The sequence below is a fragment of the Tenrec ecaudatus genome, chromosome 14, assembly GCF_050624435.1.
Source record: "Tenrec ecaudatus isolate mTenEca1 chromosome 14, mTenEca1.hap1, whole genome shotgun sequence".
Classification (NCBI taxonomy): Eukaryota; Metazoa; Chordata; class Mammalia; order Afrosoricida; family Tenrecidae; genus Tenrec; species Tenrec ecaudatus.
Window position 1 is genome coordinate 109435366 of NC_134543.1, and position 258820 is coordinate 109694185.

General features: G+C 42.9%; 4 protein-coding genes and 3 pseudogenes across 6 annotated transcripts; 4 read left to right on the forward strand and 3 right to left on the reverse strand.

Moving 5' to 3' along the window:
- The first annotated feature begins 14476 nt into the window (after nt 1–14476).
- On the forward strand, nt 14477–42532 carry SLC24A5 (solute carrier family 24 member 5). Its single transcript, XM_075532302.1, has 9 exons — nt 14477–14597; nt 15562–15741; nt 32540–32623; nt 32711–32814; nt 33175–33275; nt 34848–35131; nt 37561–37767; nt 41617–41718; nt 42210–42532. The coding sequence occupies exons 1-9, from the start codon at nt 14477–14479 to the stop codon at nt 42530–42532; spliced, it is 1506 nt and encodes a 501-aa protein (XP_075388417.1).
- On the reverse strand, nt 34139–77592 carry MYEF2 (myelin expression factor 2). Its single transcript, XM_075530772.1, has 16 exons — nt 77329–77592; nt 71612–71820; nt 70398–70450; nt 69162–69169; nt 68959–69052; nt 65436–65627; nt 64624–64777; nt 64048–64097; nt 63890–63953; nt 55594–55695; nt 53957–54007; nt 53600–53668; nt 53223–53321; nt 51083–51291; nt 50945–50996; nt 34139–43272 (listed from the first exon to the last, which is right to left on the reverse strand). The coding sequence occupies exons 1-16, from the start codon at nt 77472–77474 to the stop codon at nt 43109–43111; spliced, it is 1716 nt and encodes a 571-aa protein (XP_075386887.1). The 5' UTR covers nt 77475–77592; the 3' UTR covers nt 34139–43108.
- Nucleotides 55973–58431, forward strand: LOC142426102 (phosphatidylinositol 3,4,5-trisphosphate 5-phosphatase 1 pseudogene; annotated as a pseudogene).
- Nucleotides 77477–84172, reverse strand: LOC142426748 (uncharacterized; annotated as a pseudogene).
- Nucleotides 84173–109058: 24886 nt separating this feature from the next.
- On the forward strand, nt 109059–109304 carry CTXN2 (cortexin 2). The gene has a single exon (XM_075532048.1). It carries the CDS (start codon nt 109059–109061, stop codon nt 109302–109304), a length of 246 nt encoding a protein of 81 aa, XP_075388163.1.
- A 6440-nt stretch (nt 109305–115744) lies between these two features.
- Nucleotides 115745–116575, reverse strand: LOC142426863 (ELMO domain-containing protein 2 pseudogene; annotated as a pseudogene).
- A 15424-nt stretch (nt 116576–131999) lies between these two features.
- Nucleotides 132000–231629, forward strand: SLC12A1 (solute carrier family 12 member 1). 3 transcript variants are annotated; one of them, XM_075530687.1, is made up of 26 exons: nt 132000–132419; nt 143235–143369; nt 143516–143591; nt 150590–150685; nt 154080–154219; nt 156031–156141; nt 158704–158815; nt 160386–160513; nt 166124–166208; nt 170442–170593; nt 171657–171764; nt 171886–172009; nt 173984–174085; nt 175962–176117; nt 179713–179812; nt 180693–180804; nt 191092–191232; nt 193947–194053; nt 206140–206222; nt 216657–216800; nt 219541–219672; nt 219956–220067; nt 222091–222177; nt 228408–228543; nt 230028–230095; nt 231494–231629. In XM_075530687.1, exons 1-26 carry the CDS (start codon nt 132000–132002, stop codon nt 231627–231629), a joined length of 3303 nt encoding a protein of 1100 aa, XP_075386802.1. The 3 variants fall into 3 exon arrangements, with proteins under 3 accessions (XP_075386802.1, XP_075386800.1, XP_075386801.1); XM_075530685.1 differs by lacking the exon at nt 150590–150685 and adding an exon at nt 151231–151326; XM_075530686.1 differs by lacking the exon at nt 150590–150685 and adding an exon at nt 151839–151934.
- The last annotated feature ends 27191 nt before the right edge of the window (nt 231630–258820 follow it).

Here is a 258820-nt window from a genome sequence, read left to right on the forward strand (position 1 = left end):
TGATAGTTTATAAATAATTATTATATCTTATCTTACACTCCCCGGCGTCTCCCCTCACCCACCTCTCCATTGCCCCTCTCCCAGAGAGGAGGTTACACATAGATCTCCAAGATCGGTTGTCCCTTTCGACACCCCCTTCCATCCTGGTGTCACCACTCCCACTGCTGGTGTTGAGGGGTTTGTCCGTCCTAGATTCCCTGTGTTTCCAGATCCCAACTGCACCGCTGTACATCCTCTGGTATAACCAGGTCCACAAGGTAGAATTGGGGTCATGATAATTGGGAGGGGAGGAAGCGTTCAGGAACTAGAGGAAGGTTTTGAGTTTCATTGTTGCTACACTGAACCCTGAGTGACTCATCTCCTCCCCACTACCCCTCTGGAAGGGATGTCCAGCTGTCTACAGATGGGCATTGGGTCCCCATCACACACTCCCCCTCATTCACGGTGATATGATTTTCACCACACCCCGCCTTTGTTGTTTGAGACCTGGTCTCCTCTGCCCTTCACGATCACCTATGTTGGTGTGCTGCTTCCGTGTGGGCTTTGTTGTTTCTGGGCTAGATGGCCGCTTGTTTGCTTTCAAGCCTTTAAGCCCCCAGACGCTATATCTCTCAGTAGCCGGGCACCATCAGCCTTCTTCACCACACTTGCTTATGCACACTTTCGTCTTCAGCGATTATGTGAGGAAGGTGATCACACAATGATTGTTTTTGTTCCTTGGTGTCTGCTACATGGTCCATTCAGCACCTTGTATTTGCTTAGGCCGTGTGCTTCTTCTCTGTGGGCTGTTGCCTCTGAGCTAGATGGCCGCTTGTTTGCCTTCAAGCCTTTAAGACCCCAGACGCTATAGCTTTTTGATAGCTGGGCACCATCAGCTTTCTTCACCACATTTGCTTACACACACATCTGTCTTCAGTGATCATGTCGGGAAGGTGGGTATCATGCAATGACCATTTAGCGGGGCAAGGTGCTATTGTATTGGGGGAGTATGCATGAGGAGGCCCAATGTCCATCTGCTACCCTACTACTGAACCTATAAATATATGAACATAAGTCTATTGCCCCCATAATCATAAATATATTTAATATGTACATGTCTGTATTTAGGCTTCTCTGTATGCACTTTGCCTCCTACTCCTTTCCTCTATTTCCTTTCGCTTTCCTCCCGTCCCATTACCATGTTCAGCCTTCATTCTGGTTTCAGTAATTCCTCTCAGTTACCTTGCTCTTGGTCACTTAAAGCACCTGTGTACCTCGAAAGACTTTGCCAAGAGGGTGACAAAACAACCCACAGACTGGGAGAAGATTTTTAGTAATGACACATCAGTCAAAGGGCTCATTACTAAAATCTACAACACCATCGTGACCTGCAAAAAGAGGAGAACCGTTAACCCCCTAAGGAAGTGGGCAAAAGAATTGAGAAGAACTTTCACTAGAGAGGAGACCCATATGGCCAATAAACATATGAGAAAGTGCTCGAAGTCCCTTGCCATAAGAGAAATGCAAATCAAAACAACCATGAGATACCACCTAACACCCCTGAGGCTAGCCCAGATCAGTAAATCAGAGAGCAACAAGTGTTGGAGGGGCTGTGGTGAAGTAGGAACTCTCCTCCACTGCTGGTGGTCGTGCAGATTTGTACAACCACTGTGGAAAGCAATCTGGCAATACCTAAAGAAAATGGAAATTGATCAACCTTATGACCCAGCCATCCTTCTACTGGGCATATACCTGGTGGAAGCAGCAAATAAAACACGACCAGTCATATGCACTCCAATGTTTATTGCGGCACAATTCACAATAGCAAAGACTTGGAAACAGCCTAAGTTTCCATCGATAGACGAGTGGATTAGTAAACTTTGGCACATACACACAATGGAGTACTATGCAGCACTGAAAAGCACGGATGAGCACATGAAAGACGTTATTTCATGGGAAGAGCTGGAAGGAATTATGTTAAGCAAGGTAAGCCAGACCCAAAGGGACAGGTACACCATGAGTCCCCTGAGGTAAGTACAATCAGCATGACAGAAATAGAAGAATAAACATCCATCCCACAATAAACGGGGGGAAGCATAGATAGTTGGAGGGAGGGCAGGTCACACTTAGGGAGGTACATGAGAGCCCAGCATAAAGAAGGAGCAGTGGGGCAGGGAGAGGGAGAACCAGGAGGGAGAGAATCCGAGTGGATGGTATTGGGAGAACAGGGTACTAACCCACCCAGGGGAGAGTATCAGTTGTGTCCCCACAGATCTGGAACATGCATACGGACCCCACCATGACACACCAAACAAGGAGGGCAACGTAAAGTACAGAGGACTACACAAAGAGGCTGGACGACATGCTGGCCCAAACCAGAATTAGGCCGACCCCCACATTCGAAGGGAATACCACAGAAAACAAAAATAGATCATCTGGAGTGGGAAAGGAACTGACCCACCACACCACATCCAGAAGGAAGCTGAAACAAAGGAAGGAGAAAGGACGTAGTGGAGTACACCTGGGTCCACCAAGCCCAAGGTTGATAGACCAGCTCAAAGGGCCCATAGTACAGAGAGGACCATACAACTGGCCACACTGCGAGATGCAACATCCTGCAGCAACCCATGGCCCTATACGGGACAGCACCTGAGACACAGTGGGGGATGTGCGACTAAACTGACCCCACCACACTGACACAAACACTGGGGGCGTGCAATGGAGCAGCAGAGGAAGAAGAGCAAAGGGATCCCGTGGGAATATAAAGGATGGACTTTCAGGCCAGGACGTGGCACCTCACAAGCTACATCTAGAAAACACTCCTAAAGGCCAACGAACTGACCTTGAACTACTAGCAATTTTTATTTTAATATTTGCTATCTTTTTGTTTTGTCTTTTGTTTTTTTTCCTTTTCTTTTTTTTACCTTGTAAATTTTGTATGTTAGTGGCTTTTCTGCTTATCAGCGTGTCGATGTTGCTGCTGTCAAAGCCATGTTCTTATGTGCCACTTGGGTGCTGTCAAAGTCATCTGCATTTGTATGCACATATTACTATATCAGCAGGTCCACCTAGATAAGATAGGCTGGACAAACAATGAGAGAAGAAAACAACAGGACCAACGGTCCTGGAGGGACATGAGAGCGTGGGAGGTAGGGGAAGGGAGGAGGTGTCACCCAACACGGAGGACTGGTAGGGAGTGACCGAGATGTTAAGAAGGAATGTTATTGGATTTCATGATTGATAACTGAAAGGGAGAAAAGGAAATCTAAAGATTCCTGTAAGATGTATAAATACATCTGTTAGAGGTTTCCCAATACATGGTTTCTTTCTGTGGATCCTTTATAAAAAATCCTATCAGATTCCCCCTAGCAAAAAGCCTGATTTACAGTTATTAACTATCAAGAACAATAGGCTTTAGCAGTCTTTCATTCTGAATGGTGCAGGGACTATATCTGTCCCGGCCAACAACAGGTAATCAATAAATAATTACTGGATAATTAAAACAGAGCCACTCCTCATGAACAATTGGGGATGGAACCTAAATGACTGTCTATTACTTATGTCTCTCTTTCCTCGTGTGTAATGTAGGAAGGGTCAAAGGGAATCTCGCTTGGCGTTACTGTGAAAATTGAACACAACCACCACCATAAAGGTTTGGAATGGTGTGTGGCTCTTGTAATAAACTCAGAAAAGTCATTTTATTTCAGGGGAAGGGCCCCTGGATGTCTTTCATGATATTCTTATTTGAAAAGCCTCTCTGGGGTCTTGAGGAGCCCTGAGATACAGTGGATGGTGTGTTGGGATGTGAGCAACAAGCTGAGCAGTTCAAACTCATTAGTCTCTCCTTGGGGAAAAAAAAAAGGACAAGGCTATCTGCTCCCATAAAGACTTATCGTCTGGGAAATCCTAGGGGGGGAATTCCACGTTATCCTAGAAGGTTACCATGAGTCACAATCGACTAGTTGGCTGTGGGCTTGGTTTTGTTTTGGAAAGAAAGCCAGCACAGCTCTGGACACTTGGTTTGAACCTTTGATCTCCATGTTAGCCTTCCAGATCTATGCAGGCCTGACCTGGACTGGATGATCACCGGCTGGTGAGAGATGCCACCCCTATTCCAGCCCCATTCCTTTGACAACCCTTCGTCAGAGAAAGCCAAGTCTGCTCCGAAAGTGTTGGGTGAGTGTTCAAGGTTATCTTTTCATCTTATTCTTTCCAAAAGACTCCCAAGGCTTCTGGTCACCCGGGAGGTCTCCAGCGACATGCATGAGCGTCCACTTGCAGGACGGAGCAGCGATGGCACAGTCAGACTCAGGGGGGAAACCCAGAGGGCACCCCAAAAGCAACGCTGACTCCCTGTGTAGTGCTGTAGCTAACTCAGAAAACCTCAGGAGCAGATGGCTCCTTCAGAGCCACAAGACAAAGTACAGGTGTAAGTGGGGGCGGGGGGGAGCAAGCTGCACAATGGAGAGAGGGGCTGAATCTAAAATATGGTGTGAATGCAAACCTGCTGTCGTGGTAACTGTTCTTTCTACTCTACATGCCAAGCCACTCAGCGCTGCTGGAATAGAGGCATCCGGTGAGGAAGAGGCTAAGCTGTGGACAGCCCCCGGGGCACTGCAACCCAAGTCTGCATGGGACCTGAAGTATCTGAAGCCCTTTAATATAAACATAATGGAGATAATGTTTTTAAAACTAGTTTCCATTCTTTCTCCCCGCCCCTCCCCCTCCCTGGCCCTGTAGCTCCCCACCCATTGAATCAATGGTGTTCATTGACTTATGTCAAGGAGAAGCCCAGCAGAGCACAAAGGAGTCATTTGTCAAGTTTGAGTTTCAAATTCAATTTATTTTTCTATCCATAGAAGAAACCGTTTTGAAAGTCAAGAGAGGCCCAAACGTGTCTTCTAACATTCGAAGCTTACTGGTTTCCTATCAATAATATATATTTTGAAGGTCCAAGCATAGAAAGGTACCAAACCCCCAAGAAAGCTAGAGCCTGCCAGAGGTCGGGCTCTTCAGAAGCTGAACTGAACTGGAGTCTGGGGTCCAGGGTGTTTATGGAGGCTCAGCGCCTGTGAAGGAAGAGGGGGATGCAGGAGTGGAAAGGAGAGGCAGTTGAGCTGACGTACAGGTTGAACAAAAGCTTCGTCAGACTAGTAGGGAGCTCTGAAAGGGATGGGTCCACCAGAATTGTCTGTGGCCACTGAAATGGCTGAGCTGTTATATCTCTGCCTTCCTTAGCAACCGGGTGCGGTACTGGAGCATGTGGACATGTGTGTAAAGGTAGTCATCTTTCAATCGTCCATCTTTTGGGTCACCTCTCACCTCTCCTCCAGCTGAACGCCACACACAACAACAGAAATGTGACCAGCTCCATCTCCTATTGCTAAGGAAGTGTTTCAAAGTATATTCAATTATTTGCCTAGCCTAACCCAGCAGGCGGAAGAATTACAAAGTATTTGCTGATTTTCTTTAGGGCTAGATTCTCATAAGTTCCGTCTTGAAAAACTCGGTGAGTCTTGAGTTCCACATTCAGGGGAGAACTTCTAAGCACAGCAACTTTTGAAGAGTTCCTAATAAATGTCTTCCTGCCGATTATTTAGAGTAAAAGGGGCATCAATCTCCCCACAATGGGATGTCAGCCTTCACATAGCAGACTAAGGAAAAATGATGATACTACAGCAGGCCCTCGAGGGTGGTGGTTCTATTCAGTCATGAGAATAAAGCTCAACATTCTAGAATACTCAGAGGCATTCCACATCTTGTTCTCACTTGCCAGCCCCTCACAGCACACAGTAAAGGAGAACCGAAGGAGCAAATCAGACCAGACTGGAGACAAAGCTTTGCCTAGATCATCCATTACACTACCCAAGAAAGGCCTGGAAAGGTGCTTATAAAAAATCCAGCCCCCTAAAACCCTAGGAAGCAAAGTCCTGCTCTGACCCACATGGAGGCACTTTAAAGAGTCAAAACAGATTCAGCATGATTGTTTGGGGGGGGGGGGTGATCGGGTGGTAAAAATAGACTTGGTTGCCAACCAAACATGTTGAAGTTCAAGTCTACCCAGAGGCACCTTGGGAGAAAGACCAGTCAATCAATTTCCAAACAAGACAAGCATGGAAAATCTCATGACTTGAGGTCAACTCCACAGCAGCTGATAACTAAGGGTAGACTGAGGATAAGGAAGGGTTTTTATTAAACTCTGAGAATGAAGACAGGGTAAAGCTAGCACAAAAGAACTGGGAGTAACGAGCATCCAGAACATGGATCAAAGTCCAATTTTATTTCATAAATAAAGTTAATAAAAAACGACGTCCCTCACTGACCCATGGCCCTGCGGGGGACAGCACCAGAGACACAGTGTGGGAATTGCACCCGACCTGATCCCGTCACACCAAGGCAAACACTGGGGGAGTACAGTGGAACAGTAAGGAAATGGAGCGGCAAGGTCCCCAGGGAATGCTGAAGGTTGACTTTGGGGCCAGGGCGTGGTGCCCCAATAGACTGGACTGGGAAAAACTCCTAAAGGCCAATAAATGATCCTTGAATTAACTACAAGCTTTTCTTTCTTGTTGTGTTTTGTTTTGTTCTTTGTCAGTGGTTTGTTGTTGTTTGTTGTACATTGTTGTTTGGTTTTGCTCTGTCTTGTTTTTGTGCATGTTATCATCTCTGCAGGTCTGGCTAAATAAGATAGGCTGGATGAACAAGCTGGAGGAAAAACAATGGGACCGACAGTTCCGGGGGGATATGGAATAGGGGGAGGTGGGGGGTAAGGAAGTGGTGTTAACAAACCCAGGGACAAGGGAACAACAAGTGATCCAAATTGGTGGTGAGGTGGGTGTGACAGCCCTGGTAGGGCATGATCAAGTGTAATGTAACGACGAGGTATTGCTGAAACCCAGGTGGGGATGGAGCATGATAGTGGGACAGGAGGAAAGTCAAGGGAAATAGAGGAAAGAGCTAGGAGGCAAAGGGCATTTATAGAGGTCTAGACAAAGAATGTACATATACAAATATATATATATATGGATGGGGAAATAGATCTATGTGCCTATATTTATAGGCTTAGTATTAAGGTGGCAGAAGGACATTGGACCTCTACTCAAGTACTCCCTCAATGGAAGAACACTTTCTTCTATTAAATTGGCATTCTATGATGCTCACCCTCCCGACACAACCGCTGAAGACAAAGCAGGTGAATAAGCAAATGTGGTGAAGAAAGCTGATGGTGCGTGGCTATCAAAAGATATAGCATCTGGGGTCTTAAAGACTTGAAGATAAACAAGTGGCCATCTAGCTCAGAAGCAAGAAAGCCCACAGGGAAGAAGCACACCAGCCTGTGCTATCACGAGGTGTCGAAGGGATCAGGTATAAGGCATCATCAGAAAAAAAAATTGCCATAGTGAATGAAGGGGGAAGTGCAGAGTGGATCCCCAAAGCCCATTTGTCGGCCACTGGAGATCCCCTTGCAGAGGGGTCTAGGGGACGAGATGAGTCAGTCAGGGTGCAACGTAGCACCGATGAAGAATACAGCTTTCCTCCAGTTCCTAAATGCTTCCCCCCGCCCCCCGCCTCCCCACCATGATCTGAATTCTACCTTGCAAGTCTGGATAGAGCAGAGGATGTACACTGGTGCAGATAGGAGTTGGAGGCACAGGGAATCCAGGGCGGATGATACCTTCAGGACCAGGGGTGTGAGGGGTGATACTGGGAGGATGGAGGGAGAGGGGGTTGTAAAGAGGGAACCGATTACAAGGATCTACATGTGACCTCCTCCCTGGGGATGGACAACAGAAAATGGGGTGAAGGGAGACGTCAGACAGGGCAAGATATGACAAAATAATAATTTATAAATTATCAAGGATTCATGAGGGAGAGGGGAGCAGGGAGGGAGGGGGAAAAAGAGGACCTGATGCCAGGGCCTTAAGTGGAGAGCAAATGCTTTGAAAATGATGAGGGCAAAGAATGTACAGATGTGTTTTATACAATTGATGTATGTATATGTAAGGATTGTGATAAGAGTTGTATGAGCCCCTAATAAAATGTTTTTTAAAAAAACCTTCCTTATCTGTTCATTTCTCTCCAGTCAATGATCTGTCCAACACATTCAACTTCACTAAGATCTGAGCACTCTGCCAGGTTCTGGTACCAGAAGAAACACTTTCCCGGGGCTATGGTAGAGAGGGAATGGAGAAGACGATTTACATTCTAGACCTTTAGTCAGGTCGCCTCAGGAACGTGCAGTCATATTTCCATTTGCTGAACTTCACCAAGAATGGTGCAAAAGGAGATTTAACCCAAGTTTTAGCTAATTCTAAAATAATTTCCACTCTCCAATGTCACTTATTTTGAATACTATTTGGCCTAGAAAACTTGAATTCTACCAACTAATTTGAGTTTCCCTTTCATATTTAGAGAAATGGAATATGCCCTCCAGTGAAATGGGGGGTAAGGGGGGGGTGGGAAGAGGCCCAAAGAAGCTCATACTTAAGAAGATTGTGAAGGCCTTCTAAGGACTGAAAAGGTTTTAAATCACTTTCATTAAGTTGAACCCAGACAGCATGGAAGGAGGCCAATGTGAACTGGGCTGAAACTTGGGAGCGATCACTCTTGCTCTAGGCCAGTTCTTGACCCAGATTTTTGCTGATAAAATCAAGAAGGGTGAACGTGGAGGAGACTTGGCAGGATAAATGAACCATTGAGTTGAGCCGAATGCAGTCAAGTCCTGGCTGGGCCCAAGCTAGCAGCTCATTTGATGGCTGGCAACCAAAGAGAGAGAGAGAGAGAGAGAGAGAGAGAGAGAGAGAGAGAGAGAGAGAGAGAGAGAGAGAGAGAGAGAGAGAGAGAGAGAGAGAGAGAGAGAGAGCGTGCTCAGTAGAACTGAGCTAGAAGTTTCCTGTCACACTGGCTCTCAGAAGTCTTCCTCTACCAAACGGAAGCGGAGCCACTTGTGGACCAGCAGCATTTGAGACGCCCACCACACCCTAGCACAATGCATTTGTGATTGGTACTCATATTACCCCAACCCTTTCAGGTTGTTCTTAGTTTTGTGGTGAACACCTTATCAACGGCTGCTCCCATGGCTCAACTCTGCATCTCCAAATTGCAAACATCAATGACAAAATGCACGCATGTTTCTATATGTCAATTAGATTTCAGAGTAATAGCAGGGGAACACCCCTAACCATTCCCCCCCCCTTCCTTTCCTCAACCTTTAGAGAAACCAGGGCAGCCTAGGAAAATGCTAATTTCAGGGATGTGGTTGTCCAGGTAACAAAGGACTGTGAGTGGGCACGTCTCCCAGCTCTTGGTCCCTGGAGGATAGTCCAAAGCTCGTTGCCAGCAACAGAGTTCCCAGACTCCTAACAGAAGAGATTTCAGTATCTACTCCAACCCAAAGCTGGAGAAGCCAAAGCGGTGTTTGAGGCATCAGCAGGTGGATGAGGAAGTTAAAGAGCCTCAGGGTTAGAGGTGCCTTGGGGAAGTCCTTGGCACTAAGTCCAGGCAGATGACGTTTTGAATGGACAAAGATGCCATGTGGTTTTTTTTGTTTTGTTTTTAAACATTTTATTAGGGGCTCATACAACTCTTGTCACAATCCATACATATACATACATCAATTGCATAAAGCGTATCTGTGCATTCTTTGCCCTAATCATTTTCTTTTTTTTTCTTTTTTTACATTTTATTAGGGACTCATACAACTCTATCACAATCCATACATATATATACATCAATTGTATAAAGAACATCCGTACATTCTTTGCCCTAATCATTTTCAAAGCATTTGCTCTCCACTTAAGCCCTTTGCCTCGGGTCCTCTTTTTTTTTCCCCTCCCTCCCTGCTCCCCGCCTCCCTCATAAGCCCTTGATAATTTATAGATTGTTATTTTGTCATATCTTGTCCTATCCGGAGTCTCCCTTCCCCCCCTTCTCTGCCGTCCCTCTCCCAGGGAGGAGGTCACATGTGGATCCTTGTAATCAGTTCCCCCTTTCCATCCGCCGTGTGTTTTCACAGGGTCTTACAGACACTGCCAAGGGAGATTCATTGTGGAGTTCTCATTTATTCCCTTCGTTTGTAGATTCATTCAATATTTATTAGACACCACAAATAGATGAGGGAATTATAAAGACATAGTTTTGGTCCTCATCGAACTTAGATAGTCTAAGGCAGCGGTTCTCAACCCGCAGGTCATGACCCTTTTGAGGGTCAAATGACCCTTTGACAGGGGTCGCCTGATTCATAACAGTAGCAAAATGACAGTTATGAAGTAGCAAAAAAATAATTTTATGGTTGGGGGGGTCACCACTACATGAGGAACTGTATGAAAAAAAGGGTCACAGCATTAGGTAGGTTGAGAACCACTGGTCTAAGGCATTACCTTAGTAGTTAAGGCTATGCTTAACTGCTGTGGAATCAGACTGACTTTGTGCACAATCCAGTTCTGCCACCTGGGACTTAGATAACCTCCGATTTGGGACCGTTGACTCATCTAGCAAAGCAGGAATAGTAATAGCCACTCTAGGAGTCTTCAACCTTCTTAAAATCTACTTGATGCAAAGGGCTTAAGTGGAGAGCAAATGCTTTGGAAATGATTAAGGCAAAGAATGTACAGATGTGCTTTATATAATTGATGTATGTATATGAATGGATTGTGATAAGAGTTGTATGAGTCCTGAATAACATGTTTAAAAAAATCAGCTAGGACTTGTTTTTACTTTAGCATATCCATTCCTAAATCACCCCCACATATTTTTATTCAATTTGTTTGAACCAGCAGCTACTTTTATTGAGAAGCCAAGTGGGAACGACTTCACTGTCCTTTAGTGTTGGTGGGAGGATTGTACTAAAGAGTGCACATGAGCTGTTAGCTTTAATTCTCAAGCAGAGCAGGTCTGCAACTCAGCGCCACTCCAGGCTTATGCAAGAAACCTATTTACCTAATGTTGGTCAGTGAGCAGGAAAAGAAAAAATAATTTGTTTAAATGGCTGACTTCATGTATAAGCTCGGGGCATCGTTTGTACCAGAAAGTGTGGAAGCAATCAAACGATTATTAAAGCATGAAGCCAACCTGAAGAGATTCTGGCAGTGATGGAAGACCATCTGAGCTTCAAGAAGGGCCAGGACAGCAGCTCCTTGGAGCCCCACCAACATCTTTGAGTCTATCTGAACAGTGTTTTAAAATAGAATCAGTCATGTTTGGAGGATGATAGAGAACTAATTTTTTTTTTATCATGAGAACCTGTAAATACTAGGAAAGATTCAAGCATGTGTCTTGTCTTTTCTATATAAATTCTGTCATGTAGGAACCAAAGATAATAGAAATAATTTCTGTATGAACCAATTACTACCATTGCAACTAACACATAAAGATTCACTGAGAGCATTAGAGCGTCGCTCCGGAGCAGCCCCTTAGAAAGGACCTGAGCAGAGAACTTGGACATCTGTTCGCATCACAGAGAGAGAGGCAACCAGTGCGAGCGTCCCTGTGGGAACAAGGGTGCCGCCGCCACCACCACCTACAGTCCTGCCAAAGGGCTCACAATCTGAAGGCGACCCTGTCTCGACTCCAGCTGCTGATTCGCAAAAGTACAGGAAACAAGAACACGTAAACCTATACCGCAAGGATACGATCGACCAAATGAGGACTGTGGGAAGCAATATAGATCTGAAGGCACTGGTGATTTCAAACAAGCACGTTATGAGGGGTGGGGGAAGAATGGAGGAGAAACCTAGTGGGTTACAAGAGCCTTAGGAATAAGGTTTAGGCTCAGACCCCACTGCACTGTCTAGGGATGCACTCAATTAGGAACGGAGCCTAAATAATTCCACACTCACATAAGCAATCTGTATAGAAGTCAGAAAGGTGGCTACTTTCAGGGGGAGAGGAAGCATGGACATTGAGGTGAATAGTAGGGTGTAGAAATTGTCTGACAACATTCTAATTCTTGGCCTGGGGATGGTCACAAGGTACTTACCCTCTTAGAAGAATAACATCAGCAATAGTACAGTATCATAGTATGCTAAGCTATGCATCTATTTTGTGTGCCTTTCTGTGTTTTATTTTACAAATTGGTTTTGTTTATAAAATCCTTTGGAAAAAATAAAACCAAAGAATAAATTGTAAAGTAGATCAAATTAACCTTCTAAGTCCTAAACAAATCTGTTTAATTGCGTAGTTTGTTTAGGCTAATTACATCTATGTTTAAGGAATGTGTTATCAAGAATCAATCATCCAATGTTCTGGAGAACCTTGTATGTGACATAAAGCGCCCTGGTGACATAATGTCGTACGCATGGTATCATACACGCTGAGATGCCAACCAACAAGGTCAGTAGTTCAAACCTACCAGCTGCTCTTCAGAAGATGGGGTTGTCTAGTCCTGAAAAAGATTTCAAGGCTCAGAAACCCAGAGGAGCAGTTCTACCCTGTCCGACAGGGTCGCTAGGAATTGGCAGTGAGTTTATGGTGTTTGGGACAAAGGAAGGCACTCTTGTTCCCTGGAAATTGGATTTGTCTTCTTCATATCCTTGCTCCATTTCTTGAATTAGTAAACATCGTGCATAGGAATTATTCACTGTGGGTTTGAGATTTTATGACATTTCTGATCATTTGTATTTGAGATATTTAATTATGGGGTGGAGCTCATGTGCCCCTATCATTCAGCACAAAAGTGATCCCGGCTCTCGTCTTGGCTACTGTCGGCATTGGAGCCACAAGCCAGGGGTCCACGGCTCAGCCTCCTGTGGGTGTAGGCAGCTGAAAGTCAGCTTGTTGAGAATCAGCTCTTACTGGGCTACACTGTGGTGAATCATCACCCCAACCTCACAACCACACCACACATCTGAATATCCAGTTCCTAGAAATGACAACTTCAGCAATGTTTATAATGGGTAGCAATTCCCAGCAAACCAAGAGTGTTTGAGAATTTTTACCAACCCAGAATCACAAACACCCGGAAACAACTTACTCCTTCCCATCATAAAAAAACAAAAACAAACCCCAAACCAACAACTAATTTCTAAATGCAAGCACATCAAGTTTCTTGATCATTCTACAAACCAAAGAAAACCGAAGCGTTAAGAGAGAGCTATCCAATGCTTTGCAACCAAGATGCTTCGATTGTAATCAAGATGTGCTTGTCTAGTCACAGGCACTCGGTCTAAACAACAATAACAGTAATGGAAGAATAACAAGTAGAATAGACATCGAGCATTGACTCTGTGCCAGAGGCTGTTCTAAAGGAAACTCCATGTGGTCATTTGTGAATTGTCATTGCAAAGTTTACAGATCACGTAGAGGCATCACAGAGAAATGAAATAATGTGCCCAAGGGCACAAATCTAGTAACACTTCTAGGATTTGGACCCAGGAGCCTGGTTTCTCAGCGCCTATCTACTAAGTACCACTATGCTGCAGTGCCACCAGTTCTGGGCCTCTATCTACTAAGTACCACTATGCTGCAGTGCCACCAGTTCTGGGCCTCTATCTACTAAGTACCACTATGCTGCAGTGCCACCAGTTCTGGGCCTCTACCCAAGTCTAGTAAATCTGGAGTGGTGAATGTAGTTGTCGATAGGCAAGCATTCCCTGACTTATCAATTTTGCATTTTAGATAGCTCGCTCTGGCAGAGCACACAGCCCACCAATCATCCAATCGCGTCTTATCTGCTTCCTTAATAGATCTTGGAGCTGGTAGGCTCCATTCCCACAGCCACCTCTTGATTCAAGCCACAGTCATCCTCCAGATCACTGTGGTAATTGGTCATCCTACCTCTCCCTGTAACTGGTGAAGGAGGTAAGAAGCCACAAGGAATTGCACAAAGAAGCCAAGTAAGCCAAAGACGGACACACACACACACACACACACACACACACACACACAAAACCATTCTCTATTTAGTCAGTTGTGTCTTATAGAGACGCCAAGTGTCGCAAGGTCGACCAACACTCCCTAGTTTTCAAGCCTGCGATTTTCAAAAGAAATGGTGGGACCTTCTTTTTCCCTGCTTCTTCTTTCTTAAGGTGCCTCGGGATGGATTCGAACTGTCATCCCTTTGCTTAGTAGTTGGGCACCAGTAGTGTACTATGCCAGCCAGTGATCATGGAGTGAGGGCTAGGGAGAGGGGCGGAAGCAGTGTCAAACCGGGCCTCTTGCGGATCTAAAGACCGTCAGCAGCAGCACCAGTAAAGACATGAAATGCCAGCGCCTGTTTTCCCCACGGGGACCTGCCCTCCGGAGACTGTGCGCCCCAGAAACAGCTGACAGGGAGAATTGTTTGAACTCTTCCTGCCCCTTCCATGCCTCTGTGGCCTCCCGCAGTCTCCTGATGGAGTCTCCTGATCAGAAGAGCTTGGCGGGCTCCGGGCCACCCCCCACCCCCTCCTGTTCTGGCCTTGTTGAGATGTGCCCAAGGCAGGAGGAAGTTTTCACATGACCAAGTTAATCCTTCTGTCTCCGCTCCCCAAGCACACACTACTGCAAGAGCTCGGCCAACATGCTAACACTCAGGGGCCCAAGGTGGACAAGAAGAGCCCTGCTGCTCGCCACCCTTTGGGCTACTGCACACCTGCCAGCGCCAAGTGCCTCCCTGCCCCAGAGACACCCAAGGGCCACAGGTAGGCATTGTTCCTCTTGTCCCATGGGGCTGAAGAACTAAGAGAGGGAGTCAGCTTTGGGCTCTGCCTTATGCTTCCTGTGTTTGCTCCGCTCTGATTTTTGGCTTGGCCGGGTATCAACCCCTCTGGATCCCTTCAATAGATTCTCAAAGGTAGCCCCGGAAGCACTCATGTAGCACGAGAGCAGCCTGTTTTCGCTGCTGGAGAGCTCATGGAGTTGGGGCTGAAGGGAATGGGGGCGGGGAGAGGAGAGGGGAGATCTTTATTCTAGGAATTTCTTGTATGCCAGTGACCGATGCTTTGCAGATGGGTGAAGCCCATGGGCACGTACTTGGGGGAATGAAATTGTATGGGCATTAGAAACTTTACTCATCAGAGATGTGATTTCTGCTTGAGCTGGGAAGGGGCTTAGAATAACCTTCTCGAAGTAAGGCAGACAAAAAAGAAAAGGTGTCATTAAGCTGATTCCAGCTCAGGGTGACCCTATGTGTACCACAGTACAGCTGTCCTGCATTGGGTTTTCCAAACTGTGGCTTTTGAAAGCAGATTTCAGGCCTTGCTTCCCAGTGGCCTTGAGGTGGAGCTGAGCTGTACTGTACTTCACCGAGAACTGAACCGTGGCGTCATCCAGCGACTCCACAGTAGGCACAGAATTATTTCACGGGTTTTTCTTTAAAATATATATATATATATATATATATATATATATATATATATATATATATATATATATATATATATATATATATATATATCTCCACCATTATCATCTTATTTCACTAAAGCACCTGTTCCCTGTTCCAAAGATATTTAAAAAAATATAGCTACGTCCCATTGAGAAATGCTTTATAAATGTCCAGTGGGGTTCTTAAACATCCACCCCACATGTACAGCTTTCTAAGCCATATTTCTTCGTGGGCTTCAAGTCCGCATGCTACAAGCTCCATGTCCTTTTCCTTCCCAGGAAATGCTACCCAGTGCGTCACCGCTCCATCCTCGGAGTTTCCTGAGGGCTTTTTCACTAAACAGGAGCAAGTAGAGGGGGGCATCATCATCTACTTGCTAATCATCCTGTACATGCTCATGGCTGTGTCTCTGGTCTGCGATGAGTACTTCCTCCCTTCGCTGGAAATCATCAGTGAATGTAAGTAGCTGGGGATGAGCCCCTAACTCTTCTAGAATCATTGTATCACAAACTGCGAACCAGCGCAGGTGGTGACAGGCTGTGGCCTTCTGTGCTGTGGCCTCCTGTACCTCAAGGAACTGGCCACCATGTGGCTTCCTTCACTAGTTCGCCTTGCTGTTTCGTGGCAGGAGACATCCTGCTTGTTCGACTCTCCAGCTTGACTGCAGAGAGTGCTTTCCCAGGCTTTGAATGGATGTACTTGATGGTGTTAGGTGCCATTGAACTAGTTCTGACTCAGGGACAACAGAACAAAGCACCGCTAAGTCCTGGGCCATCCTCATGACAGATCTTATATTTGAAACCATTGTTGCAGCCACTGTGACAATCCATCTTGTTGAAAGTCTTCCTCTTTTTTATGCTGCCTCTTTATCAAGCATGATATCCTTCTCCAAGGACTGGTCTCTCCTGACAACATGCCCAAAGTTCATCAGACTAAGTCTGGCCTCGGAGGAGTATCTTCCAAGAGATTGGTTTGTTCCTTTGGCGGTCCATGGTACTTCCAGTATTCTTCTCAACACCATAATTCAAATGCATCGATTCTTCTTTGGCCATTATTGAATGTCTAGCCATCATATGGTATAGTGGTTACGTATTGGACTGTGTTCCCTGTAGTCGGCAGTTGGAAACCATCAGCAGATTGGAGAAAGACTGGGATTTCTACTCCCCTCAACAGTTACAATCTCAGAAACCAGCAGGGGTCACTATGAGTCAGCATTGGCTTCATGGCAGTGGGTTGAATTTTTGAGCTTTCACAGGCATGTCAGATGACTGAAGATAGATACCATGAGTTATGTCAGGAGCACTTCCGTCCTCAAAGTAACATCCTTGCTTTTCAACACTTACAACAAGAGGTCTCGGGCAGCAAAGTTACCCAAGTGATCTCTTGACTTGCTCCTTCCACGAACCTTCATTGTGCATCCAAGCAAGATGAACGTACTTGATGCACATCTAGTCCCCAGTGCTTACCATGTGCTACTTTAAAAAGTGTCATTTTTACTCCAAAGTCATTTTTTAAAGGGAAAAACAAATTAGAATTTTGTCTACTTTCCTGGTTGTTCCTTTTCGAGTATCCTCCCATGAAATGAGATGATATGTTTATGAACCAAACATTAGTTGTGATTGTTGTGGTGGTGGTGGTGATGGATAGGTGCTGTCATGTCAATTCTGACATAACAAAATACTGCTTATTCATGCATTACCTGAATGATCGCCTCTATGTTTGAGCCCATTGCTGGAGCTACCAAGTCCTTCCATTTATTTATTTTCAATGCCCTTCTACATATCAAGAACGAGGTCCTTCTCTAGGGACTGGTATCTCGCAATAATGCATCCTGAGCAGGTATGTGAAATGAAGTCTAGCCACCATCCCTTCTAAGGAGCATTCTGGCTGCACCACTCGAAACTCTAATTTGTCCATTCTGCCAGCAGCCCACACATGGCATAGCCAATCTTCTTCACCAGCACCGTAATGCAAAGGTATCAAGTTTTTCTGGGTCAGGTGGGTTGGAGGGTGGGCAGGAGGGAGGAATAAAAGAGGAGCTGAGACCAAGGGCTCAAGTAGAAAGAAAATGTTTTGAAAATGAGGATGGCGACATATGTACAAATGTGCTGGACACAATTGATGTATGGATTGTTATAAGAGCTGCAAAAGCCCCAATAAAATGATTATTAATAATAAAACATAAATTATAAAGAGCAGGAGTACCTTGGATCTCAATGTGGTAGCTTTGTTTTTGTAACAGGCCTTCTGCTGCAGGCTTGCTTCAGGCAGTAATGTCATTTGATGTCCCGACTGCTGCTTCCAGGGGCTTTCATTGAGAAAGAAAGACCTAGCAATCTACTTAAGAAAGAAAATTAGGGGGTATAGGGGGTGGTGGAAGCAGAACCACACATGGAAAATAAATAAGTCCTGCATCCTACCCCTCCAGTCCTACCCCTCCCCTTCCAGCCATGTCCACTGCCCAGAATCCTCGACCACAGGTCTTTTATTGGAGGTGGGGGACCTGCAGGTCCGATTTAGTGATGTTTTCAAACAGATTAGCACAGGAGCCAGTGTCCGCAGTCTGTCTCCTGCTTGTTTAATTGGTTGAGCAAGCTCATTTCAGAGCAAATAATAAGTTATGGTTAGGTTCCTAGTTCTTCTCAGAGTACTGCCCCAAACTGCATCCCTTGCTCTAGCACGCATACAGGAAAACAGCATGAAAATAAGAATAAAACGCACTGCCATCGAGTCAATGCCGACTCATGGCAACCCTATCGGATAGGGGAGAACTGCCCCTGTGAGTTTTTGAGACTCTTTGCGGGAGCAGAGAGCCCTGTTCTGTAGAGGGGCTGGTGGTTTCGAACAGTGGACCTTGAAATCATAGCCCAATGCTTAACCACTGAGCCTTCAGAAAATACACTCTTCCTTTTCCTGCTGTCCTGCTCCCCACTCTTGGTGAACTGCAAAGCAGCCATCGTTGCCTCTTGTTTACAGGAGGATGTCCTCAACACAACTCAATAATATATGTGTGTGACAGCATATGTCTATTGTAATTACTACTATTTAACTTAAGTAAATGCAAATGTTTTTTTACGTTTCATTGAGCATTTTAGATTAACATTAGCATTAGATCAGAGAAATGTGTTGTTGAAATAAACGGTGTCGTTTCCTGATGAAACTCGAGATCTCCTATTTGTAAAAAAAATAACTAGAAAATACGAAAGGAAAATTTAAATGACAATAAATGGGAAAAGACTGAAGTTGGCAAGGAATTCGTTTTACTTGGATCCTTAATCAGCTGTGGCAGCACACTTTGAAGCCCAGCCCATTGTATTTCCGCTCCCCTCTTATGCCTGTGAAAACTGGACAATGAATGACTAAGGAAGATGGGAGGAGAATCGGTGCCTTTGAATGATGGTGTCAGCAATGACTGTTGAATATATCCTGAACCACCAGAAGAATGAATGAATCTGTCTCGAAGAAACAAACAGAATGCTCCTCTGAAGAAAGGGTGTTGGGACTTCATCTTACGCCCTTCGGGCACGTTATGTAGCGTGACCATCCCTGCGGAAGGCCTCACGCTTAGGTCGGCATCCCGCCTCCAGCCCAGCCCTGGTGAGGAGCGTGCAGGCGCCACATCTGTGCTGTTGTCATTGGGTCAAGAGGAGTCGGAACCAACTCACCACTAACAACCACAACCACAACCACCACATGGGCATTTTTCAGAGATCCCACAGTTACCGTTGTAATGGATTTCCTTTCAATCTTTTGTGTCTCTCTGTATTAGTCTGGGTACTTTAGAGAAACAAATCCACAGAAACTCATGTATAAAAGGGCGTTTTATATAAAAATTAAGGGCACATCAAGAAAACACCCCAACCCAGTGCTGCCCAAGCCCACAAGTCCAACAATAACCCATTAACCCATAGGTCCAACACCAATCCACAAAGTCCTCCTCCATCTCACAAAATGCACACGTTGATGCCAAGTGCAGGAGGAAAGCCAAGTCAGTGAATTTGTAGGCATCTCAGCGCGGGCAGTGGTCTCCACACGGATGCTCCAACACCCAGGGCTGCATCGGGGTAGGTCCATGTGGCTTCTCCTTGGGGATGTCTTGTAGGAAGTGAGCCTTGCCAGCTGAAGCAGGGAACTGCTTAGGCAGCTGCACTCTGGTGCGACCATCAGAAAGCAAGAGACCAGAGAACTAGAAAGGCGAGGCTCACCAAGCCATTTATTCCTCTACCCTTCAATTAACTCCACATGTATTTATTGGCCAGGTTGACACAATAAACTAACTCACTCTTTCTCACACACAAACACTAATACACCCAAAGAGAGCCTGAGATCTCTTTATTCATATGAGATGTTTTACGTGTACATTTCCATGTTATGAAACACTCTTCAAAACCATAATTTGCAAGGCAGCATATCATCACTACATGTCATCTAAGCATGGAACACATAATAAAAAACAAAAAGCGTAGCAGTTGCCATTGAATCAGTTCTGACTTATGGTGATTCCACGTGTTTCTGTAGAGCTGGGTTCCACAGGTCTTCAAGGGCTAATTGTTAGAGGTCAATCTTCAGAGCTCTCTTCCAAAGTGCCTCTGGGTGGACTTGAACCTTGAACTTCTGGGTTAGCAGCTGAGCACTCCAGCTGTTCTTGTCACTCAGGGATTCCTGTCTCAGTGTCGCAGCTAGGTGCTGTGGGGTGGCTCCGGATCCACAAAGCCGTTTGGGTTCTCTAGAGAAAGAGACTGATCATGATTCTTGGAGCACAGAAGGCTGCAGTGTAATGAGTCCATATGGTGGAGAAAGGAACATCACACTCTGCTGTTGGTTTTACCTTTGGAAAGGAAACCAGGCTTCCTGGGGTAAAACAGGTGGGCATCCTGAGAAAGGGGTTAAAAGATGTGCTCAACTTGTGTCCGGTACCGAAGTCAGAGGTAATGGGATGAAGAATAAACCTATGGGAATCTGCCTTCTTCCCTCCAGCTTTGCTACTCTAGCCCCTTACGAGGATGAGCCCTCTGAGGGGGGGTGTGGAGAGAGGGAGAGAGAGAGAGAGAGAGAGAGAGAGAGAGAGAGAGAGAGAGAGAGAGAGAGAAAGGGGGGGAGAGAGAAAGTGAGAGGGAGAGAGTGAGGAGAGAGAAAGTGAGAGAGAGAAAGAGAGGAGAGAAAGTGAAAGAGGGAGAGAGAAAGTGAGAGAGAGAAAGTGAGAGAGAAAGTGAGAGGGAGAGAAAGTGAGAGAGAGAAAGTGAGAGGGAGGAGAGAGAGAGAAAGTGAAAGAGGGAGAAAGTGAGAGAGAGAAAGTGAGAGAGGGAGAGAGAGAAAGTGAGAGAGGGAGAGAGAGAAAGTGAGAGGGAGAGAGAGAAAGTGAGAGAGCGAGAGGGAGAAAGTGAGAGAGAGCGAGAACAGAGAGAGAGAAAGTGAGAGAGAGAGAGAGACTATCTAGATAGAAAATGACAGGACAGAGGGGATTGCAAATGACAACAGGAAGAAAGTGAAGCCTCTGTGTTCCCGGATCATTCATATCAGTCTGACTGAAGAATCTTGGTCTAAAATGTCCATGCTTGGATGCTTGGCTTGTAAAGTTAGTTATATTACCTTGTACTCATATTTGGCAATGTTTGCTAGCGGCTTTTTCACCGTTTTGTTAAATCATGGCGTTGATATTCTTCCTTGCTGAATGGTCGGTGACGGTGTCGAGAGGCAGAGAGGCGGACCGCGCTGGCCTCTGCCGCTGTGCCACCATGTAGGGAGGCAGCTGGGGATGCCCACCCTGCGTGGTCCCAGCGAGGTACCCCCACTTTGTAGGTCTGAGCCTGTGGGAAAATTGTTTGATTTCTCTATGCTTCAGCTACACCCACAGTGAAATAAGGATAATAGCAGTTTGCAGTTCTTAGAGCCATTGAGCCAACTGAGGAGATACAAATGAACTGCTTATATACACGTACCTAACACCCAGGAAGCATTCACTATTACATAAGGACACATTGAAAAAACAGAACCCTTTACTCTAGGAAGATGAAAGTTAAGGAGACAATGAGTAAAGTCAGTAGGTTTGGGGCAAATAACAAATATGGGACATATCTGCCTAGAGCCTGAAAACCAAATATAAGGCAAATAAAAGCAAGTACTGCTGCAAAAGGTTGGAGCTACATTTTGAAATCAATTTTTATCTAATTAAATAATCCAACTTTATACTTGAACTATTTCTGGAATGTTCGATTTAGAAACACAAAAGTTCAGCAGAAAGCCAGAGCAAAATCTCCTTTTCCTACATACCGAAGATCTCCAAGAGTTAGTGAACTGCTGCACTGAGCCGCTTCCTTTAAACTTTTCCAAGCTACCTACATAGAAAACTTCAAGAAGTACTTAGGATGAGTTGCTTGACACAGTCCCCAAAGTCCACAGCGACCTCCATATAAAAGTTTCTTTTATTTTTTTTCAATGTTATACTTGCACACGGTTCAGTTAGAAATTCCATTCCCTCTGCCACACTTGTATCTCTGCGTTATGTATTAAATAGAAATGATCTTAATAAATACAATATTCAAGTACAACACATTTGAATAAAATATTTACTTTTTTTAAGAAAAAAAATCATTTTCAGTCATTCTACATTGAACTAATATTTGCCCGTGTTCTACTTTGGGTTTCCGAAATAGACAAGTGGGAAGAAAAAAGTTTTCATTCCAGGTGGAATTGATTCTAAACTGATAAACTTAGAAGGGAGTCTAATAATCGGTGAGTATGACATTTGGACAGCCTACAGTTTCAAGGGATTGTTTGATTCGTAATCCTCATGAAATTTACAGAGACAAAAGCCTTTCCAAAGAACAAAGAAGCTAAGCGTCCGGCTTCCTCCCTGCCACTCTGCCACTTATCTTCCTCTTAAGAGCATTTTTATCCTGCTTTCTTTTCTCTGTGATAGGACTTGGGGTCCCGTTAGACTGCAGCTAATCAGTCCACAGCAGGGACACGGGCCTAACTAAGGGCTAAGTAGTCAGCTTTACCAGCAGCTTTGGCGTGAACAGGGCAGGGAGGCAGCAGAAAGTAGTCATGAAGATCAGCTATATTTTCACTTTACATTGCCCACATGGGGAGCTGAAAGAATCGCTTAGATGCCCCAGATTTCTAGGCTTCCATCCTACTTCTGCAATCGCTATATGACCTTGGGCCAATTACAGAGAACGTCCCAGGGAACACTGAGGATTGAAGACAAAGTATCTTATGTATACTCTATAGAATAGGCTAAGGGGAAGATGACATCCACTGTAACATGACAGCTACTAAATTGAAGGGGATACTTATTTTTCAGACGAATCGGGACTTTAAGAACATTATGGAAGGTTTCAGAATTCACTCCTTCGTTGCTCGGGCAACTGTCAAGTAATCAAATTGATTTTGTTTATCGTTGAAAACATCATGGAGTCTATACACACAGCGATCCGTAGTTGAGAGGCTATGGTGTTTATTCCCACGATGCTGACTCAACTCAAAACATATTTCTAGAAATATATTTGAAATGAATTCCAGGTCCGGTTGTGCAAAGCATGCATTTTGCAGGTCACACATCACCTTTCATTTTGAACCTTCCTCTATAACTGGAGCTAAGTCTGGTGACCTTTGATTCTTTCCAAATTTCTAATCCATTCACAAAGCATAAATGTTTGCCACCATTGAGGACTTTTAAAGAATTGTGTCAGAGGGCACCTAGTTGTATACAGCCCCTGACTGTAACCCGGACACCTGGCGTCATGGATATTATGTGCTGGCTGTTAACTGCAAGGTCAGCGATTGGAAACCACAAGAGGACACGTGGTGCTTGTTTTCAAACAAGGAGGCATCTAAGGGGGCTGGTCAACTAAGTCCCCATGGAAAGAGCACGCCAGCCTGTGTGATCCAAGGATTGTAAATGATAGAATCCAAATCTAGAGGAAAGAATAGGTCAGAGCTTAGATTGTGACAGCCAGTTTGCAGGAGGCTATAGATGATAGGGGAAGCCCCATATTCGTTTACAGGGTCCACACATGGATGAAGCCTCCGGTGGGCGCGCTCCGATCAAAGGTACGGGATGTGAACAGCCCTGTTATCAAACATAAAGTCAATTGTGACCAATGCAGTTAGGTCAAAATGTCCTCTCTGATCATTTAATCTTCCTTGGGACCCAATTTAAAGCTATTTCAGTTTAAAAAAACAAAAAAGGGAAGGGCAAATACACATGGATTAAGCCCCTGGTAAATCCCCTCTGCTCATGGAGCAGGGATGGGAATGGCCTTGGAAGGTGGACTGTACAAGACGCGTGTAGGCTAAGATCTACCACCCTCTCGTTTGATCTGCCTTGGGAATCACTTAAACGTGGTCATTTGTAACGTTCTCAACTTTCTTTTCGATTATTTGTCTTTCTTTTACTTTGTTATTCTTGTTAGTTACTTGTTTGTTCTTCACGCTTTTCTGTCTATGAAATCCAGGATAGGTAAATCAATAGAGACCGTCACTGGATGGATGATTCTTTGGAGGCATGGCCAAGAAGGTAGGGAGGAGTTGGGGGGGGGGGGCGACTAATGAGTACAAGAATGAAGACAATGCTCTAAAACTGAATGGGGTGATGAGGGCACAACTCCTCTTGACATGATTGGGCTCTTTCATTGTGTGACATGTGCATCATATGCCAATCAAAGAGTTGGAAAGATAAACAAATAAATGCACAATAAAAAACGGTCTCAGAAACTCACAGGAGCCATCTACCCTGTCCCACAGGGTCACTGTATGTCGACATCGACTCAATGGCAGCGAGTTTTTGAGATCTGATGGCTGTACCTGTATTAACTGTGTGTTGGAAATACATCAGACGGCAGCAGTGGTTAAAATACCATGGTGCATGTGTGAGGGACTCCGCTTGGTCTCCCCATCCCATTCTCTACGCTTTCAATAAAGTCTAGCTATTTTACATGATAAATTAAACGTATTTATTTTCATCATGAACAATGTGGAGTCTTAAGGCATACAATGGAAATTCTACAATTTGAGTCAGTTGGATAGCATTAGAATGGACTGTAGCAATTGTGTGGCCCAACCTCTTTGGGGGGTGAACGACCCTTTCACAGGGGTGGCCCGATGCACAGCAGTAGCCAAATGACAGTGATGAAGCAGCAGTGAAAGTAATTTTATGGTTGGGGGGGGGGGTCACCACAACATGAGTAACTGTATAAAAGGGTCATGACATAAGGAAGGTGAGAACCAGTGCTTTAAGGGGCTAGATGGCTGACATAAAATCACCTACCAAGTTACCGGTGGCACCAGTCCAGGTGCTGTCAAATAGTCTCACTGTATCCTCAGGAGGGCCGTTTCCCCAAATGATTATAAACTATGTAACATGACATCGCAAAGCAGAACATGTTTAAGAAGTGAGAGGAATTTGAATAATCAGCTCATTATCATGAAGTTGCATTTTGTAGGTCACATTTCGCCTACAGAGAGAACTCACCTTGAACATTGCTTCTCTATCCTGAAGGTCATGTGAGTCTTCCTTTTAGAGCAATGGTGAGGGAGGGAGGGGCGAGGAATAACTAGGGGAAAGAAACCTGAACAATTTATCTTCAATAATAAACTATAGCAGAGAGAAATACTTCGAAAAAGCCAGGGGAGACAAAGCTCATCTGTTCTAAAGTTCAAAGATATAAACCATTTTTACAAAAATATGCTCAGAACCTTAAGAAATAACTTAAAATATCATGGAAGTTTTACACAACCATCCCCATCATACCTGATTATAATCCCGGGAGTAGCAGCAAACTTCATCCCTACCTCCTTTTCAGAACGAGTGTTCCAAAGGAATGCTGGCCTCACCTTCCTCTTGAGAGCGAACCTTTCTAAAGAATCCTGAAGCTGGACCAGGTTTGGATGGTTATGTCAATGTCCTCCCCATCTTATCTAGCTGTAGTTTGATCGTAGAGGTGCAGCTGGTTAAGGGCTGGGCTGCTAATTGAAAGGTGGGACCCACCAGCCACCCCGCTGGATAAAGATGAGCCTGTCTGCTTCCACACAGGTGAGCAGCCTAGGAAGCCAGGTGAGCAGTTCTACTCTGGTCTGTGGATTGGCTATGCGTTGGAATCCCCTTGGTAACGGTGGGCTTGGGCATTTGGTTTGGGTTATGTTTGGGAAGAGGATTTGTGCTAATACCCGGGATCATTAAACTTATGAATTCTCTGAACTATGTAGGAAAACTTTCAAAATACTCCTCACTCTCAGTAACTATTTTTGCCCTACAGAGGAATCAAATTGGGGTGGTTATGTGGAAGTACCCAGGCAAGGGCAAAAATACCCCACCAAGTTCATAACTGGCCTAACTGGCCTCCTTGTATAGATGCAGAATTGGCCTGTGATCCTCATGGCCAGACGTTTGAAGACCAGCTGTGCTTTCTCCTCCTGGACACAGTTACAGTCTCAGAAACCCACAGGGGGTTGCTAAGAGTCAGTCTTCTTGACTCGGTAGCTGTGAGTCTGCTTTTTTTGGTTTGGTGGTGAAACAGAAATAAAACTTCACTTGAGATTCATAGTGTTTGAATTTACCCCCAAGAACTCCACATTTGAGATCTTTGTTATCCATGCAATGAGCCTGGTAGCCCAGCTCAGCTGCTAATGGAAAGCTTGGCAGTTCAAACCCACTCCACAGGAAATAAGACTCAGTGATCTACTCTCATCTAAGTTACAGCCTAGGAAAAATTTGGGGCAGTTCTGTGTCCCATAAAATCACTGAGTTGGAATTGACGTGGTAGCACACAACTATTCATGTGACTGAGTTACCTAGCCATCTGAGCTTGTTTCTTGGTCTGTGAGATGAGATCATCATCCATCTTGGTTTTAATTATTAAACTATGTATCTGAAGGTGACTTATATGTTACAAATATAATATATTGTTTATTCCTCAATAATTCATTCCAAAAAGGGAAAAAAAGTAACACTGGCCAACATACATCTTCAGGCCTCGAATATTAAATGTGTTTCTAGGTATATTTGACCTGCTGATTCTAGTTTTTGTGAGACAGAATATACGCTGTGGTAATGATTTCTCTTTTTTTGAAATCATTTTATTGGGGGCTCATACAATTCTTATCACAATCCATACATACATCCGTTGTGTCAAGAACACATGTACATTTGTTGCCATCGTCATTCTCAAAACATTTGCCTTCTACTTGAGCTCTTAATATCTGCTGCTCATTTTCCCCTCCCTCCCCACTTCCCCATGAACCCTTCATCATTCATAAATTATTATTTTGTCATATGTTACACTGTCTGACATCTCCCCCTGCCTTCTTCTCTGTAGTTTCCTGTAATCAGTTTCCTCTTTCTACCCCACATTCTCTCCACCCTCCAGGCATCACCACTCTCACTAGTCCTGAAGAGATCATCTGCCCTGGATTCCCAGTGTTTCCAGTTGCTATCTGTACCAGTGTACATCCTCTGGTCTAGTCAGATTTGTAAGGTAGAATTGGGATCATGATAAGGGGGGGGGGGGGAGGACGCATTTAAGAACTAGAGGAAAGTTGTATGTTTCATCGTTGCTACGCTGCACCCTGACTGGTTCATCTCCTCCCCACAACCCTTCAGTAATAAGAAGTTAGGTATTGAAAAAGTCCACCTCTTGCAAGACGACAGTCTGGCTCCTTCTCTCCTGCGCTCCTGCTGGGGGTTGTACCCTCCCCGCCCTGGCTCCTGTGATGGCCGCAGTATCCATAAAACCCAGGAAGGCTCCAGGAAACGGCTCCTAGGGTGGCGGATGCACTTGGTCCCAAATCCAAGGGTCAAGCAGGGGTAAGCAGATGCTGGGGTCAGAGCCACAGGCTCCACTCCTGGCTCCTACTGCCGATGAGCTCACACGTGCTGGCTTCTGGGGGACTTGTTTTACACACAGCAGGATGGCATTTGGGATTGCAAGGAATCCTGTTTACAATGAACCCAGGCAAATACCATCAGTACCTTCCCCCACCTTCAGAGCAAACTCATGCAGGGAAAGGTCCTTTGGTGAGAGTAACATGGTGCATCGAATTTCACTTCAATGTAACCCTCTACTCTGCACCCCTGGCCTGCATCTGATACATGCCCATCTGACCTTGGGACTTGGCAATGGCCTCCTACTGATCTTACTCAGCCTGGCTTTTCCCCAGGCCACTTGAGAAGCAGTTTTCTTTCTCCTCTCAGCTGTAGTATATAATTTCTTACACCCATTGTAAGCAATAAACTCACTCACTGCCATCAAGACAATGTTGACTTCTCGTGACCCCTCCTGGGTTTGAGACTGTAACTCTTTATGGGAGTAGGAAGCCCAGTCTTGAACTGCCAACCATTCGGATCGCAGTCCAACGCATAACCACCACACTATCAGAGCTCCTAAGATTGTTAAAAAGAAAACAACAGTATGACTAAATAAAGAGCGTGGTCTGATTCACACCCTCTGCTACAGTCCGAATTCCATCTCATCCCATTCCTGTTTGTTAGCAGAGAATGTCCTCCAAAATGAGGTCCCGGCCACAGGTGAATGAACCCCACCATGCTTATATATCACATAAGGGATCATGGCTGGAAGGGTCATATTAATCTAGTATAAGTCATGTGCCATAAACCACTCTTGTCTCTGCCTGCCCATAAAAAACCAGGACGCTGTAATGTGATGTCAGCTAGCCTGGGACAGAGGAAGTGCACGCTAGCTTTAAAGAGTTGCTGGCGTCCTAAATATTTAGGTCCAATGATCCATCGCAGGGTCCTTTGATCCAAAGGCAGATTTAAACGGTGCAATTACGCGAACTTGGAATTCCCCCCAAAATATCACCTCACCTTTAAAAGGATCTGAGTAGCAGGCAGTTCCAATGAGTTATCTTAAAAAGGGGCCGGAAATGAGTGACTGCACAATAAGTGGGGAGCCCTGGTGCCACTGTGGTTATACACTGGGCTACACTCCACAAGGCCAGCAGTTCTGAACCACCAGCTGCTCTTTTTTTGTGCGAAAAATGGGACTTCTACGACTCAGTCTTGGAAACGCACAGAGGCATTCCACGGGCTCTTCCAGGGTCGCTGAGTAGGCATGAATTGGATGGCGGTGAGTTTGCTTTGGTACAATAAAGAAGGGGCCCTGACAGCCATGCATTCGACCACGAACCACCAGGTCCGCTATTTGAGTCCTCAAGAGGGAGATGAGACTCACTGCTCCTCCGAAGACTTACAGCCTCGGAAACCTACAGGAGACACTAGTCCACTTTGTCCCGTCGGGTGGCTGCGAGTCCTAGTTATCAGACGGGTAGCTCGTTTGGTACGATAGATTCAAATGATCTGAAACTCAAGTTGGGTCCGTCAGAGTTCAGGTTCCTTTATTATAACGAAAATGTCCCAGTTTTCATCTAAGATGGCGCAATTTCCCCATCTGTGCACAAAACCTCTGGAAAGGTTGGCATTATTCCTATAAAGACGCTTGACGTCAACCTCACCTCTGAAACATTGAACATGGGTTATCTATTTACTTTTATATATTAAAATGTGTTCTGAAATGTTGACGGCATTACTTGAAGAAAAATTTAATCTTCAAAATATTTCGGAAATTTGCCATGAAGTCTTACATTTGTGACATTCAAAATTGCTCTCGCGCCTTCCGTTTCTGTGACTTTTTCATTTTATTTTCCATTTTTTCCCAAGCGGTGCCCTGTCTTTTCAGTATCCAACTTGTAATCTCTGTATATATTGCACGGCCTCCCACACTCAAAAGAAAAACTTGCTGCCATCTAAATCGATTCTAATTCATAGTGACCAGATAGGACCGGTTTGGAGTTCTCAAACCTTTAAATCTCATAAAGGCTGTAGGGTGACTGGTGGGCTCAAACCACTAACCTCCATGTATGACCAACTAGCAACCATGAGTCCACACACAGCTTTCCTCGAAGTCCCTTAGTATGCCTAATACTTTGTCAGATATTTTTTACATTTTTTTCTTACCCTATAATTTGTCTGAAGTCTTCTCATATTTAAAATATATTTCTAATATATCATCTAATAATATATATCAGCCCAATAGATACCTGAATATATATCTATCATGAGAGAAGTATAACTTAATAGCTGAAATTTAGTGGAACACACTGTAGCTCAAAAACTGTAGTGGATGTTGTCTATCTAGTGGGATTTTCTGAATCTGCCCTCCCTCCCCTCCAAGTAACCTCATGAATATTTTGGGTAGCTCCATCTAAAATGTTTATCCTTTCTCCCTTTTACATACATGTCCTTTGCTTTTTCCTTGTTACTTATCTCCAACATAATACTTAGTTTCCATATTTCTCCTTTGTCTGTTTCCCCAATCCCATACTGCCTTCCCAGCCCATAAAAGTGCCAAGCATTAAAGGAATAGATGAAAGACAGCCAGTTTAATCGGATCTATCACTTTAACAAATCACTTCCCAAAGCAGTGGCTTAAAAGTCACTTTGCTTTCTTCACAGCCTTGGGGATAACTGGCCCTGACTCTGTTCAGTCTGCTCAGTCTCTCCTGCGGTTACAGGCAGAGGACATGAGATGATTCAAAAGCTCTCTCACATCTGGTCCAACACTGGGAAGATTCCAAAATTGGAGGGGGAGGGAGGTTCCTCAGGCATCTCTATTTTAATATGGTCTTGGATGTTGGTTTTGAGAGCAGCAACTTTTTCCATGGCAGCTTTAGGGGTCAAAAGTAAACAGTCCAAGCCACAACCATGCAGGGACATTTTATCACATTTGATGTAACAACGTCAGACATCAGGATCACTACTGCCATACTCCCTTGGTCTAGCAGTCACAAAGGCTCACGTGGAAGAGCAAGGTTCTGGAATAGCAGCAAGCTTATTGTCGCGGCCATTTCAATAAAGTACTGTCACACCAAGAAAGGGAACAAGGTCAGAAGCTGTACCAGCAATAAGTAGACAATGTGGTGAATCTGAGAGCAGCCAGCAAGTCTTGGCTCCCATGAGCAAGATGTAAAAACAAGAAAATGAGTTATAGAGACTCAACCAAATGGACCAGAGTTCGAGGATCTGGGATGACAAATGCCAGGAAAATAAGAAATACCAACCAAAAACTGGTCTCAAGAGCCTAGGAAACCTAAATTCTAGTCAGACTTGGGTACTTAACTTTGAGATTATTATAAGGTAGGATCATTGAACCTCTAGTATACTATCTGTATCAACTAAATTTTAATCACTGGTAAATTCTGGTTAGAGGATTCTTTTTTATTTTTTTGGTTTAGTAATTTTATTTGGGGCTCGTACAACTCTTATCACAATCCACTCATACATCCATTTGTAAATTTGTTGCCATCATCATTCTCAAAACATTTGCTTTCTACTTGAGCCCTTGGTATCAGCTTATTTTCCCCTCTTCCCCACTCTCCTCTCCTTCATGAACCCTGGATAATTTGAAGTATTTTGTCATGTCTTACACTTCCCGATGGCTCCCTTCACTCACTTTCCTGTTGTCCATAACCCAGGGAGGAGGATATATGTAGATCCTTGTAATCGGTTCCCTCTTTCCACCCCACCCTCCCGGTATCGCCACTCTCAGCACTGGTCCTGAAGGGATCATCTGTCCTGGATTCCCTGTGTTTCCAGTTCCTAGCGGTACCCTGGTTAGATTCTGATGCAAACTTTCTTCCCAAAGCAACTCAAAAGTTGATTCTGATGGCTGTCACTTGTCCTTCCCACAGTAGGTCCCCTACCTCTAAAACTGAGTCCAAGGTCATGAGTCCTATGTTAAGCTTCAAGTTTGCGTGCTTCAAAGACTGAGGGGTACACACCATGTGGATAGTTTTATTTTCTCGTATTTCCTACTCACCACCACCATGTTTTAAATCAAAACTCTATAGTATGTCCCATTTGATTTGGCTTTTAGTTCATTAGGTAATTTCTGAATTTGTATTGACAATGTTGAAATTTCAAATGCTTTTTTAAACAAGTCAATTGCACCTATAAAATGTTTAAATAAAAACTACATGCTGAACAAGTAAGCCGGGAAGCTGGCTGGTACATGAGGTAGTCATTTCAACCAACAGGTGGCTACTGCATGGGATAAAATCAGCAAAGGTGTGATTCAGAGTTGTTCCCTCTCACTATGCGGATCCAACCAGTAGCCTCAGCAAATCAAACTGGACACAAAATGTAGCACTGGGGCAAGATTTGTTAACAACTTGCCATATAGAGAAAACAAAAACCTTCTTTACTGAAAACGAAGGAGATGAAGCTTATGAAGCTCCAAGGTATACAGCCTTTGGTAGATTACATCCAAACATAAAAAACCCTTACACCTGGACCAATAGCAACATCATGATGAACAAGGGCATGAAGTTGTCAGAAAAAGTGAATTTTACTTCGATCATCAGTACAGGAAAGAATGCAGTGTGTTGTGTTGCACGCATGTTGTTACAAAGCAAAGCTGTCTCTTTGAAGCCTACGGTGTGCCTAACCCAGGCCGCTGTTTTCAGCTGCGTCAGACGCATCCGAAAACAGGACAGTAAGGAGGGCAGAAGAACCGGTCCATTTGAATTATGGTGCTGGTGAAAATGGCCTGCCACAAGAATGAGCAAATGTCCCCAAGAACTACATCCAGGACGCCTTTCCCCGGTGCCGGTGAGATTTTCTCCCCATGTGGGAGAGGCCAGTCCTGGAGGCCATCGTGTGGTTGAGAGGACCGTGAACGGATGAGCAGCTGCAAGAAGAGGCGCCAACACGGTGAGGGCTGAGGAGGGCGCAGGCGCTAGGCAGGGTTTTCTTGTGTTGTACTCAGGGCCACCCTGACTCAAAACTCCCTCAACAGCACCTCCCAACACTGAAGACTAACAGCCATGGTTGCCCCTCCACCTGGGTTAGGATTCGCTAAATGCCTTGCAGTGATTAACTCTTTAGACTACTCAACAGTGTAAATGAAAAGAGACGATGTTACGAATATTCGCTTACAAGCCTTACTACTAGAAAGTCATTTCTGGATGCCAATCATCTCACCGCGGGGCTCATTCATGAGGAAACGGTTGCCTGGCACGGCCCACGTTTCTTGTCCTCGCGTCCCCTCGAGAGATGCATTCGGGAATTCAGAGACAGCAGCTTTGGTTAGTTTTAACCTGCAGGTTTCATGGTTCCGCTTAACATTCAAATGTTTCTGTGTGAAGCTGCTGCTTTGAGTAGTTACTGCATTGAGTTATAAAGACATGGCCTTCGTTGATCACTTTACCCGGCATGACCATCCTTCCGTCTGTCTGCAGCTCTCGGACTGTCTCCGGACGTCGCAGGGGCAACGTTCATGGCAGCAGGAAGTTCAGCTCCTGAGTTGGTCACTGCTTTCCTAGGTAAATGCTGTCCCTTCGAGTTTTTTCCTGACTTACTGAACCTTCACTCTCCTCAAGGCAACCCTAACAGCCACTATCCCGTCACAGGCGTGTTTGTCACGAAGGGAGATATTGGTATCAGCACCATTCTTGGCTCGGCCATGTATAATCTCCTTGGCATCTCCGCAGCCTGTGGCTTACTATCCCGCACGGTACGTACGAACATGTTATTCAACAAAATTGTGACGACAAATCATCCCAACTGTTTAATGGTCTGAAAGAAAAAGGCCAGGCACTAGTACGTGATCAATCAAATTTATTAATCAGTAGGAAGGCAATGTGTATTCAATTGTTCAATTGGAAGTTAGCCCACAGAGCCCTTGGCCTGATTTAGGAAAGTCAGTGGAGATCTAGACACACAACTCCTGTTTAAAGTCCCTTTACTTTTTCCTAAGCAATATATGGAAGATAACACTATTTAGCTATAAATATACAATTTAGGGAATACACTAAGCACGTACTTGAGAAAATAAGTTACATTGCAACGGACACTGACAATGACCATTTTACAGGTTTCGCCACTCTCGTGCTGGCCCCTATTCCGAGACTGTACGGCGTACGCCATCAGTGTGGCGGCAGTCCTGGGCATACTTGTTGACAACCGAGTTTACTGGTAAGCTTGAAGTGGTTGTTACTTCTACGGCAAACACACGTAGCGAGATGGTTTTCATTCCATTCTACAGCTCCGTGGTTTGCGTTTCAGAAATGTTATTCCCATGTCACTTCTTCGAGACCCTCTTTATCTCCCTTTCTGGTGGCTCTTGAGACTTCCTCTCCGGATACAAATTTGTGATTGTGTTTTCCTTTGGATTTTACAACTTTGTAGTCACTTGTTTCCTTTTAACCCTCCCCTCCTTACACCCTGGCGACCACCATGCTCCCTGCTCCCCACAGGTGCCTGTTGAAAAGTTGCCCCATGTCTGTTGCCAGTTAAAGGCCCAGCTGTGCGCTGTTTCTTTTTCCACTGGTCACTGCTTACTCTGCCTCAGTTAGAAGTGGCCTGTTCATAAACGATTGGTGAAAAGGTACAGAAAGAAAAGGGATTCTCTTTAAATTTCCCCACTGTTCTCGCTGATGTTCATTTAGCAGGAGGAGCTATACCCGCCTCGGCTCACAAACAGTGAGGTTTCAGTATCAAAGGAGGTTTACTGTCACTGTGCCCTCCCTGTGTCTAATGAGTGCAAGAAAAGGGACGAGGACCAGCCAGTGGGCGGACATGAACGTCTGCGAAGAAGCACCAGTATTCCCTTACTCGGTGTTTGTCCTGATGCCGCATGCTAGAGAAAGACGTGCACCGCTCGTCCCCTCTCTCTCAAGTGCGAAATACAATGGGATCGCGCTGCTCACGATCTGTTTTCAAGGAAATCCAGAGCTATCCTGGAGCAATTCCAAAATGAATCATCTTGAAATCTAGTCTGATCCCCTCCTAGCCCCCAAACATAAGGAACCACAACCGAGAGAGTGTTCAAGCGTCTGTCCTCCGTTAGGGAGACAGGGCTGCTGTCGGCAGCAGCAGGCTCACTGCTCCCACAGTGACTGAGTGCAGGTTCCCAACGTGATGGCACAAGGCCATCTAGATTCTTCACAGAGGAAAGCAGAGTATAGAGAAACAATTGTTGGTAACTAACATCTAATTTTATTTGAGAATAACCTTGACTTCTTTTAAATACAAGCCAAATATAGTTACAATAAAATCATATATATTAAAACTCTCTGGCAAACACAAAGCCAACATTCTGAATATGTTTACAAAATTTTTATACCAGAGAATTCGAACAGGATCGCGTGGATAGACACGATTAAAATGAATTCGCAGTATCTATATTCTGTTCATTGCACGCTTTTGGAAGTGTGTTCTGCCACAAACGGAGGTGGAAACTGCACGACTGTCCAGGAGTCCTGGGCAGGCCCTGAGCAACGCCTTGCTGTTCCATGGAAGGCCGCCGGAGCGAGAGCCAGCTGAGAAATGTGTCCAATTCACCTAATTTTTCTTTCACCTAAGCTTTCAATAAACATATATGCTTTAAAGTTTGGGAAATCAACAGAATGAAAAAATATCTAAAAATGGATCTTCTAGTCTCATGAGTGAGTTAGAAATTAGATATAGTCTAAGAAGTATTGGCTCTAAACTAAAATGACTCTCATTTTCATTTCGAAACGCGTACCTCTCTTCTCTAATTTGCAGGTATGAAGGAACTGCCCTGCTTCTGATCTACGGGTTGTATGTTTTGGTGCTCTCTTTGGACATTAACATCAGGCAGTACGTCACAGAGAAATGCAGCCCTTGCTGCACGTCCATTGCCACCGCTATGGAGGAAAGAGCTGACCAACAGCCACTGGTGGGATGGGAAGAGGAGGATCAACCCTTCATACGTCGACAATCAAGAACTGACAGTGGAATATTCCATGAAGATTCTGGCTACTCCCAACTCTCCATAGGTTTACATGGTCTTGTTCCGGTTTCTGAGGGTAATAACTCTGTCTTGCCTACTACTGCTCACTGGCAGATGATAACTGGAGAGATAATCTCATTCCGATTTAGCAAGTACTGACTGTTTGCTAGGTAAAAGGCACAGTGAAGATTCACAGATGAAAAGGGAGCCCTATGCCCTCAATGCACCCCAGTATTTAACAGGAAAATATTAAACAGCTAAGATATGAAAGTATGAGTAAAAGAGAAAGTATAACTGTGCTTCATAAATGGGGAAGAATGTACACAATTCATAAGGAGAGTCAGAAACAATTGCCATAGAGACCAAGCCCATCACCCGCAAGCTGATGCTGACTCACAGGGACCCTACGGGACAGAGCAGAATCGCCCATGGGGTTTCCAAGGCTCCTAAGTCTTTATGGAAGACAACTATGGTATTTTTCTCTAACAGAGGGGCTTCTGGGTTCCACCCTTTTGGTTGGCAGCCAAGCACTTAAACCATTCTGCCACCAACATTTAAACAAGAATTTGTAGAATATACATTTTGATTGATAATCTGATATTATGACAAAGTGTTTATTCTATGGATCGAAGCCAAGGGAATAACATGAGCAAACGGTGTGTTCATGTACTAGCTGAAGCACAATGTGTGCACAGACAAGGAGGATAAAGAGAGTCTTACAAGCTAGTGTAGAGTACAGAAATGAGTCGAACTGTACTTTAGGACTAGTTCCCTGAAATGAGACTTAGAGAAAAAAACAACAACAACGAGATAGGAGAAAAGGAAGCCTGTGAAAGGCTCCTAATGAACACAGCTGGCACAGTGAGTAGACGCCGACACGGACCGACGGTCGTGGAGAGAAAAGGCAAAGATGTGAGACACATGAGGGGACATTGCTGAGACCTGGCAACTGAAGGGCTGAATGGACCGGACCGGGGCAGGGAGCGGAGCTAGGTAACTACAAGTCAGGACTGACTGCGACGACGGGAGCCCACTAATGACTTCCAAGTCAGAGTGGAGGCTGTCTGGGAGGAATGGAGGCAGCTCCGTGTTACGCAGGATGTGTCAAACAGTAGTAAAGCATTCAGTGTGCAGTAGGAAATGAAATCTACCTATGAGTAGACGTGAACTTGAATGGTTACTTTTAATAAAGTAATTAAAAGAACTAATTTTAATTAAGTATATTAAATATGGAACTCAATCTAATTTACAATTCTAAAAAAAATCAAACATGACTTTTCCCCTGCTCACCAAAAAGGATAGTTTATTAAAGTCTTTTGGGTATAAAACTTATGCCTAAATTAGGTTTAATACCGAAAAGTTTAAAAGAACCAGCCCAAATTCTTGAATTACCAACAATACTATCTCTACTGTTTGGTAAGACTTGACAAGCTTTCATGTGAGTAATTTTACTAACCACAGTTGTAAGGCTATTATTATAGATGGGTACTTTACTGTATGAATGGCAAACCATTTAAAAGTCATGATTTCCACCTATATCAAAATATATTATCTCTAACACTGGATTCCTCTAACAAAATAAAGCAAATGGAATATATAATTATATACTCCAAATTTCAGTTATACTGTATTTCTAGTTTCTAAGCTGGTAACGTAAGGTCAGCAGATCAAAACTACCAGCCACTCTCTCGGGACAAAAATAAGGCTTGTTACTGGAGTGGCTATGAGTCAGAATTGACCCAATGGCAGCGAGTTTGCTTTGTTTGGACTTTCAGTTTCTAAGAAATACAGAGAATTAGGTTAATTAACCAAATAAAGTAATAACAGGCCAAAGCAATCACTTATGAGGGCTGGAGTGGACTATGTAAGAAAAAGGTCATGCTGCAACCGTGTTCATGCCCGTGGAGCAGAGCTTGAAAGACTGCCTGGCCATGCTGTGACACTGCGAACTGCAAAGCCAGAGGTTCAAGCCCACCTGCGGTCCCTCAGGAGACAGACCAGGCTGTTTCTGTAAAGACCGAGCAGCTCTGCCTGCCCGGTGGGACCCCGAGGAGGAGTCAGAAGAGACTCCCTGGTGGGGGGATTAAGCAACTATTATCTCAGGCAGGGCAGGCCAGAGGCATCCTTGTTCTTGGGTAGTGGAGGTATGGGTGGACTAGTCCGGTAGACTTCATTCTCCGAAGCAGAAAGGCAATGAACATATACCTTATTATAGAAAACTCAAAATTCTCTCTAACACATTCAAGGAATGAATGGCCCAAAACATTTGGATGGATTTAAGGTCTCAGAGTAAAAAATGCTGAGTATCACACATTTTGAGTTTTCTACTCTGAAATCTCAATTAGTTTCTGTTTGCCAGCAATATCAGTAATGAGGTATTCAAGTGTTTTAAATAGCCTTTTAAAAACTGATACAGCTAATTTATTTTAATATAGCTTTCTAAATAGGCACTATCAACTTAATTGGTCATTTGAGGAAACTCACAATTGTTTAATTTTTCAACAGATCCACCAAGTGTTTTCACTATGCCTGAAGCAGACTTAAAAAGAATTTTTTGGGTATTATCCCTTCCTATTATTACGCTACTTTTTCTAACTACTCCAGATTGCAGAAGAAAGTTCTGGAAAAACTATTTTGTGGTAACATTTTTTATGTCTGCACTATGGATATCTGCATTCACATACATCCTGGTCTGGATGGTCACAATAACTGGTAGGTGTCATAAATACAAAAGTATAATTTCAAAAGAAATCCATTTCCTATAAGAACAAATTGCATATGTTCCCTAAAAATAATAATCTAGATAAAGAGAAAATTTCTTGTTCTGCAATACTAAATCTAAGTGCTTTTTACAAAAAGTAATTACTAATATCACAGCAAGATCATTCAGGTTTTTGTGAGTTGTCTATTACATGTCAACTATAGTCTAACACACAGACCAGAGATATAAGAGATTTTATCAATGAAATTCAATTCACAGAATGTCTTGCTATTATGCTAACAATTAAATCACTTTAGATGCAATTCTAGATACTTAAATCTTAAAACACTGAAATCTACCCCATAATGAAAGATATTACATCAAAGAACCAGTGTTTTGGGAAAATGATGGGTACTGTTTAACTGGATCACATTTTAATTTGCTGTCTAATATTTTAATATTCACATTAGCATACTACAAAGAATGACAAGAGGCATAAAATAAGTTTTCTACTACCTCGTGATTAAGACTTACTTATAACTACCTGGTCATAACTGACTGTACCCCCAAGAATTTCCGACTCCAGAAGAAAATACTAAATATAAACATAAAACAAGATATTAGGGAATTCCTTCTAAAAGGTTACGCCAGATAGACTTGTGTCAGGGTCAGCAAATTACCACTACACATCCTAATCTGCAGTAGTGAGGTTGGTTTGGTTTGCCAAAATTTCCCACCTCCTACTTGTGTCCGTGATGTTCTACTGAATAGGGGTCTTAGGAGTCAGAATTGCATGACAACTGTGAGTTTGGTTTTGGAATAGACATACCCAGGCATTTACATGTTTCCTGGGGTATTTTCATGCCACATTGCTCAAGCCTACCACCTCGAAATGTACAACCCAGCCCTTTATAAAATGAATTAACAGTTTTGTTGATCGCTTTCATACATAAGACTTAGAATAATATGGTAGTAAAAACTACTTATTTTTAAGTGAGGTAATTTTTTTAAAGGTCCAATTAGCGTGGCTAGTATATTTCTAAAATCTTCTCAGCCAGAAATACATTTGACATTAGGAAAAGAGGAAGAAATGAATACCAAGAAAAAAATCATGGAAAAGCTCCAAGATGTAATTTATGTCTTACGTACTCTGAAAAGTTAACAAAAATTAACAACCAATTTTAATTTCAATATAAATATATAAGCATGCATAAATAAGCTACTTTCCTAATTAAGGTTTTTCAATAGTCATTTTAGGCCAAAAAAAAAAAGAGAGAGACTAAAGATTGACGTTTCTGGAATTGAAAGGAATCTTTCAAATAAATTTTTAAAAAATTCCTGGAGCAATTTTTCAATTACACTAAAAAAGCAATTATAGGAATTTTTTTATTCCCCAATTCTGTCTCCCAGCATGGAGGCAGTTCCAAACAACCTTGAACTGGCATCATTTTTTAAATCCGCATTCATAAATGGGGCCACATGTCAGAGAGATTCAAGAAGGGTCTTCATATTTACCATGCTTTCCAAAGAATATTAAATTGAGAATACTCCTCGTTAGAACTTTTAAAAAGTACACTGAATTCCAAAGTAAGTTAAAGATGGCATCAAGGTCATGATGCATGAAGGCAAGGAAGAAAGACCAAAGTGGACGTCAGAAAGAGCGTGAACAACTGCTCTTAGAAAATAGAGCAACTGGTTCTACAAAAGAAATGAGAAGAAATGGACACTTCCCAATGCTAAAAGCAATGGAAGAAATGATGAGGTGATATTAAAGGGCAGTCCAAGAAGACAAAGCATCAGGAGGAAATGGGCAATGACCGGAAACTTGAAAACCAGAAGCGAAGAACACACTCAGCATATCTCAAGCAGAAAGAAACGAAGAAAGTCTCGAGGTGCCATATTAAAGGAGCCTGTGGGCAAAACACGGAATGCAATGGGAAGAATTAAAAGAAGTTGGAAGGAATAAACAGTCACTGGAGCGCAAAGGAATGAAGTCAATGAGTAGCCATTTCAGGAAAGAGCACGTGTATGCCAAGGGCGCTGAAGGAAAAGTCCAAGCCGCACTAAAGGCACTGAAGAGAACAGCGCTTTGGAATTGACAGAAAACCAATTGAGATGTTTCAACAAGTGGGTGCAACGTGAAAGGCCTTCACTTGTGTATGTCAAGAAATAGGGAAGATAGCGACCTGGCTGTCTACAAATAACTGATGGGAAGAGATCCACATTGGTGCCCATTCCAAAGAAAGGTGATCTAACAATGTGGAAATTGTAAAATAATAAAATCAGTGTCACACATGTTAAAATATTGTGGGAAATCATTCCAAAATGCCTGCAGCAATACACTGACAGGGAAATGCCAGAAACCCAAGCCAGACCTAGAAGACAGATACCATTGCTGACACCACATGAATCTTGGCTGAGGGTAGAGAATTCCAGAGAGAGGTTTGTCTGTGCTAGACTGACTATGCAGTGGCCTTGGACTGAGCATATGAGAGTAACTTATGGGCAACATCGCAGAACATGATTGAAACTCGGGAAATGTGTACGTAAGAGTTGTACCCTTCACCATACTTATTCAATCTGTATGCTAAGCAAATAATACGGGAAGCTGAACTGTATGAAGAGCAGGGATGGTATCAGGGCTGGAGGGAGACTCACTGACAACCTGCAATATGCAGGTGACACAATCTTGCTTGCTGAAAGCAAAGTCGAAAAACACATTCTGATGAAGATCAGAGACTACATCTCTCAGTGTGGAATACACCCCAACAGTAATAAAACCTCACAACTGAACCAATAAGCACATCATGTTAAAGAGAAAGTAACATTATCAACTATTTCATTTTACTTAGAACCACACTCAATCCCCACAGAAGTGGCAGCGTAGAAATCAAATGACTTACTGCAGTGGGCACATAGGTAACAAAAGATCTTTTTAAAGTGTTCAACAGCAAAGGTGTCGCTTTAAGAACTAAGACACACCTAACACAAGCCCTGTGATTTGCAGTCCCGCATCTGAATGTGACAGCTGTACAACATCGAATCAGGAAGACAGATTCAGAACGAATGCCTTTGAACTGTGGGGTTGGCAAGGAACATTATGAATGTCAGAGACTCCCAGAAGGAAAAGTCAATATTGGGAGTACTTCAGGCGGAATATTCCTTAGAAGGTGAGACTTATCTTTTGTACTTTGAACATGTCATCAGTAAAGTCCCCTGGAAAGTATGATAGCATGCTTGGTCAGCGACGAAGAAGACACTCAACAAGATGGACTGGCGAGTGGCTCCGACGACAGGCTCCCTCACAGCAACAATGATGAGGGCAGACCAGGCAGCCGTGTTTCCTTCTGCGGTTCACAGGGTTGCTATGCGCAGAAACAGATGCAACGGCACAGCTCCTAACCCCACCACACCGGGTTAACAAACTTACAGAGAGCTACAGATCATTCATTTCTCATCACTTTAAGAAAAACACTTTCTAAAGCAAAATTGGTCCATCTCATCAGAATGTAAAACACAACAGTCCTATTAAGGTACCAGTGAACATCCATCCACAGCTGGTTTATCTACATCTTGTGGTGTCCCTTTGAGTCCATTCCAAATCATATGATAAATGTCAGCTGTTACATTTTTTAGTTATAGGTCATTAAAAATCTGTGTTACCCGGGTTGTACAACATTGTAAATTTACCACTCTCATTCATAAATTTGCTAGCTAAAAAACAAAGCAGTATACATTAGTTATGAACTATAAAGGTATCCATTTTCTTTTTTCTTGGGGAGGAAAAATCTTAAATCTATGCAAAGAATGGTTAGTGAGTAAGTAATATTAGTAATTTGAAATACACATGTTTATTACAGGGGAAACGCTAGAAATTCCAGATACAGTGATGGGCCTTACTTTATTAGCTGCAGGAACAAGCATTCCAGATACAATTGCAAGTGTGTTAGTAGCAAGAAAAGGTAAGTGGATCCCTTCAAGCTACAGGGGAAATTTATTTTTTAAAAAAACCCTCATTGAAATGGAATATGCAAAAATAACTTTAAATTTATTCCCTCGATAACACACTTTGTAAGTCAGAAAGACTCAAGAGGAAGGGTTTACTATTTAATTAAGGATTAATTCCACTAAAATTTGATGTCCAAATAACATTCATCTCCAAAGTACAATAAATTTAAATTAACCATGCTAAATTAAAATGAAAAGCAACAAGTAATCTATATACCGTATTGAAAAAAATTTAATAAATAAAAATAATTAGATAAATAAATGTTAAGACTTTAAATACTAACCAAAAAATAATTTTAAAGTACAAATTCATTAAGACTTTTGCACGAATACAGCAACTTTCCAAGCCAACCAACAAAATAATGTATCCAGTGTTTTTTCTTATGAAGTGAATGAATAAAATACAGTATCAGTATGCATACTTGAACCTGTTTTTCTCTCGCAGGTAAAGGAGATATGGCAATGTCTAACATCGTGGGATCCAATGTGTTTGATATGTTGTGCCTAGGTGCTCCGTGGTTTATCAAAACTGCAATTATAAACCCATCAGCCCCGGTAGAAGTTAACAGCAGAGGACTCACTTACACAGCTATCTTTCTGAACATTTCAATTCTTTTTCTTTTGTCAGCAGTTCACTTCAATGGTTGGAAATTAGACAAAACGTTGGGAATAGTTGGCCTACTATTATACTTGGGGCTCGCTACATTATCAGTTCTGTATGAACTTGGAATTATTGGAAGTAATAAAATAATAGGCTGTGGAGGTTGACAATATTCACACTATGTGGGGAATGTGAATAATGAGGACAGAGCAGAGAAAGGCAAAATAAAGTTTTAAGCCCAACAACAACAACAAAAACTTGCTGAATTTTAGGATCTAAACCTTACGGTGACTTTTTCTATCACCAAAGTAATGCAACTTAAAACCAACAAAAATTGCATCCTAGTTTGCATGAGCCCTTTCTTTTCAAGGACAACTGCATACACATAAAACAGAAGCTTTGAAAAATTCATCTGTGGTTAACCTTACAGTTGATTAAAGTTGGGGAAACCTGAACAAATTAATATCACTAGGTAGTACTGAAAATAACAAGAAAATGGCTTATTTGATTAAAAACAGTATAACCATTCATTTAAACTGAATGACCGGATGCTCCGTCTTTAAAAACCCAAACTTGAGATTAACAAAACTCACAGTATATTTTAACACTACACTGTAAAAAGCTGGTGGGACTTGTAAAAGTTCATTTTTTACAGCTTGTATAAGCATACAGTGTTACTAAAAAGTGACCTTGACTAGAAGATTCAGCCCCACACGTTTACCAATGTTCTACCCGTGGTTCCACTAGGCGCTACGATCCCGGCGAACATCGATCTCCCTGCCGCTGATTTTGATGCCATTCATGATTCTGCAGGCTTTCTCCGCCGATTCTGGGGAGTCAAATCTGACGGTCCCACAGCCTTTTGACTTCCCATTCTCCATTTTTATTTCTGCAAACATGACATGACCTGTAAATAAATTAGAGAATTCTTATCGGTTTAAACAGATTCCATTCATTTCTCTCTAAAGGTCTGAAATTCCTCATAAGTATTCAGTCATGTGGTAAAGTGACATTGCCATGAACCATTTTAAATACACATAATACAAACATTATTCTCATTTTATATTTTGAAGATAATGTAATTAACTTAAAGTAATGAGTATTAGAATATAATCAAAAAGTATAAATTTGCTTAGAATTTGATACTCATGTATTTTCATTTTTATGCCAAATCCTTAATTTCTGAAGTAAATTTTATTAGCAATAAGACAAGCTAGCAAAAAATACCAAGTCACCATGACAAAAAATCAATTTGCATATTTAAACAAAATTCAATGTATTTTCAGAATAAGCTCCTTCTATCCAGCTCCACAACCTCTCTTCCATCTCTATCTCCCACATCATTCCTTCAGTCCTACAAATAGCAGCAACACCTCACTCCCACTGACTTGATCTCAACTCTGTCGAGCGTTACTAAGGTTATACATCTCTCACAGACGCAGAGCGCCTCGTCTTTCTCTCACACAGGTGCTGTTGAGTTTGAACTGCCAACCTTGTGGTCAGTGGTTCTACCAGGCCTCAAAATGTCCACTTCTGATTTCCAGCGACTGTCAAAGTAATGTAAACTCAAAATCTTAGGGTGGTATCAAGTGTGTTGTGGAAAAACGTTAGACACAAAATTGTTCGTTTAAATCAATGAAGAGAAACACCGTGGTGATGTTAACACAAAAGAGAACCACAGAGGAGCTTTCCGAAGGAGGTGGAAAAGAATTGTTCTTCAGACAGCAACAGCACTGCCTACTCGAGAGAGGTGGTTCTCCACCTGCCTAACGCTGCGACCCTCTCATACAGCTCCTGATGTGCTGGCGGTGACCCCCAACCACGACGTTATTTTTGTTGCTACTTCCCATCATTTTGCTACTATTACGAATCAGATGACCCTTGTGAACAGGTCCTTCAACCCACCCCCAAAGGGGTCGCAACCCACAGGTAGAGAATTGCTTCTTTAGAGACTGATATTTAAAGTAAAGCAATGCCATTTATTAAAACAAAAGGCGGTCATAAAATCAATCACCTGGTTAGCAAACCAGTGACTGACTTTCAGGGAGGTGAGGCGCTCCAGGTCCGACAGCTTTTTACCTGCGCCTTAGAAGATGGAGGACCAGGGGTCCCGCATACTCGGAGAGCTCTTTCCAACAAAGCGAGTTTGGTGTCCAGGTAGCCGAGCAGTAGGAGTCTGAAGAGTGAAATACTCGCCCCCACCCAGCACCACACCCCCACCCTACGCATTTGTCCTGAGCAGGGGCCTAGGCAACCCAGGACCTGATTAGCGGGACAGTCCCGTCACTAGGGTGCTGCCATGGCGGCTACGACTAGCTATAGCCCCACTCCATGCCCAGACCGGGACCCCGAGCCCAGAGTCGCTTGCCTGCCCTGCCGAGACACGCACAGCGGTCGCGGGACCCCCTACAGCAGCTGCTCACTCGCAGGACCGCACTAGAAGCTTCCCTTTCCCACGGTTCCCCTCTCCACACGTGGCGGCGATCTGCGCTTGGGCACACATCCTTCCCTCCATTCATCCAAGGCCCCAGTAACTGACCTGCAGGCCAGCGGGGGCTGCCTGGGACCTCTCCACCAGCACTCCGTTTGCCCAGCCACCCACCCCCATCAGCTTAGCACCCACTCCACTCCCAGGGCGAGAGCCTGAGCTGAGCACTTCCCGCTGGCAAGTCACACCAGAGCCCATCCCGCTGCTACCCCGACACTGCTTCTGGAGGAGCCACTTCAGGCTGGCCTGCGCCACCGTGGAGATCTGTAGCCATGGCGAGGGTGTGCCCCTGCCTACTGGGAGCACAAGCGACAGGGTTCTGTCCTCCTGCGGGAGTGGCGTTGCCCTCCACGGTGAGCTACAGGGATTCCAGTAGCCAGCGGCTTTGAGCTCTAAGCCTGGGTGGAGGACAAACACCATTGCCCGCAGTTTCCCGCCAGAGCCGCCGCTGTCCAATTCCACCTTAGACCACATCGCTGCGGACCGTGCGCTGCTCACAGGGCTGGTGGATTAAGCAATAAACGTCCCCGCCTGCTAGGGAACCTAGGACGCGGCTTTTCAGTCCATGCCAGAGCCGACTGTGTGCTCCAGCGTCTCTCACGACCAACGGGACTGTGGGGTTCCCAGTGCCAGCTCCTAAGTCTGCCCCAGTCCTTCCCAGCCGGTATAGGAGGCTAGCGCTGCAGCCTGTGCCTCTCTCAGCACGCCTTGCGGCCCCAGCATTTTCCAGCCAGTGGAGGAGGCCCGTCCAAGGGGGACTGGCTCCTGCGTGTGCAGCCTCTGCCCACAGGCTCAACTCTACAGGCCTGCAGAGACCTGGGAGGGCTTGCTGAAATGAAGAGCATTTTTTCCCCACAAAGCCTGGCACCAGAGCCCAGATCAGCACCACGTGCCATGACAGCGAGGTCTCGCCCACCTCCGCCTTCTATTTGGCATCACTAGAACTTACAGGGAAAAGAAGGGGGAAAATTTTATATATATATACACATCTTTTATCTCAGGCTGGCTTTTCTCTCTTTTATTTTCTGTGCTTTCTTTTATTTCTTCCTTTTTGATTATTGATAGTACTTCTCTTCTGCCACTTTTCTATAGGTTTTCCTAATATTTTTCTTCTCTTTCCAATTCTACTATTATCACTTCTTTTCTCTCCTCTTTTATATCTTCAACTTCTTCCTTTCTCTCCATTTTTTCCCGCCCAAAATTCTTTTTAAAATTATTTTAAAATTTTTTAACCTTAAATTTATTTTTATTACTAAACAACAACAACACAAAGGCTGCTAAGGGTACCCGGACAAACCAGGTCAAAGCAGCCTGAAGGCACTCACTGAGGCTCCAGCCCCACTCCAGCTGCTGAAACATCTCACCACTGCTGGTCACTAAGCAGTCGGGGAACTCGGCCTACACAGCAGTCTGACCCACCCTTATAATAGGTCATAGGCAATCGCCTGAAAGAATCCTTAAGAATAACACAGATAAGGTTACCCTGGCCTCCCAGAAGCAGGGGGGCCTATGAAAGGATCAAGGAAAAATCAACAGATCGCATCACTCCCAACAAAAAAAATCCAGAGAGACGAACCATAGTAGCAGAGATAGCATCTCTCATACAAAAAACAGATACAGATCTGCCACGGAAAGAAATCTTCAGAAGTCTGCTGGCAGTAATGCAGGAGCTAAGGGAAGCAACTCAGGATAAGGATGCAATGATAGAGGAGATGAAATCCACAACAGCAGGGATGAAATCCACCTACCAAAGGGAACTGCAGGAGCTAACAAAGGAGGTACCAGAAACAACACACAAGGTCACAGAATTTATGATTAGGCTTGAGGAGGCAGAGAAACGTACCAATGATCTCAAGGACACTCAAACAGACCCAAGCAAGCAAGAAGAACAGTCAGACAGGAAAATTGAAGAAACAGACGGTAGTCTGAGATCAATGACCGATGGTATGAAGAGGAATAATATTCGAATAATCGGTCTACGGGAGCACAACACAACACACAAGTTGACAGCCAACATAACAAAGGATTTTCTGGAAGAAAACTTTTCCATGCTAACAATGGAGAACCACTCACACAGGAAGCAGAAAGTCCGCCAGCTAGACTAAATCCCAAGAAGAACACGCCAAGACATAATAGTAAAAATATGCAGCTTAGAGGAAAAAGAGAAAATTTACGAGCAGCAAGAGAAAGGAAGACAGTCACATACAAAGGAACACAGGCAAGAATATGCTCAAACTTATCAGCAGAAACCATGAAGAGAAGGAGAGAATGGAGCAACATCTTCCAAAGGTTGAAAGAAAAAAATGCCTCCCCTAGAATCCTATACCCTGCCAGGTTATCCATTAAGATAGATGGTGAGATAAGGGTCTTCCAGGACAAGGAAAGACTCAAAGAAGATGCTGCAAGTCACCTGACACTGCAGAAGATACTGGCTGACTCACTATGGCCAGAGGATCAACCTCCACCAAGAACAAACAGGAAACCACCATATAGCCCATCTCCATCTAGAAGCCAACACGCCAGCAGCAATTACCAGGACAACAGGGTCTCAGATGGAAAAGAGGACAAAATAGAAACTCTCCACTCAAACACAGCACACTGACATGAAGTGAGATAGGTAAAGACCCAAAACACACACAGGCTATGACAACTATGAATCCACAGATAGTGATAATAACTCTGAATTTCAATGGAATCAATTTGTACATTAAAAGAAAAAGGCTTGAGGACTGGCTCAGAAAACATAATCCATCAATCTGTTGCGTGCAAGAGACACATCTTAAGCGCACAGGCAAGAATATGCTAAGAATAAAGGGTTTGGCAGAAAGTTTACCAATCGAAATTGTAACTCCAAAAAGGTAGGGGTGGTATCTTCATCTCCGATAAAATGGACCTCAAGATCCAAATCATAAAAAGAGACAAAGAGGGACACTACATAATGCTGAAAGGTTCAGTAAACCAGGAAGCAACTTAGCATATTGAATATTTACACTTCTAATAAGGTTGTGGTAAATTTCATCAAACTATTAAAAAAATTAAAAAAGAAATCACGGAATCAACAATCATAGTAGGTGACTTTAACACAACACTATCAGAGAAAGACAGATCACTGAGAAAGAAGCTCAGCAAAAAGGCCAGAGAGCTAAACAATGTACTTAGGCAACAGGGCCTGATAGACATCTTTAGAGCTTTCCATCCAAAAGCAAAGGATTTCACATTCTTTTCAAATCCACATGGATCTTTTTCAAGAATAGACCACATGCTGGGACACAAGTCCAGTCTGAGTAAATTCAAACACATAGATATTATCCAGACATCTTTCTCAGACCACCATGCCACAAAGCTGGAGATTAATAAGAGGACGTCCAGAAAAGCTAGGGCAATCAATTGGAGGATGAACAATGATCTCCTGCGACAAGAATGGGTACAGGCCCAGATCAGAGAGGATTTAAGGAAGTTTCTAGAAACTAATGAGAACGAGCATACAACATATCAAAACTTATGGGACACTGCAAAGGCAGTTATCAGATGTAGCTTGCTATCATTGAATGCATACATGAAAAAAGAAGAAAGGCGTATGACAGATATGTTAACACAAAACCTCCAACAACTAGAACAGAGTCAACAGAACTATCCCTCCAAAAGCAAGAGAAAAGAAATTACTAAAAATCAGGACAGAGTTAAACCAGTGGGAAGACAAGAGAACAATGCAAAAGATAAATGCAGCTAAAAGCTGGTTCTACAAAAGAATTCACAAAATTGACAGTCCTCTGAAACAAACATGGCGGGTTTGTACTCCGTCCGAGCCTCAAAATAAAAACAAAAAGAAAAAAATTGACAGTCCTCTGGCAAAGCTTACCAAAGATAGAAAGGAGAAAATATCAATAACCAGGATGAGGGATGAATCAGGGGCAATAACAAGAGACCCCAATGAGATTAAAAGGATAATCACAAAGTACTATGAAGGTCTGCATTCTAATGACTTCAGAAACATGGAAGACATGGATAAATATTTGGGAAAAGTCTATCCCTAGATTATCTCAGACAGAGATCAAGAACCTCAACAAACCCATAGAAAAAGCATAGAGAGGGTCATCAAAAACCTAACAACAAAAAAGCCCCAGGGCCAGATGGTTTCACAGCAGAATTCTACCAAGCATTCAGGGAAGAGCTGACACCGACCAATCTTCCACAAAGTATTCCATAACACAGACGAGAACAGTAAACTCCCAAAATCATTTTACGAAGCCAGCATTACTTTGAGAGCCAAACAGGGCAAAGATTCCACACGTATAGAGAATTACAGACCAATATCTCAAATGAACATAGATGCAAAAATCCTTAACAAAATATTGGCCAATAGAATACAAAAGTATACAAAACATATCATCCACCACGACCAGGTAGGATTCATCCCAGGGATGCAGGGATGGTTTAACATCCGAAAATCCATCATATTATATATCACATCAAGAAGAAAAAGGATAAAAACCATATTTGACAACATCTAACACCCATTCCTAATCAAGACACGCATGAAGATAGGATTGGAAGGAAAGTTGCTCAAGCTTATACAAGCTATCTATGAAAGATCAATGGCCAACATCATAGTTAATGGAGAAAAGACAAGAACAATCCCACTGAAAAAGGGTACAAAACAAGGGTGCCCCCTGTCCCCACTTCTATTCAATATTGTTTTGGAGGTTCTGGCTAACAACATTAAATAGCGGAAGGACATCAAAGGGATCCAAATGGCAGAGGAGGAGGTGAAACTATCGCTCTTTGCAGATGACATGATCCTGTACATTGAAAACCCCAAAAGCTCCACAGCTGGAGTACTTACAGTGATAGAGGTTTACGGAAGAGTTAGCAGGATACAAAATAAATTAACAGAAGCCGGTAGGTTTTCTATACACCTCAGACAGGACCATGGAAGAGGGGATTAAGGAGGAAGTACCCTTCACAGTAGCTAAGAACAAACTGAAATACCTAGGAATATATTTAACAAAAAATACTAAAGACCTATACAAGGAAAACTATAAAACCCTACTACAGGAAACCAAAAGCTACCTCCACAAATGGAAGAACATCCCCTGCTCGTGACTGGAAGGCTCAACATAGTAAAGATGACAGTTCTACCTAAAGCACTTTACAAGTTCAATGCTATACAAATTCAAATACCATCAACCTTCTTCAAAGAATTGGAAAAACTGACCACCAATTTCTTATGGAGAGGGGAGAAACCCAGAATTAGTGGAGAACTACTCAAGAAGGACACAGTTGGAGAACTCGCCTTACCCGATTTTAATGCCTATTACATAGCTACAGTGGTTAAAACAGCGTGGCACAACGAAGACACGAAGACCAGTGGAAAAGAATAGAAAGCCCAAGAGTAAACTCATCAGCATATAGACAACTGATCTTCGACAAGGGTCCCAAAAACGTCAAGTGGGAAGCGGATGCCCTTTTTAACAAGTGGTGCTGGAAACAATGGATATCCACATGTAGAAAGATGAACAAGATGGATCACAGACCTAGAAGTTAAACCCCAAACCATCAGGACCTTCAAGGAGGGAATTGGGACTAACCTCAGAGCACTAGCCCAGGGAACTCATAGGCTCACTGCAATAGGGAAGGGTACACACACGGGTGATCTGGAAATCAACAAATGGGATTTAATAAGAATAAAGCACCTGTGCACCTCGAAAGACTTCACCAAGAGGGTGACAAGACAAGCCACAGACTGGGAGAGGTTTTTAGTTGTGACATCCTGCAGTCTGGATGCTAGCATCTCAGTGGATCACTGCGCTACAGTTAAAGAAAGGAATATACTAACCCAGAATACTACCATAAGAAAAACACTTTTTTAATGCAAATAACAATCACATTAGTAACTTTAAATATTGGGTAACACAAAAGGCCCTTTCTTTATCCACTGGATATCATCAAAAGCTCTATTTTAAACATGGTTACTTAGTAAAAAAATTTTTCCCAGTAAATGTCTAAATGGTGTTTTAAAATTTTTACACCAGTTTTCCCTCCATCATCAGTATCAACAAATCTACAAATCTATTTTCAATGGCACACTTACCACATTGACTGAATTTCTCTTTTAGCTTCTGCCAAGTCAAGTCAAAGGGAAGCTAGAAGAAAAAGTAGTATTAGTAACAGATATACACAAGGGAAAGAGAAGTGTAAGTATCATTTACATATATGTATATTTGCTTACATTTCTGACAAAGATCTGGTTGCCTTTGGAGCCTATTCTCTCTCTCATTCCGCTTCCCATTGGACCTGATAAAAATCCACGATCCATATCGATGCTCCTTTCCAGGACAGCTCCTATACCTGGTCCCATTCTGTCGAAGCTCGAACTCATCCGGTCCAGTCCCATACCTATTCCTCCGGTCATACTGTTCATGCCACCCATTCCACCACCTGGATTTTCAGAGGAGGGAGGAATTGAAAATTACTTCACTTTTGCGAAAGGAGAGGAAAAATGTAAAAGAAAACATACAGATATAAAACTATTTTCATACAATGAAATAATTTTCCAAGGAACAGAATTTAACTTGGTTTACACATGATTAGTTGAGAAATCTTATTTTCACCACTTACATGAAGAAACAATATAAATATATACTTCCAAATATCCTATTTTGATTCATATAATGCATCACAAAAATCATACATATCCTTACCAAGTACTTTACCTATTAATGCTACAGTAGTTTTTATCCTACCAAGCTTAGCAATTGCTAGGGGAAAAGGGAACAAATTCAAAGGATTACAATTCTAATACACCAAATGCTGTCATTATATTCTCCTGTCCCAAATTCCTGTCCCAGCTTATGTTTCACCATAATATTTTAACTTCTGTTTCCCATTCAATTTTTCTTCTTACGTCAATATTCAGCAACCATATAAAAACCCATCTTTTAGAGGCTTAATGTAACTTGCAGAGGAACAAGAAATGGAATCGTTCCCCTTTCGCACTAGAGGTCCTTGCTTACGCCACCTTCATTCTTCAGATTTGATCCTATCAGTCTGTCCCATTAATTATGAAAATCAATTTTATTTAAATTTCAAAACTCACCCTTTTTTTCTTGTACCTAAAACCTCCACATATAAAATGCTAAGATATAATGTTACCCTTCAAATGGCATTCTGTGAATAACAAATATGAAATCAGAGAAACAGAGGCTTAAACAACGAAGGTAAAAGACAACGGGAGGAAAGTTAGACTGAATAGGCCAAAGCTGTAAAGAGGAGGAGTAAAATAAACTGTGTGTAAAGCGTAAAATGCATTAGTGGAAAAGATGGAAGAAATCCAGCATCCCCGGGTTACAACTGTTCTTGACCCTTTCATCAGAAGGGCTTAAGAATAAGCACCTTTTCAACCATACAAACGAAACAAAACAAAGCCCACCACCACTGAGTCTACATCAACTCATCGTGACTCTGTAAGGCAGCATAGTCTGTCTGTTTCTGAGACTGCCCCTCTTCATGGGAGCAACAAGCCCCGCCTCTCTCCCGAGGGGTGCCTGGTGGCTTTAAACTGCTGCCTTGTCGACTGCAGTCCAATGTGCAACCACTTCAACCTTAGCAAGTCTCTAAAAGGGTAGATCTGGGACAATTCCCTGGGCCTATCAAAATACACGAGATGCTCAGAAATGAAACAAGTGAGTCACCAACAGAGACTAAGCAAGAAACAAAGCTGGTGGCAAAGGAAACTTTGCTTCTTGACACTTGATTAGATAAAAGCTCCAAAATGTTTAGTTGTGAAGGAGGCTCTTGGATTGGCTGTAATCGTTTGTAAATGTCAAAGAAGTAAACTTCCACTAGTTTAGAAAACTCAAAACAGTCAAACATAAAAGCTTGTTCAAGACCCACCACAGCTTCTTGAACTAATTATTGACCAGGCATAGTAGCATACAAGAACGCAGCATTGCTATACTACAAGAACTACTTTCGCAACGTCTTCTGCAAGCACTAAAACATTACGGAATAGATTCCAGTAAAATTTAAACCTACTTCTTGCACATCCTACTGGACCTGTGTTAGAAGCTCCTATTCTTGCTGAAAACCCTCCAATCAATGCTCTGCCTAAACAAGGATGGAAAGATAACACACTAGTTACGCAATCACACTGTCAGCATCTTCAGATACTGAGCTCTCAGAAGCACACGGTAACTAGCGATCATACAGCCTTCCAGGTGTGCTAGTGAAAAAGAAAGCGAGTACATGAAAATTGTTAAGCATGTTCTTCAGGTAAATCAAACATTACACATTTCTTTTTTCTTTTTTTAAAAAAAGAAGATTTGACTAATACAGACTGCAAAAAGAAAAAGAGAAGTATGTAGCCCTACCAAGTCTACCAAAGGAATCTCCAAATCCTCGATTTATTCCAAGATCACCACGGCCAAAATCTCTCTCCAGGCTACTAGTCATCGCACCTCGGTATAACTCTGAAAAGATTACACAGCAAATGAAGCTTTTTCAATACACAGCAATCCATTTAGGAATATATCTAAATTACATCGAAAAGACAGAAAAAGTCGCAACTACAAAAGTGCGTGTGATTTACGTAACTGACCTCACATACTACAGATTTCCACTCTCTCAGGACCCCTCCGCTCTTGGAAAACATCTAGAGGACCCATCCCTAAGTAGGTTTTGAGGGACTGTTTTAACAGTAGGGAATACTAAACGACACATGCATATCTCACCACATACAATTACTTACCTCCCATCCGGCCAACTCCGCCAAATCCTCCCATGCTATTCATTGCTTCCAAGCCACCAAACCCAATGCCTGTGGAATAAAGATCAGCTTTGAGGTCTGTCAGTTGTATCAGAAAGAAACGTTCTGTGCATGCGAAGTCTTACCACAGCATTTCATCCGTCCTGCATTGTGCAGGTACTTCTTACCACCTTCCGTATGCCCTTACGCACATACCAGGCTCAATGGCTACTAACAGCTTGAGGAAGTGAATCAATAGTAAACCTTGCCTTATGTTTTCCTTTCAAATTCTCCATATGATTTCTAGCTTATTCAAAAATCATGATGAATCCACACAAAAAAATAAATGCTTATACATACCTCCTCCAATTTTATTCATTCCTCCAAAACCTGGACCATCCATTCCCATACCTCAAATAAAATACACAGTATGTACTTTCAGTAAACTTCATTTTTATGACGAAATGCATAATGAAGTATAGCAAAATAGTTATTAAAAGATACGATTCGTCTGATCACAATGGAATTCTAGACAGGAAGCGAGGTGCAGGAGGGATGGTTTAAAATTCCATGCCTGGCAGCTTTCTAGCCCCAGTCTTCACAAAGGCCTCTGCATACTGATTAGACAAGAATGCAAAATTCACTGTAGGTCACGCCTACAGCACTCAGTCATGGAATATCTAGGATGAGGTCATCTTTTTCTTCATTTTTTTCCTCCCCAGAACAAACATAAATATCACGATAGACGATTTAGAGATCAAACCAGAAGGAGAGAACTCCACTAAACGCAGACGCTACCAGAGCAGTAATAAAAAGAATAAAACGGTCTGAATTTGGGGTGAGGGGTGAGGTCAGCAGACTAAGGGGAAAGGAAAACGCTCCAACTGTTGTGGATCAGAATTATTACCATAACCCGACTCTTAATTTTCAAAAACATAAGAATCTAATAGCATGCATTAGACCATCAATATAAAAAGGGGGTCTCAATAAAGTGTGATCTGGGACTCTTAAGGGTTCAATAGGTCAAAACGATTATCATAATACTACTAAGATATTAACTGTTTTTACTCTTTTGTTCAAGTGTCTAAGTGTAAGAAATGACAACATAATAATTTATAAATTACCAAGGGTTCATGAGGGAAGGGGAGTGGGGAAGGATGGAGGGGAGAAAATGAGCTGCTGATGCCAGCGGCTTAAGTGGAGAGCAAATGTTTTGAGAATGATGAGGACAAAGAATGTACAAATATGCTTTACACAATGGGTGGATGGATGGATTATGATAAGAGTCGTATGAGCCCACAATAAAATGATTTTTAAAATTTGATAATTCAACAAACTGAATGAAGTAGCTATTTTGTATTAAGTCAAACACTTAAAGAGATTTATAAAATGTCACTCCACTAAAATTTTTTTCTTAAAAGTTATATATATATATAAAAGAACACAAGCTTAAAATTATTTTAAATATGTAGTTTGAACTAACTCAATTTCAATTTTAAATACAGTAAATATTCACAAATATATACACAAACACAATAGCACTCAGAGATCCTCAACAATTTTTAAAGTAAAAATAAAAGAGTCTTGGGACAAAAATTTGAAAATTTAAAGTTTAAACTCTAAATTAATCCAGAACAAGCACCTAGTGGCAATCTGAAAAATCTTATCTTCCTGACTAAATAGATACATTTAAATTGCTTGTGATCCAAAGTGTTTCAACTGTTTCACAGTTGATATCCCAGCTGCACTGTGTTGAACATTCTCTCTAGCCTTAAAGACATTTCTAATTCCACAGTGAAAAACTATGCCTACAATACAGCATGACCTTTGCCTTCCTTCTTCCACTTCAGCTACGTATCTTTTCTCACATTGAGTAGCATCTTAAATCTGTAACTATAAAATCGAGTTCTTTACAAAGTACTACACACCAGTAAGCCTACGCCTCATTATCTCAAAATGTACCATGTAAAAGGAAGTAAGAATGTTAGCATACTCACCACTTGGACCCAAATTTCCCATGACACCCCCTATGTTCAACTGGCTGGCACTAATAGGCTGTCCTCCTGGACCAAGTCCCATTCCAATGCCTCCAAGACCCCCTGAAACACAAGTAACGCCAAAATTACCAAGCCGCATGTAGAACCAGCGACCTGACGCTACAATAACATCTATGCACTGCGAGGAGTATTTTTTACATTTTGCAAATTTTTATATAGGAGCACTGCTTTTCATTGTCTCTGAGAAAGCAGCAGTGAAGCCTCACCCTAATTCTAATACTACAAGAGCAAACTTTTACAAAGTAGCTACTCCTGATATCCCACTTACAGGAATAGTAAATAAGGTTAATAAAACACCGAGAATCACAACAAAAGCAATATGGACAAACCGTTAAAGCGCAGACAACTGGACAAGCCAAAAGGTTGGAGTTGGGACTCATCAGAGGACAGAAGACAGAAATGACCAACTCTTTCAAAAAGGGCAAGGTCTTAAAAACCCTCTGGAGCAGTTCAACTCCACAAATACGGAACTACCGTGAGTCAGAGTCAACAAAATGGCAACTGACAACATAAAGAGCATTCATCTTTCAGAATTTTGTACAAATTTACCAAACCAGGGGACCAGGGCTGTGCCCCCTCTGGGAGGAGAGGGAGCAGCTTCAGGGACTGAGAGTCGGATTTTGAGAACGCGAGGTCGTTCGAACCCTCCCTTCCCTGGAGTCTCTGCAGAGGCTGCTCCACCAGCAGCTTTCCCCTGGCCTTCGCCCACTCAGGTGCCAGGTGAGGCCAACGCCATCAACATGGTGGCCAAGCTCAGCCAGCTGACAAGCCTACTGTCTTCCGTTGAAGACAAGGTCAAGGCCCTGCTGCATGAAGGCCCGGAGACGCCCCATGGGCACTCACTCCTCCCTCCTGTCACCTTCAAGGTGAAGTGCGAGCCTTTGGGGATTCCTCAAGGTGGACATGGAGTCTGGGAAACTGATTGTTAAGAAGTCCAGGGATGGTTCCGATGACAAGTTCTACAGCCACAAGAAAATCCTGCAGCTCATCAAGTCTCAGAAGTTCCTCAACAAGTTGGTGACATGGTGGGAACAGAAGACGACTCTGCAGAAGAAGTAAGTCTTGGCCGGCTCTAAGAAGAGGGAGGGCCTCTGCCAGCTGCTCCCGCAGATGAGCAAGCACCCGGAACAGCCCAAGCCCGACATGATCACCATCTTCACGGGTAACACCCCGCCCCGCCCTCACCCAAGACCACGTCCTGGTTTCTCTCCAGGGGCAGGGCAAGACTCCGGATGCCTCGGCTGACGACACCCCCACGACATGTGTGTCCTCAGCACCCAGGAGGAGCCCCTGGGGGAGAAGGAGTGGCTGGAGATCCTCACGCACGCCCTCCAGGAGACCCCAGCACAACCTCTAGAATGACGGCCGCCCACTCGCTGCGGAGCATGTGCATCGTGGTGCTGGCCGAGCCGCAGCATGAGAACCGCATCAGCCACATCCGCACCGACAACGTCAAGATGGGCATCGCCAACACGCTGGGGAACAAGGGCGCCGTGGGGGTGTCCTTCATGTTCAATGGCACCTCCTTGGGGTTCATGAACAGCCACCTGACCTCGGGAAGTGTAAAGCTCGGGAGAAACCAGAACTACATGAACAGTCTGCGCTTCCTGGCCCTGGGAGACAAGAAGCGGGGCCCTTTCAACATCACTCACCGCTTCACCCACCTCTTCTGGCTCGGGGACCTCAACTGCCGCGGGCATCGGCCCATCTCCGAGGCAGACCTCACCATCCAGAAGATCGAGCAGCAGCAGTATGCGGACCTTCTGGCCCACCCCCAGCTGCGCTCGGAGCTCTGACCTACCGTTTTGAAAGACTGACAGGACAAACAGGCCTACACTAAGCAGAAAGCCACGGGAATCAAGTATAACTTGCCCTCGTGGGGTGACCGGGTCTTCTGGAAGTCCTACCCGCTGGTCCTTCGGCACGCCCAGAGGCATCATGACGAGTGACCACAGCCCGTCTTTGCCACGTTTGAGGCCGGGGTCACCTCCCAGTTGCTCTCAAAGAACGGTAGCGGGGCCGTGGACAGGCAAGGGCAGATCGAGGTTCTCAGATGCTCCGCCGCACTGAAGACCAAGTCCCAGACCAGATTCTACCTCGATTCCACTCTAGCTGTCTAGAGAGCTTTGTCGAGAGCCAGCAGGGGAAAACGACGAGGGGGGAGCCGGGGAGCTGCTGGTGAAGTTCGAGGAGGCCCTTCCAAAGCTGAAGCCCATCATCTCAGACCCCGAGTACCTGCTGGACCAGCACATCCCGATCAGCATCAAGTCCTCGGACAGTGACGAGTCCTACGGGGAGGCCTGCATTGCCCTGCGGTTAGAGGCCATGGAGACCCAGTTCCCCATCCACACGCCTCTCACCCACCATGGAGAGATGACAGGACACTTCCGGGGGAAGATTAAGCTGCAGACATCCCAGGGCAAGATGAGAAACTTTATGACTTTGTGAAGACGGAGAGGGAAGACCTCTGTGGGTCCAATACCATGAAGCAGCTGGAACCTACCCTCAGAGTCCCCCTGTGCAGTGGCGCCTGCACAACCGAGATTCTCAACCCCAACTACATGGGCCTGGGACCCCTGGGTCCCCCGACGGCCCAGCATGGCAAGCAGGCCCCGTCCCCCGACCATCAGCCCACCGCCTGGAGCTACGACCCACTGCCCAAGGATGCCTCCCTCAGGCCCTTCGACGCCACCCTCCCAGCCTCCCGTTTCCCCCAAGACGTTCTCACCCTCACCAGCGGCCCGGGGCCCCTGGCCCAGGACACAGGAGGCCTGGTGAGTCCTCAGCCTGGGCACCCCAAGGGCCGCGGGGTCTTGACCAGGGAGGGACACTCGTGCCTCTAAGGAGGGCAGCTGCCTGCAGGCCAGGAGGGGCATCCGGCTGCTCCCTGGAGCTGCTGGCAACCCCCACCCCCTCCTGCTTGACCCTGCAGGGCGAGCGTGGGAATCACAAAAGGGTCTGCCTTAGGGGGTGGCTCCTCCTCCTCTGCCCCCCACCCCAGATCTCTCAGGCGAGACCTCCTCACCCTTTAGCTACAGAAAGGGAGGCTGGTGGATGGGCGTGGGGGTCTTGCATTCCGCTCTTTCCTCTCCCTCATGTTCCGTCCTCTGAAACCCCATGGTCACTGCTGCTTCTGCCCCCGGGCACCCTCTTCCCGGGCTAACTCATAACTGTGAGCCCCGGAGGGACAGCTTTCCAAAGTCCTCCCTTCTGATTCCATCACGTCCAGCTCCTCAATGGCTTCCCAACCTCTCCCGGAAACACTGAGCAAGAGCCTTGCCGCTACAGCCAAGCCCCCTTGGGCCTGCCACCCCGCCTGATCTCTGCCCCTTGGCTCTGTGCAAGCCTGACGCCTCCTCTTTCTGGCCTGAGAGTCTGCTGCACTGGGCCGCCCAGCAGCCTTGGACCACCAGTGGCAGGCGTCCCGGCCCCAACAGCTCAGTGGGTTCCCAGGGACCCATCCGAGTTTGCCTCACGGCAGTTTGCAAGACAAGATATCCTCCAACCCTGATGGTACGGGTGACAATGTGTGTGTGTGTACTCCCATCACCACTTTCTACTTCCAAAACTTATGCTGTCACCTCAGACCAGTTCTGTACCCACTCAGCACTCCCCCCAGGTGGGTTTCCATCTTGGTTCTAGGCTTTCCTGCTGAGGGTAGAGTGCGGCATCTGTCTTCCCTGTGTGGTTCCGTTCACGTTCTCAGGACCATCGGGCCATGCAGTAGCACGCCTTCACTCCTCTGGCTGCCTAGGTAACGGCGGACTACACTGTGTTTGGGCATTCATCCATTCAGGGACGCTGGGGCTTTCAGCTTGGGGGGGGGAGAGAAAGGAAGGAAGGAAGCTGGAAACACAGGGAATCCAGGGCAGATACCCCCTCAGGACCAATAATGAAAGTAGCGATACCAGGAGGGGAAGAGGAAGGTGGGGTAGAAAAGGAAAACTGATCACAATTATCTACATATAACCCCCTCCCTGGGGGACGGACAACAGAAGAGTGGGTGAAGGAAAACATCAGACAGTGTAAGACATGACAAAATAATAATTTATAAATTATCCAGGGTTCATGAGGGAAGGAGAGTTTGGGAGGGGGGTAATGAGGAGCTGATATTAAGGGCACCAGTAGAAAGAAAACATTTTGAGAATGATGAGGGCAACGATTGTACAAATGTGCCTGACACAATGGATGGATGGATGGATTGTGATAAGAGCTGTATGAACCCCCAATAAAATGATTAAAAAAATTTTTTTTACCAAACCAAACTCACTGCCATCGAGACAATGTTGACTCCCTGCCACCCTGCAGAGACAGGGGACTGCCCTGTGAGCTCTGTACAAGTACAGCTTGGTAGATCCTGCTGAGTCAGCCGCTGTCCTTTAAACCAGGGAAACTACCTCGTGAAATGCTTACAAGACAACATCTGGGCATTTACTAACAGAGCCTCGTTAAAGGAGCTTGTAAAACTGATCTGCTATGTAAACTCCACTCAGTTCTCAAGAAAGTTTACAAAGTAGAGAAAGCTCACAGAAGATGTGTGTCAGGAGGGGAAAGGGCAATGCCAGAGTCTGTGAAGGCAAAGAAATGACGAGACAAGAAAATGCTAAGTAACAGTGCCTGATTTGTAGAACAGAGGAGAAAACACAACGAAGAACCACAGCACTGAAATAATAGCACCTGAGGGGGCTTCTAAAACTCATGGAAAAATGGGATTAAAATACAGTGGGATTTCCCACAAACTTTCTGAAGCGTCCTTGTTGAAATTAAAAGCAGATGCCACTTTACTCCTCAGTAATAGATTAATGTCAGACTTTTAACAGACATACTAAAATATAATAACAGGGGAAGTACCACAGAATAAATGCTTGTAAAAAGTAGAAGAACCAAACACAAAATGGCAAGAATTAAGCCAACCAACAAAAAGAAACCTCAACTTCAAAGGAAAAAATTGAGTTCAAAACAAAACTCTTATGTCAGTTATCATGTTGCTTAAAATTGAAACATATGCAAACACTAAGTAAAGTGTGAGGTCTACTTAATATTAGACAAAAGACTTAAAAGAATTTATTACTGGATATTCACAAAATGATAAAATGTGGCATTCACTAATATATCAATTATAAGTTTACTTAGATTCAAGATATTTAAAGTAAAATTTTTATAAAGACAGACAAATCAGGGATATTTTATCATGTAACTGTCGGATATTCATAATAAAGTAACTAGCAGGGCTATGAGATAATTCATACGATTAACACAGTTGACTTAAGGAACAGATACATACACGCCGCTGTACTCACCAGGCACATCTGGATTACGTGTCGAACTACGCCACTTAATAGGCCACAATACAAATTCAAATTGAAATATCAATCCTAACCAAAATAAAAGCAAGTCTCATAACAAAACATACAATATAATCAATTAGTATGGCCCTTCTAGTCATAATCATGCTTGTGGTGTGTTTTAAATTCCAGCCTCTGTGTTTGTGGCTGTAATCTGATTTTGGAGGCTACTTCTCTGCTATGCTAAGGGGAAGATTAAGAGGAGTGTATTGTTAAGTAGACGTACCCTTACTAGAAGGTATGAACCCAATCACTGCACTCTTTGTCTCCTTGGGGTAGGCCCTACTGAGAGACAAATACCCAAGAGCCATCTCAGAAGCAGAGAGAAAAATCCCCCGGCCGACTGTCAGCAGAGTGTCTTGGGAGTAACAGCGGGTGTAGCGGGTGTCAGATTAGGTACAGAAGGGCAGAGGGTGGAGGCATGTCTGACTCTGCCTCATGGTATTAGGGAGACCAGAGGTCATCCCATTTGGCCTCGTGCTCTTTTCACAAGACATAACAAGTCCATCTTCTAAAAGTCCCATGAGAGACCACACAGAATCCAATGCTTTGGAAAGGAAGAGAGTAAGGAGGATATGACGGACACAGAGCCAGTAGGCAGGAAGACGTCATGCCCTACCGAACTTCAAGACTCGCTGTAAATTCAGTAATTAAGACTGTGACATTACATGTCAGTTCACACAGGTACCGGGACTTGTAAAGGAGGAAGACTGTACTATTTCACAAATCAGGCTGACACTTTCTCACAGGCGAAGTAGAAAGAGACCTTCAACCTAAGTCAACTGAAAATGGATTAAAAACAAAAACCCTAAGCCCCAAAGAGAAACATGAACCAATTTATATTAAAAGTTAAAACTTCTGAACACCAAAAGGCATCTCAAACAAAGCTAACCACATGGACCAGACTGGGAGCACATAAACGAAAGCATGCTTGCATTTCAAATGTAAAAGAGCTTCAAAAAATTCATGGAAAAATTCCATGATCTTTTCACTCCTTTTCCCATGAGCCCTTTGAAACCAAGCTTCCTTATATGTAAAGAACTTTCGAGACCCACACGGTAAGCAGTCCGGAGGATGCAGAGGTTAAGCGTTCGGCTGCTCAGTGAACGGTCGGTGGTTTACACCTAGTCCCCAGGGAGAAGAATCTGGGCTTGCGCACCGATAGAGACAAAAGCCGGGGACTCTCACGGAGCACTCCTGCTTTGCCTAGGGCGTCCCACGAGCTGAAGTCCACCCAAGGGCAACAGGCTTGGATTATGATGAACCCTAGACGCATAAATTGTTTCCTCTAGGTAAGACATCTGGGAAGACGTGGCAGCAGTGGGGAGGAAGAATCTCAGCACTACCGATAAAATTTTATTTCTTAAAAATCAAATATCCCAAACAAATACAGTATATATATAATATCTGTGTGACTTATAATTATTTTCCAATCTATACAGTAAAACACTTTATTGTGAAACTTTAACAATAACCGAAGGTGCAATACAACAGTCCTAACAGATGGTAGTTAGCGAGCATGCTCATACCCTGGCAGACTATTCTAATTCCAAGAGTCCGCTGGCTAGGCTTTGTGCTGCAATCCGCAGGGCCAGCAGTCATTCTGCAGAAGAAAGACATGCTTTCTACCCATAAGCAGATAGTCTCGGAACCCCACAGGGGGGCTGCTATGAGTGAGTCAGCACAGACTCGGCGGCAGTGACTGGGGTTTGAATTCTAACTAACAGAACCTCCACGCCATCCGCAAGAAGCAAGGATCATGATTATCCCTATACTATAGGTGAAACATTGAAATATAAAACATAATAAACTAGTGCTTCTTAATTCTCTGCAGAGCAATTAGTACCTATCAATGGGCATAGTTTGAGGACTTGTAAATCTACCTCAGAATATCAATTTTTTATGCCCAGCAAAGCACAAGTGCTACTAGGCAAAAGTTAGCTATGCAAACCCAGCCAATGGCTGCTCAATCGGAATCACTAAATGCACTGAATATACTAAAGGTTTAGTAATGAAAATGCAATGTTCTCTCATGGTTATTAATGGAAAACATTACAACACATGAATATACATAACAGTGAAAGTTAAGCAAGTATGAAACTTCTATAAGACGGACTGTTATACAGCCAATAGGATATTTGGAAAGAATTTTCTAGGTATAAAGATTGCTTACATAGCAATGTTAAAAAATACACTATCTATATGTGACGACTAATAATGGAAAACACAAACATGGAGGGAAAGGCAGCAGAAGGAAGATACTCAAAGCGTCATTCATTTGGTTGGCCATCTGTGGGCGGAAATTTCAAGGGGATTTCCCTTCTCATATATGAACTTGCCATGATTTTTGGTAGTACTGCTTTTATGATTAGGAAAAACTACTGACAAGGAAAAAAACAGTGCATCACAGTGGCCCCACTGATGGGCTCACACATAAGAACAATCGTGAGCACGTCACCGGACAGGGCGGTGTCTCCTTCTGTCGTCCACGGGGTTGCTATGAGTCAGAGTGGACTCGAGGGCATTAGCCAGTCACATCAGTTCTCAGGCTCCCGAACAGTCATGCCAAACTACCTTCTTAACTTCAAACTAAGCCCTAACTGGGACAATTTAGAATGCAGAGTAAAAACAAATAGGTGGCTTGGCATACAGCAATGCTGAAAAAGAATCTCTCGCCCTCTCTCACTGCCACAGAGTCAGTGCTGACTCATAGTGACCACGTGTGGATTTCTGAGCCTGTAATTGTTTATGGGAGTAAAAAGCCCAGTCTTTCTCCCACGGAGCTGCTGATGGTTTCAAACTGCCAACCGTGTGGATCACAGCCCAATACATAACCACTACACTACCAGAGATCCTTGAAAAAGAATAATCTAATAATAGTTTTTACTTACGTGGTAACTGTGGTGTCTTACTATCAGATGAACGGTAGTCTTCATGAGGAACAGACTTGTCATCCTAATTGGAAATACATTTTTTGTTACTACACAGCAAAAAAAACTTGCAATGTAAAGAAGAGCAAACAGAGGGTTGAAGCAATACAAGAACTCACCATTTTCACATGCATGGGTCGATCAAACAAAAACTGACCATTGAACATCGCTGTTGGTTCAGTCAAGGAAAGCCAGTTAGGGCGACTGAAAAATTATACAAGAACACAAACTAGTTTTCTTTAAATCATTTTATTTAGTCACACTTTTAATGTTTTATCACCTTTAATATATTAGTTATTTGTGTTAACCTGTTAGACACTTAAAAGAAATTTTTCAATTTTTTGCTTTACAATTTTATAAATATTTTACTCCAACAATTAAAAAGAAAATTAGTGCTGCTTCCCTTAAAGCAACTGCATTAATCTACAATACACTACAGACGACACACACATACACACCACACACCACACACACACACAGTTGACACGGGTAGGAAAAATTAAGAAAAATTCCTACCAGGTCAGTATGTTGTAACTAATTCAGTTTTAAGAATGACTTTAGAGCTTGAACACAATACAGGTTCTGTATGTTAGAGACTGACGTCTAAGATATCTTTCTCAGTGAGGAAACCTCTCTCTCTATGGTAACACACGTCTTCAACCCACTAACGAAGGACAGACCCCCTATGAGGATACAGATTGCTTGAACTGCTTCGATTGCTTGTTCGAAAGTGACTGTGCCCATCCCTCTGCTCTTGCCGTCTTTGTCTTCTTTAATGTCTGCCCGCTTCACGGCTCCAGCGATGCTGAACACTTCCTTCAGCTTCTTCCAACCAACTCGAAAGTCCAGCTTAACAGGAAGGTTTCCAAGTTATAGACCCCTCTTATAAACCCCTCTTACTCAATTTTTAAGAATAAAAAGAATCTTTCCTGAACTCTTAAAACTACAAAGTAAATATAACTCTTGCTACACAACAGAGCAATAATGCATCAATACAAACACTAGTTTATATAAAATCAGCATAACTAGATCTGTGCTGACACGTTATCCTTTCTCTTCCTTGATTTCTATTTTCAAAACTGTCTCAATTGCGCAATCTTATCTTGTACCTCTGAACCTTTCACATCTACTTTTATTGAGAGAAGTTCAAAATGTTGAGGTTTCAAAAGATTAGAACAAATGACAAAATCTGTATTCATAAATAACAAAATTCGAAAGTTCACCTTTCACTGTGAACGAAATACATAAAATCATCTTAAGAGTTGCTTCAATAAGTTTGTAAAGTCCACAGTTCTCTATAAATAAAAATCCTGAATAGTTAATTACTCTCTCACCTTACTCAGACACTTAAATTGGGTGTGAGTTTACAATCGTTACTGTTTAACTTGCTTAAGTTAAAAATTAGCAAAATGTTCCATAAACCTATAAACCATTAGTCTAATGAAATAAACTAATGATAAGAGATAACAGTCCAATGACAAGATTTTAGACTAGAGTTTAAACTTACATTAGCAACAAAAATTGTGGAGCCAAGTCTACCAGCCTGCAAATTACTGATAATCTCAGGAGGAATGTTTGGGTTACTGAGAATGGATGGTGGCAAATTCAACAGCCCCGCTGCCATGTCAGGGCCATGTCCTCCTGGAAGCGCTCCTCCCGTTCGCTGCAGCGCTCTGCGCGCGCTTTCTCCGTCAGGGTCCTGTGACACACAGTGAATGACACATCAGTAAAGCCACCTCCCGGAAAGAACAATGTCCAATGCTACAGCAGCTATCCCAGCTGGCTCAAATTATTGACCCCCTGGAAGAGTGAGCTTTTTCCTTCATCCAGAAAACCATAAAAACCTGTGGATAAATCAAACATTTCAGTCTCTGGAGATGTTAGTTAAGGACCTCTTTCCAGCCACTAAAGTCACTTAAGAACTTGCAACTAGTTTAATTTTGCCCTGACATTGATATATAAGTATATGGCACAGAGATATAAGTAACTCAAAGAAGAAGAAAGTACTTACTGTGATTTTTTTTCTTTCAAAATGCAGTACAGGTGAATTCTCAGCACTAGAATGTTCCCAATGCAATGCAAAACTCATAGTAATTAAAAAGGTGTCGACACAGAAACAGACTGCTCTAACACCAGGGGTGCTGGGGTAAAGCGAAACTCTTCTAACATTAACCCATCGATTTCATTCCTGAGCAAAGTACACAAACATCCACCTTCTACCCTCTATCCTTCCTTCCTGCACTAGGATCATGATCAGAGATGGAAGGAAAAGACAAACGTAGACCCTATGTTCAAATGAAGGCGATTATTACACATTTCTTTAAAACCGCACATTAATTTCAGGAGAATAAGTAAACAAATGGGCAACTATAATGCATTTCTCACTCACCCCACTAAGTGAAATAAAAAATTTTAAAAAAGAAGAAATGTTAACTTTAAAACTGAACACGAAATTACTAGGCAAAGCATAAACATCAACCCTACTCTGTCAGCTTCAGTCTAGGGCTACTCATAGAACGCAGTCAGATGGCTTCTAATGTTTCTGAGAAATCAGAGAACGTAACGTGAGTGGAAACGTGAAAGTCCTCTGTCTTCAGTGCTAGTTCCTCACCATGAACAAAAAACAAGAGAAAGACAGGAGAAAAATGTTGGGACAAGTGCTGTGAACACTGAGGTTCCGACAAACGGCTCCGCTGTAAGGTTTCAAACATCCGCCACAATACAGAATCCAGGGCAGGGAATCCTACAGGGGGAGGAAAGCATAGTACGGGAGAGCCACTAATCTGAACTGTTTGTATTCCCCTGTAGGAAAACATCTTGCTATATTTTTATTTCTGTTATTTTGTATATACTGTGTACTTATTACATAAAGGGAGCCCTGGTGGCAGCGTGGGTCAAGCACTGGGCTGCTAACTGCAAGGTCAGCAGTTTGAAACTACCAGTCACTCCGTGGAAGAAAGACAGAGCGTGAAACTCCCAGAACCCCACAGGGTACTTCTACCCTGTCCTGTAGGGGCGCCGTGCCTGGGAATCACCCTGATGATACTGGTCTTCCCCCTCATGTCGGCCTCTCAGGCACTGAGTGCCGTCACTAGCACTGCTTGCCCTCAGTCAGGCCCACGGCTCAGGGAGCCCGCAGAGCAGAGAAGCATTCCCCGCACGGCTTGTGGAGGCAGCGTGTCACCGCCTCTTCCTCCCGCAGTGGCCTCAGAGCCCTAGTGAAGTGTTGGAACTACCGCACCGCCTGGGGTCCTTTGCTATTGCTAGTACAAGCGATACAACAATTATACAACTATTGCTAATTTCTACCTAATTAGCATTTTAATGTAATTATAAATAATTTTAGGAAACGTTAAAAAAGCTTCACACTTTCTTCTCACCATACTGCTGCAGTCCTAAGCACGGATCCCAGTCATGCAGCTGTAGATCGGGTATTCCCGGAAAGGGATGGCCTTTAGTGATGGCGGTCCACAGCTGATCACTGACTAAAGAATGCCTCATCCTTTAACATGGCTAAGCGCCGACTCATTTTTCTACTACAAAAAGAAGTTAAAAATGGTGACCTATTACCTATCAATTTGTATAGGCATAAGATAGAGCCTAGTAAAGATCACTGGTGGTGCAGTGGATTCGGCACGGGGCTGCTAAACACGAGGTTCGAATCTACCAGAAAGTCTCTCCATGGGAGAAAGATGACGCTGTCTGGTCTGGTCAAGATTTAGTCTTGGAAATGCTGTGCGACAGCTCTACCCCGTCCCACGGGTCATGATGAGCTGAGAGCCACTCAACAGTAGAGGGATATAATCTACTTGCTTTATGCCACCTAGTCCAGTATGACTCCCAGTGACCATAAGGACACAGTAGAACTGCCTCAGTGCCTCCTGGGCTGCAATCTCTACTGGAGCAGGCAGCAAGGCGCTGCTGGTGGACTCGGACCACCAGCATTTCAGTTAGAAGCCGAGCAGAGGCTCTAGCCTAAAACTCTCTGAGATACTGAGGAGCCACAATGTGCTCAAACTTAAACGGAGTACTCTTATCCCTTACTATCCAATTAATATCTAGCTAGAAAAAAATGTTAAAAGAAACCAAATCTATAAAACATGTCCTTGGAAAAGCAGAAAACATACTTAAACATAATTAAGTAAATTTTAAGTTCCCACATTACCGTATATACTCAAGTATAAGCCGACCCAAATATCAGCTGAGGCACCCAATTTTATCAGAGAAACTACATTTAAAATGTGCTGAAAAACTCAGCTAGCACACACTATATACGGTATAATTTCCCATCAGGGTGGGAATTATAATAAACAATTATAATAAACAGCAAACACTTCTTAAGTGCTTTTATATGTATATTAACTCTTTGAACCCTTCTAACACTACCGACACCTACGATTTATTATTATTCCCATTTTACTAATGAAGAAATTGAGCGCTTAAGTAACTCGCCTAGGTCACAAAAGTTCTCTGATGCCTTTACCATAAATTTTATTTAAGCTTTATAAAAATCATATTAGGTAAGTACTGTTGGTAGAACGAGTACATTCACAGAGATTTACAGACGAACCATTCTCAGTCACACAATTTAAACGTAAGGAAGCCAGGGCTCAAATCACTGCTACACAGAGTGAAATGCCAAGGCTGACAGTACTGCTGGACCGTCAACGATCAGCATCAGTGTCGGTGGAGACACTGTTAACAGAGATTTTAGCAAGAATGTGGGCAGGACGGGTCCACGATCAAACTATTCAGAAAGACAACAGTACAAAATAATGGAGCTGATGAAAATGACTACTATCCACAGTGATCAGGCTTTAGACAAATTACATCTAACTACAGATAGACTTTTTCATATCTCCTGACAATTCTAGACCACATAGATATACCGCTACAATCTCATACACAAGGACAATTTGCACTTTGGAAGTTATTTGAAGTTATACAACTACATTACCAAGAATGAAAATCCCAAGGAAATATGTACTGATAGAAATGTCTAAAATTATTCCAAATATAAGAAATCTTACCTCCTTAATATTCAGAGGTCTTCCACTGAGATCATATTTATTCATGGTTTCTAGTGCTTTCTTTACAAATTCTTCATCTTTGAATTCAACCACACTTAATGGGGAAAAAGTTAACAGGAAACACTTAAGTACTAAGATCTTCTTTTCCAAAACAGAAGTTTAAATTTAGCTAAGATACTTAAAAAAAAAAAAAAAGTTCTTACCCGCAACCCTATATCCAGGAAGATTTTTCAATATATGCAAAAGAAAAAAAGTCTTAGATCAGTAGATGAAGTTGATGTAGAGTCTAACAGTTAAGTCATTAAAAAGCAATCAATATTGGGATGATTTCAATGTCTTACACCTCCAGAACATAACAGGCAAGTGACCACACATTTTCTATACATCAAAAATATCAGATTAAAAATATTTCAGGTTTTAGCATTTAACAAGTTTGAAGTACATTTTTATGTTTAGATAACTTTGAGTCCAAATCAATTTAATGTCATTGCACAAATTCAATTGCAAGTAATCCAAGTAACTAAATGAAGGCACCAATATAACAAGTGACAAATATTTTCCAGAAATAAACTGTACACAGTTTTGATTATGAATTCTTCAATTCTACTAAAATCCAAACAAGATATAAATATTCATCTCACTTATAGCAAAGTTCTCTACGAGAAGAAACTGGAGCCACACAATTTAACAGCCTCCAGTTGTGAAAGCATGCGAAAAAAATCACCTATATTAAAGAAACTAGTTTGTAGAATTTAAAAAAACAATTACTTGTGATTATTGACTTTCAAAGTGCCATTTGAATGTGATAGCAAAGTTTTATGATTATTGTTATTATCATCCTTATTAAGCACTTAACAGGTTTTTGCTTTTATAATTATACATCATTGAAAGCTTTCCTGTTGCTAAAAAAACAAAGTCTGCTGTCAACCAATTCCTGCCCGCTTGATTTATTAATCATCAGTGTCATTCGTACCAGTTGGTCAGAGCACTGCCTCTTATGTAATCCTGCAGGATTCCAAGTTAAACTCTTCGGTAAGTTTCAAGCATATATTCTGGATTAACACCTTTAAGCTAGAGGCCTCTCATAGAACTTACTCTTACAGAATACTGCCAATGCAGGCACTTTAAAACAGCCTTAAAAACATGAAAGCACAACAAAAAAAATCTTATGTTACAATCTAGTGGCTAAGAAAGCAGCACTGCCTTACAGCATTAGAAAAGGAGAAAGCCCTTTATGGGCATTTAACAAAAGCCACCCCTTCCAGGCCGCTCGCTTGCTTGCCATACGTGTCAGACTTGCTAGTAGTAAGCCTCAATCTTGCATAATAAAGTAAAACAAAATGAAACTTAGGTTTCCAAAAACTGGTACAATATTATACAAAAAGTAAACTGCTGAGGAACTTTTAAACCTCTAGCAGATTACTGCCCACAGCACTTACCCTTGATTTTCCTTCCGCATCCTTAAAGAGCTCCACGTATGTAACCTCACCAACTACATAAGACATACAAAAGGAAAATACCAAGAAACAATACATTTAAACACCAGTATCTTGCTTTGCTGCACACCTGTGCACAACTCTACAGAAAAGCACCTATTATTAACCAACAATCAAAACCAGACAAGCATACCTCCCTGGCTATGTGAATTTAACTATTTTTCAGAAATGTACATCATCCACATTCTCTAAAAAAGCTAACCACTGTATTAACCTGTTTCGTACTACAGGTCGTGTTTTGGTGAACAAATGCACATATACATACACATGGCCCCTTAGCCTATCGTAATAAAGACGTCAACATTAGCACTCTGCGAGGAACTTGCGTCAGCCTGCACACCACAGCTGTTTTAAGGTGACTTCCTACCTGAATGTCTTCAATCATATTTGCCATCAATGAACTAAATTTACAAGCCATGCTTCACAGCAAGCCACACACTTTCTAAATAAAAGTCAATGAGTAAAACCAATCAAATAGTTGTCACCTTACAACAGATACACCAATACAAACATTTTTATTGATTAGAACAGCCTCAAAGCCAAGTACATGGTTTTCAGGAAATGTTGAAACTCAATTGTTCAAGAGATAACAAAGCTAGCTTTCACAAGTATTAAAGTTATTTTCCCCCAAAACCAACCATACATATTAGGTGAAAGTCTGCAGGTTATTCTGAAAACAAAACTGCAGCAGCAGTAAAGCAAAGTCAGGACTGCAAAGACAGCACCAGGAGAGTCATGGCAACGCAACAAAATGAACTCCACAGCCAGACTCCAGACTCCACCAAGGAGGAAAAATATCAGACCATATTAATCAGACTTTAACACGCTAAATGTATTGCAATAGTCCTTTTAAAAATCTATTAAAAACTTCAACAAGACAAGGCAATCTCTTTAGCAAAATTCTTGGTGGCATGCATAGACTGGCTCTCCACTGTCCCACTAAAATGGCAAAAAGAAAAATACTTCATTTATCCATAATATCTTGTAATGAAATTGTGTCAAGTGAAAGAAGAAGAAAAGATTCATTCATGTGCCAAAAAATAAACAAAAAAAATTTGTTTTGAGTCTGTGGCTCAGAGTAAAAAAAAAAATCCATTCAGCTTCCTACCCCTTCTACCAGAAGAATGTGAGCAGTGGGTTCTTCCAAAGACAGTTACCTTTTTCTCTCATTAGATCTTTAATAGCTTGCCATTTCATGTCGTACGGGATGTTGCTGATGAAAACTCTGTTCCGATTTGGACCCTTCTTTTCTCCAGTGCCCGCATTCTTGTCTTTTGAATATGGATGAAATCTATTTGCCTTCTTAGTTCCTGCAGACTTTTCCTTTAAATCAGATTTCTCTTCTTTTACTAATTCATCATTCTCCCTACAAATGAAAAGGAAAAACTCAGTTGTGTTGCTTAGAAGGGGGGTCCATGGTGAATATGCGCATGTATCACTTATGCACATAACACTCCACTAGCATTCAAGGTTGTTAGCTACCATCAGGTTGATCGGGTTGACACACATTCAACGCAGTGTGTGTCTTTTTGGAAGCTGATTTCTAGGCCTGGCTGCCAAGGAGCGTCTGGGTGGAATCAAACCTTTCAACTTACTTTTAAATGCACACACACAAAATCAAGCCCACCCTCATTGAGTCAATCCTGACTCAGTAAGACTCTGGGGGTCCCGGGGTTTGTCCTGTGGCGCAGCGTGGGGCTTGGAACCACTGACCTCACTTGGGGGTTAGCGGTCCACGGTCTACAACTGCCACCACAGCTGGAGACTTGGCCTCCTGGCTTTGAAATCGCCCCATACTATCTCAAGGCAAGGGTTTGGTTGTTATTACTTAACTTCCCTTATAACAATCCTTGTTTTTTCCAAGTTGCAAAAAGGTACAGCATAGAATGACTCAGTTTTTCTCACCATACCTTTTAATAAATATTTTTCGATCCTAAGGAGGAAAATAAAGTCACTTTATGCCTCTGGTAAACAGAAATCACTTTCAGTACAAAATTAATTTCGTGACTCTCTTTCAGAGTGCCTAAAAATCCAACTTACAGAATAATAACCTTGAAAGGGTTCATTTATCTCTTAGAAACTAAGTTAACTTTCTCAAAACTTAAATCTGCTCCTATCACTCCATTTAAAATATTAAAATAGGTTTATCTTCTTATTTATATTTATACATACATTCATGCAAGGCTCTCATATTCTATCTCCAATTTTGAATAATACAGAAAATATAGGAGGTTTCCTAAAGTTTTCATGCTGGACAATTTCTGTAAACTAGTATAGCATTTTTATTAACAGTATTACTTAGCCTGGGTGAGAGGGTGAGGTGGTACTTAAAATGCATCATAAATTAGAATTTTATGAATCTAATGAGAGTCAACTCCACAGCAGTGGGTATGAATTTTTAATTAAGTCCTAAGGAAAAAATTCAAATTTGTTCATAAGTTATCATCACAAATGTCATTATATGATGTTTTCACTAACCATTCATAAGATTAAGATACAGGTATATACTTAGCAAATAGTATATATAAAAATACAATTTACTCTCCAAATAAATTTTTACTAGGCTTTAACAGGTTTATTTTAAATCACTAATTACTCTAGTTAATTTAAAAATATGCTTAAAGATGTTCAAAAACATAAGCTACAACAAATCTATGTAGAAACCTAGTACACTCAGAATTCACTTTTAAAAACTTAAATTATCAACCAACTGAATTTACTACTTTCCAAGCCAAGCATTCTGGAATTCTATACGTTTCAGTGTCCTACGGCTTTTACTACTGCTACCTGTCCCCTCGCTTATTGAACTTTCTACACATTACTCTTCTAAACAGGTGATAGGAGAGCTCGTAGAACAAAACCCTTATCTGCTTTTTATTAGCAGCACCAAACATGGTGAAGGCCCATGACATATGTTCAATAATAAAAATGTTGAGTGACTGGTCAATTAAGAACCTATATCCATCTCAGCACAGATGGCCCGGCCATCTGCCAGCAACACTGCTGACGATCCAGATTGTTGGCCCAGCATACTCTGCAACCATTTCGGATCTTGACAAGGAGACGTTGAGCTCCAATTCCATGGTGTCCTCACACCGAGAGTAAGCACAAAGTACGACTGACATTCCCTTCGGTACTGTAGGTAACTGAAGAGAAGCTATGAAGCAGCCCTGGTGGTGTCGTTGTGTAAGTTGGGCTGCCACTATACGATTAGCAGTTCAAATCCACCAGCCACTCTATAGGAGCATGATGAGGTGATCTGCTCTTGGAAAGATTTACAGCCTTAGAAACCCTCTGCAGGGTCACTAAGAGCCAGGATCGACTCCATGGCGAAAGGTGGGGTTTAGAGGCAATCTGAAGTCTACAGAAAGAAGTGCGTAAGTTATACGTTACCCTACTATTTAATACAAGAGGCCTGAGCATCGGAGAGCTTGTAGCTACCAAGAAAGGCAAGTGCTTGCATGGTCAAGCCGGCCACTTCATCAGAAATGATAAAACCTAGAAGAGGTCATTGCACTACCCAACGAGAGCACGTACCTCTGACCAGAGTGGCAGTTTTGAAAATGGCAGCAATCAAGGGCACAAAGGCTTTTCCTCTGGCCTCGGGGTGGAGTACCTATAAGCCCAAACCTTTCTTTTTGCTCCCCCATGTAGGCTGCTGTCACATTCATATGCCTATTTCACAAGCACTCAGTGAATTCAGCCCCCTGATGCAGAACACTTAAATATTCAGGTTGGAAGACTCTAAACTAAACTCTCCTATTGTCTTCCTGGAAGAAATAAATTGTGAAAATGACATAACTCAGGTTCTAAGTCCTGGCAATGTTCTTTTCGTCTTGGCCTGGGAGGGGGTTACAAGACATTGGAGGCATCTTAAAAACACTGCATAAATTATCCCTGGAAAGCAGATCCTTTTAGTGATGATAAAGAAGCAGGGTCTGATTAAGAAACTACGCTACAATTACTCAAATTCTAAACTCTACTTTGTAATTACACTATAGAAGAGAAGCTTTATAAAATATGAAGCCTCTTAGGGTAATATACATACTTCCAAAACATTGGCCCACTACCTAGAATTCTCCAACCATTCGTGAGGGTGTTCGTTAAGAAGTTCCCCTCTTGTACTTACAGCCACTGTAATAATCACAAAATTTTATCTACTCTGAACTTATGGCTGAAGTATAATAAATCTCAGAGAGGGTGGGGGAAAATTCAACATCAAGTGAAAAAAGTTTTAATGTGATTTTTTAATGTACTATAGTGATATCCAAAATCAAGTCTAGTTCCATTCCTTTACTCCTAACGATAAAAATTACCACTCTACTAGTAAACACTTCGCCTTACTCCAATCCTTAATATTTTACACAAGTACTTAATAAAATCTTCATATACTCCAAGATGTTTGTTAATCAGAGATTAATAATGAAGAATAACAGTAATTCTTTTCTTCCTAGTCATCATTAAGGAGATCGATTACACTATTATTTTGACCTAAAGGAAATAAACAGATCTTAAACTTCCCATCTAAAAATGTCAACGTGCCATCTAAAGCCTGTTAGTTTCAAGACCTTCAAAGTTCACTTCTGTATTTCCTCAATATCTATTTACTGGGCCTTTTTGTTTGAACTTGGGATCTAAAGAAAAGTATGATACAGTGGTCTCTACTCTCAATGACTATGGTACTCAACAGACATTAATTAAATCTTAATGAAAAAAAAGCATTCTGTTCACTTCAAAGCTATGTTTTAATGTAATTTTTAGCCATTTTTATCAATTATAAGTGTTAGGTTGTTAACTACTGATTGGGTTACCCAACCCATTACTGTCCATTCAAACTTACAGTTGGGTTACGGGTAAAAAAATTAAGAATATATATAATTTCCCTTTTGGTACAGTGATTTTAAGTTGGGCTGTTAATGGCAAGTTCAGTGGTTCAAAACCATCAACCACTCCTCAGAAGGATGAGGCTTCCACTGTAAAGAGTTACAGTTCTAGAAACCCACAGGGGCAGTTCTACCCTCAACTATCAGGCACCTATGCGTCGGAATTGACTTGATGACAGTGTTATTAAGTTTGAGAGAACCATGCTGGGCCAACATGTTTCATGAATAGACAGGCCAAGAAATCTCTGATAAACATGTCTCTTTATTCAACTCTTGGAGAAAAATGACGGGAAAGAGGTAAAGTATAAGTAAATATGGAAAGAATCTGCATTTGTATTTATTCCTAACTCTTCTTCACCCTGTATTAGAATTGAAAATGACTTCCTCAAAAATGTCTTTTTTAAAGGGATTGACAGATTTTTTTCCCTGATTGAGGTTTAGATACTAGCTTCCCCTGTACTGATATTGCACAAGCCACATCCAAGTGTAATTTGATTTACTGTATGTAATTAATGTCTCTATCAAGAGAAGAGGGTGGCATGCCAGTGTTTAGCTACAAACTAAAAGCACCTATTTTTATCTGTGCACCACATTCATTTTTATGTATGAGGTTCGAATCTATGACAGCACCACCTTTTGGTTCTGTTCCAATTAATGAGATGCACTATCTTCCATTTGTGAACATAACTCATCTTTTATAACTGCATCACTACTCTGCCTAAATGCTGCCTGTCCTATGCACACTCACTAGCAAGCTGGAGTGACAAACAGGATGGGGAAGGGCGGCCCCATCTCACCTGTAATCAATTGCATGTAAATAAAGAACCTGGCCTAGGTCTCCTGAGTCGATTTCAAATACTTTTGTCACATGAGAAAGAAAAGTCAGAACACCGCCCCTTCCCTTTTCTATTTTCGGCTGGGCATACATTTGCTGCCTTGGACTCCGAAGGGTCACTATGCAGAAAGGATGTTTCCACTGAATTATGCACATACTTTCAACTTCTTCGGACTAAAAGGGGCTTGACTTCAGATCCCTCCACTTGAGAAAAACAAAGGGAAGCAATTTTCATAACGCTTCCTTCAAAATAGAAATGACTGTGCTTTCGAGTCAGCTAAATTCTGTAGGGGCCCTGTGAGAATGGCTGAAAAAAGTGATGGTTTGTGTGTGTGTGTATATGTGTGTGTGTATACACATACACACACATATAAACACACAAAATACATATATAGTCTATATATGTGATATATATCTGTGTGAGATATGTGTGTGAGATATATAGACATATATAGATATGTGTGAGATATAGATAGCTATCTATATAGATAGATAGATAGCTATCTATATCTATATATAGATAGATATCCCATCATCCCAAAAGCTTTTAAATAACCGCCTGCACAGCTGACAGATACTCGGTGGAGGTGAGGGCGGGGGCGCACATTACTGTCCTTTTCAAAAGCACCTCCAGCCCACTCAGCGGATGCAGCCCCCCACCACAACGGTCCACTTCCGAGTCGGTGAGGCCGGACCCCAGGCGAGGGCCGGCTTTGGAAAGCAGCGATTAAACCGGATCATCCGCGGCTCCGGGGGACTCGCGGCGCTGCGTTTAAGGACATGCCCGATGATGTCATGCTCAGAGCCTCCCTAGGGATGCACGCGAGCGGCTGGCCGTGCCCTGGGGGGACCGTTTTGTCCTGCAAATCCCGACGGCCGCCGAGTTGCGAAGTCGGGAAAGGGGTGGGGGGGGGACCCGCAACCCCCAACTCCGAGTCGGGGAGCGGCGCGGGCCCCCAGGCCCGGCAGCCGGCTGGAGGGGAGGGCCAGGCGGGGCCCGGCCCGGCTGCACCTGCTCCTCCCGCGCCAATGGCCCGGGGGCGGGCCGGGCCCCGAGGGCGCTGGTTCCCCCACCGCGCCGCCGCCCCCGAGCAGCCCCGCCCGCCCCCGCCCCCGCCCCCCGCGTCGCCCAGGTCCCCGGAGAAAAAGACAATACATTTGCACGCCATTGGAGCTGCTGCTGGGGGGCTGCTGCTGCGGCGGCGGCGGCTTCTCGGGCTCGCCCGGCGTCTCCGCGGGCTGCGGGCGCGGGCTGCCCTCGCCCGCCGGCGCGGCCACCTCGGGCTGCTCGGCGTCCGCCATCCTCACGCCGCGGTCCAGGTCGCCGCCGCCGCCGCCGTCGCCGCCGCCTGCGCTGAGGCGCTCCGAGCGCGACAATGGCGGCGGCCGGGGAAGCGGTAACGGACCGCGATTTGAAAAGGCCCCGAGCGCTCAGCCGCCCGGATCTCGCGAGAACGGCTCGGCACTGGGCGACGGGGCGGGCGGGGGGGAGCCGGGCGCGAGGGGGGAGGGGCTGGAGGGGGAGGGGAGGGGCATAGGAGGGAGGGGAGGGGGTGGTCCGCGCTGGCCCCGGGGCGCCTGGTCTTGTGCCGGCTGGAAGAGGCCCACCTGCCCTGGAAGAGGCCCACCTGCCCACTGGAGGGTCGCTGTCTGACCCCCGCCCCGCCCCCAGCCCGACTGCCGCTTGGCATCCCGAGGGTCTTCGCCTGCACAAGCCCATGCCAAGGGTAGGAACCTTGGGAGTTCGAGCCCCAGGCTGGAGCCATTGACTTTAGGGACGTGCACCACAGTGCATCCTTAAGAAATCCGCAGATCTCAAGATTCCCCTGAGTAACGGAGTGAATGATACAAATAAATCGCGCGTCGCTTGGAGTACACATGCCACGGCATCCTGTGGACCTTCAATAAATACTGATGATTGATTGCAATTCACCAGAGTGAATGGTTTTCAATTTCTTTGGCCCATTCTAAGAGTGAAGCTGTCCATAGAACAATCTATATAGACCACAAAAAAACTATTTAAAAAATTGAACTATTTAATTCTCTAGGTAGCAATCAATGGTGAAAATCTATGATTTCCCCTAAGAAAATTTCTAGTTTGGCTAATAATGGAAAATTTAGGTTTTATGTGTTTAATGTGATGATGGAAATTATGTACGAAGCAGTTAGACTCTCCGTCTAATTACTGTATGGAGTTTCAAAATATAAACAAAGCAAATCTTTTATCCTAAGTATGAAAAAGAAACCCACTACTGAGCTGCTCAATCTTGAGGGCTACGTTATTGCATATTGAATTACGTTTTTCAGACAGAGTTCAAAGATTTTCTTAAATGTTTCTTTTTACACAGAAGCACGCATGCTTGTTTTGTGTACATCACTGAAAAGTATTAGTGGCAGTTAATAATGGCGATTTGCTGTTTGAAATTAATAGTCAAGGACTAACCTTAAGGCGTTTCAACATGTGAATTACAACCCTCCACCATAAAATATCATATGATGAACCCTGTTCCTGAAGGGTCACACTATTTCCTCAAACACACAGACACACCAGAGCAAATTTAATCTTGTATAAGCTCAAATACTGCTGTTGGGGTACAGCCTATATCCTGTCTCCTGTTTATAACGGGCCCTTTGGTAGTTGCTAGGTAAATTGTTTCCCTTTAAGCCAGTCCTGGGAATAACAGAAAGAGCAATACATTTTGAGACAGAGAACGTAGGTTAGAATCCCAGTTCTGTCGCTTTCTGCTTCTCATTCCTGCCTTAGAGCTTATTTTGTGAGCACTGGGTGGGCAGAAGGCTACAATTTACAATAAGAGCCCTGAAGGATTTGTGTCCATACAGATCCGGGCTCCACTGAGTTCTTTCTGACTATTAAATGACAATATAAAATGCTCTGTCCTCGAGCAAACTGTGTTTGATGGCTCTGACACCCCCAGCCAGCCCAGGGATAGGTAATTTCACCCCCAGGGCTTTACCTGGGCAGGTGCCTAATGGAAATTGGGATTTCAAGGGTATATGGTCCTGAGTCATACCAGGATCATGGGGGTTCGAAGGATCCCAGACCAATCCTGTAAACATTTCTAATCTGCAGCAGAGTATGCTTATCCATCCATAGGCTTCTTGCTGCCAATCTCGATCGATCCTGTGACCATTTCCCCTCTTCTGTGAACCCTTTAGAAACCATTACTGCCTCATGCTGATGGTCGTCCTCCTCCAGAGGATTCATTTTTCTCTTTGCCTGGTCTTTGTTTTGTTTAAGACTTAAGAAAAGTGTCTCTATAAAACCTATCTGTATTTCATATCTAATTGTCCTCCTGAGAACACCCCTCTGATAAGCCATTTAACTTCTCAATCCCTCCACAAGAAATAAAGGATAGCAATCCCTACCTTGAAGGATTAAGGCGAGGATTAAATGAAAGCACTTTATGTAGGGCAAAGTACTATACAGGAAAGGGAATTAGTTGAATTCCCCACCTGTCCACGCTGGGCAGGGGTTTTAGTCAAAGCGAAGGGAGAAGGGAGTTCATGGTACTGAACTATTGAGGATTTGTGGTGCTAGAAGCCAAGGAGTTCTGGTGGTTAAGAAAACTGAGAGGGAAAGCTTTACTTTGTGTGATCCAGCACGGAGCGAGCAGGGCCTAAAGTCACCGAGACAAACTCTTGGAAAGGGGAACTTTTCAGTTTTAGATGTGTAAGGATTATGAATATGGAACATACTTCGGAGGAATAGTCATGAATATGCACTAGGACTGGGGAAACTGATTACAAGGATCTACATATAACCTCCTCTCTGGGGGAAGGTCAACAGAAACACAGGTGAAGGGAGACATCGGACCGTGCAAGATATGACAAAATAATAATTTGTAAATTATCAAGGGTTCATGAGGGAGGGGGGAAAGGAGGAGCTGATACCAAGGGCACAAGTAGAAAGCAAATGTTTTGAGAATGATGATGGCAACAAATGTACAAATATGCTTCACGCAATGGATGGATGGATGGATTGTGATAAGAGTTGTATGAGCCACCAATGAAATGATTTTTTAAAACCCTAGGAAAAAATGGTTTATGGCTTATCAGACATTTCAAATGATGTCCAGGTTGGTCTAGTAACGTCTTTCCAGGACTTTGGATTCCTTGACCAGATTATTTTCCTTCCGGGTAGCTGAAGTTTGCGACCGCCCTTTTCTGCACCTGTACCGCAAACCAGATCTAGCTAGAACCAATACTAGCTTGCCGTGTTAGCATCCTTTGCCGGAAGGAAAGATCTCAAGAGAGATGGGTTATCAGGACGGAACAAGCAAACAGAAATCCTCACTGCCATTGAGTCCATTCCGACTCCTAGCCGCCCTGTGGAACAGGGTAGAGTGCCCCTGTGGGGGTCCCAGACTGTAACTCTTTACAGGAGTACAAGGCTCCACCTCTCTCCGCCTGTTGGTCTCGAACTATGAACCTTGCGGAACTGAAGCCCAACTCATAACCACGATGCCACCAGGGTACCTATCAGAAAGGAAAGCACCTGTACTTTCCTTTAGTTGGGAGCGATATATTAGGATATAGTGCATGGATTTCCAAAAGGATAAATCAATTTTTGGTCTTGGTAGGAGTGTGCTCACAAGCCAGCGTGCTCCTGCGAGGCAACACTGGCAAGCTTTGTTTTACGGACTTTGAACAGGTTCCAGGAGAGGCCAGTTCCTGGAGGAGGACACCACGCCTGAAACAGTGAGCGGCAGCCCCAACGAGATGGACTGACATTGTGGCTGCGACAGTGGGGTTCAAATCGGAGAACAACAGTGAGAATGGCGCAGGACTGGGCAGGGTCTCTTTCTGTTCCGCACAGGTGGCTGTGAGTTGGAACCACATATATTTTCAAACAAAAGAGCCCTCGTGGAATAGTGGGTTATGCATTGGACATAAGACATTGGGCATAGACACAGGGTTAGCAGTTCAAACCCACCAGCGACTCTCTGGGCGGAAAACGATGAAGCTTTCTACCCCCATCAAGATTTCCAGCCTCGGATCCACAGGGCAGTTCTGCTCTGTTCTGTCCAGTCACTATCAATCAGAATCACCATAATGGCAGTGAGGTTTTGAAGATATTTCAAATTCTTCTGAAAACATCTCTTACTTATTAACAGTAGATTCATTGATACACTATGGAATTACTGAGTTACCTAGAACTAAGTAGGTTGGGTAGTAGTCTCCAGAAAATGTTTGCAAAACACTTCAACAATTCCGTGTTTGCATGTATTAAGAAGCCGTATGCTGAAAAGTAGAGTAGGAGGCAAATGAGGACTATGAAAATGAGTAATGTCCTGATGTTCCCACTATTTGATTGTAGTACTAGAGATAAACGCTAAGAATAACTAAAACTGTACTCACAAACACAGGGGATGGCCCCACGTATCAGAGTGTGCTCATTTGATATTTTAATCTTGCATTACAATATTACTTAGTTACTGAGATGCAGTGCTTCTTTAAATGTTGTGCCTGAGAAAATGCCTCACTACACACACCCTATTTCTAGTTCTGATAGACACATTTAAAAAACAAATTCACTGCCTGCAAGTAGATTCTGACGCATAGCCCCCCTCCAGCACAGAGTGCACTTGGCCCTGTGGGTTTCCAAGAAAGTAACTTCAAGGAAGTAGAAAGTCTCACCATTTTCCCAGATACGTAACAGAACAACGGCTCATTGCGCTGCGGGATCGAAAAGGACTTGATAGAAGTGACGGAACTTAACAGATAGGGAAAACGGGGGTCTTTGGGATGAGAAGAAACGGATGCCTCCTTTATCTCCACTGTCCTTAAACATTTCTTCCTTCTTTTGTCATTAATGTTGAATTTCTACACCAAAGCTACTGCTGTCACGTTGGTTCCAACTCAGAGTGACTCTGTAGAACAGACTAGAACTACCCCTGTGGGCTGGTTGTGGAGGTCGTCCATATTGGCGGGAGCAGAAAGCCCTTTCTTTCTCCCTGACAGCAGCTTGTGGGTTGGACCTGCTGATTGCGAGGAAACCATGACATCACCAGGGCTCGTTCAGATTGCAGGTCCATCTGGAAACAAAGTTAAACTTGTGATGAAGGTATCTAAATTCCACTCCTGTGTGAATCTGGGTACTTTAGAGAAACAAATCCACAGAAACTCCTGTATAAGAAAGAGTTTTATATAAAGGGTAAGTGCACATCAAGAAAACATCCCAACCCAGTGCTGCCCAAGCCCACAAGTCCAACATTTGTCCGTATGTCCGACACCAATCCATAAAGTCCTCCTCCATCTCACAAAACGCATGCAATGACGTCAACTGCAGGAGGAAAGCTGAATCAATGAATGTGTAAGTATCTTAGCTCTGGCAGGGGTCTCCACATGGCTGCTCCAGCACCCAGGGCTGCATCGGGGTAGGTCCATGCAGTTTCTCATCGGGGATGTCTTGTAGGAAGTGAGCCTTGCAAGCTGAAGCTGGGACCTGGCTAAGGCAGCTGCACCCTGGTCCGACCATGACAAAGCAAGAGACCCGAGAACTAGAAAGGCGAGGCTCACCGAGCCATTTATCCCTATGCCCTTCAATTAACCCCACATGTGTTTATCAGTCAGGTTAGCACAATGAACTAACATACCTGAGTTCCGAAAGTATCCTTCCTTCTTCTCTTTTTACTGTTTTTCCCCCTGTAAGTTCTTTTCCAGGTGCAGGGCACAGTCCATGGCCTTGAGCCCGCTCTTCCAGTTGTCAAGGTCTGGTTTCTTGATATCCTGGAGGAAGATCCGGCCCCCTCGCTGGTTCTGCAACTTCATCCGTTTCTCAGCTTGCTCTCTCTCCTCATGAGACTGGTGCAGAAAGTATTTGGCCAAGTTCTTCAGAGCCACGTCATCCCGGTTGAAGTAGTAAGCCATGGACAGGTAGACGGAGGCGACCTGGAGCTCCAGGTTGATCTGGCGGTTGATGGCGGCCTCTGAGTTCTGGGTGTAGTTATGGCGCACCTGCAAGGGAGACAAGGTCATGGCGATGGTGGAGGCCTGGGGTGTCAAGAGTGCGGCTGAGAGGTGCTGCTGGAGGGCAGGCTGGGCAGCCGGTTGACCGGTGGTGGGGGGAGGCTGGCGAGCATCCCTGGTTCAGTTCAAGCACTGTTGAAGCAGGAGACCACGGACGGCTCTGCGAAGAATGTCTCTGTTTGAAAATTTTTGAAAGTTCAATATCACAATGGAGTTTTCACTTTTTTGGGAGCCCATTAACAGGGTATTATTATTGTAAGCCATATTTTTCCCCTTTGAAGAAGAAAGACTTTTTTAATTCCCAATTATTTCTTTGCATCTCAATTTTCTATCCCCAGTCTAATTTTTAATGTAGACAACTAGTCTCATTCCTAAACTCATCCCACGCTCCTTAAAAGCTCATCAAACAATGAATTTCCAAGCTGTTGGTCTAGCTACCCCTGCACCCCATTCTACCTTTAATAATCTCCATGAATGATTAGACAGAAGGGCTACATCTGTCTAAAGCCAGGAAGAGTACTGTCTGATACTATTTTTAATTATTCTCAATTTAGTATCCAAACTCAAAATATATTCATTAAAATAAGTATATCATCAAAATAACTGTATCAATTGTTATTTTAATTTCTTTCCTCTTTTTCCTTTCTTTTGTTTAGTAGCACCATTCTCAACATTCCACATTTTGAAGACAGCATGGATTTCTCAGAGCAAGACGTTGCAAACCTCAATCCACATACTGGCCTACAGATTTGAAGTCATCCTACATAAACAAATGACGGCAATCCTAACACAGTCTTCCTTCCTCATCATATTTGCTGATTTATTCACGAAAAATGTGACAACTGTTACGTGCTTCCGTTGCTGGTGAAAGTGACCTCACTGGCTGTGGCCAGTAAGATGTAAGCAGAAGTGAGGAACTTGGTGGACATTCCCTGAAAGGGACTGACAGCTGGGACAGGGGTTCTCTGGTCTTCTCTCGCCTCCTCCCAGAGGCTGGCACTAGAAACCATTTTGGACCACGAAGTGACCTTGCTCTTGGAAGCGAAGTGCTGAGGATGGGGGATCGGCAGATAGGAGTGCTCATGACACTGTGAAGCCACAATGACACCCTGCAATCCTTGCCCGCAGATTGGCTTTCAAGAGGGAGAAATAAATGTAAATCCTCATTAAATTTCTGCTCTTGGCTGTTTTTCTCTTGGGCACAGTTGAAGTCAGATCTAGTGACCATGACTTTCCCATGGCAATGGCTTATTTGCTCCAATAGGTTCTCCTGGGCTTAGCCATACCAACACCACTCCTCAAAATGCTGTCTAAGGACGTCATTGACACTGGTTTCTGTGTGCTGCTTGGCTGGATGCTGCAGCACGCCACCCATATAATATCCATTCTCTCCTCTCTTACTGTCAGGACCGGAATTGTTTTTAGAGTAACAACGTGTAGCTACCACACTGGGACATAACGCTACCTAAGGAGTTGTAAGGAGAACTATGCTATTAATTTTGGAAAGATATTTTCTCTCGTAATAAGTTTTTCGATTTCCATCCTTCCTGTGAGACTCCAGCCATCCTTTGCTTTGTTTCTCATGACGCTCGAGGGTGAGGAATCTATCTCGAAACCATGAGGCAGGAGGCCTGAGTACACAAGCCACAAACTGAGGATGATAAAGCAGAAGACAGAAGACGGAAGCACCGATGACCTGATAGAGCCATTGGATAAACCCTGTCTGTATGGGCTCCATCTGAACTTCTTATTTGAAAACGAAACACTGCCTTTCCGCATTGCCATGAAGTTTCAGTTATATCAATCTCATGAAATTGAACTCAATCCAACAGGCTACTTGATTGTTTTAGTACAACCCTCCCCCCTTTAGTCACCATTTCCGATGGCTGCTCTCCAGTCTAGTCTAAAAGCAGTAGTGTGTTTCTACTGTTGTTGCTCATTTTCTTTTCAGTCAGTAGCACACAGGTGGATACACTGTTGTGTGTTCTGCTCCAGGCTGAAGTGATTTGGTGGTATTTTAGTTCAGTTCACAGACTAATTGTGTGAAGGCTGTATGGGTGTGTGTGTGTGTGTGTGTGTGTGTGTTTGTGACTTTTTAATGTAATTTAACCTCTTTCATTTTTTACTTGTATGCAGTCAGAAAAAGAAATAAAGGCCTGGGCTCCATCTAGGACTGTAGATATTTCTAGTAGGAAAGGATTTAATGACCAAAAGACTGAGAGATTTATGCAGTCATTCATAGTGCTGGAGGAGCAAAGGCCTAAGAACTAAAGTTTTAAAAACTAGCAAGAATGAGAAGCACAGGAAGTTGCCCCTAGTGATCGTTGTGGCACCAAGGTAAACCGCGAGACTTCCTTATTCCCAGAGGCTTCTGGGAAACTTCCCGTTTTTGACACCTGGGAGATCACCTGCAGCTACTGCTGAGATTAATGGTGCCTTCTCTCTTCTCTCCCAGATTTCACACCAATGCCTCTCATTGGTAGAATGTCAGCTGGAACATTGCTGGCAACCAAGTCAGAAATATCTCACAGAGATCTACAAGGGAGAGTTTAAAAGAATAAGGAGGATGCTGTTTTTAAGCCACTCTGCTTTGTGCGTACCCCCAAATTCAAAGGCCAGAATTAAGCACTATATTCACTCATTCATCGGTCCATTCATTCATTCATCGGTTCACTCGTTCATTCATTGTATCTGTTAGCTTTCAAAATGCCTATGCCCCTTAATGAAATTAAGTTGTGTTCAAAGGGTCATAATGTATGTGATTCTCTTGACTTCATGAATTTCAAATGTCAGGAGCTGTATCCTTTAAGTTCCTCAGGAGAATGCATGTCAGAATAGATGCTCCAATGGACCTAGTGTCACCGGGGAAACGTAAACTGGAATTCGTATCCATTTATTTCAACCAAGAATCCCACGTGTGGACGCTTTATATTTCTGGAAACACGTGCCAAAAAGCATTTTACAAAAGGCAGGTCTTATTCTTCCCAATCATTTGTTACTTTCAGCAGCATCTCAAGTCCTGAAGATGCCCACACAAGAACTACTGTGATTACAGAATACTATGTTAAAATCCCTAAGCACTAATCAGTGCCTAGAACACCAGATTTATTTATACTTTCTTCTTAGAAGATTCACTTTTAAAAGTACACTTTTAAACAATAGCTACTAACGCCAACCTATTTTAAATAGTATGTGTTGTTTACAAACTGCAGGGTCAGCAGTTTGAGCCCACTGGCTGCTCTGTGGGAGAAAAATGAGACTTCCTGCTTCCATTAAGGTTTATAGCCTCTGACATCTTCTCGAGGGTGACAGAGTTGGAATCTAATTGATCGCAATGATAAGGTTCCTTCTGCCTTCCCAGTTGGTTTCTAAGTCGCCTAAAGTGACTTTATACTTTACTAAATAAATATTCATTCAATTTAGCTTTACATCAAACATGAGAAGCATGCATTTTGTTTGACTTGCATAAATTCAGAAACCCAATAACAAGTTTTCACAACCTAATATCAAAAAGCTGAAAGCAAAGCCACCTCAGGCACTTAAAATGAGAACCAACAAAGCACACATTCTTGTAAAATAAATTCATATACTCAAAATCAGTCACTCATTTAAAAAAAATAGACACCAATTTTTATAGAAAACATCATGTACAAAGTAATTTTTAATTGGAAAGAATAGTGGGGACGAATGAGGAAAGTTTGAGTTATGGTAACAAGGGTAAGCATAGGAAAATTAAGAAGTTTAGATTCATGATCCATTTGGAAACGCATTTCCAAGATGTATCATGAGGGCAAACTAAGCCAAGGAGAAGAACCAGGGATCGAGAGGCATTCGGTACAGATAAGGCTTTCCTCCCTGCTTGTTGCATTCAGCTCTGTTAGTGGAGGTGATGTTCACTTGCTTTGGCTGGGGAATCAAAACAGAAATGTACTAGGAAAAAGTGTGTGTAAATCAATTGACTCCACTTACTACAGGCCTCTGTGTTCACCAATGACCCATGAGCTGGTTCACATGACAGAAACTGACATTCTAGCAGAAGGGGCTGTTTTTGTTTCCCTGTTTCTTTAACCCTAGAAAAATAATGTAAGTTAATTAATATATAGTGGTGGTTATTGCTCACATATTCAAGGCAATTGTGCCCAAGGTACCCAATCATACTCATTAGATCCAACAGTAACTATAGGAGAGGGCTTGAAGTACACTTTAAGTGAAACCACTTAAGGCTTAGGAGCAGTAAAATTAAAACGAGTTTAATTAAACTTCAGTTGAATGCATCATTTTGAACTGAAACGATTAGTGCATTTTTCTTTGAAGAAAAGTTTATCAGCAAAGCAAAACATCTCATTTTCAAATGGACCGTAATCAAAGCAAGTGTCATCAGGCTCAATTCACTTAGGAGTCCACTTGTAATTTCTTCACTGTTGACAAAATCCCAGAGTCATTTTTTAAAATCAAATCTAATCAGCCTGCTACTGTACGCTAATCCTAGTTCAGCACATTCAGCACTGGTTACTCTAGAGATCAGATGGCAAAATGACCTACAGGAAGAACTCTGAGGAAATAAAACAGAAACCTAATAGGGTAGGATTAGGATATGGGGCTTTAAACCAATCCGCACTTAGCTGAATAATTGAGAACGAGGAAAAGAACCATTTATTTAAAGTGGAAGTTTTTTTTTAATGAACTCCCTGGTTTACTTTCAAATTCCGGAGATGAATTTCCTGGGGTCTATGAATGCTTCCAGGGGTCAAGGGTGGCTTATCAACAATCTGTGATATGCAGACGATGCTTGCTGAAAGTAAGGAGAAGTTAAAGCACTTGCTGCTGAAGATCAAGGATTGCAGCCTTCCGTATGGATTACAACCCACGTTAACAAACCTCAACATTCTCACAACTGGACCAATAGGCAACATCATGATGTACCGAGAAAATATTGAAGTTGCTAAGGATTTTGTCTTATTTGAAACCACAATTAACGCTCATGAACACGGCAGTCGATGCATTGCATTAGGTAAATATATGGCACAAGACCTCTTTAAAGTGTTGAAAAGCCAGGATGGTACTTTGAGGACTAAGGTGTGCCTGACCCAAGCCATGGAATTTTCAATTGCCCCATATCCACGTGAAAGCTGAATATTGAATAAGGAAGAATGAAGAAGAATCAGTGCCTTTGAATTCTGGTGCTGCAGAAGAATATTGAAACACCACGGACCATCCAGAGAACAAACTAAAGATTTGCCTCTACTCCTTAGAGGCAGATAGCAAGAACTCATTAGCACACTTCGGACATGTTGTCAGGCATGATTAGTCCCTGGAGAAGAACATCATGCTCGGTAAAATAGAGGGGCAGCAAAAGAAAATTTTAAAAAGGAAGGCAGAGACCATATGGATTGGTACAGTGACTGCAACAGTGGGTTCAGGCACGTGAACTATTGTGAAGATGGGGCAGTACCGTGCTATGGTTCATTCTGTTGTGCTTACGGGTCAATATGGACTGGAACCGACTCAATAGCACAAACACCATCTACAACAACATTGCTTCTAGTTGTTAGAAAAAAGTATCCACATGTTTATAGGGAGAAGACATATGCAAGGGGGTAACCTTCCCCCCCAAAATGGTTTTTTTTCAAAGCTAAGTATGTAAATTTTTTTACAAAACAACTTTATTCCTTTCAAAGTACTCTCCATTACACTGAATACATTTGTCACATCTGCAATCCCATTCTTGGAAACATTTTGCAAACTCATCTGTTGGGATGGCTGACAACACCACCCTAGTTTTTTGCTTCACCTCTGTTATGTCATCAAATCGCTGACTTTCCATGTCCCTCTTCATTCACGGAAACAAAAAGAAGTCACATGGAGCTGCTCTCTTAAATCAGCCATCATAAAAAACAAGGTACAAGTAAAACTACTTTTATGAAAAAAATTCACTGTGACCAGAGAGATCCTTCCCAGGCCACGCCACTGGGTGAGCGTAACTCAGAGAAAGTTGCTTGGTGCTCGCCTAATGGGAATAATTGTGTACAATGAAAGGTCCCCTCAGTGGAGCTTTTTCTGTTTGTGGGGGATGTACCCCTCATATTTCAGAATTTCAAATTCAAGCGTATCCCCAAGAGAATAAACCATACTAATAAGGGAGAAATAAAAAAGCATGATTATCTAAAAATGAAACTCCAAAATAACAAGGGTTACATTTTTTTAAAAAAGGTCACTTTCAGGGATATGGAGTTCTCTATTATCATCAGAGGCCGACGAAGCTTGAACTATTTATACCAAAGTCATTTGAATCTGTCTTGCAAAGCCTTGCACTTGGGGACGGTAGTATGCAATGGATTGGGAAATAGTAACATTTGAAAAATTTTAAGAAAGCATAACTACACTAAAAGAAAGAATAATAAAGCTTTAGCCAAACAAGATGTGTATTTTCCTGAAAAGTGGAAGCTCATCTATTGGCCTAATAAATTTAAGAAATGAGAGCAAGAAATCAATAGGAACAAGAGTGGTGAGAGCCACCCAGAAAACCAAAGCTCTTTTGAAAAATCATCCTGAGTTAGCTGGTCAGAGGAATGTTTTGCTGTCAGCTCCTTGGACACGGTCATTCTCAAGTGTGTTTGTTTGTGTGGGGCTGCCATGCTTCCCAAATTCCAGTGCGGTAATTTAGGTAGTTTAGCCATCCCATGTGTTCCAGTCTAGAGCCACCTCATCATGTCATTGCGTCGCAGGGCTCTGTTGTTGCCGCCCGTGTGTGTCTTCCAAGAAAGATTTGAGGGTGTTGTGTTTTGATTTATTTTGTTTTTATAGCCCATAGTCTATTCAGCATTCTTCACCAACATCATCATTCAAAAGCATCGATTGTTCTTAAGCCTTTCCTATTGATTTTTCAGATTCCACATACACACGAGGCAACCGAAATATCATAGCTTGGACAAAGTGCACCTCAGGTATTCAAGTGCAATCTTCACTTTACAGTGGTCTGTGCACCAGATCTGCCCAACGCAATATGCCATGTGATTACTTGACTGCCCCTTACAATAATTACCATATATTTCAACGAGGTAGCTATGAACACAATAAAAATCCTAGTCATGTGTTCTTGTTGTTAGTAGATGTAACGGGGTCCATTCTAACTCATAGCGACCCTATGCACAACAGAAATCCCTGGGCCATTTTTCACAATCATTATATTTAAATCCAGCCATTGTGTCAATCCATTTCATTGAAATTCTTTCTCTTTTCAGCAACCCTTTTGTTTAACAAGCATGATGTCCTTTTCCAGGGACTGAACTCTCCTGATTCAGCGTCTGTGAGACAAAGTCTCACCATCCTTATTTCTAAGGAGCACACTGGCTGTACTTCTTCCAAGAACAATTTCATTGTTCTTCTGGTAGTACCTGTGTGATGGTTTAGGCTTTATATCAACTTGGAGTCTCCCATCATCTGGTCTAGCAGTGTGTAGTCAACTTCCTGATGGGATCTTCTGCAAAACTGCCAACCAGTTAACCTCATCATAGTGTTAATACAATGGAAGGAGGTTTCATCCGAGGCGTGGCCTGCTCCTGGGAGAGACTGACAGTATCCTGACAGTGTCTAGACTGACAGGAAGCAAGCTAACTTGGGACATGTATCTGGTTCTTCAACCTCCTGTTACGTCACTTGCTGATTCCAGGAGTCATCAGGGGAGTATGGACTTTGGTTTCCTTCACACATCTCTGATTCATTCTGCTTAGCCTCCGCTGGCCTATGGTCTCCCTGCTTCCTGTTCATCACCCCCTGCAGGTACAGGAGTCAGGAGGAGCCTTCATCTTACATCTGACCCATAGGCTTGAACTCAGCTGAACTTACTCACTTCTATAACTCTCTGAGCCGTTTCTTGACATAAATCTCTTTCTGTATAAATGCACATACAAGACTCATTGGTTTCGCTTCTCTAGAGAGCCCAGCCTAACACACCATAACACTTTCAATATTCTTCAACAGTACCATCAATGACTGCATCATTTCTTCTTCACTCTTCCTTATTCGTTGTCTAGTTTTCCCACACATATAAATTAAACACCATGGCTTCACTCAGGCATACTTTAGAACTCACGCTACACTTTGGCTCTTTAACAGGGAAGAGGTCTTGTGCAGCACATCTGCCCAATGTAAGAGATTGTTTTGTTTCCTGACTGTTGTTTCCATGAGTGTTGATTGTGGATGTAAGTGAAATGAAAATCTTGACAACTTCTGTCTTTTCTCTGCTTATCATGATGTTGTCTATCGGTCGTGTTGTGAGGATTTTTGTTTTCTTTACATTGAACTTCCGTCCACACTCAAGGTAACAGTCTTTCATCTTCATCAGTAAGGGCCACGAGTCCTCCTTGCTTTCAACAAGCAACGTTGCATCATCTGCACATCACAGGTTGTTAATGAGCTTGGTCATATAAAGGATAATATTTAGGATATAATTTTAAAAAGAAACTGTGAAATTAAGGATTTTTGTTTGTTTTTATAAGTTACTCTGGTTTAATATGAACTGAAAATCTCATTCACCAAGTTAATATTCTGATATATCTGCATATATACTAATTTAGATTTTTATCACCATGAAAAGAAAACATAATGAATACATCAAGCCATGTATTCATAATATATCGGTAATCAACATATGCTTTAGAAGAGCATTAATATATTTCAGATCTTTCAACAATATTTCAGTTAAATAAAAGCTGGTCAGTAGACATTGTCAAGGTACTTGAAGGACAAGTCTTCTAGGTTTTGCCAGTTTTAAAATTCCTTATCACTTCCTTGGCAATGTAACTCACTGTCACCTCATCCATGCCAACTGGTAACAATGCCACAGGTCGGAGTAGAACTGCCCCTGAGAGTTTCCAAGGCTATAAGCGTTCACAGGAGTAGAAAGCCCTGATTTGCTCCCACGGAGAGGTGGGTGGTTTCCAACTGCTGACCTTGCAGATGGCAGCCCCACGAGCAACCACTAATCCATCGGGGCTCCTATAATAAAGCATCTGTAGCATACTTATCTCCACGCTCTTACAGACATTTGTAGAATTTGCCCTGTATTTTTGCAGTGTGTTTCTTTAAGGTCAGAGAGCATATGTATGTCATTGATCTGCCGATCCCAGCACCCAGCACAGGGAGTGGAACATAATGGATTTTGAATCTATCGAAGGAGCCACGTTGCAGATTTTTCAGAGTGTCACCGCCTGTCACGGAGTGTGAGAAAGGTCAAGATCTTGCACATACTAACACTAAGGAGCCTAATTTGTAATCAAAGCTTTCCTTTGGCATCAACTCGAAAGCATTAACTGGAAGCCTTCTGTTAAATGATGCAGAGAATCCGTGAATTTAAAAAACTCAGAAAGCCATCAGAGCGACCTCCACACTCTAAGTCAATGTGCATGCGGACAATAACAGAGTACCATCCATACTAATTTATTATAAAGCAATGGCCCTGCCCAACCATCTAAGCTGAGTGAGAATTAAACAAACACCCCTAATTTTAAAATCAGTTTTCATCAACATTTACCATGGAGTCATTTTTAAAGCCGTAAGATGACAGGCTAAAATTGAAACTACAATGAGATATCATCTGCCTTCCATGAATAAATAGGTCAATGATCTTTTTAGGGGGCAGTGGGGCGGTGGAACACTGTGTATATTTACTAGGTGTCGGTAAATCAGAAAACACGTCTATTCTTGGTGGGAATGTAAAATGATAGCGCAACTGTGGAGAGCAGTTTGTTCTTCAAAATGTTAAACTTGGAACTACCAAACCCAGCAGTCCCACTCTACTACCTGAAATTAGTACACCAGTGTTCATCACCGCACATTGCACAATAGTCAAAGGTGGAAACCACTGATGTCTATTCACTGATGAATAGATATGACAATCAACAGAAAACTACTCAGTAATACAGAGAAAGGAATTCTTTTTTTTTTCTGTAAGATCATTTTATTTGGAGGCGCTTACAGCTCTTATAACAATCCATACATCAATTGTATCAAGCATCTTTGTACATATGTTGCCGTCATTATTTTCTATTTGAGTCCTTGGTATAAACTCCTCTTTTACCCTTCCTCCCCCACTTCCACTCTCGTGACCCCTTGATAAATTATAAATTCTTATTATTTTCATATCTTACACTGCTGTCTCCCTGCCCCTGAGGTTTCTTCCTGCTCCTCTCCCCACCTCTCCTCTACCCTCCTGGTATCACTACTCCCATTTCTGTTCCTGAGGTGTTTATCTGACCTGGATTCCATGTGTCCTGAGGTCTTATCTGAACTGTGTACATGCTCTGGCCTAAGCCACAGTAAAAGGCAGGACTGGGGTCATGATAGTGGGGAGTGAGAAAGCCTCAAGGAACCAGAGGAACATTGTGTGTTTCATGAGTGCTCTACTTCACCCTGATTGACCCATCCCTTCCACGTGACCCTTGTGTGAGGGATGTCCCATTGTCTAAAAATGGGTTTGGGGTCTCTGCCTTACCCCCTTATTCTCAACAATATGTTTGTTTGTGTGTGTGTGTGTGTGTGTATTTGTTTGTTTTGCAGAGGAAGGACTTCTTGATGCATGTCACAACATGAATGAACCTTCAGGACATTCAGAGAAACAAGTCAGATATACAAAGACAAATAATGTTACTATGTATGTGAAATAAGCAAATGTAGAGAAAGTATAAGTACTTAGTGGCTACCAGAGGTAGGCGGGAGGGAAACAGAGAGGGGCAAGCAAAGCACTACTAAAGAAGAGCAAGGCAGAAGGCCTCTCGCTTCCTCATCTCAACACCTCTTGCAGAGCTATGATAGAGAAAGCAGACTGGTGCTGGTCCAATGAGAGATACATAGAACAACTGAACAGAGAGGAAACTCGGAGAGAAATCCATCCACCTACAGAAACTAATGGTAACAAAGGATTGAGATACATCAAGTGAGAAAGAGATTGTCTCCTCAACAAATGACACTGGCAAAATTGGATTTTTATTTGGAGAAGAATGAAACTGGACATGCATAACTCCATTGATAAAGCCAAATTCAAGATTGATGTAAGATCTCAATGTAAACCCTAAAACTATAAAGATCATCGATGGGAAAAATAGGGAAAACATTGGGGGCCCTAATACATGGCATAAATATCAAACACAATGAAAAACACACTCACAGCAGAAGGTGTAGTGGGTGAATATGCCCAAAAGGTTCTGCCAAAAGAGTAAAGAGAAAACACACTGGCTGGAAACAAAAATGGCAATGACATATCAGACAAGACACGAGTGACACATCAGACAAGGACTATATAGAAAACTTCAACATTTCAACAAGAGAAAGATGAATAATCCAATTAAGAATGAGTTGACCATCAAGCAAAGTTACAAACACTGAGCAGATTTTCCCCCTGAGCTTTGCTGTTGGAGCAGTGGAAATCTTGAGCTTGGAGCCATTGACAACCCAGATGTCTCTGCCCCATATGACCCAGAAATGGCACTACGTGGTCTATACCCTACAGAAACACCAAATATAGCACGCGCGTGCGCGCATGTGTGTGTGAGACCACCTTGTCCATTGCAGCACCATTCACCGTTGCAAGATGGAAACAACCTACATGCCCAGCACTGGGAGAAGGGATCAATAAACTTGGGTCCCTACACTCAGTGGGATACCCTGTATGGCTGAAGAATAACGATGACACTCTGAAACAGCTCGTGAAGTGGATGGATCTGCAAAACACTCTACTGCGTAACGTTAGTCTAACACTAGAGGACAAATTTTGTATGAGACCACTGTTATAAAAATATTTTAAAATCAATTTTAAAATGTCACACTCAAAGAAACAGATTTTAATGTTTCCCAGGAATGGGGAGGGGAAACGAGGGCAGGGGAAGCAAAGGCTACAGGGTAGAGCAGTGTTAACTTGAGTGAATGGGAAGATAGCATACTGCACGAGGCAGATAGGGAAGAAGTAGGGGATAAGGAAAGGAGGTAAGCCATTGGGAAGTTTGATAAGTTATTGAATGCAAAAACGATGTCAACTCCCACCTAATTCACATGCAAAAAATTTTTTTCAAAAAAAAAATGTCTAGACCTAGATGGAAGGTATGTCAGAAAATATAGCTGGGCAGTGTAATCCTTTTGTTTAATTAAGCTTTTAGGATTATTTATATTCATATAGCGATGTGTATTTACGTCACGGCTTGGATGGGGCTCATCCTACCTTCAGCATTTGAAAGAGGTGTGGCACCACTTTGTGTGTCCAATGCAATCCATCATCTGCTTTCTTAACGGCTGCATGGGTTGTGGATCAACTCCTCACTCCCTGCCACAGCGTTGATTCCGACTCATCGCGGCCCTGCACGACAAGAGATGCCCCTGTGCTTTCTGAGTCTGCAGCTCTTCACGGGAGGTGACAGCTTTACCTGTTTCCCTTGGAGCAGTGGGTAGTTTCCAACTGCTGGACTTGCAGTTATCAGCCCAATGTGTAACTGACTAGGCCACTGGGGCCCCTCCCATGGATCAAAGCAAAATGAACTCCTTAAAAATGTCAGTCTTTTCTCCATATATCATGATGTTGTTTACTGGTCTTGTAAGGGGGTTTGTTTTCTTTACATTGAATTATAATCTATACAGTGTGAAAGCTGCAAGCCAGCGGTCTTCATCAGCACGTGCTTCAAGCCCTCCTTGCTTTCAGCAAGCAAGGTTGTATCATCTGCCTATCACAGATTATTAATAAACTTTCCCCCAAATATGATGCTATGTTCTTCATATGGTACAGCATATTGTATTATTGCTCAGTATATAGACTGAGTAAATGTAGTGAAAAGATACAACCGTAGCACATTCCTTTCTTGATTTTAAACCACCTGCTACTCCTTTTTTCTCTTTTAGCGATTGCGTTTTGGTCCATGTATAGGTTCCACATGAGCACATGATATTTGGAATTTCCATTCTTCCTAACATTTTCTATAGTTTGTTTTGATCCATACAGTCGAATGCCTTTGCGTAATCAACAAAGCACAAGTCAACATCTTTCTTAGATTTTCCCCTTGTCAGCAAGATCCATCGGACATGCGCATTGATATCCCCTGTGCCACGCCCTCTTCTGAATCCAGCTTGACTTTCTGATAGCTCTTGGGCAATGTCTTGCTGTAATTATTATTGCTGGATTATTTTTGGCAGAATGAAAACAAGTTCATCTGACTTTCAGTAATAGAGGGGAACGATCAGAGGATGTCATTCTGAGTAAAATGAGTCACAAAAGGGCAAATATGAAACTACTATTATAAAAAGCCACGAAAAGAGTTTCACTTCAAAAATCAACAGTCTCAAAAAAAAATCAACAGTCTCTGATGGTTGTCAGGGTTTGGAGGAGGAGGGAGGATAAATCGTTTACCAGAGATCTTAACTTTTTTGAAGAAAAGGACAATATGCAATTAAGAGGAGGTTAATACAATATGATCAAGCCAAGGAAGATATTGAGAGGAGTATAAGAGTTCAAAACAACAGAGCTAAATATTATTACATGCATGATCCTATAGTAACAGTAATAACAATAATCTATGAATGGATGCATAGACATGCAAACCAACCAGATGTGGGAAGGAAAAGGGGATTATACTCATGAGCGTAAGTGTGTGTGTGTGTGTGTGTGTGTGTGTGTGAAAGAGGATACTTTATATATGTACTGACATATTCCGCAAATATATCTAAGAATATAGGAAAATATTCAGGGAGTCAATTTCTTAGCCACTTACATAGTTAAAGTTTATTGTGCCAACCTGGCCGATAAACACATGTGGGGTTAATTGAAGGCGGAAAGATAAATGGCTTGGTGAGCCTCACCTTTCAAGTTCTCGGGTCTTTTGCCTTATGATGGTCGGACCAGGGTGCAGCTGCCTTAGCTGGTTCTCTGCGTCAGCCGGAAAGGCTCACTTCCTGCAAGACATCCCCAAGGAGAAGCCACATAGACCTACCCTGATGCAGCCCTGGGTGCTGGAGCAGCTGTGTGGAGACCCTTGCCAGCACTGAGATGCTCACATGTTCACTGACTCGGCTTTCCTCCTGCAGTCAGCATCATAGTATGTGTTTTGTGAGATGGAGGAGGACTTTGTGGATTTGATGTCGGACTTGTGGGTTAATGTTGGACTTGTGGGATTGGGCAGCACTGGGTTGGGATGTTGTCTTGATGTGCACTTATATAAAACCCTCTTTTATACATGAGTTTCTGTGGATTTGTTTCTCTAAAGTACCCAGACTAATACAGCCATAATCAAACACCTTGTAGGAATGAGTTCTGGGCTCATGGGCTCAGCATCATTGTCCATGGGAACATCAAAGTCAATTGGCACAACATGGTCCTCCAAGAAAACGTTGTCCATCCTGCTTGGGTGAGTAATGAATGGAGTCTTAAAAGCTTCTCAGTAGCCAACTGTTGGTCTCTCACCATCTCACAACTCTGAGACCAGAAGGCCTAGATGGTGCCTACTTCCCACTATCAACCACTCCAAAAGAGATCACATTAGAGGGTTCTGGATAGAATAAGATAAAAATAAGAAATAAAATATAAAGATATTAAAAATGACCAGGTTTACTATTTGGATAGAGAATGAATAAGACCCAAGAATATGGCATTCACCCCTTGGCTAAATTTTTAGCAAAGCAATACATAGGCTATAAGGAAACAACACTAAGAGCTACACGCTCCTTAGAGCAAGCAGCCATTCAAGATCGAAATGGGAGCATTTGTCCAAGGACAAAGATCAGAAGGTAAGAATGCTAGGGAAGAAAGAAGAAAATAAATGGGAAACAGAATAGAAGTGGGATGAGAAAGTCTACATTGTGGAAATTGCAAACAATTATATTAAACAAAATTTGAATAGATTGTTGAATGGAAAACTGACTTAATCCATAACCCTTCATCCAACTTATAATTTTAAAAAGTTTAAAATTAATAAATATAAAAGATAATTAAAAAGAACAAAATTGTTACATAATTTGATGAATGCAATCCATGTTTTGCAAGTGTAGATCTAGAAATGATGAAATAGTATGTGTTTGTATGCATTACCATACATTTTTAAAATAATCAAAACCATGACTGAAAATGTTACTGTAAAAACACACTTCCCTCCCCATTTTCTTTGATTACTAGATAGTTCACCTATATTATAGCATCTTTAATACTCTAAATACAAAAACAATAACTGTAATTTGACGGTGTTTTTTTTATGAACTCCAAGTTAAAACTTTCATCTTTTTAAAGACTTTTCTAAACTAATACATAAATAAATGGTTAACCACAAAGTTTATCTTCACCTCATTAGTGAACAATTACAAACGGTTCATTTACATGATGTGTTTTCAGTATTTTTTTTAACTTGATAAAAGGACTCAGATATACACCTACATTTTCTTCCACTTGTGGAACTGTTCCGTATTTAATAAGGTGGTGATTTAGGCGGAAGGACATCTACAGGTGTTGGCAACCTGTAGGACCTGGATATGGTACCAAAACATAAGTAGAATTAGAAGCTGGTAGCCGAATATGGAGATATGACCAGACTCTTAAGGAGGATGAGAGAAGAGGGTCTTGTCGTTTTCATTTGTATGGCTTCATTGGCAAAGCCATTTTGATTTGGAGTCTGTGTACTTAACACATTTCATAAAATGTAGCTCACAGGTACAAAGGCATTTTATCACTGGGATGTTAGTGTCTCCAGGCACGTGTTTGGGACCTATCCGTTGTCTATGCAAAGCTCTGGTGGTGCCGTGGTTGAAGTACTCGACTGCCAACCAGAAGGTCGGTTGTTCGAATCTGCCAGTCGCCCTGCAGGAGAATGATGCAATAGTCTGCTTTCGTAAAGAGTTCCATTCTTGAAAACCCTGCGGGGTGGTTGTAAGGTGTCTCCTTGAGTCCTTTAGTGTAGAATGCAGTGTACAGTAGAAGGTTGGGGTGTTGGATCTCTCAATGCAACATTCCAGTACCATGGATAGCGATCAGGCACCTCCTCTTTGGAAAAGGGGGGTGGGGCGGAGTGGGGCGGGGGAAGGTTGGGCCCAAAGGGGGTGGGGTGCAAAGTACAGGGAAAGAATTCCAAATGCGCATCCAGTCTCCCTTTCACTCTCTTTCCCTTTCCCCAGCACGCCTTTCCCTTACCGGATGGCAAGAAGCACCGAAGCTCTTTAGCTCGCTATCTCCCATTGAGATTGTTGTCGCCAGCACAGCCAAATGCCCGCGGCCTGCCTAAGGATGCAGCCAGGAGAGGAAAACTCGATTTTAGCCACAAATCAATCAAACCCTCGCTGCCTTAGGATGCCGAGATGGTGACGAACTCCGATTGCTAGCCTTCGGGGTGAGCAAGGAATGACATTGCTCGCATATCTAATTTCCCTTCTCCTGTTAGCAGAAGTACGGCATACGGAGAGCCTGTTGCTGCGGCGCTGCTTCTCTAACCCCTCGCAGTTCCCACGTCCCCTCTGCTACACGTACAGTGCCGGACACACACGCACACAAATATTTACACACTGCAACGCTGAGGAAGCCCCGGGCACATCCCCCTGCAAATGTACGCGCCCGCGCGCATACGCCCTTCGCGGGCGCCCCTGTCCCCTGTCTGTCACGAACACAGACACAGACAGTCACACACGTAGGCCAGGGACGCGCTAGCCACGGTGCTGCGACTCCACGCACGTCCCCAGGACACGTCTCTTGACACTGTTACTGAGCCGAACAGCGATCGCAGACACACCTGCCCACCCTTAGGTCCAACTCGCTGGATTTCATCTCCATGGCAACGAGCATGGAAGGTGAGACGTCGCTGCCTGCGAAGTAACTTTCTCCCTCCTTCCTTCCGCAGGAACTGACCGGGTTCCTTCCAGCAGATCCCCAGGAGAAGCAGTCCTCCTCTTCTTGGATTTCTGAAGCCAAGGGGCTAGCGGCCAGGGCATGGTGAGCCCTGCAGGTCTGGTTAGTTCCTGCCACAACTGCCGCCGCCGCCGCCGCCCCTGCTGCTGCTGCTCAGACAAAGATGTGGTCTGCATGGGGTGGGGGTGGGGGGGGTGAGCTTGCTGACGCTTCCCCATATTTAGTAGGAAGTTTCCATGCGTCTCCAGTTTAATATGCAGGAAAAGAAGCGGAGACAAACAGAGCAGAATGATATCCATGGTCTAGTCTCCGGTGAGACCTTTTGGGAAATAGCAGAGCAGGTTTCCCAGTGCTTTTGAAAGGACTGTCTCAGTCTCTGATGGGCCCTCCATAGATTCTCTTAAAAAGAGGCCCATTCTCTTAAATCGAAATTTGAAGCTTTCAAGGGTGGATTCTGCAGATCCCAAGGTTTGGATCTCTGGGAAGCCCTGAAATGTGTGCTTTTCATCTTGATGAAGACGTCTAGGTTTGTACTTACAGGTTTTCCTTTGATTTCAAGATATTCCATGCCTATGATTAACTAGCTGTGTACAGATGGGGCCTTGAGAACGCTTCTTTTCTCTCTTTAATTATAATAGGACTTCTTAACCTTGATAGTCGGCAGGGAGCATGTTTGTGGATATATGAGGAGCTTTATTTTCAAGCTTGGGTCTTCTTATATGTCTCATTTCATGAAATTATGAATGCCTTATCATGATTAGCATTTGAGATTATTGTATTGAATGACTTATACCGAAATACTGTTTACCCAGAACACCATATACCACTTTAATAGATGTTATTTCAGATATGCTGTTTGGAATACCACTATCAGATAAATAAACGAGAAGAAAAACCTGTTGATTAAAAGGATCAGCAGGTTCCTTTTAAAAAACAAGCTCATATTTTTTAATATCGGTGCCTGTAATTATACATTGTTGCATGCAAGTAAAATAATTATGCTTCTGGAAAAATTTTTGTATCTCCTGATCAATAAACACATTCCACAAAATAAATAAATATCATGCACAACATTCGTGCATATGAAATGGTACGTATCAGGTATAAAACAATTTTTTGCTTAGCAATTCACCATGGTACAATATGATTTGTATGACTAACCTCAGGAACATTTTTTTCCAGTTACTGGTTCACTGTGACAGAACTTGGTGGGATTTGGACCTTTTGTCAAGTGTAGGTATACCCTTGGTCTGATCCTATGACTCATCAGGATTTAGAATTGAAAGCAGAACAAAACATATCTTCGTTTCTTTTTTCTCGACTACTTCTTCCTTCTGTAGATGTGTATATTCAAGGCCTTGTAATTGCATGATTTACTGTGTCTTATCTGGATTTCCTGTTCTATTCTCCAGGATGTAGTAGCTGAATATTGTTTCCCTCCAGGATGGACCCGAATGCCTCTTGTGGGGAACCTGATGGTTTCATCCATCCCTTTCTATGATTAAAAAATGAAAATTTACATTTTATCCAAAATGCTGAGTGATTTGGGATACTCTACTAGCTATAAAGACATCAGTGTTGCAACAGAAGACTTCCATTTGTTGTTAATATTTTGATATCATTATATTCTATACCCACAGGCAGGAATAAAGCACACTTAGCAATATGTTCTTGAAACACCTGGTGTTGACATGAGACAAGCTAATCATTCCACAGAGCAAGGGAAATGGAAAGTTCAGAGCTGAAAATACAGTTACCTCAACAGTTTACATGGACAGCTCAACTTACTAAGAGCATCTATTTGCTGAACAAGTTGAATAATTGCCTAATATTTTATTTTGAATAGCTTACTGGTCTGTGATTATCAGACATTTTGTCAACCTTGAATACTACCTTTTCAGCAATTTCCCATGACCTGCTCTTTCAAAACAATTTTTTAGTATAAAGTGGAACTTTAAGATATATAGAAAAGCCCAAGTTCATCCTTCTGAGTAAGCACCTCAAATTTTGTTAGAAGTAAAAATGCATAGTTTTTAACTCCCAAGAGAGTTTAAATTTAGTTTTTGTCTTTAAAATTCTTTCAAATATTAAAATACTTTGTCTCACAATCTAATCTTATTCAAGTTTAATCTTTCAGCAAATAACACAATCCCCATCAAGTGACCTTTGCCACCTGTGACGCCATTTACTTGTGACCTCCCCACTCCTAAAATTACTTTCCTTTAGTTTCCCCTTGAACACCAGCCCAATGATTAGGAAAGCATTCCAAATGCTGAGTACAAGCGTCAAGGTTTCAGTTATCTCCATTGTAGAATGTGGCAATGTTTACAATGCCTGCTTCTTGAAGCCATAGCCTACATTGGTTCTGGTAAATGGCTTAATTCTATTTTACTCAAAACCCTTTATACAGCTCAACTAGCAAATCCCGTTTTCTTCTTGGAGAAGAAGAAATATTCATTGAGATCAGTTGCTAGATTTCTTCCATCTTCAATCTATCCAGGTAACTTCAGATTGGACTTTAATTGCTGGACCCCCAAAAAGTGCCCTCAGGATCAACAGAACAAGTCCTCTGGCTTCCTGCATTATGAAAACCAGTTGCCACTGAGTTGACTCTAGCTTATGGTCACCCGTGTGTGGCTCACACTATTACTGTGCTCCACGGGTTTCCAACGGGTCACTATTTGGAAGTAGATCACCAAAGCTTTCTTCCAGAGTGCCTCTAAGTGAACTTGAGTCTCCGACCTTCAGGTTAGAAGTAACCCTTGCTAACCATCTGCACTATTTGGTACTTCTTCCAGGAGGACAACACTTTAAAGACTTGAATATAGCTGTTACGTTACTTAGCCTTCCCTTTCTTAAAAATCTCAGGGATACTTTCCTTTTTTTAATAATTAATCTGCAGATATTTTTTGTGATACACGCTTTCTGTCCTGGGTACATGCTTCCACACAAATTTTATATGACACGAATGCCTTACAACTATGCTCCCCGATAGCAATTTTATGCTGGACAAAACCATTTGCATTGATTTATTTAAAACTGTTACATTGAGTGTGCACTCTGTGCCAGGCATGCACATGGCACATCCAGAGAGTTCAGAACTAAGCTGCCGACTTGCTTTCTGAATCTACCTTTAGCTTACATTTCCTTAATTTTTACCTCAAACCACTTTGCTGACATGGCTTAAAGCGTGGATTCAACTTTGGTGTCTGTGTGGAACCCTATCTTTCATCTTGCCCAACCCTCCCCCTCCTAAATGTCTTCCTCTCTCTCACACGCTCTACTCTCTTCCACGTATCTACTTCCCAGCCTCAGTCTACACTGATTTTCGTGTGGACTATTTCTTTTTCAAAATAATTCTTCCCCCAAATGTATGTCTACTTATGTCTTTTTCTCAGGAGACTTGGTGGTGTAACGGTTACGCATTGGGCTGTGATCTACAAGGTCAACCATTCAAAACCATCAGCCACTCTCTGGGAGAAAGACTAGGCTTTCTTCTTCCATAAATAGTGAATCTCTGAATCCCACAGGGGGGTCACTATGAGTTGACATCATCTCAATGTCAGTGCCTTTGGTTTTGTTGTTTGGTCTCATTACCAAGCCACTCAGCCTTTAAGACCACATTGAAGACCTGCCCTCATGGTTACAGAGTTAGATACCAATTAGAGTAATTCAGTGGATGATTAATCTAAATAGAATACAGTTATATAGCGTATCTCACCATATTCCTTACCATGGTAACATGAGGAACTTTGTCAAAGGCTTTGACAAACTCACTAAATTATGCTATGTTATTTCCCTGAATGGCGTTAGTAGTAAACCTACAAAAAGTAAAGTGCATTTGTCATATCTTTTAATTAAATTTTCATAGAATATAAATTTCTTAAGTGCTGAAAATATGTCTGTTTAATAATTATGAATTTGAAATTAACATAAATTCCATGTTACCAGGATATGATTTTCACAACTTCTGCATTTTGGGGAGGTGGGTTAAACTGAGACATTTGTCTATCAATTCCCATAATACTGGCAACAATCTCACAGTCACTAATACCACAAAGGTCTTGAAGATATCTGCAAGTTATAAATCATGTGAATCTGGACATTTTAATTCATTTAATATGGTTAACTATTATTCTTGTCCTTGTATGTTGCTGTTCTGTCATTTCTAAAGATCATTCTACATTGGTTATAAAGGCAGACATTAATTACACAGTTCTTCCATCTCATTGTCGTCTGATACCATGAAACTCTCTTGGACCAGCAGGAGATTAATCCATGTTATTGACAAAATTTTTATCTGAGTATATAACATATGAAGTATTCTCACTTCAAAGCTTTTGGTAATTCCTCGACCTTCATTGTTCATCCTCCAGATTTTTCACTGCTCCATCTTTGACATTATTCAGGTCTCGGTTCCAATGGTGTCTCTGTAGAAAGGCCTTGGCTGATCTTTTCTTCTAGAATGATGTCCATTAACCACTATTATTTTTTCTCTTAACCTATTTTCATTCTCTTATAGCATGTTGACTACCTGACCTAACATGGAGAGATGATGTAGATAAGGAATGAATAAATTTAAAATGAATGATTGTCTTCTCCGCTATAATGCAACTTTCAATATGGTAGATGCATTGTTTTCTAGTTTACTATGCCTCAGCACCTAGAACAATGCTTGACATATAGCAGATACTCAAGGAATTTTTTTCCAGTTTATAAGTTAATTAAATTGTTATTATCAGCTTCTTTATTGTATGCAAAAGGGCTTCAGAAAGCTCATGAGAAGATGGAATTTAAAGATAATGGAATTTTCCTCTAACTTTTGAAAGCTCCTTTGTATTACCTTGCATTTATACTGAACTCTTAGAATATATATATATAAGACTATATATATATATATACATATATATATATATATATAGTCTTAGAATATATATATGGTCTTAGAATATATATATATAGTCATTTCTCAGACTCTGCCCCATTTCTTATATTTTGTTCCAATAACAGAAAGTCAAAGAGTGCGTGTAAATTATGTTTAATGCCATCAAATAGCCTTTTGTCTTTTCCTCCAAGGTGAGAATAAAGGGAGGTGACGTCATTGATTTTCTTATACCAATCGCCTCTATGCATTCATTCATCGTTTATATCTCTTCCTGGTTCCAAAAAGCTTTTGCTGTATCTTAGGATGATCCTATTAGCAGTAACTGTAATGGTCAAACAATGAAGATGAAAGGAATTTATATGAGAAATCTTAAGCTAACAAATAACTTCAAATGAATGCCAATTTTACCTGTTTCCTGGTAGTCAAAGCTAGAATAAGGTGATGGCTACCTATCTTTCCGTAGGCATTAAAAGGAAACACATGATTCTAAGAAAAGTTGCCTTTCATTACTTTTGAGTCCTGTGAATGACTTGCGTCTTTCCAGAAATGGCGTATTAAGCAACTTAATAAGAAATGACAGAAATGCTAAAAGTCTTAATTGGTGTTTTTTAATGTATCTTCAAGGAAAAAATTTGAAATCAAACAAAATTTTTTCTTATTTAAATCATTTTGAATGTTTTGTGAATGCTAAATAATAAGATTTTTTTAAAGAGTTAGAGCTCTTTATTCATTAAAATGATATTTTCACAAATTTAATAATTCAATTAAAATATTTATTTCACACCTACAATGTGCTAGACACTGTAGTAACTACTTGAGAGGGAGTTATATCTCCAGAGGATGTAGTTGATTAATTTACAGATTCTTAGTCTAATAACAAAAAATTGTATGCTCTATGTTAGATAACACATTATTTTAATAGCAACAAATGAGGCAAGTGTTTCACTGCTATGTCAGAAAGGTACCTATTAAGGTTGGTGGTGATTAGTGAATTTTGATAAGAATAACAAAGTTTAGTGACTTGGTCACCGATCAAGAGCTGACAGACTTACCTGCATCAATGGCCAGTTGTGACCCTTTCTATGTCTGTGTCTACACCGGGCTTTGCCAATATCTAACTAAGTCAATTCAAATCATAGCAACACTCTATCATAAACTGTTTAGACTGTTTCTACAGGATGGTAAATAAATGAATGGAAAAACAAACAGATGATTAAGACAGCCCAGGTGTGTTAACTTTGTGAGGCCAAGAGCTCCTGATTGAGGTCTCTAGAAATCAGAGTTTCTTGTGCAATGTGTTTGTTAAAGAGTAAGCTTTGGGATCCACAGTTTGCAACAAAGAGAAATTCCAAATTATAAATCCAAAGATAAAATTCTCACACTTCCTACTTACTCCTTTTGAAAATTGAGATGTTTGTTCGTCCGTGTCCATACTTTTGACAACCACTTCCCAGGTAATAATTTTCCAAAGGTCATGGAATTATACCTGCCAGTTATAAATAATCAATAATGAATTAAGCACAGGTGGACAGAAGTTGAGCTGTGATGTGAATTCAGTGGTCACCCATGTAGAACTATCGATCTAGAAGAGTCTTTCGGAGTTACTCCTTTGGGTCAAGAATGATCACTTCTCTGATCCTCCTTGGACCAGTCAGTGGATGTGGCCAGCCCTGAAAAGGGCTGTGACCTTAGCTGATGCAGCTCTCTGCAACTGAGGCAATCTGAGGAAGAGCTGACAGCTGCAGAGGCTGCCTGATGACACCACAGTGCCCAACTATAAACTAGATGTCCTGCCCCTTTTATCCACATACCTCCTGAAAATGTAATGCACACATGTATTTGACAGAATCAGTCACATACATGAAACAGACGTGGTCCATCCTTTTAAAAACAATCCCACTTTTCAGTTTCTATATTTCTTAAAGAAATCAAGCAGGGAACATATGGATATTTTTAAAGGCCTTTAATTGAAAAAAGCAAAAGATTTGGAGATTTAATCAGAAAAAACAAACAAACATCTGGCTAAGTTCTAAAGTGTGGCTTTCGTAAGAAAGGTGGGATGGTAGGCAATCAGTGTTCAGCATGATAACTTTGAGCTACATGAGTGGCCCTTTCGAAGACAAATGAATTAGATTCTCTGTAACGTAGTAGGGGCTCTGGTGGCATTGTGGTGGATTATGAATTGGGCTGATAGCCACAAGGTCCAAAGTACGAAACCACAAGCCCCTCCTCAGGAGAAAGACAGGGCTTTCTACTTTCATTAAAAAGTACAGTCTCTGAAAACTCAAGGGCAGGCCTCCCTTCTCCAATAGGGTCACTATGAGTTAGCATCTACTCGACAGCACTGAGTTTGAGTGTAAACCACACTTCTTGCTATTGCTGCTGTTGGGTGGATTCAGGCTGTTACAACCCCCATGATGGAGTGGAACTGCCCCGGAGGGCTTCCTCGGACCACTTCTTTCTGGAAGCACATGGTCAGATCCTTCCCCTGCAGAGCCCCTGGGTGTTTGCAACGGCAGCCTTTAGGTTAGCAGCCGAGTGCTTAACCATTGTGTCACCAGGGCGCCTTCCACTTACTAAGACAGAAAAACAGAAACATCATTTGGTGCCAAGATTTTCACTAGTGGAGTGTGAAATAACATGTGTGGATCCCCTTTGTAGAAACAGAAAAACCAAATGATGGCCCTACTTCAGAATGTGTGGAATAGTCTAGCCACTTAAGATTTTGCAATGTGAGCCATTATACCCTAAAATCTTGATTGGTATTCGTTGGTAATTAGTTGGCGAGTCGTTTTGAAAGCTACAAAGCTTATTCTTATTCATTACCCCTTACTGTTTTTTTGTTTTTTAACCTATGACCCATGTTTCGCAGCTGTTATCTGAAAATTGAGACCAAAAATTAAAATCTCGCACATCAGTCATTTTCACAGGTATCATTCTTGAAAAGTCTCAGAAGAAAGAACATCTAACCATGCACTGGTAGTCTGCCGTTCTCATGTCTGGCATAGCAAGCTATTTGTTGAACCTCCCCTCAAGAAAGCAAGTATGGGTTAGCATCCCTTGGATTTCACCATATGGTAATTAGCCTATCAAGACATCAAAAAGAGAAGAAAACATTTTACTTCCATTGTTGATTTGGAATTTCAATTCAGTAGTTTCTTAAGAGTGGAAATCTGGTTGGAGAAAGAGACTTTGCATAGAAAGCAAGCAGTTTAATTTGCGTTTTATATTTATTTAGTTTGTTCCGATGTCCTAATAGGGGAATGGTTAATGACCCACAGCTACTTGTACTTGTTATGTTCTGTGCAAGCTACTCTGCTGGGCACTGCTCATAGTCATGTGATTTTGAAATCACAATGGCTCTTTATAAAGAATTGAAATTTAGCGCCAGGAACAATACTGGGGAAGAAATTACAAAGACATGCTTGCAAGAGCGAAGAGGGGAAAGGGCTGAAGATGCTCCATCTGGTTAAAAGGATCAGAATCTGTATCCGACAAAATACTAGCATTCCAATTTGACACCACGGACTGTATGTGGTCCGGGCAGCTCACACTCTATGCTTGTGTGGCGAAAATAGTGAAGCGCTAAACTACGGGCTGAAAGGTTGGTGATTTGCACCCACCCAGACATGGCTGGCAACCTGCTTTTGAAAGGTGTCAGTACTGCAAACCCCGTGTAACAAATCTATTCTGCACCCATGGGGTTGCCATAAGTTGTAATCGACTCCACAGCCATGAGCAACCTAGGTGCAAAAATGATGGGGGAAGTGGATGAGAATCCGGGTCCAAGACGTGGTGACTTCACCATCTAGCAATGGAGCAAGAGCTGCTTGAATACTCACTTGCATAGCCAACTGTACTTTTAGACAATATTGACATAGCATGGCGTTCACAAAAGCAATACTATAATTCATCTGGATTTAGAATGCATCTAGCCTATCAATGTTGATGGGATTCAGATTCAGATCGAAGGATGTTTTCAAACATACTTTGTAATTTAGCTCAATAGGATGCTAACCAATGCCAGATTGTATAAAAAATACTTGCCCAGACCCGAAGTTTGTAAAACTGAACTGAGCCCCATTTTTCTATCTAGGGGAGGCGGTCCCTCCGACAGGCATTCTGAGGCACCACCATGATGTGACCACGAATGATGAGCAGCATCTACTGCGGCAACGCCTCAGCTAAGATGAGCGTCAATGAAGTATCCGCTTTCTCATTGACTCTGGAGCAAAAGACTGGCTTTGCTTTTGTTGGGATTTTGTGTCTCTTCCTTGGCCTGCTTATTGTCAGATGCTTCAAGATCCTCTTAGATCCGTACAGCAGCATGCCTTCTTCCACCTGGGAGGACGAAGTTGAAGAGTTTGATAAAGGGACTTTCGAATATGCACTTGCATGAGAATCCCAGCTGCGTCGTTTGTCTGGCTATTCGCTTTCTGATTACCATGAGTGTGTGGGAGTAAAGTTCATTTTGTTTACTGAAGTCAATAAAAGTCTGTGTCTGCTCACCAGGCTGTGTAAAGGATAGCCCGTTGTTGACGTCCCTCACTTTTCCTCTGTCCCCACATCGAGGTTTCCAGTGACTAGGTATCCCTTCATCTAGATGTCCCATTTAAGGAAGCCTCGATTCCTTTCTTGCTAACTGTAATGGAAACTGCCTGCTTTCTCCCCTCCACAATGCCCAGGTACCCCAATTTTCAACTTGAGCACCTTTAAGCTTAATGGTGAAGTTCCAAGGATATGATTTGCTAATAGTCCACAGGTCAAAAATTGGGCACCCCGAAACACAGGAAGATACCCCCTCAACAGTCTGACACCCAGAGCTGAAAAGGTAGCCACAGACCCTAATGGGTCCTCAAATTTCACATAGCCGTGGCCCTTCTAGATCATCTCATTGAAAAATATCTTGCCATAAAACTTCCCAGTTGGGGAGTCCAAATTGTACCTAACTCAGCACGATCCTCCCCTGTCTTTTTATAAATAGTATTAAGAAGGGAGTTTTAAGTGTGACTTTTTAAAATAATCTACCGAAAATAAAAGTATAATCACACCTGCGCCACCAGCAGAACTGTATGCGCCAAGGTAAATTGCCTAATCTCTGGGAGATTCACCGAGAGGCCTAGTCTGAATATGTTTAACGTCCCTGTACATTTTAGTGCTCTATTCATTCTACAAACACAGATCAGGAGACACAGGTAGCTGAGATGAGTGAGGCCTTAGATATCTTCCACAATGCGTAAGGTTGTCCAAACTCATACAGGTGAATTCTAACATTGACTCAGCCAAAAACCTAGCTTTATTACTTAGAAAGTAAGACACCTTAGTGGATAGTAGGCTATGACTGGTCTGCTAACTGCAAGGTCAGAGGCTCAAAGCAACCAGTCACACGAAGGGAGCAAGATGAGGCTGTCTGTCTCCATCAGGTTTACAGTCTCAGAAATCCAAAGAGGCTGCTCCACTCAGCCTCATAGAGACACTGTGAGACAGCATCAACTCAATAGCAGTGACTTCATTTGGTTTTGTTCTGGTTTCGCTTTAACGTTGAACTAAGGAAACCACCAGCCACTCCTAGGGAGAAAGATGGGACTTTCTCTACCCAGAACAACTTACAGGGTCAATAACTCAGTGGCAGTGCTGCTCTGTGCCCTCTGACAGTCTATGAGTTGGCATTGACTCAATGGCAGTGGGTTTAGGTTTTGAGTAAGGATAGCTTATCCTCCACATTTTATTTAAAAAAATGCTAAAGAAATCTATTCTGTACATCTTCCAGAGATGTTGGGAGACCAAGTGATATATTAGGAACATGGAAGCAATTTTAAAATCATAAAACACTGTTTCAAAGACCTCATTATCATTATTTATTACCCTACTCAGAGATGATAATGGAGATTTTCACACTCGGAGTAGCTCCAAGACTTCATACACGTCCCTGTTAATGAGCTGAGCACTTGGAACATGTTTGAAATTAAAAGCAAAGGTTTGTTAGGAAAGAAAACAATTCATGATTTGTGAAACACAGGGTGAGTGCGCTCAACACCCTCCCCCACCCATTGGAGGCTGCATGGGACTTAAATGGTAAAATGTCAGTTGTACTAAAAAGAACGTGCCTGCCATTCTTCAAACCAAAAGAACTGAAGAAAAAAAGCTCAAACCTTGACCTGCAGCATTGAAGGGTTGTATGGGCAAAATAGTGAATGACGTAGGACGCGTTAAAAGACACAGAAGGGAATACAAGGAGTCACTGTACTAGCAGATGAGCAGATTTCCTGATGAAATTTTCATAGGCCAGCCCTTGCTACTTTTGAAGAATGAGCAGATGTACTATCATAATGCGACGATTTTTTTTTTCTTGGCACAACTTTCCTGGCCCTTTTCTTACAAATTCACTTTTCATCTTTCCCTCTAATAAGCCCCTTGTGGTTGTCCTGTGTTCTTGGCAAAAATATCTACCATGGTATCTTTGGGGATCTCAAACTACAGTTGCCACAATCTGCAGAGCTGACCCCTTCAGAAGCCATGGTTTTAATTGAATTTGTGTGTGTGTGTGTGTGTGTGTGTGTGTTTTCCCGAAAAGACTAAGAAAATATGGTACTGAGAGAACTTGTCAGCTGCTATGGTAGTTAGGTTTTGTGTCAGCTTGGCTAGCCCAGGATCCTCAGTAATTCAGCAGTTGAGGCCATCCCCATGACGTGATCTGACATAGTCAATTCCATGAAGTGATATGCCATGAGCAACCAAGTCCTTGTAGGAAAATTTTAGGGCAGAGTGCAACCCCTTATCAAGGTCACAGTCCATATGCTTCCTACTTCACCTACAAGTAGATGCTATGGGGACTCTTCCTCCTGCTAGTCCAGATCCTGCATCTCGTTCATTGTCCGTTGTTCCTTGGACTTGAGCTCACAGCTCACCATATTGCTTGCTATCAAACCTGCCAAGCTTGGATGCTTCTGCATCCACTAGCTGTGATCTCCCTCCTTTGTCTTCTTGTTTCCTGACTCATCAGCCCAGGCCGCCATTCGAGTTAGGAAAAGCCACTAGCTTAACACCTGACCTACACACTTGAACTAGACTGGATTTACCTTCTTCTATATCTCAGCACCACTTTAATAATATATATATAACTATCTATTTTTGCTTATTTAGACAATCCAGCTTAACACGGCAGCTATGCACTGATTACAGAGACATATTTGAGCATAGTTTGCTTGGAATAAACCAATGCATAAATGAGACAGAACTCTGTTAGCAATACTTTTTTTTCAACATTTAAAAAAATTTGCTCACTTAAGATTCTGAGCAAAATGGCATCACATTTCACACTATTGCTTTCACACAAAAAGCCAACCATCTTAGTCTATGACAAAAACCAGCTTCTTTAAGTTGCCAATAGATACTTTTCCACTCTGGAAGAGCTGCTTCTTAGTTTTAAAACCTTTTAATAGAAATATAGAATTACCTTATGATAATGTCATAGTTCTGTCACACGTTTAAAATTTTTTTCATCAAAAATTGAAGTAGGGAGAAAAAAGTTCAAACCATAACTTCTCTTAGATTTTAACAATCCCATTAATAATCATTTAAAATGTATTTGACCAGAGAGATTCAGAAACATGACAATAGAAATTAAGCTCCCCCTGGACTGGCTCACAGAGTATTGCATGGAACATTGATCATGAGAAAAAAGCTGCTGGTCCCCAGCCATAATTTCAAGAAAGACAGTGAGCATCGCCCACCAAGCCACACCTCTTCTGCCCCGTGCCATGATCACAGCTGAATCTTTTCTGCTCCAGCAATGAGCAGTCCGCGTTTCACACAAACGTTGACACTCCTTTAATCTTTCACCAGCCCTGTTTCACTGAGTGCTCTCAAAGGGGAGAGTACATGAACGCTTATGAACACCAGAAGAAGTATGAAGAATACATATCTTTCCACACAGAAAAGCATACACAAATCCAAGTAGGTCTTAAAGTCGAAAGAGAGAACATGAAACTGGGATGGGTGGGTTAGTTAGGGTAATCATGTCAACTAGGCCAATAGGAACATGTGGGCAGAGTTTAATCTGGTTGTAGCTTGATTCCAGGCCAATGAGACAAATGGCCCTGCAAGGCCTGGCCCTGTTTCTTTTGTTTATTGGACCAGCATGCCACTGCTTTAGCTAGTGTTCTGGCTCAACCTGTGTGCTACACTACCTGAGGGCCAAGCCAACCGTGGATTGTGTGGCCAGAGCTTGAGGCTCCTTTGAGACACTGCTGGGTGCGACATTGCCAGAGCTTGAGGCTGGTGCATCCTGTTAGCTTGCATTGCTTGAATTCATCATCCCTTGTCTGGGCCTGCTTCTCTCAGCTCCTGTGCTGACTGTTGCTGACCCACACTGCTGTCTGCTGCCTGCGGACAGACTCTGCCTGTTTTGCCTGAGGGAAGACTCCACTGTCTGCATCATTGACCTTTGAACAAAGCCCCTGGTGAGTTGAAGGACTTTCAGTATATTAACTGTTCCACAAAAGTGAGTTGAACTGGGCCCTCAGTACTGCTGTGTGAACTAATTAACTCTTATATTCCTTCTTGCTATGTAAATCTATCTATCTATCTATCTATCTATCTATCTATCTATCTATCTATCTATCTATCTATCTATCTAGTCATAAGTGTCCTGGATTTGCTTCTCTAGAGAACCCTGCCTAACACAGAAAGACATTCTGGAAAAAGAAAAAAATTGGGTTTCTCAACTGTAAATGGTGCCAGGAAGACACAGATAAATAAAATTATGTCATCACTTTTATATGGAAAAATAAGTTGCTTAAGGTTCACTGATACCCACCCCCTGGTTTCTTTCATTTCTTGAACAATTATCCTTCAGAACAAATCAGAACTATAACTCTTATCACAAAATTTCTAGACTATTTTTCTTGCCAGCAAACTCTCTCTGACCTACCACTCAAGAAAAAATTCATTTTAACACTGAGTCACTTTTTGATGCCAAAATAAGCACATAATATTCCTGATACTATAATGTCATAATATCTTATTACTAATTTGGCATTTTATTATTATTAAAAGGGTAAATTTTTAAATGTAATTTTTAAACTACATTAAAAATCCAACATATATATGAAGGCTATGAGAAGGCAGACACGATTATTATAATTGTCTTCTCATGAATGTCATTGTCATAAATCAGATGGCTCATTTCACATGCTAATTTACAATAGTGACATTTAGCTTGGCTTCTAAATGATCAAATTTTAGAATTTACTGGTGGCTTTTAAATCAATTCACTATAGAACTATCTACAGTTTTTAAATAAAAACCAGAACTATATCTAAAATCCACAAATGGAGATGGATTTAAAGAACATCTTACTGATGGATTGAACGAAAATGTAGGAAACAGATTAGCTTCTCTACCTTCAAATTCTTTCAGCTTTCTGCTATGTATAAATGTCTAAATCACACTTCCCCATTAGAATATCAGCCTACACAAGCCCTGATAACATTTGCTGTCCTTCGGAGATTTTAGGAGAATAAAGCTATACAAAATGCATCGTCGTCATCCTCAAGGTCCGACTTCAGAATCCTACAGTTAACTCCAGGGGTACCCAGGTAGCCTACACAGCATCATCTAGAACAGCGGTTGGCAAACTTTTGAGATGGAAGAGCCCATCCTGTCTCTCACAGCAATCTAAGAATTATTTGAGAGTCAAAACTACATTGTTACAAACAAATGAAATCACCATCATCTGAATAATATCCTTTAAATGTTTTATAAATGAAACGATGGTCATTTTATTATCATTTCAATTTTAGCTCAGAGTCACAATTCATACTGAAAGAGGCACAGATGGCTGGGGAGCTGCAGCTTGCTGACCCTGTTCTAGGAAGATCATGGGGTCAAAACAAAGAGAAGCAGGAATTCCCCTTAAATCAAATAAACCTACACTGTTTAACTAAGGTTGTTAAAGAAGCTTTACGTTTTCCTGTAAGTAAGCTTTCAGATCTACTGTATTGAGATAGAAACTGTTCTTTGAGTACACTCTGGATTTTCTTAGCAAATTCATCTCTCTTCAAAGATATGCATATGTGGAACAACTTCATAAAGGCCCTTACACCTTACACCAAGCAATAACTAAAGTTTTGTTTTTTGTTTTTTGCTAACACTGATGAAAAAACAAATACTTAAAGATGAGCCTTTAAACTTCAAAATAACACCGTGATATTTTAAAGCATGATAGTTAAATAAAAAGCCTAGGCATCATTACTGTCATTCCTCCATTATTTTTGTATTAATAATCAAGAATAGCCCCAACGAAGGACATTATTCTTAATCCTCTGACATATCCAAACTCTTGCTACTACTCATGATGAAGCAACACTAATATGTGTGACAGAGCCAAACATTAATCACAAAGATCTAGTCTTTTTTTAAAAAGATCTACTCTGGTTGTCAATGAACTTAGACATTAAAATAAGGTACAGAAAATACACCATTTCCAAACTCCAGAACAGTCACCTTAAAAGGGCCCTTAGAAGATGCCAACTTGTTAACTACATTTCGTAAAAACGAAAATTATTTTCACACATTTTAATCGCTTGATTAGAAAGAAAATACCTGATTCATACTCTTGACAAACGGGCTGGCTAAGTCCTAAGTTCCCAACTGTGGTTTACATGACGCTACCGAGGGGATCTGTGGAAGGGTGAATACCTTTGGGGAACAGCGAATAAGCAATTTACACATTTTGCATGAAATTATATAGAAGGTGTGTAACTGGTCAGATCATTTTTATTACACCATACAACTCCTATTGCGAATGCAAATGGTGGTCAAAGACTTATGGATGGTTTACACCTTCAAGGTAAGTGCTACCTTAGAGTCCAGTAAGAGTCTTTTAATCTTTTCATGAAACTTCTCTCGATAGTGGTTGAAATACATTATGCTTTCTGGCTTTTCTTCGAACCAAAACTTGTCAAATTCATAGACAAGATAACAGTAAAACTGATGGAAGTGGTCCATGGTTGGTCCACCGGCAGCAAAGGTATAGAGGTAAAACTTCAAAGCGTCACTCTTCAGCAAGCTATAAGCCATTTCCGTGAGATTGATTGCAACGATTGCGTAAGAATACCCTAATTTGGGATGATTTGAGTGGGAAAGAATCTGACGAGCTGCCGTGGGATAATTCTCACTAAAATACACAAGATTGATTAATCCAAGCATGCCCATGCCTCGGAAGTCTGTTTTGGGATCCTCACCTTGGAAACCAATGTCGGCCCATTGTTTGGAGATTCTAGCCCGCAGCTTTTTCTTGGGCATTAAAAGATTCCAAAGCTGGAGGAGCAGTTTTTCGTGTTTCACGTTATCTGGATCATATGGGTTTTGTCTTTCATTTTCAACGTCCACATAAAGCTGTTTATAACCAGATATCTGCAGTAAGCAAGCCTTCAGATAGACTTTAAAACCGACTTCCTTCTCTACGTTAATGTTCTTCTCCTTCATGATCGCTTCTACACACCTGTCTATTTCACTCTGCGTGACCCACGTCGCTTCCCGTAAGACCTTACTCTTCGAGTACCTTAAGGAATGCTCTATCCTGCAGGTCCTTTGGGCTCCGACATAGGTATCAACAATCCGTTGCAATTCACACTTGCCAGTCATCTGTCGTAAGAGCCATTTCATGCAGTATCATGGGGGAAATTTTCCTTAGAAGTCCCACAAAGAAAGAACCCTATTTTTAAAATACCCATCTCCTTCCGGCCTCAAACGTTCCCATAGACACATCATCTAGGGCCAGAGGGGTTGTCAAACTCGACACCCGAGCAGATCTGCGCAGGAAAGGGGCTGCATTTTATCTTGAATGTGGATCCACCTAGTCTGCGGCGCATCATCGCAGAAGAATCAGAAAGAGCACTCCCTGGTAACCATTGTCTCCGATTGTCTCCAGGCGCCCGAGTTCTTTACACTTCTGGTCATCGCTGCCTGGTGGCTCCCGCTGGATGGAGAAAGTGGATCCTACAAAGCCTCTCCAGCCCAGCACTCCGAAAGACCTTAAGCAGGCTCTGCAGGCCTCGCCCAATCTGCACCGAAAAACAAAACAAAAACCCAGTCAACTGACAAAGTGGAAGAAATAGGGGGGAGCTGATGATGTCTGGCTTTCCCTGCCTTAATCGCAAACCTTGTCCTCACAACCCTCAACGGAAACCTGTTCGCCATACTTTTTGATACTGTACACTGGTGTTTAATAGTAGGCGAAAAGAGTAGAAGATATAGTTAACATATAAAATATTTACCCCAAAGAGAAGCAGGTCTTTTTGATTGACTTAACATGTTTCATGGAATTTACAACATGCTAAATAAAGCCTTTTCTGTCACACCCTTTTCTTTATAAAACAGGAAAAACTTTTTATGGTTTTTCATAAGGCTGCTAAATGGTCAGGAATTTATCGTGTGGCTGAGAAACAATGTTTACGTTTTCAAAGCTCTTCAAGGTAAATTCCTTAGTTGTTTTTCCTTCCCCATGATCATAAAGATCGGTTTTGAATTCAGAGTGTTATGCTAATGAGAGGTCAAATCCCAGCCTTAGGAAAGGAGCGATCTAGAAGACAATGTGTGCAGCCAGCTCCTCTGGAGCCTGGAAGACAAACTCATGTGTGAGGAAGGCCTTCACATGTGTGAGATAAAGATGAAGTCCCGGTTACATGCTCCAGACTGAGAGTCAGCCCCGCAATACCCCCCATAATAGTGATACTTCAAGGCCTCTTACAAGCCCATGGGTGCTCTCTATGGCGCCTGAGGCTACCTATTTCCCAGAGCAAACAAGTTCTATTGTTCTTCCTGCTTACAGGTCCCTTGACCCCTTTCTGATGTCTGCCTCCAACACTGGTCTTGGGTTACTCCCCCAAAGAACTCAGGGACATCCAAGGGTTAAGACACTGCCCACCTTACTACTTATGTGATTGACAGGGTATTACAGGCCCCAAGACTACTTAAACCCTTCATAAAAAATGCATTTGCTCTCTTTCTCTTGATACTGACATCTGGAAAGGTGAGCCCCTGGCCCCATCTGTCTGTATCTTTATTTCCTCTAATTACACCGCTGGGGGTGGGGGTTGGGACCCCACACCTAGCCTTTTAGGTAGATTGCTCAAAGGATAAAATGAATTCCTGGACCAGTAATCAAAGAAACTTTTGTTATTTTAATAGCAAAAATACATATTTGTTTTATAGACTTTACCATTAAAGCTCCTAAGAATATCATTAATTTAATCATTAAGCATCAGCCAGATGGATAAAAAAAATGACCATGTCCAATACGTTTATCTTTATTAAATTCTTAAAATGTTGTTAGAGTTCTCTTATAGCATACCTCATTATTGGCAAAAATGAACCCTTATTATACACATATTTGTTCTCTGTGGACACAAAGAACAAAATTGTGTACTTTTAAATTCTAAAAAAGACCTATTTAATATCACCAATCTACCTAAAAATCTGAATATTATTTTAAATTTCTTTATCATAAAAAGCATTTCTTTTGAAATGCAATTTGTTTGAATATTCTGATTTCATCCCAATATTTGTCATTTCCCATATTTTCCCCAAATTAAATTTAGCTCTTTCAGTTTTCAATTCATCCTAAAAATCAGTTTCTGCTCCAATTCACTGATGGAGCTATAACTTTTGGTCTCTGTCGAGTGGTAGAAACCTTTCTCCAGACTATTTCTAATGCACATCATGGTGATTATGTTAGATCTCTCTTGGGATAGAGTTACACTTAGGTTCTTGGCTCCGCGTGAGAAAGAATTCACACCGAAGCCTGGTTCATGGTCCAAGTGAGTTTAATCAGAGTTAGAAGAAGTTCCAGGTTTTACGCGGCACCCATAGGATTCCTCCCGACCATGCAGCCTGGCAGAGACTGCTCAGCATCATGCAAAGATCTCTTTTCCTGGGACTCTTTGTTAGATCTCTCTCAAGTTCTCCTCCAAGTTCTTTCTCTTTCTCTCTCTCTGCGCTCCTGCCTTTTCAAGGATTCCAGGGGGAGGCGTGGTGAAAGACCCCAGGTCGGTCCCATTGGCTGAATTGCAATCACCTGGCCCAGGTGGGCTGATCCAGGTTTAACACCCATCCATGCCCACAGGCGGGAAATCTGGGCCTCTGAGCATGTGCAGTGCGCTGCCTTTTGTTCTCATGCTTGGCTCTCTGGGCATGCGTCAATGGACATCCCATCCCTGTGCTAGTCTGCCTAACAATTATTACCCCTTGGCTACTTAGGCTTCTTAGAAGTTCTATTACAGCTCAGAGAACTTGCTTACAGGTCTTTTCTTGGACAGGGCTTACTTGCTTTTCTGATAATGATAATAAGGCTGAATTTTTCCCTTTTTAAAAATTATCTTCTAAGGTCTTCATGTAATTGGAGGGATTCTTCAAGAGCTTCCCTGAAGGAACAGGTCTTTGAAACCCGGACATCTAGGGAGGCTTGACCCTGGAGCTCCACTTCCCTTTGGCTTAGAGTCAATGGCAAGAAGCATTCACTGGCATATATTTTAGTTGGCCCAGATATTTTGAAAGACAAATAACCAATTTCTTTCTCTTTTACTGCTCTTTTATTAAGTAGGCTGGCCTACTCCTTATCTCAACCTTTTATCTACAGAGTAAATACCAAGACTCCTTAGCAATATTGTAAATTAACTTGTCTATTCTTAGCGATTTCTTTCTCTGGAAGGCGTGTCCTGTGCCTCCTTTCCCCCCATTCTGGTTCTGCCAGGTTTGCTTTAAGACAAAATTATTCTTTTTTCTTAAGCAGTGCACATTCCATAGTATTCAACTTTAGTTACTTGGAAAGACTTTGTTTTTTCAGTTGCAGAGGTATAAAATAATCCATCAAAATGAACTCCGTTTCATTAAGGCCTTGAGATAATAGGATTATCTAATTCTGTAAGTGTTTATTTATCAGTAAACCAATCAGACTGATTTCCTAGAAGATGTATTGGACTCTAACTCAATAATACTTCCTGGAGGTAGGAATTATTACTTTTCCATAACTTCGTCCTTTTCTGTGTGCTTTGTAAGATCCTGTGAAGAAGCAACTTTTGCAATACTTTAAAGGCCTTATCACACCAATGAAATAGATCATTTGTTTACTTTTCAATGCGCTTTTCAAATGAACCAATTTGTAATATTTTTTCAGAGGGTCTAAAGAAAGTTTAATCACAAGACAATCACAAAAGGACCTTTTTTTTTTGCTTGGAGCTGAGGTTTAGAGTCACCTCATGATGCTGCTCAGGGGGGGGGGGGAGTGAATATCCCCAAACCAAATGCTCTGTCTAAAATTGAAATCCTTAAGACACAATCTCGTCTGCTTTCCTATGTGACTCATCATACAGTTTGTCCAAGAGGTGAAAACAACACACTCACTAGGTCTCGAGAACTAGGTCAAACAATCGACATACAGGGTTTCTGCCTGTGTTCTTTCTTATACTTTTCCATTTTATAATAATAAATAATAACACAAAACTGCACAACACCAAACAAGGCAACACATCTGCACACACTCACATATAACAATAAGTCTAACTTATTTTTATTAAAGTTATGAGAAATCTAAGATGCAGACTAAGAACCCAAACGTGGGACAAGTAGGTCCTATATTCTTTTTATAGTCTTAGTATTCTAGGCTTCTTATAAATAAGTAAGGTGATAAGAGATCATGTGACTTCAAAATCAATGACCATTTTTTCAAGGTTCTCCACTCATATTCTTGATAGCTTTTCTCTGGAAAGGTAATGCTATCAAATGAGAAGGACAGACAGACCTCTGTTAGGTTCCCTATCAGTCACTGGTATGGTTGTGTGCCATTCTTTCATATCCAGCTGTTTAGTGTTGACCAAAGCACTCTGCAGGACCACAGGGACTTGGCAGCTAGAAGAAGCTGCCTATCTGATAACTCAATCAGCTGGTTTATTGCTTTTGATTTCCTGTTTTGAGAGGTCTCTTGAGGTGGATGGGTCAGGAACTTTAACTACAATGATTGCAAAGGGAAGAAGAGTGTGCCCTTAGCCGATTGTTTTTAATTTAGGTCCCAGATGAGGTCGCAAACCATTGATGTTTTAATAGCATACACTGAGTTAATAAAATGTTCACGGATTATCCTAAACCTAGTCTGTAGTACCGGCAAGTGTAATCAACTCAAAACGAGAGGAAACAGTCACAACATAGCCTCCATGATGAAAATGAGCAAGAGGAGGTTTAAATGGAAACCATCAACAAAAGGATTAAACACGGAGTAGCAAGGGGACTAAATCATAACCAAGTGTCCCATGTGGGGAAACCTTAAGCTTTCTTATCAAGCATAGTTTTTCATATATATATATATATATATATATATATATATATATATATATATATATATATATATATATCTTAGAGGAATTCTCTAAGGTCTCTTCAAGTTCATTTACTATAAGCTTTTCTTGAAGAGCTTTTTATTACTTTGTGTTGAATGGCCTTCGTGGGAACTTTAAAAAAAACCATTATGTGGACATTTAATTTTTCCAACCTTGTGAGCCTCTATTTGTTTCTTTATTCATTAAATCCCTTCTTTTATTTTCAGATTAGAAGGAAATCCCTTGGCCTGACTCTGATAGAGACTAAAAATCAAAGAAACAAACCTAGGACCATCACGTTGATTCTGGATCGCAGGGACCCTATAAGACAGTGTAGAACCCGTCACTCAGGTTTCGGTCACAGGAAAGCTTCATGAGAACAGATAGCCTTTCCTTTGTCCCAAGAAGCTGCTGGTGGGTTTGAAATGCCAACGTTTCCGTTTGCTGAACCAACTACACAGCCAGGACTTGATTACATGGTCTAGTTGATATAAATCAGGGAATCCAGATTGGTAAGTTTTAAATTCTCCCTTGCCCAATTCTGACTCACAATGACCCTGTATGACAGACTAGAGCAGCTCCCTAGGGTTTCTGGGATTGCACACCTTCACAGAAGCAGGGCTGCCTCGTCTTTCCTGTGAAGTGGCTGGGAGTTCGAATCACCAACCTCTCAGTTAGCAGTCCAGCGCTCAGCCCACTGCATCATTAAGGGTCCCCAGTACACTGTTGAGAGAAGAAAAAGAGATGGGGAGGAATTCCAGTACAGGAAGCTCAGGCAGAGCAGGCAATCACTAAAGGAAACGGTCTTTGCATATTTCATTGTAAGACTTTATCTTCCGCACTCTCCCCTTGAAAATTTCTGTTCAGTTCTTTCACTTCATCATTTAATTTGCTTTAGGTATGCCACGTTCAAAACAACTTCAGACTCTTTCCTGACATCCATTTTGGTCTTTCCTATCGTTTTAATGATCTTTTGATATCTTCATGTATGTTGCTTTTGATGACATCTCATAATTCGTCTGGTCTTCAATTGTTACTGCCAAATCTGTTCCATGTGTACAATCTAATCCTGAGAGGGCTTCTAAATTCAGGTGAAATACACTCAAGATAATAATTTGTTTCTGGTGGTGGACTTGCTTTAATTTTCTTCCGTGTCAACATTAACGTTCATAGGAGCAATTGACGGTCTCTTCCACAGTTGACCCATGGCTTGGTTCTGTCTGATGATGTCTTTTTTCCATTGTCTCTTCCCACCTAGATCCCTGCGTATCCCATTCAGTGGCGTCCATGTGTATAGAGCTGCCATTTTTGTTATTGAAAAAGATACTTGGGATGAAAAAGTCATTGAGCTTGCTAAATTGTATCATGTGTTCTCCAGCACAGTTTCTATCATGTTTTACAAATATTAATCTCTCTTCTTTGTTTCCAACTTTCACATTCCAATCACCAATAATTATCAATGAACCTTGATTGCATGTTTTATCTTTCAAGTGCAGATGTTGCTAAAAATCTTCAATTTCCTCATCTTTGACATTTATGGGTAGTGCATAAATTTGAATGCTATTCGCTTTAACCGGTCTTCTTTTTTTTGGTAGATGTAACAATGTTGTGCCCTAGGATATTACTAGAATTGCTCATTTTGAATCGTTAATCCTATACCATTATTCCCAGCATAGTAGACCATATGACTGTCCGATTCAGAATGGCCAATACCAGTCAATTTCAACTCACTTATGCCTAGGATATCTATTTGTGTGTGTGTGTGTGTGCCATTTTGTTTTGACAACTTACAACATCGTGTAGAGTCATAATCTGTACACTCCACCTTCTGATGATGAGTGTATGTTTATAGCTCTTTTGTCTCACGTTGAGTCATGCCACACCAGCAAATGAAGATCCCCAAAGTTTTGCTCCGTCCACATCCTTAAACTCCACAGCACTCTCCTAGTCATAACTTGAGTACCTCCCAATATGCAGGGTGATTTTTCCAGTAAATACCATAAACTGTTCCACGACTATTCATAATAGACTATTGAATTTTTCTGGAGGTATATCTCCAATCCTCCTTCCTAGCCTGTCTTAGATTGGAAGCCTCATTGAAACCTGCCTACCACAGGGGAGCCTGCTGAAATGTGAAATACCAGTAGCACCGCTTCCAGTCTCACAGCAACGCGTAGGCCACCTCAGTGTAACACACTAAGAAGGCGAAATCAAGTAAACGTCCCTTGAAGGCGGCAGAAAGAGAAGTGATGGGTACCTGAGATGGTAAACCTTCATGTCATGTAATAAAGCTCCAACTATGACTTAAAAGAAGACAACTTTTACTGGCTGCTTGTCCTTTGGATGCCTCCTGGTATCAACACAAAAAGTGACCACACTTTGGTTGCAGCCAGAATGCCTGCTACCATCAAGCCCTTCTCATTGTCCCTAAGGCAGCGAATGCTATTTTTTTTCTGGCCAAGATGTAAGACACAATCGGTTTCAAGATAACAGATACACATGCATGTGATTTTTGCAAAATTTGTCTTGCAGACTGAAAAGACATGAAAATTCTAGAAAACAGAAGGCAGTTTGTGTACTTAAACATTTTAAGGTTGAGCTTTCCTAGATGTTTATGACTGTGAGGCGGGATCTGAGCACTTCTGGTCACTTTGCTGTTGTGTTAGGTGCTGCAACATTGGTTCCGACTCCTAGCGACCCTCTGCATAATATCATGAAACAGGTGTTCTTAGGTTTGAGCCCATTCTTGCAGCCACGGTGCCAATCCGTCTTCTCAAAGGTCTGCTCCGTTTTCACTCTCCCGTTACTCTGGTCACTTTAGGCCTTTAAAAAAAATAATAAACTTTGCGCACTTAAAAAATGCAATTAACCAAAATCAGTGGTCACAAATAAGCCCTGTCTGAAGATCCTGATCTTGGAAACTCTGATTCTAGTCCTGAGCGCTTCTGTTTCTAAAACTACAGAGATGTTTGCCTTAAATATATGAGCTGTCGTTCCTAAGTGAGGGAGTTAGCTTATTGTGCCAACCTGACCGATAAACACATGTGGGGTTAATTGAAGGGCGGAGGGATAAATGGCTCAGTGAGTCTCAACTTTCTAGTTCTCGGATCTCTTGCTTTGTGATGGTCAGACCAGAGTGCAGCTGCCTTAGCCAGTTCCCTGCTTCAGTTGGCAAGGCTCACTTCCTGCAAGACACCCCTGAGGAGAAGCCACATGGACCTACCCCGATGAAGCCCTGGGTGCTGGAGCAGCTGTGTGGAGACCCTTACCAGCACTGAGATGTTTACACATTCACTGACTCAGCTTTCCTCCTGCAGTCAGCATCATGGTGTGTGTTTTGTGAGATGGAGAAGGACTTTGTGGATTGTTGTTGGACATATGGGTTAATGTTGGACTTGTGGACTTAGGCAGCACTAGGTTGGGATGTTTTTTGATGCGCACTTAACCTTTATATAAAACTCTCTCTTACACATGAGTTTCTGTGGATTTGTTTCTCTAAACTACCCAGACAAATACACTAAGATTCTTCAGTGTCTTGAAATGTTCAGATTATAAACACCCAATTGGAGGTGTAGTAGAAAATCAAAAGCAAAAAAGAAATATTGAAAGACGACGTTAACAAATCTCAAAGGTTCTAAATGTGAAGAAAACTCTGGAAAGATAGCCGAGTTCGAATCAAGAGGGCTACCTCAAGAGAATCCTCAAAGGGCCCCAGGAGACATGTGTTTCCTCATGTACTTTCGCAGATGCAGTGATGCTTCGGACCCCAGTTCTGTGAGGCCAGCACCCTTCAAATCCCACCCCTGCCGCCGAAATTTCAAGAAAGAGAAAAAGATTGGATGCTGATTGAAATTAAAAGCAAAGAGTTTGATTACGGGAGGCTCTCAACAAAGGGTTTCACCTGTTAGAGGCCATGTAGGGCTTAAATATGAAAATATCAGGACCTAACACCGAGAGTCTTCTGATTGACTAGCTAAAGTGAGGTCTTCTGATAATCTGCTTTTAGTAATCATTAAGGACATATCCAGGTAAGTGTTTCGACGGTTGTGTAAGAAGGACATGCCCACATTCTTCCTGGAATCAAGCTGCGCCTCTCTGGGCTCGCCAAGCTCTATCCACGTATAGCCATGTTATTGGTTTCACGGTCACCAAGCATTAGGCCAGTGACATAAGGAAATTAAAACGAAGCCTGGATGTATGGCGAGGCTCAAAAAGGTCCTAGAGCTCCAGCTGTAGACTACCGACGTCCACAAACCCGATGCTTTACGTGTGGGCTCATCCATTATTCACCCGCTCCAGTCCTCACTCTATTTCTAAGGTCCTTCTCCACGACACAATTTTGGGCTCTTCCTAAATGGAAGACTCTAACCGTGTATAAAGGAACACAGAAACACTTATACCATTTGAGAACACGAAACTGACAACCATACCATAAAGGAAAGACTTATCTAAATATTTTATTGGGGGGATTTGGCACGAAAATGAGATGTTTTCCATAGGTTATGCGATGTGCTACTCTTGCAGTCTTTTGAACCTGGCAGCGCTAGCTCCATTTTATTGTTTCATCCATTCCACAGATGAGGAACTAAAGCTGATAGATACTGACTAACCAAGGTTAGGGGATGTGGCCTACGGAAGTCGACATTCTACATCAGGATCCCTGCTCACAGTCACCCAGCGGTGCTCCTCAGCGTCTTATCACCTGCATTCCTATGTAGCTATAAACATGGTTGTCTCATGACTGTGACACTCCAAAGCCAGTGTCTACGTGAGACTCCCTGATACCTCCCTCTTCTATTAGATTCAGAATGCATCTGGGTTGGCTGTGGATCTTTTGGACCCAATCCAAAATTCAAGGAGACTGTTGGTGCCCCAGTGAGTACAGGACTATAGCCAGCTAGTGATTTGGCCCAAGAACACTACTTTGAGCCAAGCTCAGCTGGGCTCAGTAACAATTGCATATGCCAAGATGCACCTCCTCAGTGACCTAAGTTTTACAGTGCACTCTAGGGTACACACCCCAATACCATATGCCCATTTTTCTCCCAGGGAAGATGCCCTCCAAGTACCTCAATTAAAAAAATCATTTTATTAGGGGCTCACACAACTCTTATTATAATCCATACATACATCAATTGGGTAAAGCACATTTGTATGTTCATTGTCCAAATTATTATTTTAGTATCTTTTTAAAAATCACTTTACTAGGGACTCATACAACTCGTATCACAATCCATACATATGTCAATTGTGTAAAGCACATTTGTACATTCATTGCCCTCATCATTCTCAAAACTTTTGCTCTCTACTTAAGCCCCTGCTATCAAGTCCTCATTTTTTCCCCTGCTTCCCACCCTCCTCATCAGCCCTTGATAATTTATAAATTATTATTTTGTCATATCTTACCCTGCACCAAGGTTAGGTGGTTACTTTTAAAAGAAGAAAGATGTGCAAAACCAAAAGATGAGAAAACTTGATGAGCCATGAGCCTGTTTGTTCTTCTTCTTCTTTTTTTAATTCGGTTTTTCCTGGAAATTCCATTTCCACAATCCTTCCCATAGAACTAACACTGCCACATATTACTTTCAGTCCCATGAAACTTTAGTGACTGAAGAGAAACTCTATTAACCCAAACGTATCATCCATTGCTTTCCTCTAGCGCCTACTGTGTACAATCAACTCTCTGGGGAGAGATTGGCATGGAGAGGCCCGCGTCTGTGTTCATCGGAGAAAGAGAAAACGATGGTTTCCGTATGGATACCACGTAAAAATGTGTGAAATACCTGTCTTTCTAGACGTTCGTTGTCACGATCGGATCAGGTCCAACTGCTCATCTCCCAAAACCCCTATCAGGAAATATAACAAGTGAGAGAGAGAGCAGCATCTCCTTGAAAGACAGCTTCTGTTTTCTTCCCACCTGTCTGAAGGCCTAAATCAGCTTTCCCTATCAAGCTTAGCTTTATTCTTCTGCCATCGAGTCCATTCTGACTCGGGTTGGCTTTATAGATGGTGTAATTCCATCCGTATCCCCAAACCATCTCCCATCTGCTGCAGCAGGTCTGAATCCTCTTAATAGAGAACAAAGGCTTTCATTTCTCAGGTAGGGATAAAAAGCTTAGCGTGAAAGCGTCTGGTTGATGTAGGACCAAGACTGAACCTAATTCACGCTGCAATCGTCAGGCAGTCAGAAAGGAAGGAGGGTATTGACTGGCCTCAGAAGTAGTCACTGTTTGGTGGAGAAAAAATGGTTAATGAATACATAAGACGGCTCCAGAAAAGGAAAGGAGAGATGGGCTGAAAGGGGGCCTGAAAAGAACGAGAGAATAGGGCTGGCCAAGAATATCTGTAAGGCACTTCAAAGCTCTGCCCCGGTCTGGTGAGTAAGATTAGTTTTGGGTCTCGGCCCCATCCTACTTGTCCCCTGATCTGAACAACCAGCCCTCCCTAGCTGAATCGAAAATGGACCCATTCCTATGCCTGTCTTCCACTGGGAATCACCCTTTAACAGTCAAGGGGCTTGTGCTGGCCGCCTGTAACAGCAGAGTGAGTGTAGGTAGAGCAAAGACACCAATCTAGTTGTCATCGAACCAGTTCCTGCGGTGATCCAATGTGCTGCGGAGTAAAAACCTGTACTCCACAGGGTTTTCCTGCTTTCAGGAACAGATTGCCAGGCCCCTTTCCCAAGGACTCTGGGTGGGTTTTCACCAATTGCTGGGTTGGTAGCCAAACACATATCCATTTGGATAACTAAGACAGCTGCCTCATTGAGAGCCTCTAACGGGTTGTACTTTCTACACCTCCGGGTCCCTATCGACAATCCTCTTATCTGTTCATCAACCTACTATTTCTCTACAACCTACAACCTCACATGATTCACTCCAGAATTGGGGATGCGATCAAATAAAAGTCACCACATTGTACTTTTTCTAAATAGTGAAAACAGGTGTTATGTACAAGCCAATGCTGGTCTACATCCCATACGCTCGTCTAATCCTTACGACACCAAGAACCATGGCGATCCAATACTAAGCACTTCACCATTCACCTAAAAGTTGGTGATTCAAATCTACTCAATGACTCCATGAGGCAGAGAGTTAATGACCCACTCCTGTAAAGGTTATAACCGAGAAAACCGTGTGGGGCGATTGTACTCTCCAACATGGGGTCGCTAAGCATTGGCGTGGACTGGAGAGTGCTCACTGACAATGTTCACAATATTGTACAACAAGGCAGGTACCACTGTCATGCACATCTGCATTTCACAGACGGAATTAAACCCCGGGAAGGGTGAGAAAACCATGGGAGTTCACAGCAGAGTTTCAAACCGGTTTAAACTGGTTCAATTCCAGGCCACCAAAGCAAAACCAGGATAGACTCAACTTTTTAAAATTTTGGCGAGGCAGAACAATAACGAGAGTGAGAAAAATCACCGGTCAAAACCCTAGGGTGAAATATTTGGAAGGATCCTCCTAACTCCTGTGTGGAGCGTGATTCAGGCAGTTGGATGATTGATCTCCAGGCCATTCACAGAGGTGCGGTTGCTGCCATCTTGGAGGTAAGGCGCTCTCGTTTCTGGCTGTCGATCAAGAGTGTGGTTGCTATGTAAGGCACACTCCGTCCTTGTTTACTAAAAGGGAGATTATGTTTCTAGCAGGTGTTGACCTGTATTGGTAGAGTATTACCCTGGTTCAACTACATTTGACAACTTCAGATCTATTCTGGTATCGCTTCCTTAGTGATGAAAAACTGAGCAAAACACTTGGAAGCGCTGGTCAGGTAGTTAATTGTGCCATCCTGACTGATAAACACATCTGGGGGTAATTGAAGGGCGGAGCGATGAATGGCTCGGTGAGCCTCGCCTTTCGAGTTCTCGGGTCTCTTGCTTTCTGATGGTCGTACCAGGGTGCAGCTGCCTTAGCCAGTTCCTGATTTAGCTGGCAAGGCTCACGTCCTGCAAGACATCCCTGAGGAGAAGCCACATGGACCTACCCCGATGCAGTCCTGGGTGCTGGAGCAGCCGTGTGGAGACCCCTGTCAGTGCTGAGATGCTTACACTTTCACTCAGCTTTCCTCCTGCAGTTGGCATCATTGCACCTGTTTTGTGAGATGGAGGAGGACTTTGTGGATTGTTGTGGGACGTATGGGTTAATGTTGGACTTGTGGGCTTGGGTAGCCCTGGGTTGGGATGTTTTCTTGATGTGTACTTAACCTTTATATAAAACTCTCTTATACACGAGTTTCTGTGGATTTGCTTCTCTAAGGTACCCAGACTAATAGAGCAGGTTTAGACAGTGTCCAGTCTGGATCCAGTCTCCAGGAATACCATTCTTGGTAAGGTCGGCATCTGTATCCAGCCTTCTGACTCTAGAGCTTAGCTCTTACCCACTTTATTACAATATAGTTGTGCTAGACTGACGACTGGAAATCACGTGGGTTAGCTCAGAGAAGGTGTGAGGCAGACTCAATCATCCTGATTGAAAACCAGTGAGAGAGCCCACAGGGGGAAATGGTTATGCTCTCCTGCAGATTTGCGCACAATCTCGCCCTCAGTAAACCTAAGAAACTAGATTTGATGGACACATCCTGCCGGGTGCAGTCAAAAAGGTCATGTAGCCTCTGGAAAACATACCCGCGGTTCGATTTCTGCATGAAACCATTTCCCTACGAGGTTGAACTGTTTTCCGTCAGTCCTTGATTCTGTGCCCCAATCGGACCCCTTTCCATAAGAGAAGAGTCAAGGTCATGTCTACTCTAAGCAAGGTGAAATGATCTCAAAGAACACTTGTTATTTGCAAATTAAATGCATCATCTCTGGGGGGCGATATTTCTGATGTGCCTACTACGCCATCGCAAGTCACTAAAACTTATCTGAAGTATGATGAAGGATTCTGTTTGTTTAGCCCCAAATAACTGTATTTTATTAGGTGACGGCTGTTGAGCAATCCAATTCCCCTCATGAATTAAAGAAACTTTCCTTTGCTTCCTGCCTAAACAGATTAATGGTTTACTAGCAGTTACTAGTTGATGTGGTACTTAAGGTTCCTTAGGGCTAATGATTGGGCAGGGCTTGCAGCATGAATCCAAGCCAATCTTTGCAAAGCCATCTCCATCAAGAAAGGGGATAGCCAATAAGAGGAAGCCTGAAGTTGTGGGCAGGGAGCTAGGTGCCCCATATATGCCTGGGTGATGCTGAAGCAGATTACCTTCCTCAGAAGAAGGCTCCTGGGTGGTAAGTTAAACATTTCTGGGCCGGGGGAAATCACTTCTATTAATGCCATAAATGAGATTCTGAGGAGTGAGGTTAGAAAGAGGGTGTAAAAGTCTATGAAGAGACGTGGAATGTTCTGTAAAAACCAAACGATAATTAACAGCTTGGCATTGTTTTCCCAAGGAAGGTTATTTAAGAGTTGCAGTTGACTTTTTCCTCTTGCAAGAAACAATTTTAATGACGGCATGAGGGAGGCAAGTTTTTGTTTTAATTTATCTCATCTTTCTAGTGGCTTCTTTGAAAAACCACGGCTTCAGGTATTGATAAAGAAATGATATTCGGAGGAACAACCGCCTTAAGAAGGGCTTATAGCATGGGATTGAGAAACTGATTATGTAGTCTCTTCACAGCACAGTTAAATATAAACCACTCCGTGAAGATTGAGAATATTTCATTCAAGGGAGTCAGTAGAGCATGATTATTCTACCTAAATTTAGCATGCAACTTTATTAAGGGCTATGATTTATATCCGTAGTTCCAATGCTCATATATCTTATAAAGCTCTCATTTGCATTTGCAAAACAAACTTAAATGTGTGAGCAAATGAAACATTTGAAACAATAGCAAAATACTCAAGAATTTACAGAGACATCATTTGGCAACAGAGATCTTTAAGGTCACATTTTAAAGTGTGAATAGTTTTCTTACCTGTTATTTAGATACCAGAATGTTTCTCGACAAAATGTCTTATTCGAATACATACAGATTTGTATAAAGTTATAGGAATGGAAAATTTTGAGATGTTTCAAATTCCCTTTTCATTTTATTCACCAACATAACGCGCATCCCCCCCCACACACACACACAGCATGTAGCATCTGGTCATAGCATTTAGCCGTGAGTGAACTGTGTGTTTCAGGCTGAGACTACGTTCTCACAAACCCTTCCTGTGCTATATTGGTTGAATTACATACATCTTTTCCAAAGTCATGTTCAATCTCACTGCGTTTAAGGCCATGAAGAGTCCAGACCAATAGCCGGTTAATGACTCCGTGGAAAACTCAGCTTGGCCAGGCAAGTCCCTGATTATTTCGATTGAATGACTCAGGCCACCAAACTAACTGAGCAAGTCCTGTCTTTCTTAATAATTCATCTTAAAAAAAAAACTTTGGGAGAAGAAATTTGTAGTTCACTCCATTTAAACGTGTATGCCTTGCAAAATAAAATATATTTCCTCATACCTCCAGGCCCTCCTATCGCATGTATTTGTGTTCCTTGAAACGTGTGTGTGTGTGTGTGTGTGTGTGTGTGTGTGTTAGCTGGCACACGTTTAATTTTCTTTTCTACATGACAGCCTGGAAGAACATTCTGAGGATTGTTTATTGAGTTTCTCTAGAACAAAAGCCACAAGCTACCCAATGTAACCACAGTGGTGTTTATTTAGAGGAAGAAATATATAGATTGTGAAATAGAGAGCTTAGTCCCCCTCACAAAAAAAAATCCACTTTGGAAGATGTCACTTCACACCCCTTCCAATGTATTTCTGGACCCGGTCTCCAGTAACACCACTCGCTTTCAAGTTAATGTCATCAATGAGAGCCCGGAGAGCTGCGCGGCTGCAGTCGACCACGCGGACCCTCCACACTACGAAGAAACCTCTTTTGGGAACGAAGCCCAGAACAGACTCAGGATCAGCTTTAGGCCCGGCAACCAGGAGTGCTATGACAATTTCCTCCCAAGTGGGGAACCCGCTAAAACAGATGCCAGCTTTCATGTCTATGATTCTCACACAAACACATACTACCTGCAAACCTTTGGCCACAACACTCTGGACGCTGTGCCCAAGATTGAGTACTACCGCAACACCGGCAGCATCAGTGGGCCCAAGATCAACCGGCCCAGCCTGCTCGAGATCCATGAGCAACTAGCCAAGGTAAGCTTCAGGGGGCCCAGGTAAGTAGCCTCCCTCATTCCTGCTTCCAGGTGATTTGTGCCTCTTCAATAATAACCTGGGTGGGAGAACTTGATTCCCCACCATCCATCCTCCGTACACATCTATCTCAGGTTACCATTGATCAGAAACACCTGAGAGGGGTTCACCCGCGTTGACTGAGGGTGAAGAACCAGCGCTGAACTTCGCAGTGTGTCATAGCCCATCTACAACGAGTCGATGCACCTTACTGTCAGTTTAACATGACAAACTGAAGGCCAGGCTAGTTCAACCTTGTTACTAAGTCTCCAAGGTCCCCTCCACCGGCTGCCCCCTGGCCATGAGGTCGATTCCCGCCCATGGCAGTCCCATAGGGCGGAGTAGAACGGCCCCGTAGCTTCCCAAACAGCGAGCCAGCACCAGCAGCAGAGCCATCTCTGGAAGCAGGTGGGCACATTGTTCTCCTACAGAGCATCTTCTCACGGCAACCCAACAGTGAGAACTGCCCCTGTGGGCTTTGGAGACTGTAAATCTTAGACCCATAGGACAACTGTTGGTTTCAACTTGCTGGCGGTGGGGTGAGCAGCCCAACACACACCCACTCCGCCACCGGGGTTCCTGCAGAGCATCCGTCTAGTGGGTTCAAACTGCCCACTCTCTTGGTTAACAGTCAAGCACCTAACTACTATGCTACCACGGCTGCTTTCCCCAGTCCCTCTGTGGGTGGCGTTTTGAGAGAGGTGGCGAGCATGGTGAATGGGTTCAGCTGCTAAACCAAAGACTGGAGCCCCCAGGCCACCCAGAAGCGGCTTGGAAGAAAGGGATGCCCTGTGGGCATAGTTCGAATCCGGCACTGGCGAGGGCATCAGGAGTTGGCAACTGTCGTTGTTTTTCATTTGTTTGTGTGTTTTCTTTCCGATTGTAAACACAGAAAGCCACTTACGCTAGCTGTAGTTCATGGTGGGGGGGCGGAGATGTGTATGAGGACTTTTAAAAATATATTTTTTTAAAGAGAGAATGGAGATTTATAAGATTCGCCATTGTATCCCTTCCTCTTCAGGACTTTGCCCGAGGCTGCTGAATTCGCTTAAGCATATGAAAGGAACTAAATTAAATTTCAGAACAGATGCCGCAGACGTGGCTATGCTTTTCATTATTTAAGGACTATAGCCGGGGTTCCCAATTGGCCAGAAGCATGAGGCAGCGTTTATTTCCTTCGGTCTTGGCAAAGCATTTAGAAACTTAGTAGATTTCTCCCCCCTACTGCTCTAATGTATGCCGATGGACTTCATCTTTCTGCTCCTCTGGAATGAATCCCATTCTTTCCTGGAATGTAATTACTTGCTAAAAAGAAAAATTAGCTATCGTGTATCCAAATACCATCCACTCTTGCCTCAGTTGAGAGGGGAGGGCGAGAAATTATTGGGGCAATTCTTTTCATCATCATTCGTTGAATGTTTTGGAAATTCAGTGATTATTCACCCCAGGGATTCTTGGAAAATGGCGTTCAGGAAAGATATTGATAAACATGCAAGCTGCCTGTTCATTTCTGCTCATCCTTTTGTCTGCAAGAGGCCCCATTCCGGAAAACCATGCTCCCCAGTTGCTCAGGGTCTGTGACCAGGACTAACTTTCTGATACAGGAACCTACACTCATAATTCTTACCCGTCTCCTACCTAGCCTTTCTTGTAGGCTATTGAGTTGGTACCAACTCATGGAGATTCCAGGTCTGTCAGAGTAGAACTGAGCTCCACAGGGAGTTCAATAGCTGATTTTACAGCCTTTCTTCAAAATTGATTCGGAAGTAGGCTCAAATATCTAACCTTTTGGTTTGCCGCTGAGCCATTAGCTAAACGTTGCCTACACTATGGAACTTATCTGCAGTACTCTTGCTAAATGACTAACTATATATGGGATGCACATGAGGCTGCTAACTTCACTGCAAGATCGGCCGCAGTTCAAAACCACCAGCCGCCTCACTGGAGAAAAATGAGGCACTCTGCTCCAGACAAAGTATTAGCCTCAGAAACTTTGGCATCAAGTGTCGCCATGAGTCAGAAGCAACTCAGTGGGAATCAGAATCTGGTTGCTCGCAGTGAGTAGCGATGCACATGGTGGAGATTTTAACCGGAGCAATAGGTGCGTCATCCAAAGTTAATGTGGTAGTTTCAGGTAATACGGCAGCCCCTGTGAGTGGATTTACTTAGTTTTTCTTTGAGATAAGAGGCATTTAAAATCTTTTACAATTAGACTTGTCATTTTCCCATTTTATATGAAAGGGGGAGGGGAGAGGAAGGGCAAGAGAGAGGAAAGAGGAAAAGGGTAGAGGGATGATGGAGAGGAGAAGTCAGGAGTTTCCAAGGCGAGGGCGAGGGGAAAAGAAAAATGTAGAACATTGTGGAAAGGTTCCAATTTATTCGGGAAAAGAGAAATGAGCTAATGTCCTCCAGAAGAAAACCTGAGATTCTATTCCCTCGTACGCTGCACAAAAATTATCCGGGGTAATTTTCAAGCCCTCCTCCTTCACTACACTTGCCATCAAAATTTAAATATTGACTCGCTGCGGTTGACAGATTTGATATCCTATCATTCCTGGGAAGACAGTGAGAGTCAGGATGTAACTTTGACTTCTAGCACATTTTCCTCAGATACAAAACCACGATGAATTAAATAGATTAAAATTTAGATTTTGGCTCAGTGCTCCCAACAATCATTCAGAACTAATACAGTAATGCGTTTTTCTTTTTATGAATGTATCTCGGATACTTCGTTCTGGTTAAGCCATGCCTTGGGGTCCATATGACGGAAGCGAAGCGGAATTTAGATGCATGGACATATTCTTGTGGCCAGGCCCATTCTAGCCTTGAGGTGTGTAGCCTGCCTCTGCAGGTGTTTGCTCAATGTTTACCCCTTGACTGTATCCCGGTACTACTGGCGGGAACAGTCCAGCATTCTCACAGTCTTTGTTCCTCCTGGTCTGTGAGTTTGATTCCGTTACTCCCCTGGCTTCTCCCGCCCCACACGAGTTAAAGACCTGTGCTGCCACTTCCCTGTGGCATGGGACATTTGATGAGCGTGCCTCCAATCACAGCAAGGGATAACGAATAAGACAAAGGTTACATAATCATAATCTGGCAATTCACAAATTTTGCAGGTAAACATATAAGAAGTGGTATGAACTTCAATCACTTAAAACTTAAAAATGGAAAGTAGGAGTAAATGCCAGGTCATCTGGTTTTTTTTTTTGTACCAAGGTTTACAATGTTTTGAAAATCTGTATAACCGTGGTGTATTCGTGCTGACTGACAGAAGATGTTTACTGCTGGAGGTTTTGCAAATCCTGGTTATAATATCCAAGTCAGTGACAGAAAATTACATGACAAATTGTCCTAATAGATAACGTTTTGAAAATGGCTTGAAAAGCGGTATTTGAAGTCCCTACCTTAAGTATAGCTCTAGGAGTTACGGTTACTGGCAGCATTTGTCATCTCAGTTATCTGTGATCATAGTTGGAAGAACTCCTTCTTGTTTTCTAGGTACTACAAAAGTAAATGCCTACACTGGTGTTTAAGTATGGCAGATTTCTGGAAACACAGGTGAAAAGCAGAAATAAATGTTCTGTGATTTTATTTGCTCTGCAGTCCTACACCAGCTTCCACTTACTTTGCAGGATGCATATAATATTAGCATTAATGCACGTTCAAAGCCTGCCTGCACGCTGCCTACAATAGGTAGGAACTCAGTTAATAATAGCTGCTGTTGATACAAAGGCAATGGTGGTAATTTTTAAACCAGCTTTTTATTTAAAAAGTAAAGCGTACACTGGTAAAATATTTAACAAGTGCTAAAAAAAATACATAATGAAATGTCTCTTTTCTAAGCCAAATCTTTAGTTCTCGTCCCCAGGGCAGTCATTACTGACAGTTTCTAGTAAATCATTCCAGAAATGTTCTATCCTTATACAAGCATGCCCCTCTATCTATAAACATCTATATTCCTAGCTATCTAACTGCCTGTCTCTAATCTGTCTTCATACATATACCAAAGCATATTTTACAATGTGCAGCATCTTGCTGCTTTCCCCAAACAATACATCTTGGAGAACTTACCATATCAAAACACGTGTAATCCTTGTTAGACATCAGGTAAAGGATTAATCTTTTTACTTTGTCAAGAGGGTTTTGCCTGTAAGTTATCCATACTTGATCCTAGTGGGCATCCGTGGAAGCACAGAGTGAGCCAGTATGGAACTTAGGAGTGAGACTTGCTAATTAGGACTCTAGTTTGTGTTTCAGAAAATTAAATATATAAAAGGTCACAAAAACATAGTCTTTCTAGCAAAGTCGGTATTCTGATGTCACGGAACTAAATTTGTATATAAAATAACATACAAATTAGGAGGGAACTCTGACTGTAAAGGAAGCCGGTCCGATAGCAACGGAACCAAAAGGGAAACAGCAAAAGAACTTCACACATGGGTCACTGGGCTGCGAGGTGCCGTTGAGTCAGTTCTGGTTTTGGCTGCTCTGTGCACAACAGCACCAGACACACCAGCTTGTCCCCAGTCGCGCTTGAGCCCACTGGTGGGGCCTCTGTGTCCAGCTGTCTTGTTCCGGGCTGTCGACTGAAAAGCAACTGGAAACCAAATTTTCCGGGTGACTCCAATTTAACAATAAACGTTGCCTGAGGAATGTTTTTAATAAGAGAGAGAATGAGCTCCCATTTGTCGTAGATGCTCATTCGTTCCTTACAACCAGCCTCCTAAGTAGGTCCTGTTATTATTGGTGGTTGGTGGAGATGAAGGTGTTATAAAAATCATCCGGGCCTTTTAGAGGAGAAAACAGAGACTTGGAGAACCCAGTGAGCAGCTCGAAGTCACCGGGCTAATTAAGTTGGGACTCGTGTCTTCATGACCCTATGGCCCGTGACCTTTCTCCCCACTCCCTGAATTTCTGAGACGGCTCCAAGGGAGTATGCCACTGTTTCCATGAAATTAATTTGAGGAGACCTCAATTATTTCCACTGTCATCAGCAAAAGCATGTATGAAGCACTGCAAAGTAAGCTAGAGAGGTTTGGCCTACGGCATGGTGAATGCTATTCTATAGGTGACATTGTTGTGGATAGTAAAAAGGAACATCAAATCAGGTCAACGTGTCCCCGACGTGGCGCAGACCGATTGAGTCACTGAATCCTTGGCAGTCCAAACCCAACCCGGAAAGGCCTGGCAATTCGCTTCAGTCAAGAAAACCCTCTAGAATCCAGTTCTACTTTGTAACCAATGAGATTTCTCTGAGTCAGAACCAACTCTTGCGCTTTGTTAGTCAAGTGAACAAACAAGATTGATGTTTTAAATATTTATATTCCGCAAAAGGACAAATGCAAAGGCACACATAATTTCACTGGACAATATTTTTTAAAGCGCTTCAAAGTTCAAATTTGGAACACTAGCATTTAAGATGGGGCTCTCTGAAAATGTACATCAAATAAAGTACACATTACAATTTTGAGGGAATGAACGTTTTCAAGGCCTCTGGCGATGAGCAGTGTCCCCTAAGCTATTTGTTGGAGTCAAACATCCCTGGAAAGAGCTCATTCTGACACTAGAGCTTCTCATTCCCAAGGTCAATGTTACACTAATCTATGAAAACAGCACAAAAGAAAAACTCATTTCCTATCATCAGTAGTTCAGTGATAGCCAATGAGCAGAATGAGAGCTTTCCTTAAAGGTAAATTTGGAAAACAGTAAGAATATTTTATTTCCTTATGCTGGGTCCTTGACTATAGCTAGCTCTTAGCCTAAGCAATGAAAAGCACAGGTCCATGTGTGTGTGTTTCAGAAATATAAAAATTCTATGATTATAGATTATGATGACTGATCATGGCTTATCACTATGTTCAAAAAATTCATCATTTAAGCTATTCTGAATTGACATAAGTGATGGAGTTTTACATCCCATAATAATATAATCTATCAGATGGGGAAGGATGGTGGAACTATATGTCATTCATTTTGAAATGAGCATTAAGAATTAACTGGCTCTTGCTGAGAAAGGTTTAAAAATAATCCCGTATGGGATACAAGTGACATACTTTCACGACGGCAAGTATTTTGATAATTTTGTGATGAGTATATCTGGCTTATTATATTTTATCTCTACATTCCTGTATGAATATTTCAAATATTAAATAGAACAATGCAGCTTTAAAAACATTTAAAATAATGGGGGGGTGGAGAAATCATATAAGCCTAACTGTTTATGGAATTATTTTTCCATGAAGGATTAGGTGATCTATAATTCTGAAATTAAAGCCTTAAAAGTTGAAAAAGATGATCAAGTAGCAATTATTCTCTTGTTGGAATTTAAAAACTAAATAGCTTTGATGATACCTAGAAGGGAATTTGCTGTTTTTCTGATGTCTATAAAATCACTTTATATATTAAGTAGAATAATTTAATCTTTCATCATTTATTTTTAATCAAGAAAACCCATTAAGAATTTGCCCCACAAACTGCATGTGATTGAAGCTTCACTAGTTTATCAATATCGGAGGAGAAAACGCTTTTATCAAATGTTTTTTCTTCTTCCTTAAAAAGTAAATAAAGAAACTTCATTTTACCTTCATTGAATATTTAATGTCTAGGTAAAACTCTTGGTAAATAAATAATCATTCCCTAAAGCTACACAATTTAAAATGCATTTATGGAGGGTTACGGGTCATCATTTATGGTAATGGAGTATGAGCAAACAGATTAATTCAAAGTACGGAGGAAAAACTGGTTTCAGGCAGCAACCATAAAACTTGTCATCTTTGAAACTTTCGTTTCAAGAAACATGCTTCAGCCGGGAGTCTGCATCCACTGGTTATAGCTTACAGCCATTGAATCCCTTTCTGAGCACAATCCCCAGTCCGTGTAGGACCATGAAGATAAAGTTGGATTTATAATTGCTCTTTGGGCTTACCAGGAGGCTTTTATTAAAGTGGGAAACCAAGCTTCGTTTTGCCAAGTCAGGAGAGAAAGGCAGTATGCAGAAGAATGATTTTTCTTAGAATGGACTGCTTATTTTCAGGAAACTAGTGGATTTGTCCTAATTGGTAGTAACCATGAAGGGTTAAACAATTTGCTGGAGCACATGCCCTGAATGAATGACAAAGCCCCAATTCCAAGACCCCTAGCTGACACAGTACACCACTTTTCTGAGTCTGTATGAAAATGAGCAACTGAAATGGATCTTGTGCCTGTAAATCATAATCAACAACAGAACTAAGCACTTGAGGGCTCCCCACCCCAAGGTACAAGTTTTCCCCCGGTTGAAGGGGAGACTTGAGCATCCTGTGTGGATCCCATTTTTTAATCGAGAAAACTGATTGTATTCATGATTTCCATAGAGGGTGATTTTCTCTGCCATACCCTTGCAGAACATTCTTTCATCATGATCCTGTGATGTCTTAATGATAGATTGAAGAACTCTTACACTGTGACCAAAGAGGGCATTCATCAGGAAGAAATGTTCATTTCAGGGGAAATTTTAAACATCTTTTTCATCCTTTAGCCTCCTTTGTAAAATGATTTCTACAGTCATTGGTATCCTCATTAATTCAAGTCAGAGGTACACCACTGCAGTTCATCAGGGAGCAGAACTATTTCCTGACTGAACTCTGCCGCTCAGGTCTAATCAGAAAACGTGGGTTCTATTCCCTGCACTGCTTTTAAACAGGTAGTGATTAAGACCGCGTCTCACGGGATCCTCAATTAATCCAGGAAAAGGAAACGGTCTTCTTCCTTAATGAGCAGCTGCTGATCGGCTGGTCATAAGATCGTGATTAACTAGACTACTGGTGATTCTTTGAACAAAAAAAGGGCTTTTTTCAACTCAAGTCAAATAAATGAATCCCTTAACTCAATAACCCCTTTCACATTTATGACCATGTTAACAAATTTCTCAATTACCTACTCTTTGATTACCAGTTTTGGAAAATGAAAGGTATATTTGGTACTTGTTCAGCTGCTGTACCTGTGTTGGTATTGAATCATTTCAGAGAAAATTGGAATTTGTAACAGAATCTCACATCTTTTATCCATCTGAAATTGGGTGCATTGTGTATTACGACGTATATCAGCCACTAGCCATGGGTGCCGATGGAGGACATGAAACACGGCTAGCCCAAGTTGAGCAGTCTTGTCAATGTAAAGTACCCCCGTGGTGCAGTGAGTTAAAAAATCAGCAGCCCCCCACTCATGGTAGAAAGACGAGGCCCTGTGTCGCAGTCTCTGAAGCCCACAGAGGCAGTTCTTCCCTGTCCTATGGGGTTGCTTTGAGTTGTAATCAACTCTGTGGCAGTGAATTCGGTTTTGTAGTCGGGGTAAAGTACACACCAATTTTGAAGATGTGGTGTGCAAAAAGAGTGTAAAATATTTCATAGACTTTCTCAAATGGATCACATTCTAATATGATAGTAGCCTATCCATAACTGATTTATTACCATAAATATAAATTTAAACTAAGGTAATTTTATTATTAAAATTAGTTTCACCAATTGATTTTTAAAATGTAAACAAATAATAACTTACAGACATGGCTTATGCTTATGATATGACTATTGGATGGTGTTAGGAAAGATCACCAGGTATATCCCTGCCAGTACATTATATAGATATAGTTTTTATTGTGATTTGGGCAAAGGTTCACAGACAGATCATCAGACTTGCAATAAGACCATAGATACATTTCATTTCAATCCCTTCAATGTCCTATGGATTAGCCCACTTTCTCCCAGTGCTTCCTGGTTCCATTCCTGCTGCTTTCCCAGCCCTCTGCCTTTCTGACTTCAAATGATTATTTTAACTTGAAACTGCGATTTCTTTGGACCTCTGCTCTCCATTATCTCACATTGAGATAAAGATATGAAGTCAGCTTTCACTTATCTATGCGATTTTCATGATCTATGATTAACTTAAGAACCTTGGTGATGGAGTGGTTATATTATTAAGCACTAGCAAGACTGCCAACCAGCAGGTTAGTAGTTTGAACTCACCAGCTGCTCTGCAGAAGAGAGCTGAGGCTGTCTACATCAGTAAAGATTCAGGAGCACCAGTGGTATAGTTGATTGTACCTTGGGCTGTCGCTCTGCAGGAGAAAGATGAAACTTTCTACTCCCATAAGGAGTTATAGTTTCTGAAGCTCACACGGGGCAGTTCTACTCCATCCTATGGACTCACTATGAGTAAGAATCTACTGGATGGCAGTGAGTGATTGGAAACTCTGTCCTATAGGGCCACTGTAAGCTGGGTTGCCTCTATGGCCGTGGATTTGATTTAGTGGTAAGATTAAAATATTCCCCACAGGTAATAAATATTTAAATTTTAAATATGAATGCCAATCTCCTATCCCACCAAAAAAGTCTTTATTGTGAATAATAATTATTTATTATACCTGAGTCCTATTTTAAAGGGAGAAAATGCACTTGTCCAAGACTACTTAGCTGATAGTATCAGAAGATATCATTCTTGGCTTAAACCAAGAATGATAGTAATGCAGGGCTGGATCAAAAAGAGTTCCCCAAAGATTTGTTAAATCTGTACTGGAAAAGATTGCTTTTGGGGAGCTCATGGAGATGCAGCACTCCCCCAAAGAGCCCAAATTAAAAACTCAAAGCCATCACATTGATTCCAACTCCCACCGGCCCAATAAAGTGTCAGGTAAATAGTAAAGGAAACGGCACTGCCATTGAGTCCATTTTGACCCTCATCAACTCTATACAGGATTCTGTTAAAGCATGCAGGTCTTTAACAGAGCAAGACAGCTATACCTTTCTTTTGCAGAGCACCTGGTTGGTTTGAACCGCCAGCCTTGCAGCAGCCCAAAGCCTAAGCCACAAGGCAGTCTTCGGGGTCCCTAACATCAGTCATGAAACTAAGCTCCCCAAACCGGAATCATTCGTTTGCTAATAGGACTAGAGAATTGCTTTCATCCTTCCTTCTGAAGCCCTCTGTCCATGGGTTGACCAGCCATTGACCCAAGGCCCATTTGTTGGCCACTGGAGATCCCCTCACAGAGGGGTTTAGGAGAGGAGATGGGTCAGTCAGGGTATGAGGTAGTACCGATGAAGAACACAGCTTTCCCCCAGATCCTGGATGCTTCCTCCCCCCAACTACCATGATCCAAATTCTACCTTGCAGGGCTGGATAGGGCAGAGATTGTACACTGGTACATATGAGGGCTGGAGGCACAGGGAATCCAGGGTGGATGATACCTTCAGGACCAAGGGTGTGAGGGGCGATGCTGGGAGAGTGGAGGGTGAGTGGGTTGGAAAGGGGGAACCGATTACAAGGATCCACATGTGACCTCCTCCCTGGGAGATGGATGGCAGAGAAGGAGGGGAAGGGAGACTCCGGATAGGGCAAGATATGACAAAATAACGATGTATAAATTACCAAGGGCACATGAGGGGGGGGGAGCGAGGAGGGAGGGGGAAAAAAGAGGACCTGGTGCAAAGGGCTTAAGTGGAGAGCAAATGCTTTGAGAGTGATTAGGGCAAAGAATGTACGGATGTGCTTTATACAGTTGATGTATGTATATGTGTGGATTGTGATAAGAGTTGTATGAGTCCCTAATAAAATGGAAAAGAAAGAAAATGATTAGGGCAAAGAATGTACAGATGTGCTTTATACAATTGATGTATGTATATGCATGGATTGTGATAAGAGTTGTATGAGCCCCTAATAAAATGTTTTTTAAAAAAAGAACTAAATCATTAAAAAAAGAAAGTTGTTTCTTAACCAAAAGCTGTGTTTTCCCTCTCTGTGTGAACGCAGAATGTGCCCGTGGCTCCGGGTCCCGCCGACAGGGTGGCTAATGGCGAAGGGATGGCAGGCGATGAGCAAGCTGAAAACAAGGAAGAAGAAGACCAAGGGGGTGCTGTGAAGTTTGGATGGGTGAAAGGTGTGCTGGTGAGAAAGCTTCTATGTTTACAAATAAAGACTGTCCAGGAAATGCTCTAGTGGGCTCAGGGCTAAGCAAGCCCGAGAGGTGCAGGGACAGAATGCTGGGCTTTGCACAATTGTCACTCTGCTTTCAATGTCACTCTGATCTACAGGTGCGATGCATGCTGAACATCTGGGGTGTCATGCTCTTCATCCGCCTCTCTTGGATTGTGGGGGAAGCTGGCATTGGTAAGCCCTCCTAAATAACCTTCAGTGGGGATTATAAATTCAATTAACAAAATTCATGCTGAATGTGAGATGGGAATCACAGAGAAGAAGTCTACTGGGGATCCCTAGCCTTTTCTAGTTTGTGAATGTTCATCTAACTATTTCAACTTTAGGTAGAATTTAACTGTATAACTATATGAAGGCACAGGAGAGCTGTGGGGCTGCAAAGCACATGGTCAGCAGTTCGAAACCACCAGCTGCTCTGAGGAAGAAGAAGGAGGCTTTCGACTCCAGTAAAGAGTTACAGTCTCAGAAACCCACAGGGGCAGTTCTACCCCGTGTGTAGGGTTGCTATGGGTCAAAATCTACTCATTGGTTCGTTTGGCTTACTATAAAACCAAAAATTCACTGCCACTGGGTCAGCTCTGACTCACGGTGACCCTGTATGGCAGGGTAGAACGGCCCCCGTGTGTTTCCAAGACTACCTCTAGCAGAAAGCTGCATCTTTCTCCTGTGGAGGAGCTAGTGGCTTTGAACTGCTGACCTTGAGGGTAAGAGCCCAACGTATAACCACTACCCCACCAGGTCTATTCTGGTTTATAATAAGGTTGCTACAAATGTCATTATTCTTACTGCCCATCATCCTTTGGAAACTATTGGGAATTAGGTGACGATTTGCAGAGCCGATCATCAATTATAGTCAACCACTAGAAACCAACACAGCATGTGTCAGCTCATGAAACACACTCCCCTCAATGTGCCATCTCTTAGGGGCCAACTACTGCCATCCCTACTTTTTCCCATGTTTCTGAGGTTTTTGTTTGTTGATTTGACATTTTTGCCTCATTTGCCCCCAAATGCTTCCCTTATGATTATTGCCAAAACTTACTAAACCAAAATGACTTGTAGGAAAATGGTGAAAAATGTGATCTGACTAACAAAAATGCTGAATTCCTGAATATTTCCCAAAGAACATAATTGTGTTGCTTTCAGGTACCACAGCAAAAAAAAATTAAGGTGAAGAAAGTATTGCCAGATATCAGGCTAAAACGATAGATTAAACAGTGATTGTTTATTTCTGCAAGTGGGAAATTAAAGATGCTGAAGTCATTTTGCATGATTACTGACTGTGTTAAAATATTATCCTTGATTTAAAATTTCTCCTAGCATATCATCCTTTTTCATTAGAGCGTGTTGGTAAACGTTATATAAAAAATGGCTTGTAACTTTATAAAGTTTCTTCTTTAATGGGATCAAGATTAATGACACTTTACTTTATATATGAGCACGTGTCTTGGAAAATACATTACAGATTCAAATTTGAGGGAGGACATAAATCTTTAGAATCAAGGCAATGGAGGTTCAGATGTGCTTTCAGACATTACTCCAGAATATTTCTCAATCCACACTTAAAAGTCATAATTTAAGCAAACTCTGGTGACCTGGTTCAGATGCACTGGGCCGCTAACCTCTACATCAGCGGTGCCGACGATCAGTCACTCAGCAGGAGAAAGTGAGGCTGTCTGGGCTGAGAGAGATTTCTGAAAGTCTCAGAAATGGAAGGGACAGTTCTACTCTGTCCTATCGGATCTCTATGAGTGGGCATCAACTCAGGACAGTGCATTTGATTTGATGGGGGGGCAGGGGGGGTGTCATCGTAATGTAGTATCTTCTCTCCTCAAAAAGTGTTCCCGAGCCTTTGGAAGCCTTACCTGGGAAAAGAAAGGGCTGAGTTGTACATTGAAAAGCTGGAGCCAGTTCCCATAGTTTTTCCCTGTTTCGCGTGTGCTGGCAGCTGGGTTCCTGACAAAGGCTGCTTGCCGGTGTTATGTTGCGTGTCAAATGAATGCTTACAGCCCCAGGGTCCAAGATAAGTACATGCTGTTCCATGAAAAATCTGCATCTTAATATGGCCACGCGTTTGCTCCGGGGTGTCACGCAAAATTAGTTTTCTAAGGGCAGTTTAGTAACTTATTGAGATCATCAAGAAACATTACTTTGTTTAGAGGTGTGAGTAGCTAAGGGCAAGAGTAATTCTTTCTGATGCAACTTATTTAACATCCATATGTTTGGGCAATCATCTGAACTTTAATCAGATCTTACATTACTCTACCCAGTTTCCTGGTTATTGTGAGAGTATAAGCTAGGCAGAACCCAAATTCTCCAGTGAGTTGTTTTAACAGGACCTTTCAGTTAAGGTAGGGGGTCATGAATAGAGCCCTGTTCTACCTGGATGGATTTTTCTTTTGAATGGGAAGCTTTGTTTTTGTTTTTCAATCTTCATAAGAGTGACAGTGGTGATAAATAGAGCTCCATCAGCCCTTCCTCCATTTCATGGGTCTTGGCTGTGAACCTCAAGTTAAATGATTGACTCGGTCATCATGGGGGAGGGGGGAGCTACTGATCTCCCTTTATTGTGAAAAGAAAGAAGCAGATGGACACATTTTCATCTTGTTTAGGGGTTGAGTTAGGGGAAGAAACCTGAATACATGTTCAAGTCCAGATCCTAGGAGAAAGCCTGCAGAGAACTGGAGCCAAGAGAAACCAACAGTAGCCACAGCCCTCGGATAATCCTGCTGCGACTTGGACCTAGTTCCCCAAACACATGATAGAATGAGCTGATGATGCTTCTGTTTGTCCTCTGTCTGGGAGATCTTGGGCTGGGGCAAGATTGCTTCTAATGAGCTTAACCTCTGGAAGGAGAGAAGGGTCTGCAAAGCAGTATAACTTAATGCACGTCACTTAGGGTCCACGAGTTACTCATTCATACATAAGGCTTAGGGAGTTGGCTTCTTTTTTTTCACCATCAATTCTTCAAAGATTAAAAACCAAAAGACCTTGCTGAGCAGAGCAGTGACATATTCTGAGGGTAAGTCGATAACATTTAGACTATATTATGTATAAGAATTATGTGGGTAATTAGAGAGAAAACTGCAGAATCCTAGAATCCATAGTCAGAAACCCGAACTTGGTAGGATCAGGCATTTTAAATAAGCAGCCCTGGCATTTCCTGAAGCAGGTGGTTTAAGAACCAAACTTTCAGAAAACAATGAATCAAATGTTCTCTAAGTTGCCTCTTAATCCTCTAATTCTATGTTAGGCTGTGAGAGAAGCAAATCTTTCACTGTTTAAAAGTAAAAACCTTTGTTCCAGCACTTTGCAGGCATATACTTGATGCAAAAGTGTAATTAAAAGTTGGAGCCCTGGTGGCATAGAGGGTTACATGTTGAGCTGATAACTGTAAGGCCAACAATCAGAACTTTGAAACCACCAGCCATTCCAAAGGGTAAATATGAGACTGTCTACGCCCATAAATATGTATAGTCTGAAAATCCCACTGAAGCAGTTCTACTCTGTCCTATAGGGTCACTATGAGCGAGAAACAGCATGATGGTACTGAACTTTCCAGTTTGAGAGAAAATAAGCAATCAGGAAAACCCCAAGCAAAAATTACGGCCACTGAGTTATGCCAACACATAAAAACCCTATATGACAGAGTATAACTTCCTCTCGGTTTCCAGGGCTGTGAATTGTTAGGGGGTAGACAGCCTCATCCCTTTTGCAGTGAGTGGCTGATGGGTTTTAGACTATGAACTTTTGGGTTGAAAGCTCAATGCTTAGCCCACAGTGCCACCAAAAAGATCCAAACCATACCCATTGCCACCAAGCTCATCCTGACTCATTGAGACCCTATAGAACTGCCCCATGGGTTTTCAAGTCTGCAAATTACAGGAGCAGAAAGCCTCATTTCTATCTTCAGTGCCACCATGGGTTCTTTAAAAAGAAAAGAAGGGTGAGGCAATCATAGAATAAATTTAAAGCCAAGAGATGCAAACTGCTAGCCGTGAGCTAATGACTCCGTACCAAAGCACGTTGAAACAAAGCCAGGAGCAAAATAATGTGCAAATGATAAAGAGAAATCACCTTCCAGGGCACGGAAGCTTGAGGTGACAGCCTGATGTAAAAGTCTATGGTCACCGCAGGATCCCTTTATGAGCTACGGAGACGCTAGTGCAACCCTGCCTCATCGCATTTGCTTTGTAAAGAGTCTGCAGAGGCCTACGTAATGTGGTCCAAGTGTGCACTCCTGCTAGAGTTGGGGTGTAGCCGGGAACATCAACAGAGCCAGCCCACAGTACCTCAGTCCTTACCCTCCCCTTCCCCGCTTCTCTCAGCAGGGGGATGGGAGGGCACGTCTAGAGAGATCATGGTCGGTCTTGGCAGGCTACTCTTCTAAGAATTCTTGGCATAAGAGAGCTGCCAAGTGCAATTAGTGAGTGTATACTTCATGTCGGGTCCGGGTGGTGCGAAGAGTGAAATGCTTAACTATTCACTGAGAGGTTGGAGGTTTGAATCTACCCCGAGGCACCTCAGGAGAGAGGCCAGGCCAGGTGCTTCGGAAAGGCCACAACCTTGGGAAAGACCCATGGAGCAGGTTGCACGCAGTACACATGTGGAGCTTCCGTGCACTGGGACGGCTTGGCAGCAGCTCAACCAAGCTCATGCAGTGGGGCGTACACAACAGGCCCAAGAAAGGACCTTCGGGACCAGAGCCAGTCCAGTGACCCCTTCATTCTCTCCTTAAGTGCTGGGCCAGGCTCTGTTGAAGAGGGTGTCCTTCTGATTCAGTGTTTCTCAACCTTCCAAATGCCGCCACCATTTTATACAGTTCCCCATGTTGGGGTGAAACCCAACCACAAAATTATTTTTGTTGCTACTTCATCACTGGAATTTTGCTACTGTCATGACTTGGGCAACCCCTGTGAAAGGGTCGTTCAACCTCCAAAGGGGTCTCGACCCACAGGTTGAGAATCGCTGTATCTCACTGCATATTTCCTGGTGCTGAAAGTAGCCTTGCCTTCTGAATTCTAGCTTTCACCCATTTCTCCCTTTTATGAAGTTTCCTTGCTGGTGTGAAAAATACAGAACGCTTGATAGAGTAGTCGGGAAGCGCTTGGCTTCTATCCAGAAGTTTGATGGTTCAAACCCACCCACTGCTCCCCGGTGAAAAACATGGCAGTCTGCTTCTGTAATGATTGATTGGCCTTGGAAACCCCCTGGGGCAGTTCCACCCTGTCCTGTCCTGTCGAGTAGCTGAGAGTTGGAATAGACCTGAAGGCAATGGTTCCATAGCTGTCACAAATGGTGTTTGCTCAACTGCTAACTTAAAGGTCAGTGGTTCGAATCCACCCGGGGAGGCTGCTGAAGAGAGATCTGGTGGTCTGCGTCAGTGGAGATGACAGTCAAGAAAGTCCCACAGTACAGTCCTCCCGACTCAGTCACACGCAGCTGGGGTTGTCAAGAATTCAAATTGGACTCGATCGCAACTAGCAGCACCTTCTCATTTTAATCACTGATCTTTGAGGCCATCAAACCCTTGAAGGACATGTGCTGAGTCATTGTAGTTGTGCCTAGTTTTCCCTATGCCGCTTCCCACTGTCTGTGCAGGGAAACCTGTGAGAGCCGGAACTTGACGAGGCAGCTTTGTTTTTCCAGGTCTTGCAAAATATCCACCTTTGTTTCTATGGAAAATATTAAAGTTTTCCTTCTCTGATTGGTTCCCACTTTACCCCAGTTCAGACTTTTATAGGCTTTATGGGCATATCATAGGTGTTTAATAAGCTATCGCTATTTTAGCAAAGAGTCCTGGTGGTTCAATGGTTAGGTGCTCAGCTGCTAAGTGAAAGGTCAGTAGTTCTAGCCCACCAGCTCCTCCATGGGAGAAAGTTGGGGTAGTCTGCTTCCAGAGTCTCCTTACAGCCTGGGAAACCATACCAGGCAATTCTGTGCTGTCACACACAGTGACCCTGAGGTGGAATTGGCTCTGTAGCAGATTTTTAGAAGTTGTTTGACACTTGTTGAGTGGTCAAGAATGCACTATGGCTGGTCACTTACTGTGCTTCATGTTCTATGCCAGCCCCAGTACACGAGCACTCTTTCCAATTCTATTGTTCTTTTTGGTTCAGAAAAGCAGCATCGTATCACAGATCACAAGGCCAGGACCTTACGCAGTTCAGTTTGATTCCATCCACTCTACACATCTGCCAGATGAGCAGTTGGCTTTATTGTATGTAATTTTTCACCCCTATGAAGTTGTCTGTTGGTTTGCAGGGTCATGGTGGGCAAAGCCTCTTTAAAATGTGGGAGAGCCAAAATGTTCCTTTGAGAACTAAGGTGTGTCCGACCACGCCTTGGCATGTATAACTGCCTCCTGCATGTGCAAGCTGGACCATGAATGGGGAAGACCAAAGAAGAATTGATGCACCTAAATTACGGTGTTGGTTAAGAATAGTAATTGTCCCTTGAACTGCCCGAAGAACAAACAAGTCTCTCTTGGAAGACATCCAGCCCCCAGAATGCTCCCTGGAGGCTAGGAGAGAGAGACTTTGTCTCGTGCACCTTTGATGTGTTATCAGAAGAATTCAGTCCACTGGGGGGAAAAAAAAGATATCATGTTTGGTCAAGTGATAGGGCAGCGGAAAAGAGGGAGATCCCAACACAATGGATTGACACCGTGGCTGCAGCAAGGAGTTCAACCCTACCACTCGTGACAAGGACACAGGGCTGGGAAGTGCTTTGTTCTGTTTTACATCGGGTCACTATGAGTCAGAATCGACTGAATGGACACAGCACACTATCCAGCGTCCCTTCAGAAATTACCTGTAAGGTTGGCTCTTTAATTTAGAGTTCTATGAACTTCTTGGACATGTGCAATAGACAATTATGCAACTGTTAGGTTGGTAGGTGTCTGGCACTTGATGGCATGGGGTTCACATGACCTTTTGTTAGGAGAAACTTAGCACGGAATAGCCTGGCCGCTTGAATTTCTTGAACCCAGCTGCTCCTGTAGACAGAGACCATAAGAGCAACGCGGTGGCTCTATTGCGATAGCCAGACCCATTTGTTATATTCAAATGTGGTTCTTCAGAGATTTCCCCTAGACTTAGTGTCGTTTATAGAAAGGGCCTAATGGATTATTTCACTATTTAACTGCCTTTATTTTTCCTTTCTCAACTGAGGTCTTGGTGTGATTATCATCGGCTTAGCGGTGACAGTGACCGCTATCACTGGTTTGTCCACCTCTGCTATTGCCACAAATGGATATGTCAGAGGAGGTAATTAACCGTGTGACCCGCACAATTGTTTTTGTAAGGTAAAAGCAACACCAGCTCACATAGCTCACCACTGCCCTTTCTGGAGTGTTTTCAAAGGTAATCCAAGGTGCCCCCGGCCGCCCCTCCCTACTCTTCTGTCTTTTTCTAGACAAGAGAGATGCAAGAGAAATGAGGAAGGACTTAACCTTTGTTAAACCCCAGACTTTCTCATTCAGGTTCCTCTGGAGCAAAAGATAAGGTCAAATGCCATGTTTTCTCTCTTCACAGCCAGAGTGGCGTGTCTCCCAGGATCACTGCGTAAGGCAACTTCTTTCCAGGGCGGCATCTGAGGGAGTATTTACCTTGTGAAACCAGCCTCTGCCGTTTTGAGTTCTCTGCCTCGATCTTTTTGCCAGGCGTCCGTGTTTCTCCTTAGCACAGAGCAACCCCGTTGGGCCCGAGACTTGGATGGAGAGGCTATAATTAAAGTTAGTGTTCTTTGCAGCAAGGGGGAACACAAGGAAGACAACTAAAATATAACCTCTTCTATCTTTCATTGCTAACAGGTCTCGGAGTTCTCATTATTCTCCTTTCCACCATGGTAACTTCTATTACTGGGTTGTCAACTTCTGCAATAGCAACTAACGGGTTTGTCCGTGGAGGTAAACTCTCTAAGCTATCTTATGCCCTCACCATTTGCTACGGGTAGGCAAAACCTTTTTTTTATATATACTCCTTTTCGATGGGTACAAGGAAGCTCCTGCAGCCTGGCTAAGGATATGGACGAGCTGGGCCCCGAGGGAAGTAAGGTACCGTGCGTGTAGTCTGGGTCCACTTGAGTCAGCTCTGGTCTTTCCTAATGAACGCCGTCTGCTGGATGTCAGGTCACGATTCCCAGAGCCTGGAAGTCCCCGGATTGATGTTTTATGTTGCAGGCTACCCTTCACCCCTCTGGGTGGTGTTTCTTCGGAAAGGATTCCAGGACATCATTTCCGTTTTAAAGTTTAGTGCATTCCAGGTACTTCCCAGGCGTCCACAGAATGCCGTCTTTGAGAACATTGCAGGCATCTCAGGAGGCTGATCCTTCCATAAGGAGACTCCGAGCGATGCTTCTCATTCGCAGGAGGCTTCTCTCAGCACGGGAGCCAAATGCTTTTCTCGGGGGGGTTTGCAGGTCTGGGAGTCATCATCATCGGCCTGAGTGTGGTTGTGACGACCTTAACAGGTATTTCTATGTCGGCCATTTGTACAAACGGAGTGGTAAGAGGAGGTAAGCCAATTACTTTACTTCTGACAGAAAGTCTTGGGGACACAGTCATGTCCGGAGGTGGGTGGATCCTGGAAGCGAACTCGAAATCCAGACGTCTCAAAGGGGAAAAGATGCCAAGAAAGCCAAAATTTAAATTGGAAGGCAAAATCCTTCTCAATTATAACGAAGAGATTCCCCGGAACAGGCTCCTTTGACCCATTTCCTTCGCTTAAACCTGTGTGGAGAATGATCAGGAGTCAGTCCATTAGGAAGGCAGAGGGGATTTCGGTAAGGTGTGTGGGGGAGCTTTGGCGCAGGCCCTGCCAACTCCCTCTACGTCCCCTTCAGCCGTCTTCTCCAGTGCCCAGCCTACATGGCAGACAATCCCCGCTCTAGGGGGTTCACGCCAACACCGCTTTCCCAGTGGCCAACTGGAATGTGAAGATTGTTCCGAAAGAAAATAAAAACAGAGAGTAACTTCCAGAAATAGGCAGACCTCGGCAGAAAAGGAGGTGCGGGCAACTGACCGTTGCTCTAACTTCCGTTCCTCCTCTCTCCTTTCCACTTTGGGCCACCACTGAGGACCTTCTGCAAGACTCCCTACTTGGGGATGATGTTGCACACCGTCCTACCTACCTGACCCCTCCGTTATGTACAGTAATCCTCCACTTTTCAGGGTTTCTGAGGCTGTAAGTCCTTATGGAAACACGCAACCTCGTGTTCCTGCAGCTGGTGGATTTGAACTGCCAACCTTGCTAGCAGCCTACTGCTTCACCCACTGTGCCACTGGGAGTCCTTAACTCAGTATAGATCATTCATTTACTCTCATACATGATGATTAAGGAGCTCTGCTGGAGCCCTGCTGGTATAGTGATTACGAGTTAGGCTGCTAACCAAAAGGTCAATAGTTTGAAACCACCAGCCGCTCCAGAAGAGAAAGATGGGGCTTTTTACTCCTGTAAACAGTTACAGTCTTGGTGACTCACAGAAGCCATTCTATCCTGTCCTACAGGGTTGCTCTGAGTTGGCATCGACTCGTTGGCAATGAGTTTGGTTTTGATTTCGTTTGGTGGCGCGATAGAGGCCCTCTGGTGGCACAGAGGCTGCTAACCACTAAGTGGGCCACTAACCACAAGTTCTACAGTTCAAAGCCACCAGCTAGTCTGTGAGAGAACGCTGAGACTTTCTGCTCCTATCAAGATTAAAGCTTCAGAAACCCAGAGTCAGTTCTATGCTGGGTCCTGGTTCCTACAGGATTGCTGAGTCAGAATTGACTCAATGGCAGTTAGTGTGTTTTGGGTTGTTTTTTTTGGTTTTTGGTTTGGTGGTGTTCAGCTGCGAACCTAAAGGTTGCTGGTTTGAGCCCACTTGCCTTGTTCCCATTAAGAACATCACCCAAAAACCCTGTGGCGCTATTGTACTTTGTCACATGGCATTGCTCTGAGTCACAATCGACTTTATTGCACCTGCCAACAGCAAGTGTAGGCATCAGGCCTCTCTACAGCTAATTGGGTTTTCTCTCATTCCCCCTGCTTTCTTCCCACTGCTACCTCACTACCCATGTGGGTTTGGGGCAGCGATCGTGTCTTCTGGAGCCACAGCCACAGAACACCAAGGCTTATTTATCAACTGAATAAGGACCTAGTCACATACCATTACATTATTTTATTTAGAAAATATACACCAGAAACTTATCTCTATTCCTTCCAGAAAGGAGGGAAAGAAGTCATAAAGAAAATGATAAACTACACCCACTTGAGTTTCTGCCTTGGGCTGCCGATTCTTGGACATTTTTACACAGACTCCTTTTTTCCCTTTAGCTGCATTGCCCACTTGAACTCTCAGATTATTACTATAGAAAGGCAAGCGATTGGTTGTTTAAAGTTTGTTGTTTTCGCATTTGTAGGACTTGTATGCATTAAAGTCTCAGTAGTCGATTTTATTAAGTCAGAGTACTTTTACTATAGATTACGTACAGAACACAGGAAAAAACCTAGGCTGTCCCTTAAGCTAACACTGGATCCCTGAAATTATTAGGAGGCTGTAATATTTTTATTAGAGTGGTTAATCTTTCCTACATTCTCAGAATTGCAATATTATTTGATCAATAAAATAAAAATCCCTTAGCAGTCCTTTCCCGGTAAACATATTCATTTCTTCTTTCAGGTGGGGCCTACTATCTTATTTCCAGAAGCTTAGGGCCTGAATTCGGTGGATCTATAGGTTTGATCTTTGCTTTTGCCAACGCCGTGGCTGTTGCTATGTATGTGGTGGGGTTTGCCGAGACCGTGGTAGATCTTCTTAAGGTAATTAAAAGCTTTTCTTCAGTCAATTGGTATAATTCAGTTCAGCTTGCTTTTTCAGGGCACTCAGGGAGGTTATTATGATAAGATGAGAGGAAATGGATTAATTCTGCAGAATGTAGGCTACCATAATAGAAGGAGTTGGGGGCTTAGCATCAGAAGATTTGGAGCTCAGCCTGGTCTGCACAATTACCAGCTGAGAGAGTTTTGACCGGTCATCAGAACGCTGGATTTTTTTCTTATCGAAGTCTATCATGTTAGGATAATAATACCGAATGAGTTATTGTACATATGAATGTAAAATATTTCACAAATGCAAAGTATTCGATAACTACTGGAGGTCACCTATTATTAGATGTAATAATATTGTTGTGATTATAGATTTCTAAAGAGAAAGAAAGTTTGGTGTAGGATAACACTGCATGGGACCCAGACATTTCCTAGTCTGGATGTCCGTTCTAGGATGGTGTACACGCAAGGAGGTTAATTGGCTGGTATATAAACTGAATTCCAGTTTTCCTGTCAGGGTAATGAGAGCAGTCATTCATTTGGGTTGATATAAACACCTCTACTTGAAAAGGTGATGGATAAAAAGTAGTGTGTTATATAATTCATAAGATATACTATCTTCAAGAGATGCATTATGTGGGTTTTGTAGTTTGTTTTTTAGTTGAACAGGACTTTTTTCCCCCAATATCTATATAAGAAACCATTTGTTTTGGATACCTCTGGTGCTCCCTTAACACACAGCTATAGGACGCGTCTGCAACAGAAAGTCTTATTGTGTGTGCGTAGTTTTACTTAGTGTAACAATGGCTTTAAGAGCTGTTGAACTATTAAAATTTCCAACTGGATTATGTGCCCAGCTGCTAAGCACAAGGTCAGCATTTCAAACCCACCAGTAGCTTTGTGGAAGAAAGACAAGGCTGTCTGCTTGCATAAAGATTTAAAGGCTTAAAAACACCCACGAGCAGTTCTACCCTGTCCTGTAGGGTCACTTTGAATTGGGATCAAATTGATGGCAGTGAGTGAATTCTAGCAAAAGGATGCCTAGCAGCATGGTGGCTTCCGTGTGAAGCTGCTAACTGCTGAAAGGTAGGTGGTTCGTACCCACTCACCACACTGCCAGAGAAAGAAGAGGCTGTGAAGAACCCCTGAGAAATAGCTCCTCTCTGCCCTGTGGAATCATTGGGAATTAGAGTCAGCTCCGTTGCAGTGGGGTTTTTGTTGTTGCTCTTGTTGTGGCTGAACCTGGCTCCGAAGCTGTGGGGCGCTGTGGAATAAGTACTGGACTGCTAACTCAAGGCTGGCTGCTCAGAGGACAGCCCCGGGAACCCCAGAGAGCCGCCTAATAGGGCTTTGTGAGTCAGAATTGACTCCGCAGCAGTGGGTTTCACTTTGTCATCGGAGTTCTCAAAAGCCTATTCAGGATTCAAACTCACTGCCTTTGTGTAGACGCTGAATCATAGTGACCCTATAAATCAGGCTAGACCTGCCCGTGTGTTTCTGAGACGGTAACTCTTTATGGGAGTAGAAAGCCCCATCTTTCTCCCTCAGAGTAACTGGTGGGTTTGAACTGCTGACCTTTGGGATTGTAGCACAACTTGTTACCACTGCTCCACAGGGGCCCCTCCGAAGACCTATTCTCATAGGGAAAAAAAGATAAAAGTAGGGTGCTGTCATCTCAAATTTGTAATCACTTCATTTTTTTCCTATTATCCAATATGACTGAATTTATTTATAAGACAGGCATGCCAAAAAACATCTCCCTAACCGTTGTGGTGTTTTGTGTTTTTGTTCTTGTTTATCCCCAGGAGAGTGACTCAATGATGGTGGACCCAACCAATGACATCCGAATCATAGGATCCATCACAGTGGTCATTCTCTTGGGAATCTCAGTAGCAGGAATGGAATGGGAAGCAAAGGTGAATTTCTCTAAATGATGTTATCGACAACTGCCGATGAGGTCCTGAGCACATGAACAGTGGCGAGAGAGATGCTGAAGGGGCCCCACAGTCAAAAAGAATGACTGTTATGACTTGCTCTGGGCAGAGGAGCACGGTAGTGCCAAGTGGATCACCTCAAAGCACGAGCCCCAGGCAGTCCTGAGCCCCAGCATGGGGGCAGCTGGCTCCACTACGCCTTGTCCTTTGTAAAATCATCACAGTGTCCCAGCCACCGAGGTTGCTGCCGTCTCCACACAGAGATCACTTACAGTGCTGGCCGTGGTACAGGCTGGGGTGGGGGTGGGGGCGTTCATCTCTCAATCAGGCCCATGATAGCCCCTTTCACACCAGCTGGAGGTGCAAAACTCCATAAAAAATGCCAAGGGTGATCAGCAGTGAGGAATAGACGCTGGTCAGCATCCGCCCCAAGCGTTCCACTATTTCAGGAATAAACCCGAGGACACGTGAACCGTGGGGCCAGAGGATATCTGGGTTTAACTAGCTGCAGCAACACAGATAGCAAAGTTCTGCCTGATGGGGAGCATGCCTTTTGCCACCCTTAAAACTTGCTAATGTCTGGTGCAATTGTCCCTGGAGACACAGTAACTGGATCTCAAGTGATTACCAGAAACCAAAAGAGGATGGGGGCAATGTCTCCTCCTACAGAAGGCTCCAGGAAGCATTCCTACATGGCATGTATTTGTGGGGTTTGCGCTCAAATATAGTGGGGCAGTGGTGGGCAGGGGGGCAAACCCGAGTAAAGCGTCTACCATGGGCTGGTTGTTCTAGGCACTAGATATTCCGTTTTGACCAAAGCCTAGTAGAAGGTATGTAATAACTAAACAAACATAGACTGTCAATTGTGTTAAGTGTTACAAAAGAAGTAACTGGGACCCTGACATTGAAAATAACAAGGAGAGAGGGGTTGCTTAGATGACCCTATTTGGGAAGCAGCACAGCTTAGAGGCAGTACAGTGTGGTATTCAAAACTCAACTGTGTAGGATTTCTTGTATTTAACTTTGGTTTACATGTGCTTGAGCTGGTGCAAATAATTTTAGCCTCTCTTTGTTTTCATTTTTAATCTTTAAAACGGGGACAACAATATTACTTCATAGGGTTGGTGGTGGCCTTTATGTGAAACACTGCAGAACACATTTTACCTGTGCATTTGGCATATGATAGGACTTCAACCAACAGTAGTTATGAAGATTTAGGATGGGTGATCAAGAAAGACTCCCCTGAAGAGGGAATAGAGACATAAAGAAATGCCTTCAGGCAAGAGAACGGTAACTCGAAGGACCAACTCCTTCACTACCAGACGTGTTGACTACAGTGTCGGAAGGCCACTAGAGAGATCAATACGGCAGGCGGCTTGTGCTGGGTGCCCACTGGCACCGAACACCATGTGCAGTGGGCATCTGGGGAATAGCCTACGAATCATGTGCCCTATTCTGCAGTCAGCACTGGGAAGTAGAATCTCGAGGTGGGCTGCCGCAAAAAGAACCCTGACAGGGGTCAAACTTCGGGTTCATTGACCTTCCTGGGGGCCCTGTGGTTGCTACCCATCTACCATTTAACATGTTCTTAAAATGTTACTGTGAGGCCTGGATAGAGTGGGCGAAAATGTGGATCAGAACTCAAAATCACGAAAAAGAACAGGCTCACTGGTAGGACAGAGACAGGTAAGACCAACCCCCAGCCCCACCTCCCGATCTCTCTTCAGATCTCACTGAACTCACCACTGTGATAGAAACATCAACTGTTTAAAAGGTCAGCATTTACCGAAGGACGTGCTTCAGTGGGTCAGAAAGGGAGGAAGAATGGAAATACAGGAAGTGGGATAAATGATGGTACATTGCAGGGATTGTAATGCATAAATGGAAACAAACTGCATAGGGATTATTGAATGTGAAACTGATGATCTGTCCTGTAAAGCTTCACCTGATTCACAAGAAAACATTTTTAAACATTTTAATGTCACCTTCAAGCGCCTAAGCACATGCTCCATTGAAATGCACTCTCTGCACTGGGCTGAATATGGCTTTTTAAGATGTCATTTTTTTTTCTGATTGGCTTGTGGCTTTTTTTTTTTTAATTGGGGGCACTTACAGCTCGTATCACAATCCATGCATCCATCCATTGTGTCAAGCACATCTGTACATATGTTGCCATCATCCTTTTCAAAACGCGTTTTTTCTATTTGAGCCCTTGGTATCAGCTCCTCATTTTTCCCTCCCTCTTTCACCCTCCCTCCCTCACGAACCCGCGATAATTTATAATTTTGTTTTCATGTCTTACACGGTCTTACCACTGTCTCCCTTCACCCACTTTTCCCGTTGTTCCTCCACCACCCCCGTGTGTGTGTGTGTGTGTGTGTGTGTGTGTGTGATGTGGATCATGCTTCTATTACCTACTTTGGATACCAGAATCTCAACGGGGATAATGAGAGGTCTTGCAAGGGCACATGCAGAATTTTTATAATCAGATGATACACTGTTACATAAATCTAACCTATTAACCCTTCGCTTTGCCTTTTCCAGGCTCAAGTGATCCTTCTGGTCATTCTCCTCATTGCTATTGCGAATTTCTTCATTGGCACCGTCATTCCGTCCAACAACGAGAAGAAGTCCAGGGGCTTCTTTAATTACCAAGGTAACTGTGGCAAATAGTTGATGTGGCAGTGGATGGTTCCAATGTGCCCCCTCCTCACGCCCTTCACTGCTACCCTCACGTGGCTCTTGGAAGGGCTGGGTCTCAACTCGGCCACTTACCAACTGGGTTTGGGTCTCAGCCATGCCTGCTAAAGTGTGGTGTCAAGGATCCCGTCCTGGGGGGATTTGGAGCATCCGATGGTATATGGGCATGAAAGCACTTTGTACGCCTTAAAGTGCTGGACAAAGTGTTGTCGCTGCCAACGAGTAGACAGAGAACATATGCAGGGGAAAGGCCCCCAGTGTGAACAATGTGTTCAGCCACTACCGAGCTCGTTCTGAAGTCAAGCACAGTCATTTTCTTTCTTCTTGCTAGACTTTGGGTACCTTTGCCATCTGATACCATTCCCAAGCTAGCATGACTGCCAGGATTTTGAGCACAAATGATTGTGGAAATTCCTTAATGCCGCGGGTTATGGTCACTTGAAATGTGGCTTCTCTCGCTTTCATTTTACCCTGCTTGTCCCGTCTCTCCTATCCTTGCTCTCTCGCAAGAATCCACTTGCTGAGTTTATTTTTTAAATAATTTTTCAAGAATCCACTTGCTGAGTTTATTTTTTTAAATAATTTTTCAAGAATCCATTCTGAGTCTATTTTTTAATAATTCCTTTCACGAATCGTTCCGTTGTCGGGATTTGCTTCCATGTTTAGATCAGATCACCTCTTTCTCCTTGCTTCTTTTTGGTTTTGAAGATTGTCTTCGTTTGACTTTCCAGGTTCATATCCTTGTGCTTTCTCTCCTTCTACCTTCTAGCACTCCCTATATAATGGTGTCCCTGCTATTTCCAATGTTCTTCCATTTGTCACATCCCATATACTCTGGATCAGGTTTTCTCCCTTCCCTTGGTTTTCCTCTTTAGTTTGTTTGCTTTCATCTAAGTAATGCAGTGTCAACTATCAAGTCTTAAACTAATTTGTGGGATAACTTTATGTTGTGACCAAAGCTCCTGCGTATAATATGTTCCCACAGATAAGAATTTGTTAGAAGGTTCCCAGATCCTCTATCAGGGCTGAGATTTGGGGGAGGCTAGTTTGAAAGCAGACCATTTTTAAAGGATTGGAGAAAGGTCTTCTTCTCCCATATGGTTTTTGTACCATTCAAAACAAACAGATTTTTGAAAAGAAAAGCCATGTGCCGGTGCAGTGGGGTGGGAGGGGGCCCATGTGTGGTGTCCTGAGAAGCATGACAACGTAGCCAGGTGAGAGATTCCCATCCCCTGCAGTTCCGTCTTCTAGATTCAGAGGGGCCAGGCATCCTGGGTCTCCACTGACATGAAGATTACGGGTTGTTTTTTTCTCGGAGTTGTGTCCTGGAGACCTAACATCCGATGATATCTATTTGGACTGTTGACAAATATTTAAACAGTGTTTCTCAGAAGTGCCCCAACACTTTCAGTTCATTCCAGTTAGAATCTAGAAACATGTTTGCCTTAGGGTTCTAGAAGTTGAATTTCAGTTTATCTTCTGTGAAGAAAACCTGTGCGACGATTTTCTCATTGTTTGTGTTGCAGCGTCAATATTTGCCGAAAACTTTGGGCCGAGTTTCACAAAGGGAGAAGGATTCTTCTCGGTCTTTGCCATTTTTTTCCCAGCAGCTACTGGAATTCTTGCTGGTGCCAACATCTCGGGAGATTTGGAAGTATGTGCTTTCCTCTGCTTTTTTCTTCGGGCTCATAAGTTGTTACAGAGACTGGCCGTGGTCATGTGATCTCAAAACTATCCCCACATTTCACTCATTGACTTGCTTTGGTTCCAAAGATTCAGTCACCTTGGGAAATCAAGATGACTTGAAATGCAAACCTAAAGGGTAACCACACAGTTGACCAAAGGGAAGATGAATGCATCACTACCTGACTACCAAGGTACACCCTTAGATAAGTGCCACACCACCTGCCCAGCCAAGCTGACCTTCCCCATCCCGGTGAGCATTTCTTGGAACTGCCACCTTGATAGTCATGACTCTCAGACGTACATCATTGATGAGCAAAGCAGATAGATTGCTTTTGACCCTTGTGGTAAAGGTGGAGTGTTGTTAGTTGACAATCGAGGAGGAAGTATGTGAGATTTTTGCATGATTTCCTGGTTATTGTCAACTGATCGCTTTTAATGACTACTTTAGATTCCTTGCCCAAATAGTTCTTCCACGAGTTTTATTCAATGATTTCAGAAGAGCAAATGCATTGACCGTGTGGCATATTTCCAACATAACGGATATAGTTTGGCAAACAAAATATCAATATCATCCTACCTCTTTTTGAGACCTAATTAAAGAGTGCCTGGAACATTCAGGTTGAACAAACTCTCCAAAATGACACTTTATTATTGAATATACAATTTCTAGATATGCTCATTTAACTGATATTTATCAAGTGTTCCTCTTACATTACTAATGTCAAGAATTGTAAGGAGTATTCTATTAGTTAATATATTGTTTCTGAAGAATAAGAACTTATCAATAAGGTAAAGAGAAGATTGGACATTCGGCACAGAAAAAGACCCTGCTAAAGGGGATTGCTTCTTGTAGAAAAATGATATATAAATAAAATATTGTCATCAATAAATTAATGAACATATTTGTAAAGAATAGCCTATATGTCCCAGATGTTCCAGGAGTAATCAAAGAATTTTGAGCTATCATCTCTATCTAAAAAGGCAAGAATTTAAAATTTTCTTCCTGATATATAAGTGCTAAAATTATTTATGGTTACTAAGTTAATAAAATATTTAATTTATTAGTATACATTAATGAAAAGTTTCTGATCTGGGGTTGACATAAATGTGTAAAGGGTGGCCTATCATGATTTTCAGAGTACATGTGGTCATAGTATGGTTATAAAAAATGGTAATCTCTGCATTTAAAAATACTTTGGTGTTTTTACAATTAAACTTAACGCTCAGTAGAACTTGGCGGTCCTTTAAAGTGCAGATAATGGAGTTTAGACATAATCCCCAAAGCCGGCAGAGACACTAAGGAGGTTTGATCAGAAAGTAACATGATTGGATATGTGTTTTGAGAAAACTTTCTCCAAGTCAGTGAAGGATGGATCAGAGGGTGGAGGATGACAGGTAGGGAGACTGGAGGCAAAAGATCAGTTAAAGAATATCATGACAGCTCAGACAAGACATGACATGGGTCTGAATTAAGGCCACGGCAGGAGAAATGGATCAAAGGGGTCAGCGAGAGATACAGAGTTAGGAGGAGAAAGAGAAAAGATGCTTTTTATTATGGTTTGAAGTGAGAGAAAACATATCACGGCTCAGTGCACACACATAAACATTTCCCAAAACAATTCTTTGTTTTATTACAATGATGTCTTCTGATATCCTCACATCAGTTCCATTCTGTGGTACTTTTGAATGCTTGTTACGATATAGTAAATTGATTGCATGTGGCAGAAGATAAAGACGCTAAATGTGGACTTGGCTAGTGAGATCAAAATGGCCAGGGGACACCAGCACGAAGTTGTGCGGTGGGCAGCTAGACTTATGAGTGTGGAGCTCTGGAAGGAGGCTGTAACAGGAGGGCCAGTCATGGGCATGGATGAACTCATCCAGGTGTGTGCACGAGGGGAGAAGACCAAGGTGGCACCAAGCAATGCAGACATTCAAAGTATTAAAGGTCAAAAAGGAGTCCTTGAAGAAGTAAATTTTAAAACTCTTGGAAGCAAAGGCCTAGGTAGGGAGATTAACAGAGATAGATGACACGTATGCAAATACATTAATCCATAACAATAGTGGTATTGGCCTTTGTACATATATTTATAAGGCAATACACTGAGGCTGCAGATGGGCCTTGGGCCTCGGTTCATACCTTCCCTCAATACAAGAACACTTTGTTCTAACAAATCTGCATTCTGTGATGCTCACCCCCCCCCCACCCACCCACAATCACTGAAGAAAAAATGGGTGCATAAGCAGATGTATTGAAGACAGAGGATGGTGCCGGATTATTAAAAGATATAGTGTCTGGGGTCTTAAAGGCTTGAACAAGCAGCCATCCAACAAAGAAGCAACTAGCCCACATGGAAGAAGCAGACCAGCCAGTGTGATTGTGAGGTGTCACAAGACTGGGCAACGGGCATCAGAAGATTCATAACAAACAGTAAACAAACAAAAATGCATGGGTGAGAATGGAGGGGGGTTGGAGCAGAGACCCAAAGCCCATCTATGGACAATGGAACATCCCCCCACAGAGGGGTCACGGGGAGGGGATGAGTCAGTCAGGATGCAGTAGAGCACTAATAGGTCACACAATATACTTCTGATCCCTTGACACCCCCCCCCACACACACACACACTATCATGACTCCAGTGCCAGTCTAGACTGGACAGGAGCATATGCATAGGCATAGGCATAGGCAAGAGACAAAATTCACAACACATGGAACCCAGGAATAGGAATGGGGATAGAGGAGGGGGGAAGGAGGGGGACATTGATTACAGTAAATGGCACATAACCACACACACACACCCATCCAGGGGGAAAAACAACAGAAACCAGAGTGGAAGAGAGACAGTGGTCAGTGTGAGATTTGAAGATAATTAACGATCTACAATCTATCAAAGGGCCTATAAGGATTGGGGGAGGGACAAAAAGAGGAGCTGATCCCAAGGGCTCAGTGGAAAGCCAATGACTAGAAAAAAACGATGGAATATTTGTACTAATATGTCAGATACAATTGATGTATGAATTGTAACAAGAGTTATAAGAACCCCCTGAAAATAATTTAAATAAAAGATTCCTAAGAGATAAGAGAACGTTAAAGATAAGTGATATCATGAAAGTCAGGGAAAGAGGATGCTTTGAGAAGTTACGCTTCATGATCAAAAGCCATGCTGGTCAAGCATGTTAGTGATTTGTATGATAGAAGATGGCAAAGCCCCTAGAGTGCATGGAGGTATTACTTCTCTCTGATGCTGAAACTAGGGATCATCAAAACATAATGGGCTCCATTCAGTTTTGTCAACAATCTTTCCTCATTATTGGGTAAAGCAAGATGCTGATTCAACCTCAGCGCTTCAAATTCTTCCCCAAGGCAGCACTTCAAGTGTTCACTGACTATCAACAAAAGCTGAAACAAGCGGGGGCCAAAAACTGCCCATCTTGAACTTTCCATTTGTTAATGAGCACACACATTTACTAGTCGGTGAATATAGGAGCCCTGGTGACATAGTGGTTACATATTGGGCTGCTGACCTGCTAACCAGAAGGTCGGTGGTTCAAAACCACAAGCCTCTCCACTAGAGAAAGACGAGGTTTTCGACTCTGGTCAAGAGTTACAGTCTTGGAAACCCACGGGCCCAGTTCTCCCTTGTCCTGTAAGGTTTCTGCGAGTCAGCATTGACTTGACAGCAGGGAGAAAGGAAAATGTCTGGAGATTTGGGAAGCAGCCTCATTCAACCGGGAGCATTCACACCAGGTCTTGGTGATGCGAAGCTAGCATGTGGATTTAGTTGACACACTCAAAACACAACACTCTAATAGATCGCTTGTAATCTGTCTTAAGAAAATACCATAATGTTTAGTGAAAAAAGTGAAGGAAGATGACTGCCTAATCTTGGAGATGGGAACTAAGATTTAGAGTAGAAACTAAGAATAAGAATTTGGTAACGTTCTGAGCTTTGTCTAGGAGAAGTGTAGTCAGACAAGATAATGTGAATCAATGGTCATCCAGTAATCTATTGGCATTCCACTTTATTACGGTGAAGTTAGGTTCTAGCCTAAATTTTCCTTCAGCAGTTTTAGAGCGAGTAGCTCAGAATTCTGGAAATAATTGAGTTTGTGTGTTTCAGGTACAGGGTTGTGTTCCAGGTACAGGGTTGTGTTCCATTTTTACCCCGCTTCCCCTTAAATATATTTCCTTTTTTCCCATTTGATTCAATTTTTCACATTCCATTCTGGTTCGAAGAAATCCCAAATCAATACAAGCAATTTTGAAATACAGCATATTAGTTGGGGGATGAAGTGGGGCCCATGTTATCCATGATTGCCTTCGCCTTTCCACAGATTGCTCAGATGCACACACCTGCCTCACTCTTTTTTTTTTTTTGGTAGCTGGTAGTTTGGAAGTAAGAGGCTAAGGAGATATGCATTAGAGGAACTCCTGCCTGCTTGTATTTCTATAAGAAACAAAAACCAAACCCACTGCCATCGAGTTGAAGGCATTCATGAGTGTCAGTCTAGGGGCAGGCTTCCTCAGACATTGGTCCAATTTCATTTGGTTTGGTCATCAGTCTCAGCCATCAGAGTGAGTCTACATTCACTGGGAGTTGACCTTTTGATGGACTTCATCAGCAGATTTAAGTTCTAAAAATGCTTAACTTTTGTTAGACGCATGGATTGCTTATTTGTATTGATGAGGTTCACGCCCTCTGGTGAGGGGACCAAGGCTTACTGAGATTGTGCCTCTCTCAATTCAATATTTATTGATTCCTATGACATGCCAGCCACTGTCCTGCATAAGCAACGAATGCATTAAAACTTCTATTTAACAATCCCTGTTAAGTTGAGCTCAGTTCTTTAGAAGAGTCGTGCTCCTTGAGGAATTGTTTATGATATGATTTATCCCACCAATGGGATATAAAAGAGTATATTATATATGATATGAGCCCAACTCCGTGAATGTATACACATTTAGAAGCAAGAGAAGGAAAAAAAGGCCCTTTTCTACTATAAGCTGGAATCTTCCATTGTAGTCCTTCCTATGGGAATTTTCCACAGGAAATTTGAAGGTTTGGAGTATTTAGTATATCATCCTTTTTGCTTAGTCAAAAGTAATTTTTTCGATGCAACTTAACTGATTTGAAAAGAAATTCACACAAACACAAATACAGTAAATGTGCAATACATGTTCATGTATTTTCCCCTAATTCTTCAAGATTTGATACATCTGGATGAAATTCATGAGAGATCAAGGGAAAGGCAGGTTTTAATCAATGAACTAGGTAGCGTACTTGTCTATAAAACTCTTCCTTCTTGATAGTTGCGGATTTCCAATTAGTGAAAAGAATTCCTTTTTAACCCTCCATGTCTGGTCATTGTCTGGAAAAGAACATCAGCTCCCCACGATGCCATTTGCCTAAGATTTCTGGAGAACTAGCTTCAGGAAGGGCGGCCTGAAAATTCTTGAAAATTTACAATTTCAAATTTAGAAAATTCTAAATTTTCTTTGAAAATTTAGAAATCACTCAGCTGATCTGTTTGCAACCCTAACCTTTCTTCTCCTACCTTGACATTGTTTTTCCAAAGGATCCCCAAGACGCCATCCCCAGAGGAACCATGCTGGCTATTTTTATCACCACGGTTGCCTACATAGGAGTTGCCATCTGTGTAGGTGAGTTTGAGTCTTGTGGTGTAAGGCTATCAGGATTGTGAGTGGTCCAGTGTATTTCATGTCCTGTGGGCTTTCCATGGAGCATAAGTTGAACATTTTTAAGTCCACTTTTAAATTCTCTTTGTTGGGTATTTCAAGCATGGTTTTGATATTCGATAGGTTTAAATCCAAGTAAGTGGCAATGCAGGTTATTGGGTCAAGGTTACGAATCAGTTACCATGAAGTTGATTCTAACTCATGGCCACATTGTGTGTCTCAGAATAGAACTGTGCTTTCTTGGGTTTTCAAGGGCTGGGGTTTTTGTTTTGTTTTGTTTTGAGAAATAGAACACCAGGCCTCTTTTCCAAGATGTCTGAGTGGACTTGACCTCCAGTCCTTTGGTTATCAGCTCTGGGCTTTACCCATTTGTACCATGCAAACTGAGCTCTCAAATTCACTGCCATCGAATCTACTTCAACCCATAGCCAGCCTGCAGGAAAGAGCAGAGCTGCCCCTGGGGGTGTCCTAGACTTTAACTCTTTACAGGAGCAGGAAGCCTCATCCTTTTCCCAAGGAGTGGTTGGTAGTCTTGAACTCATGGTCTTGCAGTTAGCAGCCCGAAGAGTAGCCCACGACTCCACCAGGGTTCCTTGTATACACCTTGCAGACACTCCCAGTCGGGATTAGCCAACCAGGTGGCCCCTCTGCCTGAACACCAAAGGACCCTATTTTGCTAGTGCAGGTGATAATCCACTGCTTACAAAGCCACAACAAGCCCTGGAGCATGGTGGTTGAAGCTCTTGACTGCTGCTCGAGAGGTTGGTGGATCGAACTGCTCGATGGGAGAAAGATGTGACAGTCGGCTTTGCTGACTTAAAAACCCTACAGGGGAAGCTCTCTTCTGTCCTACAGGGTCATTATGAGTCGAAATGATTGTGATCCAACAGATTTGGGCTGTGAGAGGAAACTGACCACATTCAGAGACCTGAATGGCACAAGAGCAACAGAGCAGGGGAAAAGCCAAAGAGAGAAGAAGAAGGAAAAAGCAAAAACGCAGCCCCAGAACAGTAAAAATATACAGAATTGATGGCCGCTCATCCTTGCATTGCTGTCCCTAATATGGAAATGTCACTGTCACCAACTGGCTGGAAATCAGAACAGCACCCAGCTGTTAGCCCTGCGAACGCCTTGATCAGGGAGCAGAAAATTTGCATATTCATCTGCTGTTCCTGAGGCTGACTTTGGTTCCACCTGCTGCCTGCAGCCCCCTTCCTCCTGATTGGCGGCCACCATGTGCTTCTAGAGTCAGGAAGGAAGAAGTGAGGCGTCCCCACATTCAGATAAGAACACTTACTTCTGAGCGCAGTAGGCAACGACGATGCTCCAGGTTGGGCCACTGGACGCTGGGTGGCCATTTTACTGAAGGGGGCACATCTAAGTCCTCTGCTTCCTCCAGGGAAAAATAGAAAAGACTACATGTATCTTGACTTGATTTCTGGAGGAAAAATACCAGAAATATTAACTTAGATTTAACACTTCTCTCCGTGCCTCCTCCTGGAAGAAAACCGATAAGGTGGCATTTCCAAGCTTAGTTCTATGCAAAGGGATTTTGTTCCAATGCTTTAGGAAACAGACACTTTTAAAAGAGATTGAAACTACGCAAAGCTAAATTTCCCAAATGATCTCCTTTCTTCAAGACACTAAAAATAAGAAAATGGGGCAGCGCTATCAACCTGTTTGAAGAGTATACAAGGTTTTGCCCAGAAGTTAAAATATCTGCATTTCTACCCCTTTCCCAGGGGAGGACAAGCAGTCAGGGGCCTCTGGGATCACTGGTGTGAAGGCTGGCTCAAGGCTGGCTTTCAGTGACTCTGGGAGATCTGGGAGGTCAACAGGCACGATTCCGAAAAGTCAGTTGGACATAACAGAATGAGGCCCAAGGGGTGAAGTCAGGAATGGGTGGTTTTATGTAAGAGCAAATGATTCCTATTTTAAAGTGTTTAAGCAGAGGTTGGCAGGCCAGCTCTCAGCTAAGATGGAAGAGGTTCTTCCCTGATTGTTCTAAATGGCTCTCTCAGCTCGAAGAATCTATAATTCCCCACCCCCTCCCCAAATGAAAATAGTGTGAACTCCATGGCTCAGAGGGAGCGTCCAGGATTTGTCTTAGAGAGATGGGCCCGGAATGAAAAGCTATCCCCACACCCCCTGGGTGAAAAGTGAAAAGAGCTGTTTGTGGTTTGGTTTTTAGTTTGTAAAGTATGTCATCTTCAAGCAATTTTTTAAAGTGAGAGTATATTATATATCTATATACACACATATATATATTCATGTGCTTGAACATTCTTATTGGATACAGAATGACAGAGGTTACACGTAAGGAAACTTGGAAGAAAGAACAACACATCGAGTGTCTTTAAAATGCCGGGAATTCTACTCCAGGAGGCCAAGAGAACTATTTTGAAATCTATAGAGAGAAAGTGTTATGCATACTGATGTTCATCATAGCCCATTTATGATAGAAATAGTCACAATAGAATAGGATAGTTTACCCAAAATACAAAGGAGTGGAATAAAACGAAGTGAGATCAGCATTTGATCAAATGTTATCTGACCATGAATCTTACTTAGTAAATCTTAATAGTTTATCCCCAAGCATCTCTCTTACTAGTGAAACCACTAATGTTGCTACATATATAAATTGTTATTACATCAATTACAATTATAACTCGGTTTCAAAATGATGCCAACTCTGAATGCCCACTTATGGAAGAATAGATATAAATACACTTTGGCACACGCACACAGTGGAATACTGTACATCATTAACAAATAACAATGAAGCCGAGGGACACCTTGCCACACGGATGGATTGTGAAGACATCAGGCTGAGTGAAGGTAGTCCGATACAACAGGACAGCTATGGTATGAGACCACTGCTATAAAAAAAAATTAATTTTCAGACCCCAAGAAAAAGACTGATGATTTCCAGGATGGGAGAGGAAGGGAGGATGGGGAAACAATAGGGTAGACAAGGTGAGGTAGTTTATTGTGCCAACCTGGCTGATAAACACACGTAGGGTTAATTGAAGGGTGGAGGGATAAATGGCTCGGTGAGCCTCGCCTTTCTAGTTCTCGGGTCTCTTGCTTTGTGATGGTCGGACCAGGGTGCAAGTGCCTTAGCCAGTTCCCTGCTTCAGCTGGCAAGGCTCACTTCCTGCAAGACATCCCTGAGGAGAAGTCACATGGACCTAACCCGAGGCAGTCCTGGGTGCTGGAGAAGCCATGTGGAGACCCCTGCCAGCGCTGAGATGCTTACACATTCACTGACTCGGCTTTCCTCCTGCAGTCGGCATCACTGTGTGTGTTTTGTGAGATGGAGGAAGACTTTGTGGATTGGTGTTGGACATATGGGCTAATGGGTGAATGTTGGACTTGTGGGCTTGGGCAGCACTGGGTTGGGATGTTTTCTTGATGCACACGTACCCTTTATGTAAAGCTCTCTCTTATACATATGAGTTTCTGTGGATTTGTTCTCTAAAGCACCCAGGCAAACACACAAGGGTAGACAGGTGGTAACTTGGGTGCGAGGGAAGACAAGACTCTTTGAGTGGGAGATCAAATACTACAAGAGGAAACCAGGCAAGCCCTTGGCAGGGTGGATTCGTTGTTTAAGCTGTCGAATGCAAAAATGATGACAGGCTATGTAAACCCCAGACAATTCCAAGTCAAAATGGTGGAAGGAAAAGAAAACTAAGGTAATAAAGGACGGACTTACGTTAATTTAAAATAAAGACCAAACGATGCAAGGAGCCACACTAGTTGGAAACAGGAGCTCAATTTTCTCCATGTTAGAATTTTATAATGCCACACCTGGAGATGAGAAAAGAATTCCCTTCACTTGAAAAACAATGAACATGAATGGAATATATATTACAGGCAAAGGCACTACCATAGGCAATGTGAGAGCTAAAGAAGTGAACGGGGTCCCAGCCCTCATGTCTCCCACAGGGCAGGCAAAGACCAGGAGGTTTACTGTCTAATGTAGTGGAAGAACCAGACCAACCTCTCTCAGACAGGGCCAGACTCAGAAGAGCTTAACCACTGGTCACCATCACGCCCCAGAAAGATGTTACCGTGGGGAGAGGATAAGAAATGAGCCTATTCATTCTCGCAGTAAACTGCTTTCAGAAAACCCCCCTGAGGGAGCAGAGCCGTTCTGAAGCAGTGACATACTGTGCGTGGTTGTTGATGCAGGAGCCTGTGTCGTCCGGGATGCCACCGGGAGTCTCAACGACACCATCGTCTCCGGGACAAACTGCAATGGTTCTGCCGCTTGTGGTCTGGGCTACGACTTTGCGAGATGCCGGCACGAACCGTGTCAGTATGGACTGATGAACAATTTCCAGGTTTGAACTTTTGGAAGGGTTTCTTCCTGTGGGTTTCATTTTCAGAATGCCGTGTGGGATGAAGCTTGCAATGAGGCAACGGGTTGATGATGGGTCGGTTTGAATGCAGACGTTTGTGTGCGAGGGAAAGGACGCATCCAAGCATGATATGCTGGCAAATGTCGTTACATATTGTGTGTGAGCGGTGAGGGGAGGGGGCGGGGGGCGTCAGAATAAATCACATCACGCATGTGTGGTTTTCACCTGACCCTCTGTGTCTCCCCATCAAGAATATCTTGGTGGAGAGGAAAAACCTAGACTCGTTAGCACTTGGATTGCATTTTGTTCTTGAACCTGAGTTTAGGGACAGCCTCTTCTGTGAACTGGGTGTCTAAAGAACAGTGGAGCGAAGGGGAGGGTGAGAGGCAGGGGAGGGTGAGCACAAATGAGCAGGAAGGAACAAGGGAAAGTTGAAAAGTTGTAAGGACCTAGGAGGATACTAATCTATCTGAATGAGTAGGGAGCGGAGGAAGAACCCAGTTTGTCATGGAGGCAGTTTTAACAACCAACCAAGAGAAATGAACTTGGCCTAAGCCATGATTCCAAAAGTGACTTCCATGGATATCATGTCTCAGTCCTAAGAATATGTTTAATGAACCCAGAAAAAGCAAAAGATAAAAATAGGCAAACTTTCTGCTGGATGCGATTCTCCATCATCAGAGAAATGGGTGTCTACACAGAACAGAGGAGGAAAATGTTCAAATCCCTGAAAGTACTTCCTCCTTCACCCCCCACCCCTGTCTCCTTAACAACAGTGTGTGCTGGGTGAGTTTTCATTTTTCAGTAGGGAGCAGCGACGACACAAGGCCATTTCCATTTGGGAAAATCAAATCTCGCGAACTGGGAGATGAAAGGGGAAAACAAAAAATGCTGGTTTTGAGGTGTTTTACTGAAAAAGCAGATTCCAGAGCACAGAAAGTGGGAAGGGGCGAGATTGGCCTCAGGATCTGGCTTTTTTTCTTTTACTTTTTCTTTGTCGTGGTTGACTAGCTGAGGCCCCTTCCTTTGACCTCTCTTCCTCAAGGTCATGAGCATGGTCTCCGGGTTTGGCCCGCTCATCACTGCTGGGATCTTCTCGGCGACCCTCTCTTCAGCCCTGGCCTCCCTCGTCAGTGCACCCAAGGTCTTCCAGGTACGTCGGCCCCGCGGGCACAGGTTTCTCCCTGTGGCTGCTCCCGCCCACCATGGATCCCCCTGAAATGTTTACAGTGCATGGATGTGAATGATGGCTTTCCCCTCTTCTTCCCCATTAGGCTCTGTGCAAGGACAACATCTACAAAGCCCTGCAGTTCTTTGCAAAGGGATATGGGAAAAACAACGAGCCCCTGAGAGGATACTTCCTCACCTTCGTCATCGCCATGGCGTTCATTCTGATCGGTGCGTCGTTTCCTTGTTCTCTCCGATAGCCCGAGAAGCCGGAAAATCCACAGGCCTTGCCATTGACCTTGAGAAATGACCCGTTTTCTGTGTAATAGTCCACTTGGGAATATTGGAGTCTGTCTGGGAAGGAAATGAGAAATCCTTATGTGTAGAGTGCCTTTGAGGAACGTTAGACTTTGGACTTGAATCTCTTCTTTGAATTTGGGTGTTAGAAATCTGTCCTACCAGATGTAGATGAATCCATCCTAGGACCCTTGGAATGCCATCTAAGACCAAAATCCCCACCCCCCACCCCAGCTGCTGTACTCTCCTGGTCTAGCCACTGGCAGGGGAATCGAATTGACTATGGTAGTCTTTGATCCATTGATCAACTAGATCAAAATCACGCAGGTATTTGTCAAAGTGCAGATTTTTTTTCAGGCCCAACCCCAGAATTGTTGAGTCAGAAGCCTGGGGATAAGGACTCTGTATTTTTGCAAACTCTCAGAGATTTAGACAGACCAGTGTTTGATAGCTACTTCCCTGGTCTGTAATCTTGGCTCCCTCTCCCGGAGCCACATGGAAACAGCTTCCTAATCTCAGAGAGGCACATTCACCAGCTTTAGTCTGTCCATCTCGTACCCCTTCCTAAGGAGCCACCTCTCTCCAGTGAGCCTATCCAAAGGAAAGAAGCAGAGGGTGAAGGATAACCATCTCTACAGCCAGGCATAGAGAGCCTTCCTCAGCACAGGGGTGTCCATCGGCGAGGGCTTCTCTCCAGTGCACAATCTCGGGCCCTCCCATGGGCCCCTGAGAAGGAGGGGACCTGAGTGATGAGCCACGGTGACTACGACTCAAGGGTGAAGAGGGGAAAAGATGACTAAAATTGATAGACTGAAAAAAAAAGCTGAAACAAAGAGTGATACCTCAATTATACGATTTAACACTTAAAGTTACATTACCCTGTGCCCTCTTTTAACGATCAAATGGCCCAAATGTTAACATCTTCTATAAATTTTATATCTTCAACATTTATGCTATAAAATTTGATAAAAGGTGATAGCCTTAAAAATCATTCTCCAGTGAAAAAACAGGGGTTAGCTTCAGAGTACACTCTTTTAGCCATTGTTTGCCTCCGAGTCTCTGGATGCGTTTAGCTTCTCACGCAAAGGCTAGAGTTTTGGGTCTACCTGGAAAACACCTCAGAGGAAATGGCTGGTGAACTAGCCATGAGCAATCAACCACTGAAAACCCTATGGAACCCATTGGACCTTGACACAGGGAATTGACTGGGTGGCAACTGATCAGTTGTGCCTACTTCTTTGTTGGCATCCATGCTCTAGACTCCCACTCTGCCACCACCTGCCTTTTCCCTTGTGAAGTTGATAGCCGTCTCACTTTATGTCTCACTTTAAGTGGCTCTGTAAATGTCTTCTATCACGACGGGAGCAATCCAGCCGCGATTTGATCATGCTGGATAGGGAGCCAGGGTGGACACATCTTTTTGCCGAGCCAAGATAGGAAGAGCTCTTTAGAGATGTAGAAACAGATCGGGACGAGTCAGTCCTGAAAGTCAGAGAGAACGCAGAGAGATTTCCAACTGGAATTCTCTGGCCCACTGGCATTTGACGAATCTGCCTCCTTGCGGAGACGTTTGATGGTCCACATCCCAGGAAAGGGGCAGAGGATCTGGTGCCTCTCTCTCCCATCTGCTCACGCCCCCACCATCCTCTCTACTGTTACTGGACTTTTCCACAGGTAGAGCTTCTGATGGTGTGTTTGCTGATTTGGGATACTTGCTTTGCTTCTTACTTGATGCAATCCTGGCAAAGAATAAATTCTAGAATGAAGAAAAATCACTACTTCTTAAACATCGACAGATGCTAGCTATGGGTTCCATTTCCCAATAGAGCCACGCTGCCAAACGATCACAGCTGTCCAGCTGTGATTTCATCACTCACCCCGACATGCTCCCTTTTGCTTCTTCCACAGCGGAACTGAATACCATTGCTCCCATCATCTCCAACTTCTTCCTGGCCTCGTATGCTCTTATTAACTTCTCCTGCTTCCATGCCTCGTATGCCAAATCCCCAGGTAAGGTGACGTTCCAAAGCAAAATATGTCCAAACAAAGCAGGGCTCCCCGCAAAAATGAAATAAGATCATGTAAAGGGCTAAAGCTGTGTGTATCTGTTTCCCTTCTATCCCAGCGGGCAGCGTAATCCACTTTATTTTGGCGGGTTGGGGAATGACTTCTGAAACCGAAAAAGAATCATGTGAGCAATGGCCTTTTTGACCAACCGTAAAGTCAATTTTCTTCTGTGGCAATAAATTATTCATTGCGAGAGAAACCACATTTATTCCAGCAGTAGAAAAACACCACGATTTATTTCCAGGGCGAGAGTGACCACAGAAGTGGAATAAATGTATATATTTGAAACTTCCTTACTATCAATTTGTTTCCTGCCCATGGTCCAGCAGGGAAGGATGAGTATTTTCCATAAGGACCCGCCGAGTGTGGTCAGTGCAGATTCACGTCGGGCACTGTCACACTGATGCTAGTGACCCCGATGTCCTCCTCTAGCTGCAAGTCACAGCGGCTCTAAATGTCACGCCCAAAACCCTTGCTCTGCCTAGGCAGCCTGCCACTCTTCTTTGCTTTCTTGAGACAATAGACTTTTTTTCTGCCATCCCACCAGAATCGAGACGAATCGTTACTGACCTTCAGAAAGGGCTTCCCCATGATGATTGTAATCTAGGATGCGGACACATTTCATGACCTTTGGGACCAGCCACAAACTCAAACCTCCTTTGGAAAACCTGCTGCCAAGGAAAGAAAATATGGAGGGAAGGGGAACCTTTGTCTACCAAGGGCCACCATGAAGATGCCGAAATAAGTGAAGACTAATTCATTGTAATACTTCTTTCCTGGAGATGTTTTACTTTCTATTTGATTGTTGTTGTTTTTAAGCAGAACGCTCCAGTCAAAGAATACCTACCAATGCAATCACAGAAATATGTGCCTCTAATAGTGTGTTGTGGCCAGTTTTGAAGAAGGACATGAAATACAGAGATGGGAAAGAGTAAGAAGGAACAAGGGAAGGAAGGAGAGTGAGGGAGAGAGAGAGAGAGACACCAACCAAGAGAACACCCCACTTTCTTTCTGAGAGAGAGAGAACCCTGAAACTAAGGATATTTGCATTGACATTCTTGAAGTGCTATTTCCATCTTGTGGTCATTTAGGAAATTGCTCCTGAAGATGTTTAAACTGTTGTGTTTTGGCAACTCTTGTGTTTAGGATGTGCTTCACCCACAGCTCATATGACCCTAACCCCATAACCCACCAGCTTCTTCCATTGCAGAGAGCTAACAAAACAGGCACACCTCCATGCATGTCGGAACCATGGGGAATATTTTCAGGGTCAAATGCATACAATCATCATGCATTGGGCTTAAGAAGCCGTAAGTAGAAGAATGGCTACCCCCTTTCTCATATTTTACTACTTCTGAAAGGACAAGCCCTGTCTTCACAGGGTTATGGGGCTTTGTCTGCTCCGTGGGACAAATAAGACCTTTTTGGTCTTACCTTCTCTTTGTTGAACCACCAATCAGTTCCTCCTTCCCACCTGCTGGATTCTACCCTTTCCATCCCACCTGCCTTCTTTAACTCGTGACGACTCTTGAGGTTTGGTGCTTTAGGAAGACCATGAGTGGGTATTTGTGGAATATGGGGGTGGGGGCGTCAGTTCATGAGCGGCATGTTTTCTAGATAATTCATGTTTTCTAAATGTCCCTTCAAAACAGAAACCAGGAACCCAAGGTCCCAGGAAAAACTACTGGGGTTAGTCACTTGACCTAAACGTTTGTATCCTCCATACCTGGAAACCAAAGACCCACTGCCTGCAGCAGTGTGCTCGCAATGGTCTAGAACTGTGTCTTGTAGACATAATGATGCATTTTTTAACTTCCAGGATGGAGACCTGCCTATGGAATTTACAACATGTGGGTATCTCTTTTTGGAGCCGTTTTGTGCTGCGCGGTCATGTTTGTCATCAACTGGTGGGCAGCTGTCATCACTTACGTCATCGAGTTCTTCCTCTACATCTATGTGACGTATAAGAAGCCAGGTAAGATAGGGAAAAGGGCTGTGCGGTTGTTTTCCAAAGCACTCTCTAACAGTACATCACTCAGCTAATGTTGTTCACGGAGGGTATTCATGCTATCATGACATCTAATAACAGCAAGAGTGTAGCTTGTTGCACACCGATATGTACACAGGGTGTGAACTCATTTAACCTTCGTAAGGATGCTGTAGATCAGATATCATTCGTCCCATTCTTTGGATTAAAAAAATGGGGTGCCAAGAGTTAATCAATTGCCAAAGTAACAGAATGTAATGGAGCTGATCTTTTCACCAGTGTACAAGGGAGCTTCAAAAAGTTCATGGAAATATTTTATTATCTTCCACTTGCATTTTCCCATGAATTTTTGAAGTCCACTCAAAAGGCAGCAAACCCTATAAATCTCCCCTGATCCTCTCTTCTGCCTTTAGTGTGCTGATGAACAAGATGCAGGCCCTGTCCACGTGGAGTTCACAGATTCATGTCTGACAATTAATTATAATCCAATGTAATAAGTACTGGGATTGTGACATGAACCAAATCTTGAAAACCAGGTAAAAAATGGTTAACGCTGACTAGAATTTTCCAGTTAAACATGCTGGCTTACGGGATGTGTCCGGAGGGTCAGGAATAGAGTGTATCATGATCATATTTGGTGAACATGTGAAAAAGCAACTCTTTTACTTAGGTTTTTTTTTTCTTTAAAGATAATTAGGGATTAATTGGACCAAGTCAGGAAAGGATATTCTCGGGCCTAAAATATCATTTCCTGATTCTGTCCAATTAATCCTTTCCTGATTCAGCCTAGAATCAAAGCAGGATAAGCATGCATGAAGTCAAAAAAGCACATGAGTACATGACATCATGACATACTTGGGAAACATCCAGGCCTTTAGCCTTGATGGAGTTCTTGTGTCCAGGGGGAAAGGGAGACAGGTAAGCCAGTGGGGTGGGGAGCACGGCAGTTGGGGGCCAGATGATTGAGAAACTTACATGTCATACGAACAAATCGGAAAGGTACAAATGTCTGTAGCTGACTACTAACCTACAGGTTGGAGGTTCTGATGGTCCAGCCCGAATCACAGAAGAAAAGGCCTGGCAACCTGCTTCCTTCAGATTACAGTCAAGAACACCCGAGGCAGCAGTTCTGCTGTGTTACTTAGTCAGCATCGTCTCAAAGATGACAGCAGGAGCAACCACAGAGAAGCTGAGGATTAGTTAGGGAACGACTAGACTTGGCCATCGGTTATTCAATGGGAGACATCCACTTGGATCTGAACTTTGCATGTTAGCTTTGGAGCCAGGGAGAAGGATGTACTCTAACAGAGAGAGGCAAACAGAGAAAGATCACAGTATACTTCTGATGGGCCCAGTCTCACACCCTGCTTCCCTTTCCCCTGACTCTATGAGGCTCAAGTCTTCCACTTACAAAATAGAGATAGCAAGAGCTACTGGTAGTGCTGTGTTTGCTTCGGTTTGCTTTATTTTCATTCATATATATATATATATATATATATATATATATATATATATAAAATTTGCATGGAATTCCTCAGTGGGGCAAATGTTTAACATGCTCAGCTGCTAACCAAAAGGTCAGAGGTTCAAGTCCATCCAGAGGTGCCATGGAAGAAAGGCCTGGAGATCTACTTCTGCCAAATAAGTCACTGGAAAAGCTAACTTGGCAGCGGCTTAAAATCAAAATTACATGCAGAGAAAATGTGTCCAATAAGTACAGGTTATACATTTTGACCCACCTTTACTGCCTTTTAACCACCCCGAAACCACCTTTAGAACACCGCTGTCTTAGCCAGAAGCCCTTTATCCCCCTTTATAGTCAGTCTCTTCCCCGTGACCCTGGCCCTGTCAATCACTTTTCTGATTTTTATCCCTCTAACACTGCCTTTTCCAAGATCTCCTGCATAGAAAACCACACAAGGTTTAGCCTTTGTGACTGCCTTTCTCAGTTAAAAGTTCATTTTCATTGCTGAGTTGTCTTCCATTGTAAGAATATATTTTAAAAATTAATATCTTCACCCGCTGAAGGACATTTGGGTCACTCCCAGTTCCTGGTGATGGTACACAAAGCCGCAGTAAACATTCGCCTACAGGACTTTGGGTAGACCCAGTCCTTATTTCTGAGTGTGTTAGGGGCCCTCAAAACATTTATGGAAAATCCCATGATCTTTTCATTCCAATTTTCCAGAGACTCTTTTTGAAGCTCCCGCCCACGACACTGCCGAACCTTTCCCCAAGTCCGCAGTGCCAGTTTGCACTTCCTCCAGCCAGGGACAAGGCACTCCGATTGCTCCACTTTCTTGTCAAAACTTTATGTCACTCTCAGCTTGCTTCTTTGTTCTTAGACCTATTGATGTATGTGCAGTGCCATCTCATTCTAGTTTTCATTAGTGACTAATGATGCTGACCATTTGATTGATCTTTTATGGTGAAGCATCTGCTAAAATTGCCCATTGAAAATGTTAAGTTGTTTTGTTTTCTCACTGCTGAGTTGTGAGCGTTCTTTACACATTGTAGACAAATCTGTTAGCATATATGTGCTCTGCAAATATTTTCTCACAAGCAGTGGCTTGCCTTTTCGTTTACTTTATAGTTTATTTTTAAAGAGCAGAATATTTAATTTTGATAAAGTCATATTTATCCATTTTTTTCCTTTGTAATAGGGCTTTCTGTGTCTTGTATAAAATCTCTCCCTGCTATCTAAGGTCACTAAGATTTTTCTCCTGTTTATTCTAGAAGCTTGAGTGACTTAGGCTTTACACTTAGGATGAAGAATTATTTTTAGAATATGGTGTAATGGATGACATGTGGTTCATTTCTGACAAACCCGGTTGACTAGTCAGGATTGTATAAGAATAAAATGATCTACAGCACACTAAAGGCCTGGTTCATAAGCCACACTTAATTAGTATGAACCTTGTGTATCTACAGAAATTACCCCTTTTCTGAAAAAAAAATCATGGAGAATATGTTGGTTCTGTCTATTCTTCAGGGTGGATGTGCACTTGATTAACAGGAGCTTTCTCCTTAAATCCTTAATTGGTAAAAACAAACAAACAACCAAAAAAACGAGAACTGTGGTATTTACGTTCTTTATTATGAAGATTATTCCGAAAAGATCAAACGGATATGCTTCCTCCAGGACCTTGACTGTTTTCCCAGACACGCTGAGCTATGCTCACCCTGAATATGAAGACGTATATGTACTTCGGTCTATGCAGAAGTGCCTCCATTCTTTTCAACTTGAGAATCGGTGAAAAGCATTTGCAGTTATTCGTGGGCAGACCCACTCCCCAATGCCATGGGCTTGCTGGGTGATCATCCAACGGCCTCTCCAACCAAGCAAGATTTCGAGGGCTCTAGTTTTACAGTCTGTGATGTAGCTGGAGAGAAGCCTCCTTCATAAGGACTCACAGTGTTTTCTAGGAAACACTGCGGCCTGTTTTCGCTAATCCGGGCTCTCGTCCACCAAGGCCACAGTCAGGGACATTCAGAGAAGGGAATGACTTGAAAACAGTTCTTGAAGGTGTCCCACGGAAAAGGTCGATGCTTTTTTAATGTCAGTTGCCTCTCCCATCCGCAGATGTGAACTGGGGCTCGTCTACCCAGGCACTTTCCTATGTGAGCGCTTTAGACAATGCTCTGGAACTCACCACGGTGGAAGATCACGTGAAAAATTTCAGGTAAGGTTCCCCTCTCGGGCAATCTGGCGATGCGCATGATAGAGGTAGCTGCCCTGTAGGGGAGACAAATACACTAGAGCAGTTCCGAACCTTATGGATACATCCTAAAACAACAACAGTCATATGAATCTGCCACAGTTTGTACGACAACACTTCCGGTTTCTTCCTCCCACTTGAGCTGTGCCAAGCTCCATCTGTGAACTCTCATCCTGCCAGGTGTCACCTCCGGGGCAGGGAAGGAGAAGAGTGAGTGGCCTGTTGACTTCAGATGCACACACACACACACACATTCAGCTTAAGGCTTTGTGCCTTACTGAATTCTTTGAGCAGAGGTAACACTTGACTCACTCCTCTAGTTCTATCTTAATAGAATGGACTCTCAAAAGATAAGTAAGAATGTTAAATATATATATATTGATCCTGCAAGTACCATTTAGAAAGGACAGGTTGGGCGGGGAATTTGGGAGAGTGGAGAGTCTAGAGACGGATCAATAATGACCAATGATCATGAGGATGGCAGAGGCCCGAGCAACATGTCGTCTTGTTGTTTCTAAGGTCACTGTGACTTGGAGTTGACTTAACAGCAGCTCGCAAAAAGCTGTTTCGATGGGAAAAATGATAGGCGGGTCCCAAGACCAGCTTTGTCGTTCTTCATCCATCCGTTTAGTGCCAATGAAGTCACCAAGAGAGCAAGAAGAGTGGACAAGAGGGTTCAAAAATTGTGGTGGGAAAACCTGAGAACTAATGAGGAGAACAGTTGTCCCGTTTCACCAGACCTTTCAGACCTGACCTTGTACCTGCCATATGTTTGGGGGTGGTTCTGGGCTCACACACTTCTTGCTGATGATCAATGCTCACACCTGCTTCTCTGCATCCCCAGGCCCCAGTGCATCGTCTTAACAGGGGGACCCATGACAAGACCAGCTCTCTTGGACATAACTCACGCCTTTACCAAGAACAGTGGCCTTTGTATCTGCTGTGAAGTCTTTGTGGTAAGAATTCCTTCACGCCTGGAAAGGGTTTTCTTCTCCCTGCTCCCCTTGAGCAAAATCAGCTTGTGGTTTTGAGCTGCCAGTCAGCTCCCAACGTATGATGAACCCATGTACATGCATGGAGAGGAGAATGGCAAGGCAGTTTGAACTAGAGCGTTCTTCTTGATTCAAAAAGCGAGGGCCCGTGATCCTGAATGTAAATGGGTGGATGGAATGTGTTTCGGATTTCATAGGAGACCAACTAAAAGTGATAGATATTTCCAAATGATGGTCCATGAGTCAAGCGAAAGAGAGCAGGCTCAGACATAAAATGAGGGCATTTGGGGTGGTAATTGCCCACAGAAATATAAAAGGATGGAATGAGCAGGAGAGAGAGCTATTATAGAGATTAACTGATGAAGAGAGAAGCAGACGTAATGGCCTTAGATGACAGCACATAGAATTTAGATTAAATATCTCAATAAACTTAATGACACTATGACTATCTGGGGAATTACGCCAAGTTTTCCATGCCGTAGATAAACATTCAAAGCTCAGTACGTTCCTTTTGTTTGGGAAGTACGTGGTGGACTAAAAATAACTTACTAGTGCGTTCCTAAGAGGTATTCAAAGCAGGTGTTGAAAATGTCGCCACAAGGATTGACCAATGCCTAACGAGTAGAGAATGTATCAAGTGTAACACCATAATTAAGTCTCTGTCCTCACCAGCCCACTTCTACTTTCTTTTGTCATAACACATGTATGCAACACACACACACACACACACACACACATCCTACTCCAATTCCTCAACTACTTCAATACAGTTTTACAGAATTTATCTATTCTTCAAAGCATTTCCCTGCTGTCTTCTTATATCATCCACGTGGAACCCACGGAGGAAGAAATAAACAGAAAAATCTTGCTCTCATTGTACAAAGTGGAAGCATACAAAGTGAGATTCAGGAAAATTCAATTATTACACGGGGTCGTGTGACAAGAAAGTGACTGAGTCAGAATTTCAACCTACAGTAGGTAGGTCACTTGACTGGACTGTGCATTGCATTATGGGGAGAAAGCTTTGGCAGACCCATGTCCTTGAGAGCACTGTGAGAGGCAGCTTGTGGCTTTGAGCTGCCAGTCAGCCCCCAACGCATGGTGAACCAATGTACAACTGAACAAACCCCTTGCCAGCCCTCTGATCCATTTTAGATTGGACTGCTGTGATTCATAGGCTTGCTTTGTTTGTTCTTTTTAATTTAAAAAGACATTTATTAAGTCTTAACAGGAAGAGACCAGCCAAAATACATACCCGGATTAGGGAAACCATTAGCACATAATCATAATGACATCCAAGGCTTTTCTGAGATCTGGAGACATGAAAAGGACATGGGAGGGGGCAGAGACTGTCACAAAAACGTGATTGGTGGCAGATCAATACAGCACAATTCCAGGGAGATGACAAAAGTGAAGCCAGGATTGTGATTGAGATGTGTACATTATGGTGCACTGAAGAGCTTAGAAGATTGGTTCACAGCTCACCTACCAAGGCAGTCAGGATGTGACTCATGGACCACTAGACCCTAGCACCCCAATTTCCACGAAGGGCACAGCCAGGCGAGTCCCAAGAATGCCCCTCTTCTCCTCAGGCCAGCAATCCATGATCTTAATGCACTTAAGGCAAAGTGATTCGCTCTTCTCATTAATAGCCAGAAGGAATTTCACTGAGGCTGAATTTATGCAGAGACTCATAAATGGATTGGGGGCTTCTATTGTAAACTGTAGCTTTCTGCAAACTCAGTCCTCAGAAATTTAAACGGTAATACATACCACAAATACTCATTAGCACAATGAATTTAAAATCATGCTGACCCCTACTGGTGTTCCCTGTAGCTAAGGTAAGTGATTGGTCACAATCCTATCTTGTGCATTTCTATCTTGCAGTTCTTAAAAGGTTTTTTAAAATATATATTCTAATGGTTTTATTGGCATATAACTCATATCATACAATTCAATAGTTCGATCACATCAAGAAGAGTGGATCAATCATCACCAAGATCAGTTTTAGAACATTTTCTTCATTCTTGTCCTCTTCATCATTAGCTCACCATTCTACCCCACCCCCAATCACTCATGCCATACCCCCAAGGACCATTAGTTTGGGTACTGTCTCTTTAGATTTACCTGTGCTGGATTTTATTAGCTGATTTTTGGAAGTAGATCACCAGACTTTTTCTTCTAGTCTACACTAGTCTAGAAACTCTGTTGAAACCTATTTAGCATCATAGCAACATCCATGACAGATCGGTGATGACCACGCATAAGTATGACCAGAAAGTAAAACCAGGTCTCTTGCATGGATGCCAAGAATTCTACCTGTGAACCACCAATTTTCACTCTCGCACTAAGCATCTCTCTCTAACATCTTCCAGCACTTACCAAGAAGCCGGGATGATTGAAAGGCACAGGAGCTTGGGGAGAGCCAACTGTACCATAATGCAGGGGGTTAATTTGCACATGTCATCATGATGAACATTAGCATCCTTTCCACTTGGCAATCCTCCAGTGAAGTGTGTTGGATATATTTTCTCTCCTCTCAGTGCTTATATGATAGTAACACAAACAATATAACTAAATATAATTATCTGATAAGGGGCAAAGAAAATCCCACGGACTATATAAGATTGACAGGCTAAGTAATGACCAACTGTGACTCTAGAGGATTTTTATAAAATCTTATCAAGCACCTTGCTCCCACATTATCAACTTTGATGGCCTGGATAACTGGATTTCATTTTGGCCAATATAATATAGGCCAATATAGGAGTCAGTTTTGATAGAATAAGCAGTTTGGGGTGTTTTTCTTCTTGAGCAATTTAGAGAAAACTTAGTTTAGCTGGCAATAAAAAAATCTTTAGGACAGGCAAAATAAACTGAGAATATAAACAGTCATATATTGGCAAGGGAGGAAAAACTTCTATAGAGACTAGAGATACAGCTTTTAATTAACCCTTTGCTGCTTTAACTAATAAAATGATGAGATTCTAGAATAGCGTTTCATTTGAAATCGGTTCTTAAGTCTGAACCTCCCATGGTTCTGGTGGTTTGACATGTCCATTGCCCCCGCCCCCCTTAGATGAATTCCTATGCTGGACTCTCTGTAGTGTCCAAGAGTCGCATGTGTAGGGGCCAGCAATTCTCTGGGGGACGAAAAGAGCCCCTTCATTAACTAATGACATTAACTGATGACATTCTGGTTGATTTTTTTCCATGCGATCCTGCTGCTACAGATGCTGTCAGCATCTCAGGATCCAGGCTCAGGCATCAATCATCGCTGCAAAGGAACAGATGGACAGGGAGGGGAGGGGAGTCCAGCTACCATTAGAAAATTATTTTCAAAAGCATAGTGGGGGATCGCTAATGAGGCCAGCCTTGTGGGAAATTGTGAGACATCAGTGGTGTTGTTAAGAGAAAGGAGGTGATGTTCACCTTATTTCTAGGAAGCTGTTGCCTTTTGAGACAGAGGTTTAACGTTGCTGTGATGCTGGAAGATATGTCACTGGGATTTCACGTATCAGCAGGTTCAGCAGAGGTGGGCATGTTTCAGCGGAGACTCCAGACTAAGACAGGCATCTTCTGAAGAGGCAGCTTCAGAGAACCGTGTGGATAGCAGGGAGAGACTGCTATTGTGCCAGAGGATGAAGTCCTCCACCTGGAAGGATTTCAAAGTAAAACTGAGGAAGAACTGTCTGCTCAAGTAGCACCAACCTTAATACAGGGGATGGAACAGAGCTTTGGGGACCGTCGTTTGCTGACGTGCCTGACTCAAATGAGATGAAGTAAAACACAGATCATGGCCCACAAAACTGCTAAAGCTGAAACGAAGAGACTGATTCTTTTCACTGGACTTCAAACTCTCACTCAGGCCAATTCTGCTACCCAACTCACTGGAGAATAAATATTCCTACCTATCCTTTTATCCCCCCCCCACCTAGTTATTCTAAAACAATTGTAGAAAATATTCCTAAGTATCCGGCCTAAATATTTCAGAAAAGATTCTTCATTAGGGCATATTCAGAGAGACCTTTTAAGGAATCTAGCTTGTTAACTTAAAAAAAAGCTGCCTACTCTTTCTTTGAGCTGCCATATATTAATCAGAACCATACCTGTGTTCCAAGAACATACAGAAAATTCTGTTCCTTTTTCACGAAGCAAAGCAAAGGCATGTCATCGGGAATTGGGTGATGGTTTACGGAGCAGAGCCTCGGTTTTACATCCAACAGTTCACACATGTTTTCAAGTGTCCCATTCAGTGCAATCCTCTCAATATCACCCATCCCACCTCCTGGGTGCTTACTCTTTCAATTCCTCCTTCTTTTCCTACACTTTTTGGATTTTGCCCTTGAGTAAATTCTAAATGGTCAATTATTCTAAGGTCTGTATGCCTCAGTAGCATTTTTGTTCTCCGTATATCCCTGTTGTTTAACGGAAAATTGATCCACAAGCGTGAGTTTTGGTGCAGACCCAGTGGGTGAACAAGGTCCATGGTCCCGAAGGTTACATCAGTCGACATCTGACCAACAAGCCTCATAATGTTGTGTTTTGTTCCATATTTTGCCATGTCTCCAGCCAGGACCTTCCAACATGGCCTGTTTCAAAGCAGCTGGTAGCAGGGCACCATCTAGTTCTTCTGGCCTTAGGGACATGTACGCTGGTGTGCATGAGGCCTCTTAGTCCATTAGACTAATTATTTCCATGCAGTTTCAGTTTTCATCACTTTTCTTTCCTCCAGACAGGAAGAGACAACTATATGTACCATGTATGACTACTCACGAGCTTTTCAGATGACACTCACTCAAACTAAGATATAGATGCTATGGAAAAATTAGATTATGGCAACAGACTCTGGTGCGCCTTGAGATTAGGATCTGGATCCCCAAGACCCAGAGACTTATCACCTCGAGATGATTGGTAATATCTAAGATATTTTCATAACGTTGCCCCCTGTGGGCACCACAACGTTCATGGATGCAGACATAATACCTTGCATGGATATTATCTTCTTTCCCTCAGTGCTTCTGCTGACAAGTCAGAGTTTTCTAATTCTCCTTTCTTGGTAACTTTTTGGGTTTTTTTCCCAAATGGCTCTCAAGATTCTTCCTTTGTCTTTGCTTTTGGAAAGTTTAACTAAAATATGTCTTGGTGATTTTCTTTTGGGGTCTATCATGTCGGAGGCTTATTCAGTTTCCTGAACAGACCCTTTTCTTCTTGTCTTTAATGTAGTTGGGGAAGTTATCTTCCAACAACTCTTTGGTAATTCTCTCTGTGCTTTGTGTCTTTTCTGCTCTGGCATTTTGATGCCATGTGCACTATGTCTCTGGATGGGGTTTGCTTAGAATGTTCTTGTCATTTTTTTCCTGATTGTTCATTTCGCTACTATCAAGTTCACCAATTCAGCCTTCCATCGATTCGATTCTACTCCTTTACCATTTCAATGTATCATTTATGTCTGAAATTTTAGTATTAATCTTCAGTAATTTCAGTGTGTTTGTATGGCTTCTATTTAAAAAAAAATTTTTGTCAGTTCTGGTAGTGCTTTCCCGAATTCCTCGGAAGTTTTTCCTATAGTTTTTGTGTCTATGTTGTTCTTAATCTATCTTTCAATCCACTGAAGAAGCCTTTTGAATTCCTTATAAATAGCTCCAATGCCATGTCTTCCTAAGAAAGTTCTTCTTGTTTTATGTTTTGATCGCACGTTTGATCCATGTTTTCTTGTCTCTTCTTTTTACCCTCCTACCTCTCACTTTAGTAAGACCAGAGGCAATAGATAGGAGTCCACAATCTAGTAGTCCCTCATGTTGCTAGGCATAGTCAAGGTCAGTGGGTTCAGTAATAGACACACGCTAAGTGCAGGGTTAGCAACTGAACTTTCTGCTAGTTCTACAAATGTATCAAGCTGATGGCGTAGTGGTTTTGTGTTGGGCTGCTAACCATAAGGTCAGCAGTTTAAAACCACCTGCTACATGGGAGAAAGATAAGACTTTCTACTCCTATCAAGAGTTACACTCTCAGAAACCCACAGCGGCAGTTCTAACCTGACCCATAGGGTCACCATGCTAACTATTTCTGCTCATTTTTAATGAAATACATCATTACAGATCCACACCACGGTCCCCTTCTAAGACCACCCTGGTTTCATAGCGATTTTTTATTTCCATAGGCAATGTTTTCATGAGATGTATGAGTTCCTTCTCAGTCATTTCTCATATATATTAAGGTACAGTTCTACTTTTAATAACATATTTCTTACTCAGAGATTTTCCTTAACTACTGATCATCATTTCATTGTAAAGGAAGAATTACTTTTGACCATCTTCCTCATGTAAATCTTTTATAAAACTTTATCCTTATTATTTTTCTGGAAATTTATAAAATGGCTTCATAAATCTAATCTTTAAATCCAACAAAGTTTTCCAGAAAACTAAGAGAAAGCAACCAGCTCTGAACTCTATTGCCAAAATGAAAAAATATTTTCAATTACAGATTAGCCTGGAAAAACTACAGTTCTTGTTTTTCTTCTGTCTTCAACATTCTCTTAAAGCAACTTCCACATCCACCAAGCAGAAAATACCTTATTTCTAGATCCATCTACTCCTTTTTTGTCAGTGATGTTAATAAACTAGAGCCATGGCCAAGCACAGAACTAATGAAATGACTTGTGAATGGGTGTTGGGAACATTGCTAAGTTTAAAATGGACCAAACTCAGAGGGGGGGGGGGGGGGAGTCTCTTTCCCAGACTTCCCATCAGAGTGGCAAGTGGCAGCAAAGACTTAGCAATGAAGCTCTCAGAAGTTTCAAAATGCAATTTGGATAAACACTATACCTGGTCCAGATCTCTCTCTTTTATTCTAGAAGGTGTTCAAGCTCCTGCACTAACATGTCTCGTCAAAATATTGACAAGTATATTATGAAAAATGATCTCTCATTGAACCTCTACTCTAGACCACATCATTATCAATTCTTTACCCTTTCTCAATCAACATCAAAATTATAATATAGACAAGACTTTTAAAGCTTCATTGTCTATTCAAATCCTGAATTAATTTATGTACTCATGTTTTGGATTCTAACTGAAGTTAATGGCTATAGTATTTTAATTGGGTGGTAAAATCCATTTTTCTGACTATGACATGTTTAGATTTTGACATATTCCAATATGTCTCCCTTCTTTGCTACTTTGCTTTTTCCTTAACACATTTGTATTGCGGTCTTGCCTCACATTAATATGTGTGCTACAAAGATATTATAATCGCTTTTAGCAAAGAAGGATTCTGCATGAAATATTTTTATGACTTCTCAATATGGCAAATTTAGGCATTAAAGTAAATCTCTCTGTCACAATGAATGTTTAATCTGGATTTTTATAATACTAATAAACATACATTAGACTGTATTTATTTAAATAAATGCCACTTTCCCCAGGGGTTCACAGTCATTGTGGTACGACTCAATATAGTTATGATCCAAAATCTTTCCTAGCTATTGGTTGTTCTTCTATTTCATGATTTGGTCTTATCATTGAGCTTCCCTAAGCAAAATATTCCTTCTTTCTTTTGAAGTTGATGGAGGTTAGAAAGGTCTAGACTGTCTGGAAACCTGAGCCAAAATTGATTCATAATAATAGGCCTCCTTTCAGACTCAGTGTTGAGTTTAGTAACTACCTTCCCTATATCTCTATCTCATTCATTTTCATTAAGGATTATTTAACTTCAATGTAAGTCATCCAAATCGTCTGAACATTTGACAGCTCTGTGAGGGGCCGGGGGTTGAGGTGGGGAGGGGAAGAAGTATAGAAAGAATAAAATAAAATGTTAAAATGGCCAAGAACCTAGAGCTCACATAGGCCAGTGATGTGCAACTGAACTACAAGGAGGTCTCAAAAAGTTCATAGAACAAAAATGAAAGAAAAGGCAATGGAATCTTTTCACAAATGTTTCGAACACTCCGTATAATGTGCACTGTGTCTGGAATTGTACATTTCTAGCAGCCAAATTGTAGGAATAAAAATAAAATTCATTTTAATAAGGCATTTTATTTAACACAATATATCCTAAATATTGTCATTTCAATAAGTAATGACTATAAAATATTGATGAGGGAGGTTGTTTACTTATTTATTTCATTCTAAGATGTTGGAATTCAAACCAGCTACATTACAAATGCTCCATACATGGACCTAAGGGTTGTCATTCTAGATGATACTGATTTAGATCATTTTTGCAGATGAACAAACTACATGAAGACAGGGCAGGTGGCATGCCCAGAGAATCTGTATAGTCAGTGTCAGAGCAAAATCTAAGCCCAACATCCAGATTCCCAGTCCAGTGCTCTTCCATCTCCATCACACAACAAACGTAGTGATAGAATCAGGTCTCTGGCTTCAACCAGATTGTAAGCACTCCTTTAAGATAATAGAAATCAACTTTAGATGAACATCTGCTATATTCTAGACACTGCACTAGGCAGTTTCTCATTACCATGCAGGATATTCTATCCCCATGTTCAGAATAAGATATGAAAGCTGAGAAATAATCAATTACCCAGGCAGTAGTCAAACTTAGATGGGAAACTTGTCCTCACTGACCACATAGTGAGGGCTCTTCATAGAGTCAAATAGGCTCTCTCTCCCATCTAAGACCCTCTAAGGCTAAGAATCCACCTGTGATCTTTGTTCCAGCAGTAGGCCTGCTGAGATTGTCATTGGAGACTGTATTAGAAATGGAAATTCTGCGCCCCATTCACTGCCAATGAGTGGATTCCAATTCAAAGACGAAGTAGAACTTCAGCAGAGGCGGGAATATTTTTTCTGCCAAGAGGGCCATTTGGATATTTATAACATTGTTCTTGGGCTTGACAGGTCAAACATTTAATTAACTTACTGGTTGCCTAGTGATGACAAGTTAGGCTGCTAACCTCAAGGTCAGCAGTACCTGCTGCTCCATGGGAGAAAGATGGGCTTTCTGTACAGAGCTACAGCCGTGGACACCCACACCAACAGTTCTTCTCGGTCCCATAGGGTTGCTATGAGTTGAAGTGGGCAGAATAGGTAGTGAGTTTGATTTGGGTTTTAATGTGAGGGTGTGTACTGTTAGCTGGTATTGATGATTTCTAGGGCTTTATATGATCTGCAGTCTGGACATTCCCCGCCCCTTCCTTAGGGGGTCTAAGACTGTAAGTCTTCAAGGAAACAGATAGCTTCAGATTTCTCCTGTGAAGCAAATTGTTGGTTGGAACCGCTAACCTTGTGGTGAGCAGCCCAATGCTTAACCCGCTGCAGCACACAAGGTTCAATCAATCAGACCTACCAAGCCAGAATCTGCTTTGTATCAAGGTTACAGAAGGCTCCAGCAAAACCATAGGCAGCGTGACAAAATATCCAATCTCTCTATGAAGCAGGTGGATTTTCCAGGAGAACAGCAGCCTCATACCCTGTCAGACACACAGCGGCTAAATAAATAAATAAATAGTGTTTGTGGGGCTGAATTGATACATGAGAAGAGAAGAAAGAGTGAGCTGGGATCTTTGAGGAATGAGAAACAAGAATAGAATATTCAGTTATAAATGAATTTCCAGAATGCCAATCTTGAAATTATAAGATGCCTTTATCAAGGGCCACAATCCCTGCTCCCTTCTCTTTCATCTTTTCCTCTCACCAAATACAGTGAGTGTGAGGGCCATGTTAATGTATGCAAATGTGTCCAGATCCATGGGGGGAGAGTGGCGCATGGGTGTTCTTGCCACCCACCCCAAGCAATGAATCAGCCTAATAGAACTGTCAGAGGGTGGTAGCTCCTGGCAAGATTTGCAGCTCACCATGGCTGGCTCCAGGAAGCTCTGTCCATTGCTTGAAATTGAACTTGAGCAGAGATTACCTCGGTGGTCCTCAAATTGGCTCCAGCCATGGAGTCAAGGTTGACTGTGTATTTATCTTGAGTCGATTTAATCACTTTCCCCATATTTTCCTCATGGTCCTCGGCGCGCTCAGTGCTGCTTTGCCTCCAGAATGAGGGAGTTAATGAAGGAGGTGTTAATCACTCCAGATAGCTGATGTGGAAAGGGCATGACGTCAACAGTCCAGGCCCTGGCCACTCAGTGGGATGTGCGCGAGCCCTGCGGAGGGCGGTACACGTCCCTCGGTCTTATTTCTTAGCTCAGTGGGGCAGTGCCGGCTATTTTTGTCCTTTAGGAAACAACAGGGTGATGCATAAGCACCAGACTTTTAAGCAATATTGCAATGTGTCTTACAGGGGCCGCGCAAGCTCTGTGTTAAGGAGATGAACAGTGGCATGGCGAAAAAGCAGGCCTGGCTTATCAAGAACAAAATCAAGGCCTTTTATGCTGCCGTGGCAGCAGACTGTTTCCAGGACGGTGTCCGGAGTCTCCTTCAGGTAAGGTTGGCCTGGAGGGAGCGACTCCACGTTCCTGACGAGCCCCGACATGAATGGATCCAGTCAGGCCACCCACATCAGAGATGAAGGCAGCTGCTTCAGAAATTCATTTTTAACTTCCCAGGGATAGGCAAAGCTAAGACAAAAGCAGTGAGGTTCTATGACAAAGAACGATAGGTGAAACGCTGCAAATGGAAAATGAGGTTGCCTTTGGCCGCCAGCATTCATTGCGTCCCGGTGCTTATTGAAATGCAAATGTGCGCCGAGGGTTGCCGACAGTCAGGATCCTATTAAAACTTCAAACTATTTTTCCATCTCAGTCTGCAAACAGCAATGCTAAAGCCAGGCTTCCTTTTCCTTTAGTCTTTTGCAAACGGTCTGAGTGCAGCTGCCAGACTCAACTAAGTAAACGCGTGGCGAGCTGGGCGTAAAATTGCCCTATCGTCCTAAATTACTTCCAGAATATTGAACACAATGTAATAAGCTCCATGGCTCAACACTTCCGCCCACAGGTTCCCCCACCCCTGTTTCTCTCCTGGCATCCTGTCACCTGAACTTCCGTAACTCTCCTCTAGGACGTTGGCAAAACCTACGCCTAGTTCTGATCCACAATTAAGAGCCCTAGGGATTCTTCAGCAACCCAAGAGACCCGCTGAAAATTGAAGGGCGTGGCTTTCTAGTCATGGTGGCTTTGCTATGGCTGGAAAGCCCCAATGTCAAGTCTACTGAATGGTGCAGGGAGTTCTTGGCATCTGAGTAGCCATATTCAGTCATGTCAGAAGTCAGCACTGCACGCAAGTAACTCCTAGGCTTCTGGAAGCAGGAAAGAAAAAGAAAAATTAGTGATGATGCCCGAATGCTCCGGAGATTCCGAGCATTCGGCGCAGGGCAGTCCTGTCTCTAAGATCCTGGAGAACGGCTGCACAGCGACTGTAAAGGCAAAGAAACCACTTCAGAAAGACCTGTTCCTTCCAGTGAGCTGTTTTGAATCTGATTTTAACTTCCTGGACCACAGAAAGGGATGCCGTTGAAAGATGCTGATTTATCTATCAGTTTCTTTTTGGGAGCCACTGGGAAGCACTTGACTACTAGCCCAAAGGTTGATGGTTTGAACTGCCCAGAGGTGCGTTGGAATAAAGGCCTGGTCGTCTGTTTCTGAGAGGTCACATGGCCTTGAACAGTCTATGGAGCTGTTCTGCACAAATAAGGTTATCCTCAGTTGGCACTTGACAGCACTTGTTTTTTTTGTTCTGTTTTTCAAGTAAGTTAGGTGTATTTCTTCTATTCAGTAGCTAAGTGTTAGGAGAATTACACATCCAACATAGGATTACCAGAAAGATAAACAAATTAATAAAACTTTCAAGCATCTGAAGACGGGCTCAGTCAGGAGTAGAGAGCATAAAAAACATAGGTAGCAAAAGAATTCTTGTAGAACCAAGAAGACATGGTGAAACGTTTAACCATGTGTAAAGCTTGTTCGACTGAATTGCTTCAAACAAAAGGGATGTGTTGTACAGAAGGGGCATGCCACCCAAAGACAGAGAAGCGTGGTAGCCAAGGGAAACACTGCCAACGGTACTATTTCGGATAAAGCCTTCTTTGCGTTTGAGAAGTTACGGTACAGATAACCACACCCCCAAACTGTCAGCATGGAAAAATGACATCTGTATTGCTACGCCTCTACGGAGGGCCAAAGGGCAGCTCTAAGGGATTGCCCGGCTTCCTGTACATTCCTAGGAGCGGTGGTAGAGGCAAAGTTAATTCCCAGAACCATGTGTCAGTCTCCTTTGCACCCACTACTGTACCCTTCCTGAATGCGGCCAGCTCTGCTCACTTGCTTCACTACTGCCCTTCCTCCAGCCCCATTCTTCTCCATATGTTTATCAAAATCTACCCAAGCCCAGCTATCTAACGCAAATGCCACTTGTCCCACTCCGCTGAAATTCAAGTGTTCTACCTTTGCGCTTCCCTAGAGTTCCCACTGCTTTTGCATGGGATCATGGTTCTTTGTTTGGGTATATTGTCTTCCAGCGCTTGCTCTGAATTCCCTTAGGCCAACATGCATGCCTTACTCATCTCCCAGCATCTACCATAACACTATCCAAATAATTAGTGCTTGATAATATTGTCAAATTAAATGTAATTAATTGCAAGCCATATACTATCAGCTAACGGGAGGAATGAAACTTCAAATATGGAATATGGCTATTAATGATACTGTCGTGCAAGAGAAAAAAGCTCTGGAGGCATAACCCAGTTAGTCTCCAATAAATAGACCCAGCAGATATCTCAACAATCTCAGTATATACGGATTTTCCAAGCATGGGATTTACTGCTAATGACCTAATGGCTATAACTGGTGAAAATGAACTTGGTGCCACGAAGTTACAACCCACCAACAGCCAAGACACCCCTCACTTGATTTTAAATTATTGAACCATTTTAATGAGTGTGTCAGAAGAAATGCAAATGACTACTAATTTAGAAAAGCTACGTTTCTGTCATCTAAAATCCATTTATGGCTGCGATGATTTAGAACTAATCTTCCTATTTTATGCTTGGGTACAGGCATGAAGGACATGCACTAAAATGTAATCTAATCTGCAGAGTCTTCAGAACATTATTTCGAGGCTCTTTTGGACATTAGTTTTCATTTGTGATGGTGTTTTCTAGGCAGGGTAAGGATTGCCCGTGTTTTTATGTCCCCCTCTCAGGCCTCCGGCTTGGGGAGAATGAAGCCAAACACTCTGGTGATCGGATATAAGAAGAACTGGAGGAAAGCTCCGCTGGCAGAGATTGAGAACTACGTGGGTGTCATTCAGTAAGTGATGGTTTTCGGCTGGGCACGTGTGCATAGAGTTCGAAGCCGGGCAGTCCATAACGGACACCGCTGTGCCACATTAAATGGCCTGAGAAGACCGGGTCCCCCTGTGGCTCTGGATTTTCTCCTGAAGTGAATGTGACACTGTCGATATGAGGTTATGCTGGCATCTGCATGTTAGAGGAGGCAGGGTGGGGGAAACAGCAAGGCCAGAGGAGAGAGTAAGCAAAACAGTGGTACCCTTTATAAAATTCAAAGTAAGGCCAGCGAGGTCAGAGGAAGATGTTCCTGAGAACACGTGGAGTCTTGGGTTGCCTGGTGTAACCACTCCAGTCATTGTCTTCTTCTGGATCTTGGATCAGACATTCACTATCCCAAGGCCTTCGAGGTGCCTCTCTTGATAGGAGAACCCCACAGGCCAGCTGTTTCCGGTATGTAGCCAAATGGTTTATACACACACTATGACTGTCCAAAGGTCACCTGACATCTAATGCCTCAACATTTGAAGAGGCTAGGGAAGAAACAATAATACCAGTCTCTAGAGCAAGAGCAGCCACCAAGCTAACATCCTTAACATTAATTATCCCACTTAATTGTCACAAAGAGACATTGGAGTAACTATTATTGTTTCCACTTTATAAGCAGAGAAATGGACATTAAAATTTGCTGAAAAATCACAGAGTTATTAAGTGGCGGAGTTGGGCTTCCAGCCCAAGACCATCATGATTCCAAGTTCAGACTTATCACCATAAGGCTATGTTGCCCCCAAAGTACATATATGAGGGGCTAACCCCCCCAAAACCAGAATGTTTTTCAAAACTATTTAAATTTTTTTCAAGCAACCTTATCTTCAGAGTATTGTCCATTACACTTAATACATTTGTCAAATCTGCAATTCCGTTCTTGGAAATATTTTTCAAACTCATCTATTTGGATGGCTGAAATATCTCCCTCATTTTTTAAAAACATTTTATTAGGGGCTCATACAACTCTTATCATAATCCACACATATACATACATCAATTATATAAAGCACATCCGTACATTCTTTGCCCTAATCACTCTCAAAGCATTTGCTCTCCACTTAAGCCCTTTGCATCATGTCCTCTTTTTTTTTCCTCCTCCCTCACCGCTCCCCCCTCCCTCATGAGCCCTTGATACTCCACAGATTGTTATTTTGTCATATCTTGCCCTATCTGAAGACTCCCTTCCCCGCTTCTCTGCCGTCCATCTCCCAGGGAGGAGGTCACATGTGGATCCTTGTAATCAGTTCCCCCTTTCCAACCCACTCACCCTCCACTCTCCCATAATCGCCCCTCACACCCCTGGTCCTGAAGGTATCATCCACCCTGGATTCCCTGTGCCTCCAGCTCCCATATGCACCAGTGTACAATCTCTGCCCTATCCAGCCCTGCAAGGTAGAATTCAGATCATGGTAGTTGGGGGTAGGAAGCATCCAGGATCTGGGGGAAAGCTGTGTTCATCGGTACTACATCGCACCCTGACTGACCCATCTCCTCTCCTAAACCCCTCTGTAAGGGGATCTCCAGTGGTCAACACTTGGGCCATGGGTCTCCACTCTGCACGTCCCCCTTCATTCACTATGGTGTATGTAAACACACATATACATATACACATACACACACACATATATATATATATTCTTTTTTTTTTTTTTTGCATGATGGCACCTCGTGGTCGCACCGGCTGGTGTGCTTCTTCCATGTGGGCTTTATTGCTTCTGAGATAGATGGCCGCTTATTCACCTTCAAGCCTTTAAGACCCCAGACACTATCTCTTTCGATAGCCGGACACCATCAGCTTTCTTCGCCACATTTGCTTATGCACCCATTTGTCTTCGGTGATCGAATCATAGAGGTGTGCAGTCAATGATATGATTTTTTGTTCTTTGATGCCTGATAACTGATCCCTTTGGGACCACGCGATCACACAGGTTGGTGTGTTCTTCCATGTGGGCTTCGTTGCTTCTGAGCTAGATGGCCGCTTGTTTATCTTTAAGCCTTTAAGACCCCAGTCACTGTCTCTTTTGATAGCCGGGCACCATCAGCTTTCTTCACCACATTTACTTGTTCACCCACTTTGGCTCCAGCCGTTGTGTTGGGAGAGTGAGCATCATAGAGTTCCAATTTAATAAAAGAAGGTATTCATGCATTGAGGGAGTGTTTGAGTAGAGGCCAAGGTCCTTCCGCCACCTTAATACTTGACCTATAAATATAGACACATAGATCTATTTCCCCATCCTCCTATATATATTTGCATGTGCATGTCTTTGTCTAGACCTCCATCAATGCCCTTTGACTCCTAGCTCTTTCCTCCATCTCCCTTGACTTTCCTCCTGCCCTACTGCCATTTAATCCATTCATCAGTTGTTTCCAACTCCTTGCAATTGTGAACTGTGCTGTTAGGAACATTGAATCACACATGTCTAGCCATGGTTTGTTTCTTGCCTCTTCTGGGTATATACCCAGTAGGGGGACTGCTGGTTCATATGGTAACTAAATTTCCATCTGTTTTAGATATTGCCAAATCAATTTCCATAGTGGCTGTATATACCTACAGGTCCACCAGCAGTAGGTGAGAGTTCCTGTCTCCTCTCAGCCTCTCCAACACTTGTTGCTTTCTGATATTTTGAACTGGGATATCTTTGAGGGTGTTCGGTGGTATCTCGTTGTTTTGATTCGCATTTCTCTTATGGCTAAAGATTGGGAACATTTTCTCATATGTTTATTGGCCTTTCAGATTTCTGCCCTTATGAAACATCTGTTCAGGTCCTTTGTCCACTTCCTCAGTGGGCAATTCATTTTTTTTTCTTTTTGGAAGCCAGCAGAGTATTGTAGATTTTAGTAATAAGGCCTTTGTCTGATGTGTCATTGCTAAAGATGTTTTCCTAGTCTGTGGGCTCTCTTGTTACTCTCTTGGAGAATTCTTTAAATGTACATAGGTGTTTTATCTTCAGTATAACCCACTTGTCAATGTTTAACTCATCTGTATGTGTGTCCTTACCTATTTCTGATAGCCTATGTTTTCCTGGGCTAAAGTTCTCAGGTTGGTCCCAATTCTCTCATTGATGGCCCTAATAGTTAGTGGTTTTACCTGGAGGTCTGTGATCCACCTTGAGTTTATTCTTGTGCATGGAGTGAGATATGGGTCTTGCTTCATTTTTATGCAGGTGTATATAAATTTTTTCCAGCACCACTTGTTGAAGAGGGCATCTGCTTCCCATCTGATATTTTGGGGGCCCTTATCAAAGATCAGTTGTCTGTATGCTGATGATTTTATTTTTGGGTTTTCAGTTCTTTTTCATTGGTCTAGGTATCTGTCATTATACCAATACCATGTGGCTGTATAATATGTGCTAAAATCAGATAAAGCAAGCCCTCCCACTGTGTCCTTCTTCTTGAGGAGTTCTCTGCTAATTCTGGGCTTATTCTCCCTCCATATGAAGTTGGTAATCAGTTTTTTTTCATTTCTTTGAAGAAAGATGACAATAATTTTATCAGGATTACATTAAACTTATACATTGCCTTGGGCAGAACTAACATCTTTACTATATTGAATCTTCCATGTATTTCCATGAGCATGGGATATTCTTCCATTTGTTGAGGTCACTCTTGGTTTCTTGTAATAGTGTTTTGTAGTTTTCCTCATATAAACCTTTTGCTCTTTTAGTCAGGTATATCCCTAGCTATTTCAATTTGTGCTTGGATATTGTGAAGGATACCATCTTTTTTATTTCCTTTTCTGTGGTCTTATCTGATGAGTATAGCAGTCCAATGGACTACTGTTTGTTTATATTGTATCCTGCCACTCTGACATATTCCTCTATTGCTTCCAGTACTCCCCTTGTGTAGCTTTTGGGAGTTTCCATATATAAAATCGTATCATCTGTGAATAACAATAGTTGCACCTCTTCCTTCACCAGGTGAATACCTTTGATGTCTTTTCTTTGCCTTCTACTGTTATTCATCCTCCAATTGTTTGCCATTGTTTCCTCATCTTCCTTTTGTTGATTTCCAGCCTTATGGCACAGTTGTCAGAGAGAGAGGTCTGTATGATATCAATGTTCTTAAATTTATGCAGATTCACCTTATGCCCCAGCATGTGGTCTATCTTCAAATATGTGCCATGTAGGTGTGAAAAGAATGTGAATTTTTTTATTTGGATGAAAAGCCCTGTGAATATCTATCATGTCAAATTGTCCAATTTTAATGTTTAGATCTCTAGGCTCCTTGTTGAGTTTCTTTCTCTATGATCTATTTTTCTCAGAGAGCAGAGTATTGAAGCCACCCACTAAAATTTTTGAGGCTGTGATTTCGTTTTTCATCTTTCAGAGTGTTTGGCTGACATATCCAGTGGGTCTCTCAGGGAATATATGTTCAAAATGCTTAATGGTTCTTTGTCTAACATTCCCTTGAACATTATATAGCGTCCCTCCTTTTCTATTTTTATGGTTTGCCTTTTGAGCTCAGTTTTATCTGAGATTAGGATTGCAACCCTGCTTTTTTGAATTTCTGTTTGCTTGATATATTTTTCTCCAGCCTTTGATTTTTGGCCTATTTCTTTCTGTAGTCTTGAAATGTGTCTCCTGTAGGCAGCAGACTGATGGGTTGTGTTTTCTAAACCAGTCTGCAAACCTCGTCTTTTAATACCTGAGTTCAGTTCATTGGTATTTAGGGTTATTATCTCCATCTGCGGACTCTGGGATGACATCTTATACCTTTTATGTTGTATGTTTTCCTATCTCCCTTTCTTTTTTTTTAATACATTTTTAGGGGGCTCTTACATCATTTATCACAATCCATACATTTCTCCAATGTGTCAGCACATTTGCACATATGCTGCCATCATCATTTTCAAAGCATTCTCTTCCCACTTGAGCCCCTGATATCAGCTCCCCATTTCTTCCCCCTTCCTCCCCCACCTGCCCACTCACAAACCCTTGATAAGTTATAGATGTTTATTTTCATATCTTACATTGTCCTCCGTTGCCCCTCACCCACTTTTCTGTTATTCGTCCCTCTGGGGGGATGAATTGAGGGGGTTCTAGACAGATCCTTGTGATTGATTTCCCCCCCCCCCACCTTCCCTAATTCTCCTGGTATCTCTACTCTCCTTGTTGCCCCTGGTGCATTTATCTATGCTGGATTCCCTGTGTTTGGGGCTTTTATCTGTAGCAGTGTGCATTCTCTGCTCTAATCCAATTTGTAAGGCAGAATTGAGGTCATGGTAATGGGGAGAAAGAAGCACCAAACTAGAGGAAAGTTGTGTGTTTCATCGGTGCTATATACTGCACTCTGATGGGCCCATCTCTTCCCTGTGACTCCTCTGTGAGGGGATGTCCAACTGTCTAGAGATGGGCATTGGGTCTCCACTCCATGCCCCCCCATCCATTCACTTTGAGTATGGTTTTATTCTGGTCTTAGATGCCTGATACCTGGTCCCATCAACACCTCATGATCACACAGGCTGCCTATTTCGCTTTCTTATTAGGGTGTTGCCCGTGTGCGTGTATGTGTGTTTCATTCTTGACTTTTTTCCACCCTTAAGCCAATGATATCTTGGGGTCTGTTTTCTCTTTGTTGCCCTCTGAGTGGGGTTATTCTATGTAGTGGTCTCTTATTTATGCTTCATGAGTGCTGTTCTTCTGCCCATACAGGGTCAGCAATGATCTTTTGTAGAACTGGGTTTCTTCTAACGTATTCTTTGAGTTTTTCCTTGTCTGGGAAGACTTACTTCTCCATCTATCTTGATCGATAATTTGACTAGGGAGAGGATTCTTGGGTTTGTGTTATCTTCCTTCGATTTTTAAAATATTTTACTCCACTTTCTCCTCTTCTTCATAGTGTCTGCTGATAGGTCGGAGCATATTCTTATTTGGGAAACTTTATATGTGATTGCTTGTTTTTCCCTAGCTGCTCTCATAATTTTCTCCTTTTCCTCAAAGTTGGATAGTTTAACTATTATGTGCCTTGGTGACTTCTTCTTGGGATTCAGTCTAGCTAGTTTTCTTTCAGTCTTCTGAATGGTTACCTGGTTTTCATTCATTAAACTTGAGAAGTTTTCCTCTAATAATTCTCTCGCTATTATGTTACATATGACTTCTTTGTTGTGTCTTCAACCGGTAATCCAATTATTCTGATGTTGTTCCTATTCATAGGATCAGACACAGGTCTTAAGTTTTCTTCAGCTTCTCTGATGATCTTATTAGATTTTTGTTCGTGTTTGTTATTCTGCTTGGCTGTCCTCCAAGTCACTGGTGCAGTTCTCTACTTCCTCCAATCAATTCGTGAAGTCTGTGAGTCTGCTACTGGTTTTGTTTTCTCGTCCCTAAGCTCTTGTATTTCCCTTTGGTGTGTGGACTTTATCTCCTCTATCATTTCATCCTTTTTCTGTATCGTGTCATTCATATCCTGTATGACTCCAAGAAGCTTTCTAATCATTTCTTTCTGTGGCAGCTCAATGTCTGCTTCTTCTATGCGTGTCATTAGGTTCAGGACATCTTTTGCCATTGCCTTTTGTTTATCCTGTTTTTTCATTGAGGTTGTTGGTGTTGATGGTTGTTTGCATTGCGTTGTTTAGGAGGAGCCAGGTGCCATTTTCAAGGGAGTCTAAGAGCACTGGCTCTCTCTGGGAGACTCGTGGGAATGCTTCTTCAAACTGCCTGCAGCTAATTTCACTATTGAATTGGCCTACTACCTTATCCTCCTGTGGCTTTACTCTTTCCCTAATCAACCAGTATTCTGTTATTTGGATAGCAAGTTGGATGGTCTTCTCAGGGGATGCTGGTTGGGTTGTTGTAGACTCACAAGGATGGTGCTATACTGGGTGATCTCACAAGAAGCCATGATGGTGTGGCCCATGAAAGCTTGGGGTACCGCAAGGGGAGTGCAGGGGTGCCTGCTGCAACAGGAGTGCCAGAGAAGGGCTGCTCACTTTGGTGTAGAATATCGTGAATGGTGTGCGGAATTGCCCTGGTAGATCACTGTGGAGGTTGGGCACAGGTTCCCGCAGCAGCATGGAACATTGGCGAGTATTGGCCGAGCTACCTTAAGCCATGTGAGGAACTACAGCAGGCAGGAAAAAGTTCCCTCAGTCATGTGGGATTACAGAAAACAGATAGAGTTTCCCCAGCCATGCAGGCAGGATTTCCCCCCAAAGAAGGTGGGCGGGACTTCCCCAGCCATGTGTTAAGCACTGAACAGGGCAGGCTGTGGAATATCCCCGGGAAGAAGTTGGGCAGGATATCCCCTGGTGGAGGATAGGTGGGCTTTCCCTGGTCTTGTGTTATGCTGCAGAGGGTGGAGCTCTCCTAGCTGGGTGGAGGGCTGGTGTAAATGCCCTAGGCTAAGGGGAGTGGTCTGGAGGTCAGCAGTGGTGTGTGTCTGAGAAAAGGGAAGAGAAAAAGAAAAGAAAAAAAAACTAAGCTCGTTGAGACTGTGGGGGATAGAGAGAAGAGAGGGAAACAAAAGTAATGATATAGATGATCCCTGAGCCCAGATCGTGGTGCTGGCGGGGTTTAATCCCTTCCCCAAGTCAGCAGCAAGCTGTGGCTGTGTTGAGGTAAAACTCCTGCTTCTGACTCTGGCCCAGACAGTGGTGGGGCTAAGGTCAAATCCTAGCTGGCCTCTACTGTGGTAAGCCCAAAACCCCCAACTCCTAAAAAACTATTGGATCTGTGCCAACTTATTGTTATGATGCTCCTCCTATGACCCGGCAATGTGGAATTTCCCTCTTAGTAACTTTCCTGCGCTGATTTCTGTGGAGTTCCTCTGGTATGTGTTACTCAGTCGCCATCTTGGCAGAAGTCTCCCCAAACTACTCTTAAGAGGGGTCATGCTATCTATACCCAGTAATCACCTCTGCACATGAAAGCTCTCCTTTTTCTGGGGTCAGGCTTTGCCCTGATTTTATACCACAGAGTACAGAATATGTGTAAGCAATACAGCAGTACTTAGAGGTCCATAACTATACAGAGAAGAAATTGTCAACATCCCTTCGAAGCATATCCTTAGTGCTCCTTGTACCCATCTGTTTCCTCTGCCCTCTACTAGAAAGAGCATCCCCTTGATCATTATTTCAGGGACATATATGCAACTTCTGAACAACAGCATTTGAATATTCGTTCTATTTAAAGTACAAGAAATTAGTTTTCTGAAATTATATGTGTTACCGACTAAGTACAAATTCACTTAGTAGAAATGCAGGAACCCTATGTATTCAGTGAAATCTCTTGAATTGTGCTTTCCAAATGTGCAAGGCCTAGACTCCAAGTGGGGCCATAGTGGCTTTTGATGGTGCTCAGCAGCAATGCACTAAATTAAAGCAAAGCCAGGTGGTCAGAGTTAGAGTCTTACAGCATCAGCCAACATCATTGGAGGGCATCTAGAGTCTCACAATCAGTTGCTAGCCAGACAGTCCGAGAAAGACATTATATCTGCATTCTGGTATACAGACTTTTCATTCTAATTTCATTGTTACCTTAGGAACAAAAGAGGTAGTGGAAGCAAAAATAAGCAATTATTAAAAAGAAAAGTCTAAATCTCCAATCATGACCCTTATTTGATACAAAAGTACTTTGAGTTAGCTTCCAACCTCCTCCTATCCCAAACATACTGAAGATTCAAATAAGAAAATATCAATAAACCCACTGCAAAGGAATCTATTCTGACTTATTAAAAAAACATTGTCATAAACAAATTCTGACTCACAGCAATTCTATATAGCATTTCTAAAGCTGTAAATCTTTATGGGATCAGACAGCTTCAAATAATCAAACCTAGTCAATACTGAGCTGAAGAGAGCTTTGACTTTTATAACAAAGTAAAAACTGACTTATTCTTAATAAAATTCATGGCTAAAGCCTAGCTTCCTTGGCAAAATGAAATGATTACTATCTTAGTCACATGGTTAGCAGAGAAGCAAGACAATAAATTTATACACATTATATTTCCCTTCCCAGTTCTCTGTTATTTTAGGAAAGTAAAACACAGCATTACTATCAGTGTGGGATATTTTTGCAATAATATATGTATATTTATCTTTTTTTTTCTTTGAACAAAGAACCCACCTCAAGTCTCTTGGCTCTTAGAGTAGATGGAAGGTTTCTTGTGTCCTTTCAGCCTTGTGCTCCTTGGAATAGTTATATGGGGTGATTGACCCAACATCATACTTTGGTTTTAGTGAATTTGTTTTAATTTCCTTCCATTTGAACTTGCTATGAGCAACTGATAATCTGTTCATCAATTACCCACTGGCCTTGTTCTGACTGATGATATTGATTGAGCTTGTCTATCATCTTTTTCCATAGCTGGAGTTGATTTGATTCCTGTCTATTCCATCTGATGAGACCCACATGTGTAGTTGCCATTTATGTTGTTGAAACTATATTTGCAAGGAATATATGCTGGTCTTATAAAATGCTGTCACTCTGGCATCGCTTCTGTCCACGTTTTCCTACTTCCAATCCCTCCTCTTTGTGTCCAACTTCCACAGTCCATGCTTGATCAATTTCAACCTCAGAAGCTGATAACAATGTTTAATTTTCAAATCTTTGACTTTAATGTTGGTACTTAGGTTTCAATAATAGACATATTAGCTGATCTCCCTTATAGGCATATGGATACTATTCTGTCACTGACAGCATTGCACTCCATGACAGATCTCAAAATGTTCTTTTTGACAATGAATATGATGCTATTCTGCTTCAATTTGTAATTTTTGTCATTGTAGAGCAATTGAGTGTTCAAAATATCTAATACCAGTCTATTTCAGCTCACTAATGCCTTTGTGTGTCCATTTCACTCTTGATGTCTTCCAATTTTCTTGGATTCATGCTTTGATATCCCACATTCTGATTATCAATGCATGTTTTTACCTGTTTCTTCTCATTTTGAATCATGCCACATCAACAAATAAAGGTCCTGAAAACTTTATTCCATTCATATCATTAAAGTCAGCTTTCCCCTTTAAATAAATACCTTCCAATCTGAGGGGTCATTATCAAGCACCATATCAGACAACATTCCACCGCTACCCATACGTTTTTCACTGGCCAATTTTTTTCAGAAGTAGATTGCCCAGTTCCCCTTCCTAGTCTGTTTTAGTTGGAAGCCCCACTGAAACCTGTCCACAATGGGTGACCCTGCTGGTATTGGAAATCCCCGAGGCATGGCTTCTAGCAGACCAGCAACACGTAAGCCCCATAGTAGGATAAATGGCAGATGAAGGGTTGGAGTGCATTAGAAAGTTTAAAAAGTCAATTAGCATAAATGTATAGCATTATATATATATTATATATATAAACTGGGTTCATGAAAATTGTTTTTATTATAACTAACTATGGGATTTTTTATAAATAAATGAATTTCTGCTGAAACACTCCACAAAACTTTGACAAGCAGTCATTTTCCTGTCACCCCTGCCCCTTACCACCAACATTGTCATGAGGTATGGCCCACAGCCTGCATCTGATGCCAGTGCTTAGGGTTACATCAGGCCCTACTATAGATCCCAAGATCATCTTGGTATATATAAAAAAGGGTCTCCCTATTTTAAGACCCTTTGTCACAACATTTTTTACTCACCCCTGTTAAGTCCCCTTTGCCTTGTAACAGCATATTCACAAGTTTTGGCAAGTAGGACACAGATATTGTTGGGGAGGCATTATTTTGCTTAACACAGAATGCAATTCATTTTTGGTAGACCACAGTATCTATTTTTTGTAATCAAAGGCAATTAAGCATTTGCTGATCAAGAATTTATGATCTGCCAATGTTTGCTAGCACAGATCAGCTTTGTTTTGTGACGATCATTTGTGGTTTGAATTTTTATATTAGCTTTTCATATTGTACTGAGTTTATTTATATCATTATCTGAAAATCCAGATTTACTTTGTCCATTAAAAACCAGTGACAAGCGACAGCGTGGCTCAATTGAACAAAAGAACTCCTGGGGATAACATTTTTTATGAACTCAAAGTATTAATTGTCTTGGCTCCCTATTTAGGACTAGAGAAAACATATTCTACAGAAACAGAGATAAGACAGCAAGAACCTTTCTAGAGAATCTAATCCCATTGTGTTGGGTGTAGAATAGACACAAGATCTTCAGCTACATTGAGTTGCTGTGAAAAAGTATTTCCTTGAATGACCTGTCCAGAGTCAATGATGGAAGTCCCTGAGAGGAATTGAAAAGATTTTCAGGAAGGAACGTGCTGACATATATGCTGCAGAAAGATCTTCTAGATCTACCTATCTTCTAGATAGGTATGCAACTTGGCTCTCCAAGGGTCTGTCTATGTAGCTTGAAAGAGGAACCCTATGGGCATAGTGGTTATATTATGGGCTGCTAACTGCAAGGTCAGCAGTTCAAAACCACCAGTTGTTACTCAGGAGAAAGATGAGGTTTCCTACTCCTGTAAAGAGTTATCATCTTGGAAACCCACAGGGGCAGTTCTACCCTGTCCTATAAGGTCACCAGGAGTCAGCGTCACCTCAAAGGCAGAGAGTTTGAGTTTGGAAATGTAGCATTGAAAGTGCTCTGCTCTTATTTCAGCCATTGTTTCTTTCTCCTTATAAAGGAATCTATTATGTTAGAAGTACCTGGAAATATGGTAGTCAGAATTGAAATTGATAGTACTATTTAATCAAATCGTTCCAGAGTGAATGATTTAGTCACCACTACCTGCCAGGATAGAAGAGCACAGGCAGCCAAGGGCTCTCAGATAGGCAAAAACTGCCTCAGGAGACAAGCTGGATGCTCTGCTTCTGAAATCACCACCCTGAAAACACCAGGGAGCTCCCTTCCCCTGTGCAGCATGGCTCCCCAGGAGCCTGAATGGTCAAGATGGCAGCTGGTTTTGCTTTGGTCTGGCTATTAACAAGGATATATTGTTACAAGGCATAAAAGAGAGAAGAAACCAGCAGAAGAGGCACCAGCTCCCGGCTGTATTCTAGAGTGTGATGATCAATAGTTGACTTTTATATCAAAAGCGAGTGTCATATTTGTTCACAAGGTGAGGACTACAGAAGTCGTTCAACTCCCTAACGATTTTACTTCACTTTCAGTGATGCATTCGATTTTGAGATTGGCGTGGTCATCGTCAGAATCAGCCAAGGGTTTGACATCTCTCAGGTGCTCCAGGTGCAAGGTATGTACTTCTTTTGTTCAACCTACAAATACTGACTGAACACCTGCTCGGGGTCAGTACTATTCCAGGTACGAGGTACACATCTGTGGAGCTATTGACAAACCGCCCACCATGGCGCTTACCCCCCAGGGCTGGCCCTGGGTGTGCATGCTGCTCCTCCCGTCTCCTTCCCGCCCAACTTAACTGACCTTGGTCCTGCTCACCAGAAATATCGAAGAGCTCAAGGTAGCCATCCATTATTTTTCTTATCACCGACACCCAAAGCCAGCACCATCGGTAAAATTACCTGCCAAATTAATTTCTGCAAGGTGTTTTAGAAAATGAAGATTAATTCTTTCCTTGGGAAAACATGCATTTCGTTTTCAGGAGTCTATGATCGGGTTTGTAGCTAACATGGAAATGAGCCTGGATGTATCAGGCTGTGAATCACTAATCTAAGCAGGAGGAAGATACACTAATTCAGATTAGTGGCTCGGCTTTTTCGTGGCAGAGAATTTGGGATGCTTGCTTTGTCTTAGAATTTAAACATATCCTCTGCATATGGATTTACGGCCACTTCTAAAAAGCCACTGCTAGTTTAGGGCAGTATACCAAGCCATGGCTTCTCTCTTCATCTGGACTTCACTATAAGATCAAGGGAACACTAATCCCACTGAAGATCGGCTCCTAGGGTTTGGTTCCACATTAGTTTCTTTAGTTCAGCAGACATTGGGCACAGTGATGGTGGTGGAGGATGTACTTACTATGTATCAAGAACTCTGGTAGCACTGTGATAAAGCACTTGGCTGTAGAATTTCATCACTTAGTAACAACATCTAATATTCTCAAGCACTAATTAGGTGCCAAATGTTATCCTTCATGTTCACAAATATACATATTATACCATTTATCTTCCCAATGACTCGGTCAGGAAAATACCATTGTTGTGCCCTTTTTAAAGCGGATACAATTGAGGTTTTTCCACAACCCACAAGGTTTAGTGATTAGGAGAGGTGAAATTCAGACTGATAGCTCTTTGAAGTCAGAGCCTGCTAGTCTACCTCTGTACTACCTTTAATAAGATGAGAACTAGAGTAATGACTTAAACAATGATTTTTTTAAAACCAACAACTCACTGCCATCGAGTCGAATCTGACTTATAGTGACCCTGTAGGACAAGGTAGCCTGTGGATTTCTGAGTCTGCAAGTCTTTACAGGAGTAGGCATTCTTGTCTTTCCCACAGAGTGGCTAGGGGTTTTGAACTGCTGGCTCGGCAGTTAGCAGCCCAATGCACAACCACTATGCCACTCGGGTTCCATGCTATAATAAAAGCAATGGGGAAATTTGAGATCTGAGAATGAGTCAAAGCTATATCCATGTATCCTTAAGATCCCAATGCCAAGACTGCCTGTCTATGGTGGATTGCCACTGTGAGGGCGATGGATCACAAAATGCTAAAATTCAAAGACCTGTTCTGCTGCTAACATTTTAAGCTTACTTTGATATGTGTCTCCTCCCCCAGTAATAAAATGAGCATTAAAAATAAAGTTTGTATTCATAATACACACTGGCTTTGTATGGAATGCTGACCTCTGCAAGCTGAAAGATAAAGTGTCGGGAAAAATATTGACCCGACCTACCAAAATGCACCATCAGTTTCATTCTACAAAGCAGATAGAGTGTCTGAATTCTGTAGTATTTCTGAAAGAATCCCGGCAGCGAACTGCATCCCCTTTTTAATTCCCCAGGGGACGTATCCTATTTAAATCAACTTTGATGTTTGAAATACTTCTGCTACTCAGCCAAGAAAGGGAAAATACAGTGGGATGCTAATAAAATAATTATAAAGACCAACTATCTAGGGTAAACGAAAAAGCAACAACAACCGCAACCAAAAAAATCTATGAAGAACATACAGGGGAAGAAAAAAAGAGAAGACAGCAGCATAACGACAGGAATTAACTTGCTGCTACATTTGCATGCATTGTTTCGAAGCTTCTGTCACTTAGGACACAAACTTCAAATGAGGTTTTGAGTCAGAAGAAATAAGTTCTGGTTCATTAGAGGATACTGTCGTATAGGGCTTAACAAGAGCCTGATAAATCTTAAGTATTGCATTGCAATATGTTAATGATTATCATCGTAGCTTTTCCAGCACGAGCACTGCAGTGTCATCACAGATTACAATTTAAAGAAAATACGGCAATTCAGAGCGCCCGTATACTGTAGTTAATAAAGCAGTGAATGGAAATCAGCATAATAGGTAATTTACCAGCTAATGACAATTATTTCTATACTGTGGCCCAGGCATATGTGAGGAGAATAACTTTTCATATAAGTAAGATCCATGCTCATAACATTCTAACTTACGTACTACAGTAGCTCATTCAATACTGGTAGCTTATCGCTTCTCTTAATAAATGAATTTATTGTCCAACAACACAGAGATGCGCAAATGCTGTATTTCCTATTGTTCATTTCCTAGGGGTATTTAGCACGTTTGCCAACTGCAAAAAAGAATGTAAATTGTACTGGTAGGAAATCAAGTAATGAAACATGATTTGCAATAGATTGTGGTCCAGTACTCCGTGTAAGTACTAGGCAATTTATGACCATCTCAGAGGACCGGATACTGCTGTGTCTGATCAAGTAGCTGAGCAAAATAAAGACAGATGGCAGTGTAGTAAATAATTACTTGATTGGAAGGCAACCACTGCAGGATGGCTTCCTGCCTTCAATTCAGCTAGACGTCACCTGGGGCACAGCATATTGATTCACAGGGGCTGTTGCCGCTTAGAGCTGATGGACCAAGGAAAGACTCATAATTTAATAATTAATAAATAGAATGGATGTTGTGACCTGAGAGGGCAGGCGACTCCCCATTGGGTGCCCTTGCTTCCCCTTCTGTGGTCAGATAATTGATCGCTCTCTGTGCTTCAGACTCCATACGGATTCTCATGTGTGGACACCTGCCTATGTCTAAAACACACCTCGAATATAAGTTTAGGCGATCTAAACAACTAAATTGAATTTCAAAATGGAGTCCCTCCAGCCGATGGCCATACCAGAATCAAATGATAACTTGCTGGAAACAATAACAACAACTATTTAGAAGGTTGGAGCATTTCCATGAAGGCCCGACCCAGAAGGACTCTTTGTTCTTATTACGGGAACTGTTTAAGGACTAGAAATGGGCACCAAACAACCCCACACTTAACTGACTGAACCTGTAGGTCTAATTTTTTCTTCCTCCACCATCAGAATCTCTTGGGTTCTCTTAAAACATTGGAAAGAGGAAAGAGCAGGCTTTTACACGTGTGCTTACCCTTCGCTCGCTACACTTGTACTCATCACAATGCTATGCCATGCCCTGTTGTGAAACGATCTCATAGAGAGGACTTCCATTCCCAGTGGTCTAGTTCTGCCTGCCAAGGTCTCTGGGTGGTCTAAGGTGGCCAGCGCAAACCCACTCAGGGGAAGCGAGGCCAGCCAATCTACTTCTGTAAAGATAACAGCCGGCAGAACTCCCTGGAACTCTGCTCCTCGGTCTGCCACCCGTGGTGTCACCATGAGTCAGAATGGACACCGCAGCAGCAGGTGTGCATGTGTGTACTTGCTGGTTGCTTTTAGCAGGACCTGAGGCCCTATCCAGGACTCTTCTTCTCCACTTGCCACCCACTCTTCTGATTAATCCCACCTGTTCTATTTTTTACTTGCTTATACAAACAGTGCTTAAGAACCCCACATTTTAGAACTTGGTAAGGATCCTAATGGTGCTAACTACAAAATCAGTGGTTCAAACCCACCAAATCCACCTAGGATGAAGTTGTCTGCTCCTATAAAGAGCTACAGTCTTGGGGATTTGGGGGATGGTGGTTATAACTTTATATACATACAATATTACTATAATTTTTGTAAACATTAGCTGCTGAACCTATTCATCTATTCAAATTTCTCCATTCCAAATCCCTAACAACCTTTGCTTATTTTTCATTCTTTTATTTTGTTTGTTTTTCTTTTTTTTCCTTTTCATTCTTTATAAAGAGAATTCTTTCAAACGGATTTAGCTGTATGAAATGGAATTGAACTATCACTTTATTTATTTTCACAAATGATTCTTAGGTGTATATCATGTGCAAATCTTTGACACTAGCAGGGAGGGGAATTTCAGTGAAGAACATGGGTGAAAATAATGGAGGTTCAAGTTTATTCTTTGGAATCAGACAGACTTGCGTTCAAATCTTAGTATTGATGCTTTTTGTCTGTGTGACCTTGGTCAAATTATTCACTCTCTTTGTATATCACTTCCCACAATGTCAAGTGGGAATCATTATAGTATCTACCATATAGCTTTATTCTTTCAGATGAAGAAAGGTGATGGTTGGAACATGGTTGGTAGTGTACTTAGCCCAACGTAAATACTCGGTACTCGACAATAACAAAATATGACCTAAGGGCTGCCCTCCAATAACTTGCATTCTAGTGGAAGTCAACTAGACATGTAAAGATCTTAAAAACTCTGTGCCAAGGCAGATATGTAGCTAAACGCTCACTGCCCTGGAGTCTATTCTGAGCAGACATTGCTAGACTTGACTGGAAGGTACAAATAGTACTGTAGGAATGTGGCTCCCTCACTGCCTTTGAGTCAGTGCTGACGGATATCAACCTCTTGTGGGTTTCTGAACCTGTGACTGTTTACGAGTAGAAAACACAGTCTTTCTCACACGTGGCTGCTGGTGGCTTTGAACTGCTGACCATGTTTAATAACTACACCACTAGGGTTCCACATTGTGGGAAGGTAACAGAGGTTAATTTGGATGAAGGGGTCCCAGGATGATTTCCTGGAAAATGCAGACAGGGTTTCCAGGCAGATGCTGGTGGCCAAAGCTTCCTGCTGAAAAAAGATGGTAAAGTGGAATGAGCCGGAATCGAAATCAGTGAGTTGGATCAATAGCTGAGCCACTTGAACTTGACCAACCCAGGTTTCCTTCTTGGTAAAATAGGGAGAATCCTACCAGCGCTGCCTTTATCCAGTTGGGATCCAACATGAGCCTGGGTAGCAGCGGCAGGGATGTCCTAGTAGAGATGGGATCCATCATCTCCATTGTGAGCTGAATGAAATCCATGTCACTCTCCTCTGATCACATGTCTGTGCTTTGTCTTCCTCTCCTCTCTGCCCCGCCCCCGCCTTGTGGCTGACAGCACACTTTCAAAAAATCGTGTTTTGGGGGTGACATTGACATCACATAAAATGAGCCCTGAATGCCAACAGTCCAGGGGCCTTTCCTGCGATCACGATGTTCGACCACCACCACCTCTGTCTAGTTCTGAATAAAACCCTTCAACCATGTCTTCCCATCCCCCCTACTCCCTTCAGCTCCTGGCAGCCACCAATGTGTTGCCTTTCTCTCTTCTGGATCTTTCCCACACACGGGCTCCTGCAACACGGGGCCTCTTGTGCCTGCTTTGTTCACTGAACACGGTGGGTTTTGAGTTTCGGCTCTATTGCTGCATCCACTGCACCATCTGTTTCCTTTGATGGCTCCGTACAATTCTGTTGTGTGGCTACATCACCATTTATTTATCCATCCATCTGTTGATGGACGTCTGGGCTGTTTCCACCTTTGAGCCATTGTTATAAAATAGGGCTGCCGTGAACTTGTGTGTGCGTGATCATGTCTGAGGTCTATCTTCTAGACTTTGGGTGTATTCCTCATAAGGGGTGGGGTCACAGCCCCATGAAGGTTGTTCTTTTGCAAATCAGCTGGCTGGCCCTCCTGTTGAAGGAAATGTTTTCACAGAGCCTCCTTCTGACTTGTCGGGCAGTCTACCGGAAAGATAATCCAGAACAGGTCACCAAAACATCACCTCTGCTTAGCGCTAACATACAGAGGGAGGCATAAGATCACCTACACACTGAATAAGTAAGAAGGTGCTCTCATAAGAACTTGCAATATCACCATGAAAGCAGGGGCCACCCGGCTCCCGTGGATCTGAAAGCTCAACGTGGCAAAGAGAGTCCACTTTAACCTTTCGGACAGACTCCCTGACCGTCTCCATCCCTCCTGTCTGTGATGAGGGAACTGCTGACCTGAACCATTGAAGGAAAACCTGGTTTGGGCTCTCGGGCCTGGGATTTGCCGTTTCTTCTGCTGGCCAGCTGGCCGGGGCCGGGCTGTGGACATACCTTCTCACAGATGCTTGGAAGGGCAGCTGACTGTTACAAAGGAGGATTATCGTTTCTCTCCTTTGTCCAAACCAGAGGACAGAGCACACAGCAATTAGCGGCTAATCGTGGCGCATGCTAGACACCCCTTCTCCCCGTCTGTCAAAAAGAGAAAATAAGACGAATCCCCTCCCCAGGGCACTTTTTACAGTTGCCACAGAAAAGCTTTTAGATGACTGTAAATTGCGCATTACCCCACAGCGGGCGGTACCCGGGAAGGTGGGTCCTAGCAGGGAGCTCTGAGGACAAATTCTAGCTGCCGCTGCTGCTGCTCAGGGGCCACCTCTGTATTGTTAGAGGTCTGCCTTGAAAGTGACATCTTTCAGTGGCCATCCTGGGGGAGATTGAGTGGACATTATACCGAGGGCCTGCAAATGTGTAGGCTCCCTTGCTGCTGAAGAGTGACAAGTTCATAAAAGCACTCTGAAATCTTCTGAATACGCCAGAAGAAGGCCTTTCTAGTGGAACCCAATTAGAGTCAAGCAGGCCTCTTTACAGCTCAATCCTGTAACTTCCTGGGTAGGGACAGCTGTGGGCCAATGGCCGCATCTTTGCCCTCCATGTTCAAGATCCTGGTTCAGTTCCCAGCCAGTGCACCTCACGCACAGCCATGACCCATCTGTCAGGGAAAGCTTGTGTCGCTGCTGTTGAACAAGTTTCTGCCAAGTTTCCAGGCAGAAGTAGAGTGGGAAGAAAGACTTGATGAACTCCTTGTTTAAAAAAAAAAAAATCAACCAATTAAGGAAAACTGCATGAATTTCAACCACCCAGTCTCACAGTATATGGGGCCACCATGAGTCTGGGGCCACGCCAGGGCAGCGACCACTTGTTGGGTGACCTCAGATAAGTTACTCAGCCTCCCTGGGCCCCAATTGCTTCACTAACAACATGCGTGTCAGAATCACAACCATGATTTAAAACAAGATTCCTTGGTGATCCAGTGGGTCCTTGGTGACCTAATGGTTCCTATGCATCCGGCTGTGGACCATCAGGTCGGTGATTCAAAAGTACCGGGTGCTCTCAGAGAGAAAGGTGAGGCTTGCCACTGCTGTAAAGAGTTACAGTTTCAGAAACCCACAAGAGCAATTTGATGGTAGTGAGTGTCTTTGGTGTTTGTTCTTTGGAACTAGATGAAATACCCACAGTCCCTGGCACCCCAAGAATAGACAGTCAGTAGCAATTGCTAAAAATAACTCCCGGGTTGCTTAAAGCATCCCATTTCCTGGACACAACTCAGTGCCTCCCCAGAGGTGCACAAACGCACGGCCTGTGGAAAGCATTCATGTTTGCTCTTCAAGGCATTGCAAAGGGTTCTGCAGAAACTGTTGTTTATTCTCCTTCCAAAGCGAAGGTGGTGGGGGCAAGGGAGAGGGGTGCATCATTTTTCACGTCACAGATAGAAAGTGTGAAACCTAGAAGTAGAAGACTAGCCTGGTGACACATAAAGCCAGTCTCAGAGCTACTGCCCCACTGACACCCCCACCCTCACCTCTATGCAAAGCAGCTGTATTCAGGGTCAGCCGCTCCCTTCTGAGCTTTAATACCATCCGTCTATTTTCCCCGAGTTTCTGCAGTTGATGGTCCTGAGAATCTTTGAAGCTTTGAGGAAATCACATGGGTGATTTGACCTTAAATCTCATGCCACTGGCAGAAGATTAATTGCTTAGACCTGGAAAGGGGCCAGGCAATGCTGGGCGGCTGAATAACAGCACCGTCTAGGGAGGAGACTGTCCTGACAGATTTAGTTAGCACATAATTGATAAATCTAGAGTTTGTATAGCTCGCTTCGCAGAGAGCTAAGGCAACAGGCTCGGAGAGCTGACCTTTACAGAATTCTTACCAGTATTTTGTAGCACTGAAGCTATGGATTCTACCCTCTTGCCAGTAATTGCTCGTTTTCTAAAGGCTCTGTTCTCAGAAGGCAAAAGATGACGGAAGCTGACAAGAGTGCCACCTTGCCCCACAGGAGCAAGGAGGCTCATCAGCTTGGTACAGTGCACTTGACTGGTCCCGGGGTCTTATTAACCCCAAATCCAATGTGAGTGGGAAGACTCCTGGGCTTCGCAGAGAGCTCGCGCTCTACTACCCAGCCACACGTTCACATGAACTCACGCAGTGGTGTCGCTGCAGAAAGGCTTGGCCATCATCTTCTATTAAGAGGAGAGCCAACTGGATGGAGCAGTTCTTCACTGGAACGCCTGGGGTCGCTGTGAGCTGGGATCCGTCCAGTGGGATTGGGGGCTATGGATTGTAGCCCCTCGTGTTGCTGCGCAGTGCTGTGGAGTCTGTTCTGACTCAGAGCGGATGTAGGGGCAACAGAAGGAAACGCTGGCTCGTCCGTCCTTCGCTGTCCTCACAATGGTCCCTGATGTTGGAGCCCTTTGCTCTAGTCACTCTTGTCCCTCCTTCTTGTTGGGGGCCTTCCTCTTTCACTGCTCTTCCCCTTAACCAAACACGCTGTCCTTCTCTGGGGATATCTGTCCTCTGACAACACGCCCAAAGTATACGAGACAAAGTTTCGAAATCCGAACTTCTAAGGAGCATTCTGGCTGTTTTTCTTCCAAGACAGATTTGTGTCTTTGGACAGTCCATGGTATTTTCAAGATTCTTGGCCAGCACCACAATTCAAATACATCGATTCTTCCTTGGTTTTCCCTCTTCAATGTTCAACTTTCACATGCATATGCGGCGATTGAAAATACCATGGCTTCAGTCAAGTGTAAGATGGCGGTGCAGCAAATTTACCCAATGCGATGCATCATTTGATCTCTTGACTGCTGCTCCCATGAGCATTGATTGTGGATCCAAGTGATAGAAAATCCCTGACAACTGTCATCTTTTCTCCATCTATCATGACGTTACCCATCGATCCTGTTCTGAGGATTCTGGTCTTCTTTACATCGAGTTGTAAGTCACACTGGAGGCTTCAACCCTTGATCTCAGCAGCAAGTGCTTCAAGTCCTCCTCCCTTAAAGCAATCAAGACTGTGTCATCTGCACCTCAGAGGTTGGTAATAAGCCTTCCTCCAATCCTGATGCCACAGTCGTCTGCATATACTCCGCTTTCTCCGAGTACTTGCAGATCGAATAAGTAGGGTGAGTGGGTACAACCCATACAGAGCTTCTCTGATTTTGAGGTCAGAGAGGACTCAGAGGGGGATTCAATGCACCCCTGAACAGTTAGAAACTTTTCATCACCCCCCGAATCCAGGGGAGATCAGAGGCAGACAGAAGCGTGGAGAAATGGTCTCAAACCCAGATCGGAAATCCTACACCGCTTAACTCTTGTGCAGACACTATAGTTGTGAGACCAAAGGGCTCCCAGGGTCCAGCTCTTCTTTCTATGGCTTTGGTCACCCAATGCAGACCCACTTCCTTGCTTCAATGAAGGAATCATTGGTGGATATTTTCCACTGTCATTTTTATTCAGAAAGCACAGTTTCTTGCAAGGCTTGGTCTTCTTTCATTTTTGCTCTCGAATTGTATGTTTCTATTCAGGAGGCATGGTGGAGTGCCTGATCAAAAGACATGCCGTGTCCTCCCAATGTTGCCACTTCCGGCCAGGTCGCATCTGACTCCAGCTTGTGTGACTTCCAGGGCACACGAGCTCCTGTGCACAGCTATGGTTTGCGTTTGGTGTGGGTTTTCTGCCGGCAATGAGTAAGATGGGATCCACAGCCTCCCGGTGGCACCGGCTGCTCTGAGGGAGAGAAAGATGTGGCAGTCTGCTTCCATGCCACCTGGAGCACCTTGCAGGCCAATTCCATATGTTCTGCTGAGTCACAATGAGCAGGAATGGCCTTGAGAGCAACACATCGTTATTCTTGCAATTACAAACCAGTGACTCCTTCGATGAGAACTTAATACATTCCACTGTCTTTCGGCGCTACTCCTCTGCCCCCCTGAGTGGAATTTACTATAATCACTCATAAAAATCTTCTCGTTCGTCATCCTTGGAACGTGGGTCTCACAAGCGCTGGACACATTCTCTCAGGGGAGGCAAGTCCCCGGGTATCAGGTCAGCGAGAAACAGGAAGACCTGCAGGAGGGGGATTGACACGGTGACCGCAACAAGGGACTCACACCTGACACCGATGCTCTGTGTACACAGGGAGGGGGCTCTGTAACAGCAGGCACGATTTTTAATATGAAGGCAGTTAGAGGATGGTTCCTAAAAACAATGTTGCTCTGAGTTCAGGAAGCGTCTTCTTTTCTCCCTCTTTGGGCAGATGAGTTGGAGAAGTTGGAGCAGGAGCGACTGGCCCTGGAAGCTGCCATCAAGGATAATGAGTGTGAAGAGGGCGGCGGCGGCCTCCGGGGCTTGTTCAAGAAGGCTGGCAAGTTGAACATCACTAAGGCAGCATCTAAGAAAGGTAAACCCTTGGGAACTCCTACAAGACTATAGGATGAGCCACTCCTTGGGCAGCGTTAGAGGTCAAAGGCTCGGTCATGGCATTTCTACCGAGGGGGTGGGTGGAATGTTTTGGAAAAGCAGAGCTTCTAAAGTGAGGGCATACAAAGAGGGAACATGCCAAGGCCATTGATGTGGCCATGTGACGCTGTTGTGCTGGTGACTGTTTCCGTGTGAATGATGGTACCTCACATGTACAAGGACGCACACTGCATATTAGAGGCTGGGAGCGTTGGGTGAAGGGAAGGTCGTAACGGTTGTCCTTCATCAGCATCATGAAATATTTTGCCGTAACCATCTTACTGGGGAAAAGCAAATCAACCACCTTTATTGTAAAGTAAGGATCTTTGTTTGAGAGACAGAGTGCTGACGTTGAGTGTCATGAAACAAGAAGCTTCTTAGATAAGATGGAGAGGGAATTGAGATTTAAGAGCCAATACCCCGACTGCTTTACCCCCTCTCCTTTCGGGGGACTGAGTATTGACTAAGAGAGCTAAATGGGCATCCAACCGGAACCACAAGAACAAAACAACAACAAAGGACTGTTTTCACAAACTAAAATGCTGGAGGTGGAAAGATATCTGTATCTTTCAGTGCTGTGTCACCAATCTCTCCTTTTGGGTATGTCCTTGGGGGCAAGGACCAAAGAATAGGAAAGCTTTACTTCGTTTTAGGTTTGTTTTTAAGTTTTAGCAACCAGGGGATTCAAGCATTGGATTGTTTAAAGACTGCCTTCTCTCCACACTGTAGTTTAGAATTTGAGGAGGTGCGCAGTGACCTCTGCTGGTCGAGTATTGCAATGTTACGACGTGTTTGGTTATTTTTCCTTGCACAAGTCACAAGTGTTGTATTCTGGTGGGAGGCTGCAGGGAGATTACTTCTCTCTGAGAGTCTCCAAGACTAATAGCAGGATCCAAGTTGAGACTTAGCAGGTGTCAGGTCTGGGCTGTCAGAGCCATGTAAGAAGCTCAGCACTTGCAAAAAGTTCTAAATTCTGTTTGTTTCTTGCTCCCTTCTGTAGCCCCCGGATGACATTTCACTTGTGATATAATACTTGACATATGTATTGGCAGAACGTTCTGGCGATTCCAACATCGCCTCTCTGTGTACCCAGAATATCCCACAGGCTGCAGGGATATATATTATTCCCCACTCACCTTAAAGTGATAGTTTCTAGGAAAATGCTTAGTTCTAAAACTGGAAGTGCATTAGGACTCCCTGGAAGTGAAAATTAGAATAAGATTGTTCTGGATGCTAAGCCTGGTCCACTTTTCTTTACAATGGTTTGTTTCACTCCTGAGATCCCGTAAGTATCCCTGGCACCTGTTCTGTTCAGTGGCACCCTCTGAAAAAGCAATAGGAAACTCCGACGTAAGAGCAGTGTTATTCTGGTTGGAGGGTAGGGGGCATTCAAGTTGGTTTTGTTTTTTCATGAAAGATGGGTTTGCTGCTCATACGTGGAGCCTGTTTCGGCAGCACATTACTTGCTTTGGCAAATGCATGCATCCCTGAAAGGCAGCACGCTCGATCAAGCAATCAGGGCACCCACACTAAAGGAAGAGCAACCGCGTTTGAGTTCTAGATCAGGACAAGCCTCGCTTCCAGGCATGCGTGCAAAGGCCTCTGCCGACTGGGATGTGCATTTAAGAGATGCCAGACGCTCACTTGTTCTGTCAATAAGCGTTCTTTCCCTCTCAGTGGTGTGAGGACTATGGAAACAATGTAACTGCTTCAGAACTACAGAACCCCAGACACGGAAACAGCAAAAGACAGAACCCGGCATCTTCAGAACCTCTGAGATCAGAGAGGAGGCGCTGAAGAGGCTGTCAGGTCCTCTGTAAGCAGCACACTGACACCGTCGCTCTGAAAGAGAGCAAGCTTCCAACGCTGTAGCAGTGAGCAATAGTGTCTAGAGTGTGGCAGAGAAGCCCCTGTGTAATTAATGTGTATGTAATAACAAACATATCAATTATTTTATGGGCACCCTTAATTATAACTCAAGTAGTGGTATTTTGGCTTCCCGTATTTCCTAGTCATTTCCCATGTCCTGTGCAGCAGTTCACAGTGGTCAAGCGACTTCCCCTTCGCTTCATGTGCTTCTTGAGAGGAAAGCAGAGGAGGAAGTTAGCACGGCCTTTGGGCCAAAAGGCCATGGAGCGCACGATCCTCCACCAACCTGCGGAGTCCACATGCTCACGGACTTCATGAACTCAAAGCAGTGAATTCCCTGTGCCAGGGAGACCTCAGCCCCCAGGGACACAATCCCCACAGGCTCTACTTTCAAATACATCTCAGAGGGTGAAGTCGATTTAGATGTGACCCTTGGAGAAAGTGGGATATGTTAGCAATGGTCTCAGATCCTTTGGCAATGCCCCGTGCCTGCACAAGAATTCCAAGCTGGGCATAGAGTCCTAGATGCCCGAAATCCATCTACCTCTTTGTCACGGAAACTTTCATAAAACATCCAGTCTCAATTTTTAAAAAATTAACGATTGAGGGTGAACTCCATCAGGAGGAGATTCAAGCTTTTTCGCTCCTTTTCAAAGAACAGAGATTCGTGTTTGTCCCTAAGTGTATATTGAAAAGCACACACATATAAATTCACGGCACGTCCTCTGCTGTCATCGATGGATTTATTGGAAAGCCACTTTGTTTCTGTCCTCGAAAGACAAATAGATGCATCGCTTTCTCTCTCGTTTCAGACAGCAGCATTAACACGATCCAGTCGCTGCATGTCGGCGAGTTCAACCAGAAGCTGGTGGAAGCCAGCACCCAATTTAAAAAGAAGCAGGGGAAAGGCACAATTGATGTCTGGTGGCTGTTTGACGATGGAGGTAAAAAAATGAAAAGGAATTCAGAACATACTCCAGGGAGCTGGGCTTCTATGCTGGTAAATCTAGCTACCAGCCTGGGAAGGTATCTGAACATACCAGTTAAAGAACCACATGCCTGTGGTCTCTAGAGGTTTCCAATTACTGAGGAGCTGCGCGTGATGGGTGTGTGTGTGTGTGTGTGTGTGTGTGTGTGTGTGTGTGTGTGTGTGAATAAAGAGGCCGGGCAATCCAGACGCTCTCAGTTAGAGACTCATCCCTCCTGTCGCCATCTACTCTATCCCAGGGTTGACGCTCCTTATCCCCTACATCCTGACGATCAGGAAGAAATGGAAAGACTGTAAGTTAAGAATCTACGTGGGAGGGAAGATCAACCGCATCGAGGAAGAAAAAATCGCGTAAGCAACTTGTCGCTCCTACACGGCTAGGTCCTCCAACATGCTTTTGATTTCAGTGGTCTCTGTAAAGAACTTGGAGATGCAGTAGATTTAAAGACAGAGCTACCACGAGAGGCCTTCCGCTCCCTTGGCTCGCTGGTCAATGAATTATCTGTGTCATTTTTTTTCTCTAATCACTGGGAATCTACCACGGAATGCTCTCTGCCATCTTGAAGGAGAGGATCATGAGTGTGTGTAGTGTTTATTTCCTTCTGACCAGTAGGTTTCTCCAAGAGGGGGACACCTGAAGACATTTTCCCCCCAATTGTGACTTCTGGGAGATCCTCACTCATCTGGGAATTCAAGCGAGGCTGAGAACCCTATCCGGGGGTCTTCGTTTCAGCCCTACCACCTACTGGTTCAAATCCTTTGCAAAGGTTACTAAACATAGTTAGCTGGGTCTCCAGGTTCCCACTGGTAGGTGAAAAGCATTTAAATGAAGGGCTATAGAGATCCAATCTAATTTCTTTTTTGCCCTACATTGTGTGAGCCTGGACCTGCCTCATAATTTAGGCCGGGAGAGCTGGTAGGCAGGTGTGAGAATAGTAAGCTCCCAGAGACCACGGTAGATTCAGAGGCCTCAGGTGGGAATCTGGCATGATTGTAAGCAATCCTCGATCCTGCCTGGAGGGTGTAAACCCTAAGCCCTTCCCCATGAGCCACACCGTAACGATAAGCCAGCCGTCATTTAGGAATCCTCCCACTCTTTTCCTTCCTCCTAGGAGAATGTCACTGTGTTGATTTTCATATGGATATTAATGTATGGATGTGAATATATTCATATTATGTTTTTTAATTTATGTTCTCTTCAACTACCTTGAAGTTTACCCCCAAAATTCTATTATCTTTCCATCTCACTTTTCCATGGGCTTTTTGAAGCCCTTTTATAGAATAGTCACATGTGTTAAAATGATATATGTTTAAGTTATCTTAAAGAAAGTTACCATCCAATAGAAATGAATATGGGGGTTAGAATAATTCATATTTTCTTCAAACCTCTAGGACTGTATAGGGATGTTGAAAACCTCCAGGATTGTACAAGGACAACTCATAAAACCAAAAATGGTTTGCGGAATACCTAATAGTATGCCATCAATGTTAAACTTTTTGATTGGAAAAAAAAGTACTCCAATTATAGGAGAGAATGTCCTTGTTTGGAACTGACTAAAATATTTAGCGGAGTGGGGCATGATATCCACCACTTATTTTAAAATGATACGCAGATAGGTAAATAATCCTCCGTCCTCCCCCAAAAGGATGGCTGTTGGATAGATCCCGAGTCATAGGACAGAGTAAAACTGGCCTGCAGGGTTACCGAGCTTACACATCCCTACAAAGGCAGACCGACCCATCTTTCTCCCAGGAGCAGGTGGCCTTAACCAGTGCACCACCAGGATTCCTCAGATAGGGAGAGAGCTAGACACAAGAAACGTCATAAGTGAGACGGACCTGTTGGTGAGTTGGAGTTCTTGGTAGTATTCTTTCAACTTTTGGGTACCTTTGAAATTGTCTAAAAATTATTCATTGGACAATAAACACCCTCCAACATATCATCATAGAATGAATTTATCTTTGTATTCGTTTGACAAGAGTTTGTCAGTATAACACGATATAAATGGCCCAGCGCCGTCAGTAAGTGGACACATCTGCTCTCTTTCGTTCAAATGGTAAGAAAACATGGTCAGACACATTGGTGACTCTCCTTGAAACGTGGATGTGTAGCAGGTTTACTGTGGCAAGTGTCTGAGTTTCCCAAGTTTCAGTGTGTCTTCTCTGGAGCAGCGTGGCCCACTCTTAGTGTGTCTGTCGAGTACGGCAATGAAAATCAAACACTAACCAAAGCCTTTTAGGTAAATTAGCTTGTCTGACAGCATAGTGGAAACGAGACATGATTGCTTTTGATATCTTAATTCAAACGCCACCCCTCTTTGGTTGAAAACAGTTAAAAACGCAGTGATGAAGTGCTCCTCTCTTCTCTTTCCAGGATAGCTTCTCTGCTGAGCAAATTTAGGATAAAATTTGCAGAAATCCATATTATCGGTGACATCAACGTGAAGCCCCACAAGGAGAGGTATGAAAGATTTCCTGAGAACCATTGTTCACCCAGGGGACCTCCTCGTTCTCACTCCTGCGGATAATCAGAGGATGAAAACTCAATGTGTTTGCGATAAAGGCTTCCTGATAAACCATTAAAAAAAAGAGGGTTAAAGTCATCCTGACACAAAGTTGTGGAGGACATGAGGATGGGAGAAAAGATTTCATGAGGAAGATCGGCTGGAGGGTGGAATTGTTAAGACCCGGGAGCAGGAGCCACAGGCCAGGTGATTTCGTCTGGAGCAGTCTGCAAATTTTCATTAGGCGAAGCGCAGTTAAGAGGGGAGATCTGGTGGATGTGGAAACAGTTGATCTCTTCTTGGAACTCACGGCACATACCTTCTCGGGCCATTTTAGCTGCTAGGTACTAACAAATTGCCACCAAATTGGTTCCAACTGATGAGTACCCCATCTGAGTCAGCGTGGGATGTAGCTTCCTAGGGTTTCATGGCCATCACCTGTTAGAAGCAAATCAGGGGGCCTTTCTTCCAGAGTGCTTCTGGCTGGGTTTGAACTGCCAGTCTCGGTCGTTGAGAGCTGGGCACCCAGGACTTAGTACCTATGAACTTCTGGGAGGCTTCAACCCATTTAAGCTGGCATAGGAATGCATTCGTGCCAAAAGAACAAAGAAAGCTGAAAAATTGCAATCACATTTCTTTCAGCGTCTCTTGAACCTACGGGAATTGCTAAATTTATAAAAGCCATGGTATGTAAAATCAGTTTGTAGAGCCTTCCGTGGGCGTAAGAAGTTTGTCTGGAGATCACAGCTGGCTATCAGTTGAGGGGACTGCTTCAAGTGAAAGCATTTCAGAAACAGTGACCAAATGTGTCCAGTCATGTTACCCGTTGCACCGGAGTGTCACTCAGTACCTATGAGTTGGTGTGGAGTGACACGGCAGATCTCCCAAGATCCTGTCTCCTCTCTGGCCTCTCTGGCCTCTCCCACTCCTGCTGACCAGCAGCTTTTCCTGGCCATTCATAAGGGGTTGCAATTCCAACCCTCACGCTTCTCCAGTCTTCTAGCGATGTGTTGTTACACTTATCAGCTAACTGAAAAATATTCAGATTGTACACACATTCTTACTGACATCACGCCCAAGTTGAAACTCGTGGGTTGGGAAGGCATCACGATTCAATTCACCGAGGCTGGAGGGTCTGTGAACATGGCTTTGAAATGGTCAGTTAACGATCACTTTCACTCGGCTAAGAAAGCTGCAATTCACAGGGGTGACTTGAGTTATTAGCTTACCGTATTTCCTTACAGCAGACATGCCGCAGATGTCTTGCATTGCTATATTTCTGCAACCACCAAGACTGGAGGCATCTTCCGGACACCTTTCCATTCTCCTTGGTAAATGGAATTGACATTGTGACGGCACTGGGCCGGCATGCGAGAGTCTCATGCAGGTGCCTCTTTGCACTCAAAGAATCTGAATTCCAAGTGATTGACTCTTGGAATTTGTAATGTTATGATCAAAAGGCCTCCAACTGGTAGAAATACAATTCTCGTCTATAAGAAAGCAGGTCCTATGGTTCCTTGTCCTGTATCACTGGATAACAGGGCAAAGAGTGCCTCTGTTCCACAAGGATGGGGCCTACTCCTTACCTACTACACATGACCCATTGCCATCTACTCCTTGGGTCGGCAAAGTATGGCTCCCAGGCTATTATTCAGATAAGGGCGACTATTTGTTAATTAAAAAATCTATTTATGGCTCTCAAATAACTTTTAAATTGTTGGGAAGGATAGGATTGGTTCAAAACTTTGCCGACCCCTGGTCTCGTTGATTCCAATACACAGTCACCGATAGGAAAAAGTCGAGCTGCCTCATGGGATGGCCAAGACTGTGCTCTAAGAAAGCACCCCTGCACAATCCTCATACAGAGCCACTGGTACATCGGAACACTGACGTTGTGTTTAGCAGCTGGGTGCTTAACCACAATGCCACCAAACCAAACCAGTGCTTCCAAGTCATAGGATTCATTGCCCCTATAGGACAGAGTAGAAGTGCCCATGGGCTCCCAGAGGTTAACTCTTTGCAGAAGCAGAGTGCCTCGTTGCTTTCCTACAGAGCTGCCGGTGAGTGTAAATCACCAACCCTTTGGTTAGCAGATGAGTCCTTGGCCACTTCCCTCCCAGCACTTCCTCAATGCAAGGCTATTTTCGGTATTTTCTGTTATCTAAGAGCCCGGGTAGTGCAGTGGGTGACACATTGGGCTGCTAACTCCAAGGTTGTTAGTTCAGGCCCACTAGCCACACTCCATGGGAGAACGATAAGCTTTCTAGATCCGTAAAGAATTACAGCCTTGGAAACCTACAGGGACCGTTCTACGCTGTCTTATAGGTTTGCTGAGTCAGAATCGACTCGGTGGCAGTTAGGTGGGTGTTTGGAGAAATTCCGTGTCCTCCAACTGACTCTAGGTTTCTGTAAGCCACGTCTTAGCGCGTGTGACAAGTCAGTCACCAAAGCCCTTGTAACAGATTCATCTTGCTGTTGCTTGCCTTATCAGAGCAAGAGCCATCTGTGCTTGGCAATGGATCGGCTGCTATCTTCCCTTGCCTCTTGATCTATCCATCAGGTTTCACCACCAGCCCCTTGTTTCCTTCCTTCCTATCATGTGGAGCTCAGCTACCACGATCACTGCCACGTTCTGCCCATCCTCTGTCTCCCACTCTGCGGATGTTGACAAACTGCTTCCACTTACCGCTCTTCCTTTTCCTCATGCTCGCGGGCCACGGGCGGGCTGGCCGCTCTGTGTCCTGTCACTCCCGCCCTTCCCTTTGTAACCTCTTCTCCAGACGGGCAACTCGATGGCCATTAGTGAGAAACAAAGCTGCTGGAATTCTTACTTCTGCCCTGTTTGATGTTTAGGTGCCATTTGAGCTTGATGTTTCTCCCAGGCGCTCATGATCCTGTAATGAAGGGGAAAGTAAATTGGGTATCGTAATATTGGAGATTTCCCCCACTGACGTTTCAAGGTCTTGTAGAAAATGCAAGGTAATAATCATAGTTCTCTGTTTGAACTGGAATGAAAGAATGGAGCTCATGCAAAGATATGGGGTCTGCAGGGAGAGGTGCGCTGGGAGGGCCATCCTTTCTTCAGCCTTCTGCTCTGACTGATGATTTTATTGTTATTACTATTACTGATGCCATAGTGCTTCATAGAGCAGTCACATGCTGATGTTGGCGATGGCTGGTCCACTGCACGGAGGTAATGGCATCTTAGAGCAAACCAGGAACAGTCTGTAAGCATCAGAGATGGCCTCTGATAGCACATGGTGCACCTTGATCATTAGGAAAAGGCTCTGGAAGTCCAGTTAGAGAAAGAACTCTTCCCCAGGGCTATCATAGCCCGGGGTCCAGGAACCAGGCCTAGCAAGTGGAGCGCTTGCTCTGTTTCCAGATCCCACATGGGCCTTCTGGACTGAACAGCCCTTATCTGCCATGAACAATTATCCTTTGACCACTCTTTTTTTCGTGGCCACTCAATCACCAGGGGCTCCATCCCATTGGAAGTCGTTTGTCAACGATCCCCATGATTGAGGCCAATGTTACATGCCCTCAAGTTACCTTTACTCGCTCTCTCCACTGACTACCCATTGAGCATCCTTGGTTTGGGTGCAGACCCTTTGTCATGGAGACATTGTCTAGAAGGACGGCAGGGCAAGAGTGAAATGGAGTACAAAAGCAAAGTTAATGAGAAACTAATTGAGCCAGGAGGCTAAATTTCATGTTTTTATTGTACAGGCAGAATTTCATATTTTTATTGTACAGGCAGAATTAAAAGTCATGGGCCAAAAAAAGACAAAAATCCTTAGATGGAAATCAAAGAGGAACTAGAAGCAATTAACTAGATACTTTAAGGTTGATAAAGTAGTCACAACAAACAACTACTACATTACTTTAAGAAAAGAAATCTTAAGTGAACTTAGGGGGAAATGTTTTAGCAATTAAACACTTGTTTGAAGCTTTGCTTTTAGAGGAGCAAGGATGAGAAAAGCAGGACAGATAACTAGTTAATTTTCAAAAATGAATTGCTTCTCACCTATGTTTAATAAGAGGCCATACTTGGCTTACTCTAGGATAAATTAAAATTTACTTATTAGAAAAATCAGGATTATATGGAACTGAAAGTTTGAGCCGCCTTAGGTAGGAGAATGGGAACATAATGCACAAGATAAAGACAAGTCTGAAGGTGAACACGTTGCAGATGAGGACGGGCGAAGATCAGTCTGAACCAAACTAAGAGAAATGGACAAATACAACTCACGGTGTCACTTAGCAAGGATCCCTCATGGCACGATTGGGTAAGCCTTGGTCTACTGGCAAATCCAACCTACCAATCCCTCTGAAGGAGACAGCTGAGGCTCTCTGCTCCAATAAAACATAAACTCAGAACCCCTAGATGGATAGGGTTCCTGTAAGTCCATGCTGGCTCAGTGGCTATAGGTTTTGTTCTGTTCTGTTCTGTTTTGGTGTCCTTTGCAAGTTTCAGTTGTAAGTAAAAGAAAACCTGCCTCAATCATCATGACCTGTTATTGTGTGTCATAGAATTGATTGCAGTTCACAACAAGCCTACAGGACAGAGTAGAACTATCCCATGTGACTTCTTAGACTGTAATCTTTATGGAAGCTGATTATCCGATGCTTTCCCCACGGAGAAACACTTCTCAAGAAGTCAGTGTTTTCTAAATCTACGACATGAACTATCTCTTTGTCCCCTTTACAAAGGCAGACTGGTGGGTAAAACGCTGCTCTTTTGTTTTCTTTCAACTGAAAATCCTTAATCAGACCAACTGATGAGATCATTGAATTCACCGCTTCATCGTTTCATTTTTTAACTGACCAGTACCCCCATTCTAGTTATGGCTCATCTCTGTGTTACTAAATCATAAGTTCCATTAAATAGAACCAAAGACAAGTGTTCAGGTTTGAGATTCTCTGAAAATGACACACTGAAGGCAGCTATGGCCATATGTTCCACGTTCCCCTCTGTGCTATTGTTTTAAAACGAAATTTGAGGTTCTGATAAAAGGCAAGAATGAGATTTTCCAACAATTTCAAAATTTTTCTTCAGCTCTAAGGTACTGCTCCTAGTTTACCATCTACTCAATTTCTTTTCATTTTCTCTAAAATGGCCTCAGACTTCTTTCTTAAAATATTGCTGGAATTGTGAGATAAAATAATAATTTATAAATTATTAAGGGTTCATGAGGGAGGGGGAGCAGGGAAGGAGGAGGAGGGGAAAAAAGGAAACCGAGCTGATTCCAGGAACCCAAGTGGAAGGTGAATTTTGAGAATGATGAGGACAACGAATGTATAAGGGTGCTTTACTCAATTGATGTATGTATGGATTGTGATAAGAGTTGTATGAGCCCCAATAAAATCATTTATTAAAAATATAAAAACCAAAAACGAAAAAGATATATATATATATATACATATATATATGTATATATATATGTATATATATATGTATATATATATAGCTGAATTTTGACGCGTCCCCTGAAGTACGCCTGACTGATAGTTATTTGAGAGCCTCGGATGATATCAGACACGAGAAGGAAACTTACGCAGTTCCTGCCGTCAAGTCCATGCCAACTCCTAGAGACCTAAGACAGGGAAGAATTGTTCCTGTGGGTTTCTGAGACGATAGCTGTTTAAGAGTCGAAAACCCCATCTTTCTCCCCCCAGAAGGACTATGGTAGCATTATTTGCAACGAACCTCCAAATTGTTCTAGAACTCTTAAACTCGAGGGGGTGGACTACAGGTGAGGAAGCCCTGTTGAGCTCCCAGAGACCCTAGCCCCTCTGCTACACTCAGTCATGAATGTCTCCATAAACAGTTGCAAACTCATTTACAGTCTCAAATGTCTGCATTATAACTGTCTTTTATGATGCTATGCAGAAAATAATCTTTTCAAAATAACCACAATCTCTGTGTTTGTGTGTTGAAACTCAGGATCTAATATCTAGTAAGCTACCAAGACCTCAGACATGTTGGGTCCTTTCCTTGATTAGGGAGGCTAGACAGCACTATAGCCACGGTTTCACTCACAGTAAGTTCCCTGCGAAGATAATTCGTTAAAGAATATGTGACAGGTCTGATTCCACAGCCAATAGAACCACTCATACCTGGGGTATCTGTGAAATAATGAGTTAGCTTCCTGCCGCGAAGCCTCCTTTTTCAATGTATTTTCAGCTGGAAAATCTTTGAAGAGATGATTGAACCATACTGTCTCCATGAAAGCTGCAAAGATTTAGCCACCGCTGAGAAATTAAAAAGAGAAAATCCTTGGAAAATTACAGATGCAATGTTGGATACAGTCAAGGAAAAAGTAAGGACTTGTCTTCCCTAATTTTTAATTTGCCATCTAACTAGCTGAATAAAGAAAACAGTGATTGACTTAAAGACCCAGAAGTAATGAATCTACTAGAGAACTTCATCTTTTAGGATCCCGGGTTTCTGCATTTCTCAGGCGCTTTCCAGTCACCACACTGGATATGGAAATACAGACTCAGAAAATGTGTGTTCACTTTTTGTAATAAGTCCATTCATTTTTTGAAAATTAAAAACATGTTTAGGTATATACTATAAAGTCGCATTTCAAATTTAATTTTAAAGGACAGGACACGTGTCTGGCACTCCGTATGTGTCCAAAGTTGATAGATACAGGGAGATTGACTCAATATAAGACAATGACAAAGAATTTTAGCCTGAAGATGATCACTGATGGAAACAAAAGTAGGATGTAGTTGATCAATGTATATGAGAGGATGGATGAGATGCACGCTGTAGGGTGGATATAAAATGCTAAGTTTCTCTCTAGAGCACACTAAGGTGGGAGTTACCCCCATCTGGTCCAATCACAATGAAATTGTAGTATAGGATTGCGAAAAGAGCAAGGACTCAAAGATCAGGTAGACAAACTGACATCTGAATGGGCCATTCAGAGAAAAGAACCTTTAAATGTCTAAGTCTAAATTAACTGCCCACAGAAGTTACATTTGGGACAAACTCAAGTAAGCCATGCTAAAATGTCTTTCAGATTTAGTGGAAAATTCACTGGACCCGGAATCATAAACTCTGTCATTCTTTGTAAAACTTGGTAATTCTACCAAAGATTTATTTTCCCATTCAATTGAGTAAGTCACTCGATTTTAAAATCCTGATTTTGGAATCAATGAAAAAGAATAATAAATGCCAGGGATGGAGTGATTTTGCGGAGTGAGTTTTTAGGCGATTTTGTAATGGAAGCCAGTTCCCTGTCCTGCAAAACATATTGAGGCTCTTCAAGGACAGGTCTTGGGAGAAAGATGCCACCGTTGCACAAGCCCACAGGATAGTTCTACTCTGTCCTGCGGAGTTGCCCAGAGTCGGATATGTCTGGACAGCAGTGAGTGAGCTTTTAAGGACAGATAGACCATAAATATCATCTGTGTTCATCAGGATATCAATTTAGTAGGAAAAGTAGGTCGGTATTCAACCCCAAGCCTTCCCCTCCCAAATCTGGCCATTCTAATATACATATATTATTAATATATAATACATATTAATATATACATTGCTATTATTTTTGTGGTTTGATCTTTCTCCCTAAAATATAACAGCTCACTATGGCTCCACGGCCACCTGAGCTGGCTGTTTACATTTCTAATATTCCTCATGAGATTTTTAAACACCTGAAGTTTTCAAATCTGATGCAATAAATCAATTTTTAAATGGGGGTTTCTTCTGTCCATCTATCATTTGAGGGCAGATGATACATTCCCATTCAGATATTCTGCTCGAATGGTCTCCAACCAATTCTGTTATCCACAGAGTTACCGCCAAGTTCGCCTGAATGAACTCTTACAGGAGCACTCAAGAGCCGCGAACCTCATTGTCCTGTGAGTACCATCGCAGACATTCAAGAACGCTTTGGGGGGAATCTGATGGTCAAAGGGTGAGCCGACGTAGAAGCTGATGGCTATGCAACTGGAAAGGGACAAGATTTTCAGCATGTGACATTTGAGTAAGCGAAGGAAATGAGTGTCACTGTGTGTGACGCTCAACTGTGCTACACGTGAGTCTTTGGCACTTGGGGCCCGGGGACATGAGAAGTCTCCCTTCCATCATGGGTGACCCACCCACAAGGGCAGCGGATATGCCCATCTAGAACTCAGGTTCCTCTTTAAGGCAATGCCCCAATGTTCCTGGGACCATGGAACTCTCTGCTTAGCCAGTCCCAACTCTGCCACTAGACTGTTCGGCCTCCACCTTGGGGAGGTCCTTCTGAGGCTGTGGAGACATCTTCCCCAAAAAGCTGGGAGAAAAAAGCCAGTTTATTTTTTGTGTGGGTTTTTTTTCCATGTCTCCTCTTTTTCCCCCTAGCCCCAACCGTGTTAGGGAGGTGCCATGAGAAAATATCAGTATGTCTTAATTTATGTGGAACTATCTAATTAGCTCAATTTGGAACTGCCCGACTTTCACATCTCTAATTTGCTCCTATAGGTTTCAAAGCAAGGTCTAGTCTGTAAGACTATGATAAGATATTGGAGAATACTATCCCAAATTGGGTGGTAGGCTTCAAATGACTGGTTTCTGAGGTTTCTCCCAAATATAAGAACCTTTTAGCTATTTGGAAAAAATAACTTCCACCAAAGTATGTGGACGGTGGGGAGGTGAGAGTGGGGCAACTAGGATTAGTTGATCAAATTCTCGATCTAAAGAAAAACTAGAAATTGTAGTTTCGTTTTTTGTCATGTACAGTGAATAAATATATATTTCTGGTTATAAATTAGCGCCATCAAGTTGAGGCTAACTCACAGTGGCCCTATAGGACAGAAAGCCGCATCTTTTTCCCTCTGTGTGGCTGGTGGTTTAGAACTGCCGACCTTATAGTTAAGTAGCACTACTTCTACCCACTATACCCCCAGCACTCTATATCTGTATTAGAGATAATTATTTACATGATCTTAGAAGTCCACCAGTTTAGAATATACTAACACAGAGACCCTCTGCCATTCCAAATCAGAATTGATCTGATGACAGTGGACTCTTTGTGCTAATAGATCGAAGGGGGTGGACTTGTCAGAGGCGATTGGTCTCCGTGGAAGCCGGCAGCCTCATCTTTCGACCACAGAGAGGAGGACGGGTTTGCACTTATCAACAGGGCCATGCACTAGAGATAATGTCAGTACTATCACTTTTTGCAGAGGTGGGGTGGGGTATGCATGATTCCAATCACTGGCTGGACGTCCTAGTGCCCTCGCTATCCTGACTCGTTGTTCTTCTCCGGTGCCCAGGAGCCTTCCAGTGGCGAGGAAAGGATCTATATCGGATTTGTTGTACATGGCTTGGTTGGAAATCCTCACGAAGAACCTTCCTCCTGTCTTACTCGTCAGAGGAAATCACAAAAACGTCCTGACGTTTTACTCTTAAAGAGAGAAGTTTCGAGCGCATTTTAATTTTAGGTATGAATAATTAAGAAAGAAGCTCCACTCTTTATGTTTGAATATGACCTGCGTATATGCAAACCTTGGGACACTATTCTGTCTGGGTCTATCTTCTCTTTGTTTTTGTTTTTTTATTTAGTAAATGGGAGCTTTCTTTTTCTACAATTTAGGAGCATTTGAGAGCATTGTGACCCCTGAAAGGAAACAAGCAAACGAGTTTGTCATTGATATGGTGAACAATCAAGGAAATTAATCAAGTCCATGCTGACTTATGCCCACGAACGCCACCAACTTGGTTGTAAGCTTCTTCAAGCAAACGTAATCATTTGCTTCCACACTGTTTGCTTCTAGAACCTGAATAGGCTTCAGCCCACAGCAAGTTCTCAATAAATGCTTATTGACAGCCTGGTATTGTAGCCATGGGGGGTTATCAAAGGTAAAGACCAAACTTGGCAGGAAACATTATTATTCTTGGCCTCCTGAGAAGCTTATGCCTACAAAGAAGATTTGAAAATCAATAACTGAAAACTTTAAGCAGGACTGAGTCTACAAGCATTTAAAGCGGTTGCCTAAATAAGGTGTTTAAATGTAATACAGGTTACATACTTAGAGTGATCATTAATAATGTACGGCTTGAATTTGCTGTTGACTGAAAAGCATATTTGCTGGATTATAAGAAAACATCCATTGCAACTACATGCAATAGAGTCTCTTCTTAATATACAAACTTTAATTGTCCTCACTACTAAATAGTTTAAGATTTCCATCATGGTATTACTTTGCATATTGTTTTCTAATTAAGGGCTTAGCACAGATGAAATCTTTATAGACATCTCATTGAAATCCAAGTACCACAAATTTTCAGATCATTCTTAAGACATATACCCTGAATCACACACTCAGTTATTTTATATAGTGATTACAGGGGGTTAAATGAACAATTAAAAGGAGAAGGAACTTGTAGAATTTGGAATACACAGGTATTGCTTCCTCTTGGTGGTTTTCTCTTTTAGGATACCTGTAATACTGAACCACGCCGGGACAACACAAAATTTGTTCTCATGAATGGCTTGATTTTTCCCCCTGATATCGTTTGACTGCTAATTATAACTGATGAACTGTATTGGGTGGGGGGAGAATGAACCTGAAATAAAGACATTTTAAAATTTGTTTACTTTGGCTTAGGTCATATTTTCACTTTGCATTTACTAAGATCACGGTGCAATGGTGCATCCAATGGGAGCCTGAGATATTCAATCAGCTGCTCTGTCTGTGGGTTGTTTAAAGCTGAGAATGAATGAAGATTAGGACATTCAAGTCCTCATGCCTCAGTTCAGAAAGATGCAAAGGATGACAGGAGAAACAGTTGACAATGCAGAAGCAGCTGACCACACCTGGGTGCAAATCTGGTCCCCAGAGGCGTTGAGACTCATCTCTCTCATAACACCCCTCTTTCTTTCGACCCTTATGTTCTTGAAATCCAAATAGATGGCCATAGTCTTAGAACCCCCTGGAAAGCGCCCTAGCTCCATCAGGCCCTGACACCTCTCTGAAGTACTTGCCAGGGGCTCCGTCTGGGTAAGGTGGAAAATAATTGAATTTCTGTAACTGCACATTCTGACTCTCCTATCTTTGAAGGGCTGTCAGACTGGGTCCCCTGGGAAGCAGATTCTGAGATGGGGTTGTCGTTTGTGGCATGTGTACCAAGGCGTGCCTTTGAGATCAGCACCTGTGGAAGGGAGGGGATGGGTGCAGAAATAGGTAGAGGGACAGGTTGAGCTGTGATGGCCGCCAAAGACCTCCCACTGGGCTCGGGTGCTAACATGGGCATTCGGCCATGGACAGATAACTTTTCTTCTTCCTTTTTTATTAAAAAACTCCATTCCCACCAGGGCTAATTAACAGTCCAGCCCTGCCCATGTTGATCAGTTCCACTAACAACAACACCCTAGCCTTTTCTTCAGAGCAGGATGATGTCGATTTTAATAAACACTTCTAACTTAGGACCCGAGCCGACAGGCAGTTAAGGGGGGCAATCGTGACAACTCTTTCAGTGGTGTAACCAAACGGCTCTCTGACCCTTAGCCCATACCAGCATTTCAAGTGAGAAAAAATGGCCCAAGGGAAGACCCCACTCTGGAGGAAATCAGTCAGAGGCAAATGTTGTGCCCGGCCCGCAGTCCTGTAGTGCGAGTTTTCAAATTTCATTTTGAGAAATAATTTTATTTCATCAGCCGGAAACGCAGTCCAGCAGAGGCTCCCATGTGCCGGCCCGCTGCTCGCTGGCCCGCCACTTCTGTCCTTAGAGCTCTGGGGCGGCTACCAGAGGAAGAAAGTTCTGGAAAATTGACCCACATCTCTAATAAGCAGCCTCCAAGGGGCATGTGTGGCTGCATAACAGAAGGTACCAGGCCAGCGCTGCTTTTAGAGAGACCCCTGCACCCAGAAAAGGTCCCAGAACCCAGCAGCTTGTTCCTCCCCTCCTGTTTACCTTGACGTGCCTCACCGCCAAAGCACATACGTGTACACAGTGCGCATCCTGTCTAAGACAACCAGCCTATCTGCTTACCACGGTTCTTACACGCAATGGCCCTTGCCTTCCAATAGAGCGCACTAAGGAAGTTCACATAGGTCTCTTCCTTATTTCAGTAAATGGTGTGTGTGTGTGTGTGTGTGTGTGTGTTAATAATAGAAAGAAAGAAACTTGGGGAAATGACATAGTGTGTATATGTGTGTGTGTTAATAATAGAAAGAAATGGCACACATATATCTTCCCCAGAAATTACTTCCAGAAGTGAAGCTTCTACTTGCTTTTAAGTCACAGGGTACATGTCAAGTCAGTGTGACCTCATTGTCCCTGACACCAGGCCTGGCTGCTGGGGCCACCTCTACCCAGGGCCCCAGGCCTGGGGGCTCCAGGGATAGGCAGGAGGGGTCCCGGGCAGGCCTGCCCCCAGGGCGATATATCCATCACCTGCCAGCCCCACCACCCAGAGAGTCACAGTCTGGTCTAGGTCCAGGCCATATGGGGCCCTGCCCAGGGCCCGGCCTTCCTGTCTGCGGGACTTGGGGTGAGGGTTCCCTGTGCCCACAGGAGGGCTGCGGGGGCCTTGTCCTGGAGCAGGTTGCCCTTGGCCCTCCTCTTGCAGCTCCCAGCTCCCAGCGAGGTCTGCTGTCGACTGGCTGAGATGACACCATACGGCCGCCATGGAAGTCCTGTCCCCACTGCTGGCCACCGAGGCTGGAGAAGGGCAGGCTTCCAAGGCACAAGACCCTCGCTCTTGGACCACCCCTCCCAGGCCTGCCTCCTCCCTTTGGGGAGCAGCCGGACAGGCTCTCAGGGGGGTGTGCATACAGGGTAGGGTAGCAGGGGTGGCTCTGACCTTGACCGGTGGAACCTGGGCCTATTGTGTTAACATGTGGGCACGTGTGTCTGTTCAGCTCCCCTAATCGAGCAGCAGAGCCTCAAAGTGCTCACCACGGGCGCTGCCCTTCCATACGCCTCTCTGCCATTGCCCCCCCTGCTCCGAGGCGATCAGGGTGGGGCAGCATGGCAGGTGGTGAGGGAGAATGGTTTCTCCAGTGATCATCCTCTGATCTCTGTGGCCTAGGACTTGCCTTCTGAATCTCAGAGCTGGCCTTCATCCACCAGCATTGTCAGCCATTGGAGGTGGCCATCGGGAAAGGGTGGGACTCCGGGTCGATTCGCTGTCCACTGACAGCACTCGGAGCAGCTGGGGAAGCAGGTTCTTCCTTAAGGACCGATTGGGTACTGACGTGAAAAAAAAAATACAAGCACAACAGACCAGTTGCAACTCAAAACTTGATTTCACAGATGATTAACTGCGTGACCATCAACTACTTATTTAATGTTCTGAGTCTCCCCATCTATAACATGTGTCAAACATTAGTATCATATTAGTTTAATGGTAGGGGTTCATGGGAGGTTTTAAATTATTTATTGAATCTAAAGCATGTTGCACAGTTGAAGCACAAGGTAAATGCCCAATAAATATCAGTGACTATTTCCAAGAGCGCACTGCGTCTTTGAATCTTCGCTTTTTCAAATCCCACAGACAAGGTTTTCTATTAACGCTAATTAAAGTATTGAGCTACTGTAAAATGAGGGGTGAATGGATCCTAGATTTGTTTTTAGAAGTGACTTAATGACAGGAATGAAAAATAATCTACAGGAACAGTTCTCTGGGGACTGGGGAGGGGAAGTATATCGCGGTGTTTTTCATGCCTCAATGTTTAGATTAGTCCTATTTAAAGTTTTTGTAAATCATCTGGAAATAGAAGTGAATGGTGGACATTGTATCTGGCCATTTCAAGGACACATAAGGTCCTGTGGAAAGTATTGGACAACACAGATGACTCTCTGGGGGTACTGTGAGTGGACAGGGAGGTGGCGGAGGTAGTTGTGATGGGCAGATATGTCGCCCAACCCCAATACCTTTGATTCTATTCAACGTAGGTACCTCAAAGAGCACCAACCTCTTTACCTCACAGCTATTTCTCCTGGGCTCCTCTTTATTATCTCATCACCGTGGCGTTTGTGGCCCCTACCAAGAACGGTCTCATCTCTAAAGCCTGAAAGTCTGCCACTCTCTGACCACCGCTTCTCTCTTTCCAATTGTCTGCTACCTGAACCTGTACTCCATACAGCTGTTTTTGATCTCAAAATCTGAAGTCCCTCACTGCTACCCGGCCCTTTTCTCTGAGTCCATGTTTCCAGTGCTTCACCTGGGACACAAGGGACATCCCCGTCGGTCACTCTCTTGCGGGAAGCCCCCAGCATTCTGTCCCTGCCCTTTGCTTCACTCAACTCTGTTCAGGCAGCAGCCATGCATCAGCTCCTTGCCCACACTCAGCTTTCTGAGCAAGAAGGAACTCGTGTCACAGGCACGTGTGTTGGTGTCCCATCAGCATACCCGTCCATCACTCACAGTGACTTTGACCCCCAACCTTTAAGCATATACATATAGACATAAACTTTCTTTCCTAAAGAGGACTCTATTAAGAGCACTGTCCTATGAACCCTTCCCTTAACATCCAGTCTTAGAAATTTTTTCGTTGAGGCTCTACAAATAATTATAGATTCTTAGGCACTGCCATCGACCTCTAAAATCACCATCTCTGGAGTGGAGGTCAGACTTTGTATGTTCTGATGATCAGTCCCATTTGGGGACTTCTATTTGGGACAGAGGAGCCCTGGTAGCTAGTGGGTTTCAGGCTGGGGTCCTATTATTCACAACATCAGCAGTTTGAAGGCATCAGCTGCTCCTCCAGAGAAAGAAGAGGCTGCCTACTTCCCTGAGAGTCACAGCCTTGGACACCCTCGGGAGGACTTCTGCTCTGTCTTCCAGGTCCTCAGAACTGACTCCGCGCTAGTGAGTGAGAGTCAAGGTGGTCTTGGCTGTTCTCATGACTTGACCACATTCTGATGCCTCTCAAATTCGTATTTCTACCCAATATCTCTTTTCTTTCAAGTTTCAGATCCATATAAGTCATCGCCAACTTTGTGGAGATATCTCCCTGGATGTCCAAGATTACATTAAAAAAATAATCACCGCCGGGGAGTGTAAGATAAGATATAATAATTATTTATAAACTATCAAGGGACCAGGGGTGGGATCGGGGAGGGAGGGGGATGGGGGGGGAGGGAAACCGAGCTGATTCCAGGAACGCAAGTGGAAGGTGAATTATGAGAGTGACGAGTGCAACGAATGTATAAGGGTGCTTTGCTCAATTGATGTATGTACAGATTGTGATAAGAGCCTTATGAGCCCCAATAAAAAGATTTAAAAAAAATAATAATCACAAGTGAAAAAATACATCTGCTTGATTTATCTAGTGCTACTTTAACAAAAGTACCACAAATAGATGGATTTAACAAATAGATGTTGATTTCCTCAAAGACAAAGAGGCTGGCCGTCTAAGATCTGGGTGTCAGCTCTAGGGGAGGCTTTCTCTCAGTGTTGGTTCTGAAGGAAGTGCAAGTGCTAGGGTCAGAGTCAGGGACTGGATCTCAGTTTGCCCACCGATTCGTGGAGGCATTGCTACTTAGCCTCCTTAGGAATTAACATTGCAGTAATAAAAATGTGAATTATTGAAAGAATCTACTTCTTCAAGTTGTTGCAAGCAAAGACATGAGATGATGTGTGTTAACCGCTGAACACAACTCCTGGCTGAGCACTTTATGGGTATGTGCAAAATTAAACGTGGACATTATTATTTTCAGAAAAGAGAAAAATAATAAAGTTGATAAAGGAAAAACAATGACATTGTGTACATAAAATTACTTTTAATCATAAGATTTCTAAAGATGGAACATGACTTCAGGACTGTGCAATTATGGATACAACTTTACAGAATACCTTGCAAAACTCTAACCTCAATGGAATTTAATTTAAAAATCTCAACGAAATAATTTTCTTGTCAAACATAAATAAACATAAGGAACACTAGGAGAAACAAGATTTTGATCAGACCTAGTACTTTAGTATTTTAGAACAGAACACAGATTGTCAGAAGATTAACTCCAAAAGAGTTATTAGCCCCCTAGAATTTTTGTAGATGACTTCTTTTAAACTAGTGGTTCTCAACTTCTGGGTCACGACCCTTTGGGGGTCGAACAATGCTTTCACAGGGGTTGCCTAAGGCCATCGGAAAACACATAAATATTTCATAATATATAATTACATATTGTTTGGTGATTAATCACTATGCTTTAACTATATATGTTTAATTATATTCAATTTGTAACAATGAAAATATATCCTGCATATCAGATATATACATTATGATTCATAACAGTAGCAAAATTACAATTATGAAGTAGCAACAAAAATAATGTTATGATTGGGAGCCACCACAACATGAGGAACCATATTAAAGGGTCATGGCATTAGGAAGGTTGAGAACCACTGTTTTAAACTTTTAAAGAAAGCATAATTAGCACTGTACTTAAACACTTGCTGAATAGTTCAAGAATAAACATTTTCTGGCCTTTTCTTAATTGTTCTATGAAACCAGTATAAACTTGTTCCCAAGTGTGACAGACTACACAAAACAGGAAATGACAAATCACTTCCTTATGTCAAGAGTGAAAAAGTCCAAATTAAGACACAAACAATTCAAGTTTAGCAATATAGTCAAACAGTCCATCGAATTTAGGAATACGATATTATAAGGATGTAGGTACATCTAATTATTAGGATACCAGCTCATATAAATCATTACATTCCATAAGTATATATTACTATTTTTTATTAGTCTGGGTACTTTGGAGAAACAAATCCACAGAAATCCATGTGTATAAGAAAGAGTTTTATATAATGGGAAAGTGCACATCAAGAAAACATCCCAACCCAGTGCTGCCCAAGCCCACAAGTCCAACATTAACCCATATGTCCAACACCAATCCACAAAGTCCTCTTCCATCTCACAAAGCACACGCAATGATGCCAACTGCAGGAGTAAAGCTGAATCAGTGAACGTGTAAGCATCTCAGCATCCCAGGGCTGCATCGGGGTAGGTCCCTGTGGCTTCTCCTCAGGGATGTCTTGCAGGAAGTGAGCCTTGCCAGTGGAAGCAGGGAACTGGTTAAGGCAGCTGAACCTTGGTCCAACCATCAGAAAGCAAGAGACCCAAGAACTAGAAAGGTGAGGCTGACTGAGTCAATTAACCCTCCACCCTTCAATCAACCCCACAAGTGTGTATCAGCCAGGTTGGCACAATAAACTAATTAACTCACATTTATTTATTAATATCTATTTGAATATTAACTTGAAAATATCTCCAGAAGAATGCACAAGACCCTGGTAAAGGTTGATCCTGAGATGAAAATTAGATCAATGAAGGACAGGTGAAAAAGAAGAGGGAGCGTTCTACTTAAATCAGACTCACCCAGGATAATCTCACTTTTGATTAAATTCAACTGATTTGTAGCTTAAATTACTGTAAACTGCTGTAAACTCCCTTCACCCTTGCCATAGAAAATAGCCTTACATTGGGGTAATATTTTATCATAGTCACAGGTCTCGCCCATCTCAAGGAGAGAAGGTTACCCAGACCATGTGCACTGAAGGAGTAGGAGTCTTGGGGGGGGGGGGGGGAGGAGAGTCATCTTAGAATCCTGCCTACCACAAATGCTGTCTCTGAGAGTCAAGCTGTGGACCAGCTAACAGATTATGCATCACTTCTTTGGGAGAGTTCAGAGTCCCATGCGCTATCCATTGTGCCACAGAGCCCAGCTCAGATCATAAATTGCCTGGCAATAGTCCAATGCATCCCTCTTCAAGAACAATTGCTCATACCCTTTCTCAGGAAGGGTAGAACCATAGAAAGAAGAAAGAGGTGAAAAAGGCCTCCCAGACCAACCCAGGACTAAAGCAGGACTCATACAAAATATTTGTATGTCATTCTGGGTTCCTAGTCAACAGTAACTGGCAACAAGTGACAGACAGAAGGAATGATGCAGGACGTTTAGTATGAGACATGCATGCAGTCAGCAGTGTGGGAGACAAAGACGCTAGACTTCAGCAGAGCCTTCGGCATCACCTCTTTGTGAGAGGACAGCCTGATGGCGGAAAAGCTCGACTACATTCCATGCACCACGGTTAAGGAACAGTTCATCCTTAGAAAAATTCTCATCCCCGCAGTTGACATCCAAAGAGAGTGCTCAGCTTCAGTTAGGCGGAAAATTAATTTTCATGGGATGACGCTGTGTATGGGTGAGGCAATGTATATGGAGAGTGGGTATAACACATACACAGTGGATATTCAAGTTGGTTGATTCAAAATGATGAATGCAGAAGGAGCATATCACTGAAGTCATGAATGTCACCACTTTAGAGAAGGTGACAGGTCAAGCTAGGCAGGAGGGTGTACCTTTGCTGTACCTCAGCCTGAAAGTGTCCACAGCAATGGACTGCTTGGGGGGGCAAAACTAAGCACTGTGTCTCTGAGAGCAAGGCAAGGATAATTATCAAACAGTGGCACTTAGCTAGAGGCCAAGATAAAGGCGTCTGTTCTAATGTCACTCTTTCCCCAAAAGAAGTGACTTTGCTGAACTTTCCAATTTAATTCTTTATATGATATGTAAATTATGTGCCAATAAAACTGTTGGAGGAAAAAAACAGATTGAAAAAAATCAATTCCTTGGCACTTTTAGATACCCAAAAGATTTAATAATAAAAAAAGATGTTTCAAATGCTGACTAGATCTTCGTTATTATGTACAAAGCAGTTATGTATTCTTCATTTTCTTACTTTATAGTTGGAATTTTTTATTTATTATTTAATGTTGGAATTATTCTTATGGACGATGGATTCAGAGGAAAAAGCAATGAGAGGTCTTGAGAGATGTGAAAGTACTCCAGGTGCTACTGCAAAAGGTACATTGTAAGGATACGGGCTGGGATTTCCTAATGGTCACAGGGATATTTGCAAAATAAATGATATTCAGAATAATATCATCTGTGTACGCTTGGACTCACATGTCCCAAACCGAGCTCCCAGTCTTCCTTCGTAGAACAGTTCTTTCAGCATTTTCCTCTCTCCATGTCCGAAGCCTAGAATCATCCTTGACTTGTTTCTCACACGTCCACACTGAATCCACCACCAACTACCACTGGCTTCAAAAAATCCAGAACCCAGACTTTCCTCACCATCTGTGGTAGATATATAACCGTCTGTCAATTTGAGGCTTATGAGTGTAGGGGTGAAGTCTAGCTTGTCAATCAGATCATAGCCAATGAGGCCTCTGTGTGGGCGTGGCCTTCTCCTGAGAATTCTTGGAAATCCCGTACTTCCTCCTTGGAGGCAGGAGACACATCTCTGTCTGACACACCCTGGGAGACACAGTGGCTGACAAGACACACATGGACCCACCCTGATGCAGCCCTGTGTGCAGACAGCCATGCAAAGACCCCTATCAGCACTGAGATGTTTCCAATGTCACTGGCTCCAAAGACTTTCTACCCACTGGCCTGTGATCTTCTCCATTCAATGTCAGTGCATGTGTTTTGTGAGTCTGAAGGGGACTTTATAGATTGGTATTGGACATACGGGCTAATATAGGACTTATGGACTTGATCTGGACCAGACTGGGATGTTTTCTCAATGTTCAATTGCTCTTGTATATAAAGCTCTTTCTTATACACACATGAGTGTCTATGAATATGTTTCTCTAGTCTACCCAGACTAACACACCATCTCCACGGCATCCTCCCTGATTCATGTCACCAACATCATCTCTTACCTGGATCAGTCTTCTAAAGGATCTGTACCATTGGGCCTTGCTCCCAAGTCTGTTAAAGGAAATAGAGCATTTCACTTGTCTTAGAAAAATATTGGAATGGCTTTCCACTTCACCTAAAGGAAAAACCATTGTCCATAAAACAAAACAAACAAGACACCCAACTCTCACATGCATATGAGGCGTTTGAAAATACCATGGCTTGGGTTACATATATCTTCATCCCCAAAGTGACATCCTTGCTTTTCAACACTCTAAATAGATTTTGTGCAGCAGACTTGCCCGATGCAATGTATCATTTGATCTTTCGGCTGCTGCTTCCATGAACTTTGATAGGGGATGTAAGCAAAATGAAATCGTGAAAGCTTCAATTTGTTCTCTGCTTATCATGATGTTACCTATTGGTCCAGGCGTGAGAATTGGGGTTTTCTTTGCCTTGAATTGTAATCCATACCGAAGGTTGAATTCCTTGATCTTCATCAGCAATATATCTATACTTCTGAGACATAAGCAAAACCTTGCAGGATTGGGTTCCTGGGACTGAAGGAATCGGGCCATCATCTCCTGGGCCATCTTGGCCGATTTGCAGAATATACTCTACAACGTAGTGTTTTATTAGCATTGTGAGGACTGCCTGTGTCTCTTAAAACCTTGCAAGTGGGCAACTAAGATATGATTGGGCTGTACTCATCTAGAACAAAAGAGAAAGAGGGCAAACACAGACTCAGAGAAGAAACTGGCTTACTGGACAAACAGTCCCTCCGACTATTGCCCTGAGATATTCTTCAAACCTTAAACTGAAATGAATCTGAGGTCACTATGTATCTAAATAACAAATTAAATAAAGAAAAAATTTTTTAAAAAGAACATCACATAAACACTGTTGTGGTGCAGTGAACTCTTAGATGTCTCTTCTACCCAAGTCTCTGTAACTCCCACCCAGTGACTAGGTGGGACTTAAACAGGGATTGTACAGCCATAGTGGAGGGGACTGGTCCGTTTCCATCACCTCCCTGCCTAGAAGGCTGAGCCATCGTTGAAGCAGCTGCACAGAGAGAACCTGGAGGACCTTGGAAGAGCCAGTTCAAGACCTTTGCCTTTAGTATTGGAGGTCGAGAGACCAGAGAGATCCGAGCCGGTGGCACAGAGACACAGCGGAGCAGCACTGAGACTATGGAGTCCCTTCTCCTCATCTGGCCAAGACTGTGGAGCTGTGAGGCAGGGCAACAGGCGGCTGCCTTCCTGGCCCACAGAGGCCAAGGACCAGGACCCATGAGGCTGAGAGGCTGAGAATAGGAACAAGAGACATGCAACTGGCTGAGGAGACCCATGACTGTCTCCCCACTGGCTATTGAGCCCCACGATGGGATCTATATCCTGAATGATATCATTTTATTGGGGGCTCTTCCAGCTCTTAATAACGATCCATACCTCCATTGTATCAAATATATTTGTATATATGTGGCCACCATCGTTTTCTAAGCATTTAATTTCTATTTGAGCCCTTGGTATTTTTTGCCCCTCCCTCCCCTACCTGCCCACCCAATGAGTCCTTGATAAATTATAAATCATTATTATTTTCATATCTCAACCTGGTACGCAAGCCCTGAGGACAACATACCGGCATGAAGCAGTGAACTGACCGTGGTAACCCCTTGACTTCCCTAACAAGCCCTCTTCATTGGGAGTATTGTTTGTGAGTTCCATGTGGCCAAGGCAATGAATGACATCGATGTAGCATGGTCTGGGAGGAATGGTGGCTTTCAACAGAAGAATGGAGGCATGTCCAATCCCAGCCTCATGGTAAAGGGAAGCCAGAGGAGGTCGTACATGTCCCACCTCATTGCCATTCTCCACTACTGGGCTCCTTTAAAATATCGCCTCTTTGAGACCAAATGGTCAGCAATATTAAAATTTTTAAAAAATGTGAAAGTGTGGGGCTGGGTATCATAAAGCTGGGACAGACCAGAATAATGTGTACACATGAGTTGGGAGATTGTAACCAATGTCACTAAACATGTGAGTGGAACTTGCTGACCAGGAACTGAAACCATGGTGGAAAGCTTTGCCAATCACACACACAAATATTATTTTACAACGATTTAGCTTTCGTAAGTGGTACAGCCTCAGAAACCCCAGGGAGCGGGTCTACTCTGTCCTATCCGGTTGCGAGAAGTCAGAATGGACTTGAGATGATGGGGCTCCTCGGTGTCAGCAAAAGGATCGCTCCGTGAAAGTCCAAAATCCAGCTGCAGGATCCCCACAGGGCATACGCCTCCTGTGAACGCCCTCTGGCCATAGTCTGGGGTGGGGAATAGCCGTGCTCTCAGACAGAGAACATATTGTACAGTTAACTGCAGATTACGTTAGGTTAAAATGTAACACCTTATCCTTTGATCTCCCTTTTGGCACATTTTTTAATCGTTTTATTATGGGCTTATACAACTCTTATCACAATCCATACATACATCAATTGTGTCAAGCACATTTGTACATTCATTGCCCTCATCATTTTCAAAACATTTGCTCTCCGCTTAAGCCCTTGGCATCAGGTCCTCATTTTCCCCCTCCCTTCCCACTCCCCCCTCCCTCATGAAGCTTTGATAATTTATAAATTATTATTTTGTCATATCTTGCCCTGTCCCACGTCTCCCTTCACCCCCTTTTCTGTTTCCATCCTCCAGGGAGGAGGTCACATGTAGATCCTTGTAATCGGTTCCCCCTTTCCAACCCATTCTCCCTCTATGCTCCCAGTATTGCCACTCACACCACTGGTCCTGAAGGGATCATCCGCCCTGGATGCCCTGTGTTTCCAGTTCCTCTCTGTACCAGTGTACATGCTCTGGTCTAGCGAGGCTTTTAAGGGAGAATTGGGATCATGATAGTGGGGAGGCAGGGGGAGGAAGCATTTAGGAACTAGAGGAAAGTTGTCATTTTCATCATTACTACATCACACCCTGGTTGGCTTTTCTCCTCCCTGAGACCCCTCTGCCAGGGGATCTCCAGTGGTCAACAAATGGGCTTTGGGTCTCCACTTTGCACTCCGCACTCTGCACCCCGCCCCCATTCACTATGGTAAAATGTTTTGTTCTGATGGTGCCTGATACCTGATCCCTTCAACACCTTGTGATCACACAGGCTGGTGTGCTTCATCCATGTGGGCTTTGTTGCTTCTGAGCTAGATGGCCACTTGTTTACCTTCAAGCCTTTAAGACCCCAGATGCTAAATCTTTTGATAGCTTGGCACCATCAGCTTTCTTTGCCACATTTGCTTATGCACCCATCTGTCTTCAGTGGTAAAATCATGGAGGTGAGCGCACAATGATATGATTTTTCTTTCTTTGATGCCTGATAACTGATCCCTTCAGCACCTCGTGATCACATAAACTTGTGTGCTTCTTCCATGTGGGCTTTGTTGCTTCTGAGCCAGATAGCCGCTTGCAACTGCTGAAGGCAAATTGGGTGAAGGGTGTGGAGGGGAAAAGGAAGCTCACCAGTTGAGATGGTCCAATCAGCCCATTTATTAAAAATAACTGTGAAGACTTGCATATTCTATATCATTTCCTTCATTCTCAGTTTCACTCAGCTCCTGCCTATCTGCACAAAAACAATGGTCTTTCACCTTTGGGATTTCTTCGAACACTTACAACTGCTCTTGGATCCTAGAGGCAATCATAAAAGACTGATTAAAACACGGAGGAGGATTAATCATGCAAGCCGTTTGTGGAAATCCTCTTTGGGTCAGACTGTGAAATTTGAGGAAACGTTGCTACATGAAAACGGATACGATCCACTTTCGACTGTAGAGAATTGAGTTTGTGCAGTCTCATAAGTAAAGATTGTGTTACAGGGGCAGAAAATTGAATCACAATCAACTGAATCCACAGCAAGCCTAATTTCTGCATCTCCCTGCATGACTACCTATATTTTACCATGGTTTCCAGCTGCCTTTTGCTCTTTGGTTTTTGCTATTATGCTGGAAGATAATTCAATTTGCATTGCACATTTTCTTCCAGAAAATCTGAATCTTATGAATATAAAAATCATGGACTTGGCCCAGTTTTTATTTTAATCAGTTTTTCTGTTTCCTAATTCAGGATTAACATCCCAGAATATATGCAAAGATTTAGTAGCAAGAGCAACAGTGTGCACATGAAAATATGGAGAGTCTCAGCAGCAATTTGAGCTACGGTAATTACCGGGTTTGTTTACACAGATATAGATGAAAGGCATAACCTTTCTGTTCCTGTCTTTTATTTTTTATCATTTGGGGAGAAAAAAAATGTGTGCTTCCAACAGAAAAATCATACAACAGTTGTTTAATGTCATGGAGTAAATCAGGTGCAGCCAATGAGACTGAGCAATAAAGAGATCAAAACTGTCGGAGATGGTGTCTTAACAAGGTGCTGTTCCTGCTGGAGCTACCCCTGATGGCACGGAGTCTGGAAAGCTTACATTCTGCTCAGAATTGCCCCCGCACCACCATTGTCTGCACCCCAGACACCCGCCCAGCGGATACCTAACGTCTCAATGCATAGACTCATTCCCAGGTGTCCCAAACTCCGTCGTCTAATTCCAAAATCAGGTTGGGTGCCTGGCTTCTGGGTCCCATCCACTCCATCCTTTCAGAAGTGGCCAATGAGGCTCCCATAGAGAGAAGGAGAAATGAAAAGGTGTCCCCCACCCATTCCATGCAGCAATGAGGAGACTAAGAGGCATCAGTGCTCCTGGGCAAGGAAGGAAAACACATCCACCCCAGACTCTAGATCAGACCAGCGTTTGTGAGGTTTATTGCCCCCAGCCCTGGGAGCTTCCCCAGGACATTGAAGTGTGTGCTTTTGTGATTGCCAGGTTGTTTTCCTTCAAGGCAGCAAGCCAACAGAACTTTCTTTACGTGTCTTCAAATGGCTAACCCTCACCAGAACCAAACTTCCTGCCGTTGAGTCAATTGTGGCTCATGTACACCCAAGAGAACAGGGTACAACTGCCCCTGGCAACCCTTTATGGGAGCAGAAAGCCTCATCTTTCCCCCAAGGAGCAGCCAGTGGTTTCGAGCTGCTGACCTCGAGGGGAACAGCCTATGAGTAACCAGTACGCCACCAGGGCTAAATATCGCATAACTATCCAAATGGCAAACACTTTACCACCATATCTTCCTCTACTTCTTCCACACCATCCCCATACCAAATTGACTTCTGAGACCCACCCCAGCTGAAAGGGAGGGCATGGGATTGATTAAAACACCCAACTCCGGCCTCTGTGGTCAGTAGAATGATAGCCCCAGAAATGTTCATTCTCTGACCCCAGAAGCTGCAAATGTTACCTTTTAAACAAAATTGACTTTGCAGGTGTGATTAAATTTATGGACTCTGAGAGGGGTGGTTATCCTGGATAAGCTGAGTAAATTGGATCTAATCAAATCAATTCTTAAAGGCAGAGGAACATTCCTAGATTTAGTCAGAGAGCCGGAGCGATGATACCTTGAGCAAACGGACTGGTGTGAAGATGGAGGAAGGACCACTCCACAAGGAATGTGGGCAGCTCAAGAACCTGGAAAAGACCAAGATATGGATTATCCCTTAGAGACTCCAGGAAGGTGTGAAGCCCTGGGAGACCTAAGTGGCACTTTTGACTTAGGGAACTGTAGGATAATCCATTTGCGTTGGGCCAACTATCAAAGTTGTGTTAATTTGTTAGAGCAGTATTAGAAAAATCCATACAATCTTCATCACTTGAAACTTGGTTTTTCACAATAAAAACATTTCTAGTTCTTCAACCTCTCGAGTGTCCATCACAGGATTGGGTGTCCAAGCAAGGGAAAAGACACAACCATTAGTTGTTGCTGTTGTCAGGTGCTGTCGAGTGAATTATAACCCACAGTGACCCTACACACCACAGAATGGAACGACATGGGCCTGCGCCATCCTTACCACTGTCCCCGTCCCTGAGCCCATTGTTGAAGCCACTGTGTCAGTCTCATCGAAGGTCTTCCTCTTTTTCGTGGCCCCGCACTTTACCAAGCACAAGTCCCTTCTCCAGGGACTGGTCTCTCCTGACAGTAAGACGGAATCTTGACATCCTTGCCTCTAAGGAGCACTCTGGCCATACCAAGTCTTCTGATGTGCGCAGATGTAGGTCATTTTTGTAGGTCCCTGTCTATTTTGTCTACCTCTGCTTGTACTTCCTTTAGTAGATTTGGTAATCTGTGTGTGCCCAGCAATAGGACCTTTAAGTTTGTCCCAATATTCTCACTGATGCGCCTTATAGCTCTGAGGTTTACGTTTAGGTCTTTAATCCACGTTGAATCCATTTTTTGTGCATGGGGTGAGATTTGGGTCCTGTTTCATTCTTCTGCAGACGAAGATCTAATTCTCCAGCACTGTGTGTTGAATATGGTGCCCCTTCCCATTTAATGCTTTTTGTTCTTGTGTAAAAAAATTAGTTCCTATTTTGTTAGATGCCATTGAGTCTGTTCCAACCCTGTGCGCAACAGAATCAGATGATAGTGACCCTATGCTCCACAGAATCAAACACTGCCCGGGTCTTGGAAAAAAGAAAATGGGAGCCTCCGGGCATTATCTTGTTTCCTATCATAAATAGGAACGTCTCCACTTTGCTTTACATGGTATATTTCAGAATAAAATGCAGTTTGAAGAATGGGTTCTATTGCTTTAAAAACATTAGGTCTAATTATGAAAACTTCGTAGACATAACCAAACACCTTGATAGAATGAGTCCTTGAACCTGGGAACTCAAGACTATGGTCTTCAGGGGCATTAAGCTCAATTGGCATAATCGCCCATAAAATCAGTGTTCCACATCCTACTTTTGTAAGTACAAATTGGAGTCTTGAAAGTTGGTGAGCAGACAAGATTCAACTATTGGCCTCTTTGCACCCAGAGCAAAGAAAAGTGAAAAAAATCAGAGACCCTTGGAAATAAATAGTCCAATGGGCTATGGACCACACAAGCCTCAGTTTCCATTCCCCCGAGACCAGAAAATCTAGATAGTGCCTGGCTCCCACTATCAATTGCTCTGAAAGAGATCACATTAAAAGGTCTTGGATAGAATGGGAGAAAAACTTAGAACAAAACTCAAAATCATTAAAAACAAACAACAAAACAGGCTTATTGGTTGGATGGAGACTCATGGAACCTCTGAGACCATGAACCTTAGTTACTCTTCAGGTTTAGAAATAAACGATGTTAGTGTGGCTTGACTAGAGAAACAAATCCAGAGACACTCATATATGTGTAAGGAGAATTTTATATCAAGAAGTAATTATGCATCAATAAACTATCCCAGTCAAGTCCATAAGTTGGCTCCTAAGTCTCATATTAGCCCATGAATTTCTCTTCAGCCTCACACAGTCACACGCAATGATGCTGAATGCAGGAAGATCTCAGGCCTGGTGGGTGGAAAGTCCTGTGGGGTCCAATGGTGGTGGAAGAATCTCCAGGGCTCTGGTTGCCATCAGCATAGCTCCATCTGCCTTGTCCCAGGAAGGTGAAGCAGACAGAATGTGATCTTCCGAGGAGAAAAAGAGGAAGTGCCCAGAATCCTCCTGGTGGGTGTAACCTTGTGACCTGATTGACAGGCTAGACTCCACCCCTTTGCTCAAGTTGACAGAAGATTATGTAGCTGCCACATTAATGCCCATGGTTTAGTTTTCAGGCAAACAAGAGACAGCATTATGCAGGAAACAACAGCACCTTAGAATAATCAACCGTTTGAGATAAAAAGGGCAGCATGTGTCCATGGACAAAGTTGAGAGAAGCTAGGAAAGGTTAGGGGACGTGGAAACAGACACGAGAGGAAATAGGGTAAGTAGTGTTTCCTTGCAACGATTGCCATCAAAGACATGAAGCAAAATGCCAGTGAATTATTGAATAGAATACTCATCTTCTCTGTAAATCTTTACCCAATTCACAATAGAAAAGTTTTTAAAAGTTAACTTGTAAGATCAGATACTAACTTCTCTGGTCATATTTCTGGGTCTGTGTAATCTCATCTTACTCTACCTATTAGGCTCCTATTAGGTCCCAAGGTACCCTGTCATATAGATCAGAACAATCTACTTACAATACACATAAATACTTATGTGTATTGATACCTCCTCCCAGGATAATACCAATAATTCAGCTATTATTCTTGCCCCAGTTAAAGCGTTTCCATTAGCTTCCAGGACCTTGTTCATCAACTAACCAACCCAACAGTCTGTCCCTTCCAGGCATATGGTCCCTCCAGCTTTCTGCCCTACTCAGTACTGGGTACCACATCAGTCAACATGTAAGCACACGGAGCTTTAGACTTCTCCCTATGTCAAGGGACACTTTCCTCCAGCTTATTTAAGAACCTAGTTACTCTATGTCCTAGAATGCCCTGCTCAACCCCGGGCCCCTGTTCATTTCTTCTGATTACAGAAGGGATCCTAGGATTCCTCTTAGTGCAATGTTGCCACCTCCGGGCTGGCCTCAGGGGATGCGTGATTCCAGGAGCACATACTGCACTCCCTGCTGTAAGCCTTCATAGCCGCAAACACCCCTGGAAGCATAATCCTGCAGCAAAGGGATGGCTAATTTAACAATATCGCAATACAGATTTTTCTTTTGAACCCAAAGCAAGCTAGATGCTAACAAGTAAAACCTGACTACAAACAAACTCTAATGGGAAAGTTGGTTTGTTTATTTTTTAAAGCTAATCTCAAAATTCCAAAGAACTTCCTGTTCTTCTTGAGATGTGTTATTCGATTCAGCAAATTGAACAATATACCCCATAGTTCTTTCAATCATTTTTCTCTGTTTATTAAGCTGGCTCAGGTTAGTTTATATTACTTGTAAGCAAAGGACTCCTAATATATCCTGGGAAAACAGAAAGCTCTGTAGTCACACGGGTTTAAGAAAAATTAAAAGTTCCGTCTTAGAAATACCCAAGTTAAATAGCTGTTAAAGATTCTGAAAACCCTAGTCAGAACAGAAACTACATTAACGCCGTAGCCCTCTGGACCAGATGGACACTGGCAAAAGTCCCAAACTTTTGTGATGGTAAAAGTCACATTAGCATCCCACAAAAGTAACATTTGGATTTGGGGGGAATATAGGAATACAACTCACCGAAGAACCATATCACGGTTCTAAAAGAATCCATTGTGCTCCCTAGCCAACTCCAAATCCTTTACATGAGCATGTTGATTTGGAGGTACATAGATGATGCTTTTGAACTTCCGTTCTTGGTAACTCAGATTATTTCCCTTTGTTTTATTTTTATTTACTACTCCAGGTACAGGAGAGTAACATCATTCCAAAAGGATGAAGTTTTACTCGGATAATAGGGAAGAACTTAACTCAAGGGTGAAAGAATGAGGTTATCCTCAGATAACAGGGAAGAGCTTAACTCATGGGCCGGAAAGAGTCGGAAGAAAGAAGGGAAGAGAGGAACCCCCGTGAGCACCCCACTCCCCTAGGCCACCCGCCTCCCACCAAGGATCAACAACTTGAAGACAACCAGCATTTGCTGCTTTCTCAAAGAATGTTCAAGGCCTGTTTAAGAAAAAGGTCTCATGTTACAGAAATAGGTTTAGGGGCCAAGAACTTGTTCTCGAACTGAAAACCTTACAACGAAACACTTCTTTCATTGGGACATAATTTAGAAAGTGGGAAGTAATTTAGAAATTTGGTCAAGGATGCACTTTGGTTTTCTAAGAGTAGTTCAAGGAAGAGCATCTTGATTTCTGAGCTTTCCTTCAATGGTTTAAAATGTTCCCCGCTTCCGAAGCTCTGCTAAGATAAGTGCAATCGGGTGCCTCTTGTGTGCAATCGATTCCCAGGCATTAATTGTCTCTGACACTAGGTCCACATGAGGGGACTTCAAAAAGGTTGTGGGGAAATGGAATGAAAGATGATGGAATTTTCCCATGAACTTTGTGAAGCTCTCGTGTTTAGGAATGGTTTGGATGAATGCACTCATAAACAGGAACATTACTCGTGCTTCAATTAGCCTTTGAATTTTCGGAGCCACCAAATAAGCTTAACCATCAGAGGAAACCATAGTTTAAAAGTGGTATGACATTTGGCAATTACACAGCCCTACGGGTAAAAATAATAATAATAACCAGTGAGCTAAAGGGAAACAAGTCTATTAAGCCGACTAGAGCACGTTTCACAGGTTGTCTCTGATGACAAACGTGCCAAAAGGGATGATTTACAGCCCATGACAGACCTGGATAAAGGTCTGACGATCTAATTCTGAAAGGTCAGCCAATGGAAAACCTATTTACCACACAGCACTGATGGGCTTGCGCAGGAGACTGCCAGGAATTGGGGTTCAACTCTAAAGCAAATAACAGCAACAACATTGTATTTGTCCGGCTATTTTTTCTGTCCAGTCAGATGCTCTCCAAAGATGAGACAAATCATCTAAGCCAGGAGAGATGGAGGGCTATTAGGACAAGTTACTTCCCGAGCAGCGTTTCAGTTTAGTCTCAGTAACCCTCTCCACAGCTTCTCCACCTAATTTAAGCTTGCAAATAAAACTGCCAAATATCTCCAGCTTCTTACTACTCATAATGTTGCTGCAGCAAGTTTTAACCTTTCAGTCTATGGTACATGTTAATGGGGTGCTTTCTGTGACTGGATTGAAAAGTTTCCATTAGTTACACTACAGAACAAGCTGATATTCTGAATGCTTTCCAGACTGCAATTATTCTTTGCAAATTTTTCCACAATTTTTTTGCTAAGAGCAAAGACCCTGATCTTTTTTTTTTTTTTTAATGTAATGGAGCCTCTCCCCAAATACCCCAGAGCACAGTGGCTTTGGTAAAACTGGCAATATTACATAAATGTGAAGAAAAGCTTATTAGTGTATCTTGCCTCCAGCAGATTCACTAGAGGCCTGGTTCTCAACCTTCCTAATGCTGCGACCCTCTAACATAGTTCTCCATGTGGTGGTGACCCGCCCCCAACCATAAAATCATTTTCAATGCTACATCATAACTGCAATTTTGCTATTATTGTGAATCAGGTGACCCCTGTAAAAGGGTCATTTGACCCCCAAAGGGGTCGTGACCCACAAGTTGAGAACCACTGCTCTAGAAGTAACTTCCCTAAAGTCAGGTCCCCAACCAGGGCTGAGTAACAGCTTTTCCCTAAGATTCCGAGTGAGCCACCTGTAGTGGGCTATGAACAGGAATAGGGAATACTGCATTTTAAAATAAAAAAAGGTGTGGATGAGAGCTGTATCCTCTCATTTATTCCATCTGTATGCTGAACAAATAATCTGAGAAGCTGGCTTATAAAGACTTCTCTATCTATCAGGATGGAAGGAAGGCTTATCAACACTTGCATGCCCAGCAGACCCCATCCTGCTTGCTGCAAGTGAGGAGGAATCGAGGCACTTCAACAGAAAGAAAAGACTGAAGCCTTCAGCAGAGATGACAACTCAATGTAAACAAAACCAAACTTCGCACAGCTGGACCAAGAGGTAATATCATGGTAAAGGGAGAAAGGATAGACGTTGTTAAAGATTTCATCTTGCGTGAATCCGTAATCACTGCTCATGGAAGCAGCAGTCAAGAGATCAAATGAGACACTTCCTGGGGTACAGCTGCCACACAAGATTTCTTTGGATTGCTGAGACCCAAGGATGTTCCTGTAGGATGAAGGTGCACCTGACCCACCCCACGGTCCTCTAAATAGTCTTAGATGCATGTGAAAATAGGACTTTACCACTCTCACCACTGGTTCTGAAGAGATCATCCGCCCTGGATTCCCTGTTTCCAGTTCCTAACTGTACCAGTGTACATCCTCGGGTCTAGCTGGATTTGTAATGGGATCATGATAGTGGAGGGGAGGAAGCATTTAAGAAGCAGAGGAAAGTTATGTTTCATTGTTGTTACACTGCATGCTGACTGGCTCATCTCCTACCCGCGACCCTTCTGTAAGGGGGTATCCCATTACCTACACATTGGCTTTGGGTCTCCACTTTGTACTCCCTGTCATTTACAATGATATGATTTTTTTGTTATTTGATGAGGTAGAAAAGGGGAACCGATGATAAGGATCTACATATAACCTCCTCCCTGGGTGATGGACAACAGAAAAGTGGGTGAAGTGAGACATCAGACAATGCAAGACATGAAAAAATAATAATTTAGAAATTATCAAGGGTTCATGAGGGAGGGGGAGCAGAGAGGAAGGGGGTTAAAATGAGGGGCTGATACCAATGGCTTAAGTGGAGAGCAAATATTTTGAGAATGATGAGGGCAATGAATGTACAAATGTGCTTGACACAATTGATGCATGTATGGATTGTGATAAGGGTTGTATGAGCCCCTAATAAAATGATTAAAAAGAAAAGAAAAGAAAATGAGACGTTGAGAAAGGAAAACCAAAGAATTGATGCATTTGAATTATGGTGCCGGCCGAGAATCTTGAAAGTCCCATGACTTGCCAAAAGAGCAAACTAATCTGTCTTGGAGGGAGTAGTACAGGCAGAATGCTCCTTAGAAGCAAGGATGCTTCTTTGTCTCATAGACTTTGGATATGCTATTAGGAGGGACCACACCCTGCAGGAGGATATGGTGATGGGTAGGGTAGAGGGTCGGGTCAGCGAAAAAGAGGAAGGCCCTTGACAGGATGGGGTGACACATTGGCTGCAGCAATGAGCTCAAGCATCGGAATAACTGAGGATGGTGCAGTGTTTCATTCTGTCTGTCTGTCTGTCCATGGGGTCGCTATGTGCCAGAACCATCCAGATGGCACCTAACAGCAACATGAACGCATGGATTTGAGCAAGGCTTTCTATGTGATCCCTTTGATTATTATTTTATTGTGTTTCAGGCAAAATTTTACACGCCAAATTAGATTCCCATTTAACAGTCTTTATACAGATTTCTCTAAGTCATTGTTAGTTTTCATTACTTCCATTCTGTTTATAGTTTCCTTTGAACTAGCTTTCTGTCCCTCCTTGCCTTCTAATCTTTACTTTGGGGTACAGATTGGCCATTTGGTTTCATGGAATTGGTTGCTTGAGAAGGCATACAATTCGCACATGACATTGCTTATTTATGCTCCCATCTTTAATTCGACTGGAAAGTGGCCCCCAAGAGCAACTTTAGTGCCAATGTCAGAGAACAGTCACAGTGTTCTTCCAGCTGCTATGGGTTCAGTAGTTCTGCCCTTTTTGTACAGTAGGGGTGGCTGGCTACTGTCTGGACACAGGTTAGAAAAGGTCATGTTTCCTGCGGGCTGTTTGTTCTGTGGTGTGGACCTGTTCCTTCTTTGAGATTGTGTTTTCCCCCTTCCTCTTTTGCTCCAAATGAGTAGTGACCAAGAGTTACATCTTAGATGGTTCCTTGCAAGCTTTTAAGACTCCAGATTCTATTCACCAGACTATAGATAGGACATTATCTTTACGAACTGTATTATGCCAATTGACTAAGTTGTCCCATGAGACTGTGATCCCAAGCCTTTTAATCCAGGGTGTGTCAAGGAAGTCTTTGTACTATATACTCTATGTCATATATATATAGATATATATATCACAAACATAAATGCCTACAGATAACACTTACATCCTTTATATACTAGGTCTTTCTATACATGCATATGTACATATATACCTCAGTGACCTCACACATTTTTATTGGTATTTACTGCTGTTGAAAATTATATGTTATATAGTATTTGCTCAAATTATCCCTATTTTCTTATAAATTCTTAGTGTCTTCATTTATCTTGGTCAAGTTGTGCTACCTTCACCCACATTTCGTGGCATCAAGGCTGCTAATCACAAAGTTAGCAGTTTGAATCCACCCAACTGCTCCTCAGAAGACAAGGCTTTCCACACGCATAAATATTTAGTCTTGAAAACCTAAAGGGGCAGTTCTACTATCTTATAGGTATTCTATAGCATCAACTTGATGGTGGTGACGGTGGTGAGTTTTCCATCACCAAAAGTAACCCATGTCTGTGAGCTCAGTCCTCACTTTCCCTTTCATCCCATTAAATAACATGGCTCTGTGTGTGTCTAGTCTTCACTTTTTCTAATAGTGGGACTATATTGTATATGGCCTGTTGTGACTGACTTATTTTACTCAGCGTAACGTCTTCAAGATTCAGTCCTGTTTCACAAACTCATCATTTTATATATATATATAAATATATATATATGTGTGTGTGTATTTTTAGTTACATAGTTTTCATCATATGTACATAACACAATTTTCTGATCCATCCATCTGTTGGTGGGCACTTACATTGTTTCCACCCTTTTGCTGTTTGTTTTGAATAATGCTGCAATGAACATATAAGTCCGTGTGTCTATTCATGACACTGCTCTTTTCTCTCTTGGATATCTACTTAGGAGCAGCTTGGCTGAATCATAAGGTATTTCCAGTTCTAGTTTTCTGGGGAAGAACCACGCTGATTTCCACAGTGCTTGTATCATTTTACACAGCTACCAGCGACATATTACAGTTCTCATATTCCTGCAATCTTGCCAGCTTTTGTTTTCAGAGTTTTGATCATTGCCATTTTTTTCAGGGGGAAAGTGGTGTCTCGTAGTTTTGATTTGCTTCTCATAGTTAATGACCACAAACATCTTCTCATATATTTGTTGGCCTCTTGAATGTCTTTTCTGGTGACGTGTTCATTCACATCCTTTGCCCACTTTGTATTGGATTTGGTTTTTTGTTCTTGTTTTGCTCAAGTTTTCTATCTATTTCAGAGATTCTACCTTTCCTTGCCAGGTATGTTGTTGACAATTTTCCCTCCAGACTATGGAGTCTCTTTGCTCTCTTTGCCAAGCTTTTAGAGGAGTGTAAGTACTTGATTTTCAGTACTTATAACTGTCCCGGTTATTCAATAACCACACCACCACCAGGGCTCACCAAGTTGGCACTAGACTTACGTAATTGAGTTCATCAGCAGGGCTGATAAATATATAGTAATGTAATAACAATAACTGTGATACAGGTATGTAACGATAGTGTGAAATATGGGTGTCATTCCAAGACTAAGATGTGCCTGCCCCAAGCTTTGGTATTTCCAATCACCTCACAGGCCTGTGAAAGTTGGACACTGAGCCAGGATAATCCGCAGAAGAACCGGTGCATTTGAATTATGGTGCTGGCAAAGAATATTGAGAATGCCTCGGAATGCCAGAAGAACAAATAAAGCTGCCTCCGAAGAAGCAAAACTGGAATGCGCCTTAGACTAGAGGATGGCACGGCTTCGTCTCACGTCCTTTGGCCATCTTATCAGAAAAGACCAGTCCCTGAAAAGGACATCATGCTTGGTAAAGTGGAAGGTCATTGACAGAGAAAGACCCTCAACACAATGCAGAGATGCAGCGGCTCCAACAATGGACTCAAACATTACAGTTGTGAGGATGGCGTAGGACAGGGCTGTGTTTCTTCTGTTGTGCTGGTGGTCATTATGAGTTGGCACTGACTTGTCACTTAATAACAACAGAGCATGATAGTGAATGTAAGGCATTTGTTCAGTGTTTATATCAAGTTATATTTCAATTGTCACAAAAGAATGTCATTTTAAATGGTTATACATTTAAAATCCAAATCTGTCACTCTTTTCAGTAGGACAATGGCCTTTTCCCTTTTTCCAGTCTAAAATATATACAGATAAAAACTGATGATACAAACAAAACACTTAAAAAATCATTCTACTGGGGCCTCATACAACTTATCACAATCCATCCATCCATCCATCCATCCATGTCAAGCAGTTTTAATTAATGTTATGGCTTGTTATAAGAGCTGTAAGAGCCCCCAATAAAATGATTTTTAAAAACACCTTTTGTATCCAGAGTAATGGAAACAAGAACAGAACATCTTCTTTGTGTTGGTGCAAAACACTGGAGTAGGAGCTTTGAAGGATTCTCAAAAGTTTATGACCGATGGGGTGCCACACTCTGTCTCAATTGGAAAACACTCATAAAGGCCAATAAACTGACCTTGAAGTACTTACAGGCTTTTTCCCATTTTTGTCAGTGGCTTTCTTTTTGTTGTTGTTATTTTGTTTTATTGCTGTTGTTATTGTTTTGTTGGTTTTGACTTCCTTTATTGTTTTATTTGGCTTTGCCTGGTTTTTGCACTTATTACTGTATCTGCATGTCTATCTAGATAAGATAGGTGGGATAAATAATTCAGAGATGAAAAGAACAAGGCCAATGGTTCTGGGGAGATATGGGAGAAGGGGAGGTGGGAGAAAAGGAAGGGGGGGGAATCAAACCAGGGACAAGGAAACAAGTGAACTAAAATCAATGGAAGGAAGGTTGTAGGATGCCTAGTGGGGCTTAATCAAGGGCAATGTAGCAGCGAGGAATTACTAAACCCGAATGAAGGCCAAACATGGTGGGATAAGATCAAAGTAAAAGGAAATAGAGGAAAGAACCAAGAGGCAAAGAACATTTATACAGGTCTAAATACAGACATATACACATGTATGTACATATATATATATATATATATATATATATATATATATATATATATATATGTAGAGAGAGAGAGAGGAATAGAACTATGTACTCATATCTATGTTAGGGATCAGGCATAAGACATCATCAGAAAAAAAATCTTACCATAGTGAATGAAGGGGGAAGTGCAGAGTGGAGACCCGAAGCCCATTTGTCAGCCACTGGAGATCCCCTCACAGAGGGATCTAGGGAAGGAGATGAGTCTGTCAGGGTGCGACACGTAGCACCGATGAAGAATACAGCTTTCCTCCAGTTCCTAAATGCTTCCTCCCCCCACAACTACCATGATCCGAATTCTACCTTGCAAGTTTGGATAGAGAAGAGGATGTACACTGGTGCAGATAGGAGCTGGAGGCACAGGGAGTCCAGGGTGGATGATACCTTCAGGACCAGGGGTGTGAGGGGGGCGATACTGGGAGG

Bases quoted from the DNA above. Each gene is read 5' to 3' on its own strand.
- SLC24A5 (XM_075532302.1), top strand. From the start codon at position 14,477: ATGCTAACACTCAGGGGCCCAAGGTGGACAAGAAGAGCCCTGCTGCTC. The intron at 14,598-15,561 runs GTAGGCATTGTT...TTTCCTTCCCAG, and splicing joins GAGACACCCAAGGGCCACAG to GAAATGCTACCCAGTGCGTC. The intron at 37,768-41,616 runs GTAGGTGTCATA...TGTTTATTACAG, and splicing joins CTGGATGGTCACAATAACTG to GGGAAACGCTAGAAATTCCA.
- CTXN2 (XM_075532048.1), top strand. From the start codon at position 109,059: ATGAGCAGCATCTACTGCGGCAACGCCTCAGCTAAGATGAGCGTCAAT.
- MYEF2 (XM_075530772.1), bottom strand. From the start codon at position 77,474: ATGGCGGACGCCGAGCAGCCCGAGGTGGCCGCGCCGGCGGGCGAGGGC. The intron at 70,451-71,611 runs GTAACTGTCTTT...TGTCTTATGTAG, and splicing joins AGATCTAATGAGAGAAAAAG to TTGGTGAGGTTACATACGTG. The intron at 54,008-55,593 runs GTGAGTATGCTA...ATTTTATTTGAG, and splicing joins GGGAAATTTGGGTCCAAGTG to GTATGGGAATGGATGGTCCA.
- SLC12A1 (XM_075530687.1), top strand. From the start codon at position 132,000: ATGTCACTTCACACCCCTTCCAATGTATTTCTGGACCCGGTCTCCAGT. The intron at 132,420-143,234 runs GTAAGCTTCAGG...GTGTGAACGCAG, and splicing joins TCCATGAGCAACTAGCCAAG to AATGTGCCCGTGGCTCCGGG. The intron at 219,673-219,955 runs GTAAAAAAATGA...ACTCTATCCCAG, and splicing joins GTGGCTGTTTGACGATGGAG to GGTTGACGCTCCTTATCCCC.